This window comes from Pseudophryne corroboree, chromosome 10 (genome assembly GCF_028390025.1).
Source record: "Pseudophryne corroboree isolate aPseCor3 chromosome 10, aPseCor3.hap2, whole genome shotgun sequence".
Lineage (NCBI taxonomy): Eukaryota > Metazoa > Chordata > Amphibia > Anura > Myobatrachidae > Pseudophryne > Pseudophryne corroboree.
In genome coordinates this window covers 168,586,761-168,847,735 of record NC_086453.1, presented here as the reverse complement: position 1 = coordinate 168,847,735, position 260,975 = coordinate 168,586,761, and the positions used below count along the sequence as shown (strand labels likewise).

At 42.4% G+C, this 260,975-nt stretch overlaps 171 non-coding genes and 12 pseudogenes across 171 annotated transcripts; 55 read left to right on the top strand and 128 right to left on the bottom strand.

Moving 5' to 3' along the window:
* Positions 1–12,117: 12,117 nt before the first annotated feature.
* On the top strand, positions 12,118–12,191 carry TRNAN-AUU (transfer RNA asparagine (anticodon AUU)). Its single transcript has one exon. It is a non-coding gene; the product is annotated as a tRNA-Asn (tRNA).
* Positions 12,192–13,282: 1,091 nt separating this feature from the next.
* TRNAN-AUU (transfer RNA asparagine (anticodon AUU)) lies at positions 13,283–13,356 on the top strand. The gene has a single exon. It is a non-coding gene; the product is annotated as a tRNA-Asn (tRNA).
* A 2,259-nt stretch (positions 13,357–15,615) lies between these two features.
* On the top strand, positions 15,616–15,689 carry TRNAN-AUU (transfer RNA asparagine (anticodon AUU)). Its single transcript has one exon. It is a non-coding gene; the product is annotated as a tRNA-Asn (tRNA).
* Positions 15,690–20,289: 4,600 nt separating this feature from the next.
* TRNAN-AUU (transfer RNA asparagine (anticodon AUU)) lies at positions 20,290–20,363 on the top strand. The gene has a single exon. It is a non-coding gene; the product is annotated as a tRNA-Asn (tRNA).
* Positions 20,364–22,622: 2,259 nt separating this feature from the next.
* TRNAN-AUU (transfer RNA asparagine (anticodon AUU)) lies at positions 22,623–22,696 on the top strand. The gene has a single exon. It is a non-coding gene; the product is annotated as a tRNA-Asn (tRNA).
* Positions 22,697–24,959: 2,263 nt separating this feature from the next.
* TRNAN-AUU (transfer RNA asparagine (anticodon AUU)) lies at positions 24,960–25,033 on the top strand. The gene has a single exon. It is a non-coding gene; the product is annotated as a tRNA-Asn (tRNA).
* A 5,913-nt stretch (positions 25,034–30,946) lies between these two features.
* Positions 30,947–31,020, top strand: TRNAN-AUU (transfer RNA asparagine (anticodon AUU)). Its single transcript has one exon. It is a non-coding gene; the product is annotated as a tRNA-Asn (tRNA).
* Positions 31,021–34,455: 3,435 nt separating this feature from the next.
* TRNAN-AUU (transfer RNA asparagine (anticodon AUU)) lies at positions 34,456–34,529 on the top strand. The gene has a single exon. It is a non-coding gene; the product is annotated as a tRNA-Asn (tRNA).
* A 2,266-nt stretch (positions 34,530–36,795) lies between these two features.
* Positions 36,796–36,869, top strand: TRNAN-AUU (transfer RNA asparagine (anticodon AUU)). Its single transcript has one exon. It is a non-coding gene; the product is annotated as a tRNA-Asn (tRNA).
* Positions 36,870–39,134: 2,265 nt separating this feature from the next.
* Positions 39,135–39,208, top strand: TRNAN-AUU (transfer RNA asparagine (anticodon AUU)). The gene has a single exon. It is a non-coding gene; the product is annotated as a tRNA-Asn (tRNA).
* A 2,269-nt stretch (positions 39,209–41,477) lies between these two features.
* TRNAN-AUU (transfer RNA asparagine (anticodon AUU)) lies at positions 41,478–41,551 on the top strand. Its single transcript has one exon. It is a non-coding gene; the product is annotated as a tRNA-Asn (tRNA).
* A 12,800-nt stretch (positions 41,552–54,351) lies between these two features.
* TRNAN-AUU (transfer RNA asparagine (anticodon AUU)) lies at positions 54,352–54,425 on the top strand. The gene has a single exon. It is a non-coding gene; the product is annotated as a tRNA-Asn (tRNA).
* Positions 54,426–56,689: 2,264 nt separating this feature from the next.
* TRNAN-AUU (transfer RNA asparagine (anticodon AUU)) lies at positions 56,690–56,763 on the top strand. The gene has a single exon. It is a non-coding gene; the product is annotated as a tRNA-Asn (tRNA).
* Positions 56,764–57,863: 1,100 nt separating this feature from the next.
* On the top strand, positions 57,864–57,937 carry TRNAN-AUU (transfer RNA asparagine (anticodon AUU)). The gene has a single exon. It is a non-coding gene; the product is annotated as a tRNA-Asn (tRNA).
* An 8,108-nt stretch (positions 57,938–66,045) lies between these two features.
* Positions 66,046–66,119, top strand: TRNAN-AUU (transfer RNA asparagine (anticodon AUU)). Its single transcript has one exon. It is a non-coding gene; the product is annotated as a tRNA-Asn (tRNA).
* Positions 66,120–67,224: 1,105 nt separating this feature from the next.
* On the top strand, positions 67,225–67,298 carry TRNAI-AAU (transfer RNA isoleucine (anticodon AAU)). Its single transcript has one exon. It is a non-coding gene; the product is annotated as a tRNA-Ile (tRNA).
* Positions 67,299–70,735: 3,437 nt separating this feature from the next.
* On the top strand, positions 70,736–70,809 carry TRNAN-AUU (transfer RNA asparagine (anticodon AUU)). Its single transcript has one exon. It is a non-coding gene; the product is annotated as a tRNA-Asn (tRNA).
* Positions 70,810–71,912: 1,103 nt separating this feature from the next.
* On the top strand, positions 71,913–71,986 carry TRNAI-AAU (transfer RNA isoleucine (anticodon AAU)). The gene has a single exon. It is a non-coding gene; the product is annotated as a tRNA-Ile (tRNA).
* Positions 71,987–74,244: 2,258 nt separating this feature from the next.
* Positions 74,245–74,318, top strand: TRNAN-AUU (transfer RNA asparagine (anticodon AUU)). The gene has a single exon. It is a non-coding gene; the product is annotated as a tRNA-Asn (tRNA).
* Positions 74,319–75,415: 1,097 nt separating this feature from the next.
* Positions 75,416–75,489, top strand: TRNAN-AUU (transfer RNA asparagine (anticodon AUU)). Its single transcript has one exon. It is a non-coding gene; the product is annotated as a tRNA-Asn (tRNA).
* Positions 75,490–76,591: 1,102 nt separating this feature from the next.
* On the top strand, positions 76,592–76,665 carry TRNAN-AUU (transfer RNA asparagine (anticodon AUU)). Its single transcript has one exon. It is a non-coding gene; the product is annotated as a tRNA-Asn (tRNA).
* A 2,268-nt stretch (positions 76,666–78,933) lies between these two features.
* TRNAN-AUU (transfer RNA asparagine (anticodon AUU)) lies at positions 78,934–79,007 on the top strand. The gene has a single exon. It is a non-coding gene; the product is annotated as a tRNA-Asn (tRNA).
* A 4,303-nt stretch (positions 79,008–83,310) lies between these two features.
* LOC134967560 (U1 spliceosomal RNA) lies at positions 83,311–83,473 on the bottom strand. Its single transcript, XR_010189015.1, has one exon. It is a non-coding gene; the product is annotated as a U1 spliceosomal RNA (small nuclear RNA).
* Positions 83,474–83,624: 151 nt separating this feature from the next.
* On the bottom strand, positions 83,625–83,788 carry LOC134967500 (U1 spliceosomal RNA). The gene has a single exon (XR_010188968.1). It is a non-coding gene; the product is annotated as a U1 spliceosomal RNA (small nuclear RNA).
* A 671-nt stretch (positions 83,789–84,459) lies between these two features.
* LOC134967776 (U1 spliceosomal RNA) lies at positions 84,460–84,622 on the bottom strand. The gene has a single exon (XR_010189155.1). It is a non-coding gene; the product is annotated as a U1 spliceosomal RNA (small nuclear RNA).
* A 152-nt stretch (positions 84,623–84,774) lies between these two features.
* LOC134967447 (U1 spliceosomal RNA) lies at positions 84,775–84,938 on the bottom strand. Its single transcript, XR_010188924.1, has one exon. It is a non-coding gene; the product is annotated as a U1 spliceosomal RNA (small nuclear RNA).
* A 671-nt stretch (positions 84,939–85,609) lies between these two features.
* LOC134967659 (U1 spliceosomal RNA) lies at positions 85,610–85,772 on the bottom strand. The gene has a single exon (XR_010189080.1). It is a non-coding gene; the product is annotated as a U1 spliceosomal RNA (small nuclear RNA).
* Positions 85,773–85,924: 152 nt separating this feature from the next.
* On the bottom strand, positions 85,925–86,088 carry LOC134967448 (U1 spliceosomal RNA). The gene has a single exon (XR_010188925.1). It is a non-coding gene; the product is annotated as a U1 spliceosomal RNA (small nuclear RNA).
* A 2,233-nt stretch (positions 86,089–88,321) lies between these two features.
* Positions 88,322–88,437, bottom strand: LOC134967869 (U5 spliceosomal RNA). Its single transcript, XR_010189216.1, has one exon. It is a non-coding gene; the product is annotated as a U5 spliceosomal RNA (small nuclear RNA).
* A 275-nt stretch (positions 88,438–88,712) lies between these two features.
* On the bottom strand, positions 88,713–88,828 carry LOC134967871 (U5 spliceosomal RNA). The gene has a single exon (XR_010189218.1). It is a non-coding gene; the product is annotated as a U5 spliceosomal RNA (small nuclear RNA).
* A 286-nt stretch (positions 88,829–89,114) lies between these two features.
* Positions 89,115–89,230, bottom strand: LOC134967876 (U5 spliceosomal RNA). The gene has a single exon (XR_010189222.1). It is a non-coding gene; the product is annotated as a U5 spliceosomal RNA (small nuclear RNA).
* Positions 89,231–89,504: 274 nt separating this feature from the next.
* LOC134967941 (U5 spliceosomal RNA) lies at positions 89,505–89,620 on the bottom strand. Its single transcript, XR_010189272.1, has one exon. It is a non-coding gene; the product is annotated as a U5 spliceosomal RNA (small nuclear RNA).
* Positions 89,621–89,906: 286 nt separating this feature from the next.
* Positions 89,907–90,022, bottom strand: LOC134967897 (U5 spliceosomal RNA). Its single transcript, XR_010189240.1, has one exon. It is a non-coding gene; the product is annotated as a U5 spliceosomal RNA (small nuclear RNA).
* Positions 90,023–90,308: 286 nt separating this feature from the next.
* LOC134967920 (U5 spliceosomal RNA) lies at positions 90,309–90,424 on the bottom strand. The gene has a single exon (XR_010189257.1). It is a non-coding gene; the product is annotated as a U5 spliceosomal RNA (small nuclear RNA).
* Positions 90,425–90,703: 279 nt separating this feature from the next.
* Positions 90,704–90,818, bottom strand: LOC134967860 (U5 spliceosomal RNA). Its single transcript, XR_010189209.1, has one exon. It is a non-coding gene; the product is annotated as a U5 spliceosomal RNA (small nuclear RNA).
* Positions 90,819–91,093: 275 nt separating this feature from the next.
* LOC134967889 (U5 spliceosomal RNA) lies at positions 91,094–91,209 on the bottom strand. Its single transcript, XR_010189232.1, has one exon. It is a non-coding gene; the product is annotated as a U5 spliceosomal RNA (small nuclear RNA).
* A 286-nt stretch (positions 91,210–91,495) lies between these two features.
* On the bottom strand, positions 91,496–91,611 carry LOC134967885 (U5 spliceosomal RNA). Its single transcript, XR_010189230.1, has one exon. It is a non-coding gene; the product is annotated as a U5 spliceosomal RNA (small nuclear RNA).
* A 274-nt stretch (positions 91,612–91,885) lies between these two features.
* Positions 91,886–92,001, bottom strand: LOC134967864 (U5 spliceosomal RNA). Its single transcript, XR_010189212.1, has one exon. It is a non-coding gene; the product is annotated as a U5 spliceosomal RNA (small nuclear RNA).
* Positions 92,002–92,287: 286 nt separating this feature from the next.
* On the bottom strand, positions 92,288–92,403 carry LOC134967884 (U5 spliceosomal RNA). The gene has a single exon (XR_010189229.1). It is a non-coding gene; the product is annotated as a U5 spliceosomal RNA (small nuclear RNA).
* Positions 92,404–92,677: 274 nt separating this feature from the next.
* On the bottom strand, positions 92,678–92,793 carry LOC134967896 (U5 spliceosomal RNA). The gene has a single exon (XR_010189239.1). It is a non-coding gene; the product is annotated as a U5 spliceosomal RNA (small nuclear RNA).
* Positions 92,794–93,080: 287 nt separating this feature from the next.
* Positions 93,081–93,196, bottom strand: LOC134967936 (U5 spliceosomal RNA). Its single transcript, XR_010189269.1, has one exon. It is a non-coding gene; the product is annotated as a U5 spliceosomal RNA (small nuclear RNA).
* Positions 93,197–93,384: 188 nt separating this feature from the next.
* Positions 93,385–93,500, bottom strand: LOC134967870 (U5 spliceosomal RNA). Its single transcript, XR_010189217.1, has one exon. It is a non-coding gene; the product is annotated as a U5 spliceosomal RNA (small nuclear RNA).
* A 274-nt stretch (positions 93,501–93,774) lies between these two features.
* LOC134967895 (U5 spliceosomal RNA) lies at positions 93,775–93,890 on the bottom strand. Its single transcript, XR_010189238.1, has one exon. It is a non-coding gene; the product is annotated as a U5 spliceosomal RNA (small nuclear RNA).
* A 274-nt stretch (positions 93,891–94,164) lies between these two features.
* LOC134967894 (U5 spliceosomal RNA) lies at positions 94,165–94,280 on the bottom strand. The gene has a single exon (XR_010189237.1). It is a non-coding gene; the product is annotated as a U5 spliceosomal RNA (small nuclear RNA).
* A 286-nt stretch (positions 94,281–94,566) lies between these two features.
* Positions 94,567–94,682, bottom strand: LOC134967927 (U5 spliceosomal RNA). Its single transcript, XR_010189262.1, has one exon. It is a non-coding gene; the product is annotated as a U5 spliceosomal RNA (small nuclear RNA).
* A 279-nt stretch (positions 94,683–94,961) lies between these two features.
* On the bottom strand, positions 94,962–95,076 carry LOC134967859 (U5 spliceosomal RNA). The gene has a single exon (XR_010189208.1). It is a non-coding gene; the product is annotated as a U5 spliceosomal RNA (small nuclear RNA).
* A 275-nt stretch (positions 95,077–95,351) lies between these two features.
* LOC134967886 (U5 spliceosomal RNA) lies at positions 95,352–95,467 on the bottom strand. Its single transcript, XR_010189231.1, has one exon. It is a non-coding gene; the product is annotated as a U5 spliceosomal RNA (small nuclear RNA).
* Positions 95,468–95,753: 286 nt separating this feature from the next.
* On the bottom strand, positions 95,754–95,869 carry LOC134967883 (U5 spliceosomal RNA). Its single transcript, XR_010189228.1, has one exon. It is a non-coding gene; the product is annotated as a U5 spliceosomal RNA (small nuclear RNA).
* A 274-nt stretch (positions 95,870–96,143) lies between these two features.
* Positions 96,144–96,259, bottom strand: LOC134967862 (U5 spliceosomal RNA). Its single transcript, XR_010189211.1, has one exon. It is a non-coding gene; the product is annotated as a U5 spliceosomal RNA (small nuclear RNA).
* Positions 96,260–96,545: 286 nt separating this feature from the next.
* Positions 96,546–96,661, bottom strand: LOC134967882 (U5 spliceosomal RNA). Its single transcript, XR_010189227.1, has one exon. It is a non-coding gene; the product is annotated as a U5 spliceosomal RNA (small nuclear RNA).
* A 274-nt stretch (positions 96,662–96,935) lies between these two features.
* Positions 96,936–97,051, bottom strand: LOC134967893 (U5 spliceosomal RNA). The gene has a single exon (XR_010189236.1). It is a non-coding gene; the product is annotated as a U5 spliceosomal RNA (small nuclear RNA).
* Positions 97,052–97,338: 287 nt separating this feature from the next.
* On the bottom strand, positions 97,339–97,454 carry LOC134967935 (U5 spliceosomal RNA). The gene has a single exon (XR_010189268.1). It is a non-coding gene; the product is annotated as a U5 spliceosomal RNA (small nuclear RNA).
* Positions 97,455–97,642: 188 nt separating this feature from the next.
* On the bottom strand, positions 97,643–97,758 carry LOC134967867 (U5 spliceosomal RNA). Its single transcript, XR_010189214.1, has one exon. It is a non-coding gene; the product is annotated as a U5 spliceosomal RNA (small nuclear RNA).
* Positions 97,759–98,032: 274 nt separating this feature from the next.
* On the bottom strand, positions 98,033–98,148 carry LOC134967913 (U5 spliceosomal RNA). The gene has a single exon (XR_010189251.1). It is a non-coding gene; the product is annotated as a U5 spliceosomal RNA (small nuclear RNA).
* Positions 98,149–98,434: 286 nt separating this feature from the next.
* On the bottom strand, positions 98,435–98,550 carry LOC134967926 (U5 spliceosomal RNA). The gene has a single exon (XR_010189261.1). It is a non-coding gene; the product is annotated as a U5 spliceosomal RNA (small nuclear RNA).
* Positions 98,551–98,825: 275 nt separating this feature from the next.
* Positions 98,826–98,941, bottom strand: LOC134967868 (U5 spliceosomal RNA). Its single transcript, XR_010189215.1, has one exon. It is a non-coding gene; the product is annotated as a U5 spliceosomal RNA (small nuclear RNA).
* Positions 98,942–99,216: 275 nt separating this feature from the next.
* On the bottom strand, positions 99,217–99,332 carry LOC134967873 (U5 spliceosomal RNA). The gene has a single exon (XR_010189220.1). It is a non-coding gene; the product is annotated as a U5 spliceosomal RNA (small nuclear RNA).
* A 286-nt stretch (positions 99,333–99,618) lies between these two features.
* LOC134967881 (U5 spliceosomal RNA) lies at positions 99,619–99,734 on the bottom strand. The gene has a single exon (XR_010189226.1). It is a non-coding gene; the product is annotated as a U5 spliceosomal RNA (small nuclear RNA).
* A 274-nt stretch (positions 99,735–100,008) lies between these two features.
* Positions 100,009–100,124, bottom strand: LOC134967906 (U5 spliceosomal RNA). The gene has a single exon (XR_010189247.1). It is a non-coding gene; the product is annotated as a U5 spliceosomal RNA (small nuclear RNA).
* A 188-nt stretch (positions 100,125–100,312) lies between these two features.
* On the bottom strand, positions 100,313–100,428 carry LOC134967839 (U5 spliceosomal RNA). Its single transcript, XR_010189191.1, has one exon. It is a non-coding gene; the product is annotated as a U5 spliceosomal RNA (small nuclear RNA).
* A 275-nt stretch (positions 100,429–100,703) lies between these two features.
* On the bottom strand, positions 100,704–100,819 carry LOC134967892 (U5 spliceosomal RNA). The gene has a single exon (XR_010189235.1). It is a non-coding gene; the product is annotated as a U5 spliceosomal RNA (small nuclear RNA).
* Positions 100,820–101,105: 286 nt separating this feature from the next.
* LOC134967924 (U5 spliceosomal RNA) lies at positions 101,106–101,221 on the bottom strand. Its single transcript, XR_010189260.1, has one exon. It is a non-coding gene; the product is annotated as a U5 spliceosomal RNA (small nuclear RNA).
* Positions 101,222–101,508: 287 nt separating this feature from the next.
* Positions 101,509–101,624, bottom strand: LOC134967865 (U5 spliceosomal RNA). Its single transcript, XR_010189213.1, has one exon. It is a non-coding gene; the product is annotated as a U5 spliceosomal RNA (small nuclear RNA).
* Positions 101,625–101,899: 275 nt separating this feature from the next.
* LOC134967903 (U5 spliceosomal RNA) lies at positions 101,900–102,015 on the bottom strand. Its single transcript, XR_010189244.1, has one exon. It is a non-coding gene; the product is annotated as a U5 spliceosomal RNA (small nuclear RNA).
* A 286-nt stretch (positions 102,016–102,301) lies between these two features.
* LOC134967880 (U5 spliceosomal RNA) lies at positions 102,302–102,417 on the bottom strand. The gene has a single exon (XR_010189225.1). It is a non-coding gene; the product is annotated as a U5 spliceosomal RNA (small nuclear RNA).
* A 274-nt stretch (positions 102,418–102,691) lies between these two features.
* Positions 102,692–102,807, bottom strand: LOC134967901 (U5 spliceosomal RNA). The gene has a single exon (XR_010189242.1). It is a non-coding gene; the product is annotated as a U5 spliceosomal RNA (small nuclear RNA).
* Positions 102,808–103,093: 286 nt separating this feature from the next.
* LOC134967938 (U5 spliceosomal RNA) lies at positions 103,094–103,209 on the bottom strand. Its single transcript, XR_010189270.1, has one exon. It is a non-coding gene; the product is annotated as a U5 spliceosomal RNA (small nuclear RNA).
* Positions 103,210–103,496: 287 nt separating this feature from the next.
* Positions 103,497–103,612, bottom strand: LOC134967837 (U5 spliceosomal RNA). Its single transcript, XR_010189190.1, has one exon. It is a non-coding gene; the product is annotated as a U5 spliceosomal RNA (small nuclear RNA).
* Positions 103,613–103,887: 275 nt separating this feature from the next.
* Positions 103,888–104,003, bottom strand: LOC134967872 (U5 spliceosomal RNA). The gene has a single exon (XR_010189219.1). It is a non-coding gene; the product is annotated as a U5 spliceosomal RNA (small nuclear RNA).
* Positions 104,004–104,289: 286 nt separating this feature from the next.
* Positions 104,290–104,405, bottom strand: LOC134967911 (U5 spliceosomal RNA). Its single transcript, XR_010189250.1, has one exon. It is a non-coding gene; the product is annotated as a U5 spliceosomal RNA (small nuclear RNA).
* Positions 104,406–104,679: 274 nt separating this feature from the next.
* Positions 104,680–104,795, bottom strand: LOC134967874 (U5 spliceosomal RNA). Its single transcript, XR_010189221.1, has one exon. It is a non-coding gene; the product is annotated as a U5 spliceosomal RNA (small nuclear RNA).
* Positions 104,796–105,081: 286 nt separating this feature from the next.
* Positions 105,082–105,197, bottom strand: LOC134967934 (U5 spliceosomal RNA). Its single transcript, XR_010189267.1, has one exon. It is a non-coding gene; the product is annotated as a U5 spliceosomal RNA (small nuclear RNA).
* Positions 105,198–111,951: 6,754 nt separating this feature from the next.
* Positions 111,952–112,067, bottom strand: LOC134967891 (U5 spliceosomal RNA). The gene has a single exon (XR_010189234.1). It is a non-coding gene; the product is annotated as a U5 spliceosomal RNA (small nuclear RNA).
* Positions 112,068–112,340: 273 nt separating this feature from the next.
* LOC134967840 (U5 spliceosomal RNA) lies at positions 112,341–112,456 on the bottom strand. Its single transcript, XR_010189192.1, has one exon. It is a non-coding gene; the product is annotated as a U5 spliceosomal RNA (small nuclear RNA).
* A 274-nt stretch (positions 112,457–112,730) lies between these two features.
* LOC134967846 (U5 spliceosomal RNA) lies at positions 112,731–112,846 on the bottom strand. Its single transcript, XR_010189197.1, has one exon. It is a non-coding gene; the product is annotated as a U5 spliceosomal RNA (small nuclear RNA).
* Positions 112,847–113,131: 285 nt separating this feature from the next.
* On the bottom strand, positions 113,132–113,247 carry LOC134967847 (U5 spliceosomal RNA). Its single transcript, XR_010189198.1, has one exon. It is a non-coding gene; the product is annotated as a U5 spliceosomal RNA (small nuclear RNA).
* A 274-nt stretch (positions 113,248–113,521) lies between these two features.
* Positions 113,522–113,637, bottom strand: LOC134967890 (U5 spliceosomal RNA). Its single transcript, XR_010189233.1, has one exon. It is a non-coding gene; the product is annotated as a U5 spliceosomal RNA (small nuclear RNA).
* A 275-nt stretch (positions 113,638–113,912) lies between these two features.
* On the bottom strand, positions 113,913–114,028 carry LOC134967818 (U5 spliceosomal RNA). The gene has a single exon (XR_010189174.1). It is a non-coding gene; the product is annotated as a U5 spliceosomal RNA (small nuclear RNA).
* A 144-nt stretch (positions 114,029–114,172) lies between these two features.
* LOC134967508 (U1 spliceosomal RNA) lies at positions 114,173–114,336 on the top strand. The gene has a single exon (XR_010188974.1). It is a non-coding gene; the product is annotated as a U1 spliceosomal RNA (small nuclear RNA).
* A 152-nt stretch (positions 114,337–114,488) lies between these two features.
* Positions 114,489–114,623, top strand: LOC134967790 (U1 spliceosomal RNA; annotated as a pseudogene).
* A 699-nt stretch (positions 114,624–115,322) lies between these two features.
* On the top strand, positions 115,323–115,486 carry LOC134967392 (U1 spliceosomal RNA). The gene has a single exon (XR_010188879.1). It is a non-coding gene; the product is annotated as a U1 spliceosomal RNA (small nuclear RNA).
* A 151-nt stretch (positions 115,487–115,637) lies between these two features.
* On the top strand, positions 115,638–115,779 carry LOC134967779 (U1 spliceosomal RNA; annotated as a pseudogene).
* A 695-nt stretch (positions 115,780–116,474) lies between these two features.
* LOC134967525 (U1 spliceosomal RNA) lies at positions 116,475–116,638 on the top strand. Its single transcript, XR_010188988.1, has one exon. It is a non-coding gene; the product is annotated as a U1 spliceosomal RNA (small nuclear RNA).
* Positions 116,639–116,790: 152 nt separating this feature from the next.
* Positions 116,791–116,953, top strand: LOC134967668 (U1 spliceosomal RNA). Its single transcript, XR_010189086.1, has one exon. It is a non-coding gene; the product is annotated as a U1 spliceosomal RNA (small nuclear RNA).
* Positions 116,954–117,615: 662 nt separating this feature from the next.
* Positions 117,616–117,779, top strand: LOC134967537 (U1 spliceosomal RNA). Its single transcript, XR_010188998.1, has one exon. It is a non-coding gene; the product is annotated as a U1 spliceosomal RNA (small nuclear RNA).
* Positions 117,780–117,931: 152 nt separating this feature from the next.
* On the top strand, positions 117,932–118,073 carry LOC134967791 (U1 spliceosomal RNA; annotated as a pseudogene).
* A 695-nt stretch (positions 118,074–118,768) lies between these two features.
* LOC134967514 (U1 spliceosomal RNA) lies at positions 118,769–118,932 on the top strand. The gene has a single exon (XR_010188979.1). It is a non-coding gene; the product is annotated as a U1 spliceosomal RNA (small nuclear RNA).
* Positions 118,933–119,084: 152 nt separating this feature from the next.
* Positions 119,085–119,247, top strand: LOC134967756 (U1 spliceosomal RNA). The gene has a single exon (XR_010189142.1). It is a non-coding gene; the product is annotated as a U1 spliceosomal RNA (small nuclear RNA).
* A 488-nt stretch (positions 119,248–119,735) lies between these two features.
* LOC134967409 (U1 spliceosomal RNA) lies at positions 119,736–119,899 on the bottom strand. The gene has a single exon (XR_010188893.1). It is a non-coding gene; the product is annotated as a U1 spliceosomal RNA (small nuclear RNA).
* Positions 119,900–120,569: 670 nt separating this feature from the next.
* LOC134967725 (U1 spliceosomal RNA) lies at positions 120,570–120,732 on the bottom strand. Its single transcript, XR_010189121.1, has one exon. It is a non-coding gene; the product is annotated as a U1 spliceosomal RNA (small nuclear RNA).
* Positions 120,733–120,884: 152 nt separating this feature from the next.
* On the bottom strand, positions 120,885–121,048 carry LOC134967351 (U1 spliceosomal RNA). Its single transcript, XR_010188845.1, has one exon. It is a non-coding gene; the product is annotated as a U1 spliceosomal RNA (small nuclear RNA).
* Positions 121,049–121,719: 671 nt separating this feature from the next.
* LOC134967724 (U1 spliceosomal RNA) lies at positions 121,720–121,882 on the bottom strand. Its single transcript, XR_010189120.1, has one exon. It is a non-coding gene; the product is annotated as a U1 spliceosomal RNA (small nuclear RNA).
* A 152-nt stretch (positions 121,883–122,034) lies between these two features.
* Positions 122,035–122,198, bottom strand: LOC134967350 (U1 spliceosomal RNA). The gene has a single exon (XR_010188844.1). It is a non-coding gene; the product is annotated as a U1 spliceosomal RNA (small nuclear RNA).
* A 674-nt stretch (positions 122,199–122,872) lies between these two features.
* On the bottom strand, positions 122,873–123,035 carry LOC134967765 (U1 spliceosomal RNA). The gene has a single exon (XR_010189148.1). It is a non-coding gene; the product is annotated as a U1 spliceosomal RNA (small nuclear RNA).
* A 141-nt stretch (positions 123,036–123,176) lies between these two features.
* LOC134967431 (U1 spliceosomal RNA) lies at positions 123,177–123,340 on the bottom strand. Its single transcript, XR_010188912.1, has one exon. It is a non-coding gene; the product is annotated as a U1 spliceosomal RNA (small nuclear RNA).
* Positions 123,341–124,015: 675 nt separating this feature from the next.
* On the bottom strand, positions 124,016–124,178 carry LOC134967550 (U1 spliceosomal RNA). The gene has a single exon (XR_010189007.1). It is a non-coding gene; the product is annotated as a U1 spliceosomal RNA (small nuclear RNA).
* Positions 124,179–124,330: 152 nt separating this feature from the next.
* On the bottom strand, positions 124,331–124,494 carry LOC134967308 (U1 spliceosomal RNA). Its single transcript, XR_010188810.1, has one exon. It is a non-coding gene; the product is annotated as a U1 spliceosomal RNA (small nuclear RNA).
* A 673-nt stretch (positions 124,495–125,167) lies between these two features.
* LOC134967634 (U1 spliceosomal RNA) lies at positions 125,168–125,330 on the bottom strand. The gene has a single exon (XR_010189076.1). It is a non-coding gene; the product is annotated as a U1 spliceosomal RNA (small nuclear RNA).
* Positions 125,331–125,482: 152 nt separating this feature from the next.
* On the bottom strand, positions 125,483–125,646 carry LOC134967503 (U1 spliceosomal RNA). The gene has a single exon (XR_010188970.1). It is a non-coding gene; the product is annotated as a U1 spliceosomal RNA (small nuclear RNA).
* A 674-nt stretch (positions 125,647–126,320) lies between these two features.
* On the bottom strand, positions 126,321–126,483 carry LOC134967610 (U1 spliceosomal RNA). The gene has a single exon (XR_010189057.1). It is a non-coding gene; the product is annotated as a U1 spliceosomal RNA (small nuclear RNA).
* A 151-nt stretch (positions 126,484–126,634) lies between these two features.
* On the bottom strand, positions 126,635–126,798 carry LOC134967323 (U1 spliceosomal RNA). The gene has a single exon (XR_010188822.1). It is a non-coding gene; the product is annotated as a U1 spliceosomal RNA (small nuclear RNA).
* Positions 126,799–127,469: 671 nt separating this feature from the next.
* Positions 127,470–127,632, bottom strand: LOC134967735 (U1 spliceosomal RNA). Its single transcript, XR_010189128.1, has one exon. It is a non-coding gene; the product is annotated as a U1 spliceosomal RNA (small nuclear RNA).
* Positions 127,633–127,783: 151 nt separating this feature from the next.
* LOC134967509 (U1 spliceosomal RNA) lies at positions 127,784–127,948 on the bottom strand. The gene has a single exon (XR_010188975.1). It is a non-coding gene; the product is annotated as a U1 spliceosomal RNA (small nuclear RNA).
* A 675-nt stretch (positions 127,949–128,623) lies between these two features.
* On the bottom strand, positions 128,624–128,786 carry LOC134967789 (U1 spliceosomal RNA). Its single transcript, XR_010189163.1, has one exon. It is a non-coding gene; the product is annotated as a U1 spliceosomal RNA (small nuclear RNA).
* A 152-nt stretch (positions 128,787–128,938) lies between these two features.
* Positions 128,939–129,102, bottom strand: LOC134967404 (U1 spliceosomal RNA). Its single transcript, XR_010188889.1, has one exon. It is a non-coding gene; the product is annotated as a U1 spliceosomal RNA (small nuclear RNA).
* A 670-nt stretch (positions 129,103–129,772) lies between these two features.
* On the bottom strand, positions 129,773–129,935 carry LOC134967632 (U1 spliceosomal RNA). Its single transcript, XR_010189075.1, has one exon. It is a non-coding gene; the product is annotated as a U1 spliceosomal RNA (small nuclear RNA).
* Positions 129,936–130,087: 152 nt separating this feature from the next.
* On the bottom strand, positions 130,088–130,251 carry LOC134967354 (U1 spliceosomal RNA). Its single transcript, XR_010188848.1, has one exon. It is a non-coding gene; the product is annotated as a U1 spliceosomal RNA (small nuclear RNA).
* A 674-nt stretch (positions 130,252–130,925) lies between these two features.
* On the bottom strand, positions 130,926–131,088 carry LOC134967760 (U1 spliceosomal RNA). Its single transcript, XR_010189145.1, has one exon. It is a non-coding gene; the product is annotated as a U1 spliceosomal RNA (small nuclear RNA).
* A 151-nt stretch (positions 131,089–131,239) lies between these two features.
* LOC134967321 (U1 spliceosomal RNA) lies at positions 131,240–131,403 on the bottom strand. The gene has a single exon (XR_010188821.1). It is a non-coding gene; the product is annotated as a U1 spliceosomal RNA (small nuclear RNA).
* A 671-nt stretch (positions 131,404–132,074) lies between these two features.
* LOC134967734 (U1 spliceosomal RNA) lies at positions 132,075–132,237 on the bottom strand. Its single transcript, XR_010189127.1, has one exon. It is a non-coding gene; the product is annotated as a U1 spliceosomal RNA (small nuclear RNA).
* A 151-nt stretch (positions 132,238–132,388) lies between these two features.
* LOC134967520 (U1 spliceosomal RNA) lies at positions 132,389–132,553 on the bottom strand. The gene has a single exon (XR_010188984.1). It is a non-coding gene; the product is annotated as a U1 spliceosomal RNA (small nuclear RNA).
* A 675-nt stretch (positions 132,554–133,228) lies between these two features.
* LOC134967759 (U1 spliceosomal RNA) lies at positions 133,229–133,391 on the bottom strand. The gene has a single exon (XR_010189144.1). It is a non-coding gene; the product is annotated as a U1 spliceosomal RNA (small nuclear RNA).
* A 151-nt stretch (positions 133,392–133,542) lies between these two features.
* LOC134967533 (U1 spliceosomal RNA) lies at positions 133,543–133,707 on the bottom strand. The gene has a single exon (XR_010188995.1). It is a non-coding gene; the product is annotated as a U1 spliceosomal RNA (small nuclear RNA).
* Positions 133,708–134,378: 671 nt separating this feature from the next.
* LOC134967736 (U1 spliceosomal RNA) lies at positions 134,379–134,541 on the bottom strand. Its single transcript, XR_010189129.1, has one exon. It is a non-coding gene; the product is annotated as a U1 spliceosomal RNA (small nuclear RNA).
* A 152-nt stretch (positions 134,542–134,693) lies between these two features.
* LOC134967405 (U1 spliceosomal RNA) lies at positions 134,694–134,857 on the bottom strand. The gene has a single exon (XR_010188890.1). It is a non-coding gene; the product is annotated as a U1 spliceosomal RNA (small nuclear RNA).
* Positions 134,858–135,528: 671 nt separating this feature from the next.
* Positions 135,529–135,691, bottom strand: LOC134967732 (U1 spliceosomal RNA). Its single transcript, XR_010189126.1, has one exon. It is a non-coding gene; the product is annotated as a U1 spliceosomal RNA (small nuclear RNA).
* A 151-nt stretch (positions 135,692–135,842) lies between these two features.
* LOC134967519 (U1 spliceosomal RNA) lies at positions 135,843–136,007 on the bottom strand. The gene has a single exon (XR_010188983.1). It is a non-coding gene; the product is annotated as a U1 spliceosomal RNA (small nuclear RNA).
* A 675-nt stretch (positions 136,008–136,682) lies between these two features.
* Positions 136,683–136,845, bottom strand: LOC134967758 (U1 spliceosomal RNA). Its single transcript, XR_010189143.1, has one exon. It is a non-coding gene; the product is annotated as a U1 spliceosomal RNA (small nuclear RNA).
* Positions 136,846–136,996: 151 nt separating this feature from the next.
* Positions 136,997–137,161, bottom strand: LOC134967517 (U1 spliceosomal RNA). The gene has a single exon (XR_010188982.1). It is a non-coding gene; the product is annotated as a U1 spliceosomal RNA (small nuclear RNA).
* A 671-nt stretch (positions 137,162–137,832) lies between these two features.
* Positions 137,833–137,995, bottom strand: LOC134967696 (U1 spliceosomal RNA). Its single transcript, XR_010189105.1, has one exon. It is a non-coding gene; the product is annotated as a U1 spliceosomal RNA (small nuclear RNA).
* Positions 137,996–138,147: 152 nt separating this feature from the next.
* On the bottom strand, positions 138,148–138,311 carry LOC134967365 (U1 spliceosomal RNA). The gene has a single exon (XR_010188857.1). It is a non-coding gene; the product is annotated as a U1 spliceosomal RNA (small nuclear RNA).
* Positions 138,312–138,984: 673 nt separating this feature from the next.
* LOC134967728 (U1 spliceosomal RNA) lies at positions 138,985–139,147 on the bottom strand. The gene has a single exon (XR_010189122.1). It is a non-coding gene; the product is annotated as a U1 spliceosomal RNA (small nuclear RNA).
* A 151-nt stretch (positions 139,148–139,298) lies between these two features.
* LOC134967446 (U1 spliceosomal RNA) lies at positions 139,299–139,462 on the bottom strand. The gene has a single exon (XR_010188923.1). It is a non-coding gene; the product is annotated as a U1 spliceosomal RNA (small nuclear RNA).
* A 671-nt stretch (positions 139,463–140,133) lies between these two features.
* Positions 140,134–140,296, bottom strand: LOC134967780 (U1 spliceosomal RNA). The gene has a single exon (XR_010189157.1). It is a non-coding gene; the product is annotated as a U1 spliceosomal RNA (small nuclear RNA).
* Positions 140,297–140,448: 152 nt separating this feature from the next.
* Positions 140,449–140,612, bottom strand: LOC134967414 (U1 spliceosomal RNA). The gene has a single exon (XR_010188897.1). It is a non-coding gene; the product is annotated as a U1 spliceosomal RNA (small nuclear RNA).
* A 702-nt stretch (positions 140,613–141,314) lies between these two features.
* LOC134967714 (U1 spliceosomal RNA) lies at positions 141,315–141,449 on the bottom strand (annotated as a pseudogene).
* Positions 141,450–142,486: 1,037 nt separating this feature from the next.
* On the bottom strand, positions 142,487–142,650 carry LOC134967309 (U1 spliceosomal RNA). Its single transcript, XR_010188811.1, has one exon. It is a non-coding gene; the product is annotated as a U1 spliceosomal RNA (small nuclear RNA).
* A 674-nt stretch (positions 142,651–143,324) lies between these two features.
* Positions 143,325–143,487, bottom strand: LOC134967630 (U1 spliceosomal RNA). The gene has a single exon (XR_010189073.1). It is a non-coding gene; the product is annotated as a U1 spliceosomal RNA (small nuclear RNA).
* Positions 143,488–143,639: 152 nt separating this feature from the next.
* LOC134967396 (U1 spliceosomal RNA) lies at positions 143,640–143,803 on the bottom strand. The gene has a single exon (XR_010188882.1). It is a non-coding gene; the product is annotated as a U1 spliceosomal RNA (small nuclear RNA).
* Positions 143,804–144,474: 671 nt separating this feature from the next.
* LOC134967695 (U1 spliceosomal RNA) lies at positions 144,475–144,637 on the bottom strand. Its single transcript, XR_010189104.1, has one exon. It is a non-coding gene; the product is annotated as a U1 spliceosomal RNA (small nuclear RNA).
* A 152-nt stretch (positions 144,638–144,789) lies between these two features.
* On the bottom strand, positions 144,790–144,953 carry LOC134967353 (U1 spliceosomal RNA). The gene has a single exon (XR_010188847.1). It is a non-coding gene; the product is annotated as a U1 spliceosomal RNA (small nuclear RNA).
* Positions 144,954–145,086: 133 nt separating this feature from the next.
* On the top strand, positions 145,087–145,202 carry LOC134967824 (U5 spliceosomal RNA). The gene has a single exon (XR_010189179.1). It is a non-coding gene; the product is annotated as a U5 spliceosomal RNA (small nuclear RNA).
* Positions 145,203–145,476: 274 nt separating this feature from the next.
* On the top strand, positions 145,477–145,592 carry LOC134967902 (U5 spliceosomal RNA). Its single transcript, XR_010189243.1, has one exon. It is a non-coding gene; the product is annotated as a U5 spliceosomal RNA (small nuclear RNA).
* A 282-nt stretch (positions 145,593–145,874) lies between these two features.
* Positions 145,875–145,990, top strand: LOC134967823 (U5 spliceosomal RNA). The gene has a single exon (XR_010189178.1). It is a non-coding gene; the product is annotated as a U5 spliceosomal RNA (small nuclear RNA).
* Positions 145,991–146,260: 270 nt separating this feature from the next.
* On the top strand, positions 146,261–146,376 carry LOC134967836 (U5 spliceosomal RNA). Its single transcript, XR_010189189.1, has one exon. It is a non-coding gene; the product is annotated as a U5 spliceosomal RNA (small nuclear RNA).
* Positions 146,377–146,651: 275 nt separating this feature from the next.
* LOC134967820 (U5 spliceosomal RNA) lies at positions 146,652–146,767 on the top strand. Its single transcript, XR_010189176.1, has one exon. It is a non-coding gene; the product is annotated as a U5 spliceosomal RNA (small nuclear RNA).
* Positions 146,768–152,183: 5,416 nt separating this feature from the next.
* Positions 152,184–152,257, bottom strand: TRNAN-AUU (transfer RNA asparagine (anticodon AUU)). Its single transcript has one exon. It is a non-coding gene; the product is annotated as a tRNA-Asn (tRNA).
* Positions 152,258–160,896: 8,639 nt separating this feature from the next.
* Positions 160,897–161,060, bottom strand: LOC134967330 (U1 spliceosomal RNA). Its single transcript, XR_010188828.1, has one exon. It is a non-coding gene; the product is annotated as a U1 spliceosomal RNA (small nuclear RNA).
* A 1,005-nt stretch (positions 161,061–162,065) lies between these two features.
* Positions 162,066–162,229, top strand: LOC134967541 (U1 spliceosomal RNA). Its single transcript, XR_010189002.1, has one exon. It is a non-coding gene; the product is annotated as a U1 spliceosomal RNA (small nuclear RNA).
* A 152-nt stretch (positions 162,230–162,381) lies between these two features.
* On the top strand, positions 162,382–162,544 carry LOC134967782 (U1 spliceosomal RNA). The gene has a single exon (XR_010189159.1). It is a non-coding gene; the product is annotated as a U1 spliceosomal RNA (small nuclear RNA).
* Positions 162,545–163,215: 671 nt separating this feature from the next.
* On the top strand, positions 163,216–163,379 carry LOC134967450 (U1 spliceosomal RNA). Its single transcript, XR_010188927.1, has one exon. It is a non-coding gene; the product is annotated as a U1 spliceosomal RNA (small nuclear RNA).
* A 154-nt stretch (positions 163,380–163,533) lies between these two features.
* On the top strand, positions 163,534–163,675 carry LOC134967749 (U1 spliceosomal RNA; annotated as a pseudogene).
* Positions 163,676–164,367: 692 nt separating this feature from the next.
* LOC134967487 (U1 spliceosomal RNA) lies at positions 164,368–164,531 on the top strand. The gene has a single exon (XR_010188957.1). It is a non-coding gene; the product is annotated as a U1 spliceosomal RNA (small nuclear RNA).
* Positions 164,532–164,683: 152 nt separating this feature from the next.
* Positions 164,684–164,825, top strand: LOC134967750 (U1 spliceosomal RNA; annotated as a pseudogene).
* A 47,063-nt stretch (positions 164,826–211,888) lies between these two features.
* Positions 211,889–212,052, bottom strand: LOC134967311 (U1 spliceosomal RNA). The gene has a single exon (XR_010188812.1). It is a non-coding gene; the product is annotated as a U1 spliceosomal RNA (small nuclear RNA).
* A 671-nt stretch (positions 212,053–212,723) lies between these two features.
* On the bottom strand, positions 212,724–212,886 carry LOC134967582 (U1 spliceosomal RNA). The gene has a single exon (XR_010189033.1). It is a non-coding gene; the product is annotated as a U1 spliceosomal RNA (small nuclear RNA).
* Positions 212,887–213,038: 152 nt separating this feature from the next.
* Positions 213,039–213,202, bottom strand: LOC134967496 (U1 spliceosomal RNA). Its single transcript, XR_010188964.1, has one exon. It is a non-coding gene; the product is annotated as a U1 spliceosomal RNA (small nuclear RNA).
* Positions 213,203–215,433: 2,231 nt separating this feature from the next.
* Positions 215,434–215,549, bottom strand: LOC134967830 (U5 spliceosomal RNA). Its single transcript, XR_010189184.1, has one exon. It is a non-coding gene; the product is annotated as a U5 spliceosomal RNA (small nuclear RNA).
* Positions 215,550–215,823: 274 nt separating this feature from the next.
* LOC134967851 (U5 spliceosomal RNA) lies at positions 215,824–215,939 on the bottom strand. Its single transcript, XR_010189201.1, has one exon. It is a non-coding gene; the product is annotated as a U5 spliceosomal RNA (small nuclear RNA).
* Positions 215,940–216,213: 274 nt separating this feature from the next.
* LOC134967835 (U5 spliceosomal RNA) lies at positions 216,214–216,329 on the bottom strand. The gene has a single exon (XR_010189188.1). It is a non-coding gene; the product is annotated as a U5 spliceosomal RNA (small nuclear RNA).
* Positions 216,330–216,603: 274 nt separating this feature from the next.
* Positions 216,604–216,719, bottom strand: LOC134967898 (U5 spliceosomal RNA). Its single transcript, XR_010189241.1, has one exon. It is a non-coding gene; the product is annotated as a U5 spliceosomal RNA (small nuclear RNA).
* A 286-nt stretch (positions 216,720–217,005) lies between these two features.
* Positions 217,006–217,121, bottom strand: LOC134967914 (U5 spliceosomal RNA). The gene has a single exon (XR_010189252.1). It is a non-coding gene; the product is annotated as a U5 spliceosomal RNA (small nuclear RNA).
* Positions 217,122–217,395: 274 nt separating this feature from the next.
* Positions 217,396–217,511, bottom strand: LOC134967843 (U5 spliceosomal RNA). The gene has a single exon (XR_010189195.1). It is a non-coding gene; the product is annotated as a U5 spliceosomal RNA (small nuclear RNA).
* A 270-nt stretch (positions 217,512–217,781) lies between these two features.
* On the bottom strand, positions 217,782–217,897 carry LOC134967852 (U5 spliceosomal RNA). Its single transcript, XR_010189202.1, has one exon. It is a non-coding gene; the product is annotated as a U5 spliceosomal RNA (small nuclear RNA).
* Positions 217,898–218,175: 278 nt separating this feature from the next.
* On the bottom strand, positions 218,176–218,291 carry LOC134967834 (U5 spliceosomal RNA). Its single transcript, XR_010189187.1, has one exon. It is a non-coding gene; the product is annotated as a U5 spliceosomal RNA (small nuclear RNA).
* A 286-nt stretch (positions 218,292–218,577) lies between these two features.
* On the bottom strand, positions 218,578–218,692 carry LOC134967919 (U5 spliceosomal RNA). Its single transcript, XR_010189256.1, has one exon. It is a non-coding gene; the product is annotated as a U5 spliceosomal RNA (small nuclear RNA).
* Positions 218,693–218,966: 274 nt separating this feature from the next.
* Positions 218,967–219,082, bottom strand: LOC134967908 (U5 spliceosomal RNA). The gene has a single exon (XR_010189249.1). It is a non-coding gene; the product is annotated as a U5 spliceosomal RNA (small nuclear RNA).
* A 286-nt stretch (positions 219,083–219,368) lies between these two features.
* LOC134967842 (U5 spliceosomal RNA) lies at positions 219,369–219,484 on the bottom strand. Its single transcript, XR_010189194.1, has one exon. It is a non-coding gene; the product is annotated as a U5 spliceosomal RNA (small nuclear RNA).
* A 282-nt stretch (positions 219,485–219,766) lies between these two features.
* Positions 219,767–219,882, bottom strand: LOC134967845 (U5 spliceosomal RNA). The gene has a single exon (XR_010189196.1). It is a non-coding gene; the product is annotated as a U5 spliceosomal RNA (small nuclear RNA).
* A 286-nt stretch (positions 219,883–220,168) lies between these two features.
* Positions 220,169–220,283, bottom strand: LOC134967917 (U5 spliceosomal RNA). The gene has a single exon (XR_010189255.1). It is a non-coding gene; the product is annotated as a U5 spliceosomal RNA (small nuclear RNA).
* Positions 220,284–220,557: 274 nt separating this feature from the next.
* LOC134967907 (U5 spliceosomal RNA) lies at positions 220,558–220,673 on the bottom strand. Its single transcript, XR_010189248.1, has one exon. It is a non-coding gene; the product is annotated as a U5 spliceosomal RNA (small nuclear RNA).
* Positions 220,674–220,959: 286 nt separating this feature from the next.
* Positions 220,960–221,075, bottom strand: LOC134967848 (U5 spliceosomal RNA). Its single transcript, XR_010189199.1, has one exon. It is a non-coding gene; the product is annotated as a U5 spliceosomal RNA (small nuclear RNA).
* A 275-nt stretch (positions 221,076–221,350) lies between these two features.
* LOC134967827 (U5 spliceosomal RNA) lies at positions 221,351–221,466 on the bottom strand. The gene has a single exon (XR_010189181.1). It is a non-coding gene; the product is annotated as a U5 spliceosomal RNA (small nuclear RNA).
* A 275-nt stretch (positions 221,467–221,741) lies between these two features.
* Positions 221,742–221,857, bottom strand: LOC134967817 (U5 spliceosomal RNA). Its single transcript, XR_010189173.1, has one exon. It is a non-coding gene; the product is annotated as a U5 spliceosomal RNA (small nuclear RNA).
* A 144-nt stretch (positions 221,858–222,001) lies between these two features.
* On the top strand, positions 222,002–222,166 carry LOC134967294 (U1 spliceosomal RNA). The gene has a single exon (XR_010188799.1). It is a non-coding gene; the product is annotated as a U1 spliceosomal RNA (small nuclear RNA).
* A 152-nt stretch (positions 222,167–222,318) lies between these two features.
* LOC134967655 (U1 spliceosomal RNA) lies at positions 222,319–222,481 on the top strand. The gene has a single exon (XR_010189079.1). It is a non-coding gene; the product is annotated as a U1 spliceosomal RNA (small nuclear RNA).
* A 671-nt stretch (positions 222,482–223,152) lies between these two features.
* Positions 223,153–223,316, top strand: LOC134967516 (U1 spliceosomal RNA). The gene has a single exon (XR_010188981.1). It is a non-coding gene; the product is annotated as a U1 spliceosomal RNA (small nuclear RNA).
* A 142-nt stretch (positions 223,317–223,458) lies between these two features.
* On the top strand, positions 223,459–223,621 carry LOC134967688 (U1 spliceosomal RNA). Its single transcript, XR_010189102.1, has one exon. It is a non-coding gene; the product is annotated as a U1 spliceosomal RNA (small nuclear RNA).
* A 671-nt stretch (positions 223,622–224,292) lies between these two features.
* LOC134967454 (U1 spliceosomal RNA) lies at positions 224,293–224,456 on the top strand. The gene has a single exon (XR_010188931.1). It is a non-coding gene; the product is annotated as a U1 spliceosomal RNA (small nuclear RNA).
* A 152-nt stretch (positions 224,457–224,608) lies between these two features.
* LOC134967694 (U1 spliceosomal RNA) lies at positions 224,609–224,750 on the top strand (annotated as a pseudogene).
* Positions 224,751–225,445: 695 nt separating this feature from the next.
* Positions 225,446–225,594, top strand: LOC134967793 (U1 spliceosomal RNA; annotated as a pseudogene).
* Positions 225,595–225,746: 152 nt separating this feature from the next.
* Positions 225,747–225,898, top strand: LOC134967754 (U1 spliceosomal RNA; annotated as a pseudogene).
* Positions 225,899–226,397: 499 nt separating this feature from the next.
* On the bottom strand, positions 226,398–226,561 carry LOC134967502 (U1 spliceosomal RNA). Its single transcript, XR_010188969.1, has one exon. It is a non-coding gene; the product is annotated as a U1 spliceosomal RNA (small nuclear RNA).
* Positions 226,562–227,243: 682 nt separating this feature from the next.
* On the bottom strand, positions 227,244–227,386 carry LOC134967773 (U1 spliceosomal RNA; annotated as a pseudogene).
* Positions 227,387–227,538: 152 nt separating this feature from the next.
* Positions 227,539–227,702, bottom strand: LOC134967460 (U1 spliceosomal RNA). The gene has a single exon (XR_010188935.1). It is a non-coding gene; the product is annotated as a U1 spliceosomal RNA (small nuclear RNA).
* A 662-nt stretch (positions 227,703–228,364) lies between these two features.
* On the bottom strand, positions 228,365–228,527 carry LOC134967559 (U1 spliceosomal RNA). Its single transcript, XR_010189014.1, has one exon. It is a non-coding gene; the product is annotated as a U1 spliceosomal RNA (small nuclear RNA).
* A 149-nt stretch (positions 228,528–228,676) lies between these two features.
* Positions 228,677–228,840, bottom strand: LOC134967497 (U1 spliceosomal RNA). Its single transcript, XR_010188965.1, has one exon. It is a non-coding gene; the product is annotated as a U1 spliceosomal RNA (small nuclear RNA).
* Positions 228,841–229,535: 695 nt separating this feature from the next.
* Positions 229,536–229,677, bottom strand: LOC134967757 (U1 spliceosomal RNA; annotated as a pseudogene).
* Positions 229,678–229,829: 152 nt separating this feature from the next.
* LOC134967792 (U1 spliceosomal RNA) lies at positions 229,830–229,977 on the bottom strand (annotated as a pseudogene).
* A 144-nt stretch (positions 229,978–230,121) lies between these two features.
* LOC134967829 (U5 spliceosomal RNA) lies at positions 230,122–230,237 on the top strand. The gene has a single exon (XR_010189183.1). It is a non-coding gene; the product is annotated as a U5 spliceosomal RNA (small nuclear RNA).
* A 270-nt stretch (positions 230,238–230,507) lies between these two features.
* On the top strand, positions 230,508–230,623 carry LOC134967841 (U5 spliceosomal RNA). Its single transcript, XR_010189193.1, has one exon. It is a non-coding gene; the product is annotated as a U5 spliceosomal RNA (small nuclear RNA).
* A 274-nt stretch (positions 230,624–230,897) lies between these two features.
* Positions 230,898–231,014, top strand: LOC134967828 (U5 spliceosomal RNA). Its single transcript, XR_010189182.1, has one exon. It is a non-coding gene; the product is annotated as a U5 spliceosomal RNA (small nuclear RNA).
* Positions 231,015–231,288: 274 nt separating this feature from the next.
* LOC134967856 (U5 spliceosomal RNA) lies at positions 231,289–231,403 on the top strand. Its single transcript, XR_010189205.1, has one exon. It is a non-coding gene; the product is annotated as a U5 spliceosomal RNA (small nuclear RNA).
* Positions 231,404–260,975: the final 29,572 nt, after the last annotated feature.

Below are 260,975 nucleotides of genomic sequence, written 5' to 3'. Positions count from 1 at the left end.
ATAGGGTAAAGAAAATTAAGTGGATTTTTGAAAGAAAACAATACTGTCAATATACTATTAAAACAAATTAAAATGGTAAAAGTTATTGTACTTTAAGTAAAAATAAAAGAGCAAAAAGATCAATCCCAGTTTTGGATTACTTTAATTAACAAAAAAAAATGCATATAGCAGAGGATAGTTTCAATCTGCCTACCTCTGGGTTATGGACCCAGCATGCTTCCATTGAAGTACTCTGCTGCACATGTAAGTGCAAAAGATCCTGAAGCACTCACTCATCATGGGAAAGTACCAATGTGTTTCTTCATTGGTTGATGGAAGAAACATCTTACAAAAACTCTCCAGATTATTGACTTTTTAAAGTTTTTCTAGGAAACGTTCTAGATGAATGCTTATTAGCCTTTGTCAGTATGTACTTTTGCAAAGTGTTGCTGTGGCGCAATCAGTTAGTGTGTATGGCTATTAACCAAAAGGTTGGTGGTTAAATCCCACCCAGGGACGTAATTGACCTTGTTATCAGATTTTGGTGATCTTTAAGTAGACAAGTCAAAATTTCAAACCCCCTCTTATGGTGTAGGGTACCTGGCCTTCTCTGATGTAATCAGAGTTAGATTTGATTCAGTGATTTTATAAAAACAGCTAGGAAGCACAATTTAGCAGTGGGTTGCAGAGAAAAAGAAATATGCTGGCAAAAATATCCAATTGAGTGATTAAACAGCTCTTCATTATCTGACTTTATTTTTATGCTAACAAATTTGTTCTCTGAAAAGTGTCCACAAAGCCAAGTCTCTGATTAACACCTTTGTAGGGATGGTTTTTCACCTATTACTAAATTAAACTTGCTTCATTGGAAAGGCAGCAAGATGCATCCTCATTTCAATGTCTACTGAAATAATACAGGTTGACACCAGGAAACATTAACGCCACTGCATCCTTGCTGCTTTCTCACGTGGAAGTCTGTTTAATGTGAAAACAAGGTGATATCTAATTATCACACAGGTAAGGAATTAAGAAAATCTTTATTTAAGGGTGAAGATGTTTCTCACAAAATCGTTGCCCCAATGCATCATTGAAATTCAAGCTGGAAAGATGATTTTAATATATCACTTGTACATTTTGTATTGCTCTTCTGGTGACAATGTAGTTTGTTTTTGTCAATTACCATTTTAATAATCGGGTAAAGAAAATTAAGTGGATTTTTGAAAGAAAACAATACTGTCAATATACTATTAAAACAAATTAAAATGGTAAAAGTTATTGTACTTTAAGTAAAAATAAAAGAGCAAAAATATCAATCCCAGTTTTGGATTACTTTAATTAACAAAAAAAAAAATGCATATAGCAGAGGATAGTTTCAATCTGCCTACCTCTGGGTTAATGGCCCAGCATGCTTCCATTGCAGTACTCTGCTGCACATGTAAGTGCAAGAGATCCTGAAGCACTCACTCATCATGGGAATGTACCAATGTGTTTCTTCATTGGTTGATGGAAGAAACATCTTACAAAAACTCTCCAGATTATTGACTATTTAAAGTTTTCTAGGAAACGTTCTAGATGAATGCTTATTAGCCTTTGTCAGTATGTACTTTTGCAAAGTGTCTCTGTGGCGCAATTGGTTAGCGTGTTTGGTTATTAACCAAAGTGTTGGTGGTTCAATCCCACCCAGGGATGTAATTGACCTTGTTATCAGATTTTGGTGCTCTTTAAGTAGACAAGTCAAAATTTCAAACCCCCTCTTATGGTGTAGGGTACCTGGCCTTCTCTGATGTAGTCGAGATTTGATTAAGTGATTTTATAAAAAAAACAGCTAGGAAGCACAATTTAGCAGTGGGTTGCAGAGAAAAAGAAATATGCTGGCAGAAAAATCCAATTGAGTGATTAAACAGCTCTTCATTTTCTGGCTTTATTTTTATGCTAACAAATTTGTTCTCTGAAAAGTGTCCACAAAGCCAAGTATCTGATTAACACCTTTGTAGGGATGGTTTTTCACCTATTACTAAATTAAACGTGCTTCATTGGAAAGGCAGCAAGATGCATCCTCATTTCAATATCTACTGAAATAATACAGGTTGACACCAGGAAACATTAACGCCACTGCATCCGTGCTGCTCTCTCATGTGGAAGTCTGTTTAATGTGAAAACAAGGTGATATCTAATTAGCACACAGGTAAGGAATTAAGAAAATTTTTATTTAAGGGTGAAGATGTTTCTTACAAAATCGTTGCCCCAATGCATCATTGAAATTCAACCTGGAAAGATGATTTTAATATATGACTTGTACATTTTGTATTGCTCTTCTGGTGACAATGTAGTTTGTTTTTGTCAATTACCATTTGAATAATAGGGTAAAGAAAATTAAGTGGATTTTTGAAAGAAAACAATACTGTCAATATACTATTAAAACAAATTAAAATGGTAAAAGTTATTTTACTTTAAGTAAAAATAAAAGAGCAAAAATATCAATCCCAGTTTTGGATTACTTTAATTAACAAAAAAAATGCATATAGCAGAGGATAGTTTCAATCTGCCTACCTCTGGGTTATGGACCCAGCATGCTTCCATTGAAGTACTCTGCTGCACATGTAAGTGCAAAAGATCCTGAAGCACTCACTCATCATGGGAAAGTACCAATGTGTTTCTTCATTGGTTGATGGAAGAAACATCTTACAAAAACTCTCCAGATTATTGACTTTTTAAAGTTTTTCTAGGAAACGTTCTAGATGAATGCTTATTATCCTTTGTCAGTATGTACTTTTGTAAAGTGTTGCTGTGGCGCAATCAGTTAGTGTATATAGCTGTTAACCAAAAGGTTGGTGGTTCAATCCCACCCAGGGACGTAATTGACCTTGTTATCAGATTTTGGTGATCTTTAAGTAGACAAGTCAAAATTTCAAACCCCCTCTTATGGTGTAGGGTACCTGGCCTTCTCTGATGTAATCAGAGTTAGATTTGATTCAGTGATTTTATAAAAACAGCTAGGAAGCACAATTTAGCAGTGGGTTGCAGAGAAAAAGAAATATGCTGGCAAAAATATCCAATTGAGTGATTAAACAGCTCTTCATTATCTGACTTTATTTTTATGCTAACAAATTTGTTCTCTGAAAAGTGTCCACAAAGCCAAGTCTCTGATTAACACCTTTGTAGGGATGGTTTTTCACCTATTACTAAATTAAACTTGCTTCATTGGAAAGGCAGCAAGATGCATCCTCATTTCAATGTCTACTGAAATAATACAGGTTGACACCAGGAAACATTAACGCCACTGCATCCTTGCTGCTTTCTCATGTGGAAGTCTGTTTAATGTGAAAACAAGGTGATATCTAATTAGCACACAGGTAAGGAATTAAGAAAATCTTTATTTAAGGGTGAAGATGTTTCTCACAAAATCGTTGCCCCAATGCATCATTGAAATTCAAGCTGGAAAGATGATTTTAATATATCACTTGTACATTTTGTATTGCTCTTCTGGTGACAATGTAGTTTGTTTTTGTCAATTACCATTTTAATAATCGGGTAAAGAAAATTAAGTGGATTTTTGAAAGAAAACAATACTGTCAATATACTATTAAAACAAATTAAAATGGTAAAAGTTATTGTACTTTAAGTAAAAATAAAAGAGCAAAAATATAGATCCCAGTTTTGGATTACTTTAATTAACAAAAAAAAAATGCATATAGCAGAGGATAGTTTCAATCTGCCTACCTCTGGGTTAATGGCCCAGCATGCTTCCATTGCAGTACTCTGCTGCACATGTAAGTGCAAGAGATCCTGAAGCACTCACTCATCATGGGAATGTACCAATGTGTTTCTTCATTGGTTGATGGAAGAAACATCTTACAAAAACTCTCCAGATTATTGACTATTTAAAGTTTTCTAGGAAACGTTCTAGATGAATGCTTATTAGCCTTTGTCAGTATGTACTTTTGCAAAGTGTCTCTGTGGCGCAATTGGTTAGCGTATTTGGTTATTAACCAAAGGGTTGGTGGTTCAATCACATCCAGGGATGTAATTGACCTTGTTATCAGATTTTGGTGATCTTTAAGTAGACAAGTCAAAATTTCAAACCCCCTCTTATGGTGTAGGGTACCTGGCCTTCTCTGTTGTAATCAGAGTTATATTTGATTAAGTGATTTTATAAAAAAAAACAGCTAGGAAGCACAATTTAGCAGTGGGTTGCAGAGAAAAAGAAATATGCTGGCAAAAATATCCAATTGAGTGATTAAACAGCTCTTCATTATCTGACTTTATTTTTATGCTAACAAATTTGTTCTCTGAAAAGTGTCCACAAAGCCAAGTCTCTGATTAACACCTTTGTAGGGATGGTTTTTTACCTATTACTAAATTAAACTTGCTTCATTGGAAAGGCAGCAAGATGCATCCTCATTTTAATGTCTACTGAAATAATACAGGTTGACACCAGGAAACATTAACGCCACTGCATCCTTGCTGCTTTCTCATGTGGAAGTCTGTTTAATGTGAAAACAAGGTGATATCTAATTAGCACACAGGTAAGGAATTAAGAAAATCTTTATTTAAGGGTGAAGATGTTTCTCACAAAATCGTTGCCCCAATGCATCATTGAAATTCAAGCTGGAAAGATGATTTTAATATATCACTTGTACATTTTGTATTGCTCTTCTGGTGACAATGTAGTTTGTTTTTGTCAATTACCATTTTAATAATCGGGTAAAGAAAATTAAGTGGATTTTTGAAAGAAAACAATACTGTCAATATACTATTAAAACAAATTAAAATGGTAAAAGTTATTGTACTTTAAGTAAAAATAAAAGAGCAAAAATATCAATCCCAGTTTTGGATTACTTTAATTAACAAAAAAAAAATGCATATAGCAGAGGGTAGTTTCAATCTGCCTACCTCTGGGTTAATGGCCCAGCATGCTTCCATTGCAGTACTCTGCTGCACATGTAAGTGCAAGAGATCCTGAAGCACTCACTCATCATGGGAATGTACCAATGTGTTTCTTCATTGGTTGATGGAAGAAACATCTTACAAAAACTCTCCAGATTATTGACTATTTAAAGTTTTTCTAGGATACGTTCTAGATGAATGCTTATTAGCCTTTGTCAGTATTCACTTTTGCAAAGTGTTGCTGTGGCGCAATTGGTTAGCATGTTTGGTTATTAACCAAAGGGTTTGTGGTTCAATACCACCCAGGGATGTAATTGACCTTGTTATCAGATTTTGGTGATCTTTAAGTAGACAAGTCAAAATTTCAAACCCCCTCTTATGGTGTAGGGTACCTGGCCTTCTCTGATGTAGTCGAGATTTGATTAAGTGATTTTATAAAAAAAACAGCTAGGAAGCACAATTTAGCAGTGGGTTGCAGAGAAAAAGAAATATGCTGGCAGAAAAATCCAATTGAGTGATTAAACAGCTCTTCATTTTCTGGCTTTATTTTTATGCTAACAAATTTGTTCTCTGAAAAGTGTCCACAAAGCCAAGTATCTGATTAACACCTTTGTAGGGATGGTTTTTCACCTATTACTAAATTAAACGTGCTTCATTGGAAAGGCAGCAAGATGCATCCTCATTTCAATATCTACTGAAATAATACAGGTTGACACCAGGAAACATTAACGCCACTGCATCCGTGCTGCTCTCTCATGTGGAAGTCTGTTTAATGTGAAAACAAGGTGATATCTAATTAGCACACAGGTAAGGAATTAAGAAAATTTTTATTTAAGGGTGAAGATGTTTCTTACAAAATCGTTGCCCCAATGCATCATTGAAATTCAAGCTGGAAAGATGATTTTAATATATGACTTGTACATTTTGTATTGCTCTTCTGGTGACAATGTAGTTTGTTTTTGTCAATTACCATTTGAATAATAGGGTAAAGAAAATTAAGTGGATTTTTGAAAGAAAACAATACTGTCAATATACTATTAAAACAAATTAAAATGGTAAAAGTTATTGTACTTTAAGTAAAAATAAAAGAGCAAAAATATCAATCCCAGTTTTGGATTACTTTAATTAACAAAAAAAATGCATATAGCAGAGGATAGTTTCAATCTGCCTACCTCTGGGTTATGGACCCAGCATGCTTCCATTGAAGTACTCTGCTGCACATGTAAGTGCAAAAGATCCTGAAGCACTCACTCATCATGGGAAAGTACCAATGTGTTTCTTCATTGGTTGATGGAAGAAACATCTTACAAAAACTCTCCAGATTATTGACTTTTTAAAGTTTTTCTAGGAAACGTTCTAGATGAATGCTTATTATCCTTTGTCAGTATGTTCTTTTGTAAAGTGTTGCTGTGGCGCAATCAGTTAGTGTATATAGCTGTTAACCAAAAGGTTGGTGGTTCAATCCCACCCAGGGACGTAATTGGCCTTGTTATCAGATTTTGGTGATCTTTAAGTAGACAAGTCAAAATTTCAAACCCCCTCTTATGGTGTAGGGTACCTGGCCTTCTCTGATGTAATCAGAGTTAGATTTGATTCAGTGATTTTATAAAAACAGCTAGGAAGCACAATTTAGCAGTGGGTTGCAGAGAAAAAGAAATATGCTGGCAAAAATATCCAATTGAGTGATTAAACAGCTCTTCATTATCTGACTTTATTTTTATGCTAACAAATTTGTTCTCTGAAAAGTGTCCACAAAGCCAAGTCTCTGATTAACACCTTTGTAGGGATGGTTTTTCACCTATTACTAAATTAAACTTGCTTCATTGGAAAGGCAGCAAGATGCATCCTCATTTCAATGTCTACTGAAATAATACAGGTTGACACCAGGAAACATTAACGCCACTGCATCCTTGCTGCTTTCTCATGTGGAAGTCTGTTTAATGTGAAAACAAGGTGATATCTAATTAGCACACAGGTAAGGAATTAAGAAAATCTTTATTTAAGGGTGAAGATGTTTCTCACAAAATCGTTGCCCCAATGCATCATTGAAATTCAAGCTGGAAAGATGATTTTAATATATCACTTGTACATTTTGTATTGCTCTTCTGGTGACAATGTAGTTTGTTTTTGTCAATTACCATTTTAATAATCGGGTAAAGAAAATTAAGTGGATTTTTGAAAGAAAACAATACTGTCAATATACTATTAAAACAAATTAAAATGGTAAAAGTTATTGTACTTTAAGTAAAAATAAAAGAGCAAAAATATAGATCCCAGTTTTGGATTACTTTAATTAACAAAAAAAAAAATGCATATAGCAGAGGATAGTTTCAATCTGCCTACCTCTGGGTTAATGGCCCAGCATGCTTCCATTGCAGTACTCTGCTGCACATGTAAGTGCAAGAGATCCTGAAGCACTCACTCATCATGGGAATGTACCAATGTGTTTCTTCATTGGTTGATGGAAGAAACATCTTACAAAAACTCTCCAGATTATTGACTATTTAAAGTTTTCTAGGAAACGTTCTAGATGAATGCTTATTAGCCTTTGTCAGTATGTACTTTTGCAAAGTGTCTCTGTGGCGCAATTGGTTAGCGTATTTGGTTATTAACCAAAGGGTTGGTGGTTCAATCACACCCAGGGATGTAATTGACCTTGTTATCAGATTTTGGTGATCTTTAAGTAGACAAGTCAAAATTTCAAACCCCCTCTTATGGTGTAGGGTACCTGGCCTTCTCTGTTGTAATCAGAGTTATATTTGATTAAGTGATTTTATAAAAAAAACAGCTAGGAAGCACAATTTAGCAGTGGGTTGCAGAGAAAAAGAAATATGCTGGCAGAAAAATCCAATTGAGTGATTAAACAGCTCTTCATTTTCTGGCTTTATTTTTATGCTAACAAATTTGTTCTCTGAAAAGTGTCCACAAAGCCAAGTATCTGATTAACACCTTTGTAGGGATGGTTTTTCACCTATTACTAAATTAAACGTGCTTCATTGGAAAGGCAGCAAGATGCATCCTCATTTCAATATCTACTGAAATAATACAGGTTGACACCAGGAAACATTAACGCCACTGCATCCGTGCTGCTCTCTCATGTGGAAGTCTGTTTAATGTGAAAACAAGGTGATATCTAATTAGCACACAGGTAAGGAATTAAGAAAAATTTTATTTAAGGGTGAAGATGTTTCTTACAAAATCGTTGCCCCAATGCATCATTGAAATTCAAGCTGGAAAGATGATTTTAATATATGACTTGTACATTTTGTATTGCTCTTCTGGTGACAATGTAGTTTGTTTTTGTCAATTACCATTTGAATAATAGGGTAAAGAAAATTAAGTGGATTTTTGAAAGAAAACAATACTGTCAATATACTATTAAAACAAATTAAAATGGTAAAAGTTATTTTACTTTAAGTAAAAATAAAAGAGCAAAAATATCAATCCCAGTTTTGGATTACTTTAATTAACAAAAAAAATGCATATAGCAGAGGATAGTTTCAATCTGCCTACCTCTGGGTTATGGACCCAGCATGCTTCCATTGAAGTACTCTGCTGCACATGTAAGTGCAAAAGATCCTGAAGCACTCACTCATCATGGGAAAGTACCAATGTGTTTCTTCATTGGTTGATGGAAGAAACATCTTACAAAAACTCTCCAGATTATTGACTTTTTAAAGTTTTTCTAGGAAACGTTCTAGATGAATGCTTATTATCCTTTGTCAGTATGTACTTTTGTAAAGTGTTGCTGTGGCGCAATCAGTTAGTGTATATAGCTGTTAACCAAAAGGTTGGTGGTTCAATCCCACCCAGGGACGTAATTGACCTTGTTATCAGATTTTGGTGATCTTTAAGTAGACAAGTCAAAATTTCAAACCCCCTCTTATGGTGTAGGGTACCTGGCCTTCTCTGATGTAATCAGAGTTAGATTTGATTCAGTGATTTTATAAAAACAGCTAGGAAGCACAATTTAGCAGTGGGTTGCAGAGAAAAAGAAATATGCTGGCAAAAATATCCAATTGAGTGATTAAACAGCTCTTCATTATCTGACTTTATTTTTATGCTAACAAATTTGTTCTCTGAAAAGTGTCCACAAAGCCAAGTCTCTGATTAACACCTTTGTAGGGATGGTTTTTTACCTATTACTAAATTAAACTTGCTTCATTGGAAAGGCAGCAAGATGCATCCTCATTTTAATGTCTACTGAAATAATACAGGTTGACACCAGGAAACATTAACGCCACTGCATCCTTGCTGCTTTCTCATGTGGAAGTCTGTTTAATGTGAAAACAAGGTGATATCTAATTAGCACACAGGTAAGGAATTAAGAAAATCTTTATTTAAGGGTGAAGATGTTTCTCACAAAATCGTTGCCCCAATGCATCATTGAAATTCAAGCTGGAAAGATGATTTTAATATATCACTTGTACATTTTGTATTGCTCTTCTGGTGACAATGTAGTTTGTTTTTGTCAATTACCATTTTAATAATCGGGTAAAGAAAATTAAGTGGATTTTTGAAAGAAAACAATACTGTCAATATACTATTAAAACAAATTAAAATGGTAAAAGTTATTGTACTTTAAGTAAAAATAAAAGCAAAAATATCAATCCCAGTTTTGGATTACTTTAATTAAAAAAAAAAAAATGCATATAGCAGAGGATAGTTTCAACCTGCCTACCTCTGGGTTAATGGCCCAGCATGCTTCCATTGCAGTACTCTGCTGCACATGTAAGTGCAAGAGATCCTGAAGCACTCACTCATCATGGGAATGTACCAATGTGTTTCTTCATTGGTTGATGGAAGAAACATCTTACAAAAACTCTCCAGATTATTGACTATTTAAAGTTTTCTAGGAAACGTTCTAGATGAATGCTTATTAGCCTTTGTCAGTATGTACTTTTGCAAAGTGTCTCTGTGGCGCAATTGGTTAGCGTATTTGGTTATTAACCAAAGGGTTGGTGGTTCAATCACACCCAGGGATGTAATTGACCTTGTTATCAGATTTTGGTGATCTTTAAGTAGACAAGTCAAAATTTCAAACCCCCTCTTATGGTGTAGGGTACCTGGCCTTCTCTGTTGTAATCAGAGTTATATTTGATTAAGTGATTTTATAAAAAAAACAGCTAGGAAGCACAATTTAGCAGTGGGTTGCAGAGAAAAAGAAATATGCTGGCAGAAAAATCCAATTGAGTGATTAAACAGCTCTTCATTTTCTGGCTTTATTTTTATGCTAACAAATTTGTTCTCTGAAAAGTGTCCACAAAGCCAAGTATCTGATTAACACCTTTGTAGGGATGGTTTTTCACCTATTACTAAATTAAACGTGCTTCATTGGAAAGGCAGCAAGATGCATCCTCATTTCAATATCTACTGAAATAATACAGGTTGACACCAGGAAACATTAACGCCACTGCATCCGTGCTGCTCTCTCATGTGGAAGTCTGTTTAATGTGAAAACAAGGTGATATCTAATTAGCACACAGGTAAGGAATTAAGAAAATTTTTATTTAAGGGTGAAGATGTTTCTTACAAAATCGTTGCCCCAATGCATCATTGAAATTCAAGCTGGAAAGATGATTTTAATATATGACTTGTACATTTTGTATTGCTCTTCTGGTGACAATGTAGTTTGTTTTTGTCAATTACCATTTGAATAATAGGGTAAAGAAAATTAAGTGGATTTTTGAAAGAAAACAATACTGTCAATATACTATTAAAACAAATTAAAATGGTAAAAGTTATTTTACTTTAAGTAAAAATAAAAGAGCAAAAATATCAATCCCAGTTTTGGATTACTTTAATTAACAAAAAAAATGCATATAGCAGAGGATAGTTTCAATCTGCCTACCTCTGGGTTATGGACCCAGCATGCTTCCATTGAAGTACTCTGCTGCACATGTAAGTGCAAAAGATCCTGAAGCACTCACTCATCATGGGAAAGTACCAATGTGTTTCTTCATTGGTTGATGGAAGAAACATCTTACAAAAACTCTCCAGATTATTGACTTTTTAAAGTTTTTCTAGGAAACGTTCTAGATGAATGCTTATTATCCTTTGTCAGTATGTACTTTTGTAAAGTGTTGCTGTGGCGCAATCAGTTAGTGTATATAGCTGTTAACCAAAAGGTTGGTGGTTCAATCCCACCCAGGGACGTAATTGACCTTGTTATCAGATTTTGGTGATCTTTAAGTAGACAAGTCAAAATTTCAAACCCCCTCTTATGGTGTAGGGTACCTGGCCTTCTCTGATGTAATCAGAGTTAGATTTGATTCAGTGATTTTATAAAAACAGCTAGGAAGCACAATTTAGCAGTGGGTTGCAGAGAAAAAGAAATATGCTGGCAAAAATATCCAATTGAGTGATTAAACAGCTCTTCATTATCTGACTTTATTTTTATGCTAACAAATTTGTTCTCTGAAAAGTGTCCACAAAGCCAAGTCTCTGATTAACACCTTTGTAGGGATGGTTTTTTACCTATTACTAAATTAAACTTGCTTCATTGGAAAGGCAGCAAGATGCATCCTCATTTTAATGTCTACTGAAATAATACAGGTTGACACCAGGAAACATTAACGCCACTGCATCCTTGCTGCTTTCTCATGTGGAAGTCTGTTTAATGTGAAAACAAGGTGATATCTAATTAGCACACAGGTAAGGAATTAAGAAAATCTTTATTTAAGGGTGAAGATGTTTCTCACAAAATCGTTGCCCCAATGCATCATTGAAATTCAAGCTGGAAAGATGATTTTAATATATCACTTGTACATTTTGTATTGCTCTTCTGGTGACAATGTAGTTTGTTTTTGTCAATTACCATTTTAATAATCGGGTAAAGAAAATTAAGTGGATTTTTGAAAGAAAACAATACTGTCAATATACTATTAAAACAAATTAAAATGGTAAAAGTTATTGTACTTTAAGTAAAAATAAAAGCAAAAATATCAATCCCAGTTTTGGATTACTTTAATTAAAAAAAAAAAAAATGCATATAGCAGAGGATAGTTTCAACCTGCCTACCTCTGGGTTAATGGCCCAGCATGCTTCCATTGCAGTACTCTGCTGCACATGTAAGTGCAAGAGATCCTGAAGCACTCACTCATCATGGGAATGTACCAATGTGTTTCTTCATTGGTTGATGGAAGAAACATCTTACAAAAACTCTCCAGATTATTGACTATTTAAAGTTTTTCTAGGAAACGTTCTAGATGAATGCTTATTAGCCTTTGTCAGTATACAGTTTTGCAAAGTGTCTCTGTGGCGCAATTGGTTAGCGTGTTTGGTTATTAACCAAAGGGTTGGTGGTTCAATCCCACCCAGGGATGTAATTGACCTTGTTATCAGATTTTGGTGATCTTTAAGTAGACAAGTCAAAATTTCAAACCCCCTCTTATGGTGTAGGGTACCTGGCCTTCTCTGATGTAGTTAGATTTGATTAAGTGATTTTATAAAAAAAACAGCTAGGAAGCACAATTTAGCAGTGGGTTGCAGAGAAAAAGAAATATGCTGGCAGAAAAATCCAATTGAGTGATTAAACAGCTCTTCATTTTCTGGCTTTATTTTTATGCTAACAAATTTGTTCTCTGAAAAGTGTCCACAAAGCCAAGTATCTGATTAACACCTTTGTAGGGATGGTTTTTCACCTATTACTAAATTAAACGTGCTTCATTGGAAAGGCAGCAAGATGCATCCTCATTTCAATATCTACTGAAATAATACAGGTTGACACCAGGAAACATTAACGCCACTGCATCCGTGCTGCTCTCTCATGTGGAAGTCTGTTTAATGTGAAAACAAGGTGATATCTAATTAGCACACAGGTAAGGAATTAAGAAAATCTTTATTTAAGGGTGGAGCTGTTTCTTACAAAATCGTTGCCCAAATGCATCATTGAAATTCAAGCTGGAAAGATGATTTTAATATATGACTTGTACATTTTGTATTGCTCTTCTGGTGACAATGTAGTTTGTTTTTGTCAATTACCATTTGAATAATAGGGTAAAGAAAATTAAGTGGATTTTTGAAAGAAAACAATACTGTCAATATACTATTAAAACAAATTAAAATGGTAAAAGTTATTGTACTTTAAGTAAAAATAAAAGAGCAAAAATATCAATCCCAGTTTTGGATTACTTTTATTAACAAAAAAAAATGCATATAGCAGAGGATAGTTTCAATCTGCCTACCTCTGGGTTAATGGCCCAGCATGCTTCCATTGCAGTACTCTGCTGCACATGTAAGTGCAAGAGATCCTGAAGCACTCACTCATCATGGGAATGTACCAATGTGTTTCTTCATTGGTTGATGGAAGAAACATCTTACAAAAACTCTCCAGATTATTGACTATTTAAAGTTTTCTAGGAAACGTTCTAGATGAATGCTTATTAGCCTTTGTCAGTATGCACTTTTGCAAAGTGTCTCTGTGGCGCAATTGGTTAGCGTGTTTGGTTATTAACCAAAGGGTTGGTGGTTCAATCCCACCCAGGGATGTAATTGACCTTGTTATCAGATTTTGGTGATCTTTAAGTAGACAAGTCAAAATTTCAAACCCCCTCTTATGGTGTAGGGTACCTGGCCTTCTCTGTTGTAATCAGAGTTAGATTTGATTAAGTGATTTTATAAAAAAAACAGCTAGGAAGCACAATTTAGCAGTGGGTTGCAGAGAAAAAGAAATATGCTGGCAGAAAAATCCAATTGAGTGATTAAACCTCTTCATTTTCTGGCTTTATTTTTATGCTAACAAATTTGTTCTCTGAAAAGTGTCCACAAAGCCAAGTATCTGATTAACACCTTTGTAGGGATGGTTTTTCACCTATTACTAAATTAAACGTGTTTCATTGGAAAGGCAGCAAGATGCATCCTCATTTCAATATCTACTGAAATAATACAGGTTGACACCAGGAAACATTAACGCCACTGCATCTGTGCTGCTCTCTCATGTGGAAGTCTGTTTAATGTGAAAACAAGGTGATATCTAATTAGCACACAGGTAAGGAATTAAGAAAATCTTTATTTAAGGATGGAGCTGTTTCTTACAAAATCGTTGCCCCAATGCATCATTGAAATTCAAGCTGGAAAGATGATTTTAATATATGACTTGTACATTTTGTATTGCTCTTCTGGTAACAATGTAGTTTGTTTTTGTCAATTACCATTTGAATAATAGGGTAAAGAAAATTAAGTGGATTTTTGAAAGAAAACAATACTGTCAATATACTATTAAAACAAATTAAAATGGTAAAAGTTATTGTACTTTAAGTAAAAATAAAAGAGCAAAAATATCAATCCCAGTTTTGGATTACTTTAACAAAAAAAAATGCATATAGCAGAGGATAGTTTCAATCTGCCTACCTCTGGGTTATGGACCCAGCATGCTTCCATTGAAGTACTCTGCTGCACATGTAAGTGCAAAAGATCCTGAAGCACTCGCTCATCATGGGAAAGTACCAATGTGTTTCTTCATTGGTTGATGGAAGAAACATCTTACAAAAACTCTCCAGATTATTGACTTTTTAAAGTTTTTCTAGGAAACGTTCTAGATGAATGCTTATTAGCCTTTGTCAGTAAGTACTTTTGCAAAGTGTCGCTGTGGCGCAATCAGTTAGTGTGTATGGCTATTAACCAAAAGGTTTGTGGTTCAATCCCACCCAGGGACGTAATTGACCTTGTTATCAGATTTTGGTGATCTTTAAGTAGACAAGTCAAAATTTCAAACCCCCTCTTATGGTGTAGGGTACCTGGCCTTCTCTGATGTAATCAGAGTTAGATTTGATTCAGTGATTTTATAAAAACAGCTAGGAAGCACAATTTAGCAGTGGGTTGCAGAGAAAAAGAAATATGCTGGCAAAAATATCCAATTGAGTGATTAAACAGCTCTTCATTATCTGACTTTATTTTTATGCTAACAAATTTGTTCTCTGAAAAGTGTCCACAAAGCCAAGTCTCTGATTAACACCTTTGTAGGGATGGTTTTTCACCTATTACTAAATTAAACTTGCTTCATTGGAAAGGCAGCAAGATGCATCCTCATTTCAATGTCTACTGAAATAATACAGGTTGACACCAGGAAACATTAACGCCACTGCATCCTTGCTGCTTTCTCATGTGGAAGTCTGTTTAATGTGAAAACAAGGTGATATCTAATTATCACACAGGTAAGGAATTAAGAAAATCTTTATTTAAGGGTGAAGATGTTTCTCACAAAATCGTTGCCCCAATGCATCATTGAAATTCAAGCTGGAAAGATGATTTTAATATATCACTTGTACATTTTGTATTGCTCTTCTGGTGACAATGTAGTTTGTTTTTGTCAATTACCATTTGAATAATAGGGTAAAGAAAATTAAGTGGATTTTTGAAAGAAAACAATACTGTCAATATACTATTAAAACAAATTAAAATGGTAAAAGTTATTGTACTTTAAGTAAAAATAAAAGAGCAAAAATATCAATCCCAGTTTTGGATTATTTAATTAACAAAAAAAAATGCATATAGCAGAGGATAGTTTCAATCTGCCCTCCTCTGGGTTATGGACCCAGCATGCTTCCATTGCAGTACTCTGCTGCACATGTAAATGCAAGAGATCCTGAAGCACTCACTCATCATGGGAATGTACCAATGTGTTTCTTCATTGGTTGATGGAAGAAACATCTTACAAAAACTCTCCAGATTATTGACTATTTAAAGTTTTCTAGGAAACGTTCTAGATGAATGCTTATTAGCCTTTGTCAGTACGCAGTTTTGCAAAGTGTCTCTGTGGCGCAATTGGTTAGCGTGTTTGGTTATTAACCAAAGGGTTGGTGGTTCAATCCCACCCAGGGATGTAATTGACCTTGTTATCAGATTTTGGTGATCTTTAAGTAGACAAGTCAAAATTTCAAACCCCCTCTTATGGTGTAGGGTACCTGGCCTTCTCTGTTGTAATCAGAGTTAGATTTGATTAAGTGATTTTATAAAAAAAACAGCTAGGAAGCACAATTTAGCAGTGGGTTGCAGAGAAAAAGAAATATGCTGGCAGAAAAATCCAATTGAGTGATTAAACCTCTTCATTTTCTGGCTTTATTTTTATGCTAACAAATTTGTTCTCTGAAAAGTGTCCACAAAGCCAAGTATCTGATTAACACCTTTGTAGGGATGGTTTTTCACCTATTACTAAATTAAACGTGCTTCATTGGAAAGGCAGCAAGATGCATCCTCATTTCAATATCTACTGAAATAATACAGGTTGACACCAGGAAACATTAACGCCACTGCATCCGTGCTGCTCTCTCATGTGGAAGTCTGTTTAATGTGAAAACAAGGTGATATCTAATTAGCACACAGGTAAGGAATTAAGAAAATCTTTATTTAAGGATGGAGCTGTTTCTTACAAAATCGTTGCCCCAATGCATCATTGAAATTCAAGCTGGAAAGATGATTTTAATATATGACTTGTACATTTTGTATTGCTCTTCTGGTGACAATGTAGTTTGTTTTTGTCAATTACCATTTGAATAATAGGGTAAAGAAAATTAAGTGGATTTTTGAAAGAAAACAATACTGTCAATATACTATTAAAACAAATTAAAATGGTAAAAGTTATTGTACTTTAAGTAAAAATAAAAGAGCAAAAATATCAATCCCAGTTTTGGATTACTTTAATTAACAAAAAAAAATGCATATAGCAGAGGATAGTTTCAATCTGCCTACCTCTGGGTTATGGACCCAGCATGCTTCCATTGAAGTACTCTGCTGCACATGTAAGTGCAAAAGATCCTGAAGCACTCGCTCATCATGGGAAAGTACCAATGTGTTTCTTCATTGGTTGATGGAAGAAACATCTTACAAAAACTCTCCAGATTATTGACTTTTTAAAGTTTTTCTAGGAAACGTTCTAGATGAATGCTTATTAGCCTTTGTCAGTATGTACTTTTGCAAAGTGTCGCTGTGGCGCAATCAGTTAGTGTGTATGGCTGTTATCCAAAAGGTTTGTGGTTCAATCCCACCCAGGGACGTAATTGACATTGTTATCAGATTTTGGTGATCTTTAAGTAGACAAGTCAAAATTTCAAACCCCCTCTTATGGTGTAGGGTACCTGGCCTTCTCTGATGTAATCAGAGTTAGATTTGATTCAGTGATTTTATAAAAACAGCTAGGAAGCACAATTTAGCAGTGGGTTGCAGAGAAAAAGAAATATGCTGGCAAAAATATCCAATTGAGTGATTAAACAGCTCTTCATTATCTGACTTTATTTTTATGCTAACAAATTTGTTCTCTGAAAAGTGTCCACAAAGCCAAGTCTCTGATTAACACCTTTGTAGGGATGGTTTTTCACCTATTACTAAATTAAACTTGCTTCATTGGAAAGGCAGCAAGATGCATTCTCATTTCAATGTCTACTGAAATAATACAGGTTGACACCAGGAAACATTAACGCCACTGCATCCTTGCTGCTTTCTCATGTGGAAGTCTGTTTAATGTGAAAACAAGGTGATATCTAATTATCACACAGGTAAGGAATTAAGAAAATCTTTATTTAAGGGTGAAGATGTTTCTCACAAAATCGTTGCCCCAATGCATCATTGAAATTCAAGCTGGAAAGATGATTTTAATATATCACTTGTACATTTTGTATTGCTCTTCTGGTGACAATGTAGTTTGTTTTTGTCAATTACCATTTGAATAATAGGGTAAAGAAAATTAAGTGGATTTTTGAAAGAAAACAATACTGTCAATATACTATTAAAACAAATTAAAATGGTAAAAGTTATTGTACTTTAAGTAAAAATAAAAGAGCAAAAATATCAATCCCAGTTTTGGATTATTTAATTAACAAAAAAAAATGCATATAGCAGAGGATAGTTTCAATCTGCCCTCCTCTGGGTTATGGACCCAGCATGCTTCCATTGCAGTACTCTGCTGCACATGTAAATGCAAGAGATCCTGAAGCACTCACTCATCATGGGAATGTACCAATGTGTTTCTTCATTGGTTGATGGAAGAAACATCTTACAAAAACTCTCCAGATTATTGACTATTTAAAGTTTTCTAGGAAACGTTCTAGATGAATGCTTATTAGCCTTTGTCAGTACGCACTTTTGCAAAGTGTCTCTGTGGCGCAATTGGTTAGCGTGTTTGGTAATTAACCAAAGGGTTGGTGGTTCAATCCCACCCAGGGATGTAATTGACCTTGTTATCAGATTTTGGTGATCTTTAAGTAGACAAGTCAAAATTTCAAACCCCCTCTTATGGTGTAGGGTACCTGGCCTTCTCTGTTGTAATCAGAGTTAGATTTGATTAAGTGATTTTATAAAAAAAACAGCTAGGAAGCACAATTTAGCAGTGGGTTGCAGAGAAAAAGAAATATGCTGGCAGAAAAATCCAATTGAGTGATTAAACCTCTTCATTTTCTGGCTTTATTTTTATGCTAACAAATTTGTTCTCTGAAAAGTGTCCACAAAGCCAAGTATCTGATTAACACCTTTGTAGGGATGGTTTTTCACCTATTACTAAATTAAACGTGCTTCATTGGAAAGGCAGCAAGATGCATCCTCATTTCAATATCTACTGAAATAATACAGGTTGACACCAGGAAACATTAACGCCACTGCATCCGTGCTGCTCTCTCATGTGGAAGTCTGTTTAATGTGAAAACAAGGTGATATCTAATTAGCACACAGGTAAGGAATTAAGAAAATCTTTATTTAAGGATGGAGCTGTTTCTTACAAAATCGTTGCCTCAATGCATCATTGAAATTCAAGCTGGAAAGATGATTTTAATATATGACTTGTACATTTTGTATTGCTCTTCTGGTGACAATGTAGTTTGTTTTTGTCAATTACCATTTGAATAATAGGGTAAAGAAAATTAAGTGGATTTTTGAAAGAAAACAATACTGTCAATATACTATTAAAACAAATTAAAATGGTAAAAGTTATTGTACTTTAAGTAAAAATAAAAGAGCAAAAATATCAATCCCAGTTTTGGATTACTTTAATTAACAAAAAAAAATGCATATAGCAGAGGATAGTTTCAATCTGCCCTCCTCTGGGTTATGGACCCAGCATGCTTCCATTGCAGTACTCTGCTGCACATGTAAGTGCAAGAGATCCTGAAGCACTCACTCATCATGGGAATGTACCAATGTGTTTCTTCATTGGTTGATGGAAGAAACATCTTACAAAAACTCTCCAGATTATTGACTATTTAAAGTTTTCTAGGAAACGTTCTAGATGAATGCTTATTAGCCTTTGTCAGTATGCAGTTTTGCAAAGTGTCTCTGTGGCGCAAGTGGTTAGCGTGTTTGGTTATTAACCAAAGGGTTGGTGGTTCAATCCCACCCAGGGATGTAATTGACCTTGTTATCAGATTTTGGTGATCTTTAAGTAGACAAGTCAAAATTTCAAACCCCCTCTTATGGTGTAGGGTACCTGGCCTTCTCTGATGTAATCAGAGTTAGATTTGATTCAGTGATTTTATAAAAACAGCTAGGAAGCACAATTTAGCAGTGGGTTGCAGAGAAAAAGAAATATGCTGGCAAAAATATCCAATTGAGTGATTAAACAGCTCTTCATTATCTGACTTTATTTTTATGCTAACAAATTTGTTCTCTGAAAAGTGTCCACAAAGCCAAGTCTCTGATTAACACCTTTGTAGGGATGGTTTTTCACCTATTACTAAATTAAACTTGCTTCATTGGAAAGGCAGCAAGATGCATCCTCATTTCAATGTCTACTGAAATAATACAGGTTGACACCAGGAAACATTAACGCCACTGCATCCTTGCTGCTTTCTCATGTGGAAGTCTGTTTAATGTGAAAACAAGGTGATATCTAATTATCACACAGGTAAGGAATTAAGAAAATCTTTATTTAAGGGTGAAGATGTTTCTCACAAAATCGTTGCCCCAATGCATCATTGAAATTCAAGCTGGAAAGATGATTTTAATATATGACTTGTACATTTTGTATTGCTCTTCTGGTGACAATGTAGTTTGTTTTTGTCAATTACCATTTGAATAATAGGGTAAAGAAAATTAAGTGGATTTTTGAAAGAAAACAATACTGTCAATATACTATTAAAACAAATTAAAATGGTAAAAGTTATTGTACTTTAAGTAAAAATAAAAGAGCAAAAATATCAATCCCAGTTTTGGATTACTTTTATTAACAAAAAAAAATGCATATAGCAGAGGATAGTTTCAATCTGCCTACCTCTGGGTTAATGGCCCAGCATGCTTCCATTGCAGTACTCTGCTGCACATGTAAGTGCAAGAGATCCTGAAGCACTCACTCATCATGGGAATGTACCAATGTGTTTCTTCATTGGTTGATGGAAGAAACATCTTACAAAAACTCTCCAGATTATTGACTATTTAAAGTTTTCTAGGAAACGTTCTAGATGAATGCTTATTAGCCTTTGTCAGTATGCACTTTTGCAAAGTGTCTCTGTGGCGCAATTGGTTAGCGTGTTTGGTTATTAACCAAAGGGTTGGTGGTTCAATCCCACCCAGGGATGTAATTGACCTTGTTATCAGATTTTGGTGATCTTTAAGTAGACAAGTCAAAATTTCAAACCCCCTCTTATGGTGTAGGGTACCTGGCCTTCTCTGTTGTAATCAGAGTTAGATTTGATTAAGTGATTTTATAAAAAAAACAGCTAGGAAGCACAATTTAGCAGTGGGTTGCAGAGAAAAAGAAATATGCTGGCAGAAAAATCCAATTGAGTGATTAAACCTCTTCATTTTCTGGCTTTATTTTTATGCTAACAAATTTGTTCTCTGAAAAGTGTCCACAAAGCCAAGTATCTGATTAACACCTTTGTAGGGATGGTTTTTCACCTATTACTAAATTAAACGTGTTTCATTGGAAAGGCAGCAAGATGCATCCTCATTTCAATATCTACTGAAATAATACAGGTTGACACCAGGAAACATTAACGCCACTGCATCTGTGCTGCTCTCTCATGTGGAAGTCTGTTTAATGTGAAAACAAGGTGATATCTAATTAGCACACAGGTAAGGAATTAAGAAAATCTTTATTTAAGGATGGAGCTGTTTCTTACAAAATCGTTGCCCCAATGCATCATTGAAATTCAAGCTGGAAAGATGATTTTAATATATGACTTGTACATTTTGTATTGCTCTTCTGGTAACAATGTAGTTTGTTTTTGTCAATTACCATTTGAATAATAGGGTAAAGAAAATTAAGTGGATTTTTGAAAGAAAACAATACTGTCAATATACTATTAAAACAAATTAAAATGGTAAAAGTTATTGTACTTTAAGTAAAAATAAAAGAGCAAAAATATCAATCCCAGTTTTGGATTACTTTAACAAAAAAAAATGCATATAGCAGAGGATAGTTTCAATCTGCCTACCTCTGGGTTATGGACCCAGCATGCTTCCATTGAAGTACTCTGCTGCACATGTAAGTGCAAAAGATCCTGAAGCACTCGCTCATCATGGGAAAGTACCAATGTGTTTCTTCATTGGTTGATGGAAGAAACATCTTACAAAAACTCTCCAGATTATTGACTTTTTAAAGTTTTTCTAGGAAACGTTCTAGATGAATGCTTATTAGCCTTTGTCAGTAAGTACTTTTGCAAAGTGTCGCTGTGGCGCAATCAGTTAGTGTGTATGGCTATTAACCAAAAGGTTTGTGGTTCAATCCCACCCAGGGACGTAATTGACCTTGTTATCAGATTTTGGTGATCTTTAAGTAGACAAGTCAAAATTTCAAACCCCCTCTTATGGTGTAGGGTACCTGGCCTTCTCTGATGTAATCAGAGTTAGATTTGATTCAGTGATTTTATAAAAACAGCTAGGAAGCACAATTTAGCAGTGGGTTGCAGAGAAAAAGAAATATGCTGGCAAAAATATCCAATTGAGTGATTAAACAGCTCTTCATTATCTGACTTTATTTTTATGCTAACAAATTTGTTCTCTGAAAAGTGTCCACAAAGCCAAGTCTCTGATTAACACCTTTGTAGGGATGGTTTTTCACCTATTACTAAATTAAACTTGCTTCATTGGAAAGGCAGCAAGATGCATCCTCATTTCAATGTCTACTGAAATAATACAGGTTGACACCAGGAAACATTAACGCCACTGCATCCTTGCTGCTTTCTCATGTGGAAGTCTGTTTAATGTGAAAACAAGGTGATATCTAATTATCACACAGGTAAGGAATTAAGAAAATCTTTATTTAAGGGTGAAGATGTTTCTCACAAAATCGTTGCCCCAATGCATCATTGAAATTCAAGCTGGAAAGATGATTTTAATATATCACTTGTACATTTTGTATTGCTCTTCTGGTGACAATGTAGTTTGTTTTTGTCAATTACCATTTGAATAATAGGGTAAAGAAAATTAAGTGGATTTTTGAAAGAAAACAATACTGTCAATATACTATTAAAACAAATTAAAATGGTAAAAGTTATTGTACTTTAAGTAAAAATAAAAGAGCAAAAATATCAATCCCAGTTTTGGATTATTTAATTAACAAAAAAAAATGCATATAGCAGAGGATAGTTTCAATCTGCCCTCCTCTGGGTTATGGACCCAGCATGCTTCCATTGCAGTACTCTGCTGCACATGTAAATGCAAGAGATCCTGAAGCACTCACTCATCATGGGAATGTACCAATGTGTTTCTTCATTGGTTGATGGAAGAAACATCTTACAAAAACTCTCCAGATTATTGACTATTTAAAGTTTTCTAGGAAACGTTCTAGATGAATGCTTATTAGCCTTTGTCAGTACGCACTTTTGCAAAGTGTCTCTGTGGCGCAATTGGTTAGCGTGTTTGGTTATTAACCAAAGGGTTGGTGGTTCAATCCCACCCAGGGATGTAATTGACCTTGTTATCAGATTTTGGTGATCTTTAAGTAGACAAGTCAAAATTTCAAACCCCCTCTTATGGTGTAGGGTACCTGGCCTTCTCTGTTGTAATCAGAGTTAGATTTGATTAAGTGATTTTATAAAAAAAACAGCTAGGAAGCACAATTTAGCAGTGGGTTGCAGAGAAAAAGAAATATGCTGGCAGAAAAATCCAATTGAGTGATTAAACCTCTTCATTTTCTGGCTTTATTTTTATGCTAACAAATTTGTTCTCTGAAAAGTGTCCACAAAGCCAAGTATCTGATTAACACCTTTGTAGGGATGGTTTTTCACCTATTACTAAATTAAACGTGCTTCATTGGAAAGGCAGCAAGATGCATCCTCATTTCAATATCTACTGAAATAATACAGGTTGACACCAGGAAACATTAACGCCACTGCATCCGTGCTGCTCTCTCATGTGGAAGTCTGTTTAATGTGAAAACAAGGTGATATCTAATTAGCACACAGGTAAGGAATTAAGAAAATCTTTATTTAAGGATGGAGCTGTTTCTTACAAAATCGTTGCCCCAATGCATCATTGAAATTCAAGCTGGAAAGATGATTTTAATATATGACTTGTACATTTTGTATTGCTCTTCTGGTGACAATGTAGTTTGTTTTTGTCAATTACCATTTGAATAATAGGGTAAAGAAAATTAAGTGGATTTTTGAAAGAAAACAATACTGTCAATATACTATTAAAACAAATTAAAATGGTAAAAGTTATTGTACTTTAAGTAAAAATAAAAGAGCAAAAATATCAATCCCAGTTTTGGATTACTTTAATTAACAAAAAAAAATGCATATAGCAGAGGATAGTTTCAATCTGCCTACCTCTGGGTTATGGACCCAGCATGCTTCCATTGAAGTACTCTGCTGCACATGTAAGTGCAAAAGATCCTGAAGCACTCGCTCATCATGGGAAAGTACCAATGTGTTTCTTCATTGGTTGATGGAAGAAACATCTTACAAAAACTCTCCAGATTATTGACTTTTTAAAGTTTTTCTAGGAAACGTTCTAGATGAATGCTTATTAGCCTTTGTCAGTATGTACTTTTGCAAAGTGTCGCTGTGGCGCAATCAGTTAGTGTGTATGGCTGTTAACCAAAAGGTTTGTGGTTCAATCCCACCCAGGGACGTAATTGACATTGTTATCAGATTTTGGTGATCTTTAAGTAGACAAGTCAAAATTTCAAACCCCCTCTTATGGTGTAGGGTACCTGGCCTTCTCTGATGTAATCAGAGTTAGATTTGATTCAGTGATTTTATAAAAACAGCTAGGAAGCACAATTTAGCAGTGGGTTGCAGAGAAAAAGAAATATGCTGGCAAAAATATCCAATTGAGTGATTAAACAGCTCTTCATTATCTGACTTTATTTTTATGCTAACAAATTTGTTCTCTGAAAAGTGTCCACAAAGCCAAGTCTCTGATTAACACCTTTGTAGGGATGGTTTTTCACCTATTACTAAATTAAACTTGCTTCATTGGAAAGGCAGCAAGATGCATCCTCATTTCAATGTCTACTGAAATAATACAGGTTGACACCAGGAAACATTAACGCCACTGCATCCTTGCTGCTTTCTCATGTGGAAGTCTGTTTAATGTGAAAACAAGGTGATATCTAATTATCACACAGGTAAGGAATTAAGAAAATCTTTATTTAAGGGTGAAGATGTTTCTCACAAAATCGTTGCCCCAATGCATCATTGAAATTCAAGCTGGAAAGATGATTTTAATATATCACTTGTACATTTTGTATTGCTCTTCTGGTGACAATGTAGTTTGTTTTTGTCAATTACCATTTGAATAATAGGGTAAAGAAAATTAAGTGGATTTTTGAAAGAAAACAATACTGTCAATATACTATTAAAACAAATTAAAATGGTAAAAGTTATTGTACTTTAAGTAAAAATAAAAGAGCAAAAATATCAATCCCAGTTTTGGATTATTTAATTAACAAAAAAAAATGCATATAGCAGAGGATAGTTTCAATCTGCCCTCCTCTGGGTTATGGACCCAGCATGCTTCCATTGCAGTACTCTGCTGCACATGTAAATGCAAGAGATCCTGAAGCACTCACTCATCATGGGAATGTACCAATGTGTTTCTTCATTGGTTGATGGAAGAAACATCTTACAAAAACTCTCCAGATTATTGACTATTTAAAGTTTTCTAGGAAACGTTCTAGATGAATGCTTATTAGCCTTTGTCAGTACGCACTTTTGCAAAGTGTCTCTGTGGCGCAATTGGTTAGCGTGTTTGGTTATTAACCAAAGGGTTGGTGGTTCAATCCCACCCAGGGATGTAATTGACCTTGTTATCAGATTTTGGTGATCTTTAAGTAGACAAGTCAAAATTTCAAACCCCCTCTTATGGTGTAGGGTACCTGGCCTTCTCTGTTGTAATCAGAGTTAGATTTGATTAAGTGATTTTATAAAAAAAAACAGCTAGGAAGCACAATTTAGCAGTGGGTTGCAGAGAAAAAGAAATATGCTGGCAGAAAAATCCAATTGAGTGATTAAACCTCTTCATTTTCTGGCTTTATTTTTATGCTAACAAATTTGTTCTCTGAAAAGTGTCCACAAAGCCAAGTATCTGATTAACACCTTTGTAGGGATGGTTTTTCACCTATTACTAAATTAAACGTGCTTCATTGGAAAGGCAGCAAGATGCATCCTCATTTCAATATCTACTGAAATAATACAGGTTGACACCAGGAAACATTAACGCCACTGCATCCGTGCTGCTCTCTCATGTGGAAGTCTGTTTAATGTGAAAACAAGGTGATATCTAATTAGCACACAGGTAAGGAATTAAGAAAATCTTTATTTAAGGATGGAGCTGTTTCTTACAAAATCGTTGCCCCAATGCATCATTGAAATTCAAGCTGGAAAGATGATTTTAATATATGACTTGTACATTTTGTATTGCTCTTCTGGTGACAATGTAGTTTGTTTTTGTCAATTACCATTTGAATAATAGGGTAAAGAAAATTAAGTGGATTTTTGAAAGAAAACAATACTGTCAATATACTATTAAAACAAATTAAAATGGTAAAAGTTATTGTACTTTAAGTAAAAATAAAAGAGCAAAAATATCAATCCCAGTTTTGGATTACTTTAATTAACAAAAAAAAATGCATATAGCAGAGGATAGTTTCAATCTGCCTACCTCTGGGTTATGGACCCAGCATGCTTCCATTGAAGTACTCTGCTGCACATGTAAGTGCAAAAGATCCTGAAGCACTCGCTCATCATGGGAAAGTACCAATGTGTTTCTTCATTGGTTGATGGAAGAAACATCTTACAAAAACTCTCCAGATTATTGACTTTTTAAAGTTTTTCTAGGAAACGTTCTAGATGAATGCTTATTAGCCTTTGTCAGTATGTACTTTTGCAAAGTGTCGCTGTGGCGCAATCAGTTAGTGTGTATGGCTGTTAACCAAAAGGTTTGTGGTTCAATCCCACCCAGGGACGTAATTGACATTGTTATCAGATTTTGGTGATCTTTAAGTAGACAAGTCAAAATTTCAAACCCCCTCTTATGGTGTAGGGTACCTGGCCTTCTCTGATGTAATCAGAGTTAGATTTGATTCAGTGATTTTATAAAAACAGCTAGGAAGCACAATTTAGCAGTGGGTTGCAGAGAAAAAGAAATATGCTGGCAAAAATATCCAATTGAGTGATTAAACAGCTCTTCATTATCTGACTTTATTTTTATGCTAACAAATTTGTTCTCTGAAAAGTGTCCACAAAGCCAAGTCTCTGATTAACACCTTTGTAGGGATGGTTTTTCACCTATTACTAAATTAAACTTGCTTCATTGGAAAGGCAGCAAGATGCATCCTCATTTCAATGTCTACTGAAATAATACAGGTTGACACCAGGAAACATTAACGCCACTGCATCCTTGCTGCTTTCTCATGTGGAAGTCTGTTTAATGTGAAAACAAGGTGATATCTAATTATCACACAGGTAAGGAATTAAGAAAATCTTTATTTAAGGGTGAAGATGTTTCTCACAAAATCGTTGCCCCAATGCATCATTGAAATTCAAGCTGGAAAGATGATTTTAATATATGACTTGTACATTTTGTATTGCTCTTCTGGTGACAATGTAGTTTGTTTTTGTCAATTACCATTTTAATAATCGGGTAAAGAAAATTAAGTGGATTTTTGAAAGAAAACAATACTGTCAATATACTATTAAAACAAATTAAAATGGTAAAAGTTATTGTACTTTAAGTAAAAATAAAAGAGCAAAAATATCAATCCCAGTTTTGGATTACTTTAATTAACAAAAAAAATGCATATTAAGTGGATTTTTGAAAGAAAACAATACTGTCAATATACTATTAACACAAATTAAAATGGTAAAAGTTATTGTACTTTAAGTAAAAATAAAAGAGCAAAAATATCAATCCCAGTTTTAAATTACTTTAATTAACAAAAAAAAATGCATACAGCAGAGGATAGTTTCAATCTGCCTACCTCTGGGTTAATGTCCCAGCATGCTTCCATTGCAGTACTCTGCTGCACATGTAAGTGCAAGAGATCCTGAAGCACTCACTCATCATGGGAATGTACCAATGTGTTTCTTCATTGGTTGATGGAAGAAACATCTTACAAAAACTCTCCAGATTATTGACTATTTAAAGTTTTTCTAGGAAACGTTCTAGATGAATGCTTATTAGCCTTTGTCAGTATGCACTTTTGCAAAGTGTTTCTGTGGCGCAATTGGTTAGCGTGTTTGGTTATTAACCAAAGGGTTGGTGGTTCAATCCCACGCAGGGATGTAATTGACCTTGTTATCATATTTTGGTGATCTTTATGTAGACAAGTCAAAATTTCAAACCCCCTCTTATGGTGTAGGGTACCTGGCCTTCTCTGTTGTAGTTAGATTTGATTAAGTGATTTTATAAAAAAACAGCTAGGAAGCACAATTTAGCAGTGGGTTGCAGAGAAAAAGAAATATGCTGGCAGAAAAATCCAATTGAGTGATTAAACAGCTCTTCATTTTCTGGCTTTATTTTTATGCTAACAAATTTGTTCTCTGAAAAGTGTCCACAAAGCCAAGTATCTGATTAACACCTTTGTAGGGATGGTTTTTCACATATTACTAAATTAAACGTGCTTCATTGGAAAGGCAGCAAGATGCATCCTCATTTCAATATCTACTGAAATAATACAGGTTGACACCAGGAAACATTAACGCCACTGCATCCGTGCTGCTCTCTCATGTGGAAGTCTGTTTAATGTGAAAACAAGGTGATATCTAATTAGCACACAGGTAAGGAATTAAGAAAATCTTTATTTAAGGGTGAAGATGTTTCTTACAAAATCGTTGCCCCAATGCATCATTGAAATTCAAGCTGGAAAGATGATTTTAATATATCACTTGTACATTTTGTATTGCTCTTCTGGTGACCATGTAGTTTGTTTTTGTCAATTACCATTTGAATAATAGGGTAAAGAAAATTAAGTGGATTTTTGAAAGAAAACAATACTGTCAATATACTATTAAAACAAATTAAAATGGTAAAAGTTATTGTACTTTAAGTAAAAATAAAAGAGCAAAAATATCAATCCCAGTTTTGGATTACTTTAATTAACAAAAAAAAATGCATATAGCAGAGGATAGTTTCAATCTGCCTACCTCTGGGTTATGGACCCAGCATGCTTCCATTGAAGTACTCTGCTGCACATGTAAGTGCAAAAGATCCTGAAGCACTCACTCATCATGGGAAAGTACCAATGTGTTTCTTCATTGGTTGATGGAAGAAACATCTTACAAAAACTCTCCAGATTATTGACTATTTAAAGTTTTTCTAGGAAACGTTCTAGATGAATGCTTATTAGCCTTTGTCAGTATGCACTTTTGCAAAGTGTCTCTGTGGCGCAATTGGTTAGCGTGTTTGGTTATTAACCAAAGGGTTGGTGGTTCAATCCCACGCAGGGATGTAATTGACCTTGTTATCATATTTTGGTGATCTTTATGTAGACAAGTCAAAATTTCAAACCCCCTCTTATGGTGTAGGGTACCTGGCCTTCTCTGTTGTAGTTAGATTTGATTAAGTGATTTTATAAAAAAACAGCTAGGAAGCACAATTTAGCAGTGGGTTGCAGAGAAAAAGAAATATGCTGGCAGAAAAATCCAATTGAGTGATTAAACAGCTCTTCATTTTCTGGCTTTATTTTTATGCTAACAAATTTGTTCTCTGAAAAGTGTCCACAAAGCCAAGTATCTGATTAACACCTTTGTAGGGATGGTTTTTCACATATTACTAAATTAAACGTGCTTCATTGGAAAGGCAGCAAGATGCATCCTCATTTCAATATCTACTGAAATAATACAGGTTGACACCAGGAAACATTAACGCCACTGCATCCGTGCTGCTCTCTCATGTGGAAGTCTGTTTAATGTGAAAACAAGGTGATATCTAATTAGCACACAGGTAAGGAATTAAGAAAATCTTTATTTAAGGGTGAAGATGTTTCTTACAAAATCGTTGCCCCAATGCATCATTGAAATTCAAGCTGGAAAGATGATTTTAATATATCACTTGTACATTTTGTATTGCTCTTCTGGTGACCATGTAGTTTGTTTTTGTCAATTACCATTTGAATAATAGGGTAAAGAAAATTAAGTGGATTTTTGAAAGAAAACAATACTGTCAATATACTATTAAAACAAATTAAAATGGTAAAAGTTATTGTACTTTAAGTAAAAATAAAAGAGCAAAAATATCAATCCCAGTTTTGGATTACTTTAATTAACAAAAAAAAATGCTTATAGCAGAGGATAGTTTCAATCTGCCTACCTCTGGGTTATGGACCCAGCATGCTTCCATTGAAGTACTCTGCTGCACATGTAAGTGCAAAAGATCCTGAAGCACTCACTCATCATGGGAAAGTACCAATGTGTTTCTTCATTGGTTGATGGAAGAAACATCTTACAAAAACTCTCCAGATTATTGACTTTTTAAAGTTTTTCTAGGAAACGTTCTAGATGAATGCTTATTAGCCTTTGTCAGTATGTACTTTTGCAAAGTGTCGCTGTGGCGCAATCAGTTAGTGTGTATGGCTATTAACCAAAAGGTTTGTGGTTCAATCCCAGCAAGGGACGTAATTGACCTTGTTATCAGATTTTGGTGATCTTTAAGTAGACAAGTCAAAATTTCAAACCCCCTCTTATGGTGTAGGGTACCTGGCCTTCTCTGATGTAATCAGAGTTAGATTTGATTCAGTGATTTTATAAAAACAGCTAGGAAGCACAATTTAGCAGTGGGTTGCAGAGAAAAAGAAATATGCTGGCAAAAATATCCAATTGAGTGATTAAACAGCTCTTCATTATCTGACTTTATTTTTATGCTAACAAATTTGTTCTCGGAAAAGTGTCCACAAAGCCAAGTCTCTGATTAACACCTTTGTAGGGATGGTTTTTCACCTATTACTAAATTAAACTTGCTTCATTGGAAAGGCAGCAAGATGCATCCTCATTTCAATGTCTACTGAAATAATACAGGTTGACACCAGGAAACATTAACGCCACTGCATCCTTGCTGCTTTCTCATGTGGAAGTCTGTTTAATGTGAAAACAAGGTGATATCTAATTATCACACAGGTAAGGAATTAAGAAAATCTTTATTTAAGGCTGAAGATGTTTCTCACAAAATCGTTGCCCCAATGCATCATTGAAATTCAAGCTGGAAAGATGATTTTAATATATCACTTGTACATTTTGTATTGCTCTTCTGGTGACAATGTAGTTTGTTTTTGTCAATTACCATTTTAATAATCGGGTAAAGAAAATTAAGTGGATTTTTGAAAGAAAACAATACTGTCAATATACTATTAAAACAAATTAAAATGGTAAAAGTTATTGTACTTTAAGTAAAAATAAAAGAGCAAAAATATCAATCCCAGTTTTGGATTACTTTAATTAACAAAAAAAAATGCATATAGCAGAGGATAGTTTCAATCTGCCTACCTCTGGGTTAATGGCCCAGCATGCTTCCATTGCAGTACTCTGCTGCACATGTAAGTGCAATAGATCCTGAAGCACTCACTCATCATGGGAATGTACCAATGTGTTTCTTCATTGGTTGATGGAAGAAACATCTTACAAAAACTCTCCAGATTATTGACTATTTAAAGTTTTCTAGGAAACGTTCTAGATGAATGCTTATTAGCCTTTGTCAGTATGCACTTTTGCAAAGTGTCTCTGTGGCGCAATTGGTTAGCGTGTTTGGTTATTAACCAAAGGGTTGGTGGTTCAATCCCACCCAGGGATGTAATTGACCTTGTTATCAGATTTTGGTGATCTTTAAGTAGACAAGTCAAAATTTCAAACCCCCTCTTATGGTGTAGGGTACCTGGCCTTCTCTGTTGTAATCAGAGTTAGATTTGATTAAGTGATTTTATAAAAAAAATAGCTAGGAAGCACAATTTAGCAGTGGGTTGCAGAGAAAAAGAAATATGCTGGCAGAAAAATCCAATTGAGTGATTAAACAGCTCTTCATTTTCTGGCTTTATTTTTATGCTAACAAATTTGTTCTCTGAAAAGTGTCCACAAAGCCAAGTATCTGATTAACACCTTTGTAGGGATGGTTTTTCACCTATTACTAAATTAAACGTGCTTCATTGGAAAGGCAGCAAGATGCATCCTCATTTCAATATCTACTGAAATAATACAGGTTGACACCAGGAAACATTAACGCCACTGCATCCGTGCTGCTCTCTCATGTGGAAGTCTGTTTAATGTTAAAACAAGGTGATATCTAATTAGCACACAGGTAAGGAATTAAGAAAATCTTTATTTAAGGGTGAAGATGTTTCTCACAAAATCGTTGCCCCAATGCATCATTGAAATTCAAGCTGGAAAGATGATTTTAATATATCACTTGTACATTTTGTATTGCTCTTCTGGTGACAATGTAGTTTGTTTTTGTCAATTACCATTTGAATAATAGGGTAAAGAAAATTAAGTGGATTTTTGAAAGAAAACAATACTGTCAATATACTATTAAAACAAATTAAAATGGTAAAAGTTATTGTACTTTAAGTAAAAATAAAAGAGCAAAAATATCAATCCCAGTTTTGGATTACTTTAATTAACAAAAAAAAATGCATATAGCAGAGGATAGTTTCAATCTGCCAACCTCTGGGTTAATGGCCCAGCATGCTTCCATTGCAGTACTCTGCTGCACATGTAAGTGCAAGAGATCCTGAAGCACTCACTCATCATGGGAATGTACCAATGTGTTTCTTCATTGGTTGATGGAAGAAACATCTTACAAAAACTCTCCAGATTATTGACTATTTAAAGTTTTTCTAGGAAACGTTCTAGATGAATGCTTATTAGCCTTTGTCAGTATGCACTTTTGCAAAGTGTCTCTGTGGCGCAATTGGTTAGCGTGTTTGGTTATTAACCAAAGGGTTGGTGGTTCAATCCCACCCAGGAATGTAATTGACCTTGTTATCTGATTTTGGTGATCTTTAAGTAGACAAGTCAAAATTTCAAACCCCCTCTTATGGTGTAGGGTACCTGGCCTTATCTGATGTAATCAGATTTGATTAAGTGATTTTATAAAAAAACAGCTAGGAAGCACAATTTAGCAGTGGGTTGCAGAGAAAAAGAAATATGCTGGCAAAAATATCCAATTGAGTGATTAAACAGCTCTTCATTATCTGACTTTATTTTTATGCTAACAAATTTGTTCTCTGAAAAGTGTCCACAAAGCCAAGTCTCTGATTAACACCTTTGTAGGGATGGTTTTTCACCTATTACTAAATTAAACTTGCTTCATTGGAAAGGCAGCAAGATGCATCCTCATTTCAATATCTACTGAAATAATACAGGTTGACACCAGGAAACATTAACGCCACTGCATCCGTGCTGCTCTCTCATGTGGAAGTCTGTTTAATGTGAAAACAAGGTGATATCTAATTAGCACACAGGTAAGGAATTAAGAAAATCTTTATTTAAGGGTGAAGATGTTTCTTACAAAATCGTTGCCCCAATGCATCATTGAAATTCAAGCTGGAAAGATGATTTTAATATATCACTTGTACATTTTGTATTGCTCTTCTGGTGACAATGTAGTTTGTTTTTGTCAATTACCATTTGAATAATAGGGTAAAGAAAATTAAGTGGATTTTTGAAAGAAAACAATACTGTCAATATACTATTAAAACAAATTAAAATGGTAAAAGTTATTGTACTTTAAGTAAAAATAAAAGAGCAAAAATATCAATCCCAGTTTTGGATTACTTTAATTAACAAAAAAAAAATGCATATAGCAGAGGATAGTTTCAATCTGCCTACCTCTGGGTTATGGACCCAGCATGCTTCCATTGAAGTACTCTGCTGCACATGTAAGTGCAAAAGATCCTGAAGCACTCACTCATCATGGGAAAGTACCAATGTGTTTCTTCATTGGTTGATGGAAGAAACATCTTACAAAAACTCTCCAGATTATTGACTTTTTAAAGTTTTTCTAGGAAACGTTCTAGATGAATGCTTATTAGCCTTTGTCAGAATGTACTTTTGCAAAGTGTCGCTGTGGCGCAATCAGTTAGTGTGTATGGCTATTAACCAAAAGGTTGGTGGTTCAATCCCACCCAGGGATGTAATTGACATTGTTATAAGATTTTGGTGATCTTTAAGTAGACAAGTCAAAATTTCAAACACCCTCTTATGGTGTAGGGTACCTGGCCTTCTCTGATGTAATCAGAGTTAGATTTGATTCAGTGATTTTATAAAAAAAACAGCTAGGAAGCACAATTTAGCAGTGGGTTGCAGAGAAAAAGAAATATGCTGGCAAAAATATCCAATTGAGTGATTAAACAGCTCTTCATTATCTGACTTTATTTTTATGCTAACAAATTTGTTCTCTGAAAAGTGTCCACAAAGCCAAGTCTCTGATTAACACCTTTGTAGGGATGGTTTTTCACCTATTACTAAATTAAACTTGCTTCATTGGAAAGGCAGCAAGATGCATCCTCATTTCAATGTCTACTGAAATAATACAGGTTGACACCAGGAAACATTAACGCCACTGCATCCTTGCTGCTTTCTCATGTGGAAGTCTGTTTAATGTGAAAACAAGGTGATATCTAATTAGCACACAGGTAAGGAATTAAGAAAATCTTTATTTAAGGGTGAAGATGTTTCTCACAAAATCGTTGCCCCAATGCATCATTGAAATTCAAGCTGGAAAGATGATTTTAATATATCACTTGTACATTTTGTATTGCTCTTCTGGTGACAATGTAGTTTGTTTTTGTCAATTACCATTTTAATAATCGGGTAAAGAAAATTAAGTGGATTTTTGAAAGAAAACAATACTGTCAATATACTATTAAAACAAATTAAAATGGTAAAAGTTATTGTACTTTAAGTAAAAATAAAAGAGCAAAAATATCAATCCCAGTTTTGGATTACTATAATTAACAAAAAAAAATGCATATAGCAGAGGATAGTTTCAATCTGCCTACCTCTGGGTTAATGGCCCAGCATGCTTCCATTGCAGTACTCTGCTGCACATGTAAGTGCAAGAGATCCTGAAGCACTCACTCCTCATGGGAATGTACCAATGTGTTTCTTCATTGGTTGATGGAAGAAACATCTTACAAAAACTCTCCAGATTATTGACTATTTAAAGTTTTCTAGGAAACGTTCTATATGAATGCTTATTAGCCTTTGTCAGTATGCACTTTTGCAAAGTGTCTCTGTGGCGCAATTGGTTAGCGTGTTTGGTTATTAACCAAAGGGTTGGTGGTTCAATCCCACCCAGGGATGTAATTGACCTTGTTATCTGATTTTGGTGATCTTTAAGTAGACAAGTCAAAATTTCAAACCCCATCTTATGGTGTAGGGTACCTGGCCTTCTCTGATGTAATCAGAGTTAGATTTGATTAAGAGATTTTATAAAAAAAACAGCTAGGAAGCACAATTTAGCAGTGGGTTGCAGAGAAAAAGAAATATGCTGGCAAAAATATCCAATTGAGTGATTAAACAGCTCTTCATTATCTGACTTTATTTTTATGCTAACAAATTTGTTCTCTGAAAAGTGTCCACAAAGCCAAGTCTCTGATTAACACCTTTGTAGGGATGGTTTTTCACCTATTACTAAATTAAACTTGCTTCATTGGAAAGGCAGCAAGATGCATCCTCATTTCAATATCTACTGAAATAATACAGGTTGACACCAGGAAACATTAACGCCACTGCATCCGTGCTGCTCTCTCATGTGGAAGTCTGTTTAATGTGAAAACAAGGTGATATCTAATTAGCACACAGGTAAGGAATTAAGAAAATCTTTATTTAAGGGTGAAGATGTTTCTTACAAAATCGTTGCCCCAATGCATCATTGAAATTCAAGCTAGAAAGATGATTTTAATATATCACTTGTACATTTTGTATTGCTCTTCTGGTGACAATGTAGTTTGTTTTTGTCAATTACCATTTGAATAATAGGGTAAAGAAAATTAAGTGGATTTTTGAAAGAAAACAATACTGTCAATATACTATTAAAACAAATTAAAATGGTAAAAGTTATTGTACTTTAAGTAAAAATAAAAGAGCAAAAATATCAATCCCAGTTTTGGATTACTTTAATTAACAAAAAAAAATGCATATAGCAGAGGATAGTTTCAATCTGCCTACCTCTGGGTTATGGACCCAGCATGCTTCCATTGAAGTACTCTGCTGCACATGTAAGTGCAAAAGATCCTGAAGCACTCACTCATCATGGGAAAGTACCAATGTGTTTCTTCATTGGTTGATGGAAGAAACATCTTACAAAAACTCTCCAGATTATTGACTTTTTAAAGTTTTTCTAGGAAACGTTCTAGATGAATGCTTATTAGCCTTTGTCAGTATGTACTTTTGCAAAGTGTCGCTGTGGCGCAATCAGTTAGTGTGTATGGCTATTAACCAAAAGGTTGGTGGTTCAATCCCACCCAGGGACGTAATTGACATTGTTATCAGATTTTGGTGATCTTTAAGTAGACAAGTCAAAATTTCAAACACCCTCTTATGGTGTAGGGTACCTGGCCTTCTCTGATGTAATCAGAGTTAGATTTGATTCAGTGATTTTATAAAAACAGCTAGGAAGCACAATTTAGCAGTGGGTTGCAGAGAAAAAGAAATATGCTGGCAAAAATATCCAATTGAGTGATTAAACAGCTCTTCATTATCTGACTTTATTTTTATGCTAACAAATTTGTTCTCTGAAAAGTGTCCACAAAGCCAAGTCTCTGATTAACACCTTTGTAGGGATGGTTTTTCACCTATTACTAAATTAAACTTGCTTCATTGGAAAGGCAGCAAGATGCATCCTCATTTCAATGTCTACTGAAATAATACAGGTTGACACCAGGAAACATTAACGCCACTGCATCCTTGCTGCTTTCTCATGTGGAAGTCTGTTTAATGTGAAAACAAGGTGATATCTAATTAGCACACAGGTAAGGAATTAAGAAAATCTTTATTTAAGGGTGAAGATGTTTCTCACAAAATCGTTTCCCCAATGCATCTTTGAAATTCAAGCTGGAAAGATGATTTTAATATATCACTTGTACATTTTGTATTGCTCTTCTGGTGACAATGTAGTTTGTTTTTGTCAATTACCATTTGAATAATAGGGTAAAGAAAATTAAGTGGATTTTTGAAAGAAAACAATACTGTCAATATACTATTAAAACAAATTAAAATGGTAAAAGTTATTGTACTTTAAGTAAAAATAAAAGAGCAAAAATATCAATCCCAGTTTTGGATTACTATAATTAAAAAAAAAAAATGCATATAGCAGAGGATAGTTTCAATCTGCCTACCTCTGGGTTAATGGCCCAGCATGCTTCCATTGCAGTACTCTGCTGCACATGTAAGTGCAAGAGATCCTGAAGCACTCACTCCTCATGGGAATGTACCAATGTGTTTCTTCATTGGTTGATGGAAGAAACATCTTACAAAAACTCTCCAGATTATTGACTATTTAAAGTTTTCTAGGAAACGTTCTAGATGAATGCTTATTAGCCTTTGTCAGTATGCACTTTTGCAAAGTGTCTCTGTGGCGCAATTGGTTAGCGTGTTTGGTTATTAACCAAAGGGTTGGTGGTTCAATCCCACCCAGGGATGTAATTGACCTTGTTATCTGATTTTGGTGATCTTTAAGTAGACAAGTCAAAATTTCAAACCCCCTCTTATGGTGTAGGGTACCTGGCCTTCTCTGATGTAATCAGAGTTAGATTTGATTAAGTGATTTTATAAAAAAACAGCTAGGAAGCACAATTTAGCAGTGGGTTGCAGAGAAAAAGAAATATGCTGGCAAAAATATCCAATTGAGTGATTAAACAGCTCTTCATTATCTGACTTTATTTTTATGCTAACAAATTTGTTCTCTGAAAAGTGTCCACAAAGCCAAGTCTCTGATTAACACCTTTGTAGGGATGGTTTTTCACCTATTACTAAATTAAACTTGCTTCATTGGAAAGGCAGCAAGATGCATCCTCATTTCAATATCTACTGAAATAATACAGGTTGACACCAGGAAACATTAACGCCACTGCATCCGTGCTGCTCTCTCATGTGGAAGTCTGTTTAATGTGAAAACAAGGTGATATCTAATTAGCACACAGGTAAGGAATTAAGAAAATCTTTATTTAAGGGTGAAGATGTTTCTTACAAAATCGTTGCCCCAATGCATCATTGAAATTCAAGCTGGAAAGATGATTTTAATATATCACTTGTACATTTTGTATTGCTCTTCTGGTGACAATGTAGTTTGTTTTTGTCAATTACCATTTGAATAATAGGGTAAAGAAAATTAAGTGGATTTTTGAAAGAAAACAATACTGTCAATATACTATTAAAACAAATTAAAATGGTAAAAGTTATTGTACTTTAAGTAAAAATAAAAGAGCAAAAATATCAATCCCAGTTTTGGATTACTTTAATTAACAAAAAAAAATGCATATAGCAGAGGATAGTTTCAATCTGCCTACCTCTGGGTTATGGACCCAGCATGCTTCCATTGAAGTACTCTGCTGCATATGTAAGTGCAAAAGATCCTGAAGCACTCACTCATCATGGGAAAGTACCAATGTGTTTCTTCATTGGTTGATGGAAGAAACATCTTACAAAAACTCTCCAGATTATTGACTTTTTAAAGTTTTTCTAGGAAACGTTCTAGATGAATGCTTATTAGCCTTTGTCAGAATGTACTTTTGCAAAGTGTCGCTGTGGCGCAATCAGTTAGTGTGTATGGCTATTAACCAAAAGGTTGGTGGTTCAATCCCACCCAGGGATGTAATTGACATTGTTATAAGATTTTGGTGATCTTTAAGTAGACAAGTCAAAATTTCAAACACCCTCTTATGGTGTAGGGTACCTGGCCTTCTCTGATGTAATCAGAGTTAGATTTGATTCAGTGATTTTATAAAAACAGCTAGGAAGCACAATTTAGCAGTGGGTTGCAGAGAAAAAGAAATATGCTGGCAAAAATATCCAATTGAGTGATTAAACAGCTCTTCATTATCTGACTTTATTTTTATGCTAACAAATTTGTTCTCTGAAAAGTGTCCACAAAGCCAAGTCTCTGATTAACACCTTTGTAGGGATGGTTTTTCACCTATTACTAAATTAAACTTGCTTCATTGGAAAGGCAGCAAGATGCATCCTCATTTCAATGTCTACTGAAATAATACAGGTTGACACCAGGAAACATTAACGCCACTGCATCCTTGCTGCTTTCTCATGTGGAAGTCTATTTAATGTGAAAACAAGGTGATATCTAATTAGCACACAGGTAAGGAATTAAGAAAATCTTTATTTAAGGGTGAAGATGTTTCTCACAAAATCGTTTCCCCAATGCATCTTTGAAATTCAAGCTGGAAAGATGATTTTAATATATCACTTGTACATTTTGTATTGCTCTTCTGGTGACAATGTAGTTTGTTTTTGTCAATTACCATTTTAATAATCGGGTAAAGAAAATTAAGTGGATTTTTGAAAGAAAACAATACTGTCAATATACTATTAAAACAAATTAAAATGGTAAAAGTTATTGTACTTTAAGTAAAAATAAAAGAGCAAAAATATCAATCCCAGTTTTGGATTACTATAATTAAAAAAAAAAAATGCATATAGCAGAGGATAGTTTCAATCTGCCTACCTCTGGGTTAATGGCCCAGCATGCTTCCATTGCAGTACTCTGCTGCACATGTAAGTGCAAGAGATCCTGAAGCACTCACTCCTCATGGGAATGTACCAATGTGTTTCTTCATTGGTTGATGGAAGAAACATCTTACAAAAACTCTCCAGATTATTGACTATTTAAAGTTTTCTAGGAAACGTTCTAGATGAATGCTTATTAGCCTTTGTCAGTATGCACTTTTGCAAAGTGTCTCTGTGGCGCAATTGGTTAGCGTGTTTGGTTATTAACCAAAGGGTTGGTGGTTCAATCCCACCCAGGGATGTAATTGACCTTGTTATCAGATTTTGGTGATCTTTAAGTAGACAAGTCAACATTTCAAACCCCCTCTTATGGTGTAGGGTAGCTGGCCTTCTCTGTTGTAATCAGAGTTCGATTTGATTAAGTGATTTTATAAAAAAAAACAGCTAGGAAGCACAATTTAGCAGTGGGTTGCAGAGAAAAAGAAATATGCTGGCAGAAAAATCCAATTGAGTGATTAAACAGCTCTTCATTTTCTGGCTTTATTTTTATGCTAACAAATTTGTTCTCTGAAAAGTGTCCACAAAGCCAAGTATCTGATTAACACCTTTGTAGGGATGGTTTTTCACCTATTACTAAATTAAACGTGCTTCATTGGAAAGGCAGCAAGATGCATCCTCATTTCAATATCTACTGAATTAATACAGGTTGACACCAGGAAACATTAACGCCACTGCATCCGTGCTGCTCTCTCATGTGGAAGTCTGTTTAATGTTAAAACAAGGTGATATCTAATTAGCACACAGGTAAGGAATTAAGAAAATCTTTATTTAAGGGTGAAGATGTTTCTCACAAAATCGTTGCCCCAATGCATCATTGAAATTCAAGCTGGAAAGATGATTTTAATATATCACTTGTACATTTTGTATTGCTCTTCTGGTGACAATGTAGTTTGTTTTTGTCAATTACCATTTGAATAATAGGGTAAATAAAATTAAGTGGATTTTTGAAAGAAAACAATACTGTCAATATACTATTAAAACAAATTAAAATGGTAAAAGTTATTGTACTTTAAGTAAAAATAAAAGCAAAAATATCAATCCCAGTTTTGGATTACTTTAATTAATAAAAAAAAAATGCATATAGCAGAGGATAGTTTCAATCTGCCTACCTCTGGGTTAATGGCCCAGCATGCTTCCATTGCAGTACTCTGCTGCACATGTAAGTGCAAGAGATCCTGAAGCACTCACTCATCATGGGAATGTACCAATGTGTTTCTTCATTGGTTGATGGAAGAAACATCTTACAAAAACTCTCCAGATTATTGACTATTTAAAGTTTTCTAGGAAACGTTCTAGATGAATGCTTATTAGCCTTTGTCAGTATGCGCTTTTGCAAAGTGTCTTTGTGGCGCAATTGATTAGCGTGTTTGGTTATTAACCAAAGGGTTGGTGGTTCAATCCCACCCAGGGATGTAATTGACCTTGTTATCAGATTTTGGTGATCTTTAAGTAGACAAGTCAAAATTTCAAACCCCCTCTTATGGTGTAGGGTACCTGGCCTTCTCTGTTGTAATCAGAGTTATATTTGATTAAGTGATTTTATAAAAAAAACAGCTAGGAAGCACAATTTAGCAGTGGGTTGCAGAGAAAAAGAAATATGCTGGCAAAAATATCCAATTGAGTGATTAAACAGCTCTTCATTATCTGACTTTATTTTTATGCTAACAAATTTGTTCTCTGAAAAGTGTCCACAAAGCCAAGTATCTGATTAACACCTTTGTAGGGATGGTTTTTCACCTATTACTAAATTAAACGTGCTTCATTGGAAAGGCAGCAAGATGCATCCTCATTTCAATATCTACTGAAATAATACAGGTTGACACCAGGAAACATTAACGCCACTGCATCCGTGCTGCTCTCTCATGTGGAAGTCTGTTTAATGTGAAAACAAGGTGATATCTAATTAGCACACAGGTAAGGAATTAAGAAAATCTTTATTTAAGAGTGAAGATGTTTCTTACAAAATCGTTGCCCCAATGCATCATTGAAATTCAATCTGGAAAGATGATTTTAATATATCACTTGTACATTTTGTATTGCTCTTCTGGTGACAATGTAGTTTGTTTTTGTCAATTACCATTTGAATAATAGGGTAAAGAAAATTAAGTGGATTTTTGAAAGAAAACAATACTGTCAATATACTATTAAAACAAATTAAAATGGTAAAAGTTATTGTACTTTAAGTAAAAATAAAAGAGCAAAAATATCAATCCCAGTTTTGGATTACTTTAATTAACAAAAAAAAATGCATATAGCAGAGGATAGTTTCAATCTGCCCACCTCTGGGTTATGGACCCAGCATGCTTCCATTGCAGTACTCTGCTGCACATGTAAGTGCAAGAGATCCTGAAGCACTCACTCATCATGGGAAAGTACCAATGTGTTTCTTCATTGGTTGATGGAAGAAACATCTTACAAAAACTCTCCAGATTATTGACTTTTTAAAGTTTTTTTAGGAAACGTTCTAGATGAATGCTTATTAGCCTTTGTCAGTATGCACTTTTGCAAAGTGTCTCTGTGGCGCAATCGGTTAGCGTGTTTGGTTATTAACCAAAGGGTTGGTGGTTCAATCCCACCCAGGGACATAATTGACCTTGTTATCAGATTTTGGTGATCTTTAAGTAGACAAGTCAAAATTTCAAACCCCCTCTTATGGTGTAGGGTACCTGGCCTTCTCTGATGTAATCAGAGTTAGATTTGATTAAGTGATTTTATAAAAAACAGCTAGGAAGCACAATTTAGCAGTGGGTTGCAGAGAAAAAGAAAAATGCTGGCAGAAAAATCCAATTGAGTGATTAAACAGCTCTTAATTTTCTGGCTTTATTTTTATGCTAACAAATTTGTTCTCTGAAAAGTGTCCACAAAGCCAAGTCTCTGATTAACACCTTTGTAGGGATGGTTTTTCACCTATTACTAAATTAAACTTGCTTCATTGGAAAGGCAGCAAGATGCATCCTCATTTCAATGTCTACTGAAATAATACAGGTTGACACCAGGAAACATTAACGCCACTGCATCCTTGCTGCTTTCTCATGTGGAAGTCTGTTTAATGTGAAAACAAGGTAATATCTAATTATCACACAGGTAAGGAATTAAGAAAATCTTTATTTATGGGTGAAGATGTTTCTCACAAAATCGTTGCCCCATTGCATCATTGAAATTCAAGCTGGAAAGATGATTTTAATATATCACTTGTACATTTTGTATTGCTCTTCTGGTGACAATGTAGTTTGTTTTTGTCAATTACCATTTTAATAATCGGGTAAAGAAAATTAAGTGGATTTTTGAAAGAAAACAACACTGTCAATATACTATTAAAACAAATTAAAATGGTAAAAGTTATTGTACTTTAAGTAAAAATAAAAGAGCAAAAATATCAATCCCAGTTTTGGATTACTTTAATTAATAAAAAAAAAATGCATATAGCAGAGGATAGTTTCAATCTGCCTACCTCTGGGTTAATGGCCCAGCATGCTTCCATTGCAGTACTCTGCTGCACATGTAAGTGCAAGAGATCCTGAAGCACTCACTCATCATGGGAATGTACCAATGTGTTTCTTCATTGGTTGATGGAAGAAACATCTTACAAAAACTCTCCAGATTATTGACTATTTAAAGTTTTCTAGGAAACGTTCTAGATGAATGCTTATTAGCCTTTGTCAGTATGCACTTTTGCAAAGTGTCTCTGTGGCGCAATTGGTTAGCGTGCTTGGTTATTAACCAAAGGGTTGGTGATTCAATCCCACCCAGGGATGTAATTGACCTTGTTATCAGATTTTGGTGATCTTTAAGTAGACAAGTCAAAATTTCAAACCCCCTCTTATGGTGTAGGGTACCTGGCCTTCTCTGATGTAATCAGAGTTAGATTTGATTAAGTAATTTTATAAAAAAACAGCAAGGAAGCACAATTTAGCAGTGGGTTGCAGAGAAAAAGAAATATGCTGGCAGAAAAATCCAATTGAGTGATTAAACAGCTCTTCATTTTCTGGCTTTATTTTTATGCTAACAAATTTGTTCTCTGAAAAGTGTCCACAAAGCCAAGTATCTGATTAACACCTTTGTAGGGATGGTTTTTCACCTATTACTAAATTAAACGTGCTTCATTGGAAAGGCAGCAAGATGCATCCTCATTTCAATATCTACTGAAATAATACAGGTTGACACCAGGAAACATTAACGCCACTGCATCCGTGCTGCTCTCTCATGTGGAAGTCTGTTTAATGTGAAAACAAGGTGATATCTAATTAGCACACAGGTAAGGAATTAAGAAAATCTTTATTTAAGGGTGAAGATGTTTCTTACAAAATCGTTGCCCCAATGCATCATTGAAATTCAAGCTGGAAAGATGATTTTAATATATCACTTGTACATTTTGTATTGCTCTTCTGGTGACAATGTAGTTTGTTTTTGTCAATTACCATTTTAATAATCGGGTAAAGAAAATTAAGTGGATTTTTGAAAGAAAACAACACTGTCAATATACTATTAAAACAAATTAAAATGGTAAAAGTTATTGTACTTTAAGTAAAAATAAAAGAGCAAAAATATCAATCCCAGTTTTGGATTACTTTAATTAATAAAAAAAAAATGCATATAGCAGAGGATAGTTTCAATCTGCCTACCTCTGGGTTAATGGCCCAGCATGCTTCCATTGCAGTACTCTGCTGCACATGTAAGTGCAAGAGATCCTGAAGCACTCACTCATCATGGGAATGTACCAATGTGTTTCTTCATTGGTTGATGGAAGAAACATCTTACAAAAACTCTCCAGATTATTGACTATTTAAAGTTTTCTAGGAAACGTTCTAGATGAATGCTTATTAGCCTTTGTCAGTATGCACTTTTGCAAAGTGTCTCTGTGGCGCAATTGGTTAGCGTGCTTGGTTATTAACCAAAGGGTTGGTGATTCAATCCCACCCAGGGATGTAATTGACCTTGTTATCAGATTTTGGTGATCTTTAAGTAGACAAGTCAAAATTTCAAACCCCCTCTTATGGTGTAGGGTACCTGGCCTTCTCTGATGTAATCAGAGTTAGATTTGATTAAGTAATTTTATAAAAAAACAGCAAGGAAGCACAATTTAGCAGTGGGTTGCAGAGAAAAAGAAATATGCTGGCAGAAAAATCCAATTGAGTGATTAAACAGCTCTTCATTTTCTGGCTTTATTTTTATGCTAACAAATTTGTTCTCTGAAAAGTGTCCACAAAGCCAAGTATCTGATTAACACCTTTGTAGGGATGGTTTTTCACCTATTACTAAATTAAACGTGCTTCATTGGAAAGGCAGCAAGATGCATCCTCATTTCAATATCTACTGAAATAATACAGGTTGACACCAGGAAACATTAACGCCACTGCATCCGTGCTGCTCTCTCATGTGGAAGTCTGTTTAATGTGAAAACAAGGTGATATCTAATTAGCACACAGGTAAGGAATTAAGAAAATCTTTATTTAAGGGTGAAGATGTTTCTTACAAAATCGTTGCCCCAATGCATCATTGAAATTCAAGCTGGAAAGATGATTTTAATATATCACTTGTACATTTTGTATTGCTCTTCTGGTGACAATGTAGTTTGTTTTTGTCAATTACCATTTGAATAATAGGGTAAAGAAAATTAAGTGGATTTTTGAAAGAAAACAATACTGTCAATATACTATTAAAACAAATTAAAATGGTAAAAGTTATTGTACTTTAAGTAAAAATAAAAGAGCAAAAATATCAATCCCAGTTTTGGATTACTTTAATTAACAAAAAAAAAATGCATATAGCAGAGGATAGTTTCAATCTGCCTACCTCTGGGTTATGGACCCAGCATGCTTCCATTGAAGTACTCTGCTGCACATGTAAGTGCAAAAGATCCTGAAGCACTCACTCATCATGGGAAAGTACCAATGTGTTTCTTTATTGGTTGATGGAAGAAACATCTTACAAAAACTCTGCAGATTATTGACTTTTTAAAGTTTTTCTAGGAAACGTTCTAGATGAATGCTTATTAGCCTTTGTCAGTATGTACTTTCGCAAAGTGTCGCTGTGGCGCAATCAGTTAGTGTGTATGGCTATTAACCAAAAGTTTGGTGGTTCAATCCCACCCAGGGACGTAATTGACCTTGTTATCAGATTTTGGTGATCTTTAAGTAGACAAGTCAAAATTTCAAACCCCCTCTTATGGTGTAGGGTACCTGGCCTTCTCTGATGTAATCAGAGTTAGATTTGATTCAGTGATTTTATAAAAACAGCTAGGAAGCACAATTTAGCAGTGGGTTGCAGAGAAAAAGAAATATGCTGGCAAAAATATCCAATTGAGTGATTAAACAGCTCTTCATTATCTGACTTTATTTTTATGCTAACAAATTTGTTCTCTGAAAAGTGTCCACAAAGCCAAGTCTCTGATTAACACCTTTGTAGGGATGGTTTTTCACCTATTACTAAATTAAACTTGCTTCATTGGAAAGGCAGCAAGATGCATCCTCATTTCAATGTCTACTGAAATAATACAGGTTGACACCAGGAAACATTAACGCCACTGCATCCTTGCTGCTTTCTCATGTGGAAGTCTGTTTAATGTGAAAACAAGGTGATATCTAATTAGCACACAGGTAAGGAATTAAGAAAATCTTTATTTAAGGGTGAAGATGTTTCTCACAAAATCGTTGCCCCAATGCATCATTGAAATTCAAGCTGGAAAGATGATTTTAATATATCACTTGTACATTTTGTATTGCTCTTCTGGTGACAATGTAGTTTGTTTTTGTCAATTACCATTTTAATAATCGGGTAAAGAAAATTAAGTGGATTTTTGAAAGAAAACAATACTGTCAATATACTATTAAAACAAATTAAAATGGTAAAAGTTATTGTACTTTAAGTAAAAATAAAAGAGCAAAAATATCAATCCCAGTTTTGGATTACTATAATTAACAATAAAAAATGCATATAGCAGAGGATAGTTTCAATCTGCCTACCTCTGGGTTAATGGCCCAGCATGCTTCCATTGCAGTACTCTGCTGCACATGAAAGTGCAAGAGATCCTGAAGCACTCACTCCTCATGGGAATGTACCAATGTGTTTCTTCATTGGTTGATGGAAGAAACATCTTACAAAAACTCTCCAGATTATTGACTACTTAAAGTTTTCTAGGAAACGTTCTAGATGAATGCTTATTAGCCTTTGTCAGTATGCATTTTTGCAAAGTGTCTCTGTGGCGCAATTGATTAGCGTGTTTGGTTATTAACCAAAGGGTTGGTGGTTCAATCCCACCCAGGGATGTAATTGACCTTGTTATCAGATTTTGGTGATCTTTAAGTAGACAAGTCAAAATTTCAAACCCCCTCTTATGGTGTAGGGTACCTGGCCTTCTCTGATGTAATCAGAGTTAGATTTGATTCAGTGATTTTATAAAAACAGCTAGGAAGCACAATTTAGCAGTGGGTTGCAGAGAAAAAGAAATATGCTGGCAAAAATATCCAATTGAGTGATTAAACAGCTCTTCATTATCTGACTTTATTTTTATGCTAACAAATTTGTTCTCTGAAAAGTGTCCACAAAGCCAAGTCTCTGATTAACACCTTTGTAGGGATGGTTTTTCACCTATTACTAAATTAAACTTGCTTCATTGGAAAGGCAGCAAGATGCATCCTCATTTCAATGTTTACTGAAATAATACAGGTTGACACCAGAAAACATTAACGCCACTGCATCCTTGCTGCTTTCTCATGTGGAAGTCTGTTTAATGTGAAAACAAGGTGATATCTAATTAGCACACAGGTAAGGAATTAAGAAAATCTTTATTTAAGGGTGAAGATGTTTCTCACAAAATCGTTGCCCCAATGCATCATTGAAATTCAAGCTGGAAAGATGATTTTAATATATCACTTGTACATTTTGTATTGCTCTTCTGGTGACAATGTAGTTTGTTTTTGTCAATTACCATTTTAATAATCGGGTAAAGAAAATTAAGTGGATTTTTGAAAGAAAACAACACTGTCAATATACTATTAAAACAAATTAAAATGGTAAAAGTTATTGTACTTTAAGTAAAAATAAAAGAGCAAAAATATCAATCCCAGTTTTGGATTACTTTAATTAACAAAAAAAAAAATGCATATAGCAGAGGATAGTTTCAATCTGCCTACCTCTGGGTTAATGGCCCAGCATGCTTCCATTGCAGTACTCTGCTGCACATGTAAGTGCAAGAGATCCTGAAGCACTCACTCATCATGGGAATGTACCAATGTGTTTCTTCATTGGTTGATGGAAGAAACATCTTACAAAAACTCTCCAGATTATTGACTATTTAAAGTTTTCTAGGAAACTTTCCAGATGAATGCTTATTAGCCTTTGTCAGTATGCACTTTTGCACAGTGTCTCTGTGGCGCAATTGGTTAGCGTGCTTGGTTATTAACCAAAGGGTTGGTGGTTCAATCCCACCCAGGGATGTAATTGACCTTGTTATCAGATTTTGGTGATCTTTAAGTAGACAAGTCAAAATTTCAAACCCCCTCTTATGGTGTAGGGTACCTGGCCTTCTCTGATGTAATCAGAGTTAGATTTGATTAAGTGATTTTATAAAAAAAACAGCTAGGAAGCACAATTTAGCAGTGGGTTGCAGAGAAAAAGAAATATGCTGGCAGAAAAATCCAATTGAGTGATTAAACAGCTCTTCATTTTCTGGCTTTATTTTTATGCTAACAAATTTGATCTCTGAAAAGTGTCCACAAAGCCAAGTATCTGATTAACACCTTTGTAGGGATGGTTTTTCACCTATTACTAAATTAAACGTGCTTCATTGGAAAGGCAGCAAGATGCATCCTCATTTCAATATCTACTGAAATAATACAGGTTGACACCAGGAAACATTAACGCCACTGCATCCGTGCTGCTCTCTCATGTGGAAGTCTGTTTAATGTGAAAACAAGGTGATATCTAATTAGCACACAGGTAAGGAATTAAGAAAATCTTTATTTAAGGGTGAAGATGTTTCTTACAAAATCGTTGCCCCAATGCATCATTGAAATTCAAGCTGGAAAGATGATTTTAATATATCACTTGTACATTTTGTATTGCTCTTCTGGTGACAATGTAGTTTGTTTTTGTCAATTACCATTTGAATAATAGGGTAAAGAAAATTAAGTGGATTTTTGAAAGAAAACAATACTGTCAATATACTATTAAAACAAATTAAAATGGTAAAAGTTATTGTACTTTAAGTAAAAATAAAAGAGCAAAAATATCAATCCCAGTTTTGGATTACTTTAATTAACAAAAAAAATGCATATAGCAGAGGATAGTTTCAATCTGCCTACCTCTGGGTTATGGACCCAGCATGCTTCCATTGAAGTACTCTGCTGCACATGTAAGTGCAAAAGATCCTGAAGCACTCACTCATCATGGGAAAGTACCAATGTGTTTCTTCATTGGTTGATGGAAGAAACATCTTACAAAAACTCTCCAGATTATTGACTTTTTAAAGTTTTTCTAGGAAACGTTCTAGATGAATGCTTATTAGCCTTTGTCAGTATGCACTTTTGCAAAGTGTCTCTGTGGCGCAATTGGTTAGCGTGTTTGGTTATTAACCAAAGGGTTGGTGGTTCAATCCCACCCAGGAATGTAATTGACCTTGTTATCTGATTTTGGTGATCTTTAAGTAGACAAGTCAAAATTTCAAACCCCCTCTTATGGTGTAGGGTACCTGGCCTTCTCTGATGTAATCAGAGTTAGATTTGATTAAGTGATTTTATAAAAAAACAGCTAGGAAGCACAATTTAGCAGTGGGTTGCAGAGAAAAAGAAATATGCTGGCAAAAATATCCAATTGAGTGATTAAACAGCTCTTCATTATCTGATTTTATTTTTATGCTAACAAATTTGTTCTCTGAAAAGTGTCCACAAAGCCAAGTCTCTGATTAACACCTTTGTAGGGATGGTTTTTCACCTATTACTAAATTAAACTTGCTTCATTGGAAAGGCAGCAAGATGCATCCTCATTTCAATGTCTACTGAAATAATACAGGTTGACACCAGGAAACATTAACGCCACTGCATCCTTGCTGCTTTCTCATGTGGAAGTCTGTTTAATGTGAAAACAAGGTGATATCTAATTAGCACACAGGTAAGGAATTAAGAAAATCTTTATTTAAGGGTGAAGATGTTTCTTACAAAATCGTTGCCCCAATGCATCATTGAAATTCAAGCTGGAAAGATGATTTTAATATATCACTTGTACATTTTGTATTGCTCTTCTGGTGACAATGTAGTTTGTTTTTGTCAATTACCATTTGAATAATAGGGTAAAGAAAATTAAGTGGATTTTTGAAAGAAAACAATACTGTCAATATACTATTAAAACAAATTAAAATGGTAAAAGTTATTGTACTTTAAGTAAAAATAAAAGAGCAAAAATATCAATCCCAGTTTTGGATTACTTTAATTAACAAAAAAAAATGCATATAGCAGAGGATAGTTTCAATCTGCCTACCTCTGGGTTATGGACCCAGCATGCTTCCATTGAAGTACTCTGCTGCACATGTAAGTGCAAAAGATCCTGAAGCACTCACTCATCATGGGAAAGTACCAATGTGTTTCTTCATTGGTTGATGGAAGAAACATCTTACAAAAACTCTCCAGATTATTGACTTTTTAAAGTTTTTCTAGGAAACGTTCTAGATGAATGCTTATTAGCCTTTGTCAGTATGCACTTTTGCAAAGTGTCTCTGTGGCGCAATTGGTTAGCGTGTTTGGTTATTAACCAAAGGGTTGGTGGTTCAATCCCACCCAGGAATGTAATTGACCTTGTTATCTGATTTTGGTGATCTTTAAGTAGACAAGTCAAAATTTCAAACCCCCTCTTATGGTGTAGGGTACCTGGCCTTCTCTGATGTAATCAGAGTTAGATTTGATTAAGTGATTTTATAAAAAAACAGCTAGGAAGCACAATTTAGCAGTGGGTTGCAGAGAAAAAGAAATATGCTGGCAAAAATATCCAATTGAGTGATTAAACAGCTCTTCATTATCTGATTTTATTTTTATGCTAACAAATTTGTTCTCTGAAAAGTGTCCACAAAGCCAAGTCTCTGATTAACACCTTTGTAGGGATGGTTTTTCACCTATTACTAAATTAAACTTGCTTCATTGGAAAGGCAGCAAGATGCATCCTCATTTCAATGTCTACTGAAATAATACAGGTTGACACCAGGAAACATTAACGCCACTGCATCCTTGCTGCTTTCTCATGTGGAAGTCTGTTTAATGTGAAAACAAGGTGATATCTAATTAGCACACAGGTAAGGAATTAAGAAAATCTTTATTTAAGGGTGAAGATGTTTCTCACAAAATCGTTGCCCCAATGCATCATTGAAATTCAAGCTGGAAAGATGATTTTAATATATCACTTGTACATTTTGTATTGCTCTTCTGGTGACAATGTAGTTTGTTTTTGTCAATTACCATTTTAATAATCGGGTAAAGAAAATTAAGTGGATTTTTGAAAGAAAACAATACTGTCAATATACTATTAAAACAAATTAAAATGGTAAAAGTTATTGTACTTTAAGTAAAAATAAAAGAGCAAAAATATCAATCCCAGTTTTGGATTACTATAATTAACAAAAAAAAATGCATATAGCAGAGGATAGTTTCAATCTGCCTACCTCTGGGTTAATGGCCCAGCATGCTTCCATTGCAGTACTCTGCTGCACATGTAAGTGCAAGAGATCCTGAAGCACTCACTCCTCATGGGAATGTACCAATGTGTTTCTTCATTGGTTGATGGAAGAAACATCTTACAAAAACTCTCCAGATTATTGACTATTTAAAGTTTTCTAGGAAACGTTCTAGATGAATGCTTATTAGCCTTTGTCAGTATGCACTTTCGCAAAGTGTCTCTGTGGCGCAATTGGTTAGTGTGTTTGGTTATTAACCAAAGGGTTGGTGGTTCAATCCCACCCAGGGATGTAATTGACCTTGTTATCTGATTTTGGTGATCTTTAAGTAGACAAGTCAAAATTTCAAACCCCATCTTATGGTGTAGGGTACCTGGCCTTCTCTGATGTAATCAGAGTTAGATTTGATTAAGTGATTTTATAAAAAAACAGCTAGGAAGCACAATTTAGCAGTGGGTTGCAGAGAAAAAGAAATATGCTGGCAAAAATATCCAATTGAGTGATTAAACAGCTCTTCATTATCTGACTTTATTTTTATGCTAACAAATTTGTTCTCTGAAAAGTGTCCACAAAGCCAAGTCTCTGATTAACACCTTTGTAGGGATGGTTTTTCACCTATTACTAAATTAAACTTGCTTCATTGGAAAGGCAGCAAGATGCATCCTCATTTCAATGTCTACTGAAATAATACAGGTTGACACCAGGAAACATTAACGCCACTGCATCCTTGCTGCTTTCTCATGTGGAAGTCTGTTTAATGTGAAAACAAGGTGATATCTAATTAGCACACAGGTAAGGAATTAAGAAAATCTTTATTTAAGGGTGAAGATGTTTCTCACAAAATCGTTGCCCCAATGCATCATTGAAATTCAAGCTGGAAAGATGATTTTAATATATCACTTGTACATTTTGTATTGCTCTTCTGGTGACAATGTAGTTTGTTTTTGTCAATTACCATTTTAATAATCGGGTAAAGAAAATTAAGTGGATTTTTGAAAGAAAACAATACTGTCAATATACTATTAAAACAAATTAAAATGGTAAAAGTTATTGTACTTTAAGTAAAAATAAAAGAGCAAAAATATCAATCCCAGTTTTGGTTTACTATAATTAACAAAAAAAAATGCATATAGCAGAGGATAGTTTCAATCTGCCTACCTCTGGGTTAATGGCCCAGCATGCTTCCATTGCAGTACTCTGCTGCACATGTAAGTGCAAGAGATCCTGAAGCACTCACTCCTCATGGGAATGTACCAATGTGTTTCTTCATTGGTTGATGGAAGAAACATCTTACAAAAACTCTCCAGATTATTGACTATTTAAAGTTTTCTAGGAAACGTTCTAGATGAATGCTTATTAGCCTTTGTCAGTATGCACTTTTGCAAAGTGTCTCTGTGGCGCAATTGGTTAGCGTGTTTGGTTATTAACCAAAGGGTTGGTGGTTTAATCCCACCCAGGGATGTAATTGACCTTGTTATCTGATTTTGGTGATCTTTAAGTAGACAAGTCAAAATTTCAAACACCATCTTATGGTGTAGGGTACCTGGCCTTCTCTGATGTAATCAGAGTTAGATTTGATTAAGTGATTTTATAAAAAAACAGCTAGGAAGCACAATTTAGCAGTGGGTTGCAGAGAAAAAGAAATATGCTGGCAAAAATATCCAATTGAGTGATTAAACAGCTCTTCATTATCTGACTTTATTTTTATGCTAACAAATTTGTTCTCTGAAAAGTGTCCACAAAGCCAAGTCTCTGATTAACACCTTTGTAGGGATGGTTTTTCACCTATTACTAAATTAAACTTGCTTCATTGGAAAGGCAGCAAGATGCATCCTCATTTCAATATCTACTGAAATATTACAGGTTGACACCAGGAAACATTAACGCCACTGCATCCGTGCTGCTCTCTCATGTGGAAGTCTGTTTAATGTGAAAACAAGGTGATATCTAATTAGCACACAGGTAAGGAATTAAGAAAATCTTTATTTAAGGGTGAAGATGTTTCTTACAAAATCGTTGCCCCAATGCATCATTGAAATTCAAGCTAGAAAGATGATTTTAATATATCACTTGTACATTTTGTATTGCTCTTCTGGTGACAATGTAGTTTGTTTTTGTCAATTACCATTTGAATAATAGGGTAAAGAAAATTAAGTGGATTTTTGAAAGAAAACAATACTGTCAATATACTATTAAAACAAATTAAAATGGTAAAAGTTATTGTACTTTAAGTAAAAATAAAAGAGCAAAAATATCAATCCCAGTTTTGGATTACTTTAATTAACAAAAAAAAATGCATATAGCAGAGGATAGTTTCAATCTGCCTACCTCTGGGTTATTGACCCAGCATGCTTCCATTGAAGTACTCTGCTGCACATGTAAGTTGAAAAGATCCTGAAGCACTCACTCATCATGGGAAAGTACCAATGTGTTTCTTCATTGGTTGATGGAAGAAACATCTTACAAAAACTCTCCAGATTATTGACTTTTTAAAGTTTTTTCTAGGAAACGTTCTAGATGAATGCTTATTAGCCTTTGTCAGTATGTACTTTTGCAAAGTGTCGCTGTGGCGCAATCAGTTAGTGTGTATGGCTATTAACCAAAAGGTTGGTGGTTCAATCCCACCCAGGGACGTAATTGACATTGTTATCAGATTTTGGTGATCTTTAAGTAGACAAGTCAAAATTTCAAACACCCTCTTATGGTGTAGGGTACCTGGCCTTCTCTGATGTAATCAGAGTTAGATTTGATTCAGTGATTTTATAAAAACAGCTAGGAAGCACAATTTAGCAGTGGGTTGCAGAGAAAAAGAAATGTGCTGGCAAAAATATCCAATTGAGTGATTAAACAGCTCTTCATTATCTGACTTTATTTTTATGCTAACAAATTTGTTCTCTGAAAAGTGTCCACAAAGCCAAGTCTCTGATTAACACCTTTGTAGGGATGGTTTTTCACCTATTACTAAATTAAACTTGCTTCATTGGAAAGGCAGCAAGATGCATCCTCATTTCAATGTCTACTGAAATAATACAGGTTGACACCAGGAAACATTAACGCCACTGCATCCTTGCTGCTTTCTCATGTGGAAGTCTGTTTAATGTGAAAACAAGGTGATATCTAATTAGCACACAGGTAAGGAATTAAGAAAATCTTTATTTAAGGGTGAAGATGTTTCTCACAAAATCGTTTCCCCAATGCATCTTTGAAATTCAAGCTGGAAAGATGATTTTAATATATCACTTGTACATTTTGTATTGCTCTTCTGGTGACAATGTAGTTTGTTTTTGTCAATTACCATTTTAATAATCGGGTAAAGAAAATTAAGTGGATTTTTGAAAGAAAACAATACTGTCAATATACTATTAAAACAAATTAAAATGGTAAAAGTTATTGTACTTTAAGTAAAAATAAAAGAGCAAAAATATCAATCCCAGTTTTGGATTACTATAATTAAAAAAAAAAAAATGCATATAGCAGAGGATAGTTTCAATCTGCCTACCTCTGGGTTAATGGCCCAGCATGCTTCCATTGCAGTACTCTGCTGCACATGTAAGTGCAAGAGATCCTGAAGCACTCACTCCTCATGGGAATGTACCAATGTGTTTCTTCATTGGTTGATGGAAGAAACATCTTACAAAAACTCTCCAGATTATTGACTATTTAAAGTTTTCTAGGAAACGTTCTAGATGAATGCTTATTAGCCTTTGTCAGTATGCACTTTTGCAAAGTGTCTCTGTGGCGCAATTGGTTAGCGTGTTTGGTTATTAACCAAAGGGGTGGTGGTTCAATCCCACCCAGGGATGTAATTGACCTTGTTATCTGATTTTGGTGATCTTTAAGTAGACAAGTCAAAATTTCAAACCCCCTCTTATGGTCTAGGGTACCTGGCCTTCTCTGATGTAATCAGAGTTAGATTTGATTAAGTGATTTTATAATAAAACAGCTAGGAAGCACAATTTAGCAGTGGGTTGCAGAGAAAAAGAAATATGCTGGCAAAAATATCCAATTGAGTGATTAAACAGCTCTTCATTATCTGACTTTATTTTTATGCTAACAAATTTGTTCTCTGAAAAGTGTCCACAAAGCCAAGTCTCTGATTAACACCTTTGTAGGGATGGTTTTTCACCTATTACTAAATTAAACTTGCTTCATTGGAAAGGCAGCAAGATGCATCCTCATTTCAATATCTACTGAAATAATACAGGTTGACACCAGGAAACATTAACGCCACTGCATCCGTGCTGCTCTCTCATGTGGAAGTCTGTTTAATGTGAAAACAAGGTGATATCTAATTAGCACACAGGTAAGGAATTAAGAAAATCTTTATTTAAGGGTGAAGATGTTTCTTACAAAATCGTTGCCCCAATGCATCATTGAAATTCAAGCTGGAAAGATGATTTTAATATATCACTTGTACATTTTGTATTGCTCTTCTGGTGACAATGTAGTTTGTTTTTGTCAATTACCATTTGAATAATAGGGTAAAGAAAATTAAGTGGATTTTTGAAAGAAAACAATACTGTCAATATACTATTAAAACAAATTAAAATGGTAAAAGTTATTGTACTTTAAGTAAAAATAAAAGAGCAAAAATATCAATCCCAGTTTTGGATTACTTTAATTAACAAAAAAAAATGCATATAGCAGAGGATAGTTTCAATCTGCCTACCTCTGGGTTATGGACCCAGCATGCTTCCATTGAAGTACTCTGCTGCACATGTAAGTGCAAAAGATCCTGAAGCACTCACTCATCATGGGAAAGTACCAATGTGTTTCTTCATTGGTTGATGGAAGAAACATCTTACAAAAACTCTCCAGATTATTGACTTTTTAAAGTTTTTCTAGGAAACGTTCTAGATGAATGCTTATTAGCCTTTGTCAGTATGTACTTTTGCAAAGTGTCGCTGTGGCGCAATCAGTTAGCGTGTACGGCTATTAACCAAAAGGTTGGTGGTTCAATCCCACCCAGGGACGTAATTGACATTGTTATCAGATTTTGGTGATCTTTAAGTAGACAAGTCAAAATTTCAAACACCCTCTTATGGTGTAGGGTACCTGGCCTTCTCTGATGTAATCAGAGTTAGATTTGATTCAGTGATTTTATAAAAACAGCTAGGAAGCACAATTTAGCAGTGGGTTGCAGAGAAAAAGAAATATGCTGGCAAAAATATCCAATTGAGTGATTAAACAGCTCTTCATTATCTGACTTTATTTTTATGCTAACAAATTTGTTCTCTGAAAAGTGTCCACAAAGCCAAGTCTCTGATTAACACCTTTGTAGGGATGGTTTTCACCTATTACTAAATTAAACTTGCTTCATTGGAAAGGCAGCAAGATGCATCCTCATTTCAATGTCTACTGAAATAATACAGGTTGACACCAGGAAACATTAACGCTACTGCATCCTTGCTGCTTTCTCATGTGGAAGTCTGTTTAATGTGAAAACAAGGTGATATCTAATTAGCACACAGGTAAGGAATTAAGAAAATCTTTATTTAAGGGTGAAGATGTTTCTCACAAAATCGTTTCCCCAATGCATCTTTGAAATTCAAGCTGGAAAGATGATTTTAATATATCACTTGTACATTTTGTATTGCTCTTCTGGTGACAATGTAGTTTGTTTTTGTCAATTACCATTTTAATAATCGGGTAAAGAAAATTAAGTGGATTTTTGAAAGAAAACAATACTGTCAATATACTATTAAAACAAATTAAAATGATAAAAGTTATTGTACTTCAAGTAAAAATAAAAGAGCAAAAATATCAATCCCAGTTTTGGATTACTATAATTAAAAAAAAAAAATGCATATAGCAGAGGATAGTTTCAATCTGCCTACCTCTGGGTTAATGGCCCAGCATGCTTCCATTGCAGTACTCTGCTGCACATGTAAGTGCAAGAGATCCTGAAGCACTCACTTCTCATGGGAATGTACCAATGTGTTTCTTCATTGGTTGATGGAAGAAACATCTTACAAAAACTCTCCAGATTATTGACTATTTAAAGTTTTCTAGGAAACGTTCTAGATGAATGCTTATTAGCCTTTGTCAGTATGCACTTTTGCAAAGTGTCTCTGTGGCGCAATTGGTTAGCGTGTTTGGTTATTAACCAAAGGGTTGGTGGTTCAATCCCACCCAGGGATGTAATTGACCTTGTTATCAGATTTTGGTGATCTTTAAGTAGACAAGTCAAAATTTCAAACCCCCTCTTATGGTGTAGGGTACCTGGCCTTCTCTGTTGTAATCAGAGTTAGATTTGATTAAGTGATTTTATAAAAAAAAACAGCTAGGAAGCACAATTTAGCAGTGGGTTGCAGAGAAAAAGAAATATGCTGGCAGAAAAATCCAATTGAGTGATTAAACAGCTCTTCATTTTCTGGCTTTATTTTTATGCTAACAAATTTGTTCTCTGAAAAGTGTCCACAAAGCCAAGTATCTGATTAACACCTTTGTAGGGATGGTTTTTCACCTATTACTAAATTAAACGTGCTTCATTGGAAAGGCAGCAAGATGCATCCTCATTTCAATATCTACTGAAATAATACAGGTTGACACCAGGAAACATTAACGCCACTGCATCCGTGCTGCTCTCTCATGTGGAAGTCTGTTTAATGTTAAAACAAGGTGATATCTAATTAGCACACAGGTAAGGAATTAAGAAAATCTTTATTTAAGGGTGAAGATGTTTCTCACAAAATCGTTGCCCCAATGCATCATTGAAATTCAAGCTGGAAAGATGATTTTAATATATCACTTGTACATTTTGTATTGCTCTTCTGGTGACAATGTAGTTTGTTTTTGTCAATTACCATTTGAATAATAGGGTAAAGAAAATTAAGTGGATTTTTGAAAGAAAACAATACTGTCAATATACTATTAAAACAAATTAAAATGGTAAAAGTTATTGTACTTTAAGTAAAAATAAAAGAGCAAAAATATCAATCCCAGTTTTGGATTACTTTAATTAACAAAAAAAAAATGCATATAGCAGAGGATAGTTTCAATCTGCCCACCTCTGGGTTATGGACCCAGCATGCTTCCATTGCAGTACTCTGCTGCACATGTAAGTGCAAGAGATCCTGAAGCACTCACTCATCATGGGAAAGTACCAATGTGTTTCTTCATTGGTTGATGGAAGAAACATCTTACAAAAACTCTCCAGATTATTGACTTTTTAAAGTTTTTCTAGGAAACGTTCTAGATGAATGCTTATTAGCCTTTGTCAGTATGCACTTTTGCAAAGTGTCTCTGTGGCGCAATCGGTTAGCGTGTTTGGTTATTAACCAAAGGGTTGGTGGTTCAATCCCACCCAGGGACATAATTGACCTTGTTATCAGATTTTGGTGATCTTTAAGTAGACAAGTCAAAATTTCAAACCCCCTCTTATGGTGTAGGGTACCTGGCCTTCTCTGATGTAATCAGAGTTAGATTTGATTAAGTGATTTTATAAAAAACAGCTAGGAAGCACAATTTAGCAGTGGGTTGCAGAGAAAAAGAAAAATGCTGGCAGAAAAATCCAATTGAGTGATTAAACAGCTCTTAATTTTCTGGCTTTATTTTTATGCTAACAAATTTGTTCTCTGAAAAGTGTCCACAAAGCCAAGTCTCTGATTAACACCTTTGTAGGGATGGTTTTTCACCTATTACTAAATTAAACTTGCTTCATTGGAAAGGCAGCAAGATGCATCCTCATTTCAATGTCTACTGAAATAATACAGGTTGACACCAGGAAACATTAACGCCACTGCATCCTTGCTGCTTTCTCATGTGGAAGTCTGTTTAATGTGAAAACAAGGTGATATCTAATTATCACACAGGTAAGGAATTAAGAAAATCTTTATTTATGGGTGAAGATGTTTCTCACAAAATCGTTGCCCCATTGCATCATTGAAATTCAAGCTGGAAAGATGATTTTAATATATCACTTGTACATTTTGTATTGCTCTTCTGGTGACAATGTAGTTTGTTTTTGTCAATTACCATTTTAATAATCGGGTAAAGAAAATTAAGTGGATTTTTGAAAGAAAACAACACTGTCAATATACTATTAAAACAAATTAAAATGGTAAAAGTTATTGTACTTTAAGTAAAAATAAAAGAGCAAAAATATCAATCCCAGTTTTGGATTACTTTAATTAATAAAAAAAAATGCATATAGCAGAGGATAGTTTCAATCTGCCTACCTCTGGGTTAATGGCCCAGCATGCTTCCATTGAAGTACTCTGCTGCACATGTAAGTGCAAGAGATCCTGAAGCACTCACTCATCATGGGAATGTACCAATGTGTTTCTTCATTGGTTGATGGAAGAAACATCTTACAAAAACTCTCCAGATTATTGACAATTTAAAGTTTTCTAGGAAACGTTCTAGATGAATGCTTATTAGCCTTTGTCAGTATGCACTTTTGCAAAGTGTCTCTGTGGTGCAATTGGTTAGCGTGCTTGGTTATTAACCAAAGGGTTGGTGGTTCAATCCCACCCAGTGATGTAATTGACCTTGTTATCAGATTTTGGTGATCTTTAAGTAGACAAGTCAAAATTTCAAACCCCCTCTTATGGTGTAGGGTACCTGGCCTTCTCTGATGTAATCAGAGTTAGATTTGATTAAGTAATTTTATAAAAAAACAGCTAGGAAGCACAATTTAGCAGTGGGTTGCAGAGAAAAAGAAATATGCTGGCAGAAAAATCCAATTGAGTGATTAAACAGCTCTTCATTTTCTGGCTTTATTTTTATGCTAACAAATTTGTTCTCTGAAAAGTGTCCACAAAGCCAAGTATCTGATTAACACCTTTGTAGGGATGGTTTTTCACCTATTACTAAATTAAACGTGCTTCATTGGAAAGGCAGCAAGATGCATCCTCATTTCAATATCTACTGAAATAATACAGGTTGACACCAGGAAACATTAACGCCACTGCATCCGTGCTGCTCTCTCATGTGGAAGTCTGTTTAATGTGAAAACAAGGTGATATCTAATTAGCACACAGGTAAGGAATTAAGAAAATCTTTATTTAAGGGTGAAGATGTTTCTCACAAAATCGTTGCCCCAATGCATCATTGAAATTCAAGCTGGAAAGATGATTTTAATATATCACTTGTACATTTTGTATTGCTCTTCTGGTGACAATGTAGTTTGTTTTTGTCAATTACCATTTGAATAATAGGGTAAAGAAAATTAAGTGGATTTTTGAAAGAAAACAATACTGTCAATATACTATTAAAACAAATTAAAATGGTAAAAGTTATTGTACTTTAAGTAAAAATAAAAGAGCAAAAATATCAATCCCAGTTTTGGATTACTTTAATTAACAAAAAAAAAATGCATATAGCAGAGGATAGTTTCAATCTGCCTACCTCTGGGTTATGGACCCAGCATGCTTCCATTGAAGTACTCTGCTGCACATGTAAGTGCAAAAGATCCTGAAGCACTCACTCATCATGGGAAAGTACCAATGTGTTTCTTTATTGGTTGATGGAAGAAACATCTTACAAAAACTCTCCAGATTATTGACTTTTTAAAGTTTTTCTAGGAAACGTTCTAGATGAATGCTTATTAGCCTTTGTCAGTATGTACTTTTGCAAAGTGTCGCTGTGGCGCAATCAGTTAGTGTGTATGGCTATTAACCAAAAGTTTGGTGGTTCAATCCCACCCAGGGACGTAATTGACCTTGTTATCAGATTTTGGTGATCTTTAAGTAGACAAGTCAAAATTTCAAACCCCCTCTTATGGTGTAGGGTACCTGGCCTTCTCTGATGTAATTAGATTTGATTCAGTGATTTTATAAAAACAGCTAGGAAGCACAATTTAGCAGTGGGTTGCAGAGAAAAAGAAATATGCTGGCAAAAATATCCAATTGAGTGATTAAACAGCTCTTCATTATCTGACTTTATTTTTATGCTAACAAATTTGTTCTCTGAAAAGTGTCCACAAAGCCAAGTCTCTGATTAACACCTTTGTAGGGATGGTTTTTCACCTATTACTAAATTAAACTTGCTTCATTGGAAAAGCAGCAAGATGCATCCTCATTTCAATGTCTACTGAAATAATACAGGTTGACACCAGGAAACATTAACGCCACTGCATCCTTGCTGCTTTCTCATGTGGAAGTCTGTTTAATGTGAAAACAAGGTGATATCTAATTAGCACACAGGTAAGGAATTAAGAAAATCTTTATTTAAGGGTGAAGATGTTTCTCACAAAATCGTTGCCCCAATGCATCATTGAAATTCAAGCTGGAAAGATGATTTTAATATATCACTTGTACATTTTGTATTGTTCTTCTGGTGACAATGTAGTTTGTTTTTGTCAATTACCATTTTAATAATCGGGTAAAGAAAATTAAGTGGATTTTTGAAAGAAAACAATACTGTCAATATACTATTAAAACAAATTAAAATGGTAAAAGTTATTGTACTTTAAGTAAAAATAAAAGAGCAAAAATATCAATCCCAGTTTTGGATTACTATAATTAACAAAAAAAAATGCATATAGCAGAGGATAGTTTCAATCTGCCTACCTCTGGGTTAATGGCCCAGCATGCTTCCATTGCAGTACTCTGCTGCACATGAAAGTGCAAGAGATCCTGAAGCACTCACTCCTCATGGGAATGTACCAATGTGTTTCTTCATTGGTTGATGGAAGAAACATCTTACAAAAACTCTCCAGATTATTGACTATTTAAAGTTTTCTAGGAAACGTTCTAGATGAATGCTTATTAGCCTTTGTCAGTATGCATTTTTGCAAAGTGTCTCTGTGGCGCAATTGATTAGCGTGTTTGGTTATTAACCAAAGGGTTGGTGGTTCAATCCCACCCAGGGATGTAATTGACCTTGTTATCAGATTTTGGTGATCTTTAAGTAGACAAGTCAAAATTTCAAACCCCCTCTTATGGTGTAGGGTACCTGGCCTTCTCTGATGTAATCAGAGTTAGATTTGATTCAGTGATTTTATAAAAAAAACAGCTAGGAAGCACAATTTAGCAGTGGGTTGCAGAGAAAAAGAAATATGCTGGCAAAAATATCCAATTGAGTGATTAAACAGCTCTTCATTATCTGACTTTATTTTTATGCTAACAAATTTGTTCTCTGAAAAGTGTCCACAAAGCCAAGTCTCTGATTAACACCTTTGTAGGGATGGTTTTTCACCTATTACTAAATTAAACTTGCTTCATTGGAAAGGCAGCAAGATGCATCCTCATTTCAATGTCTACTGAAATAATACAGGTTGACACCAGAAAACATTAACGCCACTGCATCCTTGCTGCTTTCTCATGTGGAAGTCTGTTTAATGTGAAAACAAGGTGATATCTAATTAGCACACAGGTAAGGAATTAAGAAAATCTTTATTTAAGGGTGAAGATGTTTCTCACAAAATCGTTGCCCCAATGCATCATTGAAATTCAAGCTGGAAAGATGATTTTAATATATCACTTGTACATTTTGTATTGCTCTTCTGGTGACAATGTAGTTTGTTTTTGTCAATTACCATTTTAATAATCGGGTAAAGAAAATTAAGTGGATTTTTGAAAGAAAACAATACTGTCAATATACTATTAAAACAAATTAAAATGGTAAAAGTTATTGTACTTTAAGTAAAAATAAAAGAGCAAAAATATCAATCCCAGTTTTGGATTACTTTAATTAACAAAAAAAAAATGCATATAGCAGAGGATAGTTTCAATCTGCCTACCTCTGGGTTAATGGCCCAGCATGCTTCCATTGCAGTACTCTGCTGCACATGTAAGTGCAAGAGATCCTGAAGCACTCACTCATCATGGGAATGTACCAATGTATTTCTTCATTGGTTGATGGAAGAAACATCTTACAAAAACTCTCCAGATTATTGACTATTTAAAGTTTTCTAGGAAACGTTCTAGATGAATGCTTATTAGCCTTTGTCAGTATGCACTTTTGCAAAGTGTCTCTGTGGCGCAATTGGTTAGCGTGCTTGGTTATTAACCAAAGGGTTGGTGGTTCAATCCCACCCAGGGATGTAATTGACCTTGTTATCAGATTTTGGTGATCTTTAAGTAGACAAGTCAAAATTTCAAACCCCCTCTTATGGTGTAGGGTACCTGGCCTTCTCTGATGTAATCAGAGTTAGATTTGATTAAGTGATTTTATAAAAAAACAGCTAGGAAGCACAATTTAGCAGTGGGTTGCAGAGAAAAAGAAATATGCTGGCAGAAAAATCCAATTGAGTGATTAAACAGCTCTTCATTTTCTGGCTTTATTTTTATGCTAACAAATTTGATCTCTGAAAAGTGTCCACAAAGCCAAGTATCTGATTAACACCTTTGTAGGGATGGTTTTTCACCTATTACTAAATTAAACGTGCTTCATTGGAAAGGCAGCAAGATGCATCCTCATTTCAATATCTACTGAAATAATACAGGTTGACACCAGGAAACATTAACGCCACTGCATCCGTGCTGCTCTCTCATGTGGAAGTCTGTTTAATGTGAAAACAAGGTGATATCTAATTAGCACACAGGTAAGGAATTAAGAAAATCTTTATTTAAGGGTGAAGATGTTTCTTACAAAATCGTTGCCCCAATGCATCATTGAAATTCAAGCTGGAAAGATGATTTTAATATATCACTTGTACATTTTGTATTGCTCTTCTGGTGACAATGTAGTTTGTTTTTGTCAATTACCATTTGAATAATAGGGTAAAGAAAATTAAGTGGATTTTTGAAAGAAAACAATACTGTCAATATACTATTAAAACAAATTAAAATGGTAAAAGTTATTGTACTTTAAGTAAAAATAAAAGAGCAAAAATATCAATCCCAGTTTTGGATTACTTTAATTAACAAAAAAAAATGCATATAGCAGAGGATAGTTTCAATCTGCCTACCTCTGGGTTATGGACCCAGCATGCTTCCATTGAAGTACTCTGCTGCACATGTAAGTGCAAAAGATCCTGAAGCACTCACTCATCATGGGAAAGTACCAATGTGTTTCTTCATTGGTTGATGGAAGAAACATCTTACAAAAACTCTCCAGATTATTGACTTTTTAAAGTTTTTCTAGGAAACGTTCTAGATGAATGCTTATTAGCCTTTGTCAGTATGCACTTTTGCAAAGTGTCGCTGTGGCGCAATCAGTTAGTGTGTATGGCTATTAACCAAAAGTTTGGTGGTTCAATCCCACCCAGGGACGTAATTGACCTTGTTATCAGATTTTGGTGATCTTTAAGTAGACAAGTCAAAATTTCAAACCCCCTCTTATGGTGTAGGGTACCTGGCCTTCTCTGATGTAATCAGAGTTAGATTTGATTCAGTGATTTTATAAAAACAGCTAGGAAGCACAATTTAGCAGTGGGTTGCAGAGAAAAGGAAATATGCTAGCAAAAATATCCAATTGAGTGATTAAACAGCTCTTCATTATCTGACTTTATTTTTATGCTAACAAATTTGTTCTCTGAAAAGTGTCCACAAAGCCAAGTCTCTGATTAACACCTTTGTAGGGATGGTTTTGCACCTATTACTAAATTAAACTTGCTTCATTGGAAAGGCAGCAAGATGCATCCTCATTTCAATGTCTACTGAAATAATACAGGTTGACACCAGGAAACATTAACGCCACTGCATCCTTGCTGCTTTCTCATGTGGAAGTCTGTTTAATGTGAAAACAAGGTGATATCTAATTAGCACACAGGTAAGGAATTAAGAAAACCTTTATTTAAGGGTGAAGATGTTTCTCACAAAATCGTTGCCCCAATGCATCATTGAAATTCAAGCTGGAAAGATGATTTTAATATATCACTTGTACATTTTGTATTGCTCTTCTGGTGACAATGTAGTTTGTTTTTGTCAATTACCATTTTAATAATCGGGTAAAGAAAATTAAGTGGATTTTTGAAAGAAAACAATACTGTCAATATACTATTAAAACAAATTAAAATGGTAAAAGTTATTGTACTTTAAGTAAAAATAAAAGAGCAAAAATATCAATCCCAGTTTTGGATTACTATAATTAACAAAAAAAAATGCATATAGCAGAGGATAGTTTCAATCTGCCTACCTCTGGGTTAATGGCCCAGCATGCTTCCATTGCAGTACTCTGCTGCACATGAAAGTGCAAGAGATCCTGAAGCACTCACTCCTCATGGGAATGTACCAATGTGTTTCTTCATTGGTTGATGGAAGAAACATCTTACAAAAACTCTCCAGATTATTGACTATTTAAAGTTTTCTAGGAAACGTTCTAGATGAATGCTTATTAGCCTTTGTCAGTATGCATTTTTGCAAAGTGTCTCTGTGGCGCAATTGATTAGCGTGTTTGGTTATTAACCAAAGGGTTGGTGGTTCAATCCCACCCAGGGATGTAATTGACCTTGTTATCAGATTTTGGTGATCTTTAAGTAGACAAGTCAAAATTTCAAACCCCCTCTTATGGTGTAGGGTACCTGGCCTTCTCTGATGTAATCAGAGTTAGATTTGATTCAGTGATTTTATAAAAACAGCTAGGAAGCACAATTTAGCAGTGGGTTGCAGAGAAAAAGAAATATGCTGGCAAAAATATCCAATTGAGTGATTAAACAGCTCTTTATTATCTGACTTTATTTTTATGCTAACAAATTTGTTCTCTGAAAAGTGTCCACAAAGCCAAGTCTCTGATTAACACCTTTGTAGGGATGGTTTTTCACCTATTACTAAATTAAACTTGCTTCATTGGAAAGGCAGCAAGATGCATCCTCATTTCAATGTCTACTGAAATAATACAGGTTGACACCAGGAAACATTAACGCCACTGCATCCTTGCTGCTTTCTCATGTGGAAGTCTGTTTAATGTGAAAACAAGGTGATATCTAATTAGCACACAGGTAAGGAATTAAGAAAATCTTTATTTAAGGGTGAAGATGTTTCTCACAAAATCGTTGCCCCAATGCATCATTGAAATTCAAGCTGGAAAGATGATTTTAATATATCACTTGTACATTTTGTATTGCTCTTCTGGTGACAATGTAGTTTGTTTTTGTCAATTACCATTTTAATAATCGGGTAAAGAAAATTAAGTGGATTTTTGAAAGAAAACAATACTGTCAATATACTATTAAAACAAATTAAAATGGTAAAAGTTATTGTACTTTAAGTAAAAATAAAAGAGCAAAAATATCAATCCCAGTTTTGGATTACTATAATTAACAAAAAAAAATGCATATAGCAGAGGATAGTTTCAATCTGCCTACCTCTGGGTTAATGGCCCAGCATGCTTCCATTGCAGTACTCTGCTGCACATGTAAGTGCAAGAGATCCTGAAGCACTCACTCATCATGGGAATGTACCAATGTGTTTCTTCATTGATTGATGGAAGAAACATCTTACAAAAACTCTCCAGATTATTGACTATTTAAAGTTTTCTAGGAAACGTTCTAGATGAATGCTTATTAGCCTTTGTCAGTATGCACTTTTGCAAAGTGTCTCTGTGGCGCAATTGGTTAGCGTGTTTGGTTATTAACCAAAGGGTTGGTGGTTCAATCCCACCCAGGGATGTAATTGACCTTGTTATCAGATTTTGGTGATCTTTAAGTAGACAAGTCAAAATTTCAAATCCCCTCTTATGGTGTAGGGTACCTGGCCTTCTCTGTTGTAATCAGAGTTAGATTTGATTAAGTGATTTTATAAAAAAAAAAAACAGCTAGGAAGCACAATTTAGCAGTGGGTTGCAGAGAAAAAGAAATATGCTGGCAGAAAAATCCAATTGAGTGATTAAACAGCTCTTCATTTTCTGGCTTTATTTTTATGCTAACAAATTTGTTCTCTGAAAAGTGTCCACAAAGCCAAGTATCTGATTAACACCTTTGTAGGGATGGTTTTTCACCTATTACTAAATTAAACGTGCTTCATTGGAAAGGCAGCAAGATGCATCCTCATTTCAATATCTACTGAAATAATACAGGTTGACACCAGGAAACATTAACGCCACTGCATCCGTGCTGCTCTCTCATGTGGAAGTCTGTTTAATGTTAAAACAAGGTGATATCTAATTAGCACACAGGTAAGGAATTAAGAAAATCTTTATTTAAGGGTGAAGATGTTTCTCACAAAATCGTTGCCCCAATGCATCGTTGAAATTCAAGCTGGAAAGATGATTTTAATATATCACTTGTACATTTTGTACTGCTCTTCTGGTGACAATGTAGTTTGTTTTTGTCAATTACCATTTGAATAATAGGGTAAATAAAATTAAGTGGATTTTTGAAAGAAAACAATACTGTCAATATACTATTAAAACCAATTAAAATGGTAAAAGTTATTGTACTTTAAGTAAAAATAAAAGAGCAAAAATATCAATCCCAGTTTTGGATTACTTTAATTAACAAAAAAAAAAAATGCATATAGCAGAGGATAGTTTCAATCTGCCCACCTCTGGGTTATGGACCAAGCATGCTTCCATTGCAGTACTCTGCTGCACATGTAAGTGCCAAAGATCCTGAAGCACTCACTCATCATGGGAAAGTACCAATGTGTTTCTTCATTGGTTGATGGAAGAAACATCTTACAAAAACTCTCCAGATTATTGACTTTTTAAAGTTTTTCTAGGAAACGTTCTAGATGAATGCTTATTAGCCTTTGTCAGTATGCACTTTTGCAAAGTGTCTCTGTGGCGCAATCGGTTAGCGTGTTTGGTTAATAACTAAAGGGTTGGTGGTTCAATCCCACCCAGGGATGTAATTGACCTTGTTATCAGATTTTGGTGATCTTTAAGTAGACAAGTCAAAATTTCAAACCCCCTCTTATGGTGTAGGGTACCTGGCCTTCTCTGATGTAATCAGAGTTAGATTTGATTCAGTGATTTTATAAAAACAGCTAGGAAGCACAATTTAGCAGTGGGTTGCAGAGAAAAGGAAATATGCTGGCAAAAATATCCAATTGAGTGATTAAACAGCTCTTCATTATCTGACTTTATTTTTATGCTAACAAATTTGTTCTCTGAAAAGTGTCCACAAAGCCAAGTCTCTGATTAACACCTTTGTAGGGATGGTTTTGCACCTATTACTAAATTAAACTTGCTTCATTGGAAAGGCAGCAAGATGCATCCTCATTTCAATGTCTACTGAAATAATACAGGTTGACACCAGGAAACATTAACGCCACTGCATCCTTGCTGCTTTCTCATGTGGAAGTCTGTTTAATGTGAAAACAAGGTGATATCTAATTAGCACACAGGTAAGGAATTAAGAAAATCTTTATTTAAGGGTGAAGATGTTTCTCACAAAATCGTTGCCCCAATGCATCTTTGAAATTCAAGCTGGAAAGATGATTTTAATATATCACTTGTACATTTTGTATTGCTCTTCTGGTGACAATGTAGTTTGTTTTTGTCAATTACCATTTTAATAATCGGGTAAAGAAAATTAAGTGGATTTTTGAAAGAAAACAATACTGTCAATATACTATTAAAACAAATTAAAATGGTAAAAGTTATTGTACTTTAAGTAAAAATAAAAGAGCAAAAATATCAATCCCAGTTTTGGATTACTATAATTAACAAAAAAAAATGCATATAGCAGAGGATAGTTTCAATCTGCCTACCTCTGGGTTAATGGCCCAGCATGCTTCCATTGCAGTACTCTGCTGCACATGAAAGTGCAAGAGATCCTGAAGCACTCACTCCTCATGGGAATGTACCAATGTGTTTCTTCATTGGTTGATGGAAGAAACATCTTACAAAAACTCTCCAGATTATTGACTATTTAAAGTTTTCTAGGAAACGTTCTAGATGAATGCTTATTAGCCTTTGTCAGTATGCATTTTTGCAAAGTGTCTCTGTGGCGCAATTGATTAGCGTGTTTGGTTATTAACCAAAGGGTTGGTGGTTCAATCCCACCCAGGGATGTAATTGACCTTGTTATCAGATTTTGGTGATCTTTAAGTAGACAAGTCAAAATTTCAAACCCCCTCTTATGGTGTAGGGTACCTGGCCTTCTCTGATGTAATCAGAGTTAGATTTGATTCAGTGATTTTATAAAAACAGCTAGGAAGCACAATTTAGCAGTGGGTTGCAGAGAAAAAGAAATATGCTGGCAAAAATATCCAATTGAGTGATTAAACAGCTCTTTATTATCTGACTTTATTTTTATGCTAACAAATTTGTTCTCTGAAAAGTGTCCACAAAGCCAAGTCTCTGATTAACACCTTTGTAGGGATGGTTTTTCACCTATTACTAAATTAAACTTGCTTCATTGGAAAGGCAGCAAGATGCATCCTCATTTCAATGTCTACTGAAATAATACAGGTTGACACCAGGAAACATTAACGCCACTGCATCCTTGCTGCTTTCTCATGTGGAAGTCTGTTTAATGTGAAAACAAGGTGATATCTAATTAGCACACAGGTAAGGAATTAAGAAAATCTTTATTTAAGGGTGAAGATGTTTCTCACAAAATCGTTGCCCCAATGCATCATTGAAATTCAAGCTGGAAAGATGATTTTAATATATCACTTGTACATTTTGTATTGCTCTTCTGGTGACAATGTAGTTTGTTTTTGTCAATTACCATTTTAATAATCGGGTAAAGAAAATTAAGTGGATTTTTGAAAGAAAACAATACTGTCAATATACTATTAAAACAAATTAAAATGGTAAAAGTTATTGTACTTTAAGTAAAAATAAAAGAGCAAAAATATCAATCCCAGTTTTGGATTACTTTAATTAACAAAAAAAAAATGCATATAGCAGAGGATAGTTTCAATCTGCCTACCTCTGGGTTATGGACCCAGCATGCTTCCATTGAAGTACTCTGCTGCACATGTAAGTGCAAAAGATCCTGAAGCACTCACTCATCATGGGAAAGTACCAATGTGTTTCTTTATTGGTTGATGGAAGAAACATCTTACAAAAACTCTCCAGATTATTGACTTTTTAAAGTTTTTCTAGGAAACGTTCTAGATGAATGCTTATTAGCCTTTGTCAGTATGTACTTTTGCAAAGTGTCGCTGTGGCGCAATCAGTTAGTGTGTATGGCTATTAACCAAAAGGTTGGTGGTTCAATCCCACCCAGGGACGTAATTGACATTGTTATCAGATTTTGGTGATCTTTAAGTAGACAAATCAAAATTTCAAATCCCCTCTTATGGTGTAGGGTACCTGGCCTTCTCTGTTGTAATCAGAGTTAGATTTGATTAAGTGATTTTATAAAAAAAAAAACAGCTAGGAAGCACAATTTAGCAGTGGGTTGCAGAGAAAAAGAAATATGCTGGCAGAAAAATCCAATTGAGTGATTAAACAGCTCTTCATTTTCTGGCTTTATTTTTATGCTAACAAATTTGTTCTCTGAAAAGTGTCCACAAAGCCAAGTATCTGATTAACACCTTTGTAGGGATGGTTTTTCACCTATTACTAAATTAAACGTGCTTCATTGGAAAGGCAGCAAGATGCATCCTCATTTCAATATCTACTGAAATAATACAGGTTGACACCAGGAAACATTAACGCCACTGCATCCGTGCTGCTCTCTCATGTGGAAGTCTGTTTAATGTTAAAACAAGGTGATATCTAATTAGCACACAGGTAAGGAATTAAGAAAATCTTTATTTAAGGGTGAAGATGTTTCTCACAAAATCGTTGCCCCAATGCATCGTTGAAATTCAAGCTGGAAAGATGATTTTAATATATCACTTGTACATTTTGTACTGCTCTTCTGGTGACAATGTAGTTTGTTTTTTTCAATTACCATTTGAATAATAGGGTAAATAAAATTAAGTGGATTTTTGAAAGAAAACAATACTGTCAATATACTATTAAAACAAATTAAAATGGTAAAAGTTATTGTACTTTAAGTAAAAATAAAAGAGCAAAAATATCAATCCCAGTTTTGGATTACTATAATTAACAAAAAAAATGCATATAGCAGAGGATAGTTTCAATCTGCCTACCTCTGGGTTAATGGCCCAGCATGCTTCCATTGCAGTACTCTGCTGCACATGTAAGTGCAAGAGATCCTGAAGCACTCACTCATCATGGGAATGTACCAATGTGTTTCTTCATTGATTGATGGAAGAAACATCTTACAAAAACTCTCCAGATTATTGACTATTTAAAGTTTTCTAGGAAACGTTCTAGATGAATGCTTATTAGCCTTTGTCAGTATGCACTTTTGCAAAGTGTCTCTGTGGCGCAATTGGTTAGCGTGTTTGGTTATTAACCAAAGGGTTGGTGGTTCAATCCCACCCAGGGATGTAATTGACCTTGTTATCAGATTTTGGTGATCTTTAAGTAGACAAGTCAAAATTTCAAACCCCCTCTTATGGTGTAGGGTACCTGGCCTTCTCTGTTGTAATCAGAGTTAGATTTGATTAAGTGATTTTATAAAAAAAAAAACAGCTAGGAAGCACAATTTAGCAGTGGGTTGCAGAGAAAAAGAAATATGCTGGCAGAAAAATCCAATTGAGTGATTAAACAGCTCTTCATTTTCTGGCTTTATTTTTATGCTAACAAATTTGTTCTCAGAAAAGTGTCCACAAAGCCAAGTATCTGATTAACACCTTTGTAGGGATGGTTTTTCACCTATTACTAAATTAAACGTGCTTCATTGGAAAGGCAGCAAGATGCATCCTCATTTCAATATCTACTGAAATAATACAGGTTGACACCAGGAAACATTAACGCCACTGCATCCGTGCTGCTCTCTCATGTGGAAGTCTGTTTAATGTTAAAACAAGGTGATATCTAATTAGCACACAGGTAAGGAATTAAGAAAATCTTTATTTAAGGGTGAAGATGTTTCTCACAAAATCGTTGCCCCAATGCATCGTTGAAATTCAAGCTGGAAAGATGATTTTAATATATCACTTGTACATTTTGTACTGCTCTTCTGGTGACAATGTAGTTTGTTTTTGTCAATTACCATTTGAATAATAGGGTAAATAAAATTAAGTGGATTTTTGAAAGAAAACAATACTGTCAATATACTATTAAAACCAATTAAAATGGTAAAAGTTATTGTACTTTAAGTAAAAATAAAAGAGCAAAAATATCAATCCCAGTTTTGGATTACTTTAATTAACAAAAAAAAAAATGCATATAGCAGAGGATAGTTTCAATCTGCCCACCTCTGGGTTATGGACCAAGCATGCTTCCATTGCAGTACTCTGCTGCACATGTAAGTGCCAAAGATCCTGAAGCACTCACTCATCATGGGAAAGTACCAATGTGTTTCTTCATTGGTTGATGGAAGAAACATCTTACAAAAACTCTCCAGATTATTGACTTTTTAAAGTTTTTCTAGGAAACGTTCTAGATGAATGCTTATTAGCCTTTGTCAGTATGCACTTTTGCAAAGTGTCTCTGTGGCGCAATCGGTTAGCGTGTTTGGTTAATAACTAAAGGGTTGGTGGTTCAATCCCACCCAGGGATGTAATTGACCTTGTTATCAGATTTTGGTGATCTTTAAGTAGACAAGTCAAAATTTCAAACCCCCTCTTATGGTGTAGGGTACCTGGCCTTCTCTGATGTAATCAGAGTTAGATTTGATTAAGTGATTTTATAAAAAAACAGCTATGAAGCACAATTTAGCAGTGGGTTGCAGAGAAAAAGAAATATGCTGGCAGAAAAATCCAATTGAGTGATTAAACAGCTCTTCATTTTCTGGCTTTATTTTTATGCTAACAAATTTGTTCTCTGAAAAGTGTCCACAAAGCCAAGTATCTGATTAACACCTTTGTAGGGATGGTTTTTCACCTATTACTAAATTAAACTTGCTTCATTGGAAAGGCAGCAAGATGCATCCTCATTTCAATGTCTACTGAAATAATACAGGTTGACACCAGGAAACATTAACGCCACTGCTTCCTTGCTGCTTTCTCATGTGGAAGTCTGTTTAATGTGAAAACAAGGTGATATCTAATTAGCACACAGGTAAGGAATTAAGAAAATCTTTATTTAAGGGTGAAGAAAATCGTTGTCCCAATGCATCATTGAAATTCAAGCTAGAAAGATGATTTTAATATATCACTTGTACATTTTGTATTGCTCTTCTGGTGACAATGTAGTTTGTTTTTGTCAATTACCATTTTAATAATCGGGTAAAGAAAATTAAGTGGATTTTTGAAAGAAAACAATACTGTCAATATACTATTAAAACAATTTAAAATGGTAAAAGTTATTGTACTTTAAGTAAAAATAAAAGAGCAAAAATATCAATCCCAGTATTGGATTACTTTAATTAACAAAAAAAAAAATGCATATAGCAGAGGATAGTTTCAATCTGCCTACCTCTGGGTTAATGGCCCAGCATGCTTCCATTGCAGTACTCTGCTGCACATGTAAGTACAAGAGATCCTGAAGCACTCACTCATCATGGGAAAGTACCAATGTGTTTCTTCATTGGTTGATGGTAGAAACATCTTACAAAAACTCTCCAGATTATTGACTTTTTAAAGTTTTTCTAGGAAACGTTCTAGATGAATGCTTATTAGCCTTTGTCAGTATGCACTTTTGCAAAGTGTCTCTGTGGCGCAATCGGTTGGCGTGTTTGGTTATTAACCAAAGGGTTGGTGGTTCAAACCCACCCAGGGATGTAATTGACCTTGTTATCAGATTTTGGTGATCTTTAAGTAGACAAGTCAAAATTTCAAACCCCCTCTTATGGTGTAGGGTACCTGGCCTTCTCTGATGTAATCAGAGTTAGATTTGATTAAGTGTTTTTATAAAAAAACAGCTAGGAAGCACAATTTAGCAGTGGGTTGCAGAGAAAAAGAAAAATGCTGGCAGAAAAATCCAATTGAGTGATTAAACAGCTCTTCATTTTCTGGCTTTATTTTTATGCTAACAAATTTGTTCTCAGAAAAGTGTCCACAAAGCCAAGTATCTGATTAACACCTTTGTAGGGATGGTTTTTCACCTATTACTAAATTAAACTTGCTTCATTGGAAAGGCAGCAAGATGCATCCTCATTTCAATGTCTACTGAAATAATACAGGTTGACACCAGGAAACATTAACGCCACTGCATCCTTGCTGCTTTCTCATGTGGAAGTCTGTGTAATGTGAAAACAAGGTGATATCTAATTAGCACACAGGTAAGGAATTAAGAAAATCTTTATTTAAGAGTGAAGATGTTTCTCACAAAATCGTTGCCCCAATGCATCATTGAAATTCAAGCTGGAAAGATGATTTTAATATATCACTTGTACATTTTGTATTGCTCTTCTGGTGACAATGTAGTTTGTTTTTGTCAATTACCATTTTAATAATCGGGTAAAGAAAATTAAGTGGATTTTTGAAAGAAAACAATATTGTCAATATACTATTAAAACAAATTAAAATGGTAAAAGTTATTGTACTTTAAGTAAAAATAAAAGAGCAAAAATATCAATCCCAGTTTTGGATTACTATAATTAAAAAAAAAAAATGCATATAGCAGAGGATAGTTTCAATCTGCCTACCTCTGGGTTAATGGCCCAGCATGCTTCCATTGCAGTACTCTGCTGCACATGTAAGTGCAAGAGATCCTGAAGCACTCACTCCTCATGGGAATGTACCAATGTGTTTCTTCATTGGTTGATGGAAGAAACATCTTACAAAAACTCTCCAGATTATTGACTATTTAAAGTTTTCTAGGAAACGTTCTAGATGAATGCTTATTAGCCTTTGTCAGTATGCACTTTTGCAAAGTGTCTCTGTGGCGCAATTGGTTAGCGTGTTTGGTTATTAACCAAAGGGTTGGTGGTTCAATCCCACCCAGGGATGTAATTGACCTTGTTATCAGATTTTGGTTATCTTTAAGTAGACAAGTCAAAATTTCAAACCCCCTCTTATGGTGTAGGGTACCTGGCCTTCTCTGTTGTAATCAGAGTTAGATTTGATTAAGTGATTTTATAAAAAAAAAACAGCTAGGAAGCACAATTTAGCAGTGGGTTGCAGAGAAAAAGAAATATGCTGGCAGAAAAATCCAATTGAGTGATTAAACAGCTCTTCATTTTCTGGCTTTATTTTTATGCTAACAAATTTGTTCTCTGAAAAGTGTCCACAAAGCCAAGTATCTGATTAACACCTTTGTAGGGATGGTTTTTCACCTATTACTAAATTAAACGTGCTTCATTGGAAAAGCAGCAAGATGCATCCTCATTTCAATATCTACTGAAATAATACAGGTTGACACCAGGAAACATTAACGCCACTGCATCCGTGCTGCTCTCTCATGTGGAAGTCTGTTTAATGTTAAAACAAGGTGATATCTAATTAGCACACAGGTAAGGAATTAAGAAAATCTTTATTTAAGGGTGAAGATGTTTCTCACAAAATCGTTGACCCAATGCATCATTGAAATTCAAGCTGGAAAGATGATTTTAATATATCACTTGTACATTTTGTATTGCTCTTCTGGTGACAATGTAGTTTGTTTTTGTCAATTACCATTTGAATAATAGGGTAAATAAAATTAAGTGGATTTTTGAAAGAAAACAATACTGTCAATATACTATTAAAACAAATTAAAATGGTAAAAGTTATTGTACTTTAAGTAAAAATAAAAGCAAAAATATCAATCCCAGTTTTGGATTACTTTAATTAATAAAAAAAAATGCATATAGCAGAGGATAGTTTCAATCTGCCTACCTCTGGGTTAATGGCCCAGCATGCTTCCATTGCAGTACTCTGCTGCACATGTAAGTGGAAGAGATCCTGAAGCACTCACTCATCATGAGAATGTACCAATGTGTTTCTTCATTGGTTGATGGAAGAAACATCTTACAAAAACTCTCCAGATTATTGACTATTTAAAGTTTTCTAGGAAACGTTCTAGATGAATGCTTATTAGCCTTTGTCAGTATGCACTTTTGCAAAGTGTCTCTGTGGCGCAATTGGTTAGCGTGTTTGGTTATTAACCAAAGGGTTGGTGGTTCAATCCCACCCAGGGATGTAATTGACCTTGTTATCAGATTTTGGTGATCTTTAAGTAGACAAGTCAAAATTTCAAACCCCCTCTTATGGTGTAGGGTACCTGGCCTTCTCTGTTGTAATCAGAGTTATATTTGATTAAGTGATTTTATAAAAAAAACAGCTAGGAAGCACAATTTAGCAGTGGGTTGCAGAGAAAAAGAAATATGCTGGCAAAAATATCCAATTGAGTGATTAAACAGCTCTTCATTATCTGACTTTATTTTTATGCTAACAAATTTGTTCTCTGAAAAGTGTCCACAAAGCCAAGTATCTGATTAACACCTTTGTAGGGATGGTTTTTCACCTATTACTAAATTAAACGTGCTTCATTGGAAAGGCAGCAAGATGCATCCTCATTTCAATATCTACTGAAATAATACAGGTTGACACCAGGAAACATTAACGCCACTGCATCCGTGCTGCTCTCTCATGTGGAAGTCTGTTTAATGTGAAAACAAGGTGATATCTAATTAGCACACAGGTAAGGAATTAAGAAAATCTTTATTTAAGAGTGAAGATGTTTCTTACAAAATCGTTGCCCCAATGCATCATTGAAATTCAATCTGGAAAGATGATTTTAATATATCACTTGTACATTTTGTATTGCTCTTCTGGTGACAATGTAGTTTGTTTTTGTCAATTACCATTTGAATAAAAGGGTAAAGAAAATTAAGTGGATTTTTGAAAGAAAACAATACTGTCAATATACTATTAAAACAAATTAAAATGGTAAAAGTTATTGTACTTTAAGTAAAAAAAAAAAAAAGAGCAAAAATATCAATCCCAGTTTTGGATTACTTTAATTAACAAAAAAAAATGCATATAGCAGAGGCTAGTTTCATTCTGCCCACCTCTGGGTTATGGACCCAGCATGCTTCCATTGCAGTACTCTGCTGCACATGTAAGTGCAAGAGATCCTGAAGCACTCACTCATCATGGGAAAGTACCAATGTGTTTCTTCATTGGTTGATGGAAGAAACATCTTACAAAAACTCTCCAGATTATTGACTTTTTAAAGTTTTTCTAGGAAACGTTCTAGATGAATGCTTATTAGCCTTTGTCAGTATGCAATTTTGCAAAGTGTCTCTGTGGCGCAATCGGTTAGCATGTTTGGTTATTAACCAAAGGGTTGGTGGTTCAATCCCACCCAGGGACATAATTGACCTTGTTATCAGATTTTGGTGATCTTTAAGTAGACAAGTCAAAATTTCAAACCCCCTCTTATGGTGTAGGGTACCTGGCCTTCTCTGATGTAATCAGAGTTAGATTTGATTAAGTGATTTTATAAAAAACAGCTAGGAAGCACAATTTAGCAGTGGGTTGCAGAGAAAAAGAAAAATGCTGGCAGAAAAATCCAATTGAGTGATTAAACAGCTCTTCATTTTCTGGCTTTATTTTTATGCTAACAAATTTGTTCTCTGAAAAGTGTCCACAAAGCCAAGTCTCTGATTAACACCTTTGTAGGGATGGTTTTTCACCTATTACTAAATTAAACTTGCTTCATTGGAAAGGCAGCAAGATGCATCCTCATTTCAATGTCTACTGAAATAATACAGGTTGACACCAGGAAACATTAACGCCACTGCATCCTTGCTGCTTTCTCATGTGGAAGTCTGTTTAATGTGAAAACAAGGTGATATCTAATTAGCACACAGGTAAGGAATTAAGAAAATCTTTATTTATGGGTGAAGATGTTTCTCACAAAATCGTTGCCCCATTGCATCATTGAAATTCAAGCTGGAAAGATGATTTTAATATATCACTTGTACATTTTGTATTGCTCTTCTGGTGACAATGTAGTTTGTTTTTGTCAATTACCATTTTAATAATCGGGTAAAGAAAATTAAGTGGATTTTTGAAAGAAAACAACACTGTCAATATACTATTAAAACAAATTAAAATGGTAAAAGTTATTGTACTTTAAGTAAAAATAAAAGAGCAAAAATATCAATCCCAGTTTTGGATTACTTTAATTAATAAAAAAAAAATGCATATAGCAGAGGATAGTTTCAATCTGCCTACCTCTGGGTTAATGGCCCAGCATGCTTCCATTGCAGTACTCTGCTGCACATGTAAGTGCAAGAGATCCTGAAGCACTCACTCATCATGGGAATGTACCAATGTGTTTCTTCATTGGTTGATGGAAGAAACATCTTACAAAAACTGTCCAGATTATTGACTATTTAAAGTTTTCTAGGAAACGTTCTAGATGAATGCTTATTAGCCTTTGTCAGTATGCACTTTTGCAAAGTGTCTCTGTGGCGCAATTGGTTAGCGTGCTTGGTTATTAACCAAAGGGTTGGTGGTTCAATCCCACCCAGGGATGTAATTGACCTTGTTATCAGATTTTGGTGATCTTTAAGTAGACAAGTCAAAATTTCAAACCCCCTCTTATGGTGTAGGGTACCTGGCCTTCTCTGATGTAATCAGAGTTAGATTTGATTAAGTGATTTTATAAAAAAACAGCTAGGAAGCACAATTTAGCAGTGGGTTGCAGAGAAAAAGAAAAATGCTGGCAGAAAAATCCAATTGAGTGATTAAACAGCTCTTCATTTTCTGGCTTTATTTTTATGCTAACAAATTTGTTCTCTGAAAAGTGTCCACAAAGCCAAGTATCTGATTAACACCTTTGTAGGGATGGTTTTTCACCTATTACTAAATTAAACTTGCTTCATTGGAAAGGCAGCAAGATGCATCCTCATTTCAATGTCTACTGAAATAATACAGGTTGACACCAGGAAACATTAACGCCACTGCATCCTTGCTGCTTTCTCATGTGGAAGTCTGTTTAATGTGAAAACAAGGTGATATCTAATTAGCACACAGGTAAGGAATTAAGAAAATCTTTATTTAAGGGTGAAGATGTTTCTCACAAAATCGTTGCCCCAATGCATCATTGAAATTCAAGCTGGAAAGATGATTTTAATATATCACTTGTACATTTTGTATTGCTCTTCTGGTGACAATGTAGTTTGTTTTTGTCAATTACCATTTTAATAATCGGGTAAAGAAAATTAAGTGGATTTTTGAAAGAAAACAATACTGTCAATATACTATTAAAACAATTTAAAATGGTAAAAGTTATTGTACTTTAAGTAAAAATAAAAGAGCAAAAATATCAATCCCAGTTTTGGATTACTTTAATTAACAAAAAAAAAATGCATATAGCAGAGGATAGTTTCAATCTGCCTACCTCTGGGTTAATGGCCCAGCATGCTTCCATTGCAGTACTCTGCTGCACATGTAAGTGCAAGAGATCCTGAAGCACTCACTCATCATGGGAAAGTACCAATGTGTTTCTTCATTGGTTGATGGAAGAAACATCTTACAAAAACTCTCCAGATTATTGACTTTTTAAAGTTTTTCTAGGAAACGTTCTAGATGAATGCTTATTAGCCTTTGTCAGTATGCACTTTTGCAAAGTGTCTCTGTGGCGCAATCGGTTAGCGTGTTTGGTTATTAACCAAAGGGTTGGTGGTTCAAACCCACCCAGGGATATAATTGACCTTGTTATCAGATTTTGGTGATCTTTAAGTAGACAAGTCAAAATTTCAAACCCCCTCTTATGGTGTAGGGTACCTGGCCTTCTCTGATGTAATCAGAGTTAGATTTGATTAAGTGATTTTATAAAAAAACAGCTAGGAAGCACAATTTAGCAGTGGGTTGCAGAGAAAAAGAAATATGCTGGCAGAAAAATCCAATTGAGTGATTAAACAGCTCTTCATTTTCTGGCTTTATTTTTATGCTAACAAATTTGTTCTCTGAAAAGTGTCCACAAAGCCAAGTATCTGATTAACACCTTTGTAGGGATGGTTTTTCACCTATTACTAAATTAAACGTGCTTCATTGGAAAGGCAGCAAGATGCATCTTCATTTCAATATCTACTGAAATAATACAGGTTGACACCAGGAAACATTAACGCCACTGCATCCGTGCTGCTCTCTCATGTGGAAGTCTGTTTAATGTGAAAACAAGGTGATATCTAATTAGCACACAGGTAAGGAATTAAGAAAATCTTTATTTAAGGGTGAAGATGTTTCTCACAAAATCGTTGCCCCAATGCATCATTGAAATTCAAGCTGGAAAGATGATTTTAATATATCACTTGTACATTTTATATTGCTCTTCTGTTGACAATGTAGTTTGTTTTTGTCAATTACCATTTTAATAATCGGGTAAAGAAAATTATGTGGATTTTTGAAAAAAAACAATACTGTCAATATCTATTAAAACAAATTAAAATGGTAAAAGTTATTGTACTTTAAGTAAAAATAAAAGAGCAAAAATATCAATCCCAGTTTTGGATTACTTTAATTAACAATAAAAAATGCATATAGCAGAGGATAGTTTCAATCTGCCTACCTCTGGGTTAATGACCCAGCATGCTTCCATTGCAGTACTCTGATGCACATGTAAGTGCAAGAGATCCTGAAGCACTCACTCATCATGGGAAAGTACCAATGTGTTTCTTCATTGGTTGATGGAAGAAACATCTTACAAAAACTCTCCAGATTATTGACTTTTTAAAGTTTTTCTAGGAAACGTTCTAGATGAATGCTTATTAGCCTTTGTCAGTATGCACTTTCGCAAAGTGTCTCTGTGGCGCAATCGGTTAGCGTGTTTGGTTATTAACCAAAGGGTTGGTGGTTCAATCCCACCCAGGAATGTAATTGACCTTGTTATCAGATTTTGGTGATCTTTAAGTAGACAAGTCAAAATTTCAAACCCCCTCTTATGGTGTAGGGTACCTGGCCTTCTCTGATGTAATCAGAGTTAGATTTGATTAAGTGATTTTATAAAAAAACAGATAGGAAGCACAATTTAGCAGTGGGTTGCAGAGAAAAAGAAATATGCTGGCAGAAAAATCCAATTGAGTGATTAAACAGCTCTTCATTTTCTGGCTTTATTTTTATGCTAACAAATTTGTTCTCTGAAAAGTGTCCATAAAGCCAAGTATATGATTAACACCTTTGTAGGGATGGTTTTTCACCTATTACTAAATTAAACTTGCTTCATTGGAAAGGCAGCAAGATGCATCCTCATTTCAATATCTACTGAAATAATACAGGTTGACACCAGGAAACATTAACGCCACTGCATCCGTGCTGCTCTCTCATGTGGAAGTCTGTTTAATGTGAAAACAAGGTGATATCTAATTAGCACACAGGTAAGGAATTAAGAAAATCTTTATTTAAGGGTGAAGATGTTTCTCACAAAATTGTTGCCCCAATGCATCATTGAAATTCAAGCTGGAAAGATGATTTTAATATATCACTTGTACATTTTGTATTGCTCTTCTGGTGACAATGTAGTTTGTTTTTGTCAATTACCATTTGAATAATCGGGTAAAGAAAATTAAGTGGATTTTTGAAAGAAAACAATACTGTCAATATACTATTAAAACAAATTAAAATGGTAAAAGTTATTGTACTTTAAGTAAAAATAAAAGAGCAAAAATATCAATCCCAGTTTTGGATTACTTTAATTAACAAAAAAAAATGCATATAGCAGAGGATAGTTTCAATCTGCCTACCTCTGGGTTATGGACCCAGCATGCTTCCATTGCAGTACTCTGCTGCACATGTAAGTGCAAGAGATCCTGAAGCACTCACTCATCATGGGAAAGTACCAATGTGTTTCTTCATTGGTTGATGGAAGAAACATCTTACAAAAACTCTCCAGATTATTGACTTTTTAAAGTTTTTCTAGGAAACGTTCTAGATGAATGCTTATTAGCCTTTGTCAGTATGCACATTTGCAAAGTGTCTCTGTGGCGCAATCGGTTAGCGTGTTTGGTTATTAACCAAAGGGTTGGTGATTCAATCCCACCCAGGGATGTAATTGACCTTATTATCAGATTTTGGTGATCTTTAAGTAGACAAGTCAAAATTTCAAACCCCCTCTTATGGTGTAGGGTACCTGGCCTTCTCTGATGTAATCAGAGTTAGATTTGATTCAGTGATTTTATAAAAACAGCTAGGAAGCACAATTTAGCAGTGGGTTGCAGAGAAAAGGAAATATGCTGGCAAAAATATCCAATTGAGTGATTAAACAGCTCTTCATTTTCTGGCTTTATTTTTATGCTAACAAATTTGTTCTCTGAAAAGTGTCCACAAAGCCAAGTATATGATTAACACCTTTGTAGGGATGGTTTTTCACCTATTACTAAATTAAACTTGCTTCATTGGAAAGGCAGCAAGATGCATCCTCATTTCAATATCTACTGAAATAATACAGGTTGACACCAGGAAACATTAACGCCACTGCATCCGTGCTGCTCTCTCATGTGGAAGTCTGTTTAATGTGAAAACAAGGTGATATCTAATTAGCACACAGGTAAGGAATTAAGAAAATCTTTATTTAAGGGTGAAGATGTTTCTCACAAAATTGTTGCCCCAATGCATCATTGAAATTCAAGCTGGAAAGATGATTTTAATATATCACTTGTACATTTTGTATTGCTCTTCTGGTGACAATGTAGTTTGTTTTTGTCAATTACCATTTGAATAATCGGGTAAAGAAAATTAAGTGGATTTTTGAAAGAAAACAATACTGTCAATATACTATTAAAACAAATTAAAATGGTAAAAGTTATTGTACTTTAAGTAAAAATAAAAGAGCAAAAATATCAATCCCAGTTTTGGATTACTTTAATTAACAAAAAAAAATGCATATAGCAGAGGATAGTTTCAATCTGCCTACCTCTGGGTTATGGACCCAGCATGCTTCCATTGCAGTACTCTGCTGCACATGTAAGTGCAAGAGATCCTGAAGCACTCACTCATCATGGGAAAGTACCAATGTGTTTCTTCATTGGTTGATGGAAGAAACATCTTACAAAAACTCTCCAGATTATTGACTTTTTAAAGTTTTTCTAGGAAACATTCTAGATGAATGCTTATTAGCCTTTGTCAGTATGCACTTTTGCAAAGTGTCTCTGTGGCGCAATCGGTTAGCGTGTTTGGTTATTAACCAAAGGGTTGGTGATTCAATCCCACCCAGGGATGTAATTGACCTTATTATCAGATTTTGGTGATCTTTAAGTAGACAAGTCAAAATTTCAAACCCCCTCTTATGATGTAGGGTACCTGGCCTTCTCTGTTGTAATCAGAGTTAGATTTGATTAAGTGATTTTATAAAAAAAAAACAGCTAGGAAGCACAATTTAGCAGTGGGTTGCAGAGAAAAAGAAATATGCTGGCAGAAAAATCCAATTGAGTGATTAAACAGCTCTTCATTTTCTGGCTTTATTTTTATGCTAACAAATTTGTTCTCTGAAAAGTGTCCACAAAGCCAAGTCTCTGATTAACACCTTTGTAGGGATGGTTTTTCACCTATTACTAAATTAAACTTGCTTCATTGGAAAGGCAGCAAGTGATGTCATTCAAGCAGTGGGTCAAAGTTGGCTTCAACCCTCGTCTGCATATGAAAAGAGAAAAGGGGTATACAGGGCATGGTGGCCTTTTGCGGCGCTTGGATGACCCCTAGTTTGCATTAAACACCCCCACCCTCCTTCGGTGTGGGGCTCATGTTGGCCATGCCCCAGCCCCTGAAGCATTCAAGCTGATTTCTTGCAGCAGATGGGCACTGTAACAGCTCCAGAGCTGCTCTGTAAGGCAAGTTAAAAGGGTGTGGGCCCTGCAGCACTACCTGTAGTTTGCATTGTGCATTGGAAGGCACAAAGTAAGCAGACGGGAGGAGAAATCAGGATAGTGCACAAGGGTATAGAAGGGAGGGGCTCAAGAAAAGAGAAGTGAAAACAGACAGCAAACTAGGCTGGAGAGAGACCTGAGACAAAGATATCTGAATTATACGAGAGCCGACCAAGGTAAACACAAATTATGCAGTCAAGTTTCCCACATTTGGGGAAATCGCAGGGGCAGCACACCCAGAGTGCAATGGGTGAGCCTTGCCCTGGGAGAAGCACCTTCATGATCATAGTATCTCACCTGGCAGGTAAGTAGGAGTTGGGCTAGAGCTGGGGAGGGTTGCTGCTCGGGCAACCCCTGTCAAGTGAAGGAGATCCAACTGAGGCAGCACAAGGGAACTCTTGAAAGAAGAACAAGGCTAGAGAATGATCTGAGACAAAGAAATCTGACTTTTACCAGAGCTGACCAGAGGAAAGCACAAACACAGTCCCCCACTACCACAAATAATGCAGTCGAGTTTCCCACAGTTGGGGAAATCACAGGGGTCAGCATACCCAGAATGCAATGAATGAACCGCACCCTGGGAGAACAATCTTCATGACCATGGTATCTCTTATGCAAAATAAGTATGATTTGGGATAGGACTGGGGAGGGCCACTGCTCAGGCACATCTCTGTCAAGTAAAGGAGATTCAACTGAGGCAGCACAAGGGAACTCTCATCTGGGGACAACAACTGCAGGGAGAACACATATTTTCAGATGAACATGGGAGGGCAGAAGGCTGCCTAATACTGAAGCACCCACAAACAACAAACCAAATGCAACAACTAGTGCAAGCATTCCTGCGGGAAGGCCTGCAGCAGATGGATTTGCATATGGTGATGTCATCCAAGCAGTGGGTCAAAGTTGGCTTCAACCCTCGTCTGCATATGAAAAGGGAAAAGGGGCGTGCAGGGCATGGCGGCCTTTTGCGGCGCTTGGATGACCCCTAGTTCGCATTAAACACCTCCACCCTCCTTCGGTGTGGGGCTCATGTTGGCTATGCCCCAGCCCCTGAAGCATTCAAGCTGATTTCTTGCAGCAGCTCGGCACTGTAACAGCTCCAGAGCTGCTCTGTAAGGCAAGTAAAAGGGTGTGGGCCCTGCAGCACTACCTGTAGTTTGCATTGTGCATTGGAAGGCACAAAGTAAGCAGACGGGAGAAGTCAGGATAGTGTGTAAGGGCATAGAAGGGAGCAGCTCAAGAAAAGAGAAGTGGAAACAGACAGCAAACTAGGCTGGAGAGAGACCTGAGACACAGACATCTGAATTATACGAGAGCCAACCAGGGGAAACACAAATTATGCAGTCACGTTTCCCACATTTGGGGAAATCGCAGGAGCAGCAGACCCAGAGTGCAATGGGTGAGCCTTGCCCTGGGAGAAGCACCTTCATGATCATAGTATCTCACCTGGCAGGTAAGTAGGAGTTGGGCTAGAGCTGGGGAGGGTCGCTGCTCGGGCACCCCCCTGTCAAGTGAAGGAGATCCAACTGAGGCAGCACAAGGGAACTCTCGAAAGAAGAACAAGGCTAGAGGACGGTCTGAGACAAAGAAATCTGACTTTTACCAGAGCTGACCAGAAAAAAGCACAAACACAGTCCCCCACTACCACAAATAATGCAGTCGAGTTTCCCACATTTGGGGAAATCACAGGGGTCAGCATACCCAGAATGCAATGAATGAACCTCACCCTGGGAGAACAATCTTCATGACCATGGTATCTCCTATGCAAAATAAGTATGATTTGGGATAGGGCTGGGGAGGGCCGCTGTTCAGGAACATCTCTGTCAAGTAAAGGAGATTCAACTGAGGCAGCACAAGGGAACTCTCATCTGGGGACAACAACTGCAGGGAGAACACATATTTTCAGATGAACATGGGAGGGCAGAAGGCTGCCTAATACTGAAGCACCCCCAAACAACAAACCAAATGCAACAACTAGTGCAAGCATTCCTGGGGGAAGGCCTGCAGCAGATGGATTTGTATATGGTGATGTCATCCAAGCAGTGGTTCAAAGTTGGCTTCAACCCTCGTCTGCATATGAAAAGAGAAAAGGGGCGTGCAGGGCATGGCGGCCTTTTGCGGCGCTTGGATGACCCCTAGTTCGCATTAAACACCTCCACCCTCCTTCGGTTTGGGGCTCATGTTGGCTATGCCCCAGCCCCTGAAGCATTCAAGCTGATTTCTTGCAGCAGCTGGGCACTGTAACAGCACCAGAGCTGCTCTGTAAGGCAACTAAAAGGGTGTGGGCCCTGCAGCACTACCTGTAGTTCGCATTGTGCGTTGGAAGGCACAAAGTAAGCAGACGGGAGAAGTCAGGATAGTGCGCAAGGGCATAGAAGGGAGCGGCTCAAGAAAAGAGAAGTGGAAATAGACAGCAAACTAGGCTGAAGAGAGACCTGAGACAAAGAGATCTGAATTATACGAGAGCCGACCAGGGGAAACACAAATTATGCAGTCAAGTTTCCCACATTTGGGGAAATCACAGGAGCAGCACACCCAGAGTGCAATGGGTGAGCCTTGCCCTGGGAGAAGCACCTTCATGATCATAGTATCTCACCTGGCAGGTAAGTAGGAGTTGGGCTAGAGCTGGGGAGGGTCGCTGCTCGGGCACCCCCCTGTCAAGTGAAGGAGATCCAACTGAGGCAGCACAAGGAAACTCTCGAAAGAAGAACAAGGCTAGAGGAAGATCTGAGACAAATAAATCTGACTTTTACCACAGCTGACCAGAGGAAAGCACAAACACAGTCCCCCACTACCACAAATAATGCAGTCGAGTTTACCACATTTGGGGAAATCACAGGGATCAGCATACCCAGAATGCAATGAATGAACCTCACCCTGGGAGAACAGTCTTCATGACCATGGTATCTCCTATGCAAAATAAGTATGATTTGGGATAGAGCTGGGGAGGGCCGCTGCTCAGGCACATCTCTGTCAAGTAAAGGAGATTCAACTGAGGCAGCACAAGGGAACTCTCATCTGGGGACAACAACTGCAGGGAGAAAACATATTTTCAGATGAACATGGGAGGGCAGAAGGCTGCCTAATACTGAAACACCCCCAAACAACAAACCAAATGCAACAACTAGTGCAAGCATTCCTGGGGTTAGGCCTGCAGCAGATGGATTTGCATATGGTGATGTCATCCAAGCAGTGAGTCAAAGTTGGCTTCAACCCTCGTCTGCATATGAAAAGAGAATAGGGGCGTGCAGGGCATGGAGGCCTTTTGCGGTGCTTGGATGACCCCTAGTTCGCATAAAACACCTCCACCCTCCTTCGGTGTGGGGCTCATGTTGGCTATGCCCCAGCCCCTGAAGCATTCAAGCTGATTTCTTGCAGCAGCTGGGCACTGTAACAGCTCCAGAGCTGCTCTGTAAGGCAAGTAAAAGGGTGTGGGCCCTGCAGCACTACCTGTAGTTCGCATTGTGCGTTGGAAGGCACAAAGTAAGCAGACGGGAGAAGTCAGGATAGTGTGCAAGTGCATAGAAGGGAGCGGCTCAAGAAAAGAGAAGTGGAAACAGACAGCAAACTAGGCTGGAGAGAGACCTGAGACAAAGAGATCTAAATTATACAAGAGCCGACCAGGGGAAACACAAATTATGCTGTCAAGTTTCCCACATTTGGGGAAATCACAGGGGCAGCACACCCAGAGTGCAATTTGTGAGCCTTGCCCTAGGAGAAGCACCTTTTATCTCACCTGGCAGGTAAGTAGGAGTTGGGCTAGAGCTGAGTGTTAGGCGCCGGGGTCCGCGATGTCCTCGCGGCCCGGCGCCTAGCAACTAGGGACGCCGTGCGTGCGTAGTCGCCGGCTCCCTAGCAACGCAGGGACGCCGAGCGGCTGAGCCACCCGGACCCTGGCAACGGGGATGCCATGGGCGGACCGCGTTCCCCATTGCAGGGTCAGATTACAACATACACGCTGGTCTTGTGGGTGTGCAGCAGGGCAGCTGCACAGCATTTGGGGCAATTAGACTGGGGGCATCTGATTGGAGGACTCTTTATTAAATGCTTTCTCAGTGCTTCACACAGACGCCGGTAATAGCTTCCTGCATGCTGCTTTGGTTTGCTGAACGTCTGTTCCAGTCCTGCTGTGTCCGGTCATTCCTGTCCTCAGAAGTCCAGTATCTTGGAGTTGTCATCTCATCCCAAGAAGTCGTTTGGTCCCCTGTAGTCCTCAACGATCACCAGAGAATATCGAGTGGTGTTCGTGAGTTGCGGCTCTGCCGTGTGTTGCGGCTCAGCCGCTTTATCTTTATATTCTGTTTTCGGAGCATTTGCGGAGGGTTCCGCTTCCACAAGTCCTCTCCGGAACTCGGCGGTGCCGGGTAGGAGAGTGGACAAGTGGATATTTTGGTTGTCCTTTTCCCTGGCGGTTTTTCCGCACATATTCTAGTTTTAAGTTAGCTTGTAGCCCCTGGCCTGGTTGTTTAGTCAGAGGGCCCCTTGTTATCAACCTGTCTCGGATTTCCCTTTGTCTCCCATTAAGACCTGAGGGGGCATCGGAGTTGGGCAGACATAAACCGCCCTTCAAACGCGGCTGCCATGGGCTCAAGCAACCATAGTCTCGCAGGGGATTTCTGACAGCACGGGCGAGACAACGGAGTTAGGGCGCAAGGGGCTATTTTCCATTCCCGCTCCCTTCCCCAGCATTACGTTCCAGTGCTCCGGTCCTTGCAATAAGATCTCCTCAGACCAGAGTGCTGGAATCATAACATTATTACCGGCCATACCAAAAACTAAAATTAAACAGGGTTTAATTTTTTCTCATTCAGTTTTTGTTAAAGTTTTTTGGCCTCATGAATCCGACAGGTTTAGGGCCAAATCCTGGCCAGCTCTTACTCAATCAGATTCAAGAACTTACTCAGATGGTTCAGGATCTTTCTCTTCGGGTGAGGTCGCAGGAAGATCTTTTGCGAGCCTCCCCAAAGGTAGTCCCTGAACCAAAGATGCATTTGCCCGACCGTTTTTCTGGTGATAGAAAATAATTTTTTAATTTTAAAGAATCCTGTAAACTTTATTTTCGTTTAAGACCTACTTCCTCTGGTACTGAATCTCAGCGGGTTGGGATTCATTAAAGCTAAAAAGAAAGCACACTCGTTCTGTCTTTAAACTGATAAAAGAAACCCCAATAATATGGGGTATACAAAAATTGAGATAAAACTCAGTTTTGCTCCCCTCCACGGAAATCTTTAATAAAAGGTGAAAGATTTGTTTGTTCTGAAGAGAAACCAGAGCATGACCAAGATTCCACCTGTTGCCTGAGTGCCATGCCAGCAGTCCTCATTCAGCTCAAAGTGAGCACCCAATTTGAAAAAAAGACAGCAGATTTCTCACCAGGCTTCCCCTTGCTACAAAACATGGTCTGTACTTTTTTCCATGTGCTCCCAGATCTTTCAAGCAATTAGTGTGGTCAAGAAAGTTCTGTTTGAAAAGAAACAAACATTTACTGTCATTTCTATGCAAATGAGCTTACATTAAAGCACACTCGTTCTATCTTTAAACCGATAAAAGAAAACCCAATAATATGGGGCATGCAAAAATTGAGATAAAACTCAGTTTTGCTCCTCTCCACGGAAATCTTTATTAAAAGACGAAAGATTTGTTCGTTCTGAAGAGAAACCAGAGCATGACCAAGATTCCACCTGTCGCCTGAGTGCCATGCCAGCAGTCCTCATTCAGCTCAAAGTGAGCACCCAATTTGAAAGAATGAAAGCAGATTTCTCACCAGGCTTCCCCTTGCTATAAGCATGGTTTGTACTCTTTTCCATGTGCTCCCAGATCTATCAAGCAATTAGTATAGTCAAGAAAGTTCTGTTTGAAAAGAAACAAACATTTACTGTCATTGTTATGCAAATAAACTTACATTAAAGCTAACAAGAAAGCACACTCGTTCTATCTTTAAACCGATAAAAGAAACTCCAATAAGATGGGGCATGCAAAAATTGGGATAAAACTCAGTTTTGATCCTCTCCACGGAAATCTTTAGTAAACGGTGAAAGATTTGTTCGTTCTGAAGAGAAACCAGAGCATGACCAAGATTCCACCTGTCGCCTGAGTGCCATGCCAGCAATCCTCATTCAGCTCAAAGTGAGCACCCAATTTGAAAGAAAGAAAGCAGATTTCTCACCAGGCTTCCCCTTGCTATAAACATGGGTTGTACTCTTTTCCATGTGCTCCCAGATCTTTCAAGCAATTAGTATAATCAAGAAAGTTCTGTTTGAAAAGAAACAAACATTTACTGTCATTTCTATGCAAATGAGCTTACATTAAAGCACACTCATTCTATCTTTAAACCGATAAAAGAAACCCCAATAAGACGGGGCATGCAAAAATTGAGATAAAACTCAGTTTTGCTCCTCTCCACAGAAATCTTTAATAAAAGGTGAAATATTTGCTAGTTCTCAAGAGAAACCAGAGCATGACCAAGATTCCACCTGTCGCCTGAGTGCCATGCCAGCAGTCCTCATTCAGCTCAAAGTGAGCACCCAATTTGAAAGAATGAAAGCAGATTTCTCACCAGGCTTCTCCTTGCTATAAGCATGGTTTGTACTCTTTTCCATGTGCTCCCAGATCTATCAAGCAATTAGTATAGTCAAGAAAGTTCTGTTTGAAAAGAATCAAACATTTACTGTCATTGTTATGCAAATAAACTTACATTAAAGCTAACAAGAAAGCACACTCGTTCTATCTTTAAACCGATAAAAGAAACCCCAATAAGATGGGGCATGCAAAAATTGGGATAAAACTCAGTTTTGCTCCTCTCCACAGAAATCTTTAGTAAACGGTGAAAGATTTGTTCGTTCTGAAGAGAAACTAGAGCATGACCAAGATTCCACCTGTCGCCTGAGTGCCATGCCAGCAGTCCTCATTCAGCTCAAAGTGAGCACCCAATTTGAAAGAAAGAAAGCAGATTTCTCACCAGGCTTCCCCTTGCTATAAACATGGTTTGTACTCTTTTCCATGTGCTCCCAGATCTATCAAGCAATTAATATGGTCAAGAAAGTTCTGTTTGAAAAGAAACAAACATTTACTGTCATTGTTATGCAAATAAACTTACATTAAAGCTAACAAGAAAGCACACTCGTTCTGTCTTTAAACTGATAAAAGAAACCCCAATAATATGGGGCATGCAAACATTGAGATAAAACTCAGTTTTGCTCCTCTCCACGGAAATCTTTAATAAAAGGCGAAATATTTGTTAGTTCTCAAGAGAAACCAGAGCATGACCAAGATTCCACCTGTCGCCTGAGTGCCATGCCAGCAGTTCTCATTCAGCTCAAAGTGAGCACCCAATTTGAAAGAAAGAAAGAAAGCAGATTTCTCACCAGGCTTCCCCTTGCTATAAACATGGTTTGTACTCTTTTTCCATTTGCTCCCAGATCTTTCAAGCAATTAGTATAGTCAAGAAAGTTCTGTTTGAAAAGAAACAAACATTTACTGTCATTTCTATGCAGATGAGCTTACATTAAAGCACACTCGTTCTATCTTTAAACTGATAAAAGAAACCCCAATAAGACGGGGCATGCAAAAATTGAGATAAAACTCAGTTTTGCTCCTCTCCACGAAAATCTTTAGTAAAAGGCAAAAGATTTGTTCGTTCTGAAGAGAAACAGAGCATGACCAAGATTCCACCTGTCGCCTGAGTGCCATGCCAGCAATCCTCATTCAGCTCAAAGTGAGCACCCAATTTGAAAGAAAGAAAGCAGATTTCTCACCAGGCTTCCCCTTGCTATAAACATGGTTTGTACTCTTTTTCCATGTGCTCCCAAATCTTTCAAGCAATTAGTATAGTCAAGAAAGTTCTGTTTGAAAAGAAACAAACATTTACTGTCATTTCTATGCAAATGAGCTTACAATAAAGCACACTCGTTCTATCTTTAAACCGATAAAAGAAACCCCAATAATATGGGGCATTCAAAAATTGAGATAAAACTCAGTTTTGCTCCTCTCCACGGAAATCTATATTAAAAGGCGACAGATTTGTTCGTTCTAAAGAGAAACCAGAACATGACCAAGATTCCACCTGTCGCCTGAGTGCCATGCCAGCAGTCCTCATTCAGCTCAAAGTGAGCACCCAATTTGAAAGAATGAAAGCAGATTTCTCACCAGGCTTCCCCTTGCTATAAGCATGGTTTGTACTCTTTTCCATGTGCTCCCAGATCTATCAAGCAATTAGTATAGTCAAGAAAGTTCTGTTTGAAAAGAAACAAACATTTACTGTCATTGTTATGCAAATAAACTTACATTAAAGCTAACAAGAAAGCACACTCGTTCTATCTTTAAACGGATAAAAGAAACCCCAATAAGATGGGGCATGCAAAAATTGGGATAAAACTCAGTTTTGCTCCTCTCCACGGAAATCTTTAATAAACGGTGAAAGATTTGTTCGTTCTGAAGAGAAACCAGAGCATGACCAAGATTCCACCTGTCGCCTGAGTGCCATGCCAGCAGTTCTCATTCAGCTCAAAGTGAGCACCCAATTTGAAAGAAAGAAAGCAGATTTCTCACCAGGCTTCCCCTTGCTATAAACATGGGTTGTACTCTTTTCCATGTGCTCCCAGATCTTTCAAGCAATTAGTATAGTCAAGAAAGTTCTGTTTGAAAAGAAACAAACATTTACTGTCATTTCTATGCAAATGAGCTTACATTAAAGCACACTCGTTCTATCTTTAAACCGATAAAAGAAACCCCAATAAGACGGGGCATGCAAAAATTGAGATAAAACTCAGTTTTGCTCCTCTCCACGGAAATCTTTATTAAAAGGCGAAAGATTTGTTCGTTCTAAAGAGAAACCAGAACATGACCAAGATTCCACCTGTCGCCTGAGTTCCATGCCAGCAGTCCTCATTCAGCTCAAAGTGAGCACCCAATTTGAAAGAATGAAAGCAGATTTCTCACCAGGCTTCCCCTTGCTATAAGCATGGTTTGTACTCTTTTCCATGTGCTCCCAGATCTATCAAGCAATTAGTATAGTCAAGAAAGTTCTGTTTGAAAAGAAACAAACATTTACTGTCATTGTTATGCAAATAAACTTACATTAAAGCTAACAAGAAAGCACACTCGTTCTATCTTTAAACCGATAAAAGAAACCCCAATAAGATGGGGCATGCAAAAATTGGGATAAAACTCAGTTTTGCTCCTCTCCACGGAAATCTTTAATAAACGGTGAAAGATTTGTTCGTTCTGAAGAGAAACCAGAGCATGACCAAGATTCCACCCGTCGCCTGAGTGCCATGCCAGCAGTCCTCATTCAGCTCAAAGTGAGCACCCAATTTGAAAGAAAGAAAGCAGATTTCTCACCAGGCTTCTCCTTGCTATAAACATGGGTTGTACTCTTTTCCATGTGCTCCCAGATCTTTCAAGCAATTAGTATAGTCAAGAAAGTTCTGTTTGAAAAGAAACAAACATTTACTGTCATTTCTATGCAAATGAGCTTACATTAAAGCACACTCATTCTATCTTTAAACCGATAAAAAAAACCCCAATAAGACGGGGCATGCAAAAATTGAGATAAAACTCAGTTTTGCTCCTCTCCACAGAAATCTTTATTAAAAGGCGAAAGATTTGTTCACTCTAAAGAGAAACCAGAGCATGACCAAGATTCCACCGGTCGCCTGAGTGCCATGCCAGCAGTCCTCATTCAGCTCAAAGTGAGCACCCAATTTGAAAGAATGAAAGCAGATTTCTCACCAGGCTTCCCCTTGCTATAAAAATGGTTTGTACTCTTTTCCATGTGCTCCCAGATCTATCAAGCAATTAGTATAGTCAAGAAAGTTCTGTTTGAAAAGAAACAAACATTTACTGTCATTGTTATGCAAATAAACTTACATTAAAGCTAACAAGAAAGCACACTCGTTCTGTCTTTAAACTGATAAAAAGAATCCCCAATAATATAAGGCATGCAAACATTGAGATAAAAATCAGTTTTGCTCCTCTCCACGGAAATCTTTAATAAAAGGCAAAATATTTGTTAGTTCTCAAGAGAAACCAGAGCATGACCAAGATTCCACCTGTCGCCTGAGTGCCATGCCAGCAGTTCTCATTCAGCTCAAAGTTAGCACCCAATTTGAAAGAAAGAAAGCAGATTTCTCACCAGGCTTTCCCTTGCTATAAACATGGTTTGTACTCTTTTCCATGTGCTCCCAGATCTTTCAAGTTCGTTCTATCTTTAAACTGATAAAAGAAACCCCAATAACATGGGGCATTAAAAAATTGAGATAAAACTCAGTTTTGCTCCTCTCCACAAAAATCTTTAGTAAAAGGCGAAAGATTTGTTCGTTCTGAAGAGAAACTAGAGCATGACCAAGATTCCACCTGTCGCCTGAGTGCCATGCCAGCAATCCTCATTCAGCTCAAAGTGAGCACCCAATTTGAAAGAAAGAAAGCAGATTTCTCACCAGGCTTCCCCTTGCTATAAACATGGTTTGTACTCTTTTTCCATGTGCTCCCAGATCTTTCAAGCAATTAGTATAGTCAAGAAAGTTCTGTTTGAAAAGAAACAAACATTTACTGTCATTTCTATGCAAATGAGCTTACATTAAAGCACACTCATTCTATCTTTAAACCGATAAAAAAACCCCAATAAGACGGGGCATGCAAAAATTGAGATAAAACTCAGTTTTGCTCCTCTCCACAGAAATCTTTATTAAAAGGCGAAAGATTTGTTCACTCTAAAGAGAAACCAGAGCATGACCAAGATTCCACCTGTCGCCTGAGTGCCATGCCAGCAGTCCTCATTCAGCTCAAAGTGAGCACCCAATTTGAAAGAATGAAAGCAGATTTCTCACCAGGCTTCCCCTTGCTATAAAAATGGTTTGTACTCTTTTCCATGTGCTCCCAGATCTTTCAAGCAATTAGTATAGTCAAGAAAGTTCTGTTTGAAAAGAAACAAACATTTACTGTCATTTCTATGCAAATGAGCTTACATTAAAGCACACTCATTCTATCTTTAAACCGATAAAAAAAACCCCAATAAGACGGGGCATGCAAAAATTGAGATAAAACTCAGTTTTGCTCCTCTCCACAGAAATCTTTATTAAAAGGCGAAAGATTTGTTCACTCTAAAGAGAAACCAGAGCATGACCAAGATTCCACCTGTCGCCTGAGTGCCATGCCAGCAGTCCTCATTCAGCTCAAAGTGAGCACCCAATTTGAAAGAATGAAAGCAGATTTCTCACCAGGCTTCCCCTTGCTATAAAAATGGTTTGTACTCTTTTCCATGTGCTCCCAGATCTATCAAGCAATTAGTATAGTCAAGAAAGTTCTGTTTGAAAAGAAACAAACATTTACTGTCATTGTTATGCAAATAAACTTACATTAAAGCTAACAAGAAAGCACACTCGTTCTGTCTTTAAACTGATAAAAGAATCCCCAATAATATAAGGCATGCAAACATTGAGATAAAACTCAGTTTTGCTCCTCTCCACGGAAATCTTTAATAAAAGGCGAAATATTTGTTAGTTCTCAAGAGAAACCAGAGCATGACCAAGATTCCACCTGTCGCCTGAGTGCCATGCCAGCAGTTCTCATTCAGCTCAAAGTGAGCACCCAATTTGAAAGAAAGAAAGAAAGCAGATTTCTCACCAGGCTTCCCCTTGCTATAAACATGGTTTGTACTCTTTTTCCATTTGCTCCCAGATCTTTCAAGCAATTAGTATAGTCAAGAAAGTTCTGTTTGAAAAGAAACAAACATTTACTGTCATTTCTATGCAAATGAGCTTACATTAAAGCACACTCGTTCTATCTTTAAACTGATAAAAGAAACCCCAATAAGACGGGGCATGCAAAAATTGAGATAAAACTCAGTTTTGCTCCTCTCCACGAAAATCTTTAGTAAAAGGCAAAAGATTTGTTCGTTCTGAAGAGAAACAGAGCATGACCAAGATTCCACCTGTCGCCTGAGTGCCATGCCAGCAATCCTCATTCAGCTCAAAGTGAGCACCCAATTTGAAAGAAAGAAAGCAGATTTCTCACCAGGCTTCCCCTTGCTATAAACATGGTTTGTACTCTTTTTCCATGTGCTCCCAAATCTTTCAAGCAATTAGTATAGTCAAGAAAGTTCTGTTTGAAAAGAAACAAACATTTACTGTCATTTCTATGCAAATGAGCTTACAATAAAGCACACTCGTTCTATCTTTAAACCGATAAAAGAAACCCCAATAATATGGGGCATTCAAAAATTGAGATAAAACTCAGTTTTGCTCCTCTCCACGGAAATCTATATTAAAAGGCGACAGATTTGTTCGTTCTAAAGAGAAACCAGAACATGACCAAGATTCCACCTGTCGCCTGAGTGCCATGCCAGCAGTCCTCATTCAGCTCAAAGTGAGCACCCAATTTGAAAGAATGAAAGCAGATTTCTCACCAGGCTTCCCCTTGCTATAAGCATGGTTTGTACTCTTTTCCATGTGCTCCCAGATCTATCAAGCAATTAGTATAGTCAAGAAAGTTCTGTTTGAAAAGAAACAAACATTTACTGTCATTGTTATGCAAATAAACTTACATTAAAGCTAACAAGAAAGCACACTCGTTCTATCTTTAAACCGATAAAAGAAACCCCAATAAGATGGGGCATGCAAAAATTGGGATAAAACTCAGTTTTGCTCCTCTCCACGGAAATCTTTAATAAACGGTGAAAGATTTGTTCGTTCTGAAGAGAAACCAGAGCATGACCAAGATTCCACCTGTCGCCTGAGTGCCATGCCAGCAGTTCTCATTCAGCTCAAAGCGAGCACCCAATTTGAAAGAAAGAAAGCAGATTTCTCACCAGGCTTCCCCTTGCTATAAACATGGGTTGTACTCTTTTCCATGTGCTCCCAGATCTTTCAAGCAATTAGTATAGTCAAGAAAGTTCTGTTTGAAAAGAAACAAACATTTACTGTCATTTCTATGCAAATGAGCTTACATTAAAGCACACTCGTTCTATCTTTAAACCGATAAAAGAAACCCCAATAAGACGGGGCATGCAAAAATTGAGATAAAACTCAGTTTTGCTCCTCTCCACGGAAATCTTTATTAAAAGGCGAAAGATTTGTTCGTTCTAAAGAGAAACCAGAACATGACCAAGATTCCACCTGTCGCCTGAGTTCCATGCCAGCAGTCCTCATTCAGCTCAAAGTGAGCACCCAATTTGAAAGAATGAAAGCAGATTTCTCACCAGGCTTCCCCTTGCTATAAGCATGGTTTGTACTCTTTTCCATGTGCTCCCAGATCTATCAAGCAATTAGTATAGTCAAGAAAGTTCTGTTTGAAAAGAAACAAACATTTACTGTCATTGTTATGCAAATAAACTTACATTAAAGCTAACAAGAAAGCACACTCGTTCTATCTTTAAACCGATAAAAGAAACCCCAATAAGATGGGGCATGCAAAAATTGGGATAAAACTCAGTTTTGCTCCTCTCCACGGAAATCTTTAATAAACGGTGAAAGATTTGTTCGTTCTGAAGAGAAACCAGAGCATGACCAAGATTCCACCCGTCGCCTGAGTGCCATGCCAGCAGTCCTCATTCAGCTCAAAGTGAGCACCCAATTTGAAAGAAAGAAAGCAGATTTCTCACCAGGCTTCTCCTTGCTATAAACATGGGTTGTACTCTTTTCCATGTGCTCCCAGATCTTTCAAGCAATTAGTATAGTCAAGAAAGTTCTGTTTGAAAAGAAACAAACATTTACTGTCATTTCTATGCAAATGAGCTTACATTAAAGCACACTCATTCTATCTTTAAACCGATAAAAAAAACCCCAATAAGACGGGGCATGCAAAAATTGAGATAAAACTCAGTTTTGCTCCTCTCCACAGAAATCTTTATTAAAAGGCGAAAGATTTGTTCACTCTAAAGAGAAACCAGAGCATGACCAAGATTCCACCTGTCGCCTGAGTGCCATGCCAGCAGTCCTCATTCAGCTCAAAGTGAGCACCCAATTTGAAAGAATGAAAGCAGATTTCTCACCAGGCTTCCCCTTGCTATAAAAATGGTTTGTACTCTTTTCCATGTGCTCCCAGATCTATCAAGCAATTAGTATAGTCAAGAAAGTTCTGTTTGAAAAGAAACAAACATTTACTGTCATTGTTATGCAAATAAACTTACATTAAAGCTAACAAGAAAGCACACTCGTTCTGTCTTTAAACTGATAAAAAGAATCCCCAATAATATAAGGCATGCAAACATTGAGATAAAAATCAGTTTTGCTCCTCTCCACGGAAATCTTTAATAAAAGGCAAAATATTTGTTAGTTCTCAAGAGAAACCAGAGCATGACCAAGATTCCACCTGTCGCCTGAGTGCCATGCCAGCAGTTCTCATTCAGCTCAAAGTTAGCACCCAATTTGAAAGAAAGAAAGCAGATTTCTCACCAGGCTTTCCCTTGCTATAAACATGGTTTGTACTCTTTTCCATGTGCTCCCAGATCTTTCAAGTTCGTTCTATCTTTAAACTGATAAAAGAAACCCCAATAACATGGGGCATTCAAAAATTGAGATAAAACTCAGTTTTGCTCCTCTCCACAAAAATCTTTAGTAAAAGGCGAAAGATTTGTTCGTTCTGAAGAGAAACTAGAGCATGACCAAGATTCCACCTGTCGCCTGAGTGCCATGCCAGCAATCCTCATTCAGCTCAAAGTGAGCACCCAATTTGAAAGAAAGAAAGCAGATTTCTCACCAGGCTTCCCCTTGCTATAAACATGGTTTGTACTCTTTTTCCATGTGCTCCCAGATCTTTCAAGCAATTAGTATAGTCAAGAAAGTTCTGTTTGAAAAGAAACAAACATTTACTGTCATTTCTATGCAAATGAGCTTACATTAAAGCACACTCATTCTATCTTTAAACCGATAAAAAAACCCCAATAAGACGGGGCATGCAAAAATTGAGATAAAACTCAGTTTTGCTCCTCTCCACAGAAATCTTTATTAAAAAGCGAAAGATTTGTTCACTCTAAAGAGAAACCAGAGCATGACCAAGATTCCACCTGTCGCCTGAGTGCCATGCCAGCAGTCCTCATTCAGCTCAAAGTGAGCACCCAATTTGAAAGAATGAAAGCAGATTTCTCACCAGGCTTCCCCTTGCTATAAAAATGGTTTGTACTCTTTTCCATGTGCTCCCAGATCTATCAAGCAATTAGTATAGTCAAGAAAGTTCTGTTTGAAAAGAAACAAACATTTACTGTCATTGTTATGCAAATAAACTTACATTAAAGCTAACAAGAAAGCACACTCGTTCTGTCTTTAAACTGATAAAAGAATCCCCAATAATATAAGGCATGCAAACATTGAGATAAAACTCAGTTTTGCTCCTCTCCACGGAAATCTTTAATAAAAGGCGAAATATTTGTTAGTTCTCAAGAGAAACCAGAGCATGACCAAGATTCCACCTGTCGCCTGAGTGCCATGCCAGCAGTTCTCATTCAGCTCAAAGTGAGCACCCAATTTGAAAGAAAGAAAGCAGATTTCTCACCAGGCTTCCCCTTGCTATAAGCATGGTTTGTACTCTTTTTCCATGTGATCCCAGATCTTTCAAGCAATTAGTATAGTCAAGAAAGTTCTGTTTGAAAAGAAACAAACATTTACTGTCATTTCTATGCAAATGAGCTTACATTAAAGCACACTCATTCTGTCTTTAAACTGATAAAAGAAACCCCAATAACATGGGGCATTCAAAAATTGAGAAAAAACTCAGTTTTGCTCCTCTCCACAAAAATCTTTAGTAAAAGGCGAAAGATTTGTTCGTTCTGAAGAGAAACTAGAGCATGACCAAGATTCCACCTGTCGCCTGAGTGCCATGCCAGCAATCCTCATTCAGCTCAAAGTGAGCACCCAATTTGAAAGAAAGAAAGCAGATTTCTCACCAGGCTTCCCCTTGCTATAAACATGGTTTGTACTCTTTTTCCATGTGCTCCCAGATCTTTCAAGCAATTAGTATAGTCAAGAAAGTTCTGTTTGAAAAGAAACAAACATTTACTGTCATTTCTATGCAAATGAGCTTACATTAAAACACACTCGTTCTATCTTTAAACCGATAAAAGAAACCCCAATAATATGGGGCATGCAAAAATTGAGATAAAACTCAGTTTTTCTCCTCTCCACGGAAATCTTTATTAAAAGGCGAAAGATTTGTTCGTTCTAAAGAGAAACCAGAACATGACCAAGATTCCACCTGTCGCCTGAGTGCCATGCCAGCAGTCCTCATTCAGCTCAAATTGAGCACCCAATTTGAAAGAATGAAAGCAGATTTCTCACCAGGCTTCCCCTTGCTATAAAAATGGTTTGTACTCTTTTCCATGTGCTCCCAGATCTATCAAGCAATTAGTATAGTCAAGAAAGTTCTGTTTGAAAAGAAACAAACATTTACTGTCATTGTTATGCAAATAAACTTACATTAAAGCTAACAAGAAAGCACACTCGTTCTATCTTTAAACCGATAAAAGAAACCCCAATAAGATGGGGCATGCAAAAATTGGGATAAAACTCAGTTTTGCTCCTCTCCACGGAAATCTTTAATAAACGGTGAAAGATTTGTTCGTTCTGAAGAGAAACCAGAGCATGACCAAGATTCCACCTGTCGCCTGAGTGCCATGCCAGCAGTCCTCATTCAGCTCAAAGTGAGCACCCAATTTGAAAGAAAGAAAGCAGATTTCTCACCAGGCTTCCCCTTGCTATAAACATGGGTTGTACTCTTTTCCATGTGCTCCCAGATCTTTCAAGCAATTAGTATAGTCAAGAAAGTTCTGTTTGAAAAGAAACAAACATTTACTGTCATTTCTATGCAAATGAGCTTACATTAAAGCACACTCATTCTATCTTTAAACCGATAAAAAAAACCCCAATAAGACGGGGCATGCAAAAATTGAGATAAAACTCAGTTTTGCTCCTCTCCACAGAAATCTTTATTAAAAGGCGAAAGATTTGTTCACCCTAAAGAGAAACCAGAGCATGACCAAGATTCCACCTGTCGCCTGAGTGCCATGCCAGCAGTCCTCATTCAGCTCAAAGTGAGCACCCAATTTGAAAGAAAGAAAGCAGATTTCTCACCAGGCTTTCCCTTGCTATAAACATGGTTTGTACTCTTTTCCATGTGCTCCCAGATCTTTCAAGTTCGTTCTATCTTTAAACTGATAAAAGAAACCCCAATAACATGGGGCATTCAAAAATTGAGATAAAACTCAGTTTTGCTCCTCTCCACAGAAATCTTTAGTAAAAGGCGAAAGATTTGTTCGTTCTGAAGAGAAACTAGAGCATGACCAAGGTTCCACCTGTCGCCTGAGTGCCATGCCAGCAATCCTCATTCAGCTCAAAGTGAGCACCCAATTTGAAAGAAAGAAAGCAGATTTCTCACCAGGCTTCCCCTTGCTATAAACATGGTTTGTACTCTTTTTCCATGTGCTCCCAGATCTTTCAAGCAATTAGTATAGTCAAGAAAGTTCTGTTTGAAAAGAAACAAACATTTACTGTCATTTCTATGCAAATGAGCTTACATTAAAGCACACTCATTTTATCTTTAAACCGATAAAAAAAACCCCAATAAGACGGGGCATGCAAAAATTGAGATAAAACTCAGTTTTGCTCCTCTCCACAGAAATCTTTATTAAAAGGCGAAAGATTTGTTCACTCTAAAGAGAAACCAGAGCATGACCAAGATTCCACCTGTCGCCTGAGTGCCATGCCAGCAGTCCTCATTCAGCTCAAAGTGAGCACCCAATTTGAAAGAATGAAAGCAGATTTCTCACCAGGCTTCCCCTTGCTATAAAAATGGTTTGTACTCTTTTCCATGTGCTCCCAGATCTATCAAGCAATTAGTATAGTCAAGAAAGTTCTGTTTGAAAAGAAACAAACATTTACTGTCATTGTTATGCAAATAAACTTACATTAAAGCTAACAAGAAAGCACACTCGTTCTGTCTTTAAACTGATAAAAGAATCCCCAATAATATAAGGCATGCAAACATTGAGATAAAACTCAGTTTTGCTCCTCTCCACGGAAATCTTTAATAAAAGGCGAAATATTTGTTAGTTCTCAAGAGAAACCAGAGCATGACCAAGATTCCACCTGTCGCCTGAGTGCCATGCCAGCAGTTCTCATTCAGCTCAAAGTGAGCACCCAATTTGAAAGAAAGAAAGCAGATTTCTCACCAGGCTTCCCCTTGCTATAAGCATGGTTTGTACTCTTTTTCCATGTGATCCCAGATCTTTCAAGCAATTAGTATGGTCAAGAAAGTTCTGCTTGAAAAGAAACAGACATTTACTGTCATTGTTATGCAAATAAACTTACATTAAAGCTACCAAGAAAGCACACTCGTTCTGTCTTTAAACTGATAAAAGAAACCCCAATAACATGGGGCATTCAAAAATTGAGATAAAACTCAGTTTTGCTCCTCTCCACAAAAATCTTTAGTAAAAGGCGAAAGATTTGTTCGTTCTGAAGAGAAACTAGAGCATGACCAAGATTCCACCTGTCGCCTGAGTGCCATGCCAGCAATCCTCATTCAGCTCAAAGTGAGCACCCAATTTGAAAGAAAGAAAGCAGATTTCTCACCAGGCTTCCCCTTGCTATAAACATGGTTTGTACTCTTTTTCCATGTGCTCCCAGATCTTTCAAGCAATTAGTATAGTCAAGAAAGTTCTGTTTGAAAAGAAACAAACATTTACTGTCATTTCTATGCAAATGAGCTTACATTAAAACACACTCGTTCTATCTTTAAACCGATAAAAGAAACCCCAATAATATGGGGCATGCAAAAATTGAGATAAAACTCAGTTTTTCTCCTCTCCACAGAAATCTTTATTAAAAGGCGAAAGATTTGTTCGTTCTAAAGAGAAACCAGAACATGACCAAGATTCCACCTGTCGCCTGAGTGCCATGCCAGCAGTCCTCATTCAGCTCAAATTGAGCACCCAATTTGAAAGAATGAAAGCAGATTTCTCACCAGGCTTCCCCTTGCTATAAGCATGGTTTGTACTCTTTTCCATGTGCTCCCAGATCTATCAAGCAATTAGTATAGTCAAGAAAGTTCTGTTTGAAAAGAAACAAACATTTACTGTCATTGTTATGCAAATAAACTTACATTAAAGCTAACAAGAAAGCACACTCGTTCTATCTTTAAACCGATAAAAGAAACCCCAATAAGATGGGGCATGCAAAAATTGGGATAAAACTCAGTTTTGCTCCTCTCCACGGAAATCTTTAATAAACGGTGAAAGATTTGTTCGTTCTGAAGAGAAACCAGAGCATGACCAAGATTCCACCTGTCGCCTGAGTGCCATGCCAGCAGTCCTCATTCAGCTCAAAGTGAGCACCCAATTTGAAAGAAAGAAAGCAGATTTCTCACCAGGCTTCCCCTTGCTATAAACATGGGTTGTACTCTTTTCCATGTGCTCCCAGATCTTTCAAGCAATTAGTATAGTCAAGAAAGTTCTGTTTGAAAAGAAACAAACATTTACTGTCATTTCTATGCAAATGAGCTTACATTAAAACACACTCATTCTATCTTTAAACCGATAAAAAAAAACCCAATAAGACGGGGCATGCAAAAATTGAGATAAAACTCAGTTTTGCTCCTCTCCACAGAAATCTTTATTAAAAGGCGAAAGATTTGTTCGCTCTAAAGAGAAACCAGAGCATGACCAAGATTCCACCTGTCGCCTGAGTGCCATGCCAGCAGTCCTCATTCAGCTCAAAGTGAGCACCCAATTTGAAAGAATGAAAGCAGATTTCTCACCAGGCTTCCCCTTGCTATAAAAATGGTTTGTACTCTTTTCCATGTGCTCCCAGATCTATCAAGCAATTAGTATAGTCAAGAAAGTTCTGTTTGAAAAGAAACAAACATTTACTGTCATTGTTATGCAAATAAACTTACATTAAAGCTAACAAGAAAGCACACTCGTTCTGTCTTTAAACTGATAAAAGAATCCCCAATAATATAAGGCATGCAAACATTGAGATAAAACTCAGTTTTGCTCCTCTCCACGGAAATCTTTAATAAAAGGCGAAATAATTGTTAGTTCTCAAGAGAAACCAGAGCATGACCAAGATTCCACCTGTCGCCTGAGTGCCATGCCAGCAGTCCTCATTCAGCTCAAAGTGAGCACCCAATTTGAAAGAAAGAAAGCAGATTTCTCACCAGGCTTCCCCTTGCTATAAGCATGGTTTATACTCTTTTTCCATGTGATCCCAGATCTTTCAAGCAATTAGTATGGTCAAGAAAGTTCTGCTTGAAAAGAAACAGACATTTACTGTCATTGTTATGCAAATAAACTTACATTAAAGCTACCAAGAAAGCACACTCGTTCTGTCTTTAAACTGATAAAAGAAACCCCAATAACATGGGGCATTCAAAAATTGAGATAAAACTCAGTTTTGCTCCTCTCCACAGAAATCTTTAGTAAAAGGCGAAAGATTTGTTCGTTCTGAAGAGAAACTAGAGCATGACCAAGATTCCACCTGTCGCCTGAGTGCCATGCCAGCAATCCTCATTCAGCTCAAAGTGAGCACCCAATTTGAAAGAAAGAAAGCAGATTTCTCACCAGGCTTCCCCTTGCTATAAACATGGTTTGTACTCTTTTTCCATGTGCTCCCAGATCTTTCAAGCAGTTAGTATAGTCAAGAAAGTTCTGTTTGAAAAGAAACAAACATTTACTGTCATTTCTATGCAAATGAGCTTACATTAAAACACACTCGTTCTATCTTTAAACCGATAAAAGAAACCCCAATAATATGGGGCATGCAAAAATTGAGATAAAACTCAGTTTTTCTCCTCTCCACGGAAATCTTTATTAAAAGGCGAAAGATTTGTTCGTTCTAAAGAGAAACCAGAACATGACCAAGATTCCACCTGTCGCCTGAGTGCCATGCCAGCAATCCTCATTCAGCTCAAAGTGAGCACCCAATTTGAAAGAATGAAAGCAGATTTCTCACCAGGCTTCCCCTTGCTATAAGCATGGTTTGTACTCTTTTCCATGTGCTCCCAGATCTATCAAGCAATTAGTATAGTCAAGAAAGTTCTATTTGAAAAGAAACAAACATTTACTGTCATTGTTATGCAAATAAACTTACATAAAAGCTAACAAGAAAGCACACTCGTTCTATCTTTAAACCGATAAAAGAAACCCCAATAAGATGGGGCATGCAAAAATTGGGATAAAACTCAGTTTTGCTCCTCTCCACGGAAATCTTTAATAAAAGGCGAAATATTTGTTAGTTCTCAAGAGAAACCAGAGCATGACCAAGATTCCACCTGTCGCCTGAGTGCCATGCCAGCAGTTCTCATTCAGCTCAAAGTGAGCACCCAATTTGACAGAAAGAAAGCATATTTCTCACCAGGCTTCCCCTTGCTATAAACATGGGTTGTACTCTTTTCCATGTGCTCCCAGATATTTCAAGCAATTAGTATAGTCAAGAAAGTACTGTTTGAAAAGAAACAAACATTTACTGTCATTTCTATGCAAATGAGCTTACATTAAAGCACACTCGTTCTATCTTTAAACCGATAAATGAAACCCCAATAAGACGGGGCATGCAAAAATTGAGATAAAACTCAGTTTTGCTCCTCTCCACAGAAATCTTTATTAAAAGGCGAAAGATTTGTTCGCTCTAAAGAGAAACCAGAGCATGACCAAGATTCCACCTGTCGCCTGAGGGCCATGCCAGCAGTCCTCATTCAGCTCAAAGTGAGCACCCAATTTTAAAGAATGAAAGCAGATTTCTCACCAGGCTTCCCCTTGCTATAAACATGGTTTGTACTCTTTTCCATGTGCTCCCAGATCTATCAAGCAATTAGTATAGTCAAGAAAGTTCTGTTTGAAAAGAAACAAACATTTACTGTCATTGTTATGCAAATAAACTTACATTAAAGCTAACAAGAAAGCACACTCGTTCTGTCTTTAAACTGATAAAAGAATCCCCAATAATATGGGGCATGCAAACATTGAGATAAAACTCAGTTTTGCTCCTCTCCACGGAAATCTTTAACAAAAGGCGAAATATTTGTTAGTTCTCATGAGAAACCAGAGCATGACCAAGATTCCACCTGTCGCCTGAGTGCCATGCCAGCAGTTCTCATTCAGCTCAAAGTGAGCACCCAATTTGAAAGAAAGAAAGCAGATTTCTCACCAGGCTACCCCTTGCTATAAGTAGAGATGAGCGGGTTCAGTTCCTCGGAATCCGAACCCCCCCAAACTTCAGCCTTTTTACACGGGTCCGAGGCAGACTCGGATCTTCCCGCCTTGCTCGGCTAACCCGAGCGCGCCCGAACGTCACCATCCCGCTGTCGGATTCTCGCGAGGCTCGTATTCTATCGCGAGACTCGGATTCTATATAAGGAGCCGCGCGTCTCCGCCATTTTCACACGTGCATTGAGATTGATAGGGAGAGGACGTGGCTGGCGTCCTCTCCGTTAGAATAGATAGAGACACTTGAGTTGATTACTTAGTAATTTTGGGGAGCATTAGGAGTACTCAGAGTGCAGAGTTTTGCTGATAGTTACTAGTGACTGACCACCACCAGTTTTATTTATTATTTAATATAATCCGTTCTCTGCCTGAAAAAAAACGATACACAGTCACATACCATATCTGTGCTCAGCCTCAGTGTGCTGCATGATAATATCATCTATATGTATATCTGACTGTGCTGAGTGCTCACTGCTCACACAGCTGAATTGTGGGGGAGACTGGGGTGCAGTTATAGCAGGAGTACAGTGCACACTTTTGCTGCCAGTGTGACTGACCAGTGACCACCAGTATATTGTCTGCCTGAAAAAGTTAAACACTCCTGTGGTGTTTTTTTTTTTAATTCTATAAACGCATTCTGCTGACAGTGTCCAGCAGGTCCGTCATTCATTATATTATATAAATATTTACCTGCAGTAGTGTTATATATTTTTTGTTCATCTCTATCATCTTTATCATCTCTATACTAGCAGACGCAGTACGGTAGTCCACGGCTGTGGCTACCTCTGTGTCGTCAGTGCTCGTTCATAATTGTATACCTACCTGTGGTGGTTTTTTTTTTTCTATCTTCTTCATACTAGTAGTTTAGGAGTCTGCTGACAGTGTCCAGCAGGTCCGTCATTATATTATATATACCTGCAGTAGTGATATATATATATTTTTTATATCATTATCATCTCTATACTAGCAGACGCAGTACGGTAGTCCACGGCTGTAGCTACCTCTGTGTCGTCAGTGCTCGTCCATAATTGTATACCTACCTGTGGTGGGTTTTTTTTTCTATCTTCTTCATACTAGTAGTTTAGGAGTCTGCTGACAGTGTCCAGCAGGTCCGTCATTATATTATATATACCTGCAGTAGTGATATATATATATTTTTTATATCATTATCATCTCTATACTAGCAGACGCAGTATGGTAGTCCACGGCTGTAGCTACCTCTGTGTCGTCAGTGCTCGTCCATAATTGTATACCTACCTGTGGTGGGTTTTTTTTTTCTATCTTCTTCATACTAGTAGTTTAGGAGTCTGCTGACAGTGTCCAGCAGGTCCGTCATTATATTATATATACCTGCAGTAGTGATATATATTTTTTATATCATTATCATCTCTATACTAGCAGACGCAGTACGGTAGTCCACGGCTGTAGCTACCTCTGTGTCGTCAGTGCTCGTCCATAATTGTATACCTACCTGTGGTGGGTTTTTTTTTCTATCTTCTTCATACTAGTAGTTTAGGAGTCTGCTGACAGTGTCCAGCAGGTCCGTCATTATATTATATATACCTGCAGTAGTGATATATATATATTTTTTATATCATTATCATCTCTATACTAGCAGACGCAGTATGGTAGTCCACGGCTGTAGCTACCTCTGTGTCATCAGTGCTCGTCCATAATTGTATACCTACCTGTGGTGGGTTTTTTTTTTCTATCTTCTTCATACTAGTAGTTTAGGAGTCTGCTGACAGTGTCCAGCAGGTCCGTCATTATATTATATATACCTGCAGTAGTGATATATATATATTTTTTATATATATTTTTTATATCATTATCATCTCTATACTAGCAGATGCAGTACAGTAGTCCACGGCTGTAGCTACCTCTGTGTCGTCAGTGCTCGTCCATAATTGTATACCTACCTGTGGTGGGGTTTTTTTTTCTATCTTCTTCATACTAGTAGTTTAGGAGTCTGCTGACAGTGTCCAGCAGGTCCGTCATTATATTATATATACCTGCAGTAGTGATATATATATATTTTTTATATCATTATCATCTCTATACTAGCAGACGCAGTATGGTAGTCCACGGCTGTAGCTACCTCTGTGTCATCAGTGCTCGTCCATAATTGTATACCTACCTGTGGTGGGGTTTTTTTTTCTATCTTCTTCATACTAGTAGTTTAGGAGTCTGCTGACAGTGTCCAGCAGGTCCGTCATTATATTATATATACCTGCAGTAGTGATATATATATATATTTTATATCATTATCATCTCTATACTAGCAGACGCAGTACGGTAGTCCACGGCTGTAGCTACTTCTGTGTCGTCAGTCACTCGTCATCCATAAGTATAATAGTATCCATCTCCATTGTTTACCTGAGGTGCCTTTTAGTTGTGCCTATTAAAATATGGAGAACAAAAATGTTGAGGTTCCAAAATTAGGGAAAGATCAAGATCCACTTCCACCTCGTGCTGAAGCTGCTGCCACTAGTCATGGCTGAGACTATGAAATTCCATCAACGTCGTCTGCCAAGGCCGATGCCCAATGTCATAGTACAGAGCATGTAAAATCCAAAACACCAAATATCAGTAAAAAAAGGACTCAAAAATCTAAAATAAAATCGTCGGAGGAGAAGCGTAAACTTGCCAATATGCCATTTAGCACACGGAGTGGCAAGGAACGGCTGAGGCCCTGGCCTATGTTCATGGCTAGTGGTTCAGCTTCACATGAGGATGGAAGCACTCAGCCTCTCGCTAGAAAAATGAAAAGACTTAAGCTGGCAAAAGCACAGCAAAGAACTGTGCGTTCTTCGAAATCACAAATCCACAAGGAGAGTCCAATTGTGTCGGTTGCGATGCCTGACCTTCCCAACACTGGACGTGAAGAGCATGCGCCTTCCACCATTTGCACGCCCCCTGCAAGTGCTGGAAGGAGCACCCGCAGTCCAGTTCCTGATAGTCAGATTGAAGATGTCAGTGTTGAAGTACACCAGGATGAGGAGGATATGGGTGTTGCTGGCGCTGGGGAGGAAATTGACAAGGAGGATTCTGATGGTGAGGTGGTTTGTTTAAGTCAGGCACCCGGGGAGACACCTGTTGTCCGTGGGAGGAATATGGCCATTGACATGCCTGGTGAAAATACCAAAAAAATCAGCTCTTCGGTGTGGAAGTATTTCAACAGAAATGCGGACAACAGGTGTCAAGCCGTGTGTTGCCTTTGTCAAGCTGTAATAAGTAGGGGTAAGGACGATAACCACCTCGGAACATCCTCCCTTATACGTCACCTGCAGCGCATTCATCATAAGTCAGTGACAAGTTCAAAAACTTTGGGCGACAGCGGAAGCAGTCCACTGACCAGTAAATCCCTTCCTCTTGTAACCAAGCTCACGCAAACCACCCCACCAACTCCCTCAGTGTCAATTTCCTCCTTCCCCAGGAATGCCAATAGTCCTGCAGGCCATGTCACTGGCAATTCTGACGAGTCCTCTCCTGCCTGGGATTCCTCCGATGCATCCTTGAGTGTAACGCCTACTGCTGCTGGCGCTGCTGTTGTTGCTGCTGGGAGTCGATGGTCATCCCAGAGGGGAAGTCGTAAGACCACTTTTACTACTTCCACCAAGCAATTGACTGTCCAACAGTCCTTTGCGAGGAAGATGAAATATCACAGCAGTCATCCTGCTGCAAAGCGGATAACTGAGGCCTTGGCATCCTGCGCGGTGAGAAACGTGGTTCCGGTATCCATCATTACTGCAGAGCCAACTATAGACTTGTTTGAGGTACTGTGTCCCCGGTACCAAATACCATCTAGGTTCCATTTCTCTAGGCAGGCGATACCGAAAATGTACACAGACCTCAGAAAAAGACTCACCAGTGTCCTAAAAAATGCAGTTGTACCCAATGTCCACTTAACCACGGACATGTGGACAAGTGGAGCAGGGCAGACTCAGGACTATATGACTGTGACAGCCCACTGGGTAGATGTATTGACTCCCGCCGCAAGAACAGCAGCGGCGGCACCAGTAGCAGCATCTCGCAAACGCCAACTCTTTCCTAGGCAGGCTACGCTTTGTATCACCGCTTTCCAGAATACGCACACAGCTGAAAACCTCTTACGGCAACTGAGGAAGATCATCGCAGAATGGCTTACCCCAATTGGACTCTCCTGTGGATTTGTGGCATCGGACAACGCCAGCAATATTGTGTGTGCATTAAATATGGGCAAATTCCAGCACGTCCCATGTTTTGCACATACCTTGAATTTGGTGGTGCAGAATTTTTAAAAAAACGACAGGGGCGTGCAAGAGATGCTGTCGGTGGCCAGAAAAATTGCGGGACACTTTCAGCGTACAGGCACCACATACAGAAGACTGGAGCACCACCAAAAACTACTGAACCTGCCCTGCCATCATCTGAAGCAAGAAGTGGTAACGAGGTGGAATTCAACCCTCTACATGCTTCAGAGGTTGGAGGAGCAGCAAAAGGCCATTCAAGCCTATACAACTGACCACGATATAGGAGGTGGAATGCACCTGTCTCAAGTGCAGTGGAGAATGATTTCAACGTTGTGCAAGGTTCTGCAACCTTTTGAACTTGCCACACGTGAAGTCAGTTCAGACACTGCCAGCCTGAGTCAGGTCATTCCCCTCATCAGGCTTTTGCAGAAGAAGCTGGAGTCATTGAAGGAGGAGCTAACACTGAGCGATTCCGCTAGGCATGTGGGACTTGTGGATGGAGCCCTTAATTCGCTTAACAAGGATTCACGGGTGGTCAATCTGTTGAAATCAGAGCACTACATTTTGGCCACCGTGCTCGATCCTAGATTTAAAACCTACGTTGTATCTCTCTTTCCGGCAGACACAAGTCTGCAGGGGTTCAAAGAACTGCTGGTGAGAAAATTGTCAAGTCAAGCAGAACGCGACCTGTCAACATCTCCTCCTTCACATTCTCCCGCAACTGGGGGTGCGAGGAAAAGGCTCAGAATTCCGAGCCCACCCGCTGGCGGTGATGCAGGGAGGTCTGGAGCGACTGCTGATGCTGACATCTGGTCCGGACTGAAGGACCTGACAACGATTACGGACATGTCGTCTACTGTCACTGCATATGATTCTCTCACCATTGAAAGAATGGTGGAGGATTATATGAGTGACCACATCCAAGTAGGCACGTCAGACAGTCCGTACGTATACTGGCAGGAAAAAGAGGCAATTTGGAGGCCCTTGCACAAACTGGCTTTATTCTACCTAAGTTGCCCTCCCACAAGTGTGTACTCCGAAAGAGTGTTTAGTGCCGCCGCTCACCTTGTCAGCAATCGGCGTACGAGGTTACTTCCAGAAAATGTGGAGAAGATGATGTTCATTAAAATGAATTATAATCAATTCCTCCATGGAGACATTGACCAGCAGCAATTGCCTCCACAAAGTACACAGGGAGCTGTGATGGTGGATTCCAGTGGGGACGAATTGATAATCTGTGAGGAGGGGGATGTACACGGTGATGAATCGGAGGATGATGATGAGGTGGACATCTTGCCTCTGTAGAGCCAGTTTGTGCAAGGAGAGATTAATTGCTTCTTTTTTGGTGGGGGTCCAAACCAACCCGTCATTTCAGTCACAGTCGTGTGGCAGACCCTGTCACTGAAATGATGGGTTGGTTAAAGTGTGCATGTCCTGTTTATACAACATAAGGGTGGGTGGGAGGGCCCAAGGACAATTCCATCTTGCACCTCTTTTTTCTTTCATTTTTCTTTGCGTCATGTGCTGTTTGGGGAGTGTTTTTTGGAAGGGCAATCCTGCGTGACACTGCAGTGCCACTCCTAGATGGGCCAGATGTTTGTGTCGGCCACTAGGGTCGCTTATCTTAGTCACACGGCTACCTCATTGCGCCTCTTTTTTTCTTCTTTGCGTCATGTGCTGTTTGGGGAGTGTTTTTTGGAAGGGCCATCCTGCGTGACTGCAGTGCCACTCCTAGATGGGCCAGGTGTTTGTGTCGGCCACTAGGGTCACTTATCTTAGTCACACAGCTACCTCATTGCGCCTCTTTTTTTTCTTCTTTGCGTCATGTGCTGTTTGGGGAGTATTTTTTGGAAGGGCCATCCGGCCAGACACTGCAGTGCCACTCCTAGATGGGCCAGGTGTTTGTGTCGGCCACTAGGGTCGCTTAGCTTACTCACACAGCTACCTCATTGCGCCTCTTTTTTTCTTTGCGTTAATAATACTTTGGGATCAAAATGACCCCCAAATTCTATGATTTAAGCTGTTTTTTAGGGTTTTTTGAAAAAAACACCCGAATCCAAAACACACCCGAATCCGACAAAAAAAATTCGGTGAGGTTTTGCCAAAACGCGTTCGAACCCAAAACACGGCCACGGAACCGAACCCAAAACCAAAACACAAAACCCGAAAAATTTCCGGTGCACATCTCTAGCTATAAGCATGGTTTGTACTCTTTTCCATGTGCTCCCAGATCTTTCAAGCAATTAGTATGGTCAAGAAAGGTCTGCTTGAAAAGAAACAGACATTTACTGTCATTGTTATGCAAATAAACTTACATTAAAGCTACCAAGAAAGCACACTCGTTCTATCTTTAAACTGATAAAAGAAACCCCAATAACATGGGGCATGCAAAAATTGAGATAAAACTCAGTTTTGCTCCTCTCCACAGAAATCTTTAGTAAAAGGCGAAAGATTTGTTTGTTCTAAAGAAAAAACAGAGCATGACCAAGATTCCACCTGTCGCCTGAGTGCCATGCCAGCAATCCTCTTTCAGCTCAAAGTGAGCACCCAATTTGAAAGAAAGAAAGCAGATTTCGTACCAGGCTTCCCCTTGCTATAAACATGGTTTGTATTCTTTTCCATGTGCTCCCAGATCTTTCAAGCAATAATATAGTCAAGAAAGTTCTGTTTGAAAAGAAACAAACATTTACTGTCATTTCTATGCAAATGATCTTACAATAAAGCACACTCGTTCTGTCTTTAAACCGATAAAAGAAACCCCAATAAGACAGGGCATGCAAAAATTGAGATAAAACTCAGTTTTGCTCCTCTCCACGGAAATCTTTAATAAAAGGCGAAAGATTTGTTCGTTCTGAAGAGAAACCAGAGCATGACCAAGATTCCACCTGTCGCCTGAGTGCCATGCCAGCAGTCCTCATTCAGCTCAAAGTGAGCACCCAATTTGAAAGAAAGAAAGCAGATTTCTCACCAGGATTCCCCTTGCTATAAACATGGTTTGTACTCTTTTCCATGTGCTCCCAGATCTTTCAAGCAATTAGTATAGTCAAGAAAGTTCTGTTTGAAAAGAAACAAACATTTACTGTCATTTCTATGCAAATGAGCTTACATTAAAGCACACTTGTTCTATCTTTAAACTAATAAAAGAAACCCCAATAAGACAGGGCATGCAAAAATTGAGATAAAACTCAGTCTTGCTCTTCTCCACAGAAATCTTTAGTAAAAGGCGAAAGATTTGTTCGTTCTGAAGAAAAACCAGAGCATGCCAAGATTCCACCTGTCGCCTGAGTGCCATGCCAGCAATCCTCATTCAGCTCAAAGTGAGCACCCAATTTGAAAGAAAGAAAGCAGATTTCTCACCAGGCTACCCCTTGCTATAAGCATGGTTTGTACTCTTTTCCATGTGCTCCCAGATCTTTCAAGCAATTAATATGGTCAAGAAAGTTCTGCTTGAAAAGAAACAGACATTTACTGTCATTGTTATGCAAATAAACTTACATTAAAGCTACCAAGAAAGCACACTCGTTCTGTCTTTAAACTGATAAAAGAAACCCCAATAACATGGGGCATGCAAAAATTGAGATAAAACTCAGTTTTGCTCTTCTCCACAGAAATCTTTAGTAAAAGGCGAAAGATTTGTTCGTTCTGAAGAAAAAACAGAGCATGACCAAGATTCCACCTGTTGCCTGAGTGCCATGCCAGCAGTCCTCATTCAGCTCAAAGTGAGCACCCAATTTGAAAGAAAGAAAGCAGATTTCTCACCAGGCTTCCCCTTGCTATATACATGGTTTGTACTCTTTTCCATGTGCTCCCAGATCTTTCAAGCAATTAGTGTGGTCAAGAAAGTTCTGTTTGAAAAGAAACAAACATTTACTGTCATTTCTATGCAAAAGAGATTACATTAAAGCACACTCATTCTATCTTTAAAACGATAAAAGAAACCCCAATAAGATGGGGCATGCAAAAATTGAGATAAAACTCAGTTTAGCTCCTCTCCACGGAAATCTTTATTAAAAGGCAAAATATTTATTTGTTCTGAAGAGAAACCAGAGCATGACCAAGATTCCACCTGTTGCCTGAGTGCCATGCCAGCAGTCCTCATTCAGATCAAAGTGAGCGCCCAATTTGAAAGAAAGAAAGCAGATTTCTCACCAGGCTTCCTCTTGCTATAAACATGGTTTGTACTCTTTTTCCATGTGCTCCCAGATCTTTCAAGCAATTTGTATAGTCAAGAAAGTTCAGTTTGAAAAGAAACAAACATTTACTGTCATTTCTATGCAAATGAGCTTACATTAGAGCACACTCATTCTATCTTTAAACCGATAAAAGAAACCCCAATAAGATGGGGCATGCAAAAATTGAGATAAAACTCGGTTTTGCTCCTCTCCACGGAAATCTTTAGTAAAAGGCGAAAGATTTGTTCATTCTGAAGAGAAACCAGAGCATGACCAAGATTTTCATCTGAAAATATGTGTTCTCCCTGCAGTTGTTGTCCCCAGATGAGAGTTCCCTTGTGCTGCCTCAGTTGAATCTCCTTTACTTGACAGAGATGTGCCTGAGCAGCGGCCCTCCCCAGCCCTATCCCAAATCATACTTATTTTGCATAGAAGATACCATGGACATGAAGATTGTTCTCCCAGGGTGAGGTTCATTCATTGCATTCTGGGTATGCTGACCCCTGTGATTTCCCCAAATGTGGGAAACTCGACTGCATTATTTGTGGTAGTGGGGGACTGTGTATGTGCTTTCCTCTGGTCAGCTCTGGTAAAAGTCAGATTTCTTTGTCTCAGATCTTCCTCTAGCCTTGTTCTTTTTTTGAGAGTTTCCTTGTGCTGCCTCAGTTGGATCTCCTTCACTTGACAGGGGGGTGCCCGAGCAGCGACCCTCCCCAGCTCTAGCCCAACTCCTACTTACCTGCCAGGTGAGATACTATGATCAGGAAGGTGCTTCTCCCAGGGCAAGGCTCACCCATTGCACTCTGGGTGTGCTGCTTCTACGATTTCCCCAAATGTGGGACACTTGACTCCATAATTTGTGTTTCCTCTGGTCGGCTCTCGTATAATTAAGATCTCTTTGTCTCAGGTCTCTCTCCAGCCTAGTTTGCTGTCTGTTTCCACTTCTCTTTTCTTGAGCCGCTCCCTTCTATGCCCTTGTGCACTATCCTGACTTCTCCCGTCTGCTTGCTTTGTGCCTTCCAACGCACAATGCAAACTACAGGTAGTGCTGCAGGGCCCACACCCTTTTACTTGCTTTACAGAGCAGCTCTGGAGCTGTTACAGTGCCCAGCTGCTGCAATAAATCAGCTTGAATGCTTCAGGGGCTGGGGCATAGCCAACATGAGCCCCACACCAAAGGAGGGTGGAGGTGTTTAATGCGAACTAGGGGTCATCCAAGCGCCGCAAAAGGCCGCCATGCCCTGCACACCCCTTTTTTCTTTTCATATGCATACGAGATTTGAAGCCAACTTTGACCCACTGCTTGGATGACATCACCATATGCAAATACATCTGCTGCAGGCCTTCAACCAGGAATGCTTGCACTAGTTGTTGCATTTGGTTTGTTGTTTGGGGGTGCTTCAGTATTAGGCAGCCTTCTGCCCTCCCATGTTCATCTGAAAATATGTGTTCTCCCTGCAGTTGTTGTACCCAGATGAGAGTTCACTTGTGCTGCCTCAGTTGAATCTCCTTTACTTGACAGAGATGTGCCTGAGCAGCGGCCCTCACCAGCCCCATCCCAAATCATACTTATTTTGCATAGGAGATACCATGGTCATGAAGATTGTTCTCCCAGGGTGAGGTTCATTCATTGCATTCTGGGTATGCTGACCCCTGTGATTTCCCCAAATGTGGGAAACTCGACTGCATTATTTGTGGTAGTGGGGGACTGTGTATGTGCTTTCCTCTGGTCAGCTCTGGTAAAAGTCAGATTTCTTTGTCTCAGATCTTCCTCTAGCCTTGTTCTTCTTTCGAGAGTTTCCTTGTGCTGCCTCAGTTAGATCTCCTTCACTTGACAGGGGGTGCCCGAGCAGCAACCCTCCACAGCTCTAGCCCAACTCCTACTTACCTGCCAGGTGAGATACTATGATCATGAAGGTGCTTCTCCCAGAGCAAGGCTCACCCATTGCACTCTGGGTATGCTGCTCCTGCGGTTTCCCCAAATGTGGGAAACTTGACTGCATAATTTGTGTTTCCCCTGGTCGGCTCTCATATAATTCAGATCTCTTTGTCTCAGGTCTCTCTCCAGCCTAGTTTGCTGTCTGTTTCCACTTCTTTTTTCTTGAACCCCTCCCTTCTATACCCTTGTGCACTATCCTGACTTCTCCTTCCGTCTGCGTACTTTGTGCCTTCCAATGCACAATGCAAACTACAGGTAGTGCTGCAGGGCCCACACCGTTTTACTTGCCTTACAGAGCAACTCTGGAGCTATTACAGTGCCCAGCTGCTGCAAGAAATCATCTTGAATGCTTCAGGGGCTGGGGCATGGCCAACATGAGCCCCACACCGAAGGAGGGTGGGGGTGTTTAATGCAAACTAGGGGTCATCCAAGTGCCGCAAAAGGCCGCCATGCCCTGCACGCCCCTTTTCTCTTTATATATGCAGATGAGGGTTGAAGCCAACTTTGACCCACTGCTTGGATGACATCACCATATGCAAATCCATCTGCTGCAGGCCTTCCCCCAGGAATGCTTGCACTAGTTGTTGCATTTGGTTTGTTGTTTGAGGGTGCTTCAGTATTAGGCAGCCTTCTGCCCTCCCATGTTCATCTGAAAATATGTGTTCTCCCTGCAGTTGTTGTCCCCAGATGAGAGTTCCCTTGTGCTGCCTCAGTTGAATCTCCTTTACTTGACAGAGATGTGCCTAAGCAGCGGCCCTCCCCAGCCCTATCCCAAATCATACTTATTTTGCATAGGAGATACCATGGTCATGAAGATTGTTCTCCCAGGGTGAGGTTCATTCATTGCATTCTGGGTATGCTGACCCCTGTGATTTCCCCAAATGTTTGAAACTTGACTGCATTATTTGTGGTAGTGGGGGACTGTGTTTGTGCTTTCCTCTGGTCAGCTCTGGTAAAAGTCAGATTTCTTTGTCTCAGATCTTCCTCTAGCCTTGTTCCTCTTTCGAGAGTTCCCTTGTGCTGCCTCAGTTGGATCTCCTTCACTTGACAGGGGGGTGCCCGAGCAGCGACCCTCCCCAACTCTAGCCCAACTCCTACTTACCTGCCAGGTGAGATACTATAATCATGAAGGTGCTTCTCCCAGGGCAAGGCTCACCCATTGCACTCTGGGTGTGCTGCTCCTGCGATTTCCCCAAATGTGGGAAACTTGACTGCATAATTTGTGTTTCCCCTGGTCGGCTCTCGTATAATTCAGATCTCTTTGTCTCAGGTCTCTCTCCAGCCTAGTTTGCTGTCTGTTTCCACTTCTCTTTTCTTGAGCCGCTCCCTTCTATGCCCTTGCGCACTATCCTGACTTCTTCCGTCTGCTCACTTTGTGCAGTGGAAGGCGAACTACAGGTAGTGCTGCAGGGCCCACACCCTTTTACTTGCCTTACAGAGCAGCTCTGGTGCTGTTACAGTGCCCGGCAGCTGCAAGAAATCAGCTTGAATGCTTCAGGGGCTGGGGCATAGCCAACATGAGCTCCACACCGAAGGAGGGTGGGGGTGTTTAATGCGAACTAGGGGTCATCCAAGCGCCGCAAAAGACCGCCATGCCCTGCACGCCCCTTTTCTCTTTTCATATGCAGATGAGGGTTGAAGCCAACTTTGACCCACTGCTTGGATGACATCACCATATGCAAATCCATCTGCTGCAGGCCTTCCCCCAGGAATGCTTGCACTAGTTGTTGCATTTGGTTTGTTGTTTGGGGGTGCTTCAGTATTAGGCAGCCTTCTGCCCTCCCATGTTCATCTGAAAATGTGTTCTCCCTGCAGTTGTTGTCCCCAGATGAGAGTTCCCTTGTGCTGCCTCAGTTGAATCTCCTTTACTTGACAGAGATGTGCCTGAGCAGCGGCCCTCCCCAGCCCTATCCCAAATCAAACTTATTTTGCATAGGAGATTCCATGGTCATGAAGATTGTTCTCGCAGGGTGAGGTTCATTCATTGCTTTCTGGGTATGCTGACCCCTGTGATTTCCCCAAATGTGGGAAACTCGACTGCATTATTTGTGGTAGTGGGGGACTGTGTTTGTGCTTTCTTCTGGTCAGCTCTGGTAAAAGTCAGATTTCTTTGTCTCAGATCTTCCTGTAGCCTTGTTCCTCTTTCGAGAGTTCCCTTGTGCTGCCTCAGTTGGATCTCCTTCACTTGACAGGGGGGTGCCCGAGCAGCGACCCTCCCCAACTCTAGCCCAACTCCTACTTACCTGCCAGGTGAGATACTATAACCATGAAGGTGCTTCTCCCAGGGCAAGGCTCACCCATTGCACTCTGGTTTTGCTGCTCCTGCGATTTCCCCAAATGTGGGACACTTGACTGCATAATTTGTGTTTCCCCTGGTCGGCTCTCGTATAATTCAAATCTCTTTGTCTCAGGTCTCTCTCCAGCCTAGTTTGCTGTCTGTTTCCACTTCTTTTTTCTTGAACCCCTCCCTTCTATACCCTTGTGCACTATCCTGACTTCTCCTCCCGTCTGCTTACTTTGTGCCTTCCAATGCACAATGCAAACTACAGGTAGTGCTGCAGGGCCCACACCCTTTTACTTGCCTTACAGAGCAGCTCTTGAGCTGTTACAGTGCCCAGCTGCTGCAAGAAATCAGCTTGAATGCTTCAGGGGCTGGGGCATGGCCAACATGAGCCCCACACCGAAGGAGGGTGGGGGTGTTTAATGCGAACTAGGGGTCATCCAAGCGCCACAAAAGGCCGCCATGCCCTGCATACCCCTTTTCTCTTTTCATATGCAGATGAGGGTTCCAGCCAACTTTGGCCCACTGCTTGGATGACATCACCGTGTGCAAATCCGTCTTCTGCAGACCTTCCCCCAGGAATACTTGTACTAGTTGTTGCATTTGGTTTGTTGTTTGGGGGTGCTTCAGTATTAGGCAGCCTTCTGCCCTCCCATGTTCATCTGAAAATATGTGTTCTCCCTGCAGTTGTTGTCCCCAGATGAGAGTTCCCTTGTGCTGCCTCAGTTGAATCTCCTTTACTTGACAGAGATGTGCCTGAGCAGCGGCCCTCCCCAGCCCTATCCCAAATCATGCTCATTTTGCATAGGAGATACCATGGTCATGAAGATTGTTCTCCTAGGGTGAGGTTCATTCATTGCATTCTGGTTATGCTGACCCCTATGATTTCCCCAAATGTGGGAAACTCGACTGCATTATTTGTGGTAGTGGGGGACTGTGTTTGTGTTTTCCTCTGGTCAGCTCTGGTAAAAGTCAGATTTCATTAACTCGGATATTCCTCTAGCTTTGTTCTTCTTTCGAGAGTTCCCTTGTGCTGCCTCAGTTGGATCTCCTTCACTTGACAGGGGGGTTCCCGAGCAGCGACCCTCCCCAGCTCTAGCCCAACTCCTACTTACCTGCCTGGTGAGATACTATGATCAGGAAGGTGCTTCTCCCAGGGCAAGGCTCACCCATTGCACTCTGGGTGTGCTGCCCCTGTGATTTCCCCAAATGTGGGAAATTTGACTGCATAATTTGTGTTTCCCCTGGTCGGCTCTCGTATAATTCAGATCTCTTTGTCTCAGGTCTCTCTCCAGCCTAGTTTGCTGTCTGTTTCCACTTCTCTTTTCTTGAGCCGCTCCCTTCTATGCCCTTGCGCACTATCCTGACTTCTCCCGTCTGCTTACTTTGTGCCTTCCAACGCACAATGCGAACTACAGGTAGTGCTGCAGGGCCAACACCCTTTTACTTGCCTTACAGAGCAGCTCTGGAGCTGTTACAGTGCCCAGCTGCTGCAAGAAATCAGCTTGAATGCTTCAGGGGCAGGGGCATAGCCAACATGAGCCCCACACCGAAGGAGGGTGGAGGTGTTTAATGTGAACTAGGGGTCATCCAAGCACCGCAATAGCCCGCCATGCCCTGCACGCCCCTTTTCTCTTTTCATATGCAGACGAGGGTTGAAGCCAACTTTGACCCACTGCTTGGATGACAATAAGTATGATTTGGGATAGGCTAGAGGAAGATCTGAGACAAAGAAATCTGACTTTTACCAGAGCTGACCAGAGGTAAGCACAAACACAGTCCCCCACTATTACAAATAATGCAGTTGAGTTTCCCACATTTGGGGAAATCACAGGGGTCAGCATACCCAGAATGCAATGAATGAACCTCACCCTGGGAGAACAATCTTCATGACCATGGTATCTCCTATGCAAAATAAGTATGATTTAGGATAGGGCTGGGGAGGGCCGCTGCTCAGGCACATCTCTGTCAAGTAAAGGAGATTCAACTGAGGCAGCACAAAGGAACTCTCATCTGGGGACAACAACTGCAGGGAGAACACATATTTTCAGATGAACATGGGAGGGCAGAAGGCTGCCTAATACTGAAACACCCCCAAACAACAAACCAAATGCAACAACTAGTGCAAGCATTCCTGGGGAAAGGCTGCAGCAGATGGATTTGCATATGGTGATGTCATCTAAGCAGTGGGTCAAAGTTGGCTTCAACCCTCGTCTGCATATGAAAAGAGAAAAGGGGCGAGCAGGGCATGGCGGCCTTTTGCGACGATTGGATGACCCCTAGTTCGCATTAAACACCTCCATCCTCCTTCGGTGTGGGGCTCATGTTGGCTATGCCCCAGCCCCTGAAGCATTCAAGCTGATTTCTTGCAGCAGCTGGGCACTGTAACAGCTCCAGAGCTGCTCTGTAAGGCAAGTAAAACGGTGTGGGCCCTGCAGCACTACCTGTAGTTTGCATTGTGCATTGGAGGGCACAAAGTAAGCAGACGGGAGAAGTCAGGATAGTGCGCAAGGGCATAGAAGGGAGGGGCTCAAGAAAAAAGAAGTGGAAACAGACAGCAAACTAGGCTAGAGAGAGACCTGAGACAAAGCGATCTGAATTATACGAGAGCCGACCAGGGGAAACACAAATTATGCAGTGAAGTTTCCCACATTTGGGGAAATCGCAGGGGCAGCACACCCAGAGTGCAATGGGTGAGCCTTGCCCTGGGAGAAGCACCTTCATGATCATAGTATCTCACCTGGCAGGTAAGTAGGAGTTGGGCTAGAGCTGGGGAGGGTCGCTGCTCGGGCACCCCCCTGTCAAGTGAAGGAGATCCAACTGAGGCAGCACAAGGGAACTCTTGAAAGAAGAACAAGGCTAGAGGAAGATCTGAGACAAAGAAATCTGACTTTTACCAGAGCTGACCAGAGGAAAGCACAAACACAGTCCCACACTACCACAAATAATGCAGTTGAGTTTCCCACATTTGGAGAAATCACAGGGGTCAGCATACCCAGAATGCAATGAATGAACCTCACCCTGGGAGAACAATCTTCATGACCATTGTATCTCCTATGCAAAATAAGTATGATTTGGGATAGGGCTGGGGAGGGCCGCTGCTCAGGCACATCTCTGTCAAGTAAAGGAGATTCAACTGAGGCAGCACATGGGAACTCTCATCTGGGGACAACAACTGCAGGGAGAACACATATTTTCAGATAAACATGGGAGGGCAGAAGGCTGCCTAATACTGAAGCACCCCCAAACAACAAACCAAATGCAACAACTAGTGCAAGCATTCCTGGGGGAAGGCCTGCAGCAGATGGATTTGCATATGGTGATGTCATCCAAGCAGTGGGTCAAAGTTGGCTTCAACCCTCATCTGCATATGAAAAGAGAAAAGGGGCATGCAGGGCATGGCGGCCTTTTGCAGCGCTTGGATGACCCCTAGTTCGCATTAAACACCTCCATCCTCCTTCGGTGTGGGGCTCATGTTGGCTATGCCCCAGCCCCTGAAGCATTCAAGCTGATTTCTTGCAGCAGCTGGGCACTGTAACAGCTCCAGAGCTGCTCTGTAAGGCAAGTAAAACGGTGTGGGCCCTGCAGCACTACCTGTAGTTTGCATTGTGCATTGGAGGGCACAAAGTAAGCAGACGGGAGAAGTCAGGATAGTGCGCAAGGGCATAGAAGGGAGGGGCTCAAGAAAAAAGAAGTGGAAACAGACAGCAAACTAGGCTAGAGAGAGACCTGAGACAAAGCGATCTGAATTATACGAGAGCCGACCAGGGGAAACACAAATTATGCAGTGAAGTTTCCCACATTTGGGGAAATCGCAGGGGCAGCACACCCAGAGTGCAATGGGTGAGCCTTGCCCTGGGAGAAGCACCTTCATGATCATAGTATCTCACCTGGCAGGTAAGTAGGAGTTGGGCTAGAGCTGGGGAGGGTCGCTGCTCGGGCACCCCCCTGTCAAGTGAAGGAGATCCAACTGAGGCAGCACAAGGGAACTCTTGAAAGAAGAACAAGGCTAGAGGAAGATCTGAGACAAAGAAATCTGACTTTTACCAGAGCTGACCAGAGGAAAGCACAAACACAGTCCCACACTACCACAAATAATGCAGTTGAGTTTCCCACATTTGGAGAAATCACAGGGGTCAGCATACCCAGAATGCAATGAATGAACCTCACCCTGGGAGAACAATCTTCATGACCATTGTATCTCCTATGCAAAATAAGTATGATTTGGGATAGGGCTGGGGAGGGCCGCTGCTCAGGCACATCTCTGTCAAGTAAAGGAGATTCAACTGAGGCAGCACATGGGAACTCTCATCTGGGGACAACAACTGCAGGGAGAACACATATTTTCAGATAAACATGGGAGGGCAGAAGGCTGCCTAATACTGAAGCACCCCCAAACAACAAACCAAATGCAACAACTAGTGCAAGCATTCCTGGGGGAAGGCCTGCAGCAGATGGATTTGCATATGGTGATGTCATCCAAGCAGTGGGTCAAAGTTGGCTTCAACCCTCATCTGCATATGAAAAGAGAAAAGGGGCATGCAGGGCATGGCGGCCTTTTGCAGCGCTTGGATGACCCCTAGTTCGCATTAAACACCTCCATCCTCCTTCGGTGTGGGGCTCATGTTGGCTATGCCCCAGCCCCTGAAGCATTCAAGCTGATTTCTTGCAGCAGCTGGGCACTGTAACAGCTCCAGAGCTGCTCTGTAAGGCAAGTAAAACGGTGTGGGCCCTGCAGCACTACCTGTAGTTTGCATTGTGCATTGGAAGGCACAAAGTAAGCAGACAGGAGGAGAAGTCAGGATAGTGCACAAGGGTATAGAAGGGAGGGGCTCAAGAAAAAAGAAGTGGAAACAGACAGCAAACTAGGCTAGAGAGAGACCTGAGACAAAGCGATCTGAATTATACGAGAGCCGACCAGGGGAAACACAAATTATGCAGTGAAGCTTCCCACATTTGGGGAAATCGCAGGGGCAGCACACCCAGAGTGCAATGGGTGAGCCTTGCCCTGGGAGAAGCACCTTCATGATCATAGTATCTCACCTGGCAGGTAAGTAGGAGTTGGGGAGGGTCGCTGCTCGGGCACCCCCCTGTCAAGTGAAGGAGATCCAACTGAGGCAGCACAAGGGAACTCTTGAAAGAAGAACAAGGCTAGAGGAAGATCTGAGACAAAGAAATCTGACTTTTACCAGAGCTGACCAGAGGAAAGCACAAACACAGTCCCACACTACCACAAATAATGCAGTTGAGTTTCCCACATTTGGAGAAATCACAGGGGTCAGCATAACCAGAATGCAATGAATTAACCTCACCCTGGGAGAACAATCTTCATGACCATAGTATCTCCTATGCAAAATAAGTATGATTTGGGATAGGGCTGGGGAGGGCCGCTGCTCAGGCACATCTCTGTCAAGTAAAGGAGATTCAACTGAGGCAGCACAAGGGAACTCTCATCTGGGGACAACAACTGCAGGGAGAACACATATTTTCAGATGAACATGGGAGGGCAGAAGGCTGCCTAATACTAAAGCACCCCCAAACAACAAACCAAATGCAACAACTAGTACAAGCATTCCTCGGGGAAGGCCTGCAGCATATGGATTTGCATATGGTGATGTCATCCAAGCAGTGGGTCAAAGTTGGCTTCAACCCTCGTCTGCATATGAAAAGAGAAAAGGGGCGTGCAGGGCATGGCAGCCTTTTGCGGCGCTTGGATGACCCCTAGTTCGCATTAAACACCTCCATCCTCCTTCGGTGTGGGGCTCATGTTGGCTATGCCCCAGCCCCTGAAGCATTCAAGCTGATTTCTTGCAGCAGCTGGGCACTGTAACAGCTCCAGAGCTGCTCTGTAAGGCAAGTAAAAGGGTGTGGGCCCTGCAGCACTACCTGTAGTTTGCATTGTGCATTGGAAGGCACAAAGTAAGCAGACGGGAGGAGAAGTCAGGATAGTGCACAAGGGTATAGAAGGGAGGGGCTCAAGAAAAAAAGAAGTGGAAACAGACAGCAAACTAGGCTGGAGAGAGACCTGAGACAAAGAGATTTGAATGATACGAGAGCCGACCAGAGGAAACACAAATTATGCAGTCAAGTGTCCCACATTTGGGGAAATTGCAGGAGCAGCACACCCAGAGTGCAATGGGTGAGCCTTGCCCTGGGAGAAGCACCTTCCTGATCATAGTATCTCACCTGGCAGGTAAGTAGGAGTTGGGCTAGAGCTGGGGAGGGTCGCTGCTCGGGCACCCCCCTGTCAAGTGAAGGAGATCCAACTGAGGCAGCACAAGTTTACTCTCGAAAGAGGAACAAGGCTAGAGGAAGATCTAAGACAAAGAAATCTGACTTTTACCAGAGTTGACCAGAGGAAAGCACAAACACAGTCCCCCACTACCACAAATAATGCAGTTGAGTTTCCCACATTTGGGGAAATCACAGGGGTCAGCATACCCATAATGCAATGAATTAACCTCACCCTGGGAGAACAATCTTCATGACCATGGTATCTCCTATGCAAAATAAGTATGATTTAGGATAGGGCTGGGGAGGGCCGCTGCTCAGGCACATCTCTGTCAAGTAAAGGAGATTCAACTGAGGCAGCACAAAGGAACTCTCATCTGGGGACAACAACTGCAGGGAGAACACATATTTTCAGATGAACATGGGAGGGCAGAAGGCTGCCTAATACTGAAACACCCCCAAACAACAAACCAAATGCAACAACTAGTGCAAGCATTCCTGGGGAAAGGCTGCAGCAGATGGATTTGCATATGGTGATGTCATCTAAGCAGTGGGTCAAAGTTGGCTTCAACCCTCGTCTGCATATGAAAAGAGAAAAGGGGCGAGCAGGGCATGGCGGCCTTTTGCGGCGATTGGATGACCCCTAGTTCGCATTAAACACCTCCACCCTCCTTCGGTGTGGGGCTCATATTGGCTATGCCCCAGCCCCTGAAGCATTCAAGCTGATTTCTTGCAGCAGCTGGGCACTGTAACAGCTCCAGAGCTGCTCTGTAAGGCAAGTAAAAGGGTGTGGTCCCTGCAGCACTACCTGTAGTTCGCATTGTGCGTTGGAAGGCACAAAGTAAGCAGATGGGAGGAGAAGTCAGGATAGTGCACAAAGGTATAGAAGGGAGGGGCTCAAAAAAAAAGAAGTGGAAACAGACAGCAAACTAGGCTGGAGAGAGACCTGAGACAAAGAGATCTGATTTATACGAGAGCCGACCAGGGGAAACACAAATTATGCAGTCAAGTTTCCCACATTTGGGGAAATCGCAGGAGCAGCACACCCAGAGTGCAATGGGTGAGCCTTGCCCTGGGAGAAGCACCTTCATGATTATAGTATCTCACCTGGCAGGTAAGTAGGAGTTGGGCTAGAGTTGGGGAGGGTCGCTGCTCGGGCACCCCCCTGTCAAGTGAAGGAGATCCAACTGAGGCAGCACAAGGGAACTCTCGAAAGAGGAACAAGGCTAGAGGAAGATCTAAGACAAAGAAATCTGACTTTTACCAGAGTTGACCAGAGGAAAGCACAAACACAGTCCCCCACTACCACAAATAATGCAGTTGAGTTTCCCACATTTGGGGAAATCATAGGGGTCAGCATACCCAGAATGCAATGAATGAACCGCACTCTGGGAGAACAATCTTCATGACCAAGGTATCTCCTATGCAAAATAAGTATGATTTGGGATAGGGCTGGGGAGGGCCGCTGCTCAGGCACATCTCTGTCAAGTAAAGGAGATTCAACTGAGGCAGCACAAGGGAACTCTCATCTGGGGACAACAACTGCAGGGAGAACACATATTTTCAGATGAACATGGGAGGGCAGAAGGCTGCCTAATACTGAAGCACCCCCAAACAACCAACCAAATGCAACAACTAGTGCAAGCATTCCTGGGGGAAGGCCTGCAGCAGATGGATTTGCATATGGTGATGTCATCCAAGCAGTGGGTCAAAGTTGGCTTCAACCCTCATCTGCATATGAAAAGAGAAAAGGGGCGTGCAGGGCATGGCGGCCTTTTGCGGCGCTTGGATTACCCCTAGTTCGCATTAAACACCCCCACCCTCCTTCGGTGTGGGGCTCATGTTGGCCATGCCCCAGCCCCTGAAGCATTCAAGCTGATTTCTTGCAGCAGCTGGGCACTGTAACAGCTCCAGAGCTGCTCTGTAAGGCAAGTAAAATGGTGTGGGCCCTGCAGCACTACCTGTAGTTTGCATTGTGCATTGGAAGGCACAAAGTTAGCAGACGGGAGGAGAAGTCAGGATAGTGCACAAGGGTATAGAAGGGAGGGGTTCAAGAAAAAAGAAGTGGAAACAGACAGCAAACTAGGCTGGAGAGAGACCTGAGACAAAGAGATCTGAATTATACAAGAGCCGACCAGGGGAAACACAAATTATGCAGTCAAGTTTCCCACATTTGGGGAAATCGCAGGGGCAGCACACCCAGAGTGCAATGGGTGAGCCTTGCCCTGGGAGAAGCACCTTCATGATCATAGTATCTCACCTGGCAGGTAAGTAGGAGTTGGGCTAGAGCTGTGGAGGGTTGCTGCTCGGGCACCCTCTGTCAATTGAAGGAGATCCAACTGAGGCAGCACAAGGGAACTCTCGAAAGAAGAACAAGGCTAGAGGAAGATCTGAGACAAAGAAATGTGACTTTTACCAGAGCTGACCAGAGGAAAGCACAAACACAGTCCCCCACTACCACAAATAATGCAGTCGAGTTTCCCACATTTGGGGAAATCACAGGGGTCAGCATACCCAGAATGCAATGAATGAACCTCACCCTGGGAGAACAATCTTCATGACCATGGTATCTCCTATGCAAAATAAGTATGATTTGGGATAGGGCTGGGGAGGGCCGCTGCTCAGGCACATCTCTGTCAAGTAAAGGAGATTCAACTGAGGCAGCACAAGGGAACTCTCATCTGGGGACAACAACTGCAGGGAGAACACATATTTTCAGATAAACATGGGAGGGCAGAAGGCTGCCTAATACTGAAGCACCCCCAAACAACAAACCAAATGCAACAACTAGTGCAAGCATTCCTGGGGGAAGGCCTGCAGCAGATGGATTTGCATATGGTGATGTCATCCAAGCAGTGGGTCAAAGTTGGCTTCAACCCTCGTCTGCATATGAAAAGAAAAAAGGGGTGTGCAGGGCATGGCGGCCTTTTGCGGCGCTTGGATGACCCCTAGTTCGCATTAAACACCTCCACCCTCCTTCGGTGTGGGGCTCATGTTGGCTATGCCCCAGCCCCTGAAGCATTCAAGCTGATTTCTTGCAGCAGCTGGGCACTGTAACAGCTCCAGAGCTGCTCTGTAAGGCAAGTAAAAGGGTGTTGGCCCTGCAGCACTACCTGTAGTTCGCATTGTGCGTTGGTAGGCACAAAGTAAGCAGACGGGAGAAGTCAGGATAGTGCGCAAGGGCATAGAAGGGAGCGGCTCAAGAAAAGAGAAGTGGAAACAGACAGCAAACTAGGCTGGAAAGAGACCTGAGACAAAGAGATCTGAATTATACAAGAGCCGACCAGGGGAAACACAAATTATGCAGTCAAGTTTAACACATTTGGGGAAATCGCAGGAGCAGCACACCCAGAGTGCAATGGGTGAGCCTTGCCCTGAGAGAAGCACCTTCATGATCATAGTATCTCACCTGGCAGGTAAGTAGGAGTTGGGCTAAAGCTTGGGAGGATCGCTGCTCGGGCACCCCCTGTCAAGTGAAGGAGATCCAACTGAGGCAGCACAAGGGAACTCTCGAAAGAAGAACAAGGCTAGAAGAAGATCTGAGACAAATAAATTTGACTTTTACCAGAACTAACCAGAGGAAAGCACAAACACAGTCCCCCACTACCACAAATAATGCAGTTGAGTTTCCCACATTTTAGGAAATCATAGGGGGTCAGCATACCCAGAATGCAATGAATGAACCTCACCCTGGGAGAACAATCTTCATGACCATGGTATCTCCTATGCAAAATAAGTATGATTTGGGATAGGGCTGGGGAGGGCCGCTGCTCAGGCACATCTCTGTAAAGTAAAGGAGATTCAACTGAAGCAGCACAAGGGAACTCTCATCTGGGGACAACAACTGCAGGGAGAACACATATTTTCAGATGAACATGGGAGGGCAGAAGGCTGCCTAATACTGAAGCACCCCCAAACAACAAACCAAATGCAACAACTAGTGCAAGTATTCCTGGGGGAAGGTCTGCAGAAGACGGATTTGCACACGGTGATGTCATCCAAGCAGTGGGCCAAAGTTGGCTGGAACCCTCATCTGCATATGAAAAGAGAAAAGGGGTATGCAGGGCATGGCGGCCTTTTGCGGCGCTTGGATGACCCCTAGCTCGCATTAAACACCCCCACCCTCCTTCAGTGTGGGGCTCATGTTGGCCATGCCCCAGCCCATGAAGCATTCAAGCTGATTTCTTGCAGCAGCTGGGCACTGTAACAGCGCAAGAGCTGCTCTGTAAGGCAAGTAAAAGGGTGTGGGCCCTGCAGCACTACCTGTAGTTTGCATTGTGCATTGGAAGGCACAAAGTAAGCAGACGGGAGGAGAAGTCAGGATAGTGCACAAGGGTATAGAAGGGAGGGGCTCAAGAAAAAAAGAAGTGGAAACAGACAGCAAACTAGGCTGGAGAGAGACCTGAGACAAAGAGATCTGAATTATACGAGAGCCGACCAGGGGAAACACAAATTATGCAGTCAAGTTTCCCACATTTGGGGAAATCACATGGGCAGCACACCCAGAGTGCAATGGGTGAGCCTTGCCCTGGGAGAATCACCTACATGATCATAGTATCTCACCTGGTAGGTAAGTAGGAGTTGGGCTAGAGCTGGGGAGGGTCGCTGCTCGGGCACCCCCCTGTCAAGTGAAGGAGATCCAACTGAGGCAGCACAAGGGTACTCTCGAAAGAAGAACAAGGCTAGAGGAAGATCTGAGACAAAGAAATCTGACTTTTACCAGAGCTGACCAGAGGAAAGCACAAACACAGTCCCCCACTACCACAAATAATGCAGTCGAGTTTCCCACATTTGGGGAAATCACAGGGGTCAGCATACCCATAATGCAATGAATGAACCTCACCCTGGGAGAACAATCTTCATGACCATGGTATCTCCTATGCAAAAGAAGTATGATTTGGAATAGGGCTGGGGAGGGCCGCTGCTCAGGCACATCTCTGTCAAGTAAAGGAGATTCAACTGAGGCAGCACAAAGGAACTCTCATCTGGGGACAACAACTGCAGGGAGAACACATATTTTCAGATGAACATGGGAGGGCAGAAGGCTGCCTAATACTGAAACACCCCCAAACAACAAACCAAATGCAACAACTAGTGCAAGCATTCCTGGGGATAGGCTGCAGCAGATGGATTTGCATATGGTGATGTCATCTAAGCAGTGGGTCAAAGTTGGCTTCAACCCTCGTCTGCATATGAAAAGAGAAAAGGGGCGTGCAGGGCATGGCGGCCTTTTGCGGCGATTGGATGACCCCTAGTTCGCATTAAACACCTCCACCCTCCTTCGGTGTGGGGCTCATGTTGGCTATGCCCCAGCCCCTGAAGCATTCAAGCTGATTTCTTGCAGCAGCTGGGCACTGTAACAGCTCCAGAGCTGCTCTGTAAGGCAAGTAAAAGGGTGTGCTCCCTGCAGCACTACCTGTAGTTCGCATTGTGCGTTGGAAGGCACAAAGTAAGCAGATGGGAGAAGTCAGGATAGTGCACAAAGGTATAGAAGGGAGGGGCTCAAAAAAAAAGAAGTGGAAACAGACAGCAAACTAGGCTGGAAAGAGACCTGAGACAAAGAGATCTGATTTATACGAGAGCCGACCAGGGGAAACACAAATTATGCAGTCAAGTTTCCCACATTTGGGGAAATCGCAGGAGCAGCACACCCAGAGTGCAATGGGTGAGCCTTGCCCTGGGAGAAGCACCTTCATGATTATAGTATCTCACCTGGCAGGTAAGTAGGAGTTGGGCTAGAGTTGGGGAGGGTCGCTGCTCGGGCACCCCCCTGTCAAGTGAAGGAGATCCAACTGAGGCAGCACAAGGGAACTCTCGAAAGAGGAACAAGGCTAGAGGAAGATCTGAGACAAAGAAATCTGACTTTTACCAGAGTTGACCAGAGGAAAGCACAAACACAGTCCCCCACTACCACAAATAATGCAGTTGAGTTTCCCACATTTGGGGAAATCATAGGGGTCAGCATACCCAGAATGCAATGAATGAACCGCACCCTGGGAGAACAATCTTCATGACCATGGTATCTCCTATGCAAAATAAGTATGATTTGGGATAGGGCTGGGGAGGGCCGCTGCTCAGGCACATCTCTGTCAAGTAAAGGAGATTCAACTGAGGCAGCACAAGGGAACTCTCATCTGGGGACAACAACTGCAGGGAGAACACATATTTTCAGATGAACATGGGAGGGCAGAAGGCTGCCTAATACTGAAGCACCCCCAAACAACCAACCAAATGCAACAACTAGTGCAAGCATTCCTGGGGGAAGGCCTGCAGCAGATGGATTTGCATATGGTGATGTCATCCAAGCAGTGGGTCAAAGTTGGCTTCAACCCTCATCTGCATATGAAAAGAGAAAAGGGGCGTGCAGGGCATGGCGGTCTTTTGCGGCGCTTGGATTACCCCTAGTTCGCATTAAACACCCCCACCCTCCTTCGGTGTGGGGCTCATGTTGGCCATGCCCCAGCCCCTGAAGCATTCAAGCTGATTTCTTGCAGCAGCTGGGCACTGTAACAGCTCCAGAGCTGCTCTGTAAGGCAAGTAAAACGGTGTGGGCCCTGCAGCACTACCTGTAGTTTGCATTGTGCATTGGAAGGCACAAAGTAAGCAGACGGGAGGAGAAGTCAGGATAGTGCACAAGGGTATAGAAGGGAGGGGTTCAAGAAAAAAGAAGTGGAAACAGACAGCAAACTAGGCTGGAGAGAGACCTGAGACAAAGAGATCTGAATTATACAAGAGCCGACCAGGGGAAACACAAATTATGCAGTCAAGTTTCCCACATTTGGGGAAATCGCAGGGGCAGCACACCCAGAGTGCAATGGGTGAGAATTGCCCTGGGAGAAGCACCTTCATGATCATAGTATCTCACCTGGCAGGTAAGTAGGAGTTGGGCTAGAGCTGTGGAGGGTTGCTGCTCGGGCACCCTCTGTCAATTGAAGGAGATCCAACTGAGGCAGCACAAGGGAACTCTCGAAAGAAGAACAAGGCTAGAGGAAGATCTGAGACAAAGAAATCTGACTTTTACCAGAGCTGACCAGAGGAAAGCACAAACACAGTCCCCCACTACCACAAATAATGCAGTCGAGTTTCCCACATTTGGGGAAATCACAGGGGTCAGCATACCCAGAATGCAATGAATGAACCTCACCCTGGGAGAACAATCTTCATGACCATGGTATCTCCTATGCAAAATAAGTATGATTTGGGATAGGGCTGGGGAGGGCCGCTGCTCAGGCACATCTCTGTCAAGTAAAGGAGATTCAACTGAGGCAGCACAAGGGAACTCTCATCTGGGGAAAACAACTGCAGGGAGAACACATATTTTCAGATAAACATGGGAGGGCAGAAGGCTGCCTAATACTGAAGCACCCCCAAACAACAAACCAAATGCAACAACTAGTGCAAGCATTCCTGGGGGAAGGCCTGCAGCAGATGGATTTGCATATGGTGATGTCATCCAAGCAGTGGGTCAAAGTTGGCTTCAACCCTCGTCTGCATATGAAAAGAAAAAAGGGGTGTGCAGGGCATGGCGGCCTTTTGCGGCGCTTGGATGACCCCTAGTTCACATTAAACACCTCCACCCTCCTTCGGTGTGGGGCTCATGTTGGCTATGCCCCAGCCCCTGAAGCATTCAAGCTGATTTCTTGCAGCAGCTGGGCACTGTAACAGCTCCAGAGCTGCTCTGTAAGGCAAGTAAAAGGGTGTTGGCCCTGCAGCACTACCTGTAGTTCGCATTGTGCGTTGGAAGGCACAAAGTAAGCAGACGGGAGAAGTCAGGATAGTGCGCAAGGGCATAGAAGGGAGCGGCTCAAGAAAAGAGAAGTGGAAACAGACAGCAAACTAGGCTGGAAAGAGACCTGAGACAAAGAGATCTGAATTATACAAGAGCCGACCAGGGGAAACACAAATTATGCAGTCAAGTTTAACACATTTGGGGAAATCGCAGGAGCAGCACACCCAGAGTGCAATGGGTGAGCCTTGCCCTGAGAGAAGCACCTTCATGATCATAGTATCTCACCTGGCAGGTAAGTAGGAGTTGGGCTAAAGCTGGGGAGGGTCGCTGCTCGGGCACCCCCTGTCAAGTGAAGGAGATCCAACTGAGGCAGCACAAGGGAACTCTCGAAAGAAGAACAAGGCTAGAAGAAGATCTGAGACAAATAAATTTGACTTTTACCAGAGCTAACCAGAGGAAAGCACAAACACAGTCCCCCACTACCACAAATAATGCAGTCGAGTTTCCCACATTTTAGGAAATCATAGGGGGTCAGCATACCCAGAATGCAATGAATGAACCTCACCCTGGGAGAACAATCTTCATGACCATGGTATCTCCTATGCAAAATAAGTATGATTTGGGATAGGGCTGGGGAGGGCCGCTGCTCAGGCACATCTCTGTAAAGTAAAGGAGATTCAACTGAAGCAGCACAAGGGAACTCTCATCTGGGGACAACAACTGCAGGGAGAACACATATTTTCAGATGAACATGGGAGGGCAGAAGGCTGCCTAATACTGAAGCACCCCCAAACAACAAACCAAATGCAACAACTAGTGCAAGTATTCCTGGGGGAAGGTCTGCAGAAGACGGATTTGCACACGGTGATGTCATCCAAGCAGTGGGCCAAAGTTGTCTGGAACCCTCATCTGCATATGAAAAGAGAAAAGGGGTATGCAGGGCATGGCGGCCTTTTGCGGCGCTTGGATGACCCCTAGCTCGCATTAAACACCCCCACCCTCCTTCAGTGTGGGGCTCATGTTGGCCATGCCCCAGCCCATGAAGCATTCAAGCTGATTTCTTGCAGCAGCTGGGCACTGTAACAGCGCAAGAGCTGCTCTGTAAGGCAAGTAAAAGGGTGTGGGCCCTGCAGCACTACCTGTAGTTTGCATTGTGCATTGGAAGGCACAAAGTAAGCAGACGGGAGGAGAAGTCAGGATAGTGCACAAGGGTATAGAAGGGAGGGGCTCAAGAAAAAAAGAAGTGGAAACAGACAGCAAACTAGGCTGGAGAGAGACCTGAGACAAAGAGATCTGAATTATACGAGAGCCGACCAGGGGAAACACAAATTATGCAGTCAAGTTTCCCACATTTGGGGAAATCACATGGGCAGCACACCCAGAGTGCAATGGGTGAGCCTTGCCCTGAGAGAAGCACCTTCATGATCATAGTATCTCACCTGGCAGGTAAGTAGGAGTTGGGCTAAAGCTGGGGAGGGTCGCTGCTCGGGCACCCCCTGTCAAGTGAAGGAGATCCAACTGAGGCAGCACAAGGGAACTCTCGAAAGAAGAACAAGGCTAGAAGAAGATCTGAGACAAATAAATTTGACTTTTACCAGAGCTAACCAGAGGAAAGCACAAACACAGTCCCCCACTACCACAAATAATGCAGTCGAGTTTCCCACATTTTAGGAAATTATAGGGGGTCAGCATACCCAGAATGCAATGAATGAACCTCACCCTGGGAGAACAATCTTCATGACCATGGTATCTCCTATGCAAAATAAGTATGATTTGGGATAGGGCTGGGGAGGGCCGCTGCTCAGGCACATCTCTGTAAAGTAAAGGAGATTCAACTGAAGCAGCACAAGGGAACTCTCATCTGGGGACAACAACTGCAGGGAGAACACATATTTTCAGATGAACATGGGAGGGCAGAAGGCTGCCTAATACTGAAGCACCCCCAAACAACAAACCAAATGCAACAACTAGTGCAAGTATTCCTGGGGGAAGGTCTGCAGAAGACGGATTTGCACACAGTGATGTCATCCAAGCAGTGGGCCAAAGTTGGCTGGAACCCTCATCTGCATATGAAAAGAGAAAAGGGGTATGCAGGGCATGGCGGCCTTTTGCGGCGCTTGGATGACCCCTAGCTCGCATTAAACACCCCCACCCTCCTTCAGTGTGGGGCTCATGTTGGCCATGCCCCAGCCCATGAAGCATTCAAGCTGATTTCTTGCAGCAGCTGGGCACTGTAACAGCGCAAGAGCTGCTCTGTAAGGCAAGTAAAAGGGTGTGCTCCCTGCAGCACTGCCTGTAGTTCGCATTGTGCGTTGGAAGGCACAAAGTAAGCAGATGGGAGAAGTCAGGATAGTGCACAAAGGTATAGAAGGGAGGGGCTCAAAAAAAAAGAAGTGGAAACAGACAGCAAACTAGGCTGGAGAGAGACCTGAGACAAAGAGATCTGATTTATAGGAGAGCCTACCAGGGGAAACACAAATTATGCAGTCAAGTTTCCCACATTTGGGGAAATCGCAGGAGCAGCACACCCAGAGTGCAATGGGTGAGCCTTGCCCTGGGAGAAGCACCTTCATGATTATAGTATCTCACCTGGCAGGTAAATAGGAGTTGGGCTAGAGTTGGGGAGGGTCGCTGCTCGGGCACCCCCCTGTCAAGTGAAGGAGATCCAACTGAGGCAGCACAAGGGAACTCTCGAAAGAGGAACAAGGCTAGAGGAAGTTTTAAGACAAAGAAATCTGACTTTTACCAGAGTTGACCAGAGGAAAACACAAACACAGTCCCCCACTACCACAAATAATGCAGTTGAGTTTCCCACATTTGGGGAAATCATAGGGGTCAGCATACCCAGAATGCAATGAATGAACCGCACCCTGGGAGAACAATCTTCATGACCATGGTATCTCCTATGCAAAATAAGTATGATTTGGGATAGAGCTGGGGAGGGCCGCTGCTCAGGCACATCTCTGTCAAGTAAATGAGATTCAACTGAGGCAGCACAAGGGAACTCTCATCTGGGGACAACAACTGCAGGGAGAACACATATTTTCAGATGAACATGGGAGGGCAGAAGGCTGCCTAATACTGAAGCACCCCCAAACAACAAACCAAATGCAACAACTAGTGCAAGCATTCCTGGGGGAAGGCCTGCAGCAGATGGATTTGCATATGGTGATGTCATCCAAGCAGTGGGTCAAAGTTGGCTTCAACCCTCGTCTGCATATGAAAAGAAAAAAGGGGTGTGCAGGGCATGGCGGCCTTTTGCGGCGCTTGGATGACCCCTAGTTCGCATTAAACACCTCCACCCTCCTTCGGTGTGGGGCTCATGTTGGCTATGCCCCAGCCCCTGAAGCATTCAAGCTGATTTCTTGCAGCAGCTGGGCACTGTAACAGCTCCAGAGCTGCTCTGTAAGGCAAGTAAAAGGGTGTTGGCCCTGCAGCACTACCTGTAGTTCGCATTGTGCGTTGGAAGGCACAAAGTAAGCAGACGGGAGAAGTCAGGATAGTGCGCAAGGGCATAGAAGGGAGCGGCTCAAGAAAAGAGAAGTGGAAACAGACAGCAAACTAGGCTGGAAAGAGACCTGAGACAAAGAGATCTGAATTATACAAGAGCCGACCAGGGGAAACACAAATTATGCAGTCAAGTTTAACACATTTGGGGAAATCGCAGGAGCAGCACACCCAGAGTGCAATGGGTGAGCCTTGCCCTGAGAGAAGCACCTTCATGATCATAGTATCTCACCTGGCAGGTAAGTAGGAGTTGGGCTAAAGCTGGGGAGGGTCGCTGCTCGGGCACCCCCTGTCAAGTGAAGGAGATCCAACTGAGGCAGCACAAGGGAACTCTCGAAAGAAGAACAAGGCTAGAAGAAGATCTGAGACAAATAAATTTGACTTTTACCAGAGCTAACCAGAGGAAAGCACAAACACAGTCCCCCACTACCACAAATAATGCAGTCGAGTTTCCCACATTTTAGGAAATCATAGGGGGTCAGCATACCCAGAATGCAATGAATGAACCTCACCCTGGGAGAACAATCTTCATGACCATGGTATCTCCTATGCAAAATAAGTATGATTTGGGATAGGGCTGGGGAGGGCCGCTGCTCAGGCACATCTCTGTAAAGTAAAGGAGATTCAACTGAAGCAGCACAAGGGAACTCTCATCTGGGGACAACAACTGCAGGGAGAACACATATTTTCAGATGAACATGGGAGGGCAGAAGGCTGCCTAATACTGAAGCACCCCCAAACAACAAACCAAATGCAACAACTAGTGCAAGTATTCCTGGGGGAAGGTCTGCAGAAGACGGATTTGCACACGGTGATGTCATCCAAGCAGTGGGCCAAAGTTGTCTGGAACCCTCATCTGCATATGAAAAGAGAAAAGGGGTATGCAGGGCATGGCGGCCTTTTGCGGCGCTTGGATGACCCCTAGCTCGCATTAAACACCCCCACCCTCCTTCAGTGTGGGGCTCATGTTGGCCATGCCCCAGCCCATGAAGCATTCAAGCTGATTTCTTGCAGCAGCTGGGCACTGTAACAGCGCAAGAGCTGCTCTGTAAGGCAAGTAAAAGGGTGTGGGCCCTGCAGCACTACCTGTAGTTTGCATTGTGCATTGGAAGGCACAAAGTAAGCAGACGGGAGGAGAAGTCAGGATAGTGCACAAGGGTATAGAAGGGAGGGGCTCAAGAAAAAAAGAAGTGGAAACAGACAGCAAACTAGGCTGGAGAGAGACCTGAGACAAAGAGATCTGAATTATACGAGAGCCGACCAGGGGAAACACAAATTATGCAGTCAAGTTTCCCACATTTGGGGAAATCACATGGGCAGCACACCCAGAGTGCAATGGGTGAGCCTTGCCCTGAGAGAAGCACCTTCATGATCATAGTATCTCACCTGGCAGGTAAGTAGGAGTTGGGCTAAAGCTGGGGAGGGTCGCTGCTCGGGCACCCCCTGTCAAGTGAAGGAGATCCAACTGAGGCAGCACAAGGGAACTCTCGAAAGAAGAACAAGGCTAGAAGAAGATCTGAGACAAATAAATTTGACTTTTACCAGAGCTAACCAGAGGAAAGCACAAACACAGTCCCCCACTACCACAAATAATGCAGTCGAGTTTCCCACATTTTAGGAAATCATAGGGGGTCAGCATACCCAGAATGCAATGAATGAACCTCACCCTGGGAGAACAATCTTCATGACCATGGTATCTCCTATGCAAAATAAGTATGATTTGGGATAGGGCTGGGGAGGGCCGCTGCTCAGGCACATCTCTGTAAAGTAAAGGAGATTCAACTGAAGCAGCACAAGGGAACTCTCATCTGGGGACAACAACTGCAGGGAGAACACATATTTTCAGATGAACATGGGAGGGCAGAAGGCTGCCTAATACTGAAGCACCCCCAAACAACAAACCAAATGCAACAACTAGTGCAAGTATTCCTGGGGGAAGGTCTGCAGAAGACGGATTTGCACACGGTGATGTCATCCAAGCAGTGGGCCAAAGTTGGCTGGAACCCTCATCTGCATATGAAAAGAGAAAAGAGGTATGCAGGGCATGGCGGCCTTTTGCGGCGCTTGGATGACCCCTAGCTCGCATTAAACACCCCCACCCTCCTTCAGTGTGGGGCTCATGTTGGCCATGCCCCAGCCCATGAAGCATTCAAGCTGATTTCTTGCAGCAGCTGGGCACTGTAACAGCGCAAGAGCTGCTCTGTAAGGCAAGTAAAAGGGTGTGCTCCCTGCAGCACTGCCTGTAGTTCGCATTGTGCGTTGGAAGGCACAAAGTAAGCAGATGGGAGAAGTCAGGATAGTGCACAAAGGTATAGAAGGGAGGGGCTCAAAAAAAAAGAAGTGGAAACAGACAGCAAACTAGGCTGGAGAGAGACCTGAGACAAAGAGATCTGATTTATACGAGAGCCTACCAGGGGAAACACAAATTATGCAGTCAAGTTTCCCACATTTGGGGAAATCGCAGGAGCAGCACACCCAGAGTGCAATGGGTGAGCCTTGCCCTGGGAGAAGCACCTTCATGATTATAGTATCTCACCTGGCAGGTAAATAGGAGTTGGGCTAGAGTTGGGGAGGGTCGCTGCTCGGGCACCCCCCTGTCAAGTGAAGGAGATCCAACTGAGGCAGCACAAGGGAACTCTCGAAAGAGGAACAAGGCTAGAGGAAGTTTTAAGACAAAGAAATCTGACTTTTACCAGAGTTGACCAGAGGAAAACACAAACACAGTCCCCCACTACCACAAATAATGCAGTTGAGTTTCCCACATTTGGGGAAATCATAGGGGTCAGCATACCCAGAATGCAATGAATGAACCTCACCCTGGGAGAACAATCTTCATGACCATAGTATCTCCTATGCAAAATAAGTATGATTTGGGATAGGGCTGGGGAGGGCCGCTGCTCAGGCACATCTCTGTCAAGTAAAGGAGATACAACTGAGGCAGCACAAGGGAACTCTCATCTGGGGACAACAACTGCAGGGAGAACACATATTTTCAGATGAACATGGGAGGGCAGAAGGCTGCCTAATACTGAAGCACCCCCAAACAACCAACCAAATGCAACAACTAGTGCAAGCATTCCTGGGGAAGGCCTGCAGCAGATGGATTTGCATATGGTGATGTCATCCAAGCAGTGGGTCAAAGTTGGCTTCAACCCTCATCTGCATATGAAAAGAGAAAAGGGGCGTGCAGGGCATGGCGGTCTTTTGCGGCGCTTGGATTACCCCTAGTTCGCATTAAACACCCCCACCCTCCTTCGGTGTGGGGCTCATGTTGGCCATGCCCCAGCCCCTGAAGCATTCAAGCTGATTTCTTGCAGCAGCTGGGCACTGTAACAGCTCCAGAGCTGCTCTGTAAGGCAAGTAAAACGGTGTGGGCCCTGCAGCACTACCTGTAGTTTGCATTGTGCATTGGAAGGCAAAAAGTAAGCAGACGGGTGGAGAAGTCAGGATAGTGCACAAGGGTATAGAAGGGAGGGGTTCAAGAAAAAAGAAGTGGAAACAGACAGCAAACTAGGCTGGAGAGAGACCTGAGACAAAGAGATCTGAATTATACAAGAGCCGACCAGGGGAAACACAAATTATGCAGTCAAGTTTCCCACATTTGGGGAAATCGCAGGGGCAGCACACCCAGAGTGCAATGGGTGAGAATTGCCCTGGGAGAAGTACCTTCATGATCATAGTATCTCACCTGGCAGGTAAGTAGGAGTTGGGCTAGAGCTGTGGAGGGTTGCTGCTCGGGCACCCTCTGTCAATTGAAGGAGATCCAACTGAGGCAGCACAAGGGAACTCTCGAAAGAAGAACAAGGCTAGAGGAAGATCTGAGACAAAGAAATCTGACTTTTACCAGAGCTGACCAGAGGAAAGCACAAACACAGTCCCCCACTACCACAAATAATGCAGTCGAGTTTCCCACATTTGGGGAAATCAAAGAGGTCAGCATACCCAGAATGCAATGAATGAACCTCACCCTGGGAGAACAATCTTCATGACCATGGTATCTCCTATGCAAAATAAGTATGATTTGGGATAGGGCTGGGGAGGGCCGCTGCTCAGGCACATCTCTGTCAAGTAAAGGAGATTCAACTGAGGCAGCACAAGGGAACTCTCATCTGGGGAAAACAACTGCAGGGAGAACACATATTTTCAGATAAACATGGGAGGGCAGAAGGCTGCCTAATACTGAAGCACCCCCAAACAACAAACCAAATGCAACAACTAGTGCAAGCATTCCTGGGGGAAGGCCTGCAGCAGATGGATTTGCATATGGTGATGTCATCCAAGCAGTGGGTCAAAGTTGGCTTCAACCCTCGTCTGCATATGAAAAGAAAAAAGGGGTGTGCAGGGCATGGCGGCCTTTTGCGGCGCTTGGATGACCCCTAGTTCGCATTAAACACCTCCACCCTCCTTCGGTGTGGGGCTCATGTTGGCTATGCCCCAGCCCCTGAAGCATTCAAGCTGATTTCTTGCAGCAGCTGGGCACTGTAACAGCTCCAGAGCTGCTCTGTAAGGCAAGTAAAAGGGTGTGGGCCCTGCAGCACTACCTGTAGTTCGCATTGTGCGTTGGAAGGCACAAAGTAAGCAGACGGGAGAAGTCAGGATAGTGCGCAAGGGCATAGAAGGGAGCGGCTCAAGAAAAGAGAAGTGGAAACAGACAGCAAACTAGGCTGGAGAGAGACCTGAGACAAAGAGATCTGAATTATACGAGAGCCGACCAGGGGAAACACAAATTATGCTGTCAAGTTTCCCACAATTGGGGAAATCGCAGGGGAAGCACACCCAGAGTGCAATGGGTGAGCCTTGCCCAGGGAGAAGCACCTTCATGATCATAGTATCTCAACTGGCAGGTAAGTAGGAGTTGGGCTAGAGCTGGGGAGTGTCGCTGCTCGGGCACCCCCCTGTCAAGTGAAGGAGATCCAACTGAGGCAGCACAAGGGAACTCTCGAAAGAAGAACAAGGCTAGAGGAAGATCTGAGACAAAGAAATCTGACTTTTACCAGAGCTGACCAGAGGAAAGCACAAACACAGTCCCCCACTACCACAAATAACGCAGTTGAGTTTCCCACATTTGGGGAAATCACAGGGGTCAGCATACCCAAAATGCAATGAATGAACATCACCCTGGGAGAACAATCTTCATGACCATGGTATCTCCTATGCAAAATAGGTATGATTTGGGATAGGGCTGGGGAGGGCCACTGCTCAGGCACATCTCTGTCAAGTAAAGGAGATTCAACTGAGGCAGCACAAGGGAACTCTCATCTGGGGACAACAACTGCAGGGAGAACACATATTTTCAGATGAACATGGGAGGGCAGAAGGCTGCCTAATACTGAAGCATCCCCAAACAACAAACCAAATGCAACAACTAGTGCGAGCATTCCTGGGGGAAGGCCTGCAGCAGATGGATTTGCATATGGTGATGTCATCCAAGCAGTGGGTCAAAGTTGGCTTCAACCCTCATCTGCATATGAAAAGAGAAAAGGAGCGTGCAGGGCATGGCGGCCTTTTGCGGCGCTTGGATGACCCCTAGTTCGTATTAAACACCCCCACCCTCCTTCGGTGTGGGGCTCATGTTGGCCATGCCCCAGCCCCTGAAGCATTCAAGCTGATTTCTTGCAGCAGCTGGGCACTGTAATAGCTCCAGAGCTGCTCTGTAAGGCAAGTAAAACGGTGTGGGCCCTGCAGCACTACCTGTAGTTTGCATTGTGCATTGGAAGGCACAAAGTAAGCAGACGGGAGGAGAAGTCAGGATAGTGCACAAGGGTATAGAAGGGAGGGGTTCAAGAAAAAAGAAGTGGAAACAGACAGCAAACTAGGCTGGAGAGAGACCTGAGACAAAGAGATCTGAATTATACGAGAGCCGACTAGGGGAAACACAAATTATGCAGTCAAGTTTCCCACATTTGGGGAAATCGCAGGGGGAGCACACCCAGAGTGCAATGGGTGAGCCTTGCCCTGGGAGAAGCACCTTCATGATCATAGTATCTCACCTGGCAGATAAGTAGGAGTTGGGCTAGAGCTGTGGAGGGTTGCTGCTCGGGCACCCCCTGTCAAGTGAAGGAGATCCAACTGAGGCAGCACAAGGGAACTCTCGAAAGAAGAACAAGGCTAGAGGAAGATCTGAGACAAAGAAATCTGACGCTACTGAAGAAGGACATTCTGTCTGAAACGCGTTTAGCGACGGTATGTTTGTGGGGACCCGTTTATGCTGAACTTGGAACTCGAACTGATTCACTGAACTCACTATCCGGAAGTGAGTTGCAGTGCACCCGTGGACATCTCTCTGGGAAATCATCAGGAGTGGGGACCTATTGTTCTGCCTGGCGGAGTTCTGTTAATGCCTTTTATTAACCCATGTTTGTAAGTGGAATCATCTATTAAAGCTGCTATTGTTTTTTATCAATCTGCACTATTCTGCACCTTTCTTGTTTCATATGTAATATGATTCGGTGGATGTCCTGAAAGAGGGTCCTTTGCTGCAGTGCCTATGTGGATGATATTATACGCCATTTAATATCACTTGTTTGTAAGTGTGCATCGTGCAATAAAATCATCATTTCACCTTTCCAGACTATCTGCACTATTATTGTATGTTCTTTATCCTTTAGATGAATTTCTGACACCTAAGGATGAATATGAACTGCTAATTAAGTATAAATAGTGTCAACATTTAAGGAGCCATATAAAGTGGTGTCCTTTTTTATTGTGATTGGTGGAAGTGGTTTTCTCCTTAAGCGCTAATTGGTTTCTGTGTAACTCTTTTTCACTATTTGTAAACCTTGAGTATTTTGGTGCTTACTCACACACAGAATCAAGCTGCATTATAGGGGAAATCTGTTGCGCACCTTGTTTGTAATCTTTCTATAGTATCCCACCTGGCAGGTAAGTAGGAGTTGGGCTAGAGCTGGGGAGGGTCGCTGCTCGGGCACCCCCCTGTCAAGTGAAGGAGATCCAACTGAGGCAGGACAAGGGAACTCTCGAAAGAAGAACAAAGCTAGAGGAAGATCTGAGACAAAGAAATCTGACTTTTACCAGAGCTGACCAGAGGAAAGCACAAACACAGTCCCCCACTACAACAAATAATGCAGTTGAGTTTCCCACATTTAGGGAAATCACAGGGGTCAGCACACCCAGAATGCAATGAATGAACCTCACCCTGGGAGAACAATCTTCATGACCATGGTATCTCCTATGCAAAATAAGTATGATTTGGGATAGGGATGGGGAGGGCCGCTGCTCAGGCACATCTCTGTCAAGTAAAGGAGATTCAACTGAGGCAGCACAAGGGAACTCTCATCTGGGGACAACAACTGCAGGGAGAACACATATTTTCAGATGAACATGGGAGGGCAGAAGGCTGCCTAATACTGAAGCACCCCCAAACAACAAACCAAATGCAACAACTAGTACAAGCATTCCTGGGGGAAGGTCTGCAGAAGACGGATTTGCATACGGTGATGTCATCCAAGCAGTGGGCCAAAGTTGTCTGGAACCCTCATCTGCATATGAAAAGAGAAAAGGGGTATGCAGGGCATGGCGGCCTTTTGCGGCGCTTGGATGACCCTTAGTTCGCATTAAACACCCCGACCCTCCTTCAGCGTGGGGCTCATGTTGGCCATGCCCCAGCCCCTGAAGCATTCAAGCTGATTTCTTGCAGCAGCTTGGCACAGTAACAGCTCCAGAGCTGCTCTGTAAGGCAAGTAAAAGGGTGTGGGCCCTGCAGCACTACCTGTAGTTTGCATTGTGCATTGGAAGGCACAAAGTAAGCAGACAGGAGGAGAAGTCAGGATAGTGCACAAGGGTATAAAAGGGAGGGGCTCAAGAAAAAAGAAGTGGAAACAGACAGCAAACTAGGCTGGAGAGAGACCTGAGACAAAGAGATCTGAATTATACGAGAGCCGACCAGGGGAAACACAAATTATGCAGTCAAGTTTCCCACATTTGGGGAAATCGCAGGAGCAGCACACCCAGAGTGCAATGGGTGAGCCTTGCCCTGGGAAAAGCACCTTCTTGATCATAGTATCTCACCTGGCAGGTAAGTAGGAGTTGGGCTAGAGCTGGGGAGGGTCGCTGCTCGGGTACCCCCATGTCAAGTGAAGGAGATCCAACTGAGGCAGCACAAGGGAACTCTCGAAAAAAGAACAAGGCTAGAGGAAGATCTGAGACAAAGAAATCTGACTTTTACCAGAGCTGACCAGAGGAAAGCACAAACACAGTCCCCCACTACCACAAATAATGCAGTTGAGTTTCCCACATTTAGGGAAATCACAGGGGTCAGTATACCCAGAATGCAATGAATGAACCTCACCCTGGGAAAACAATCTTCATGACCATGGTATCACCTATGCAAAATAAGTATGATTTGGGATAGGGCTGGGGAGGGCCAGTGCTCAGGCACATCTCTGTCAAGTAAAGGAGATTCAACTGCGGCAGCACAAGGGAACTCTCATCTGGGGACAACAACTGCAGGGAGAACACATATTTTCAGATGAACATGGGAGGGCAGAAGGCTGCCTAATACTGAAGCACCCCCAAACAACAAACCAAATGCAACAACTAGTGCAAGCATTCCTGGGGGAAGGCCTGCCGCAGATGGATTTGCATATGGTGATGTCATCAAAGCAGTGGGTCAAAGTTGGCTTCAACCCTCGTCTGCATATGAAAAGAGAAAAGGGGCGTGCAGGGCATGGCATCCTTTTGCGGCGCTTGGATGACCCCTAGTTCGTATTAAACACCTCCACCCTCCTTCGGTGTGGGGCTCATGTTGGCTATGCCCCAGCCCCTGAAGCATTCAAGCTGATTTCTTGCAGCAGCTGGGCACTGTAACAGCTCCAGAGCTGCTCTGTAAGGCAAGTAAAAGGGTGTGGGCCCTGCAACACTAACTGTAATTCGCATTGTGCGTTGGAAGGCACGAAGTATGCAGACGGGAGAAGTCAGGATAGTGCGCAATCGCATAGAATGGAGCGGCTCAAGAAAAGAGAAGTGGAAACTGACAGCAAACTAGGCTGGAGAGAGACCTGAGACAAAGAGATCTGAATTATACGAGAGCCGACCAGGGGAAACACAAATTATGCAGTCAAGTTTCCCACATTTAGGGAAATCGCAAGGGCAGCACACCCAGAGTGCAATGGGTGAGCCTTGCCCTGGGAGAAGCACCTTCATGATCATAGTATCTCACCTGGCAGGTAAGTAGGAGTTGGGCTAGAGCTGGGGAGGGTCGCTGCTCGGGCACCCCCCTGTCAAGTGAAGGAGATCCAACTGAGGCAGCACAAGGGAACTCTTGAAAGAAGAACAAGGCTAGAGGAAGATCTGAGACAAGGAAATCTGACTTTTACCAGAGCTGACCAGAGGAAAGCACAAACACAGTCCCCCACTACCACAAATAATGCAGTCGAGTTTCCCACATTTGGGGAAATCACAGGGGTCAGCATACCCAGAATGCAATGAATGAACCTCACCCTGGGAGAACAATCTTTATGACCATGGTATCTCCTATGCAAAATAAGTATGATTTGGGATAGGGCTGGGGAGGGCCGCTGCTCAGGCACATCTCTGTCAAGTAAATGAGATTCAACTGAGGCAGCACAAGGGAACTCTCATCTGGGGACAACAACTGCATATTTTCAGATGAAAATCTTGGTTATGCTCTGGTTTCTCTTCAGAACGAACAAATCTTTCGCCTTTTACTAAAGATTTCCGTGGAGAGGAGCAAAACTGAGTTTTATCTCAATTTTTGCATGCCCCATCTTATTGGTGTTTCTTTTATCGGTTTAAAGATAGAACGAGTGTGCTTTAATGTAAGCTCATTTGCATAGAAATGACAGTAAATGTTTGTTTCTTTTCAAACAGAACTTTCTTGACCACACTAATTGCTTGAAAGATCTGGGAGCACATGGAAAAGAGTACAAACCATGTTTATAGCAAGGGGAAGCCTGGTGAGAAATCTGCTTTCTTTCTTTCAAATTGGGTGCTCACTTTGAGTTGAATGAGAACTGCTGGCATGGCACTCAGGCAACAGGTGGAATCTTGGTCATGCTATGGTTTCTCTTCAGAATGAACAAATCTTTCGCCTTTTATTAAAGATTTCCGTGGAGAGGAGCAAAACTGAGTTTTATCTCAATTTCTGCATGCCTCATATTATTGGGGTTTCTTTTATCAGTTTAAAGACAAAACGAGTGTGCTTTCTTTTTAGCTTTAATGTAAGTTTATTTGCTTAACAATGACAGTAAATGTCTGTTTCTTTTCAAGCAGAACTTTCTTGACCATACTAATTGCTTGAAAGATCTGGGAGCACATGGAAAACAGTACAAACCATGCTTATAGCAAGGGGAAGCCAGGTGAGAAATCTGCTTTCTTTCAAATTGGGCGCTCACTTTGAGCTGAATGAGGACTGCTGGCACAGCACTCAGGCGACAGGAGGAATCATGGTCATGCTCTGGTTTCTCTTCAGAACGAACAAATCTTTCGCCTTTTACTAAAGATTTCCGTGGAGAGGAGCAAAACTGAGTTTTATCTCAATTTTTGCATGCCCCGTCTTATTGGGATTTATTTTATCGGTTTAAAGACAGAACGAGTGTGCTTTAATGTAAGCTCATTTGCATAGAAATGACAGTAAATGTTTGTTTCTTTTCAAGCAGAACTTTCTTGACCATGCTACATGCTTGAAAGATCTGGGAGCACATGGAAAACAGTACAAACCATGCTTATAGCAAGGGGAAGCCAGTTGAGAAATCTGCTTTCTTTCAAATTGGGTGCTCACTTTGAGCTGAATGAGGACTGCTGGCATGGCATTCAGGTGACAGGTGGAATCTTGGTCATGCTCTTGTTTCTCTTCAGAATGAACAAATCTTTCGCCTTTTACTAAAGATTTCCGTGGAGAGGAGCAAAACTGAGTTTTATCTCAATTTTTGCATGCCCTATCTTATTGGGGTTTCTTTTATCGGTTTAAAGATAGAACGAGTGTGCTTTAATGTAAGCTCATTTGCATAGAAATGACAGTAAATGTTTGTTTCTTTTCAAACAGAACTTTCTTGACTATACTAATTGCTTGAAAGATCTGGGAGCACATGGAAAAAGAGTACAAACCATGTTTATAGCAAGGGGAAGCCTGGTGAGAAATCTGCTTTCTTTCTTTCAAATTGGGTGCTCACTTTGAGCTGAATGAGGATTGCTGGCATGGCACTCAGGCGACAGGTGGAATCTTGGTCATGCTTTGGTTTCTCTTCAGAACGAAAAAATCTTTCGCCTTTTACTAAAGATTTCCGTGGAGAGGAGCAAAACTGAGTTTTATCTCAATTTTTGCATGCCCCATCTTATTGGGGTTTCTTTTATCGGTTTAAAGATTGTGCTTTAATGTAAGCTCATTTGCATAGAAATGACAGTAAATGTTTGTTTCTTTTCAAACAGAACTTTCTTGACCATGCTACTTGCTTGAATGATCTGGAAGCACATGGAAAACAGTACAAACCATGCAGTATCACAAGAGCCTTTATTTGATCTTTCATGAAGATAGAGCAGAATTGAGGACACGTCAACAATTTCTGCCGAAGGTGGTTCATCTTTCCACATGGTGCCTTTGGCCACTGACACCTTCGTTGAGTCAAAGTCTCTGGCTGTGGTCAGAACTTTGAAAATTTATGTCACCAGAACGGTTCAGATTAGGAAAACAGAGGCTCTGTTTGTCCTGTATGCTCCCAACAGGATTGGGTGTCCTGCTTCCATGCAGACCATTATGCGCTGGATCTGTGGTAAGATTCAGCATGCTCATTCCACGGCAGGATTGCCGTTACTGAATTAGGTGAAGACCCATTCTACTAGAAAGGTGGGTTCATCCTGGGCAGCTGGTCGGGGAGTCTCGGCATTGCAACTTTGCCGAGCAGCTATTTAGTAAACACTTTTGCTAAGTTTTACAAGTTTGATACCTTGGCCGATGATAACCTCAAGTTGGGTCATTCGGTGCTGCAGAGTCGTACGCACTCTCCCACCCGTTCAAGAGCTTTGGTATAACCCCATGGTTCTTAATGTGACCCCAGCATCCTCTAGGTCGTATGAGAAAATAGGATTTTAATACCTACCGGTAAATCCTTTTCTCTTAGTCCGTAGAGGATGCTGGGCACCCGTCCCAGTCCATACTGTATCTGCAGTTATTACTTGTGGTTATACACATGTTGTGTTACGCTTCTGGTCAGCTTTTTGCTGCAATTGTTCATGCCGTTGGCTTGTGTTCTGTTGAATGCCACATTCTGCGGCTTGCTAAAGGTGTGAGCTGGTAAGATGCTCACCTTAGTTTAACAATAAATCCTTTCCTCGAAATGTCCGTCTCCCTGGGCACAGTTCCTATAACTGGAATCTGGAGGAGGGGCATAGAGGGAGGAGCCAGTTCACACCCTTTGAAAGTCTTAAAGTGCCCATGTCTCTTGCGGATCCCGTCTATACCCCATGGTTCTTAATGTGACCCCAGCATCCTCTACGGACTAAGAGAATAGGATGCCCTTGCGCACTATCCTGACTTCTCCTCCCGTCTGCTTACTTTGTGCCTTCCAACGCACAATGCGAACTACAGGTGGTGCTGCAGGGCCCACACCCTTTTACTTGCCTTACAGAACAGCTCTGGAGCTGTTACAGTGCCCAGCTGCTGCAAGAAATCAGATTGAATGCTTCAGGGGATGGAGCATGGCCAACATGAGCCCCACACCAAAGGAGGGTGGGGGTGTTTAATGCGAACTAGGGGTCATCCAAGCACCGCAAAAGGCCGCCATGCCCTGCATGCCCCTTTTCTCTTTTCATATGCAGATGAGGGTTCCAGCCAACTTTGGCCCACTGCTTGGATGACATCACCGTATGCAAATCCGTCTGCTGCAGACCTTCCCCCAGGAATGCTTGTACTAGTTGTTGCATATGGTTTGATTTTTGATGGTGCTTCAGTATTAGGCAGCCTTCCGCCCTCCCATGTTCATCTGAAAAGATATGGTCTCCCTGCAGTTGTTGTCCCCAGACGAGAGTTCCCTTGTGCTTCCTCAGTTGAATCTCCTTAACTTGACGGGGGAGGGGCTGCCCGAGCAGCCACCCTCCCCAGCCCTATCCCAACTCATACTTATTTTGCATATGAGATCTCTTGATCATGAAGATTGTTCTCACAGGGTAAGGTTCATCCATTATATTTTAAAATAGGAAGGTACAAATTACATATTTGAATTGCATCTATGTGCTGGATTCAAATGTCCCCCCCCCCCCCTTCCGTTCTCAATTGTGCCCGTCAGCAGCTATTCTAAGGTTGCTGCCAATGGGAGTGACACATTAATTTCTTCTGTGGGGTACACTGGACTCCACAAGGATTCACATTGGGGTGTAGAGTAGGATCTTGATCTGAGGCACCAACCGGCTCAAAGCTTTTGACTGTTCCCAAGATGCTCAGCGCATCCTCCTCTATAACCCCGCTTCCATGAACAGGGAGCTCAGTTTGTAGTTGGTGCCTTCAGTAGCAGGCCACTTAACAGGGGCTTGCCTCAGGCAGCCTATTCTTAGCTATTAATTTTGACAAGAAAAGAAGAATTTGTTTTATGAGAATCTACAAGGGCTGCAGCAGGCTAGGTCTAATAGACATCTTTACTGCAGCTTCATCACTCCCAGCGGCGCTGTATACTCCCGTGCCCTGGTTGCTGGGTCACTGCAGCGGAGGCTCCGGTTTCTTCCTAAGGTCAGTCACACACACACCGCCCTTCCGGATCACGAGGCCGCTGATGAAGGGGAGGTAAGGGGCTTCTGTGCCCACACTATACCGTGATCCAGCGTGGCCGTAGGGGGTGGGCCGTGTGCGCAATGGCGTGGACACTGATTACTGGGCAGCCGCTCCACTAGCCACCAGGTACAGTTAAGGAGCACAGGTCTGGGGGGTTTTCTCCTATATTAACCCAATTTTGTACTGCCCGCAGCGCATTGTGATAGGTAATAGGGCCTGATTCAGGTTGGATTGCAATCACAATAAGCGATCCAACTGCAAAAATTGCTAAGAGCATACGCATGTGCCTGCATTTTCTGCGGCACCCCGCAGAGAATGCGATCGCCTCTGCCTGTCAATCGGGGCGGGGGGAGGGGAGAGGGGGGTCAGCAACACTCCATTTCCAAGTCAGGGATGGAGCGGTGCGGGGGCAAGGCTTCAAAATGGGGTCTGCAACGGAGGAGACACAGGGGGCGTGGTCACAGCGGCTGTATGACATCACATTCAGCCGCTGTGATCACAAAAATGGTGGCGGCTTCCTGAGCGCACATACAGTCTGCACCAGCAGGAGGCTACACCATTTTTTATGATCACGCTAAACTGCAGTGCGACTGCAATTACAGCATGGTCAAGAAGGGAGGCGTCATGCTGGGTGGCCATGCCCTGTTACTGTGCAGTAGCCAGCGCCGCTCACACACTAGTCCCCGGGTGCAGCCCCCAACCCCCGGGACACCCGGAGCAACAAAATGTAGATTCAGGCCACCAGGCCACGCCCCTACCTATGAGACCATGCCTCCTTTTTACCATTGCGCTGCTTATCTGCGCGCACTGCATTACAATCTCCCTCGCCACCTCTCTGGGTGTCACCAGTGATAGTGACACCTCTGCCATGCTTGTAGCAGCTGGTCCTAAGATCTACGCCTCAAGCCCTGAGTGTTTGCCCTTGTGACTTGTTGATCATCATAGCGAAGCAGATGCTTACAGAAAACTGCAGGGGCTTAGATTGAAAATAAAAAAATTGATGGGTATAAGGTAGAGAGGAGCGGGTTCGGTTCTCCGAGAACCAAATTCCCCACGAACTCCACGTGGTTTACACTGGTCCGAGGCAGGCTCGTTTGTTCCCGCCTGACTCGGAAAACCTGAACAAGGGAAAATGTCATCATCCCGCTGTCGGATTCTCGCGAGATTCGGATTCCATATAAAGAGCTGCGCGTTGCCGCCATTTTTACTCGTGCATTGAAGAGAAAGCGGAGAGGACGTGGCTATGTTCTCTCAGTGGAAATCTCAATATCAGTGCTCAGTATCAGTGGTTACTTATTGCTGCTCAGTAATACTAGTAGTGTGTCTCTCCTGCTCAGTGTCAGTTCTCAGTAGTATCCTCATCAGTGCTCAGTATCACTGCTCTTGTGCTGCATTGTGGTGCTCAGCATACTACAGTACATTACTAATATACTAGTCCAGTGTCTAGTGCTGCATCTTGCTGCTCAGTGTCAGTTCTAGTATCCTCATCAGTGCTCACTATCACTGCTCATTTCATTGTGGTGTTCTGTATACTACAGTAACATAGTAATATAGTAACATATAGTAACATAGTTTTTGAGGTTGAATAGAGGCAAATTGCCCATCGTGTTCAACCTGTTTTAAGTTGTGATGATTCTACATACTTGCTGAATAATGTTTTATGACTAGGTAGCTACTATAACTCATGTTACCCCCTGATTAACCATGTTGATATTTTAAGTATTATAACCTTGGATAGCTTTTTCATTCAGAAATGTATCCATTCCTTTTTTAAATCCAATTACAGAGTCCGCCATTACCACCTTCCCTGGCAGGGAATTCCACATCCTGATTGCCCTAACAGTGAAGAACCCTTTCCTCCATTGCGTTCTGAACTTTCATCCAGTCGCAGCGAGTGACCACGTGTTCTTTTAATAAATAATTCCTCTGATAACTCTTTGTTATGTATCTTTACATATTTGAAGATATTAATAATATCTCCTCTTAGGCACCTCTTTTCTAGTGTATACATATTCAGCCTAGTAAGTCTTTCCTTATAGTCTAGTACTTTTAGGCCTTTAATCAATTTAGCCTTCAGGATCTCTTGCACTTCCATGAGCAGCAGAGTAGTGCAATGGAAGCATGCTGGGCCCATAACCCAGAGGTCGATTGATCGAAACTATTCTCTGCTATGTGCATTTTTTTTTTTATAATTAAAGTAATCAAAAACTGGGATTGATATTTTGGCTCTTTTATTTTTACTTAAAATACAATAACTTTTATCATTTTCATTTGTTTTAATAGTATATTGACAGCATTGTTTTCTTTAAAAAATCCACTTAATTTTCTTTACCCTATTACTGAAATGGTAATTGACAAAAACAAACTACATTGTCACCAGAAGAGCAATGCAAAATGTACAAGTGATATATTAAAATCATCTTCCATCTTGAATTTCAATGATGCATTGGGACAACAATTTTGTGAGAAACATCTTCACCCATAAAGAAAGATTTTCTTAATTCCTTACCTGTGTGCTGATTAGATATTACCTTGTTTTCACATTAAACAGACTTCCACATGAGAAAGCAGCAAGGATGCAGTGACGTTTATGTTTCCTGGTGTCAACCTGTATTATTTCAGTAGACATTGAAATGAGGATGCATCTTGCTGCCTTTCCAATGTAGCAAGTTTAATTCAGTAATATGTGAAAAAACATTCCTACAAAGGTGTTAATCACCTTTGTGGACACTTTTCAGAGAGCAAATTTGTTAGCATAAAAATAAAGTCAGAAAATGAAGAGCTGTTTAATCACTCAATTGGACTTTTCTGCCAGCATAATTTTTTTTCTCTGCAACCCACTGCTAAATTGTGCTTCCTAGCTGTTTTTTTATAAAATCACTTAATCAAATCTAACTCTGATTACATCAGAGAAGGCCAGGTACCCTACACCATAAGAGGGGATTTGAAATTTTGACTTGTCTACTTAAAGATCACCAAAATCTGATCACAAGGTCAATTACATCCCTGGGTGGGATTGAACCACCAACCTTTTGGTTAATAGCCAAACATGCTAACCGGTTGCACCACAGAGACACCTCGTAAAAGTACATACTGACAAAGGCTAATAAGCATTCATCTAGAACGTTTCCTAGAAAAACTTTAAAAAGTCAATAATCTGGAGAGTTTTTGTAAGAAACACATTGGTACTTTCCCATGATGAGTGAGTGCTTCAGGATCTCTTGCACTTACATGAACAGCAGAGTACTGCAACGGAAGCATGCTGGGCCCATAACCCAGAGGTAGTCAGATTTAAACTATCCTCTGCTATATGCATTGTTTTTTGTTAATTAAAGTAATCCAAAACTGGGATTGATATTTTGGCTCTTTTATTTTTACTTAAAGTACATTAACTTTTATCATTTTAATTTGTTTTAATAGTATATTGACAGCATTGTTTTCTTTAAAAAATCCACTTAATTTTCTTTACCCTATTACTGAAATGGTAATTGACAAAAACAAACTACATTGTCACCAGAAGAGCAATGCAAAATGTACAAGTGATATATTAAAATCATCTTCCATCTTGAATTTCAATGATGCATTGGGACAACAATTTTGTGAGAAACATCTTCACCCATAAAGAAAGATTTTCTTAATTCCTTACCTGTGTGCTGATTAGATATTACCTTGTTTTCACATTAAACAGACTTCCACATGAGAAAGCAGCAAGGATGCAGTGACGTTTATGTTTCCTGGTGTCAACCTGTATTATTTCAGTAGACATTGACATGAGGATGCATCTTGCTGCCTTTCCAATGTAGCAAGTTTAATTCAGTAATATGTGAAAAAACATTCCTACAAAGGTGTTAATCAGAGACTTGGCTTTGTGGACACTTTTCAGAGAGCAAATTTGTTAGCATAAACATAAAATCAGAAAATGAAGTGCTGTTTAATCACTCAATTGGACTTTTCTGCCAGCATAATTTTTTTTTCTCTGCAACCCACTGCTAAATTGTGCTTCCTAGCTGTTTTTTTTATAAAATCACTTAATCAAATCTAACTCTGATTACATCAGAGAAGGCTAGGTACCCTACACCATAAGAGGGGGTTTGAAATTTTGACTTGTCTACTTAAAGATCACCAAAATCTGATTACAAGGTCAATTACATCCCTGGGTGGGATTGAACCACCAACCTTTTGGTTAATAGCCGAACATGCTAACCGATTGCGCCACAGAGACACTTTGCAAAAGTAGATACTGACAAAGGCTAATAAGCATTCATCTAGAACGTTTCCTAGAAAAACTTTAAAAAGTCAATAATCTGGAGAATTTTTGTAAGAAACACATTGGTACTTTCCCATGATGAGTGAGTGCTTCAGGATCTCTTGCACTTACATGGGCTATTAACCAAAAGGTTGGAGGTTTAATCCCACCCAGGGACTTAAGTGACCTTGTGATCAGATTTTGGTGATCTTTAAGTAGACAAGTCAAAATTTCAAACCCCCTCTTATGGTGTAGGGTACCTGGCCTTCTCTGACGTAATCAGAGTTAGATTTAATTAAGTGATTTTATAAAAAACAGCTAGGAAGCACAATTTAGCAGTGGGTTGCAGAGAAAAAAATAACATTTTAAACCTACCGGTAAATCTTTTGCTCGTAGTCCGTAGAGGATGCTGGGGACTCCGTAAGGACCATGGGGGATAGACGGGCTCCGCAGGAGACATGGGCACTTTAAGAAAGACTTTAGGTCTGGGTGTGAACTGGCTCCTCCCTCTATGCCCCTCCTCTAGACCTCAGTTAGAGAAACTGTGCCCAGAGGAGACGGACAGTACGAGGAAAGGATTTTTGTTAATCCAAGGTCAAGATTCATACCAGCCACACCAATCACACCGTATAACTTGTGATATACTACCCAGTTAACTGTATGAAAACAACATAGCATCAGTCCAAGACCGATGAAAACTAACATATAACCCTTATGTAAGCAATAACTATATACAAGTCTTGCAGAAGTAGTCCGCACTTGGGACGGGCGCCCAGCATCCTCTACGGACTACGAGAAAAAGATTTACCGGTAGGTTTAAAATCTTATTTTCGCTTACGTCCTAGAGGATGCTGGGGACTCCGTAAGGACCATGGGGATTATACCAAAGCTCCCAAACGGGCAGGAGAGTGCGGATGACTCTGCAGCACCGATTGAGCAAACAGGAGGTCCTCCTCAGCCAGTATCAAACTTATAGAACTTTGCAAAGGTGTTTGAACCCGACCAAGTAGCAGCTCGGCACAGCTGTAGTGCCGAGACCCCTCGGGCAGCTGCCCAAGAAGAGACCACCTTCCTAGTGGAATGGGCCTTAACTGAATTAGGCAACGGCAATCCCGCCATAGAATGCGCCTGCTGAATCGTGTTACAGATCCAGCGAGCAATAGTCTGCTTTGAAGCAGGGGCGCCAATCTTGTTGGCTGCATACAGGACAAACAGTGCTTCTGTTTTTCTGACTCTAGCCATTCTGGCCACGTAAATTTTCAAAGCCCTGACCACATCAAGGGACTCGGAATCCTCCAAGTCACGCGTAGCCACAGGCACCACAATAGGTTGGTTCATATGAAAGGATGAGTCCACTTTTAGCAGGAATTGAGGACGGGTCCGCAATTCCGCTCTATCCATATGGAAAACCAGATAGGGGCTTTTATGTGATAAAGCCGCTAATTCCGACACTCGCCTAGCGGAAGCCAAGGCTAATAACATGACCACCTTCCAAGTGAGATATTTCAACTCCACCGTTTTAAGTGGTTCAAACCATAACCTTAACACCACGTTAAGGTCCCAAGGCACCACCGGAGGTACAAAAGGAGGCTGAATATGCAGTACTCCCTTTACAAAAGTTTGTACTTACTTCAGGGAGAGAGGCCAATTCCTTTTGAAAGAAAATGGATAAGGCCAAAATCTGAACCTTAATAGAGCCTAATTTTAGGCCCAAATTCACTCCAGTTTGTAGGAAGTGAAGGAAGTGGCCCAGGTGGAATTCTTCCGTAGGAGCATTCCTGGCCTCACACCAAGAAACATATTTTCGCCATATACAGTGATAATGTTTAGATGTCACGTCCTTCCTAGCCTTTATTAGCGTAGGAATGACCTCATCTGGAATACCCTTTTCCGCTAGGATCCGGCGTTCAACCGCCATGCCGTCAAACGCAGCCGCGGTAAGTCTTGGAACAGACAGGGCCCCTGTTGCAACAGGTCCTGTCTTAGAGGAAGTGGCCACGGATCTTCTGTGAGCGTTTCCTGCAGATCTGGAACCCAGGTACTTTGTGGCCAATCTGGAACAATGAGAATTGTTCTCACTCCTCTTTTTCTTACTATTATCAACACCTTGTGTATGAGAGGTAGAGGAGGAAATACATAGACCGACCGGAACACCAACGGTGTCACTAGGGCGTCTATAGCTACTGCCTGAGGGTCTCTTGACCTGGCGCAATACCTCTGTAGCTTTTTGTTGAGGCGGGACGCCATCATGTCTATCTGGGGCAGTCCCCACCGACTTGCAATCTGTGCGAAGACTTCCTGATGAAGTCCCCACTCTCCTGGATGTAGGTCGTGTCTTCTGAGGAAGTCTGCTACCCAGTTGTCCACTCCCGGAATGAACACTGCTGACAGTGCGCTTACATGATTCTCCGCCCAGCGAAGAATTCTGGTGGCTTCCGCCATCGCCACTCTGCTCCTTGTGCCGCCTTGGCAGTTTACATGAACTACTGCGGTGACGTTGTCTGACTGGATCAGAACTGGTTGGTCGCGAAGTAAGGTCTCCGCTTGACGCAGGGCGTTGTATATGGCCCTTAGCTCCAGGATGTTGATGTGAAGACAAGTCTCCTGACTTGACAAAAGACCTTGGAAATTTCTTACCTGTGTGGCTGCTCCCCAACCTCGGAGGCTCGCGTTCGTGGTCACCAGGATCCAGTCCTGAATGCCGAACCTGCGGCCCTCTAGAAGGTGAGCACTCTGCAGCCACCACAGGAGAGATACCCTGGCCCTGGGGGACATGGTGATCAACTGATGAATCTGTAGATGTGACCCGGACCACTTGTCCAGTAGGTCCCATTGCAAGATCCTCGCATGGAACCTGCCGAAGGGAATGGCCTCGTATGATGCCACTATCATTCCCAGGACTCAAGTGCAGTGATGCACTGACACCTGTTTTGGTTTCAATAGGTTCCTGACCAGAGTCATGAGTTCCTGGGCCTTTTCTATCGGAAGATAAACCCTTTTCTGGTCCGTATCCAGAATCATGCCCAAGCAAAGTCAGACGAGTCGTAGGAACCAACTGCGACTTCGGGATATTGAGAATCCAGCCGTGTTGCTGTAACACCTTCAGTGAAAGTTATACGCTGTTCAGCAACTGCTCTCTTGATCTCGCTTTTATGAGGAGATCGTTCAAGTACGGGATAATTGTGACACCTTGCTTTCGCAGGAGCACCATAATTTCCGCCATTACCTTGGTGAAAATTCTCGGGGAAAATTCTGGAGAGACCAAACGGCAACGTCTGAAATTGGTAATGACAATACTGTACCGCAAATCTTAGGTATGCCTGATGAGGTGGATAAATGAGTACATGAAGGTATGCATCCTTTATGTCCAGAGATATCATAAAATCCCCTCCTTCTAGGCTGGCGATGACCGCTCTTAGCGATTCCATCTTGAACTTGAACCTTTTCAAGTATAGGTTCAGGGATTTTAAATTTAATATGGGTCTGACCAAACCGTCCGGTTTTGGGACTACAAACAGGGTCGAATAATTTCCCTTTCCTTGTTGAAGCAGGGGAACCTTGACCACCAACTGTTGAAGATACAATTTGTGAATTGCATTTAACACTATCTCCCTTTCCTGGGGAGAAGATGGTAGGGCCGATTTGAAAAACCGGCGAGGAGGCACCTCTTCGAATTTCAGCTTGTAACCCTGAGAAACAATTTCTATTGCCTAGGGATCCACCTGCGAATGAACCCAGATGTGGCTGAAAACTCGAAGACGTGCCCCCACTGGGGCGGACTCCTTTAGCGGAGCCCCAGCGTCATGCGGTGGATTTTGTAGAGGCCGGGGAGGACTTCTGTTCCTGGGAACTAGCTGTGTTGTGCAGCTTTTTCCCTCTCCCCTTACCTCTGGCAAGAAAGGAGGCACCTCGTACTTTTTTGTTTCTCTGTGATCGAAAGTACTGCATTTGATAATGTGGTGCTTTCTTAGGCTGTGAGGGAATATAAGGCAAAAAATTTGATTTACCAGCTGTAGCTGTGGAGACTAGGTCCGAGAGACCTTCCCCAAACAATTCCTCACCCCTGTAAGGTAAAACCTCCATGCCTTTTTGAGTCGGCATCACCTGTCCATTGCCGGGTCCATAGGACTCGTCAAGCAGAAATCGACATAGCGTTTATTCTAGAACCCAGTAGACTAATGTCACTTTGAGCATCTCTCATATATAGGACAGCATCTTTTATATGCCCTATGGTCAATAACATAGCATCCTTATCTAGGGTCTCAATCTCTGCTGATAATGTATCTGTCCATGCTGCTACCGCGCTACAACCCCGGCCGACGCAATTGCCGGTCTGAGAAAGGTACCAGAATGTGTGTAAATGGACTTTAGGGTAACCTCCTGCTTGCGGTCAGCAGAGTCCCTGATGGTAGCCGTATCCTGGGATGGCAGCACTACCTTTTTTGATAAGCGTGTCAATGCTTTATCCACCCTAGGGGAGGATTCCCACCGTGTCCTGTCCATTGGCGGGAAAGGATACGCCATAAGAATCCTTTTGGGAATCTGCAGCTTTTTGTCTGGAGATTCCCAAGCTTTTTCACATAATTCGTTCAACTCATGTGAGGGGGGAAAGGTTATCTCAGGTTTCTTTCCCTTATACATGTGTACCCTCGTGTCATGTCCTCTTCCTCTCATGTCATGTTCCTCTGTGATGTGCAAAACATCTTTTATTGCAATAATCATATATCGAATACATTTAGCCAATTTTGGCTGTAACTTTGCATCATCGTAGTCGACACTGGAGTCAGAATCCGTGTCGGTATCTGTGTCAACTATTTGGGATAGTGGGCGCTTTTGAGACCCCGAAGGTCCCTGCGACATAGGGACAGGCATGGGTTGACTCCCTGACTGTTCCCTAGCTTCAGCTTTGTCTAACCTCTTGTGCAATAAGTTTACATTAGCACTTAAAACATTCCACATATCCATCCAGTCAGGTGTCGGCGTTGTCGACGGAGACACCACCTTAATTTGCTCCTGCTCCTCTCTAGGAGAGCCTTCTACCTCAGACATGTCGACACACGTGTACCGACACACCATACACTCAGGGAATCCTCTTATCTGAGGACAGTTCCCCAACAAGGCCCTTTGGAGAGACAGAGAGAGAGAGTATGCCAGCACACACCCCAGCGCTATATGACCCAGGAAAAAAACACAATTTTATGTTTACCCAGTAGCGCTGTATTTCCATATCTATATGCGCCTAATTATGTGCCCCCTCTTCTTTAAGACCCTCTTTCTACCATGGTATAAGCAGGGGAGAGTCCGGGGAGCTTCCCCTCAGCGGTGCTGTGGAGAAAATGGCGCTGGTGAGTGCTGAGGGAGAAGCCCCACCCCCTCAGCGACGGGCTTCTGTCCCGCACAAATAAAGTAAAAAAATGGCGGGGGCTCTTATATATATACAGTGCCTAGCTGCATATATATTTATTTTGCCAAAGAGAGGTCTATATTGCTGCCAAGGGCGCCCCCCCTGCGCCCTTCACCCTTACAGTGACTGCCGTGTGTGAGGTGTATGGGAGCAATGGCGCACAGCTTTACTGCTGTGCGTTACCTCAGTGAAGATCATGAAGTCTTCTGCCGCCTCTGATGTCTTCTTTTCTTCTCATACTCACCCGGCTTCTATCTTCCGGCTCTGCGAGGGGGACGGCGGCGCGGCTCTGGGACGGACGGCGAGGGTGAGACCTGCGTACCGATCCCTCTGGAGCTAATGGTGTCCAGTAGCCTAAGAAGCAGAGCCTTTCAACTCACAGAAGTAGGTGTGCTTCTCTCCCCTCCGTCCCTCGATGCAGAGAGTCTGTTGCCAACAGGCTCCCTGAAAATAAAAAATCTAACAAATATACTTTCTGTCAGGAAACTCAGGAGAGCTCCCTGAAAAGCACCCAGTCTCCTCTGGGCACAGTAGTAAACTGAGGTCTGGAGGAGGGGCATAGAGGGAGGAGCCACTGCACACCCAGATCTAAAGTCTTTCTTAAAGTGCCCATGTCTCCTGCGGAGCCCGTCTATCCCCCATGGTCCTTACGGTGTCCCCAGCATCCTCTAGGACGTAAGAGAAAAATTATGCTTGCAGAAAAATCCAATTGAGTGATTAAACAGCTCTTCATTTTCTGGCTTTATTTTTATGCTAACAAATTTGCTCTCTGAAGAGTGTCCACAATGCCAAGTCTCTGATTAACACCTTTGTAGGAATGGTTTTTCACCTATTACTGAATTAAACTTGCTTCATTGGAAAGGCAGCAAGATGCATCCTCATTTCAATGTCTACTGAAATAATACAGGTTGACACCAGGAAACATTAATGGCACTGCATCCTTGCTGCTTTCTCATGTGGAAGTCTGTTTAATGTGAAAACAAGGTGATATCTAATTAGCACACAGGTAAGGAATTAAGAAAATCTTTCTTTAAGGGTGAAGATGTTTTCACAAAATCGTTGTCCCAATGCATCATTGAAATTCAAGATGGAAGATGATTTTAATATATCACTTGTACATTTTGCATTGCTCTTCTGGTGACAATGTAGTTTGTTTTTGTCAATTAGCATTTCAGTAATAGGGTAAAGAAAATCAAGTGGATTTTTTAAAGAAAACAATACTGTCAATATACTATTAAAACAAATTAAAATGGTAAAAGTTATTGTACTTTAAGTAAAAATAAAAGAGCCAAAATATGAATCCCAGTTTTTGATTACTTTAATTATAAAAAAAAAATACACATAGCAGAGGATAGTTTCGATCAATCGACCTCTGGGTTATGAGCCCAGCATACTTCCATTGCACCACTCTGCTGCTCATGTAAGTGCAAGAGATCCTGAAGGCTGTACTATAAGGAAAGACTTACTAGGCTGAATATGTATATACTAGAAAAGAGGTGCCTAAGAGGAGATATTATTAATATCTTCAAATATGTAAAGATACATAACAAAGAGTTATCAGAGGAATTATTTATTAAAAGAACACAGTTTAGGACACGTGGGCACTTGCTGCGACAGGAGGAAAGTTCCGAACGCAATGGAGGAAAGGGTTCTTCACTGTTAGGGCAATCAGGATGTGGAATTCCCTGCCAGGGAAGGTGGTAATGGCGGACTCTGTAATTGGATTTAAAAAAGGAATGGATACATTTCTGAATGAAAAAGCTATCCAAGGTTATAATACTTAAAATATCAACATGGTAGATCCGGGGGTAACATGAGTTATAGTAGCTAACTAGTCATAAAATTAGTAATGTACTGTAGTATGCTAAGGACCACAATGCAGCACAAGACAATGAGCAATGATACTGAGCACTGATGAGGATACTACTGAGAACTGACACTGAGCAGGCACATCTCTGTCAAGTAAAGGAGATTCAACTGAGGCAGCACAAGGGAACTCTCGAAAGAAGAACAAGGCTAGAGGAAGATCTGAGACAAAGAAATCTGACTTTTACCAGAGCTGACCAGAGGAAAGCACAAACACAGTCCCCCACTACCACAAATAATGCAGTCGAGTTTCCCACATTTGGGAAAATCACAGGGGTCAGCATACCCAGAATGCAATGAATGAACCTCACCCTGGGAGAACAATCTTCATGACCATGGTATCTCCTATGCAAAATAAGTATGATTTGGGATAGGGCTGGGGAGGACCGCTGCTCAGGCATATCTCTGTCAAGTAAAGGAGATTCAACTGAGGCAGCACAAGGGAACTCTCATCTGGGGCCAACAACTGCAGGGAGAACACATATTTTCAGATGAACATGGGAGGGCAGAAGGCTGCCTAATACTGAAGCACCCCCAAACAACAAACCAAATGCAACAACTAGTGCAAGCATTCCTGTGGGAAGGCCTGCAGCAGATGGACTTGCATATGGTGATGTCATCCAAGCAGTGGGTCAAAGTTGGCTTCAACCCTCGTCTGCATATGAAAAGAGAAAAGGGGTATGCAGGGCATGGCGGCCTTTTGAGGCGCTTGGATGACCCCTAGTTCGCATTAAACACCCCCACCCTCCTTTAGTGTGGCGCTCATGTTGGCCATGCCCCAGCCCCTGAAGCATTCAAGCTGATTTCTTGCAGCAGCTGGGCACTGTAACAGCTCCAGAGCTGCTCTGTAAGGCAAGTAAAAGGGTGTGGGCCCTACAGCACTACCTGTAGTTTGCATTGTGCATTGGAAGGCACAAAGTAAGCAGACAGGAGGAGAAGTCAGGATAGTGCACAAGTGCCAAAATGAGCCCCACACCGAAGGAGGGTGGGGGTGTTTAATGCGAACTAGGGGTCATCCAAGCGCCGCAAAAGGCCACCATGCCCTGCATACCCCTTTTCTCTTTTCATATGCAGATGAGGGTTCCAGCCAACTTTGACCCACTGCTTGGATGACATCACCGTATGCAAATCCGTCTTCTGCAGACCTTCCCCCAGGAATGCTTGCACTAGTTGTTGCATTTGGTTTGTTGTTTGGGTGTGCTTCAGTATTAAGCAGCCTTCTACCCTCCCATGTTCATCTGAAAAAATGTGTTCTCCCTGCAGTTGTTGTCCCCAGATGAGAGTTCCCTTGTGCTGCCTCAGTTGAATCTCCTTTACTTGACAGAGATGTGCCTGAGCAGCGGCCCTCCTCAGCCCTATCCCAAATCATATTTATTTTGCATAGGAGATACCATGGTCATGAAGATTGTTCTCCCAGAGTGAGGTTCGTTCATTGCATTCTGGGTATGCTGACCCCTGTGATTTCCCCAAATGTGGGAAACTCGACTTCATTATTTGTGGTAGTGGGGGACTGTGTTTGTGATTTCCTCTGGTCAGCTTTGGTAAAAGTCAGATTTCTTTGTCTCAGATCTTCCTCTAGCCTTGTTCTTCTTTCGAGAGTTCCCTTGTGCTGCCTCAGTTGGAGCTCCTTCACTTGACAGGAGGGTGCCCGAGCAGGGACCCTCCCCAGCTCTAGCCCAACTCCTACTTACCTGCCAGGTGAGATACTATGATCATGAAGGTGCTTCTCCCAGGGCAATGCTCAAGCATTGCACTCTGGGTGTGCGGCTCCTGCGATTTCCCCAAATGTGGGACACTTGACTGCATAATTTGTGTTTCCCCTGGTCGGCTCTCGTATAATTCAGATCTCTTTGTCTCAGGTCTCTCTCCAGCCTAGTTTGCTGTCTGTTTCCACTTCTCTTTTCTTGAGCCGCTCCCTTCTATGCCCTTGCGCACTATCCTGACTTCTCCCGTCTGCTTACTTTGTGCCCTCCAATGCACAATGCGAACTGCAGGTAGTGCTGCAGGGCCCACACCCTTTTACTTGCCTTACAGAGCAGCTCTGGAGCTGTTACAGTGCCCAGCTGCTGCAAGAAATCAGCTTGAATGCTTCAGGGGCTGGGGCATAGCCAACATGAGCCCCACACCGAAGGAGGGTCGAGGTGTTTAATGCGAACTAGGGGTCATCCAAGCGCCGCAAAAGGCCGCCATGCCTTGCACGCCCCTTTTCTCTTTTCATATGCAGACGAGGGTTGAAGCCAACTTTGACCCACTGCTTGGATGACATCAGCATATGCAAATCCATCTGCTGCAGGCCTTCCCCCAGGAATGCTTGCACTAGTTGTTGCATTTGGTTTGTTGTTTGGGGGTGCTTCAGTATTAGGCAGCCTTCTGCCGTCCCATGTTCATCTGAAAATATGTGTTCTCCCTGCAGTTGTTGTGCCCAGATGAGAGTTCCCTTGTGCTGCCTCAGTTGAATCTCCTTTACTTGACAGAGATGTGCCTGAGCAGCGGCCCTCCCCAGCTCTATCCCAAATCATACTTATTTTGCATAGGAGATACCATGGTCATGAAGATTGTTCTCCTAGGGTGAGGTTCATTCATTGCATTCTGGGAATGCTGACCCCTATGATTTCCCCAAATGTGGGAAACTCGACTGCATTATTTGTGGTAGTGGGGAACTGTGTTTGTGCTTTCCTCTGGTCAGCTCTGGTAAAAGTCAGATTTATTTGTCTCAGATCTTCCTCTAGCCTTGTTCTTCTTTCGAGAGTTTCCTTGTGCTGCCTCAGTTGGATCTCCTTCACTTGACAGGGGGGGGTGCCTGAGCAGCGACCCTCCCCAGCTCTAGCCCAACTCCTACTTACCTGCCAGGTGAGATACTATGATCATGAAGGTGATTCTCCCAGGGCAAGGCTCACCCATTGCACTCTGGGTGTGCTGCTCCTGCGATTTCCCCAAATGTGGGAAACTTTACTGCATAATTTGTGTTTCCCCTGGTCGGCTCTCGTTAAATTCAGATCTCTTTGTCTCAGGTCTCTCTCCAGCCTAGTTTGCTGTCTGTTTCCACTTCTCTTTTCTTGAGCCGCTCCCTTCTATGCCCTTGCGCACTTTCCTGACTTCTCCCGTCTGCTTACTTTGTGCCTTCCAACGCACAATGCGAACTACAGGTAGTGCTGCAGGGCCCACAACCTTTTACTTGCCTTACAGAGCAGCTCTGGAGCTGTTACAGTGCCAAGCTGCTGCAAGAAATAAGCTTGAATGCTTCAGGGGCTGGGGCATAGCCAACATGAGCCCCACACCGAAGGAGGGTGGAGGTGTTTAATGCGAACTAGGGGTCATCCAAGCGCCGCAAAAGGCCGCCATGCCCTGCACGCCCCTTTTCTCTTTTCATATGCAGATGAGGGTTGAAGCCAACTTTGACCCACTGCTTGGATGACATCACCATATGCAAATCCATCTGCTGCAGGCCTTCCCCCAGGAATGCTTGCACTAGTTGTTGCATTTGGTTTGTTGTTTGGGGGTGCTTCAGTATTAGGCAGCCTTCTGCCCTCCTATGTTCATCTGAAAAAATGTGTTCTCCCTGCAGTTGTTGTCCCCAGATGAGAGTTCCCTTGTGCTGCCTCAGTTGAATCTCCTTTACTTGACAGAGATGTGCCTGAGCAGCGGCCCTCCCCAGCCCTATCCCAAATCATATTTTTTTTGCATAGGAGATACCATGGTCATGAAGATTGTTCTCCCAGGGTGAGGTTCATTCATTGCATTCTGGGTATGCTGACCCTTGTGATTTCCCCAAATGTGGGAAACTCGACTGCATTATTTGTGGTAGTGGGGGACTGTGTTTGTGCTTTCCTCTGGTCAGCTCTGGTAAAAGTCAGATTTATTTGTCTCAGATCTTCCTCTAGCCTTGTTCTTCTTTCGAGAGTTCCCTTGTGCTGCCTCAGTTGGATCTCCTTCACTTGACAGGGGGGTGCCCGAGCAGCGACCCTCCTCAGCTCTAGCCCAACTCCTACTTACCTGCCAGGTAAGATACTATGATCATGAAGGTGCTTCTCCCAGGGCAAGGCTCACCCATTGCACTCTGGGTGTGCTGCCCCTGCGATTTCCCCAAATGTGGGAAACTTGACTGCATAATTTGTGTTTCCCCTGGTCGGCTCTCGTTAAATTCAGATCTCTTTGTCTCAGGTCTCTCTCCAGCCTAGTTTGCTGTCTGTTTCCACTTTTCTTTGCTTGAGCCGCTCCCTTCTATGCCCTTGCGCACTATCCTGACTTCTCCCGTCTGCTTACTTACAAGGGCTGCAGCAGGCTAGGTCTAATAGACCTCTTTACTGCAGCTCCATCACTCCCAGTTGCGCAGTATACTCCCGTGCCCCGGTTGTTGGGTCACTGCAGCGGAGGCTCCGTTTTCTTCCTAAGGTCAGTCACACACACACCGCCCTCCGGGATCACGAGGCCGCTGATGGGGGCGTGCCGTGTGCGCACTGGCGTGGACACTGATTACTGGGCAGCCGCTCCACTAGCCACCAGGGACAGTTAAGGAGCACAGCTCTGGGTTTTTTTCTCCTATATTAACCCCATTTTGTACTACCCGCAGTGCATTGTGATAGGTAATGGGGCCTGATTCAGGTTGGATCGCAATCCAACTGCAAAAACTGCTAAGAGCATACGCATCCGCCTGCATTTTCTGCGGCACCCTGCAGATAATGCGATCGCCTCTGCCTGTCAATCGGTGCAGGGGGGGGGGAATGGGGTCAACAACACTCAATTTCCAAGTCGGAGATGGAGCGGTGCGGGGGCACGGTTTCAAAATGGGGTCGGCAACGGAGAAACAGGAGGCGTAGTCAGAGCAGCTGCATGACATCACATGGGCCGGACTCTGCCATTGGAGCCCCAGCGTCATGAGGTAGATTTTGTAGAGGCTGGGGAGGACTTCTGTTCCTGGGAACTAGCTGTGTTGTGCAGCTTTATTCCTTTGCCCCTACCTCTGGCAAGAAAGGACGCACCTCGCACTTTCTTGTTTCTTTGTGACCGAATGGACTGCATTTGATAATGCAGAGCTTTCTTATGCTGTGAGGGAACATAAGGTAAAAAATTTGATTTTCCAACTGTAGCTGTGCGTGTTAATGCTTTGTCCATCCTAGGGGAGGAGTCCCATCGTAACCTATCCGTTGATGGAAAAGGATACGCCATAAGAATCCTTTTGGAAATCTGCAGTCTTTTATCTGGAGATTCCCAAGCTTTTTCACATAACTCGTTCAGCTCGTGTGAACCCCTCAAAGGTTACCTCAGGCTTCTTTCCCTTGTACATATGTACCCTCTTGTCAGGGACAGGGGGTGCCTCTGTTATGTGCAAAACATCTTTTATTGCCATAATCATATATCGAATGGATTTTGCCAATTTTGGCTGTAACTTTGCATCATCGTAATCGACACTGGAGTCAGAATCCGTGTCGGTATCTGTGTCAACAATCTGGGATAGTGGGCGCTTATGAGACCCTGACAGTCCCCGCAACATAGGATCAGGCATGGGTTGAGACCCTGACTGTCCCAAAGCTTCAGCCTTGTCTAATCTTTTGTGCAATGAGTTTACACTAGCATTTAAAACATTCCACATATCCATCCAATCAGCTGTCGGCGGAGACACCACATTCATTTGCTCCCGCTCCTCTCTAATATAGCCTTCTTCCTCAGACATGTCGACACACGTGTACCGACACACCACACACACCGGGAATGCTTTTTCTGAAGACAGTTTCCCCACAAGGCCCTTTGGAGAGACAGAGAGAGAGTATGCCAGCACACCCCCCAGCGCTATATAAACCAGGAATAACACAGTAACTTAATGTTTGTCCAGTAGCGCTGCTGTATGTAATTTGCGCCGAATTATGTGCCCCCCCCTCTCTTTTCAACCCTCTTCTCTACCGTGGTATAAGCAGGGGAGAGTCCGGGGAGCTTCCTCTCAGCGGTGCTGTGGAGAAAAAATGGCGCTAGTGAGTGCTGAGGGAGAAGCCCCGCCCCCTCGGCGGGTGGCTTCTGTCCCGCTTAATCTGAAAAATTGGCGGGGGCTCATACATATATACAGTGCCCAGCTGTATATATGTTATATTTTTGCCAAAAAGAGGTTTATATTGCTGCCCAGGGCGCCCCCCCTGCGCCCTGCACCCTTACAGTGACCGGAGTATGTTAGGTGTATGGGAGCAATGGCGCACACGCTGCAGTGCTGTGCGTTACCTCAGTGAAGATCATGAACTCTGTGGAGCCCGTCTATCCCCATGGTCCTTACGGAGTCCCCAGCATCCTCTAGGACGTTAGAGAAACTAGGATTTTAATACCTACCGGTAAATCCTTTTCTCTTAGTCTGTAGAGGATGCTGGGCACCCGTCCCAGTGTGTACTGTGTCTGCAGTTATTAAATGGCCCTTAACTCCAGAACATTTATGTGGAGACAACTTTCCTGACTTGACCATCTTCCTTGGACGTTTTCCCCCTGTGTGACTGCTCCCCAGCCTCGGAGGGTTGCATCCGTGGTCCCTAGGATCCAGTCCTGGATCCCGAACCATCGCCCCTCTAGGAGGTGAGAACTGTGCAGCCACCAATGGAGTGAGATTCTGATCTTGGAAGACAGTATTATCCTCCGGTGCATGTGTAGGTGGGATCCGGACCACTTGTGCAACAGGTCCCACTGGAACACTCTGGCATGGAACCTGCCAAACTGAATGGCCTCGTAGGCCACAACCATCTTCCCCAGCAACCGAATGCATTGATGGATTAACACTCTTGCTGGTTTCAGAATGTGTTTGACCAGACTCTGGATCTCCATAGCCTTTCCACTGGAAGAAAGCCTCTTCTGTGCCCAGTATGACTCCCAGAAACAACAACCGCGTCATTGGGACCAACTGCGATTTTGGCAAGTTTAGGAGCCAACCATGTTGTTGAAGAACTGTCAGGGAGAGTGCAATGTTTTGCACCAACTGGTCCCTGGATCTCGCCTTTATCAGGAGATCATCCAAGTACGGGATAATTGTGACTCCTTGCTTGCGAAGGAGAACCATCATTTCCGCCATCACCTTGGTGAAAATCCTCGGAGCCGTGGACAGACCAAACGGCAACGTCTGAAATTGGTAATGACAATCCTGAATTGCAAACCTTAGGTAGCTTGATGCAGTGGCTAAATGGGAACATGTAAGTAGGCATCCTTTATGTCTACCAAAACCATGAAATCTCCTTCCTCCGGACTGGAGATCACTACCCTGAGAGATTCCATCTTGAAATTGAATTTCTTTAGGAAGAAATTGAGGGATTTCAGATGTAAGATTGGTCTGACTGAGCCGTCCGGCTTCGGGACCACGAAGAGGCTTGAATAAAAACCTTCTCCCTGCTGACTAAGGCCAATTTGAACAATCGGTGAGGGGGAACGTCTTGAAACCCCAGTTTGTACCCTTGGGACACTATTTGTAAAACCCACGAGTCCAGGTCCGAATGAATCCAGAACTGACTGAAGAGTTTTAGACGTGCCCCCACTGGTGTGGGCTCCTGCAAGAAAGCCCCAGCGTCATGCAGTGGATTTGGCAGAAGCAGAGGACAATCTCTGCTCCTGCGATCTTGAAGAGGCTACAGACCTCTTCCTTCTCCTTCCTCTACCTGCAAAGAAAGGGGAATCTTAACTTCTTGCATATCTATTGGGCCAAAATGACTGCGTTAGATAATGATGCGTCTTCATCCGTTGAGAGGGAACATAGAGCAAGAAGGTTGACTTACCTGCGGGAGCTGCCGAGATCAAATTAACTAGGCCGTCGCCAAACAAGGCTTCACCTTCATAGGGAAGAGACTCCCTTTCTTCTTGGAGTCAGCATCAGCATTCCCTTGGTGAATCCACAATGCCCTCCTATCCGAGTCTGCCATGAAATTGGCCCGTGAACTCAAGAGTCCTATATCCCTTGCAGTCGTAAGTATGCTGCAGTGTCAACAGGCCAACTAAACCCTCCCCCCTCCTTTTACCCCATCACTTTGTCCAGTCCCTGTGGTCCATACTGTATTGCCATTATTATGCATTTTGCTGTGCTGGCCCTTTTCTGAATGTCCCTGCCACCGCCACCGAAGAGCTGGATAGCCCAGTATGAAAACCACCTGCCGGCCTCACTGACGGTCCGAGTCAAAGGCTCCATTTTTTTTTTAAAGATCCCTCTGCCAAGTTAAGGGGGCCCGAGAGATATCAGTGTACTGGGGCCCAAGATTTCTGTTGCTGGCCCTGACCCTCAGGGGCGTATCTACCCCTTGGCCAGGATGTCACTTGCCAGGGGCACCATCCAGGTTTCAGTTGGGGGATTAGAGTTCATACAGTAATTAAATGTTTTCATATTGAGAACTACATCTCCCAGCATATACAGTGTGCTGGGGATGCTAACAAGCTTTATTTAAAAGTTTAAAAAACATTGCTTTTATGATTGCAATGGTTAAAAAGGGAGAGCTATAAATCAATTTATCAGTGAATGATCGCAGTTTGAGCTGTTACATTTTACTGAACCACCTATCCCTCCACACTCACTACCTGTCCTCAGGATACATTTACCATCCCGGCAGACGGTATACCGGCGGTCATTTGACCGATGTTGGAATCCTGACACCAGTTGGGAGACTGGTGCCTGCACACAGACAGCCAACATCCCGAAGGCGAGTATTGGAGGGAGGGTTAGGAGTTGGACCAGGGGAGGTGGTGTAAGGGAAGGCACTAGGAGGGGGGGGGGGAGGTAGCCCTAGCTGCCACACCCTGAGGGTTAGCTCTATCTGCCACCCCCCCAGAGGGTTAGTATTAGGATTGGGGATCATGTGACCGCTGGAATCCCGAGCGCTGGATGCCATACCCAACCCCCTTTACTTTTTCAGGCATTTCTATCTCTCCTCTCTCTATGGTGTTCCAATTGCCCACTTTCCCTTGTGCTTTACTCTCTCCTTTGTTTAGAGCATCAGTTTCTGTAGTCCACTTATACCCTTATTTTTTCCAGTGTTTCACTATCTCTCTGATGTAATGAGGATGTATGGTCTAGAGGGATCAGTAATGCATTGTACTGTATAGAGACGTCAGGGATGTAGCGTAGGGAATAGAGGCGTCAGGGATGTAGCGTAGGGAATAGAGGCGTCAGGGATGTGGCGTAGGGAATAGAGGCGTCAGGGATGTGGCGTAGGGAATAGAGGCGTTAGGGATGTGGCGTAGGGAATAGAGGCGTCAGGGATGTGGCGTAGGGAATAGAGGCGTCAGGGATGTGGCGTAGGGAATAGAGGCGTCAGGGATGTGGCGTAGGGAATAGAGGCGTCAGGGATGTGGCGTAGGGAATAGAGGTGTCAGGAATGTAGCGTAGGGAATATAGGCATCAGGGATGTACTAGCAGGTATATAGAGGTCAGTGTACTGTAAAGAGGGGTCAGTAATGCAGTGATGGTTATAGAAAGGTCAGTGATGTAGTGTAGGGTATAGAGGGGTCAGTTATGTAGTGTGGGGTAAAGAGGGGTCAGTAAAGATACTAAGCTGAAGTACTTAGAACACTTCTTGAATTAAGACACAACCTGCAAGAAAAAGTATGCAATATGGGTGAAAAGGCAAATGTCAGAGGTCTGATACAAGTGACCAGCTCCATACCTTGCACCACATAGCGTTATGTTAAACTGGGATATGTTCTTTTGTGGTGTGTGTGTGTGTGTGGGGGGGGGGGGGGTGCCAAAGGCTGCCTGCCTGATTGCTCCTCCCCCATCCGGCTCCCAAGCACCTCTGCTGCCCAGTGATCCAGGAGCCTGCTGCTAGGAAGAAGTGGCCGAGCTTCAGCAAGCGAGTGTGGAAACTGGCGGAGGAAGTCATGATAACCAGATAATGGGGAGTGGAGAGCCAGTTCCAAGGTAATACTTTATACAGCTGGTTGAGATCCTGGTCGGTGGATATGGATTCCAAGAAAACCCTGGAGGTGCTTCCTTTCAAGGGAGACACTCTCTTTGGAGAAGACCTCAATAAGATTGTAGCTGATCTGGCTACTGCTAAAACAACTTGCCTACCTAGTATGACTCCTACCACGCAGAAGGCTAAAAGTACTTTCCCTTGGCCCTTTCATCCTCCAGGTAAAGCGTACCCATGGTCAGGCATACCCAAAGCAAGCTCATGCTTCCAGACCTGACAAGCCCAGACTGAAGCAAGCCTGGGCTGCCCGTCAGCCTGCTTCCAAAACGGACAAGCCTGCCGCATGACGGGGCGGGCCTCCCTCTGGGGGATCCCAGGGTGGGGGGTCCGACTTCTAGGTTTGGCATAGAAAGGTATAATTCTAAGCTAGAGAATTCTATTTGGAGCTCACCTTGTACTTTGTGAAGAAATAATCAGCATTGTGGCTGAGCAGATACATGTAGTGTGTGGCTGCAAACTGCATGGATCTGCTGCGTTGCAATGCTGATACTTTTTTTTTTCAAAGTACCAATAGCTTCATATAATGTTCACAATTTTTATGCAGGATCAAATAGCTCAATGGGTAGGGTGTTTGATTAGAATTCAACAGGTTATAGGTTTGAATCCTGGGTATTGTAGTTTGAGATGTGTTATTTAATAAAGCATGTTATGCTGACTGCCGGCATCCTATCACCTGGGATATCATACTAAATAAATGGAGCTGATAATTTTTTTTTTTTTTTTTAAACTAGGGACAATTTCCAGATACTTTTCTTTATAACTGAGATTGCCCCCTGGAACTTCACATCAGTTGACAACTATGCATGAGTGGGCAGTGCTTGCCCTGGATCTGCCCACCCATTTGTGTGCTGTCATAAAAGAAAGCATAACTGACAGTTATCCTGGGCGTACACTACACAATTATCTGTCAGGCTATCTATCCAGTCTGGATGGATGGAATAAAAATCTGGTAATGTATAGGAGCAAATGTCAATTAACCATTTGCTCCCAAACACAAGAAAAGTGGTCAAAAATGGTCATTACACAAATTGGTTAAACCCCAAATTTAACCAATTTGTTTAGGGGACCATTTTTGTCCATTTTCTAGTGTTTGAGAGTAAATCGTTGATGGTCATTTGCTCACATAGATAACCGGATTTCTATTCCAACCAGCCAGTGTTGGAGAGATGATCTGGCAGATTACATAATGCATACCAGAGCCATAACTAGACTTTTTAGTGCCCTGTGACAGATAATTATATGCCCCCACTATTTTTGCAATATGGACAAAAGGCGCATGCCTCGTGGGGAAGGGGCATAACAAGATTGGTCTCAGAGAAAGCACATGAGATATGAAGATATATCTAGTATACTTGACACTCAAATGGTTTGTGGTATTGCCGGGGTGCCCTCCTTAAATGCATATACAGTCACACATGGCTTGCTTGTGCAAATGGCATATCAGCAGTCAGCACTAACTGGTGACATGCCATTTGTACAAGTAAGCCATGTATGACTAATATATAAACACACTTTATTAAATAACACCTCAAACTACCATACCCAGGATTCAAACCTATAACCTGTTGAATTCTAATCAAACACCCTACCCATTGAGCTACTTGATCCTGCATAAAAATTGTGAACATTCTATGAAGCTATTGGTACTTTGCAAAAAAAAATTATTAGCATTGCAACTCAGCAGATCAATGCAGTGTGCAGCCACACACTCCATATATCTGCTCAGCCACAATGCTGATTATTTCTTTACAAAGTACAAGGTGAGCTCCAAATAGAATTCTCTAGCTTAGATTATACCTTTCTATGCAAGGGTAAATAGCTCAATTGTTTGACTGCAATGCAATCAGGAAATGGTTTGGATCCAAGACAGTGTGACTGAATAATAAAGAAACCTTAAGATGAGTTCATGAATGTTGTATAAGTATTAGTGAGAGAAGGGGTTAGGAGCATGCTAGGCTGCAAAAAATAAGGTAGGCTGCAAGTGAAAGTAATGAACTCCTATATATTTTCCCAGATCTGTCACTCTGTGTGGCTAACTCTGGGGGAAGTCACAGCAATGGGCGGAGACGGCATCTGCAGGACGATACACCAGTGCCAGCAGCAGACCGTAACAAAGTGACAGATCAGGGAGAATATATAGGAGGTAGGGAGGTGGCCATGGTACATGGCTGACCAAGGGACACTAGCTCATGTACCCCTTTACCACTGAGGCTGGCCACCAAGGATGGACCTGTCACCAGTGCACATGCAATAACCTCTTCTGCTGCCCTCTTTGCAACTCAGATTGCCCAGTGCTCCCCTTCGCTAACAGTCCACAAAGTTTCCCCATCTCACGATCTGCCTCCTCACCGCCACTTTCATCTCTACAGCACACGCGCATATCATACAAGATCCCATCATGCGTATGTAGGTCTGAAATGCCAGAGGGAGGTTGGGGGGAGATTGGCATGCGCCAGCAACACCACACAGCTCACTGTGACCACAGTGGAGAGGCGCCGCAACAGGACAATACACCAACCTCGGAGCAAGGAACTGCGTCGGTCAGGAGGAGAACTATTTCAATAGCATAAAAAGGTTAGTGCGTCCCACCCTATGGACACCAGACGCATCAAGTCACTTGTGCCAGAGTCTCATACAATGACTCTGAACCTCTAAGCACACTATTTGACTGTCCACACTCTGCTGTGCCTATTACCCATCTCCTCCACCACCCTCAACACTGACCCACACATCATTCACCCACAAAGATACAATAAAGGTAGTTTGGATAAATTAGCTAAATGAAATGGATTTAACCAATTTATCTAAATGACCATTGATAAAGCTGATTATTTATCTTATAACCTTCGATATATATATATAGGTAAGAGACTCAGTACGCAATTGGCATATGGGGTACCGTAAGGGTACGCACTTAGCGTTGCATACGCTCGGCCGTGATCGAGACGCACATGCGACACGCTCGCTCACAGCTTAATGCGTGGTGTCGAGCACGCTATAGGCGGCCGACTACCGTAATGCTACGCTACCAGCGTAGCGGATGCTCAAGACCACGAGGGGAACACGAGCGGCGCAGACGCTCACGGGATGACACTCAGTAAGCCTTGAATTGAACACACAGAAAGGATACTCTTATACTGTAAACCCTGTTAATGCTAAAGCTGCTTGAGCGATTGAGACGCTCCTATTACCCTCTGCAATGTAATAAACACACGATACCTTGCTAAGGTTCCAACACCTTTACTAACAATGTCTAGCTGATGTAAAAAAAGGAATACAGTTAACAATTCATACACTACAGTCTAACATCAATATCTAAGCAGGATAACTACACATAAATATACAATAGCGTCACAATCTTATACAATAAGAGAGAGAGAGAGAGAGAGTATGGCAAATACAAACAGGGAACAAGTTGGTTACAGAGAATAACTTACACACACTGGGGAATGATCGCTGCACAGCTTCTGGTACCAGCTCCAAGTTAGTCAAGATGAAAACCGTTTGTGGAGAGTCAGAGAGAGCTGGCCAGGCTGGCTGTTCTTATATACACTGCATACAGTACACTACAAAGGGACCTATAATCTCATTGTTCATTGGACACAGGAATGTCTCCTCGCATCATAACAAAAGGTCATAGGTTAGTTTGAACAGGTGGGCTGTGACTATATCAAACTGCTCAGGTGGGAGGGAATCTCAGAATTCCCGCCGCATGGATAATGAACTGCAAATATAGGAAATGTCCAGAAACTACTAATGGGCATAACTATACGCAGGAGCGATTAATCTTTACCTAACCAACACCGGATTGTTGCTATTAAAATACTCTTCGGTTAGGTACCAGACACCACTGTTCAACCTTAGTCAGACCCTTTGTATCACGTAAAGAGGGATTCCTCTGTCCAGGGATCAGTTACATTAAACAAACTTACAGTTATTATTAAGGGGAACATTATCTATAAAACACACTATTTGGATTTATTATGTAACGATTGAGTCGCCGGCTAGACGCACACAAACTCTACCGTAAGTGCGCATACCAAGTGCCAATGCGCACGGCCGTGGAGGCGCCGTCACGCAGCTGCAAATATGCGCACGCACGGGAGAGAACGTGCACGTGCAGCGGGCAAGCGCATGGGGTGAATATATGGCAACGTGTAGCATGATATTTTTCCGACTTTGACAGTCCACCCTTTGGCAGTCATCAATAACTGCCACTTCCTAAAACAGTTCAAAAAGAAAAATATATGTCATCATGTAAATACCTTTTCTATGATTGGGTAAAGGGAGGAGAGGAGAAGGTGGGAAAAAGGTATGACCTAGTGAGATAGTAGAAGCATGTGTGTATGAGTCCATGTTTGAGGGGTCATGTATCATCGTGCCGTATGTGTTTTAAATCAAGCTTCGAGGTATTGCGAAGTATACATTTGAATTACTTCTTATCCCGTATTAAGGGTCTGTGGATGGGCTGTCAAACTTTACCGAGCTCTTTTCGGCTTTTGGTTGCAACAAAATGGGGGAGCACATTTTAGTTGATGATACATGAATGGGGAGGTATGTGAGTGCTGATATCTGTGTCTATATTCCCTATCGACTATGTGTGTCATTACCTGAAGGTTGTAGAAATGAAGATAAGAAGCAATTATGGTAAATGCAGTCATAAACTATGTGAGTTTAATATACATTTGTCGATTGAAGTCTTGTCTTGTGTCTTGTCTTGATGTACATGTTGACTGTAGTCTCCCGATGCTTTTGCTATAAATGGCGGCAAAAGTTCTTCCATTGTCCAGAAAAATTACAGTCTCTAAAATATTTGGGGCTATCGTGAAATTTAAAGTCACTAGGGATATTGGGGGTCTGAGGTATTATTCCATCGATGGTCTGTATAAAAGAGGTTGTCAAATTCTTCTTCCAAGCGGATGTCTTTGTACCTTGGAGGAAAACAAAGGAGAAACGGGTGAAAGAAACGGACCGTGGAATCACATTTTCATCACAACATTGTCTCTATCGCCGGGTCATAAATCAAATTAGTCGTTGTTATTATAGTGTCTTCGCTCCTTAAACTCATCACTCTGGTACTACCTTTACACTTAGTTAAAACCCGAACGCATCTAAATATCAGACCAACAAAGATGACGACTCCCAATATACACAAGAGAAATTTCCCTACATCCATGATAATACCTTGGGCCCATTCTCCTAAGCCCGAGAACCAATTTCGTGGGTTCAACCATGACACCCAACCGGTCAGCTCATTGCCCACAGCGGCGAGAGTGAGATTATGTCTCCTTCGGAACTTCCACTTTAATTGCAAAATGTCATCCATCTTTTGGTCTATGACCTCGACCGGGTCCTCTGTGCTGTTTGTGATGTACGTGCAGCACTTTATTCCATACTGAGTCGCTAGGGTAACACAAAATACCCGCCTGTCACTGCCGTGAGGTAATTGAGAACCATCCTATGCTGAATCAGTTCTGTTTTGTAGGCTTGTAACTCTCTCCCAGTATACCTGAATGTGTCATCATACATTTCGGTGATATTGTCTAATAAATTTGCAAGCGCAGATATATATCTATAATTTAACACTCCTCTGGCAGTACATGTGACATCTAACGCGAGTAGGACTTGAATCCCGGTGGATTCATGGATCAGGTCAGAGGCAGGATGCTCTGTTCTTTCTGTCAGGTGCCGTTTAACGATGTGTTCGTAATGAGTGTGAGTATAAGGAGCTTGGGCACCACGGTGAATATCTTTCATTTTGTTATGAGATACAGTCATTACTTCAGGCAGTACTTTTCCAATATAACACAATCCCTCTGAGTTTGGGGCAAGCCACTTATACGCCTTCCTCCCGCATATGAAATATGCATCATTGGGGAGAACATATGGGACGGAGTATGACATTACCATGTTACAAATTTTCCATGTGAAATCTCCTAACCCTAATTCTCCAATCTGTTTAGTACACGTATCAGTTTGTACGATCTGTGCACAGTATCCTGGTGATACTTCTACAACTCGCATGGTCCTACTTCCTAAGGTGTACCTATACCGGAAAAATTTTCTATGGTCGGCTATCTGGCGTATAAGTTCTGTGTCTATGGGCATTCTGTCGGCTCTATGTGAGAATGTCATGGTTTGATTACTCCATGACACTTCCCAATTTCCCGGCTTTCGGGGATTGGAAATGTTAAAGCACACTAAGGATCTATCCACATGATATTGGTGGAGCTTCAAACTAGGAGGACTAGAGATATTAAACCTCCTGTCCACCGGCCTCCCACCACTTAGCTCAAGTACCTCTCCTACAGTTAAAGGGAATGGTACTAGTCCTGATTTGCTATGGCCTTGAAAGCATACCCAACAATCTGTCTGATTTAACACTTTACCCACTAAGGAGTGATAGTCACTCAATGGATGCCGGTCCATGTGGATATTAAAACTGGACTGACATTTCTTGATGCACCCATCCTCAACTATACTGTCACAGTGTCTACAGATGCAGTACTCTTCAGCTACCAATCCTTCACAATTCCTTCTATTGTCAATGCTATCAGATCGTTTCCTGATTCTCGCCTTTACTCGGTGATTATGTTGTTCTTGGAAAACTACGCCTCCATCCTGGTCATCAGAACCCATTCCAGATCCTTTCTCGACCTCCATGGTACTCTCACCGAAACAGACTGCTCTGGTCAACATCATGGTTAACAGGAAAATCCGTGTAACAGTCTCTTGGGGCAAGTCCATCTAAGAGGAGTAAAAGGAGAAAAATAAGAAGGGGGAAGGGAAATAGGAGGGAGGTGGGAACTGGAGAAAATAACAAATGGGAAAAAGAAATCTGGTTCTACAAGCTTCTGGTCTTATTATCCTCAACGCTCAGGTGTCGTCTCAATCTTCCCTGAACAGACTCTCTAGTGATACAACCTCTGCCGTCTGTTCTTTGTCATGGGACCTCTCTGGATCAGCAACCCTTTTACAATGAGACGAATGAACCCAAGTCTCTCTCTCGGCAACCTTCAATGCAGTCGTGCTGGTCAATAAGACTTGATATGGTTCTTCCCATCTGTCAATAAGGCAACCTGAGCGTAGAAAATTCCGTATCATTACATAATCCCCAGGTTCAATGTCATGACAATTACTGTCTGGCAAATCAGGAATCACCAACTTTAGATTATCATTCTGATTCCTCAATTGCTTACTCATCTTAACCAAGTACTTTACGGTTACTTCATTGTTACATTTCAAATCATCCTGGGGGTTAATCATAACATGGGGTTGTCGACCAAACAGAATTTCAAAAGGAGACAGATTAAGAGGGGACCTGGGAGTGGTTCTGATGCTGTATAATACGATTGGCAAAGCTTCAGGCCATAACAGTCCTGTTTCAGTCATTACCTTGCTCAATTTATTTTTAATAGTGCTGTTTACTCTTTCCACCTTTGCACTCGCCTGAGGGCGGTATGGAGTGTGCAGCTTACTATTAATTCCCATCAACTTACACATTGTTTGAAAGACTTCACCTGTGAAATGGGTACCCCTATCGCTTTCAATTATTCTAGGGATACCGTACCTACACACAAATTCCTGCACAATTTTCTTTGCAGTAAACACAGCAGTATTTGTGGCCGCGGGAAATGCTTCGACCCAATTTGAGAACACATCAATACAGACCAATACATACTTTAAATTTCTACAAGGTGGCAATTGTATGAAATCAATTTGTATTACCTGAAAAGGGCCATCTGTCGGAGGGATATGTGATGGCTCTGTTGGTATTGCCTTTCCGATATTCTTCCTCAAGCAGGTGAGACATGTCATCGCTCTTTTACCCGCATGGGAAGAAAATCCTGGGGCGCACCAATAAGCTCTTACTAACTTACACATTCCTTCTTTGCCTAGATGAGTCAGCCCATGTGCCGCTTCCGCTAAACTTGGAAGATATGCTCTGGGTGCCACTGGTTTACCATGTCCATCTGTCCAGAGTCCTGAGGACTCCTGGCCATATCCTTTTGACCTCCAAACTGCCTTTTCCTGTGGGGAACACAAATTTTGCATTTCACACAATTTCTGTGTGTTTACAGTATTAAATACCATCAGTTGTGTGGTGTCTGTCTGTCTGGGGGTACTGGCTGCTGATTTAGCAGCTTCGTCTGCTCGGCTGTTACCAAGTGATACCGGGTCTTGGCTATATGTGTGAGCTTTACACTTGATAACAGCCACTCTGTCGGGTTCCTGTATCGCTGTTAGAAGTCTTTTGATGTGGGCTGCATGCGCTACGGGTGTGCCAGCTGCCGTCATGAAATTTCTGAGGCGCCATAGGGCCCCGAAATTATGGACTACTCCGAAGGCGTACCTAGAATCTGTGTAAATATTGGCTGACTTGCCCTTAGCCAATTCACATGCTCTGGTTAGGGCAACCAGTTCAGCAACTTGTGCTGAGTGTGGTGGGCCTAGCGGTTCTGCTTCTATGGTACCTTGGTCATCTACGACTGCGTATCCAGTACACAAGTCTCCCGAGTCCGTCTGTCTGTGACAACTACCGTCAGTGTAGAAAGTAAAATCTACATCTTCCAGTGGGTTGTCACTGATGTCAGGCCTTGCCATGAAATTTTGGGTCAAATATTCCATACAATCATGTGTGTCGCTGTCCCCACTAAATCCTCCCTTACCATCACTCTCATCCTCCACCCTTTGTGACTGTCCAGGCACACCTGGAAGATATGTTGCAGGATTTAGTGCGCTGCATCTCTTTATAGTGATGTTTACCAATGCTAATTCCCATCTAGTAAACCGTGCTGATGAGACGTGTCTGGTTTGGGCAGAATTCAGCAAGGCTGATACTGCATGGGGCGTATGGATTGTGAGGTTGTGTCCTAGCACTACATCTTCGCTTTTCGTAACTAGCAATGCTATTGCTGCAACACTTCGCAAGCATGTGGGGAGGGATCGCGCTACCGTATCTAGCTGAGCGCTGTAGTAAGCTACCGGCCTGCTGGCATCACCATGCTTCTGGGTTAAAACACCTGCTTGCGCACCCAGCACTTTCTGTTCCGTACAGCTCAAAGGGTTTCCCATAATCTGGCATACCTAATGCCGGTGCCTGCGTTAGGCACTGTTTAAGTCTCTCAAATGCCATCTCAGATTCGTCTGTGTGCGAAATCCGATCAGGTTTGTTTGATGAGACCATCTCCTGCAAAGGTAGGGCCAGTATGGAAAAACCTGGGATCCAGTTACGGCAATACCCACACATTCCTAAAAACGTTCTAATCTGTTGCTGGGTTTGTGGCAGGGTCATGTCACGAATTGCTTGAATTCTATCAGCGGTGAGGTGTCTCAGTCCTTGTGTCAGACAGTGCCCCAAATACTTCACCCGGGCCTGGCATAATTGTAACTTGTCCTTGGAAACCTTGTGTCCTGTGTCTGAAAGATGAAACAGGAGTTGTTTCGTATCTCTCAGGGACGCTTCCAGTGAATCTGAACACAGTAGTAAATCATCCACATACTGTATCAATATTGATCCACTCTCTGGTTGGAAAGACTGTAAACAATCATGCAGGGCCTGTGAGAAAATACTTGGGCTATCTATGAAACCTTGTGTTAAGCGAGTCCAGGTATATTGAACTCCTCTGTATGTGAATGCGAATAAGTATTGACTGTCAGGGTGCAGAGGTACCGAGAAGAAAGCGGAGCAGAGGTCAATTACAGTGAAAAATTTGGCAGTGGGAGGGATTTGCATAAGGATGACAGCTGGATTTGGCACTACGGGGAATTGACTCTCAACTATTTTGTTGATCCCTCTTAGATCCTGCACTAATCTGTAACCCCTCCCCCCACTCTTCTTAACAGGGAAGATGGGACTATTGGCAGTGCTGGACGTTCTTACCAGAATGCCCTGTTGTAGCAAGCGCTCTATTACAGGGTAAACTCCTAACTCCACCTCTGGATTCAGAGGATATTGTGGGATTTTTTGAGCTATCCTACCATCTTTTACTTGCACAACTACTGGTGCTACGTTTGCCATCAATCCAGTGTCTTGTCCATCCTTGGTCCAAAGCGACTCCGGTATCTGGGAAATCATTTCTTCTACCTTGGACGGACACCTATTTACAACAGTGTGTGACATTAATCTTGTTGGGGAGTCTAGCATATCCTGCGCTTCCTGAGCGTGGTTTTCGGGTATGTCCAAGAACACACCTTCAGGAGTACAGTATATGACGCATCCCATTTTGCACAGTAAATCTCTCCCTAAGAGATTAGTCGGAGCTGATGCAGCCAACAGAAAAGAATGTTTGGTATGCAAAGGCCCTATCGTAATCTCTGCTGGTTTGCTTAAAGGATAGTGTCGTACTACTCCTGTTACTCCCATGGCTGGAATTGTTTTACCAGTGGTTCTCATGCCCACGGTCGAATTTATCACTGACTTGGCCGCCCCCGTATCTACAAGGAAATTTAGAGATTTACCAGCTACATCAATTGTAACCTCGGGTTCACTTCCAAGGCTCGCAATCAATTTCACTGGCTGCAGATTACAGGTGTGGCCACACCCCTATGGTGTGTGGTGACCTCCCTGTATCGCACTGGCAGCTATTACCTGTGAAGGGGGTAAATGGGAACTGTCGGAGAGACTTGCCAGTCTCTCCTTGGGGGATACCTTCTTGTTTCCCCTGCATGTGGCTCATAACTCCGTCTCTGCGGTCCTTGATCCCAATTTCGTGTGTCATGTCGTTGTCTAGGGGTTCGGTATGAGTTTTGTATGTTTTTACTTTTACAGTCTCGTGCAAAATGTCCCTCCTTATGACAGTAATAACAAGTTACCACATTTGACTTACCCACAGGGGTCTGAAACTTATGCTGAGGTGGCCTTGTGGTCAGGGCCTGTATACTTACGGCCATTAACTTATCACTCTGTGACCCCCTGTGTCTGGTGATATTTCGATCATGATCAACAGCGGCCTCTCTCAAGGTAGCCACCGACAAACCTCGCCAACATGGTTGGGTGGTCTGTACCCTAGTCTTCAGTACTTCTTTTAAACCTTCCATTAACACAGATACTGCTACTTCTCTATGATTCACATTTGTTTTAATGTCTTCTATCCCTGTATACTTAGCCATGTCCTGTAGTGCCCGATGGAAATAATCAGTAGCTGTTTCTCCCTCTTTTTGTTTAATAGAGAAAATTTTGTTCCATTTTACAACGGCTGGGAAATACTCTCCTAACTGTAAATTGATTCTCTTTACATTATCTTGATTGTACGCATCTGTAAGTGGTACCTCTTTGTCTAATTTACAGTCAGCGATGAATTTCACTGCGTCAACATTGGGGGATAAACATGCCCTCAGCAATACCCGCCAATCTTTATTATTGGGCTCCACAGTATTTCCTAGCTCTCTAATGTACTTCTGGCTTGCAACTAGATCTTTCCTAGGATCAGGGAATTCAGACACCATTGATCTCAATTCCGTTCGGGAAAAGGGGCAGTGCATGGCGATGTTTCTGATAGGAGTGGCTCCTGAAGTGTCAGTTTTCCCATTTGGCACTGCAATTATCCTGACAGGATTAAGTTCAATAACATCATTCTGAGTAGATTCTACAACATGTGGTGTAATGGTTTCAGCATAGTGTATAGTGCCGTACTTACCGGTTGATACGACCTCACCTGTCCCTCCGCTAGGGGCCTTTGATACTGCTCTTACTGGTTGGGACGTGCCCACTGTTGTTTCTGCTATGGTGGCTGCTAGAGAGAGTGCCGATATTGTTGTTGGCTCATCCTCTTGGTCACAATCCTGGGGAAAGTTTAAAACAGGGTACAGCTTGCACGGATTAGTATTTGCATCAATAGTCTTAGTTACATTGTTCTTAACATTTATACAGTTACTAAGTGCATGTTTATCATACATCAGTGTGTCATTCTCTGTAACCACTTTCTCTCCCGTTATGTATGGTGGCGGTGGCGCAGTGGCTATCAGTTTTCTGATAGGGTTAGATCCAGCCGCTTGAGCCAATCCTCTCTGTATTTCACCCTCCTGTTGCCATAACTGTAAATAGTCATAATGCTTGATCCGTCTCTTTGCAGATTTAATGAGACATATCCTTCTCCTTAGATTTTGTAACACCTCTGGGCTAAAACTACCTACCCGTGGGAACTTTTCCCCATCGTGCACAGTCATTCTTTCCCATTCATCGCACAAAACCTCTGTGTGTGAACCATATTTTTCACACATGATATACCTTGCCGACCCTGTTGGCCGGTTTACTAAGTCAACCCGAACCGAGGTTGATCGCCCCCTACCTGAACAACTGGCCCCCATCTTTGCAGGTGTTGCACTACCTCTGACCTTAATCAGGGTTTTCAGTGAACCCTTACAAAAACCAAGATGTCCGGGGTAGGCCGGCGGCGGAAGTTTACCGAGTACTCCACTCACTCGCCCACGTCGACCAATACGCCCACACACTGCCCTAGCGCTGGCGTACTCAACCTAGGGCCCCTGCGACCTGAACCTCAATTTACTGGAACATGTGGGTGTGATCCGAAGAGCACTTAACCCTTTCCAGTAACTATTGGTTGTTGGATAGTTCCCGAATGACCAGCGAACTTCCCTTAAAATAAAAAAAATTACACAAATCACGTTAGAATGTACAAATAGCGTCTATGACCCCTCTAGCGTACGCAAACGGTACTGGGTCAAGTTACTAACTAATGCACACAATTACTTGCGGTACAATCGTACTGCACACAAGCAACTAATCTTATGTGCGGAACGACCAGTGGAATCGAAAATTGTGGCTGCGAATTCCTTCAGCCGGAGCTTAATGGCATATATGGGTACCGCACCAACCCTTCCTGGTGTTGTGCTTCTTGACTCTATCTATAGCGGACTTCCTAGTCTGCTGTACCTGGACCTCCTGGTCTGTGACCTCCTGGTCTGTGCTACAGTAGACCTCCTGGTCTGCTATACTCTAATGCTCCTATATATGTTTAACAAGGGATGCCTCCCAAGCCACCGTGCCGTCACTGACACGTATGTTCCTCACGAGAACTCGATTTCCTGTGGTTCCACCCAAAATTGAGAAAATACTTATATATGTATACACACACTTTCACCTCATATACTCTTTACTTTTGTTTCTGCGCAGAAATCCCATTCATTCAGTATCGCAGTCTAGTCCAGAGGAGTTGCAACTTAGAGAAGGATCTATTAGCTTAAAATTTTGGACACTGAGATCGATTTGCGCTATTATCGCGTTGCCTTCTTATCGCCTACTAAATCGTGTGATTTGTATCATGTGGGCGTACCCAGACGCTCCGTTGCGTAAATACGCTCCGTGCGTCGACCCTTGCGTCGCGTACGTTCGCCCTGTCCCTTGTTAGAGACACGTGTACGCAGGCCAGATATGTCCACAGAAATACAATTTAACACGTTTATATCAATGTAAATGATCTATAACTGTAATCATCTACTGAACACCACACAGAACTTCCTTGTATCTTAGGCAAGCCGTGTGCGTGTTTTATAAATTTTATAAATTACTCCTTAACGTATTATTTTTACTTTTAACTTACCAATAGCAACCACTCTTTCTCAGCACGTTATCAATTATAAATGGCAAACAGGAGAGTGAGACGTGAAACTACACAATTGAAAAGAAATACAGGTGTGTGCGTGCGTGTGTGCGTATGCAAAACAGAAATAAACAGTTTTAAAAGATAATAGCGTATTGTTCTTACCTTCCTACCTTCCGGTTCCGGATTCCACCCCAGCACTCCTACAGCGTAGCGTAACAGACGCTTATCTAGTCAGCACCACTGTATCCCTCACCACCAATACGGATACGAAAGGACACTGCTTTCCCGCCCTTTGCTGACAGATAAAGTCTGTTTGCACTAAGTGTGGATATGTGGAGGGAGGACGAGCTCCCAATTGATAAAGCTGATTATTTATCTTATAACCTTCGATATATATATATAGGTAAGAGACTCAGTACGCAATTGGCGTATGGGGTACCGTAAGGGTACGCACTTAGCGTTGCATACGCTCGGCCGTGATCGAGACGCACATGCGACACGCTCACTCACAGCTTAATGCGTGGTGTCGAGCACGCTATAGGCGGCCGACTACCATAATGCGACGCTACCAGCGTAGCGGATGCTCGAGACCACGAGGGGAACACGAGCGGCGCAGACGCTCACGGGATGACACTCAGTAAGCCTTGAATGCAACACACAGAAAGGATACTCTTATACTGTAAACCTTGTTAATGCTAAAGCTGCTTGAGCGATTGAGACGCTCCTATTACCCTCTGCAATGTAATAAACACACGATACCTTGCTAAGGTTCCAACACCTTTACTAACAATGTCTAGCTGATGTAAAAAAAGGAATACAGTTAACAATTCATACACTACAGTCTAACATCAATATCTAAGCAGGATAACTACACATAAATATACAATAGCGTCACAATCTTATACAATAACAGAGAGAGAGAGAGTATGGCAAATACAAACAGGGAACAAGTTGGTTACAGAGAATAACTTACACACACTGGGGAATGATCGCTGCGCAGCTTCTGGTACGAGCTCCAAGTTAGTCAAGATGAAAACCGTTTGTGGAGAGTCAGAGAGAGCTGGCCAGGCTGGCTGTTCTTATATACACTGCATACAGTACACTACAAAGGGACCTATAATCTCATTGTTCATTGGACACAGGAATGTCTCCTCGCATCATAACAAAAGGTCATAGGTTAGTTTGAACAGGTGGGCTGTGACTATATCAAACTGCTCAGGTGGGAGGGAATCTCAGAATTCCCGCCGCATGGATAATGAACTGCAAATATAGGAAATGTCCAGAAACTACTAATGGGCATAACTATACGCAGGAGCGATTAATCTTTACCTAACCAACACCGGATTGTTGCTATTAAAATACTCTTCGGTTAGGTACCAGACACCACTGTTCAACCTTAGTCAGACCCTTTGTATCACGTAAAGAGGGATTCCTCTGTCCAGGGGTCAGTTACATTAGACAAACTTACAGTTATTATTAAGGGGAACATTATCTATAAAACACACTATTTGGATTTATTATGTAACGATTGAGTCGCCCGCTAGACGCACACAAACTCTACCGTAAGTGCACATACCACGCGCCAATGCGCACGGCCGTGGAGGCGCCGTCACGCAGCTGCGAATATGCGCACGCATGGGAGAGAACGTGCACGTGCAGCGGGCAAGCGCATGGGGTGAATATATGGCAACGTGTAGCATGATATTTTTCCGACTTTGACACCATTTTTGGATGTTTTCCAGTGTTTGTGAGCAAATGGTCAATTGTCATTTGCTGCCACATATTAGCATAATTTTGTTTCAACTATAAAAAAAAAATTGGACAGATAATCTAAGTGTGGATCCAGTTTAAAGGTCCGTATTCACGGCCCGATTTTGGGGAGAGATGTGTGCTGAGCGAACTGCTCAGCACACATCTCTCCCCCCGCTCAGCACAGCGCGATGTGTGCTGAGCGTACGGGGGGTGGGGGGGCGCTCATTTCACCCCCTGTGTAGGGCATTCTGTGTGTATCCAGCTTAACAGGTGTGAGCATCATACAACTACTGACTTGCGATTAACTATACAGCAGCTCCATACCTTGTGACTTGAAGAAACACCAGTTAACCCCGGGAATGCTGGAGTCAAAGCAACAATTCCTCTTCTTACATTCCGCTGTACTTATTGTGGGGTAGCCGCAATCCCTTCTGCTGTACGGTTCCACATTACATTGTTTCTTGTCACTTCCTGTTGATGCAGTAAGGAAACATCCAGGAATTACAGCAGCTTAGTTTTTTTTTTTTTAACTGGGGCAATTTAGCTAGATCACAGGGCAATTTAGCTCCTTTGGTCCTTTTTTAGGACCAGTTAATCAGACAGTTGAGCAAACTAAAAAACAGCTAACAGGAAATTTCCACTTAAATGGTATTTTCTAATCTTATCTGACCATGACTAAGAATAAAGGATACACAAGATAAACTCTTAGAGCTATGGACCTTATCCATGTTTAAGCTCCATCAAATCTGTAATCAATAGCACTACATGCTCCCACTCTACCACTGTACTATATACTCTACCTGTGTTTTTAAGGTAAAAACACCATTTAACCCCAGTGACACTTGAATTAAAGCAGCAGCCTCTGGAATAGCATTCCTTAGCATTAATCCCAGGAAATCTGCAATCTTCACGCTCTTTGATAGCCACGCTACATTGCTGTTTACTTGGATGGAGCAGAGAGCACAACATCAGGACATAGGAAATATTACAATGCATGATAAGAAAGGTGTGAGCTCTACAGCAGGGCCTCTAACCCTTTGCCAGTGCCAAATACATAGGGCTTAACTCAGATCTGATCACAGCAGCAAATTTATTAGCTAAAACCATGTACACTGCAGGGGGGGGGTGTATAATATGTGCAGAGAGAGTTAGATTTTGGTGCGGTGTGTTCAAACTGAAATCTAAATTGCAGTGTAAAAACAAAACAGCCAGTATTTACTAGAGATGAGCGGGTTCGGTTCCTCGGAATCCGAACCCGCCCGAACTTCATGTTTTTTTTACACGGGTCCGAGCGACTCGGATCTTCCCGCCTTGCTCGGTTAACCCGAGCGCGCCCGAACGTCATCATCCCGCTGTCGGATTCTCGCGAGGCTCGGATTCTATCGCGAGACTCGGATTCTATATAAGGAGCCTCGCGTCGCCGCCATTTTCACACGTGCATTGAGATTGATAGGGAGAAGACGTGGCTGGCGTCCTCTCCGTTTATAGAGAGTGAGACTAGAGTAGAGAGAGACACAGTAGTAATTTTGGGAGCATTAGGAGGAGTACTTTAGGAGGAGTACTACTACTTGCTGAAGTGATAGATAGATAGTGTGACTGTATAATGTATATCTGACTTGTGGGGGAGACACTGACAGTGGGGAGCAGAAGGAGTCTGAGAGCAGGACTCAGGAGTACATATAACGTACAGTGCACACTTTTGCTGCCAGAGTGCCACACTGCCATTGTGACCACACTGACACCAGTATAATATATATTGTGATTGTCTGCTTAGGAGTACTACTTGCAAGTTGCTGATAGTGTGACCAGTGACCTGACCACCAGTTTATAATAATCACCACCAGTTTAATATATATAATATATATATATAAAATTGTATATAATATATATATAATATATATTGTATACCACCTACCCGTGGTTTTTTTTTTCTTTCTTCTTGATACATACTACTATAGTAGCTTACTGTAGCAGTCTGCGGTGCTGCTGAGCTGACAGTGTCCAGCAGGTCCGTCATCAGTCATTACATAATAAATATATATTATATACCTGTCCGGCTGCAGTACTAGTGATATTATATATATATATATTGATTTCATCTCATTATCATCCAGTCTATATTAGCAGCAGACACAGAACTTTAGTCCACGCCTGTAGCTACCTCTGTGTCGGCAGTCGCTGGTCCATCCATAATTGTATACCACCTACCCGTGTTTTTTTTTTCTTTCTTCTTGATACATACTACTATAGTAGCTTACTGTAGCAGTCTGCGGTGCTGCTGAGCTGACAGTGTCCAGCAGGTCCGTCATCAGTCATTAGTACATAATAAATATATATTATATACCTGTCCGGCTGCAGTACTAGTGTGATATTATATATATATATATTGATTTCATCTCATTATCATCCAGTCTATATTAGCAGCAGACACAGTACGGTAGTCCACGGCTGTAGCTACCTCTGTGTCGGCAGTCGCTGGTCCATCCATAATTGTATACCACCTACCCGTGGTTTTTTTTTTCTTTCTTCTTGATACATACTACTATAGTAGCTTACTGTAGCAGTCTGCGGTGCTGCTGAGCTGACAGTGTCCAGCAGGTCCGTCATCAGTCATTAGTACATAATAAATATATATTATATACCTGTCCGGCTGCAGTACTAGTGTGATATTATATATATATATTGATTTCATCTCATTATCATCCAGTCTATATTAGCAGCAGACACAGTACGGTAGTCCACGGCTGTAGCTACCTCTGTGTCGGCAGTCGCTGGTCCATCCATAATTGTATACCACCTACCCGTGGTTTTTTTTTTTTTCTTCTTGATACATACTACTATAGTAGCTTACTGTAGCAGTCTGCGGTGCTGCTGAGCTGACAGTGTCCAGCAGGTCCGTCATCAGTCATTAGTACATAATAAATATATATTATATACCTGTCCGGCTGCAGTACTAGTGTGATATTATATATATATATATTGATTTCATCTCATTATCATCCAGTCTATATTAGCAGCAGACACAGTACGGTAGTCCACGGCTGTAGCTACCTCTGTGTCTTTTAGTTGTGCCTATTAAAATATGGAGAACAAAAATGTACACAGACCTCAGAAAAAGAGTCACCAGTGTCCTAAAAAATGCAGCTGTACCCAATATCCACTTAACCACGGACATGTGGACAAGTGGAGCAGGGCAGGGTCAGGACTATATGACTGTGACAGCCCACTGGGTAGATGTATGGACTCCCGCCGCAAGAACAGCAGCGGCGGCACCAGTAGCAGCATCTCGCAAACGCCAACTCTTTCCTAGGCAGGCTACGCTTTGTATCACCGGTTTCCAGAATACGCACACAGCTGAAAACCTCTTACGGCAACTGAGGAAGATCATCGCGGAATGGCTTACCCCAATTGGACTCTCCTGTGGATTTGTGGCATCGGACAACACCAGCAATATTGTGTGTGCATTAAATATGGGCAAATTCCAGCACGTCCCATGTTTTGCACATACCTTGAATTTGGTGGTGCAGAATTTTTAAAAAAACGACAGGGGCGTGCAAGAGATGCTGTCGGTGGCCAGAAGAATTGCGGGACACTTTCGGCGTACAGGCACCACGTACAGAAAACTGGAGCACCACCAAAAACTACTGAACCTGCCCTGCCATCATCTGAAGCAAGAAGTGGTAACGAGGTGGAATTCAACCCTGTATATGCTTCAGAGGTTGGAGGAGCAGCAAAAGGCCATTCAAGCCTATACAATTGAGCACGATATAGGAGGTGGGATGCACCTGTCTCAAGCGCAGTGGAGAATGATTTCAACGTTGTGCAAGGTTCTGCAACCTTTTGAACTTGCCACACGTGAAGTCAGTTCAGACACTGCCAGCCTGAGTCAGGTCATTCCCCTCATCAGGCTTTTGCAGAAGAAGCTGGAGGCATTGAAGGAGGAGCTAAAAGGGAGCGATTCCGCTAGGCATGTGGGACTTGTGGATGCAGCCCTTAATTCGCCTAACAAGGATTCACGGGTGGTCAATCTGTTGAAATCAGAGCACTACATTTTGGCCACCGTGCTCGATCCTAGATTTAAAACCTACCTTGGATCTCTCTTTCCGGCAGACACAAGTCTGCTGGGGTTCAAAGACCTGCTGGTGACAAAATTGTCAAGTCAAGTGGAACGCGACCTGTCATCATCTCCTCCTTCACATTCTCCCGCAACTGGGGGTGCGAGGAAAAGGCTCAGAATTCCGAGCCCACCCGCTGGCGGTGATGCAGGGCAGTCTGGAGCGACTGCTGATGCTGACATCTGGTCCGGACTGAAGGACCTGACAACGATTACGGACATGTCGTCTACTGTCACTGCATATGATTCTGTCACCATTGAAAGAATGGTGGAGGATTATATGAGTGACCGCATCCAAGTAGGCACGTCAGACAGTCCGTACTTATACTGGCAGGAAAAAGAGGCAATTTGGAGGCCCTTGCACAAACTGGCTTTATTCTACCTAAGTTGCCCTCCCACAAGTGTGTACTCCGAAAGAGTGTTTAGTGCCGCCGCTCACCTTGTCAGCAATCGGCGTACGAGGTTACTTCCAGAAAATGTGGAGAAGATGATGTTCATTAAAATGAATTATAATCAATTCCTCCGTGGAGACATTGACCAGCAGCAATTGCCTCCACAAAGTACACAGGGAGCTGAGATGGTGGATTCCAGTGGGGACGAATTGATAATCTGTGAGGAGCGGGATGTACACGGTGATATATCGGAGGATGATGATGAGGTGGACATCTTGCCTCTGTAGAGCCAGTTTGTGCAAGGAGAGATTAATTGCTTCTTTTTCGGTGGGGGTCCAAACCAACCCGTCATATCAGTCACAGTCGTGTGGCAGACCCTGTCACTGAAATGATGGGTTGGTTAAAGTGTGCATGTCCTGTTTATACAACATAAGGGTGGGTGGGAGGGCCCAAGGACAATTCCATCTTGCACCTCTTTTTTCTTTCATTTTTCTTTGCGTCATGTGCTGTTTGGGGAGTGTTTTTTGGAAGGGCCATCCTGCGTGACACTGCAGTGCCACTCCTAGATGGGCCCGGTGTTTGTGTCGGCCACTAGGGTCGCTTATCTTACTCACACAGCTACCTCATTGCGCCTCTTTTTTTCTTTGCGTCATGTGCTGTTTGGGGAGTGTTTTTTGGAAGGGACATCCTGCGTGACACTGCAGTGACACTCCTAGATGGGCCCGGTGTTTGTGTCGGCCACTAGGGTCGCTTATCTTACTCACACAGCTACCTCATTGCGCCTCTTTTTTTCTTTGCGTCATGTGCTGTTTGGGGAGGGTTTTTTGGAAGGGACATCCTGCGTGACACTGCAGTGCCACTCCTAGATGGGCCCGGTGTTTGTGTCGGCCACTAGGGTCGCTAATCTTACTCACACAGCTACCTCATTGCGCTTCTTTTTTTCTTTGCGTCATGTGCTGTTTGGGGAGTGTTTTTTGGAAGGGCCATCCTGCGTGACACTGCAGTGCCACTCCTAGATGGGCCCGGTGTTTGTGTCGGCCACTAGGGTCGCTTATCTTACTCACACAGCGACCTCGGTGCAAATTTTAGGACTAAAAATAATATTGTGAGGTGTGAGGTATTCAGAATAGACTGAAAATGAGTGGAAATTATGGTTTTTGAGGTTAATAATACTTTGGGATCAAAATGACCGCCAAATTCTATGATTTAAGCTGTTTTTTAGGTTTTTTGGAAAAAAACACCCGAATCCAAAACACACCCGAATCCGACAAAAAAAATTCGGTGAGGTTTTGCCAAAACGCGGTCGAACCCAAAACACGGCCGCGGAACCGAACCCAAAACCAAAACACAAAACCCGAAAAATTTCCGTCGCTCATCTCTACTTGTAATAGTCTTCTACTTAAGTCCAATGGTGTAGGCTGTGCAAAGCCATTTGGCTGTGCATTTATTGATCTAAGCGTGCATTTTTATCAAAGCGTGATAAAATTGACACATAACAGCAGTGTTCAATCAGCGTTCAATCGAAGTGAAAAATAAGGAATACAGAAGCACACCAATCTAACAAAACAAAGAAAACTGAAGAACTAATAACAAATGTGAGTCACTTACTCCTCAGATCACTCACCTCCTGATTGTTGCATCTGATTACATAGCACAGAACTACCTTACTTGGACATTTCATAAACCATCCATTTCACCTACAAATGCCTGTATCTGTATTATTGTAATTTTGTTTTTTAAGCACAGCTGCACCAATGCAATTTTACCTGCAAACACTTAAAACATCTAACATAATTACCATTGCTTCTTAACCTCTCACAATCCTTTCATTTCTTACACTCCAAATACATTTCTGCACCCACTTTATCTACGCTTTTGACTCATTTCATACTAAATCTACACCCCTCGAGCCTACACTGCTTTTCTCACCTGCATTTCTGCAATTCTTCTGCTCAGATTGCCTTACAGTCTCCTCTCCTACTTCCACTTTCCCTCAACCTATTTACCTACTTAACACTATGTCAAGGTTTTCTTATACTCCCCACATCACTCAGTGTCTACCTAATAATGTATCTTTATCCTTCCCCCCTAGTCTCCTCCACCTCCTCCTCTCTCCCCTCCTCTGTCTCCCCTCCATCCCTCTGTTTCCTTCCCCCACCTTTCCTGTTACCCCACTTTCATTCACCTCTGCCCCATGGTCCTGCTACCCCACAACTCAGCCCTGCTCCCTCTCTCCCTTTCCTGTCACCTCCCCACACCCCCATGCACATCACACTGACCTCCCTCCCTGCCCACCTCCTGCAGTTTCCCCTCCTAGCTCAGGTACCCGTACCATCACTACTCTCTCATCATCCCTGCCCTCAAAGTAATCCCACCTCATCGCTACAGCAACCCTGAAAATCTAATTCACATCTCTCCCACAAACTCATACCCCCTATCCTGTGCCCTCTGGAATGCCAGATCTGTTTGTAACAAACTGGTCCCCACTCATGACCTTTTCATTTCCAACTCCCTACACCTACTAGCCATTACTGAAACTTGGATTACGCCCTCTGACACTACTTCTGCTGCTGCTCTCTCTGCTGGGGGCCTTACATTCACACACACCCCCCGACCTGGGGGTCGCCATGGGGGTGGTGTTGGGGTCCTTTTACCTTCTAGTTACTCCTACCAACTCGTACCACCAGAACCATCCCTTATATTCTCTACATTTGAGGTCCACGCCATATGCCTCTTCCAACCAGTCCATCTTAGAGTAGCTGTCATTTACCGCCCCCCTGGCACTGCTTCCAAATTCATCGACAACTTTGCTTCCTGGCTTCCTCACTTCCTCTCTTCTGACATTCCCACCATTATCCTAGGCGATTTCAACATCCCTATTGACATCCCCACACAATCCCCTGCCTCTAAACTCCTTAACCTCACCTCTTCACTTGGTCTCTCCCAGTGGACCTCCTCACCCTCCCATGTGAATGGGAGCTCACTGGATCTGGTCTTCACTCACCGCTGTGATATTTCTGATTTTTCCAAATCCCCATTTCCCCTCTCTGACCACCACCTGCTCTCCTTCAACCTATCTCTCTCGACTTCCCCATCTCTACCTCCTAAGGCTACCATCACTAAGCGTAACATTGAAGCTATTGACACCACATTCCTTTCCTCCCTGTTTGACTCACTTCTCTCTCCTATTCTCTCTCTCATGCCCTGAACAAGCCAATTCCACATACAATGCTTCCCTTACTTCTGCTCTTGACTCTGTTGCTTCACCAACCACTATTCACCCTCGCAAATTAACACCTCAACCCTGGCACACCAAATGCACCAGATATCTGCAAAAATGCTCACGTACTGCTGAGCGACACTGGAGGAAATCACGCTCTAAGGCAGACTTCCTCCATTTCAAACTTATGCTCTCATCCTTCAGTGCTGCCCTTTCTCTTGCTAAACAGTCATACTTCAAGGACCTCATCTCCTCCCTGTCTTCCAACCCCCGGCGCCTCTTTGCCACTCTCAACTCACTCCTCTGCCCACCTCCACCTCGTCTCCCTTCCTCACTCTCTGCTCTTGACTTTGCCACTTACTTCACATCCAAAATTGACTCCATACGTCAGGACATCACATCACACCAGACTATCAGTAACCAGCCTTCTCCCATCCCTTAGCAACCCTCCCCATCCCTCGCACCAACTCTGTCATCTTTCTCCCATGCATCTGGAGAGGAAGTCATGGCCTTCATTCGTTCCTGTCCCCTCACCACCTCCCCACTTGACCATATCCCCTCCCGCCTCCTTTGCCACCTCTCTTCTTCTGCTTGTTCCCATCTTTCCCACCTTCTCAATCTCTCCCTCTCATCAGGCACTGTCCCCTCTGCCTTCAAGCACGCTCTCATCTCTCCTATTCTTAAAAAACCAACCCTTGATCCAAACACTCTCTCCAACTACCGACCCATCTCTCTCCTCCCTTTTGCCTCCAAACTCCTTGAGCGTATTGTCTACAACCGCCTTACTTCCTTTCTTTCCTCACACTCACTGCTTGACCCATTCCAGTCTGGCTTCCGTCCTTTCCACTCCACTGAAACTGCCCTTACAAAAGTATGCAATGACCTCCATGCTGCTAAATCTAAGGGACACTACTCTCTACTTATTCTACTTGATCTCTCTGCTGCTTTTGACACTGTGGACCATCCTCTCCTACTGCAAATCCTTCACTCCATTGGTCTGCGTAACACTGCCCTCTCTTTGTTGTCGTCCTACCTTTCTGACCGTTCATTCTCTGTCTCCTCTCATGACTCCACCTCCCCCTCACTTCCACTAACTGTAGGGGTACCCCAAGGTTCTGTCCTTGGTCCTCTTCTCTTCTCTCTCTATACGTCCTCACTAGGTAAGCTCATTAGTTCTTTTGGTTTCCAATATCATCTCTATGCTGATGACACTCAAATCTATCTTTCCTCTCCAGACCTCTCCCCTACTCTCCTCACTCGTATCTCCAACTGTCTCTCTGCTATCTCTTACTGGGTGTCCCAGCGCTTTCTTAAACTTAACATGTCTAAGACCGAGCTGATCATCTTCCCTCCCTCCCACATAACCTCACCTCCTACAATCTCATTATCTATTGATGGCACTACTATCTCCTCTACCCCCCAAGTGCGCTGTCTTGGAGTAATCCTTGACTCCTCCCTCTCCTTCAAACCACACATTCAGCACCTCTCACAAACCTGCCGTTTTCATCTAAAAAATATTTCCAGGATCAGACCCTTTCTGACCCAGGATGCTACTAAGACTCTTATCCACTCACTGGTCATCTCCAGACTGGACTACTGTAATCTCCTCCTGACTGGCATTCCTGACAAATACCTCTCTCCACTCCAATCTATCCTCAATGCTGCTGCCCGGCTCATTTTCCTCACCAAACGCACTGCATCCACCTCTCCTCTCTTACTAGTCCTTCACTGGCTCCCCTTCCCTTTCAGAATCCATTTCAAGCTTCTCACACTTGCTTACAAAGCCCTCACCCACTCCTCTCCCATCTACATCTCTGATCTTATCTTGCTTTACACTCCCACCCTTCCTCTTCGCTCTGCTAATGCACACCGACTCTTCTGCCTACGGATTACTTCCTCCCACTCCTACCTCCAAGATTTTTCACGTGCTGCACCACTTCTCTGGAATTCCCTACCTCTCCCCCTCAGACTCTCCACCTCTCTACAAAACTTCAAACGGGCTCTCAAGACCCACTTCTTTACCAAACCCAGCCAAATCTCATCCTAAACCTCTGTTCCACGCTCTCTATGTACCCCATCTGTCTCACCCCTGTCTGTCTACCCCTCCCTTTTAGAATGTAAGCATTCACGAGCAGGGCCCTCTTTCCTCATGTGCTTACTCTTTTCTTACTTTAATAATCTTCAGCTGCACCAAATCCAGCAGTCTTCTGCCACCTGATACTTATTCCAGTGTCATCTGCTGATGTAGCTATGTTTATTTACCCTGTACTTGTCCTATATTGTCGTCAACTGTAAGTTGCTGTTTTCCTGTTTGATTATTTGTTTATGTACTCTGTAATTGGGCGCTGCGGAACCTTTGTGGCGCCATATAAATAAAGGATAATAATAATAATAATAAATGATATAATATATAGCAGTATGGTACAGTAGGCCACTGCTCTACCTACCTCTGTGTCGTCAAGTATATCCATCCATACCTGTGGTGCATTTTAGAAAAAAACATGTCTCGGCAGAGCAATCTATAAATCCATCATTTTTCAGACAGCAACAGTGGGTATTGTAATAGTCACCCAATCCATCACTTTTATAGGGTTACATGCCCCCACATGCTACAGCCTGTCTCAATAATTTTACTGTCACGCTCTGTGTGTTTGTGTTTTTATTTGGGTATTTTTTGTTGTTGTAGAACTACAGGTACCAGCAAGCCCGTTATTTCCCCGCCTGCTGGTACTTGAGGTTCTCCAAGTACCAGCAAGCGGGGGAGGCTTGCTGGGCCTTGTAGTTCCACAACAAAAAAACAATATTCTTTTTTTACATACATGGCTATCAGCCCGGCACCCACCACCCAGGGGTGCTGGGGACAGCCTTGGGCTTCACCCCTGGCCCTTGGGTGCCTCGAGGGGAGGAACCTCTTGATTTAAGGGGTCCCCACTCCTCCAGGGAACCCCGGCCAGGGGTGACTAGTTGGAGGGGTAATGCCAGGGCCGCAGGGACCTACATAAAAGTGTCCCCCGGCTGTGGCATTATCTCTCTGGCTAGTGGAGCCCGGTGCTGGTTTTAAAAATATGGGGGACCCCTTCATCTTTTGTCCCACGTATTTTTGGAACCTGGACCGGTCTAAGAGCCCGGTGCTGGTTGTCTAAATACGGGGAACCCCTGTCCAATTTTTCCCCCAGTATTTAAATAACCAGGACCGGCTCAAAGAGCCCGAGGCTGGTTATACTAAGGAGGGGGGACCTCACGCATTTTTTTTAACCCATTCAGACCCTTCTCCTTTAAGTTAATGGAAGCCCTGGACAACAAAATTGCATTCATGTCCTCCTCCCTCACCCTTCCCAGTCCCAATCACTCATTTTTTTTTCTTTAAAAATTTATAATATATCACAAGAACAATGAGCAGGCAGGCAGCGGGCATTGGCGGCATCGGACTGAGATAGAAATTAGTGGTGGAGGGCTGGGTCAGTTGATTGTGGGAGAGTTTGTGAGCCATTGGCGGTGGCAGCGGGTATCGGCTCAGAGGCAGTAGCGGGCATTGGCTAAGGGTCATCGGCAGGATTCGGCGGACATTATGGCTGTAGTGCCTCACTAGCCACTGACCTCACCGCACGCCACTGTGGGACAGATGTAACATGCAGAGAGAGGTAGATTTTGGGAGAAGGAATGTCCTAGCATAACTGTTAATTGCAGTGTAATACTGTAATTCTGCTGTGCAGCATTTGTGGCTAAATGTCAAAGAAGCCAGTATTTACCCTGCATGCAAAACAATAAATGTATTTGCACATACCTCCCAACTATCCCAATTTTTGCAGGACAGTCACTTTTTTTGGGAATGTCCAGCTAACCCAAACAACCCCCCCCCAGTGTCCCATAGTCATGGGGAAGGGGGGGGGGTGGAAGGCTCCCTGTAGCTTGTTGCTCTGCAAATATGCACATTGTGGGTAATTCAGACCTGATCGCTAGGGTGTGTTTTTTGCATCCCTGTAATCAGGTAGTTGCCGCCTACAGCGGAAGGGAAAATTTGCTGTGCAGGTGTGTGATCACATGTGCACAAGAGCTGCACAGCTCAGCACTTACTCAGCCATTGAGGTGACGTCACAAATCCTCCCACAAAACGCCGGGTCCCTCCAGTGTTTTTCCGGACACTCCCTAGAAACATTCAGTTGCCACCCACACAAACACCCTCTTCTTGTCAATCTTCTTGTGATCTCCGGATCGTCGCACTTACGCATTGTGGCGCATACGCATGTGCAGTGCAGACCTGATTGCCCACTGGGTGAAAATAAATTGAAGCGATCTGGTCTGAATAAGCCTCAATGTCTATTCACGGGAGACAGAGGGGCTGGGGCATGGCCAGCAGCTCACAGAGCACCTATAATGACAAAAATGGGAGACATGGCTCATGATCGCGATATACCTGCGAAGGTATGCCCTCTACTGATTGACAGGCAGAGGCATTCGCATTTTCTGCGGGGCACCCGGAGAAAATGTAGGCACACGCACAGGGTGGACCCTGCGTATATATGCCCCCATCCTCTTCATTGTTTTTGCGGTTGGAACGCGTATTACGATCCAAACTGAATTAGGCCCTATGTCTTATATACATGAGCAGTGTGAAAACATCAATTGATGGGGGTAATTCCAAGTTGATCGCAGCAGGAATTTTGTTAGCAGTTGGGCAAAACCATGGCCCTCATTCCGAGTTGATCGGTCGCAAGGCGAATTTAGCAGAGTTACACACGCTAAGCCGCCGCCTACTGGGAGTGTATCTTAGCATCTTAAAATTGCGACCGATGTATTCGCAATATTGCGAGCACAAACTACTTAGCAGTTTTAGAGTAGCTCCAGACTTACTCTGCCTGTGCGATCAGTTCAGTGCTTGTCGTTCCTGGTTTGACGTCACAAACACACCCAGCGTTCGCCCAACCACTCCCCCATTTCTCCGGCCACTCCTGCGTTTTTTCCGGAAACGGTAGCGTTTTCAGCCACACGCCCATAAAACGCCGTGTTTCCGCCCAGTAACACCCATTTCCTGTCAATCACATTACGTTCGCCGGAGCGATGAGAAAGCCGTGAGTAAAAATACTTTCTTCATAGCAAAGATACTTGGCGCAGTCGCAGTGCGAATATTGCGCATGCGCACTAAGCGGAATTTCACTGCGATGCGATGAAAAATACCGAGCGAACAACTCGGAATGAGGGCCCATGTGTACTGCAGGGGAGGCAGATATAACATGTGCAGAAAGAGTTAGATTTGGGTGAGTTATTTTGTTTCTGTGCAGGGTAAATACTGACTGCTTTATTTTTACACTGCAAATTAGATTGCAGATTGAACACACCACACCCAAATCTAACTCTCTCTGCACATGTTAAATCTGCCTTACCGGCAGTGCACATAGGTGGTCATTCCGAGTTGTTCGCTTGGTAATTTTCTTTGCATCGCAGCGATTTTCCGCTTAATGCGCATGCGCAATGTTCGCACTGCGACTGCGCCAAGTAAATTTGCTATGCAGTTAGGAATATTACTCACGGTTTTTTCATCGTTCTGGTGATCGTAATGTGATTGACAGGAAGTGGGTGTTTCTGGGCGGAAACAGGCCGTTTTAGGGGCGTGTGGGAAAAAACGCTACCGTTTCTCGGAAAAACGCGGGAGTGGCTGGAGAAACGGAGGAGTGTCTGGGCGAACGCTGGGTGTGTTTGTGACGTCAAACCAGGAACGACAAGCACTGAACTGATCGCACTGGCAGAGTAAGTCTCGAGCTACTCAGAAACTGCACAGAGATGTCTTATCGCAATATTGCGAATCTTTCGTTCGCAATTTTAAGATGCTAAGATTCACTCCCAGTAGGCGGCGGCTTAGCGTGTGCAATGCTGCTAAAAGCAGCTTGCGAGCGAACAACTCGGAATGAGGGCCATGGGGGGTAATTCTGAGTTGATCGCAGCAGGATTTTTGTTAGCAGTTGGGCAAAACCATGTGCACTGCATTTACGTACAGATGATTTTTTTATATAAATTTTAAAATGTTAGTAAATGTGTGTTTTTTTTCAACCTGGAAGCCCAACATCGATTAAGATCGATCTTAAATAGACCCCTGGGTTTTAAGGATAACCACGGTTGAGTCCAATGGTTAATTCACATTGACCGAAGTTCTAATTAAGTCACCTGTGCTCAAGCATGATATCCTTAAAATCTGGATTGCAATGACAGCATTTGGGAACTATGCCTAAGGGTTTAATTTTTACATTTATCCACTGACAATAAATCTACCTACAATATCCCTGTAACTGTTATGATTACAGTATTTCACTAAATAATTTAATTTGCTGAACCTTCTGTAAAAAGAAATATTAAGCTGCTGTAATTCCCAGATGCAGCAAATTTGTTAGCTAGTGGGCAAAACCATGTGCACTGCAGGGATGGGGGGGCAGATATAACATTTGCAGAGAGATTTAGGTGGGTTATATTGTTTGTGTGCAGGGTAAATACTAGAGATGTGCACTTGAAATTTTTCGGGTTTTGTGTTTTGGTTTTGGGTTCGGTTCCGCGGCCGTGTTTTGGGTTCGACCGCGTTTTGGCAAAACCTCACCGAATTTTTTTTGTCGGATTCGGGTGTGTTTTGGATTCGGGTGTTTTTTTCAAAAAACACTAAAAAACAGCTTAAATCATAGAATTTGGGGGTCATTTTGATCCCAAAGTATTATTAACCTCAAAATCCATAATTTCCACTCATTTTCAGTCTATTCTGAATACCTCACACCTCACAATATTATTTTTAGTCCTAAAATTTGCACCGAGGTCGCTGGATGAGTAAGATAAGCGACCCTAGTGGCCGACACAAACACCGGGCCCATCTAGGAGTGTCACTGCAGTGTCACGCAGGATGTCCCTTCCAAAAAACCCTCCCCAAACAGCACATGACGCAAAGAAAAAAAGAGGCGCAATGAGGTAGCTGTGTGAGTAAGATAAGCGACCATAGTGGCCGACACAAACACCGGGCCCATCTAGGAGTGGCACTGCAGTGTCACGCAGGATGTCCCTTCCAAAAAACCCTCCCCAAACAGCACATGACGCAAAGAAAAAGAAAAGAAAAAAGAGGTGCAAGATGGAATTGTCCTTGGGCCCTCCCACCCACCCTTATGTTGTATAAACAGGACATGCACACTTTAACCAACCCATCATTTCAGTGACAGGGTCTGCCACACGACTGTGACTGATATGACGGGTTGGTTTGGACCCCCACCAAAAAAGAAGCAATTAATCTCTCCTTGCACAAACTGGCTCTACAGAGGCAAGATGTCCACCTCATCATCATCCTCCGATATATCACCGTGTACATCCCCCTCCTCACAGATTATCAATTCGTCCCCACTGGAATCCACCATCTCAGCTCCCTGTGTACTTTGTGGAGGCAATTGCTGCTGGTCAATGTCTCCACGGAGGAATTGATTATAATTCATTTTAATGAACATCATCTTCTCCACATTTTCTGGATGTAACCTCGTACGCAGATTGCTGACAAGGTGAGCGGCGGCACTAAACACTCTTTCGGAGTACACACTTGTGGGAGGGCAACTTAGGTAGAATAAAGCCAGTTTGTGCAAGGGCCTCCAAATTGCCTCTTTTTCCTGCCAGTATAAGTACGGACTGTGTGACGTGCCTACTTGGATGCGGTCACTCATATAATCCTCCACCATTCTTTCAATGGGGAGAGAATCATATGCAGTGACAGTAGACGACATGTCCGTAATCGTTGTCAGGTCCTTCAGTCCGGACCAGATGTCAGCATCAGCAGTCGCTCCAGACTGCCCTGCATCACCGCCAGCGGGTGGGCTCGGAATTCTGAGCCTTTTCCTCGCACCCCCAGTTGCGGGAGAATGTGAAGGAGGAGATGTTGTTGACAGGTCGCGTTCCGCTTGACTTGACAATTTACTCACCAGCAGGTGTTTGAACCCCAGCAGACTTGTGTCTGCCGGAAAGAGAGATCCAAGGTAGGCTTTAAATCTAGGATCGAGCACGGTGGCCAAAATATAGTGCTCTGATTTCAACAGATTGACCACCCGTGAATCCTTGCTAAGCGAATTAAGGGCTCCATCCACAAGTCCCACATGCCTAGCGGAATCGCTCCGTGTTAGCTCCTCCTTCAATGTCTCCAGCTTCTTCTGCAAAAGCCTGATGAGGGGAATGACCTGACTCAGGCTGGCAGTGTCTGAACTGACTTCACGTGTGGCAAGTTCAAAGGGCATCAGAACCTTGCACAACGTTGAAATCATTCTCCACTGCGCTTGAGACAGGTGCATCCCACCTCCTATATCGTGCTCAATTGTATAGGCTTGAATGGCCTTTTGCTGCTCCTCCAACCTCTGAAGCATATACAGGGTTGAATTCCACCTCGTTACCACTTCTTGCTTCAGATGATGGCAGGGCAGGTTCAGTAGTTTTTGGTGGTGCTCCAGTTTTCTGTACGTGGTGCCTGTACGCCGAAAGTGTCCCGCAATTCTTCTGGCCACCGACAGCATCTCTTGCACGCCCCTGTCGTTTTTTAAAAAATTCTGCACCACCAAATTCAAGGTATGTGCAAAACATGGGACGTGCTGGAATTGGCCCAGATTTAATGCACACACAATATTGCTGGCGTTGTCCGATGCCACAAATCCACAGGAGAGTCCAATTGGGGTAAGCCATTCCGCGATGATCTTCCTCAGTTGCCGTAAGAGGTTTTCAGCTGTGTGCGTATTCTGGAAACCGGTGATACAAAGCGTAGCCTGCCTAGGAAAGAGTTGGCGTTTGCGAGATGCTGCTACTGGTGCCGCCGCTGCTGTTCTTGCGGCGGGAGTCCATACATCTACCCAGTGGGCTGTCACAGTCATATAGTCCTGACCCTGCCCTGCTCCACTTGTCCACATGTCCGTGGTTAAGTGGACATTGGGTACAACTGCATTTTTTAGGACACTGGTGAGTCTTTTTCTGACGTCCGTGTACATTCTCGGTATCGCCTGCCTAGAGAAGTGGAACCTAGATGGTATTTGGTAACGGGGGCACACTACCTCAAGAAATTGTCTAGTTCCCTGTGAACTAACGGCGGATACCGGACGCACGTCTAACACCAACATAGTTGTCAAGGCCTCAGTTATCCGCTTTGCAACAGGATGACTGCTGTGATATTTCATCTTCCTCGCAAAGGACTGTTGGACAGTCAATTGCTTGGTGGAAGTAGTAAAAGTGGGCTTACGACTTCCCTTCTGGGATGACCATCGACTCCCAGCAGCAACAACAGCAGCGCCAGCAGCAGTAGGCGTTACACGCAAGGATGCATCGGAGGAATCCCAGGCAGGAGAGGACTCGTCAGAATTGCCAGTGACATTGCCTGCAGGACTATTGGCATTCCTGGGGAAGGAGGAAATTGACACTGAGGGAGTTGGTGGGGTGGTTTGCGTGAGCTTGGTTACAAGAGGAAGGGATTTACTGGTCAGTGGACTGCTTCCGCTGTCACCCAAAGTTTTTGAACTTGTCACTGACTTATTATGAATGCGCTGCAGGTGACGTATAAGGGAGGATGTTCCGAGGTGGTTAACGTCCTTACCCCTACTTATTACAGCTTGACAAAGGGAACACACGGCTTGACACCTGTTGTCCGCATTTCTGGTGAAATACTTCCACACCGAAGAGCTGATTTTTTTGGTATTTTCACCAGGCATGTCAACGGCCATATTCCTACCACGGACAACAGGTGTCTCCCCGGGTGCCTGACTTAAACAAACCACCTCACCATCAGAATCCTCCTGGTCAATTTCCTCCCCAGCGCCAGCAACACCCATATCCTCCTCATCCTGGTGTACTTCAACACTGACATCTTCAATCTGACTATCAGGAACTGGACTGCAGGTGCTCCTTCCATCACTTGCAGGGGGCGTGCAAATGGTGGAAGGCGCATGCTCTTCACGTCCAGTGTTGGGAAGGTCAGGCATCGCAACCGACACAATTGGAGTCGGACTCTCCTTGTGGATTTGGGATTTCGAAGAACGCACAGTTCTTTGCGGTGCTACTGCTTTTGCCAGCTTTAGTCTTTTCATTTTTCTAGCGAGAGGCTGAGTGCTTCCATCCTCATGTGAAGCTGAACCACTAGCCATGAACATAGGCCAGGGCCTCAGCCGTTCCTTGCCACTCCGTGTGGTAAATGGCATATTGGCAAGTTTACGCTTCTCCTCCGACAATTTTATTTTAGGTTTTGGAGTCCTTTTTTTACTGATATTTGGTGTTTTGGATTTGACATGCTCTGTACTATGACATTGGGCATCGGCCTTGGCAGACGACGTTGCTGGCATTTCATCGTCTCGGCCATGACTAGTGGCAGCAGCTTCAGCACGAGGTGGAAGTGGATCTTGATCTTTCCCTAATTTTGGAACCTCAACATTTTTGTTCTCCATCTTTTAATAGGCACAACTAAAAGGCACCTCAGGTAAACAATGGAGATGGATGGATTGGATACTAGTATACAATTATGGACGGGCTGCCGAGTGCCGACACAGAGGTAGCCACAGCCGTGAACTACCGCACTGTACTGTGTCTGCTGCTAATATATAGACTGGTTGATAAAGAGATAGTATACTCGTAACTAGTATGTATGTATAAAGAAAGAAAAAAAAACCACGGTTAGGTGGTATATACAATTATGGACGGGCTGCCGAGTGCCGACACAGAGGTAGCCACAGCCGTGAACTACCGCACTGTACTGTGTCTGCTGCTAATATATAGACTGGTTGATAAAGAGATAGTATACTCGTAACTAGTATGTATGTATAAAGAAAGAAAAAAAACCACGGTTAGGTGGTATATACAATTATGGACGGGCTGCCGAGTGCCGACACAGAGGTAGCCACAGCCGTGAACTACCGCACTGTACTGTGTCTGCTGCTAATATAGACTGGTTGATAAAGAGATAGTATACTCGTAACTAGTATGTATGTATAAAGAAAGAAAAAAAAAACCACGGTTAGGTGGTATATACAATTATGGACGGGCTGCCGAGTGCCGACACAGAGGTAGCCACAGCCGTGAACTACCGCACTGTACTGTGTCTGCTGCTAATATAGACTGGTTGATAAAGAGATAGTATACTCGTAACTAGTATGACTATAAAGAAAGAAAAAAAAAACACGGTTAGGTGGTATATACAATTATGGACGGGCTGCCGAGTGCCGACACAGAGGTAGCCACAGCCGTGAACTACCGCACTGTACTGTGTCTGCTGCTAATATAGACTGGTTGATAAAGAGATAGTATACTACTAATATTATATATACTGGTGGTCAGGTCACTGGTCACTAGTCACACTGGCAGTGGCACTCCTGCAGCAAAAGTGTGCACTGTTTAATTTTAATATAATATTATGTACTCCTGGCTCCTGCTATAACCTATAACTGGCACTGCAGTGCTCCCCAGTCTCCCCCACAATTATAAGCTGTGTGAGCTGAGCACAGTCAGATATATATATACATTGATGCAGCACACTGGGCTGAGCAGTGCACACAGATATGGTATGTGACTGAGTCACTGTGTGTATCGTTTTTTTCAGGCAGAGAACGGATATATTAAATAAAACAAACAACTGCACTGTCTGGTGGTCACTGTGGTCGTCACTCGTCAGTCACTAAACTCTGCACTCTCTTCTACAGTATCACAGCCTCAGGTCAATCTCTCTCTCTCTCTCTCAACCCTAATCTAAATGGAGAGGACGCCAGCCACGTCCTCTCCCTATCAATCTCAATGCACGTGTGAAAATGGCGGCGACGCGCGGCTCCTTATATAGAATCCGAGTCTCGCGAGAATCCGACAGCGTCATGATGACGTTCGGGCGCGCTCGGGTTAACCGAGCAAGGCGGGAGGATCCGAGTCTGCTCGGACCCGTGAAAAAAACATGAAGTTCGTGCGGGTTCGGATTCAGAGAAACCGAACCCGCTCATCTCTAATTACAAGTGAAACCAATAATTGAAATCTGTAACCACACCCCACCCCCTCAAATGCCAGGCAATAAATTACCTTAAAAACAACAACCAGGCATTCCAGAAAGATTAAACTGGGTCTATATCATTCAAAACTTTAAAAAAGTACTTCAAAATCACATACTATGCAATAATGTTTCAATTTGCATTACCCATCAGAATTAGCTTTGCATATATGGATATAGTGCAGCAGAATATATTGGTGGTTGTAGTCAATTGTAATTACCTGTAGGTGACAAGAAGAGAAGAAACGTCAATTCACAATCGATATCAGCTGAAGATAAATTAATGCTGATTGAACACTGCTGTTATGTGTCAATTTTATCACGCTTTGATAAAAATGCACGCTTAGATCAATAAATGCACAGCCAAATGGCTTTGCACAGCCTACACCATTGGACTTAAGTAGAAGACTATTACAAGTGAAACCAATAATTGAAATCTGTAACCACACCCCACCCCCTCAAATGCCAGGCAATGAATTACCTTAAAAACAACAACCAGGCATTCCACAAAGATTAAACTGGGTCTATATCATTCAAAACTTTAAAAAAGTACTTCAAAATCACATACTATGCAATAGTGTTTCAATTTGCATTACCCATCAGAATTAGCTTTGCATATATAGATATAGTGTAGCAGAATATATTGGTGGTTGTAGTCAATTGTAATTACCTGTAGGTGACAAGAAGAGAAGAAACGTCAATTCACAATCAATATCAGCTGAAGATAAATTAATGCTGATTGAACACTGCTGTTATGTGTCAATTTTATCACGCTTTGATAAAAATGCACGCTTAGATCAATAAATGCTCAGCCAAACGGCTTTGCACAGCCTACACCATTGGACTTAAGTAGAAGACTATTACAAGTGAAACCAATAATTGATATCTGTAACCACACCCCACCCCCTCAAATGCCAGGCAATAAATTACCTTAAAAACAACAACCAGGCATTCCACAAAGATTAAACTGGGTCTATATCATTCAAAACTTTAAAAAAGTACTTCAAAATCACATACTATGCAATAATGTTTCAATTTGCATAACCCAGCAGAATTAGCTTTGCATATATAGATATAGTGCAGCAGAATATATTGGTGGTTGTAGTCAATTGTAATTACCTGTAGGTGACAAGAAGAGAAGAAACGTCAATTCACAATCGATATCAGCTGAAGATAAATTAACGCTGATTGAACGCTGCTGTTATGTGTCAATTTTATCACGCTTTGATAAAAATGCACGCTTAGATCAATAAATGCACAGCCAAACGGCTTTGCACAGCCTACACCATTGGACTTAAGTAGAAGACTATTACAAGTGAAACCAATAATTGAAATCTGTAACCACACCCCACCCCCTCAAATGCCAGGCAATAAATTACCTTAAAAACAACAACCAAGCATTCCACGAAGATTAAACTGGGTCTATATCATTCAAAACTTAAAAAAAAAGTACTTCAAAATCACATACTATGCAATAATGTTTCAATTTGCATTACCCAGCAGAATTAGCTTTGCATATATAGATATAGTGCAGCAGAATATATTGGTGGTTGTAGTCAATTGTAATTACTCAGCAGAATTAGCTTTGCATATATAGATATAGTGCAGCAGAATATATTGGTGGTTGTAGTCAATTGTAATCACCCAGCATAATTAGCTTTGCATATATAGATATAGTGCAGCAGAATATATTGGTGGTTGTAGTCAATTGTAATTACCCAGCAGAATTAGCTTTGCATATATATAGTGCAGCAGAATATATTGGTGGTTGTAGTCAATTGTAATTACCCAGCAGCAGCTCTACTGCACTCAACATCACCAGTACTCACAATATATATAATGCTATATACTATGCCATAGTGGTGCTTACTATATAACACCTTCTACTGCGTTCCCCCTGGCAATGAGCATGACACCCAGAGAGTGAAACCCCTGGCAATGAGCATGACACCCAGCACGTGAAACTCTTGGCATTGAGCAGTTTTTGTAAAAGTAATTAGAAGATTTACTGTAGGGCATAGTGTATCACAGATATTGTGGTGAGTGACATAATATGTTCCAAAGGGCATTAATGTGTGGGGCTTAACATGGTGGAAATTACTGTACTTTTTTCCCTGTGGTGGCCGAGGTCTGTTGGTGCAGGGTCAAGAACTGGGGTGTAAGGTAGTCTTTGCCTGCAAGGCTACGCCCATTTTATGGAGACCATACCCATTTTTGCGAGGTCACCCCCCCCCCCCCCCCCCCCCATCCCGTCCGGAGCGCTCACGCAAATATAGTTTTTTATATATATATATATATGGGGGAGGGGCACAATTTTTAATGCCAATGGTGGCGGGGGGCACGCATTTTTAAATCTCGCATTTGAAGCCAAATTGTTTAGAAACAGCCCTGCAAGAAAATATCTGCAAATCCAATGTTACCATAAGTGTGGCATATACCTGCGTTTGCTCGCGGTGTGAGAACATCTCCATAATTGAATTCAGCGATATGAATAGAGGTTGTGCAGCAGCCACAGAAAGGGTTAATCTCTGCAGCTTGTCACTAAATTACATTGTTGCAATTTTAGCTGGGAGCTGCAATAATTACTCTAATACATAACACAGCCAACACTTCTATATTCACACAATATACTGCATGGTGAATATAGAAGTGGTGCTTACTAAACAGCACCTCCTACTGCATTCCACATCACCGCTGGTCACACTCATATCAGGCCCATAATGCTGTATACTATGCCATAGTGGTGCTTACTATATAACACCAGGTGCTGTGCAGTGGTCAAAACACACTAACTGGTCCCATGCTGTTGTTGAACTAAAGGCCTATACACACGATGAGATTCGGTCTATGCTAATAGGTTTAAAAATGTTACATAAAAGCTACTTTATGTATTTATTCATTAAAGTTTTTAAGTTGTATTTTACAACCATACAATGATATGATATATAATGTATCGTATAATCATTACATAATGTTGATGGCATTGAATTGTCTCTGCCTTGACTAGTGGCAGCAGCTTCAGCACTAGGTGGAAGTGGATCTTGATCTTTCCCTATTTTACCCTCCACCTTTTTGTTCTCCATTTTTTAATGTGTGGGATTATATGCCAGTAATATATCTGGAATTAGACGGTGGTAATGTCTGGAATTAGATACCACTAGATAGATACCAGATATCACTGTGACTGGAATGATGACATATGCACAGTGACAGGACACTACCACAGCACCCTACAGCAGCCATATGCGGCACAAGACACTGGAGTATTAGTAATGTACTGTAGTATACTGAGCACCACAAGACAATGAGCAGTGATACGGAGCACTGATGAGATTACTAGAACTGACACTAAGCAGCCAGATGCAGCACTGGACTATTAGTAATGTTCTGTAGTATACTGAGCACCACAATGCAGCACAAGACAATGAGCAGTGATACTGAGCACTGATGAGGATACTAGAACTGACACTGAGCAGCAAGATGCAGCACTGGACTATTAGTAATGTACTCTAGTATACTGAGCACCACAATGCAGCACAAGACAATGAGCAGTGATACTGAGCACTGATGAGGATACTACTGAGAACTGACACTGAGCAGGAGAGACACACTACAATTTCATCTTGCGCCTCTTTTTTTATTTATCTTTGCATCATGTGCTGTTTGGGGCTATTTTTTTAAGTGCCATCCTGTCTGACACTGCAGTGCCACTCCTAGATGGGCCAGGTGTTTGTGCTGCCCACTTGGGTCGCTTAACTTAGTTATCCAGGGACCTTGGTGCAAATTTTAGGACTAAAAATAATATTGTGAGGTGTGAGGTGTTCAGAATAGACTGGAAAGGAGTAGAAATTATGGTTATTGAGCTTAATACTATAGGATCAAAATTACCCCCAAATTCTATGATTTTAGCTGTTTGAGGTTTTTAAAAAAAATCACCCGAATCCAAAACCCGAAAGGGTGGTTTTGCCAAAACGCGTCCGTATCCAAAACACAACTGCGGATCCGAATCCAAAACCAAAACATGAAACACGAAAAATGCCCGCTGCACATCTCTAGTTAGGGGAGAAGCATGTAGCCTGGTAGACTATGCACAGCTATATCTAGAAAAATATACGATCTAATCTTTAACCAACCAATGCAAGAAAGTATTTAATGTGAAAATACGAAACACTAGACTAATTGGAGGTGCGCCCTAAAGCAAATTACAATGTTAGGATTAGGGGGTTCGGAAAGACCTCTAGTGTATACACTACTATATAATATACATTTTAAGATAGGAAGGTAGAAATTACATATTCACATTGCATCTATGGGCTGGATTCAAATGTCCCTTTCCTCCCTCAATCGTGCCCGTCAGCAGCTATTCTAATGTTGCTGCCAACGGGTGCGACATGTTTATTTCAGCTCGCTACCCCCAGGGGAAACAAGCTGAAATGTGTGCAAAGAGACCCATTTGGGCAACCAAACGGTGTCTTTTCATGATCACGCCCATTACTTTATTCAGGTTTAGGTGCTTTATGCACCTAAACCAGAGTGTAATGGGCGCAATAATTGAGGGCATTTGAATTTCCCTTATATGTGTGTGTGTGATATACACACAGACACACATACTGTATTTCTTTATATAATGGACACCTCAGTTTCTATTCATTCATGTCCTGCCCCCTACTCTGTCAGACCCCTTCCCCTCTACTTTTCTGACCCCAAACGCCACTCATTCTTGTTGAGTGCTGGTGGGCCCATTCAGAATTTTGCTATGGGGCCCACAAAGGTCTAGTTACGCCACTGGGCAGGGTTATAGAGGAGGCGGTGCAAGGCATCCTGGGAACAGTCAAAGCTTTAGCCTGTTGGTGCCTTGGATCAAGATCCAACTCTACACCCCGATGTTAGTGTAGTGCCTTTTGGGGTTAAGGTTTTACAGAAAGTTACAGTTTTTTTTAATTTAGTAAAATATGCCCCATTTTAAAGATAGGGCATTTACATTTGTTGCACCTGTGCAGTACATAGCAGCCTGCAGGGCATGTACAGTGGCTTCATTTGGGTGCACATACATTGCCGGCTCCTGGTCGCAAACTGAAATTATTGTGTGTAAGTGGAATTAGCGGTGTTTATGTCATACAGGGGGGTGGGGGGGGGGTTTGTGGTTGGTGGGGGGCACGCTGTGTGATTATTATCCTGCATCTATACATACATGCGCAGACACCTGGACATACACTGATGTACCCACACCTAATATCCATACATACACGCCCTGACACCTGGACATACACCAACATTCCCACACCTGCATCTATACATACACATGCTGACACCTGGACATACACCAACATACAAGCACCTGCATCTATATATATACACACGCTGACAAATGGACATACACCGACGTACCCACACTTGCATCTATACATACAAGCACCTGCATCTATACATACACGCGCTGACACCTGAACCTACACTGACGTTCCCACACCTGCATCTATACATAAACATTCTGACACCTGGACATACACAGACGTACCCACACCTGCATCTACACATACACGCGTTGACACCTGGACCTACCAGGGGAAACACAAATTATGCAGTCAAGTTTCCCACATTTGGGGAAATCGCAGGACAAGATATATATGGGCACCAATGCGCTAATCATAAATGTTCTCATCAAAGTCCAAATATCTTATATCAAACGATGTGTCTGAAGTATTCAATATTCATTCCAATGTTCCTCCCAGAGCAATCAGCATACCGTGTGTAAAAGGACCTTATTAGCAATATATCCTCTTGTCCTCACATATGTAGCTCCACCACAGGAATAGATGTTACCTTTAAATTTTCAAAGATAAACGGAAAATAGTGCAAGTACAGTCGAATGCAAAGTTAAAAATGATGTTTTTAATAAATTTGCACTCACAATAAACAGAATGATAAAAAGCATGTAACCACTATTGTGGGTTAAGACATTTGTCAGGCATTCGTGGAGGAAATCGCAGGGGCAGCACACCCAGAGTGCAATGGGTGAGCCTTGCCCTGGGAGAAGCACCTTCATGATCATAGTATCTCACCTGGCAGGTAAGTAGGAGTTGGGCTAGAGCTGGGGAGGGTCGCTGCTCGGGCACCCCCCTGTCAAGTGAAGGAGATCCAACTGAGGCAGCACAAGGAAACTCTCGAAAGAAGAACAAAGCTAGAAGAAGATCTGAGACAAATAAATCTGACTTTTACCAGAGCTGACCAGAGGAAAGCACAAACACAGTCCCCCACTACCACAAATAATGCAATCGAGTTTCCCACATTTGGGGAAATCACAGGGGTCAGCATACCCAGAATGCAATGAATGAACCTAACCCTGGGAGAACAATCTTCATGACCATGGTATCTCCTTTGCAAAATAAGTATGATTTGGGATAGAGCTGGGAAGGGCCGCTGCTCAGGCACATCTCTGTCAAGTAAAGGAGATTCAACTGAGGCAGCACAAGGGAACTCTCATCTGGGGACAACAACTGCAGGGAGAACACATATTTTCAGATGAACATGGGAGGGCAGAAGGCTGCCTAATACTGAAGCACCCCCAAACAACAAATCAAATGCAACAACTAGTGCAAGCATTCCTGGGGGAAGGCCTGCAGCAGATGGATTTGCATATGGTGATGTCATCCAAGCAGTGGGTCAAAGTTGGCTTCAACCCTCGTCTGCATATGAAAAGAGAAAAGGGGCGTGCAGGGCATGGCGGCCTTTTGCAGCGCTTGGATGACCCCTAGTTCGCATTAAACACCTCCACTCTTCTTCGGTGTGGGGCTCATGTTGGCTATGCCCCAGCCCCTGAAGCATTCAAGCTGATTTCTTGCAGCAGCTGGGCACTGTAACAGCTCCAAAGCTGCTCTGTAAGGCAAGTAAAAGGGTGTGGGCCCTGCAGCACTACCTGTAGTTCGCATTGTGCGTTGGAAGACACAAAGTAAGCAGACGGGAGAAGTCAGGATAGTGCGCAAGGGCATAGAAGGGAGCTGCTCAAGAAAAGAGAAGTGGAAACAGACAGCAAACTAGGCTGGAGAGAGACCTGAGACAAAGAGATCTGAATTATACGAGAGCCGACCAGGGGAAACACAAATTATGCAGTCAAGTTTCCCACATTTGGGGAAATCGCAGGAGCAGCACACCCAGAGTGCAATGGGTGAGCCTTGCCCTGGGAGAAGCACCTTCATGATCATAGTATCTCACCTGGCAGGTAAGTAGGAGTTGGGCTAGAGCTGGGGAGGGTCGCTGCTCGGGCACCCCCCTGTCAAGTGAAGGAGATCCAACTGAGGCAGCACAAGGGAACTCTCGAAAGAAGAACAAGGCTAGAGGAAGATCTGAGACAAATAAATCTGACTTTTACCAGAGCTGACCAGAGGAAAGAACAAACACAGTCCCCCACTACCACAAATAATGCAGTCGAGTTTCCCACATTTAGGGAAATCATAGGGGTCAGCATACCCAGAATGCAATGAATGAACCTCACCCTGGGAGAACAATCTTCAGGACCATGGTATCTCCTATGCAAAATAAGTATGATTTGGGATAGGGCTGGGGAGGGCCGCTGCTCAGGCACATCTCTGTCAAGTAAAGGAGATTCAACTGAGGCAGCACAAGGGAACTCTCATCTGGGGACAACAACTGCAGGGAGAACACATATTTTCAGATGAACATGGGAGGGCAGAAGGCTGCCTAATACTGAAGCACCCCCAAACAACAAACCAAATGCAACAACTAGTGCAAGCATTCCTAGGGGAAGGCCTGCAGCAGATGGATTTGCATATGGTGATGTCATCCAAGCAGTGGGTCAAAGTTGGCTTCAACCCTTGTCTGCATATGAAAAGAGAAAAGGGGCATGCAGGGCATGGCGGCCTTTTGCGGCGCTTGGATGACCCCTAGTTCGCATTAAACACCTCCACCCTCCTTCGGTGTGGGGCTCATGTTGGCTATGCCCCAGCCCCTGAAGCATTCAAGCTGATTTCTTGCAGCAGCTGGGCACTGTAACAGCTCCAGAGCTGCTCTGTAAGGCAAGTAAAAGGGTGTGGGCCCTGCAGCACTACCTGTAGTTCGCATTGTGCGTTGGAAGGCACAAAGTAAGCAGACGGGAGAAGTCAGGATAGTGCGCAAGGGCATAGAAGGGAGCGGCTCAAGAAAAGAGAAGTGGAAACAGACAGCAAACTAGGCTGGAGAGAGACCTGAGACAAAGAGATCTGAATTATACAAGAGCCGACCAGGGGAAACACAAATTATGCAGTCAAGTTTCCCACATTTGGGGAAATCAGAGGGGCAGCACACCCAGAGTGCAATGGGTGAGCCTTGCCCTGGGAGAAGCACCTTTTATCTCACCTTGCAGGTAAATAGGAGTTGGGCTAGAGCTGAGTGTTAGGCGCCGGGGTCCGCGATGTCCTCGCGGCCTGGCGCCTAGCAACTAGGGACGCCGTGCGTGCATAGCCGCCGGCTCCCTAGCAACGCAGGGACGCTGAGCGGCTGAGCCGCCCGGACCCTGGCAACGGGGACGCCATGGGCGGACCGCGTTCCCCGTTGCAGGGTCAGATTACAACATACACGCTGGTCTTGTGGGTGTGCAGCAGGGCAGCTGCACAGCATTTGGGGCAATTAGACTGGGGGCATCTGATTGGAGGACTCTTTGTTAAATGCTTTCCAGGTGCTTCGCACAGACGCCGGTAATAGCTTCCTGCATGCTGCTTTGGTTTGCTGAACGTCTGTTCCAGTCCTGCTGTGTCCGGTCATTCCTGTCCTCAGAAGTCCAGTATCTTGGAGTTGTCATCTCATCCCAAGAAGTCGTTTGGTCCCCTGTAGTCCTCAATGATCACCAGAGAATATCGAGTGGTCGTGAGTTGCGGCTCTGCCGTGTGTTGCGGCTCAGCCGCTTTATCTTTATATTCTGTTTTCAGAGCATTTGCAGAGGGTTCCGCTTCCACAAGTCCTCTCCGGAACTCGGCGGTGCCGGGTAGGAGAGTGGACAAGTGGATATTTTGGTTGTCCTTTTCCCTGGCGGTTTTTCCCGCACATATTCTAGTTTTAAGTTAGCTTGTAGCCCCTGGCCTGGTTGTTTAGTCAGAGGGACCCTTGTTATCACCCTGTCTCGGATTTCCCATTGTCTCCCATTAAGACCTGAGGGGGCATCGGAGTTGGGCAGACATAATCCGCCCTTCAAACGTGGCTGCCATGGGCTCAAGCAACCATAGTCTCGCAGGGGATTTCTGACAGCACGGGCGAGACAATGGAGTTAGGGCGCAAGGGGCTATTTTCCATTCCCGCTCCCTTCCCCAGCATTACGTTCCAGTGCTCCGGTCCTTGCAATAAGATCTCCTCAGACCAGAGTGCTGGAATCATAACATTATTACCGGCCATACCAAAAACTAAAATTAAACAGGGTTTAATTTTTTCTCATTCAGTTTTTGTTAAAGTTTTTTGGCCTCATGAATCCGACAGGTTTAGGGCCAAATCCTGGCCAGCTCTTAGTCAATCAGATTCAAGAACTTACTCAGATGGTTCAGGATCTTTCTCTTCGGGTGAGGTCGCAGGAAGATCTTTTGCGAGCCTCCCCAAAGGTAGTCCCTGAACCAAAGATGCATTTGCCCGACCGTTTTTCTGGTGATAGAAAATAATTTTTTAATTTTAAAGAATCCTGTAAACTTTATTTTCGTTTAAGACCTACTTCCTCTGGTACTGAATCTCAGCGGGTTGGGATTCATTAAAGCTAAAAAGAAAGCACACTCGTTCTATCTTTAAACTGATAAAAGAAACCCCAATAATATGGGGCATGCAAAAATTGAGATAAAACTCAGTTATGCTCCTCTCCACGGAAATCTTTAATAAAAGGCGAAAGATTTGTTCGTTCTGAAGAGAAACCAGAGCATGACCAAGATTCCACCTGTTGCCTGAGTGCCATGCCAGCAGTCCTCATTCAGCTCAAAGTGAGCACCCAATTTGAAAGAAAGACAGCAGATTTCTCACCAGGCTTCCCCTTGCTATAAACATGGTTTGTACTCTTTTCCATGTGCTCCCAGATCTTTCAAGCAATTAGTGTGGTCAAGAAAGTTCTGTTTGAAAAGAAACAAACATTTACTGTCATTTCTATGCAAATGAGCTTACATTAAAGCATACTCGTTCTGTCTTTAAACTGATAAAAGATACCCTAATAATATGGGGCATGCAAACATTGAGATAAAACTCAATTATGCTCCTCTCCACGGAAATCTTTAGTAAAAGGCGAAAGATTTGTTCGTTCTGAAGAGAAACCAGAGCATGACCAAGATTCCACCTGTCGCCTGAGTGCCATGCCAGCAGTCCTCATTCAGCTCAAAGTGAGCACCCAATTTAAAAGAAAGAAAGCAGATTTCTCACCAGGCTTCCCCTTGCTATAAACATGGTTTGTACTCTTTTCCATGTGCTCCCAGATCTTTCAAGCAATTAGTGTGGTCAAGAAAGTTCTGTTTGAAAAGAAACAAACATTTACTGTCATTTCTATGCAAATGAGCTTACATTAAAGCATACTCGTTCTGTCTTTAAACTGATAAAAGATACCCCAATAATATGGGGCATGCAAACATTGAGATAAAACTCAATTATGCTCCTCTCCACGGAAATCTTTAGTAAAAGGCGAAAGATTTGTTCGTTCTGAAGAGAAACCAGAGCATGACCAAGATTCCACCTGTCGCCTGAGTGCCATGCCAGCAGTCCTCATTCAGCTCAAAGTGAGCACCCAATTTGAAAGAAAGAAAGCAGATTTCTCACCTGGCTTCCCCTTGCTATAAGCATGGTTTGTACTTTTTTCCATGTGCTCCCAGATCTTTCAAGCATGTAGCATGGTCAAGAAAGTTCAGTTTGAAAAGAAACAAACATTTACTGTCATTTCTATGCAAATGAGCTTACATTAAAGCACACTCATTCTATCTTTAAACCGATAAAAGAAACCCCAATAAGATGGAGCATGCAAAAATTGAAATAAAACTCGGTTTTGCTCCTCTTCATGGAATTCTTTAATAAAAGGCGAAAGATTTGTTCGTTCTGAAGAGAAACCAGAGCATGACCAAGATTCCACCTGTCGCCTGAGTGCCATGCCAGCAGTCCTCATTCAGCTCAAAGTGAGCACCCAATTTGAAAGAAGGAAAGCAGATTTCTCACCAGGCTTCCCCTTGCTATAAACATGGTTTGTACTCTTTTCCATGTGCTCCCAGATCTATCAAGCAATTAGTATAGTCAAGAAAGTTCTGTTTGAAAAGAAACAAACATTTACTGTCATTGTTATGCAAATGAACTTACATTAAAGCTAACAAGAAAGCACACTCGTTCTGTCTTTAAACTGATAAAAGAAACCCCAATAATATGGAGCATGCAAAAATTAAGATAAAACTCAGTTTTGCTCCTCTCCACGGAAATCTTTAATAATAGGCGAAATATTTGTTAGTTCTAAAGAGAAACCAGAGCATGACCAAGATTCCACCTGTCGCCTGAGTGCCATGCCAGCAGTCCTCATTCAGCTCAAAGTGAGCACCCAATTTGAAAGAAAGAAAGCAGATTTCTCACCAGGCTTCCCCTTGCTATAAACATGGTTTGTACTCTTTTCCATGTGCTCCCATATCTTTCAAGCAATTAATGTAGTCAAGAAAGTTCTGTTTGAAAAGAAACAGACATTTACTGTCATTGTTATGCAAATGAGCTTACATTAAAGAACACTCGTTCTATCGTTAAACCGATAAAAGAAACCCCAATAAGACGGGGCATGCAAAAATTTAGATAAAACTCAGTTTTGCTCCTCTCCACGAAAATCTTTAGTAAAAGGCGAAAGATTTGTTCATTCTGAAGAGAAACCAGAGCATGACCAAGATTCCACCTGTCGCCTGAGTGCCATGCCAGCAGTCCTCATTCAGCTCAAAGTGAGCACCCAATATGAAAGAAAGCAGATTTCTCACCAGGCTTCCCCTTGCTATAAGCATGGTTTGTACTCTTTTCCATGTGCTCCCAGATCTTTCAAGCAATTAGTATAGTCAAGAAAGTTCTGCTTGAAAAGAAACAGACATTTACTGTCATTGTTATGCAAATAAACTTACATTAAAGAACACTCGTTCTATCGTTAAACCGATAAAAGAAACCCCAATAAGACAGGGCATGCAAAAATTTAGATAAAACTCAGTTTTGCTCCTCTCCACGAAAATCTTTAGTAAAAGGCGAAAGATTTGTTCATTCTGAAGAGAAACCAGAGCATGACCAAGATTCCACCTGTTGCCTGAGTGCCATGCCAGCAGTCCTCATTCAGCTCAAAGTGAGCACCCAATTTGAAAGAAAGAAAGAAAGCAGATTTCTCACCTGGCTTCCCCTTGCTATAAGCATGGTTTGTACTATTTTCCATGTGCTCCCAGATCTTTCAAGCATGTAGCATGGTCAAGAAAGTTCAGTTTGAAAAGAAACAAACATTTACTGTCATTTCTATGCAAATGAGCTTACATTAAAGCATACTCGTTCTGTCTTTAAACTGATAAAAGATACCCCAATAATATGGGGCATGCAAACATTGAGATAAAACTCAATTATGCTCCTCTCCACGGAAATCTTTAGTAAAAGGCGAAAGATTTGTTCGTTCTGAAGAGAAACCAGAGCATGACCAAGATTCCACCTGTCGCCTGAGTGCCATGCCAGCAGTCCTCATTCAGCTCAAAGTGAGCACCCAATTTGAAAGAATGAAAGCAGATTTCTCACCAGGCTTCCCCTTGCTATAAACATGGTTTGTACTCTTTTCCATGTGCTCCCAGATCTATCAAGCAATTAGTATAGTCAAGAAAGTTCTGTTTGAAAAGAAACAAACATTTACTGTCATTGTTATGCAAATAAATTTACATTAAAGCTAACAAGAAAGCACACTCGTTCTGTCTTTAAACTGATAAAAGAAACCCCAATAATATGGAGCATGCAAAAATTGAGATAAAACTCAGTTTGCTCCTCTCCACGGAAATCTTTAATAAAAGGCGAAATATTTGTTAGTTCTAAAGAGAAACCAGAGCATGACCAAGATTCCACCTGTCGCCTGAGTGCCATGCCAGCAGTCCTCATTCAGCTCAAAGTGAGCACCCAATTTGAAAGAAAGAAAGCAGATTTCTCACCAGGCTTCCCCTTGCTATAAACATGGTTTGTACTCTTTTCCATGTGCTCCCAGATCTTTCAAGCAATTAATGTGGTCAAGAAAGTTCTGTTTGAAAAGAAACAGACATTTACTGTCATTGTTATGCAAATGAGCTTACATTAAAGAACACTAGTTCTATCGTTAAACCGTAAAAAGAAACCCCAATAAGACGGGGCATGCAAAAATTTAGATAAAACTCAGTTTTGCTCCTCTCCACGAAAATCTTCAGTAAAAAGCGAAAGATTTGTTCATTCTGAAGAGAAACCAGAGCATGACCAAAATTCCACCTGTCGCCTGAGTGCCATGCCAGCAGTCCTCATTCAGCTCAAAGTGAGCACCCAATATGAAAGAAAGAAATCAGATTTCTCACCAGGCTTCCCCTTGCTATAAACATGGTTTGTACTCTTTTCCATGTGCTCCCAGATCTATCAAGCAATTAGTATAGTCAAGAAAGTTCTGTTTGAAAAGAAACAAACATTTACTGTCATTGTTATGCAAATAAACTTACATTAAAGCTAACAAGAAAGCACACTCGTTCTGTCTTTAAACTGATAAAAGAAACCCCAATAATATGGAGCATGCAAAAATTAAGATAAAACTCAGTTTTGCTCCTCTCCACGAAAATCTTTAGTAAAAGGCGAAAGATTTGTTCATTCTGAAGAGAAACCAGAGCATGACCAAGATTCCACCTGTCGCCTGAGTGCCATGCCAGCAGTCCTCATTCAGCTCAAAGTGAGCACCCAATTTGAAAGAAAGAAAGAAAGAAAGCAGATTTCTCACCTGGCTTCCCCTTGCTATAAGCATGGTTTGTACTATTTTCCATGTGCTCCCAGATCTTTCAAGCATGTAGCATGGTCAAGAAAGTTCAGTTTGAAAAGAAACAAACATTTACTGTCATTTCTATGCAAATGAGCTTACATTAAAGCATACTCGTTCTGTCTTTAAACTGATAAAAGATATCCCAATAATATGGGGCATGCAAACATTGAGATAAAACTCAATTATGCTCCTCTCCACGGAAATCTTTAGTAAAAGGCGAAAGATTTGTTCGTTCTGAAGAGAAACCAGAGCATGACCAAGATTCCACCTGTCGCCTGAGTGCCATGCCAGCAGTCCTCATTCAGCTCAAAGTGAGCACCCAATTTGAAAGAATGAAAGCAGATTTCTCACCAGGCTTCCCCTTGCTATAAACATGGTTTGTACTCTTTTCCATGTGCTCCCAGATCTATCAAGCAATTAGTATAGTCAAGAAAGTTCTGTTTGAAAAGAAACAAACATTTACTGTCATTGTTATGCAAATACATTTACATTAAAGCTAACAAGAAAGCACACTCGTTCTGTCTTTAAACTGATAAAAGAAACCCCAATAATATGGAGCATGCAAAAATTGAGATAAAACTCAGTTTGCTCCTCTCCACGGAAATCTTTAATAAAAGGCGAAATATTTGTTAGTTCTAAAGAGAAACCAGAGCATGACCAAGATTCCACCTGTCGCCTGAGTGCCATGCCAGCAGTCCTCATTCAGCTCAAAGTGAGCACCCAATTTGAAAGAAAGAAAGCAGATTTCTCACCAGGCTTCCCCTTGCTATAAACATGGTTTGTACTCTTTTCCATGTGCTCCCAGATCTTTCAAGCAATTAATGTGGTCAAGAAAGTTCTGTTTGAAAAGAAACAGACATTTACTGTCATTGTTATGCAAATGAGCTTACATTAAAGAACACTCGTTCTATCGTTAAACCGATAAAAGAAACCCCAATAAGACGGGGCATGCAAAAATTTAGATAAAACTCAGTTTTGCTCCTCTCCACGAAAATCTTCAGTAAAAAGCGAAAGATTTGTTCATTCTGAAGAGAAACCAGAGCATGACCAAGATTCCACCTGTCGCCTGAGTGCCATGCCAGCAGTCCTCATTCAGCTCAAAGTGAGCACCCAATATGAAAGAAAGAAATCAGATTTCTCACCAGGCTTCCCCTTGCTATAAGCATGGTTTGTACTCTTTTCCATGTGCTCCCAGATCTTTCAAGCAATTAGTATAGTCAAGAAAGTTCTGCTTGAAAAGAAACAGACATTTACTGTCATTGTTATGCAAATAAACTTACATTAAAGCTACCAAGAAAGCACACTCGTTCTGTCTTTAAACTTATAAAAGAAACCCCAATAACATGGGGCATGCAAAAATTGAGATAAAACTTAATTTTGCTCCTCTCCACGGAAATCTTTAGTAAAAGGCGAAAGATTTGTTCGTTCTGAAGAAAAACCAGAACATGACCAAGATTCCACCTGTTGCCTGAGTGCCATGCAAGCAGTCCTCAATCAGCTCAAAGTGAGCAACCAATTTGAAAGAAAGACAGCAGATTTCTCACCAGGCTTCCCCTTGCTACAAAACATGGTTTGTACTCTTTTCCATGTGCTCACAGATCTTTCAAGCAATTAGTGTGGTCAAGAAAGTTCTGTTTGAAAAGAAACAAACATTTACTGTCATTTCTATGCAAATGAGCTTACATTAAAGCACACTCGTTCTATCTTTAAACCAATAAAAGAAACCCCAATAAGATGGGGCATCCAAAAATTGAGATAAAACTCAGTTTTGCTCCTCTCCACGGAAATCTTTAATAAAAGGCGAAAGATTTGTTCATTCTGAAGAGAAACCAGAGCATGACCAAGATTCCACCTGACGCCTGAGTGCCATGCCAGCAGTCCTCATTCAGCTCAAAGTGAGCACCCAATTTGAAAGAAAGACAGCAGATTTCTCACCAGGCTTCCCCTTGCTACAAAACATGGATTGTACTCTTTTCCATGTGCTCCCAGATCTTTCAAGCAAGTAGCATGGTCAAGAAAGTTCTGTTTGAAAAGAAACAAACATTTACTGTCATTTCTATGCAAATGAGCTTACATTAAAGCGCACTCATTCTATCTTTAAACCGATAAAAGAAACCCCAATAAGATGGGGCATGCAAAAATTGAGATAAAACTCGGTTTTGCTCCTCTCCACGGAAATCTTTAGTAAAAGGCGAAAGATTTGTTCATTCTGAAGAGAAACCAGAGCATGACCAAGATTTTCATCTGAAAATATGTGTTCTCCCTGCAGTTGTTGTCCCCAGATGAGAGTTCTCTTGTGCTGCCTCAGTTGAATCTCCTTTACTTGACAGAGATGTGCCTGAGCAGCGGCCCTCCCCAGCCCTATCCCAAATCATACTTATTTTGCATAGGAGATACCATGGTCATGAAGATTGTTCTCCCAGGGTGAGGTTCATTCATTGCATTCTGGGTATGCTGACCCCTGTGATTTCCCCAAATGTGGGAAACTCGACTGCATTATTTGTGGTAGTAGGGGGACTGTGTTTGTGCTTTCCTCTGGTCAGCTCTGGTTAAAGTCAGATTTATTTGTCTCAGATCTTCCTCTAGCCTTGTTCTTCTTTCGAGAGTTCCCTTGTGCTGCCTCAGTTGGATCTCCTTCACTTGACAGGGGGGTGCCCGAGCAGCGACCCTCCCCAGCTCTAGCCCAACTCCTACTTACCTGCCAGGTGAGATACTATGATCATGAAGGTGCTTCTCCCAGGGCAAGGCTCACCCATTGCACTCTGGGTGTGCTGCCCCTGCGATTTCCCCAAATATGGGAAACTTGACTGCATAATTTGTGTTTCCCCTGGTTGGCTCTCGTATAATTCAGATCTCTTTGTCTCAGGTCTCTCTCCAGCCTAGTTTGCTGTCTGTTTCCACTTCTCTTTTCTTGAGCCGCTCCTTTCTATGCCCTTGCGCACTATCCTGACTTCTCCCGTCTGCTTACTTTGTGCCCTCCAATGCTCAATGCAAATTACAGGTAGTGCTGCAGGGCCCACACCCTTTTACTTGCCGTACAGAGCAGCTCTGGAGCTGTTACAGTGCCCAGCTGCTGCAAGAAATCAGCTTGAATGCTTCAGGGGCTGGGGCATAGCCAACATGAGCCCCACACCGAAGGAGGGTGGAGGTGTTTAATGCGAACTAGGGGTCATCCAAGCGCCGCAAAAGGCCGCCATGCCCCGCACGCCCCTTTTCTCTTTTCATATGCAGACAAGGGTTGAAGCCAACTTTGACCCACTGCTTGGATGACATCACCATATGCAAATCCATCTGCTGCAGGCCTTCCCCCAGGAATGCTTGCACTAGTTGTTGCATTTGGTTTGTTGTTTGGGGGTGCTTCAGTATTAGGCAGCCTTCTGCCCTCCCATGTTCATCTGAAAATATGTGTTCTCCCTGCAGTTGTTGTCCCCAGATGAGAGTTCCCTTGTGCTGCCTCATTTGAATCTCCTTTACTTGAAAGAGATGTGCCTGAGCAGCGGCCCTCCCCAGCCCTATCCCAAATCATACTTAGTTTGCATAGGAGATACCATGGTCATGAAGATTGTTCTCCCAGGGTGAGGTTCATTCATTGCATTCTGGGTATGCTGACCCCTGTGATTTCCCCAAATGTGAGAAACTCGACTGCATTATTTGTGGTAGTGGTGGACTGTGTTTGTGTTTTCCTCTGGTAAAAGTCAGATTTATTTGTCTCAGATCTTCCTCTAGCCTTGTTCTTCTTTCGAGAGTTTCCTTGTGCTGCCTCAGTTGGATCTCCTTCACTTGACAGGGGGGTGCCCGAGCAGCGACCCTCCCCAACTCTAGCCCAACTCCTACTTACCTGCCAGGTGAGATACTATGATCATGAAGGTGCTTCTCCCAGGGCAAGGCTCACCCATTGCACTATGGGTGTGCTGCTCCTGCGAGTTCCCCAAATGTGGGAAACTTGACTGCATAATTTGTGTTTCCCCTGGTCGGCTCTCGTATAATTCAGATCTCTTTGTCTCAGGTCTCTCTCCAGCCTAGTTTGCTGTCTGTTTCCACTTCTCTTTTCTTGAGCCGCTCCCTTCTATGCCCGTGTGCACTATCCTGACTTCTCCCGTCTGCTTACTTTGTGCTTTCCAAAGCACAATGTGAACTACAGGTAGTGCTGCAGGGCCCACACCCTTTTACTTGCCTTACAGAGCAGCTCTGGAGCTGTTACAGTGCTCAGGTGCTGCAAGAAATCAGCTTGAATGCTTCAGGGGCTGGGGCATAGCCAACATGAGCCCCACACCGAAGGAGGGTGGAGGTGTTTAATGCGAAATAGGGGTCATCCAGGCGCCGCAAAAGGCCGCCATGCCCTGCACGCCCCTTTTCTCTTTTCATATGCAGATGAGGGTTGAAGCCAACTTTGACCCACTGCTTCGATGACATCACCATATGCAAATCCATCTGCTGCAGGCCTTCCCCCAGGAATGCTTGCACTAGTTGTTGCATTTGGTTTGTTGTTTGGGGGTGCTTCAGTATTAGGCAGCCTTCTGCCCTCCCATGTTCATCTGAAAATATGTGTTCTCCCTGCAGTTGTTGTCCCCAGATGAGAGTTCCCTTGTGCTGCTTCAGTTGAATCTCCTTTACTTGACAGAGATGTGCCTGAGCAGCGGCCCTCCCCAGCCCTATCCCAAATCATACTTATTTTGCATAGGAGATACCATGGTCATGAAGATTGTTCTCCCAGGGAAAGGTTCATTCATTGCATTCTGGGTATGCTGACCCCTGTGATTTCCCCAAATGTGGGAAACTCGACTGCATTGTTTGTGGTAGTGGGGGACTGTGTTTGTGCTTTCCTCTGGTCAGCTCTGCTAAAAGTCAGATTTCTTTGTCTCAGATCTTCCTCTAGCCTTGTTCTTATTTCGAGAGTTTCCTTGTGCTGCCTCAGTTGGATCTCCTTCACTTAACAGGGGTGTACCCGAGCAGCGACCCTCCCCAGCTGTAGCCCAACTCCTACTTACCTGCCAGGTGAGATACTATGATCATGAAGGTGCTTCTCCCAGGGCAAGGCTCACCCATTGCACTCTGGGTGTGCTGCTCCTGCGATTTCCCCAAATGTGGGACACTTGACTGCATAATTTGTGTTTCCCCTGGTCGGCTCTCGTATAATTCCGATCTCTTTGTCTCAGGTCTCTCTCCAGCCTAGTTTGCTGTCTGTTTCCACTTCTTTTTTATTGAACCCCTCCCTTCTATACCCTTGTGCACTATCCTGACTTCTCCTCCCGTCTGCTTACTTTGTGCCTTCCAATGCACAATGCAAACTACAGGTAGTGCTGCATGGCCCACACCATTTTACTTGCCTTACAGAGCAGCTCTGGAGCTATTACAGTGCCCCGCTGCTGCAAGAAATCAGCTTGAATGCTTCAGGGGCTGGGGCATGGCCAACATGAGCCCCACACCGAAGGAGGGTGGGGGTGTTTAATGCGAACTAGGGGTCATCCAAGCACCGCAAAAGGCTGCCATGCCCTGCACGCCCCTTTTCTCTTTTCATATGCAGATGAGGGTTGAAGCCAACTTTGACCCACTGCTTGGATGACATCACCATATGCAAATCCATCTGCTGCAGGCCTTCCCCCAGGAATGCTTGCACTAGTTGTTGCATTTGGTTTGTTGTTTGGGGGTGCTTCAGTATTAGGCAGCCTTCTGCCCTCCCATGTTCATCTGAAAATATGTGTTCTCCCTGCAGTTGTTGTCCCCAGATGAGAGTTCCCTTGTGCTGCCTCAGTTGAATCTCCTTTACTTGACAGAGATGTGCCTGAGCAGCGGCCCTCCCCAGCCCTATCCCAAATCATACTTATTTTGCATAGGAGATACCATGGTCATGAAGATTGTTCTATTCACTGCATTCTGGGTATGCTGACCCTTTTGATTTCCCCAAATGTGGGAAACTCGACTGCTTTATTTGTGGTAGTGGGGGACTGTGTTTGTGCTTTTCTCTGGTCAGCTCTGGTAAAAGTCAGATTTCTTTGTCTCAGATCTTCCTCTAGCCTTGTTCCTCTTTCGAGAGTTCCCTTGTGCTGCCTCAGTTGGATCTCCTTCACTTGACAGGGGGGTACCCGAGCAGCGACCCTCCCCAGCTCTAGCCCAACTCCTACTTACCTGCCAGGTGAGATACTATGATCATGAAGGTGCTTCTCCCAGGGCAAGGCTCACCCATTGCACTCTGGGTGTGCTGCCCCTGTGAATTCCCCAAATGTGGGAAATTTGACTGCATAATTTGTGTTTCCCCTGGTGGGCTCGCGTATATTTCAGATCTCTTTGTCTCAGGTCTCTCTCCAGCCTAGTTTGCTGTCTGTTTCCACTTCTCTTTTCTTGAGCCGCTCCCTTCTATGCCCTTGCGCACTATCCTGACTTCTCCCGTCTGCTTACTTTGTGCCTTCCAACGCACAATGCGAACTACAGGTAGTGCTGCAGGGCCCACACCCTTTTACTTGCCTTACAGAGCAGCTCTGGAGCTGTTACAGTGCCCAGCTGCTGCAAGAAATCAGCTTGAATGCTTCAGGGGCTGGGGCATAGCCAACATGAGCCCCACACCGAAGGAGGGTGGAGGTGTTTAATGCGAACTAGGGGTAATCCAAGCGCCGCAAAAGTCCGCCATGCCCTGCACGCCCCTTTTGTCTTTTCATATGCAGACGAGGGTTGAAGCCAACTTTGACCCACTGCTTGGATGACAATAAGTATGATTTGGGATAGGCTAGAGGAAGATCTGAGACAAAGAAATCTGACTTTTACCAGAGCTGACCAGAGAAAAGCACATACACAGTCCCCCACTACCACAAATAATGCAGTCGAGTTTCCCACATTTGGGGAAATCACAGGGGTCAGCATACCCAGAAGGCAATGAATGAACCTCACCCTGGGAGAACAATCTTCATGACCATGGTATCTCCTATGCAAAATAAGTATGATTTGGGTTAGGGCTGAGGAGGGACGCCGCTCAGGCACATCTCTGTCAAGTAAAGGAGATTCAACTGAGGCAGCACAAAGGAACTCTCATCTGGGGACAACAACTGCAGGGAGAACACATATTTTCAGATGAACATGGGAGGGCAGAAGGCTGCCTAATACTGAAGCACCCCCAAACAACAAACCAAATGCAACAACTAGTGCAAGCATTCCTGGGGGAAGGCCTGCAGCAGATGGATTTGCATATGGTGATGTCATCCAAGCAGTGGGTCAAAGTTGGCATCAACCCTCATCTGCATATGAAAAGAGAAAAGGGGCGTGCAGGGCATGGCGGCCTTTTGCGGCGCTTGGATGACCCCTAGTTCGTATTAAACACCCCCACCCTCCTTCGGTGTGGGGCTCATGTTGGCCATGCCCCAGCCCCTGAAGCATTCAAGCTGATTTCTTGCATCAGCTGGGCACTGTAATAGCTCCAGAGCTGCTCTGTAAGGCAAGTAAAATGGTGTGGGCCCTGCAGCACTACCTGTAGTTTGCATTGTGCATTGGAAGGCACAAAGTAAGCAGACGGGAGAAGTCAGGATAGTGCGCAAGGGCATAGAAGAGAGCGGCTCAAGAAAAGAGAAGTGGAAACAGACAGCAAACTAGGCTGGAGAGAGACCTGAGACAAAGAGATCTGAATTATACGAGTGCCGACCACAAATAATGCAGTCAAGTGTCCCTCATTTGGGGAAATCGCAGGAGCAGCACACCCAGAGTGCAATGGGTGAGCCTTGCCCTGGGAGAAGCACCTTCATGATCATAGTATCCCACCTGGCAGGTAAGTAGGAGTTGGGCTAGACCTGGGGAGGGTCGCTGCTCGGGCACCCCCCTGTCAAGTGAAGGAGATCCAACTGAGGCAGCACAAGGGAACTCTCGAAAGAAGTACAAAGCTAGAGGAAGATCTGAGACAAAGAAATCTGACTTTTACCAGAGCTGACCAGAGGAAAGAACAAACACAGTCCCCCACTACCACAAATAATGCAGTCGAGTTTCCCACATTTGGGGAAATCACAGGGGTCAGCATACCCAGAATGCAATGAATGAACCGCACCCTGGGAGAACAATCTACATGACCATGGTATCTCCTATGCAAAATAAGTATGATTTGGGATAGGGCTGGGGAGGGCCGCTGCTCAGGCACATCTCTGTCAAGTAAAGGAGATTCAACTGAGGCAGCACAAGGGAACTCTCATCTGGGGACAACAACTGCAGGGAGAACACATATTTTCAGATGAACATGGGAGGGCAGAAGGCTGCCTAATACTGAAGCACCCCCAAACAACAAACCAAATGCAACAACTAGTACAAGCATTCCTGGGGGAAGTTCTGCAGAAGACAGATTTGCATACGGTGATGTCATCCAAGCAGTGGGCCAAAGTTGGCTGGAACCCTCATCTGCATATGAAAAGAGAAAAGGGGTATGCAGGGCATGGCGGCCTTTTGCGGCGCTTGGATGACCATTAGTTCGCATTAAACACCCCCACCCTCCTTCGGTGTGGGGCTCATGTTGGCCATGCCCCAGCCCCTGAAGCATTCAAGCTGATTTCTTGCAGCAGCTGGGCACTGTAACAGCTCCAGAGCTGCTCTGTAAGGCAAGTAAAAGGGTGTGGGCCCTGCAGCACTACCTGTAGTTTGCATTGTGCTTTGGAAGGCACAAAGTAAGCAGACAGGAGGAGAAGTCAGGATAGTGCACAAGGGTATAAAAGGGAGGGGCTCAAGAAAAAAGAAGTGGAAATAGACTGGAGAGAGACCTGAGACAAAGAGATCTGAATTATACGAGAGCCGACCAGGGGAAACACAAATTATGCAGTCAAGTTTCCCACATTTGGGGAAATCGCAGGGGCAGCACACCCAGAGTGCAATGGGTGAGCCTTGCCCTGGGAGAAGCACCTTCATGATCATAGTATCTCACCTGGCAGGTAAGTAGGAGTTGGGCTAGAGCTGGGGAGGGTCACTGCTCGGGTACCCCCCTGTCAAGTGAAGGAGATCCAACTGAGGCAGCACAAGGTAACTCTCGAAAGAACAAGGCTAGAGGAAGATCTGAAACGAAGAAATCTGACTTTTACCAGAGCTGACCAGAGGAAAACACAAACACAGTACCCCACTACCACAAATAATGCAGTTGAGTTTCCCACATTTGGGGAAATCACAGGGATCAGCATACCCAGAATGCAATGAATGAACCTCACCCTGGGAGAATAATCTTCATGACCATGGTATCTCCTTTGCAAAATAAGTATGATTTGGGATAGGGCTGGGGAGGGCCGCTGCTCAGGCACATCTCTGTCAAGTAAAGGAGATTCAACTGAGGCAGCACAAGGGAACTCTCATCTGGGGACAACAACTGCAGGGAGAACACATATTTTCAGATGAACATGGGAGGGCAGAAGGCTGCCTAATACTGAAGCACCCCCAAACAACCAACCAAATGCAACAACTAGTGCAAGCATTCCTGGGGGAAGGCCTGCCGCAGATGGATTTGCATATGGTGATGTCATCCAAGCAGTGGGTCAAAGTTGGCTTCAACCCTCGTCTGCATATGAAAAGAGAAAAGGGGCGTGCAGAGCATGGCGGCCTTTTGCGGCGCTTGGATGACCCTTAGTTCGCATTAAACACCCCCACCCTCCTTCGGTGTGGGGCTCATGTTGGCCATGCCCCAGCCCCTGAAGCATTCAAGCTGATTTCTTGCAGCAGCTGGGCACTGTAACAGCTCCAGAGCTGCTCTGTAAGGCAAGTAAAAGGGTGTGGGCCCTGCAGCACTACCTGTAGTTTGCATTGTGCTTTGGAAGGCACAAAGTAAGCAGACAGGAGGAGAAGTCAGGATAGTGCACAAGGGTATAAAAGGGAGGGGCTCAAGAAAAAAGAAGTGGAAACAGACAGCAAACTAGGCTGGAGAGAGACCTGAGACAAAGAGATCTGAATTATATGAGAGCCGACCAGGGGAAACACAAATTATGCAGTCAAGTTTCCCCCATTTAGGGAAATTGCTGGGGCAGCACACCCAGAGTGCAATGGGTGAGCCTTGCCCTGGGAGAAGCACCTTCATGATCATAGTATCTCACCTGGCAGGTAAGTAGGAGTTGGGCTAGAGCTGGGGAGGGTCGCTGTTCGGGCACCCCCCTGTCAAGTGAAGGAGATCCAACTGAGGCAGCACAAGGGAACTCTCGAAAGAAGAACAAGGCTAGAGGAAGATCTAAGACAAAGAAATTTGACTTTTACCAGAGCTGACCAGAAGAAAGCACAAACACAGTCCCCCACTACCACAAATAATGCAGTCGAGTTTCCCACATTTGGGGAAATCACAGGGGTCAGCATACCCAGAATGCAATGAATGAACAATCTTCATGACCATGGTATCGCCTATGCAAAATAAGTATGATTTGGGATAGGGCTGGGGAGGGCCGCTGCTCAGGCACATCTCTGTCAAGTAAAGGAGATTCAACTGAGGCAGCACAAGGGAACTCTCATCTGGGGACAACAACTGCAGGGAGAACACATATTTTCAGATGAAAATCTTGGTCATGCTCTGGTTTCTCTTCAGAACGAACAAATCTTTCGCCTTTTATTAAAGATTTCCGTGGAGAGGAGCAAAACCGAGTTTTATCTCAATTTTTGCATGCCCCATCTTATTGGGGTTTCTTTTATCGGTTTAAAAATAGAATGAGTGTGCTTTAATGTAAGCTCATTTGCATAGAAATGACAGTAAATGTTTGTTTCTTTTTAAACTGAACTTTCTTGACCATGCTACATGCTTGAAAGATCTGGGAGCACATGGAAAACAGTACAAACCATGCTTATAGCAAGGGGAAGCCAGGTGAGAAATCTGCTTTCTTTCAAATTGGGCGCTCACTTTGAGCTGAATGAGGACTGCTGGCACGGCACTCAGGCGACAGGAGCAATCTTGGTCATGCTCTGGTTTCTCTTCAGAACGAACAAATCTTTCGCCTTTTATTAAAGATTTCTGTGGAGAGGAGCAAAACTGAGTTTTATCTCAATTTTTGCATGCCCCATTTTATTGGGGTTTCTTTTATCGGTTTAAAGATAGAACGAGTGTGCTTTAATGTAAGCTCATTTGCATAGAAATGACAGTAAATGTTTGTTTCTTTTCAAACAGAACTTTCTTGACCACACTAATTGCTTGAAAGATCTGGGAGCACATGGAAAAGAGTACAAACCATGTTTATAGCAAGGGGAAGCCTGGTGAGAAATCTGCTTTCTTTCTTTCAAATTGGGTGCTCACTTTGAGCTGAATGAGGACTGCTGGCATGGCACTCAGGAGACAGGTGGAATCTTGGTCATGCTCTGGTTTCTCTTCAGAATGAACAAATCTTTTGCCTTTTACTAAAGATTTCCGTGGAGAGGAGCAAAACTGAGTTTTATCTCAATTTTTGCATGTCCCGTCTTATTCGGGTTTCTTTTATCGGTTTAAAGACTGAACGAGTGTGCTTTATTGTAAGCTCATTTGCATAGAAATTACAGTAAATGTTTGTTTCTTTTCAAACAGAACTTTCTTGACTATACTAATTGCTTGAAAGATCTGGGAGCACATGGAAAAAGAGTACAAACCATATTTATAGCAAGGGGAAGCCTGGTGAGAAATCTGCTTTCTTTCTTTCAAATTGGGTGCTCACCTTGAGCTGATTGAGGATTGCTGGCATGGCACTCAGGCGACAGGTGGAATCTTGGTCATGCTCTGGTTTCTCTTCAGAACGAACAAGTCTTTCGCCTTTACTAAAGATTTCCGTGGAGAGGAGCAAAATTGAGTTTTTTCTCAATTTTTGCATGCCCCATTTTATTGGGGTTTCTTTTATCGGTTTAAAGATAGCACGAGTGTGCTTTAATGTAAGCTCATTTGCATAGAAATGACAGTAAATGTTTGTTTCTTTTCAAACAGAATTTTCTTGACCATGCTACTTGCTTGAATGATCTGGGAGCACATGGAAAACAGTACAAACCATGCAGTATCACAAGAGCCTTTATTTGATCTTTCATGAAGATAGAGCAGAATTGAGGACACGTCAACAATTTCTGCCGAAGGTGGTTTATCTTTTGCTACTGACACCTTCGTTGAGTCAAAGTCTCTGGCTGTGGTCAGAACTTTGAAAATTTATGTCACCAGAACGGTTCAGATTAGGAAAACAGAGGCTCTGTTTGTCCTGTATGCTCCCAACAGGATAGGGTGTCCTGCTTCCATGCAGACCATTATGCGCTGGATCTGTGGTAAGATTCAGCATGCTCATTCCACGGCAGGATTGCCGTTACTGAATTAGGTGAAGACCCATTCTACTAGAAAGGTGGGTTCATCCTGGGCAGCTGGTCGGGGAGTCTTGGCATTGCAACTTTGCCGAGCAGCTATTTAGTAAACACTTTTGCTAAGTTTTACAAGTTTGATACCTTGGCCGATGATAACCTCAAGTTGGGTCATTCGGTGCTGCAGAGTCGTACGCACTCTCCCACCCGTTCAAGACCTTTGGTATAACCCCATGGTTCTTAATGTGACCCCAGCATCCTCTAGGTCGTATGAGAAAATAGGATTTTAATACCTACCGGTAAATCCTTTTCTCTTAGTCCGTAGAGGATGCTGTGCACCCGTCCCAGTCCATACTGTGTCTGCAGTTATTACTTGTGGTTATACACATGTTGTGTTACGGTTCTGGTCAGCTTTTTGCTGCAATTGTTCATGCCGTTGGCTTGTGTTCTGTTGAATGCCACGTTCTGCGGCATGCTTAAGGTGTGAGCTGGCAAGATGCTCACCTTAGTTTAACAATAAATCCTTTCCTCTAAATGTCCGTCTCCCTGGGCACAGTTCCTATAACTGGAGTCTGGAGGAGGGGCATAGAGGGAGGAGTCAGTTCACACCCTTTGAAAGTCTTAAAGTGCCCATGTCTCTTGCGGATCCCGTCTATACCCCATGGTTCTTAATGTGACCCCAGCATCCTCTACGGACTAAGAGAAAAGGATGCCATTGCGCACTATCCTGACTTCTCCTCCCGTCTGCTAACTTTGTGCCTTCCAACGCACAATGCGAACTACAGGTGGTGCTGCAGGGCCCACACCCTTTTACTTGCCTTACAGAACAGCTCTGGAGCTGTTACAGTGCCCAGCTGCTGCAAGAAATCAGATTGAATGCTTCAGGGGATGGGGCATGGCCAACATGAGCCCCACACCGAAGGAGGGTGGGGGTGTTTAATGCGAACTAGGGGTCATCCAAGCACCGCAAAAGGCCGCCATGCCCTGCATGCCCCTTTTCTCTTTTCATATGCAGATGAGGGTTCCAGCCAACTTTTGCCCACTGCTTGGATGACATCACCGTATGCAAATCCGTCTGCTGCAGACCTTCCCCCAGGAATGCTTGTACTAGTTGTAGCATATGGTTTGATATTTGATGGTGCTTCAGTATTAGGCAGCCTTCCGCCCTCCCATGTTCATCTGAAAAGATGTGGTCTCCCTGCAGTTGTTGTCCCCAGACGAGAGTTCCCTTGTGCTTCCTCAGTTGAATCTCCTTAACTTGACGGGGGAGGGGCTGCCCGAGCAGCCACCCTCCCCAGCCCTATCCCAACTCATACTTATTTTGCATATGAAATCTCTTGATCATGAAGATTGTTCTCACAGGGTGAGGTTCATCCATTATATTTTAAAATAGGAAGGTACAAATTACATATTTGAATTGCATCTATGTGCTGGATTCAAATGTCCCCCCCCCTCCTTCCTTTCTCAATTGTGCCCGTCAGCAGCTATTCTAAGGTTGCTGCCAATAGGTGTGACACATTAATTTCTTCAGTGGGGTACACTGGACTCCACAAGGATTCACATTGGGGTGTAGAGTGGGATCTTGATCTGAGGCACCAACCGGCTCAAAGCTTTTGACTGTTCCCAAGATGCTCAGCGCATCCTCCTCTATAACCCCGCTTCCATGAACAGGGAGCTCAGTTTGTAGTTGGTGCCTTCAGTAGCAGGCCACTTAACAGGGGCCTGCTTCAGGCAGCCTATTCTTAGCTATTCATTTTGACAAGAACAGAAGAACTTGTTTTATGAGAATCTACAAGGGCTGCAGCAGGCTAAGTCTAATAGACATCTTTACTGCAGCTTCATCACTCCCAGCGGCGCTGTATACTCCCGTGCCCTGGTTGCTGGGTCACTGCAGCGGAGGCTCCGGTTTCTTCCTAAGGTCAGTCACACACACACCGCCCTTCCGGATCACGAGGCCGCTGATGAAGGGGAGGTAAGGGGCTTCTGTGCCCACACTATACCGTGATCCAGCGTGGCCGTAGGGGGTGGGCCGTGTGCGCACTGGCGTGGACACTGATTACTGGGCAGCCGCACCACTAGCCACCAGGTACAGTTAAGGAGCACAGGTCTGGGGGGTTTTCTCCTATATTAACCCAATTTTGTACTGCCCACAGCGCATTGTGATAGGTAATAGGGCCTGATTCAGGTTGGATTGCAATCACAATAAGCGATCCAACTGCAAAAATTGCTAAGAGCATACGCATGTGCCTGCATTTTCTGCGGCACCCCGCAGAGAATGCGATCGCCTCTGCCTGTCAATCGGGGCAGGGGGGGAGAGGGGGGTCAGCAACACTCCATTTCCAAGTCAGGGATGGAGCGGTGCGGGGGCAAGGCTTCAAAATGGGGTCTGCAACGGAGGAGACACAGGGGGTGTGGTCACAGCGGCTGTATGACGTCACATTCAGCCGCTGTGATCACAAAAATGGTGGCGGCTTCCTGCGCGCACATACATTCTGCACCAGCAGGAGGCTACACCATTTTTTATGATCACGCTGAACTGCAGTGCGACTGCAATTACAGCATGGTCAAGAAGGGAGGCGTCATGCTGGGTGGCCATGCCCTGTCACTGTGCAGGAGCCAGCACCGCTCACACACTAGTCCCCGGGTGCAGCCCCCAACCCCCGGGACACCCGGAGCAGCAAAATGTAGATTCAGGCCACCAGGCCACGCCCCTACCTATGAAACCATGCCTCCTTTTTACCATTGCGCTGCTTATTTGCGTGCACTGCATTACAATCTCGTTCGTCACCTCTCTGGGTGTCCCCAGTGATAGTGACACCTCTGCCATGCTTGTAGCAGCTGGTCCTAAGATCTACGCCTCCAGCCCTGAGTGTTTGCCCTTGTGACTTGTTGATCATCATAGCGAAGCAGATGCTTACAGAAAACTGCAGGGGCTTAGATTGAAAATAAAAAAATAGATGGGTATAAGGTAGAGAGGAGCGGGTTCGGTTCTCCGAGAACCGAATTCCCCACGAACTCCACGTGGTTTACACTGGTCCGAGGCAGGCTCGGTTGTTCCCGCCTGACTCGGAAAACCTGAACAAGGGAAAATGTCATCATCCCGCTGTCGGATTCTCGCGAGATTCGGATTCCATATAAAGAGCTGCGCGTTGCCGCCATTTTTACTCGTGCATTGAAGAGAGAGCGGAAAGGACGTGGCTATGTTCTCTCAGTGGAAATCTCAATATCAGTGCTCAGTATCAGTGGTTACTTATTGCTGCTCAGTAATACTAGTAGTGTGTCTCTCCTGCTCAGTGTCAGTTCTCAGTAGTATCCTCATCAGTGCTCAGTATCACTGCTCATTGTCTTGTGCTGCATTGTGGTGCTCAGCATACTACAGTACATTACTAATAGTCCAGTGCTGCATCTTGCTGCTCAGTGTCAGTTCTAGTATCCTCATCAGTGCTCAGTATCACTGCTCATTGCATTGTGGTGTTCTGTATACTACAGTAACATAGTAATATAGTAACATATAGTAACATAGTTTTTGAGGTTGAATAGAGGCAAATTGCCCATCGTGTTCAACCTGTTTTAAGTTGTGATGATTCTACATACTTGCTGAATAATGTTTTATGAGTAGTTAGCTACTATATCAAGAGTCCTATATCCCTTGCAGTCGTAAGTATGCTGCAGTGTCAACAGGCCAACTAAAACCTCCCCCCTCCTTTTACCCCATCACTTTGTCCAGTCCCTGTGGTCCATACTGTATTGCCATTATTATGCATGTTGCTGTGCTGGCCCTTTTCTGAATGTCCCTGCCACCGCCACCGAAGAGCTGGATAGCCCAGTATGAAAACCACCTGCCGGCCTCACTGACGGTCCGAGTCAAAGGCTCCATTTTTTTTTTAAAGATCCCTCTGCCAAGTTAAGGGGGGGTTAAGGGGGCCCCAGAGATATCAGTGTACTGGGGCCCAAGATTTCTGTTGCTGGCCCTGACCCTCAGGGGCGTATCTACCCCTTGGCCAGGATGTCACTTGCCAGGGGCACCATCCAGGTTTCAGTTGGGGGATTAGAGTTCATACAGTAATTAAATGTTTTCATATTGAGAACTACATCTCCCAGCATATACAGTGTGCTGGGGATGCTAACAAGCTTTATTTAAAAGTTTAAAAAACATTGCTTTTATAATTGCAATGGTTAAAAAGGGAGAGCTATAAATCAATTTATCAGTGAATGATCGCAGTTTGAGCCGTTACATTTTACTGAACCACCTATCCCTCCACACTCACTACCTGTCCTCAGGATACATTTACCATCCCGGCAGACGGTATACCGGCGGTCATTTGACCGATGTTGGAATCCTGACACCACTTGGGAGACTGGTGCCGGCACACAGACAGCCAACATCCCGAAGGTGAGTATTGGAGGGAGGGTTAGGAGTCGGACCAGGGGAGGTGGTGTAAGGGAAGGCACTAGGAGGGGGGGGGTAGCCCTAGCTGCCACCCCCTGAGGTTAGCCCTATCCGCCACCCCCCCAGAGGGTTAGTATTAGGATTGGGGATCATGTGACCGCTGGAATCCCGAGCGCCGGATGCCATACCCAACCCCCTTTACTTTTTCAGGCATTTCTATCTCTCCTCTCTCTATGGTGTTCCAATTGCCCACTTTCCCTTGTGCTTTACTCTCTCTCTCTCTCCTTTGTTTAGAGCATCAGTTTCTGTAGTCCACTTATACCCTTATTTTTTCCAGTGTTTCACTATCTCTCTGATGTAATGAGGATGTATGGTCTAGAGGGATCAGTAATGCATTGTACTGTATAGAGGCGTCAGGGATGTAGCGTAGGGAATAGAGGCGTCAGGGATGTAGCGTAGGGAATAGAAGCGTCAGGGATGTGGCGTAGGGAATAGAGGCATCAGGGATGTGGCGTAGGGAATAGAGGCGTCATGGATGTGGCGTAGGGAATAGAGGCGTCAGGGATGTGGCGTAGGAAATAGAGACGTCAGGGATGTGGCGTAGGGAATAGAGGCGTCAGGGATGTGGCGTAGGGAATAGAGGCGTCAGGGATGTGGCGTAGGGAATAGAGGCATCAGGGATGTGGCATAGGGAATAGAGGTGTCAGGGATGTAGCGTAGGGAATATAGGCATCAGGGATGTACTAGCAGGTATATAGAGGTCAGTGTACTGTAAAGAGGGGTCAGTAATGCAGTGATGGTTATAGAAAGGTCAGTGATGTAGTGTAGGGTATAGAGGGGTCAGTTATGTAGTGTGGGGTAAAGAGGGGTCAGTAAAGATACTAAGCTGAAGTACTTAGAACACTTCTTGAATTAAGACACAACCTGCAAGAAAAAGTATGCAATATGGGTGAAAAGGCAAATGTCAGAGGTCTGATACAAGTGACCAGCTCCATACCTTGCACCACATAGCGTTATGTTGAACTGGGATATGTTCTTTTTTGGTGTGTGTGTGTGTGTGTGTGTGTGTGTGCCAAAGGCTGCCTGCCTGATTGCTCCTCCCCCATCCGGCTCCCAAGCACCTCTGCTGCCCAGTGATCCAGGAGCCTGCTGCTAGGAAGAAGTGGCCGAGCTTCAACAAGCGAGTCTGGAAACTGGCGGAGGAAGTCATGATAACCAGATAATGGGGAGTGGAGAGCCAGTTCCAAGGTAATACTTTATACAGCTGGTTGAGATCCTGGTCGGTGGATATGGATTCCAAGAAAACCCTGGAAGTGCTTCCTTTCAAGGGAGACACTCTCTTTGGAGAAGACCTCAATAAGATTGTAGCTGATCTGGCTACTGCTAAAACAACTTGCCTACCTAGTATGACTCCTACCACGCAGAAGGCTAAAAGTACTTTCCCTTGGCCCTTTCATCCTCCAGGTAAAGCGTACCCATGGTCAGGCATACCCAAAGCAAGCTCATGCTTCCAGACCTGCCAAGCCCAGACTGAAGCAAGCCTGGGCTGCCCGTCAGCCTGCTTCCAAAACGGACAAGCCTGCCGCATGACGGGGCGGGCCTCCCTCTGGGGGATCCCAGGGTGGGGGGCCCGACTTCTAGGTTTGGCATAGAAAGGTATAATTCTAAGATAGAGAATTCTATTTGGAGCTCACCTTGTACTTTGTGAAGAAATAATCAGCATTGTGGCTGAGCAGATACATGTAGTGTGTGGCTGCAAACTGCATGGATCTGCTGCGTTGCAATGCTGATACTTTTTTTTTTCAAAGTACCAATAGCTTCATATAATGTTCACAATTTTTATGCAGGATCAAATAGCTCAATGGGTAGGGTGTTTGATTAGAATTCAACAGGTTATAGGTTTGAATCCTGGGTATTGTAGTTTGAGATGTGTTATTTAATAAAGCATGTTATTCTGACTGCCGGCATCCTATCACCTGGGATATCATACTAAATAAATGGAGTTGATTTTTATTTTGTATTTTTTATTAAACTAGGGACAATTTCCAGATACTTTTCTTTATAACTGAGATTGCCCCCTGGAACTTCACATCAGTTGACAACTATGCATGAGTGGGCAGTGCTTGCCCTGGATCTGCCCACCCATTTGTGTGCCATCATAAAAGAAAGCATAACTGACAGTTATCCTGGGCGTACACTACACAATTATCTGTCAGGCTATCTATCCAGTCTGGATGGATGAAATAAAAATCTGGTAATGTATAGGAGCAAATGTCAATTAACCATTTGCTCCCAAACACTAGAAAAGTGGTCAAAAATGGTCATTACACAAATTGGTTAAACCCCAAATTTAACCAATTTGTTTAGGGGACCATTTTTGTCCATTTTCTAGTGTTTGAGAGTAAATCGTTGATGGTCATTTGCTCACATAGATAACCGGATTTCTATTCCAACCAGCCAGTGTTGGAGAGATGGTCTGCCAGATTACATAATGCATACCAGAGCCATAACTAGACTTTTTAGTGCCCTGTGACAGAGAATTATATGCCCCCCCCCACACACTATTTTTGCAATATGGACAAAAGGCGCATGCCTCGTGGGGAAGGGGCATAACAAGATTGGTCTCAGAGAAAGCACATGAGATATGAAGATATATCTAGTATACTTGACACTCAATGGTTTGTGGTATTGCCGGGGGGCCCTCCTTAAATGCATATACAGTCACACATGGCTTGCTTGTGCAAATGGCATATCAGCAGTCAGCACTAACTGGTGACATGCCATTTGTACAAGTAAGCCATGTGTGACTAATATATAAACACACTTTATTAAATAACACCTCTCAAACTACCATACCCAGGATTCAAACCTATAACCTGTTGAATTCTAATCAAACACCCTACCCATTGAGCTACTTGATCCTGCATAAAAATTGTGAACATTATATGAAGCTACTTTGCAAAAAAAAATTATTAGCATTGCAACTCAGCAGATCAATGCAGTGTGCAGCCACACACTCCATATATCTGCTCAGCCACAATGCTGATTATTTCTTCACAAAGTACAAGGTGAGCTCCAAATAGAATTCTCTAGCTTAGATTATACCTTTCTATGCAAGGGTAAATAGCTCAATTGTTTGACTGCAATGCCACAGGAAATAGTTTGGATCCAAGACAGTGTGACTGAATAATAAAGAAACCTTAAGATTAATTCATGAATGTTGTATAAGTATTAGTGAGAGAAGGGGTCAGGAGCATGCTAGGCTGCAAAAAATAAGGTAGGCTGCAAGTGAAAGTAATGATCTCCTATATATTTTCCCAGATCTGTCACTCTGTGTGGCTAACTCTGGGGGAAGTCACAGCAATGGGCGGAGACGGCATCTGCAGGACGATACACCAATGCCAGCAGCAGACCGTAACAAAGTGACAGATTAGGGAGAATATATAGGAGGTAGGGAGGTGGCCATGGTACATGGCTGACCAAGGGACACTAGCTCATGTACCCCTTTACCACTGAGGCTAGCCACCAAGGATGGACCTGTCACCAGTGCACATGCAATAACCTCTTCTGCTGCCCTCTTTGCAACTCAGATTGCCCAGTGCTCCCCTTCGCTAACAGTCCACAAAGTTTCCCCATCTCACGATCTGCCTCCTCACCGCCACTTTCATCTCTACAGCACACGCGCATATCATACAAGATCCCATCATGCGTACGTAGGTCTGAAATGCCAGAGGGAGATTGGGGGGAGATTGGCATGCGCCAGCAACACCACACAGCTCACTGTGACCACAGTGGAGAGGCGCTGCAACAGGACAATACACCAACCTCGGAGCAAGGAACTGCGTCGGTCAGGAGGAGAACTATTTCAATAGCATAAAAAGGTTAGTGCGTCCCACCCTATGGACACCAGACTCATCAAGTCACTGTTGCCAGAGTCTCATACAATGACTCTGAACCTCTAAGCACACTATTTGACTGTCCACACCCTGCTGTGCCTATTACCCATCTCCTCCACCACCCTCAACACTGACCCACACATCATTCACCCACAAAGATACAATAAAGGTAGTTTGGATAAATTAGCTAAATGAAATGGATTTAACCAATTTATCTAAATGACCATTTTTGGATGTTTTCCAGTGTTTGTGAGCAAATGGTCAATTGTCATTTGCTGCCACATATTAGCATAATTTTGTTTCAACTAGAAAAAAAAAATTGGACAGATAATCTAAGTGTGGATCCAGTTTAAAGGTCCGTATTCACGGCCCGATTTTGGGGAGAGATGTGTGCTGAGCGAACTGCTCAGCACACATCTCTCCCCCCGCTCAGCACAGCGTGATGTGTGCTGAGCGTACGGGGGGTGGGGGGGCGCTCATTTCACCCCCTGTGTAGGGCATTCTGTGTGTATCCAGCTTAACAGGTGTGAGCATCATACAACTACTGACTTGCGAGTAACTATACAGCAGCTCCATACCTTGTGACTTGAAGAAACACCAGTTAACCCCGGGAATGCTGCAGTCAAAGCAACAATTCCTCTTCTTACATTCCGCTGCACTTACTGTGGGGTAGCCACAATCCCTTCTGCTGTACGGTTCCACATTACATTGTTTCTTGTCACTTCCTGTTGATGCAGTAAGGAAACATCCAGGAATTACAGCAGCTTAGTATTTTTTTTTTAACTGGGGCAATTTAGCTAGATCACAGGGCAATTTAGCTCCTTTGGTCCTTTTTTAGGACCAGTTAATCAGACAGTTGAGCAAACTGAAAAACAGCTAACAGGAAATTTCCACTTAAATGGTATTTTCTAATCTTATCTGACCATGACTAAGAATAAAGGATACACAAGATAAACTCTTATAGCTATGGACCTTATCCATGTTTAAGCTCCATCAAATCTGTAATCAATAGCACTACATGCTCCCACTCTACCACTGTACTATATATATATATATATATATACTCTACCTGTGTTTTTAAGGTAAAAACACCATTTAACCCCAGTGACACTTGAATTAAAGCAGCAGCCTCTGGAATAGCATTCTTTAGCATTAATCCCAGGAAATCTGCAATCTTCACGCTCTTTGATAGCCACGCTACATTGCTGTTTACTTGGATGGAGCAGAGAGCACAACATCAGGACATAGGAAATATTACAATGCATGATAAGAAAGGTGTGAGCTCTACAGCAAGGCCTCTAACCCTTTGCCAGTGCCAAATACATAGGGCTTAACTCAGATCTGATCACAGCAGCAAATTTATTAGCTAAAACCATGTACACTGCAGGGGGGGGGGGGTGTATAATATGTGCAGAGAGAGTTAGATTTTGGTGCGGTGTGTTCAAACTGAAATCTAAATTGCAGTGTAAAAACAAAACAGCCAGTATTTACCCTGCACACAAACAATATAACCCACCTAAATCTCTCTGCAAATGTTATATCTGCCCCCCCCCCCCCATCCCTGCAGTGCACATGGTTTTGCCCACTAGCTAACAAATTTGCTGCATCTGGGAATTACAGCATCTTAATATTTATTTTTACAGAAGGTTCAGCAAATTAAATTATTTAGTGAAATACTGTAATCATAACAGTTACAGGGATATTGTAGGTAGATTTATTGTCAGTGGATAAATGTAAAAATTAAACCCTTAGGCATAGTTCCCAAATGCTGTCATTGCAACCCAGATTTTAAGGATATCATGCTTGAGCACAGGTGACTTAATTAGAACTTCGGTCAATGTGAATTAACCATTGGACTCAACCATGGTTATCCTTAAAACCCAGGGGTCTATTTAAGATCGATCTTAATCGATGTTGGGCTTCCAGGTTGAAAAAAAAAAACACACATTTACTAACATTTTAAAATTTATATAAAAAATCATCTGTTCGTAAATGCAGTGCACATGGTTTTGCCCAACTGCTAACAAAAATCCTGCTGCGATCAACTCAGAATTACCCCCCATGGCCCTCATTCCGAGTTGTTCGCTCGCAAGCTGCTTTTAGCAGCATTGCACACGCTAAGCCGCCGCCTACTGGGAGTGAATCTTAGCATCTTAAAATTGCGAACGAAAGATTTGCAATATTGCGATAAGACATCTCTGTGCAGTTTCTGAGTAGCTCGAGACTTACTCTGCCAGTGCGATCAGTTCAGTGCTTGTCGTTCCTGGTTTGACGTCACAAACACACCCAGCGTTCGCCCAGACACTCCTCCGTTTCTCCAGCCATTACCGCGTTTTTCCCAGAAACGGTAGCATTTTTTCCCACACGCCCCTAAAACGGCCTGTTTCCGCCCAGAAACACCCACTTCCTGTCAATCACATTACGATCACCAGAACGATGAAAAAACCGTGAGTAATATTCCTAACTGCATAGCAAATTTACTTGGCGCAGTCGCAGTGCGAACATTGCGCATGCGCATTAAGCGGAAAATCGCTGCGATGCGAAGAAAATTACCGAGCGAACAACTCGGAATGACCACCTATGTGCACTGCAGGGAAGGCAGATTTAACATGTGCAGAGAGAGTTAGATTTGGGTGTGGTGTGTTCAATCTGCAATCTAATTTGCAGTGTAAACATAAAGCAGTCAGTATTTACCCTGCACAGAAACAAAATAACTCACCCAAATCTAACTCTTTCTGCACATGTTATATCTGCCTCCCCTGCAGTACACATGGTTTTGCCCAACTGCTAACAAAATCCCTGCTGCGATCAACTTGGAATTACCCACATCGATTGATGTTTTCACACTGCTCGTGTATATAAGACATAGGGCCTAATTCAGTTTGGATCTTAATACGCGTTCCAACCGCAAAAACTATGAAGAGGATGGGGGCATATACGCAGGGTCCATCCTGTGCGCGTGCCTACATTTTCTCCGGGTGCCCCGCAGAAAATGCGAATGCCTCTGCCTGTCAATCAGTAGAGGGCGTACCTTCGCAGGTATATCGCGATCATGAGCCATGTCTCCCATTTTTGTCATTATAGGTGCTCTGTGAGCTGCTGACCATGCCCCAGCCCCTCTGTCTCCCGTGAATAGACATTGAGGCTTATTCAGACCAGATCGCTTCAATTTATTTTCACCCAGCGGGCAATCAGGTCTGCACTGCACATGCGTATGCGCCACAATGCGTAAGTGCGATGGTCCGGAGATCACAAGAAGATTGACAAGAAGAGGGTGTTTGTGTGGGTGGCAACTGAATGTTTCTAGGGAGTGTCCGGAAAAACACTGGAGGGACCCGGCGTTTTGTGGGAGGATTTGTGACGTCACCTCAATGGCTGAGTAAGTGCTGAGCTGTGCAGCTCTTGTGCACATGTGATCACACACCTGCACAGCAAATTTTCCCTTCCGCTGTAGGCGGCAACTACCTGATCACAGGGATGCAAAACACACACCCTAGCGATCAGGTCTGAATTACCCACAATGTGCATATTTGCAGAGCAACAAGCTACAGGGAGCCTTCCACCCCCCCCTTCCCCATGACTATGGGACACTGCGGCCCCCACAGGGGGGGGGGTTGTTTGGGTTAGCTGGACATTCCCAAAAAAGGTGACTGTCAAGCAAAAATTGGGTTAGTTGGGAGGTATGTGCAAATACATTTATTGTTTTGCATGCAGGGTAAATACTGGCTTCTTTGACATTTAGCCACAAATGCTGCACAGCTGAATTACAGTATTACACTGCAATTAACAGTTATGCTAGGACATTCCCCCTCCCAAATCTACCTCTCTCTGCATGTTACATCTGTCCCACAGTGGCGTGCGGTGAGGTCAGTGGCTAGTGAGGCTAGTGATTCCGCCGAATCCTGCCGATGACCCTTAGCCAATGCCCGCTACTGCCTCTGAGCCGATACCCGCTGCCACCGCCAATGGCTTACAAACTCTCCCACAATCAACTGACCCAGCCCTCCACCACTAATTTCTATCTCAGTCCGATGCCGCCAATGCCCGCTGCCTGCCTGCTCATTGTTCTTGTTATATATTATACATTTTTAAAGAAAAAAAAAATGAGTGTTTGGGACTGGGAAGGGTGAGGGAGGAGGACATGAATGCAATTTTGTTGTCCAGGGCTTCCATTAACTTAAAGGAGAAGGGTCTGAATGGGTTAAAAAAAATGCGTGAGGTCCCCCCTCCTTAGTATAACCAGCCTCGGGCTCTTTGAGCCGGTCCTGGTTATTTAAATACTGGGGGAAAAATTGGACAGGGGTTCCCCGTATTTAGACAACCAGCACCGGGCTCTTAGAACGGTCCAGGTTCCAAAAATACGTGGGACAAAAGATGTAGGGGTCCCCCATATTTTTAAAACCAGCACCGGGCTCCACTAGTCAGAGAGATAATGCCACAGCCGGGGGACACTTTTATGTAGGTCCCTGCGGCCCTGGCATTACCCCTCCAACTAGTCACCCCTGGCCGGGGTTCCCTGGAGGAGTGGGGACCCCTTAAATCAAGAGGTTCCTCCCCTCGAGGCACCCAAGGGCCAGGGGTGAAGCCCGAGGCTGTCCCCAGCACCCCTGGGTGGTGGGTGCCGGGCTGATAGCCATGTGTGTAAAAAAAGAATATTGTTTTTTTGTTGTGGAACTACAAGGCCCAGCAAGCCTCCCCCGCTTGCTGGTACTTGGAGAACCTCAAGTACCAGCAGGCGGGGAAATAACGGGCTTGCTGGTACCTGTAGTTCTACAACAACAAAAAATACCCAAATAAAAACACAAACACACACAGCGTGACAGTAAAATTATTGAGACAGGCTGTAGCATGTGGGTGCATGTAACCCTATAAAAGCAGGGCCGTCTTAACAGCAGTGTAGGCCCCTGGGCACAGCAATGCACTGGGCCCCCTACCCATCCTCCAGCGATAGGGGTGGGGGGTGCTATCAACGGCATCTTTGATGTCCTGTGGGCGGTAGGGGGTGTTCTATCTTCCATTCAGCATGTAGGACCTGGGACAGTAATTTCTGCTAATTACTCCTTTACTGTACAGATGGGGCTAAACTGTAGAAGAGGGCATTGGGCTGAATGAAGAAGCCCTAGTACATGACTTTCAGGGAGGTAGGGGGTGTTTAATATGTAGGGGAGGGGTGGATAGTGGAGTGGGCTTAATATTTATCAATTTCCGGTGGGAAGGCAGCTTGCTTGACTGCAGATATCTCAAATTCCTGAAAATGTATTTCTTAGCTTTGAATGGGATAATAAAAAACTAGAGAGTGCCACTTTTCAGGAGGTTCTGGGAACTTGGGGATCAGAGTTCAGGAGCCAGAGCAATTCACCAATGAAAATCTATAACAGCATATTAGGCATGTGGAGCTGGAGCAGTGACCAGCTGCTTGAAGGCTGATATCTCTGGTTCTGGGCATAGTAGAGACAAGCTGCCAGTGTCCACCAAAAGGGGAGAGTCACGGCTTTAGGATTATATCCTCAGAAAATCTCTAAGTCAGACAGAACCTGAGATATCTGGCTGGAAAGAGCAATTAACAGGCTTGAATGGGGACCACTTCTTTCAAGTCTGATATCTCCGGTTCCCCATGGCCGATTTTCAAAAATCTGGTACCCCTGGAAAGAGGGGACCCTCAGCTATCAGCCTAGGGCCCTTATACTCCTGGGGCCCTTGGGCAAGAGCCCATTGAGCCCATACGAAAAGACGGCCCTGTATAAAAGTGATGGATTGGGTGACTATTACAATACCCACTGTTGCTGTCTGAAAAATGATGGATTTATAGATTGCTCTGCCGAGACATGTTTTTTTCTAAAATGCACCACAGGTATGGATGGATAGTATACTTGACGACACAGAGGTAGGTAGAGCAGTGGCCTACTGTACCGTACTGCTATATATTATATTATTTATTATTATTATTATCCTTTATTTATATGGCGCCACAAGGGTTCCGCAGTGCCCAGCTATCTGTGGTGTGAGAAGAAGCAGGGGCAACCCACCGCTGGCAGTGCTGCAGCTAGCGGTGGTGGCAGCGGCGAGGCTGCTGGGCTGGGTCTTGAAAAAGGTGGAAAGAAGGGTGTTACGGCATGAAATGTACAAACTGCGAGACCCTGCTGGTAGCGCCTTTGTCTATTTAGTAGGAAGGGCACGTAACAGCCGGGGGGCAATGGAGGAAGCCCCTTTAGGGCTGGAGTCCGGCGGCAACTGACTCCGTTGTCTCTGGCAGTTCCGCCCCTGGACTAGAGGAATGGTCAAGAACATGGCAACATTAATGCCAAAAAATGCAAAATCATACACGTCTCAAAAATGCAAAGGCTAACTATAATATTAAGGGCATTATAATGGCAAGAGGAAAGCTATCTAAGTATTACTATTTCAGGTGAGCAATGTAACAAAGCAATAGGAAAGGCAAGTCAGATGCTTGTTTGCATAGGTTAAAGAACCAGTAGCAGAAAAAAGTAATACAGGTTGAGTATCCCATATCCAAATATTCCGAAATACAGAATATTCCGAAATACGGACTTTTTTGAGTGAGACTGAGATAGTGAAACCTTTGTTTTTTGATGGCTCAGTGTACACAAACTTTGTTTAATACTCAAAGTTATTAAAAATATTGTATTAAATGAACTTCAGACTGTGTGTATAAGGTGTATATGACACATAAATGAATTCTGTGAATGTACACACACTTTGTTTAATGCACAAAGTTATAAAAAATATTGTCTAAAATGACCTTCATGCTGTGTGTATAAGGTATATATGAAACATAAATGCATTCTGTGCTTAGATTTAGGTCCCATCACCATAATATCTCGTTATGGTATGCAATTATTCCAAAATACAGAAAAATCCGATATCCAAAATTCCTCTGGTCCCAAGCATTTTGGATAAGGGATACTCAACCTGTAATGCCACTGTATAAGTCCTTGGTACAGCTACATTTAATATCCTGTGTTCAGTTCCAGAAGCCATATCTCAAGCGCCTTGAGTCCTGTTGGAGAAAGAGCGCTATATAAATAAAATTATTATTATTATTATTATTATTATTATTATTATATCTCCAGAAGGCTGTAAATACATTAGGGCAACTAAAATTGTGCATGGCCTACATCACAAAACTTACCTGGAAATACTAAAAGATGTTGATGTGTATAGTTTGGAGAAGGTAATAGGGAACATACAGTAATAGAAACATTTAAATATATAGGGAGGAATGTAATAGGGTGTGAGAATCAAAAAGTGAGAGATTTTGTGTTTTTTCCTGTTGTTTTTTTTTTATTGTTTGTTTTTTAAAGTGGCAATCCTTTACATGGCAAAACCAGGTTGATATTTGCCATGTAAAGGATTGCCACCGTGGGCATTTGTAGAAGGGGCACTGCTACTGTTGGCATTATGTGTGTAAGCTGCACTGATATGGTGGTTATGTGTATAAAGGGCACTGCGACTGTGGGTAGTATTATTATTATTATTATTATTATTACATGCGGTGTAATGACAATAAGATAGTGCTACTGTGTGGCGTATTTTGATTTGGGGTGCTATTGTGTGGCCATGCCCCTTCCTTGTGATACCACACCTTCTTTTTTTAAGGAGCGCACTGTCCCTTTATTAAGTATTGGAGAGAGGGCCCAAATTAATAGTTTGCAGGGAGGCGCCAAACACCCTAGCACTGGCCCTTTGGTAGGGGACAGGATTTGCTTCTGCTTGTGCACATATGTTATGATTGCCAGCCAACAGCACTGGTTTTGCCTATAACACTAACTATAAATATTTTGAATTGGTCCTGGACCACCAATCCAAGGCACCCCTGCAAGTGTCCTGAGGCACCCCAGTGTGCAGTTTGAGAACCACTGGTCTAGTGAGTACCCAGGATAATTATTGTAGCTGGTCTGTGGGTAACAGCTCTCAGATCCACTTCTAGAAAAAATGCAACAATGTAATTTGAGTGACAAACTGCAGAGATGAACCCTTTCTGTGACTGCTGCACAGGGATCACACAAACTCTATTCATAGGGCTGACTTCACTTAGGGGAGATGTTCTCACCCCGCAAAGAAGTGCGAGTATATACCGCACTTACGGTACCATTGGATTTACAGATATTTTCTTGCAATACACTATGGGGGTCATTCTGAGTTGATTGCTCGCTAGCAGTTTTTAGCAGCCATGCAAACGCATTGTCGCTGCCCACTGGAGAGTGTATATTCACTTTGGAGAAGTGCGAACACTTGAGCAGCAGAGCGCCTGCAAAATCGTTTCAAAATAAGACCAGCACTGTAGTTACACTTCGTGTGTGTTGATTCTAACGACCGAGGGACGGCTTTTGATGTCACACACCCATCCAGCGAATGCCCAGCCATGTCTGCATTTCTTCTGCCGTGCCTGCATTTTTCCAAGCACTCCCTGAAAACGGTCAGTTGACACCCAGAATCGCCCTCTTTCTGTCAATCTCCTTGTGGCCTGTTCTGTGATTGGAATAATCGCTAGAACTAGTGCAAAACCACAATGGACTTTGTACCCGTACGATGCGCGTGCACATTACGGAGCATACGCATGCACAGATTAGCCATTTTTTTTCAACTGATTGCTACGCAGCGAACAACGGCAGCAAGCGATCAACTCGGAATGACCCCCTATATACATAGAAACATGGATTTTTACTGCAGGAATTATGGTAAGTTTAGGGTTATCGGTTAGGGTCAACAGAGGTGTAGCTAGGGGTCCAAGCGCCCCTGGCAAAGTAAGGGACTGGCGCCCCTCCTGCAGAAAAAGCATTGCAGTCCATTGGCGGTTACCATGTTGGAGCCACAGCAACTGACCCCCTCCCCCACACGCTGCCCTACATCATCGGCTTGGATTCACTGTTGGTGTGAAGCCACTGGGAACATTCTGGTAGCATTAGCAGCAGTCTGTGTCATAGATAGGGAAGGCAGAAGGTTAACTAGCTAATAGCAGTCTGTTGGCAGCAGAGGCTGGGCGGGGGGCTGAGAATGAGCCAACGCTGATCAGTGTCCAGTCTGCTCAGACAAAAATATTTTGTGATCAGGGCTGGTTCTACACCAAAGGAGCCAATGGCAAAAATTTCCTTTGCCTCCCCCCCCCCCCCCCCACACACACTTACACACACACCCACCAAAAAAGAACATATCCCAGTTTAACATAACGCTATGTGGTGCAAGGTATGGAGTTGGTCACTTGTATCAGACCTCTGACATTTGCCTTTTCACCCATATTTCATACTTTTTCTTGCCGGTTGTGTCTTAATTCAAGAAGTGTTCTAAGTACTTCAGCTTAGTATCTTTACTGACCCCTCTTTACCCCACACTACATAACTGACCCCTCTATACCCTACACTACATCACTGACCTTTCTATAACCATCACTGCATTACTGACCCCTCTATACAGTACACTGACCTCTATATACCTGCTAGTACATCCCTGATGCCTATATTCCCTAAGCTAAATCCCTGATGCCTCTATTCCCTACGCTACATCCCTGACGCCTCTATTCCCTATGCTACATCCCTGACGCCTCTATACCCTACGCTACATCCCTGACGCCTCTATTCCCTATGCTACATTCCTGATGCCTCTATAACCTACGCTACATCCCTGACGCCTCTATACCCCACGCTACATCCCTGACGCCTCTATACAGTACAATGCATTACTGATCCCTCTAGACCATACATCCTCATTACATCAGAGAGATAGTGAAACACTGGAAAAAATAAGGATAAAGTGGACTACAGAAACTGATGCTCTAAACAAAGGAGAGAGAGAGAGAGAGAGAGAGAGAGAGAAAAGCACAAGGGAAAGTGGGCAATCGGAACACCATAGAGAGAGGAGAGATAGAAATGCCTGAAAAAGTAAAGGGGGTAGGGTATGGCATCCGGGGCTCGGGATTCCAGCGGTCACATGATCCCCAATCCTAAAACTAACCCTCTGGGGGGGTGGCGGATAGGGCTAACCCTCAGGGGGTGGCAGCTAGGACTAACCCCCCTCCTAGTGCCTTCCCTAACACCCCCTCCCCTGGTCCTAACCCTCCCTCCAATACTCGCCTTCGGGATGTTGGCTGTCTGTGTGCCGGCACCAGTCTCCCAAGTGGTGTCAGGATTCCAACATCGGTCAAATGACCGCCGGTATACCATCTGCCGGGATGGTAAATGTATCCTGAGGACAGGTAGTGAGTGTGGAGGGATAGGTGGTTCAGTAAAATGTAACAGCTCAAACTGCGATCATTCACTGATAAATTGATTTATAGCTCTCCCTTTTTAACCATTGCAGTCATAAAAGCAATGTTTTTTAAACTTTTAAATAAAGCTTGTTAGCATCCCCAGCACACTGTATATGCTGGGAGATGTAGTTCTCAATATGAAAACATTTAATTACTGTATGAACTCTAATCCCCCAACTGAAACCTCTCACAAATACACACTCCTAAATCTAGTACACACACACACACACATTTCCCCAGTACTGACAACTCTCATCACTTCCACACACTGACAACTCCCTCCTGCTCCTCTCCCCACTGACACTGACAGCTCCCTCACAGTCACACACATCCTCCACCCCCCCACCCCCCACACACACACACTGATAGCACACATGCACAAATCCCCCCCTCCTCGACACTAACTGTCACAGACTGCTTGGGCAGCAGGGGGCAGGCTCTGACTTGAAGTGCTGAAATTCAACAGCTCTCTCGAACTTGCAAGGTATGGCTGTGCAGCTGTCTCCAGCCATCTCCTTGCCCACTGTGTAATTTGTGGCGTTATCTGATGTTCCCCGCTCTGCCTCTACAACCGGCACATAATGTACAGCAGTGGTGACTCCTGAGTATGGGCCTGGAGAACTCCACCTACCGGGGGGTAGGGATTAATAATTTCAAAGGGGCAGAGCTAGGAGTGAAGCAGTGGACAGCAGTTGAGGGGCGTTTCAAACTGTAACAGGGTTGGGACAATTTCAGTATCCTTCCCTCACCGTCTAATTGGTCAGTCCCACGCTGATTGCCATAGTGCCCTTTCGAGACTGCAGAACTCTATCCCTTAGCCACGGTTGGCACAGCTGGATGGTGCCCCTGGCAAGTGCCATCCTCGCCAAGGGGTAGATATGCCCCTGAGGGTCAGGGCCAGCAACAGAAATCTTGGGGCCCAGTACACTGATATCTCTGGGGCCCCCTCAACCCCCTCTTAACTTGGCAGAGGGATCTTTAAAAAAAAATGGAGCCTTTGACTCGGACCGTCAGTGAGGCCGGCAGGTGGTTTTCATACTGGGCTATCCAGCTCTTCGGTGGCGGTGGCAGGGACATTTAGAAAAGGGCCAGCACAGCAACATGCATAATAATGGCAATACAGTATGGACCACAGGGACTGGACAAAGTGATGGGGTAAAAGGAGGGGGGAGGGTTTAGTTGGCCTGTTAATTTCCTGCTTAAATTGAGCAGTTGGTGGATACACTTTAAAAAGCAATATTGGCACTGTGGCCCCATTATTTCTGTTCTTAATACTTGGAGCCCTGAACAAGTGTCCCCTTTGTCCCCCCTGTCACCGGGCCTGTTCAGGCGTTACCTATGGAGAAGCTGCGACATGACATCCTAGGACACGATACTGCACCATGCATCACCATTATATTTCAGTGTGCCTTGTCAATATTTAAATCTTGTTCTGTGTGACGTGAGTTGTAAATGATTGAAAATCTCTGTGCTACAGTATCGTCACCATGTAGTTATAATAACACCGCAAAACCACCAAAAGACGTGTTTTGGTAGAGGGACTGCTGGAGGGGCCCGTTGGGGGCCCCAGTTTGCTACCCCACCCCAGTATGCCTGTGCTGTAGCCAGTGGAAGGGGCACTATCTTCCCGGTGATCTCTTAGGGAAGATGGTGCCGCACATAGAAAGCAAAGACTCTGGCTGCACTCTCCTGCCCTCGCTCTAACCAAGGTGATAGGGCCACAAAAGGACCCCTGCCAGACCCCGGCCTGCGGGCCACAAAAGGATGCATTGGGGGCGGCATGCGGCCCATGGGTTTGACACCCCTGCCCTAGAGTATCAAAATTTGTTTCACGGCACCCCTAGGCCAAAGTTTTTTTTATTGAGAAATTCAGAAAAAAATATAAAATTAAGTAAATTGTGTTTATAGCATGTCATCCTCAGGTTCAGTTATGTTGTGAGGGAATGGTTTTGCCAATTTAATAAAGTATAAATAATTTTAATTGGTCCTGGACCACCAAACTATGCTACCAGTGCAAGAATCCCAGTTTGGAAACTACTGCCATAAAATAAACCTTTTTTGTTTTTTTTAAACTACATGTAATACACCTTAGATCTCAGTTCCTAAAAGGTTTTAAACCCTTGCATACAGTAAACTACACATATTTAAAAATCCTACACCGGGCACAAGTGCTCACGGGCCAATTTCATGGCAGTCTCGGATAGGAGGGCATTGTGGATTCACCAAGGGAATGCTGATGCTGACTCCAAGAAGAAAGGGAGTCTCTTCCCTATGAAGGTGAAGCCTCGTTTGGCGACGGCCTAGTTAATTTGATCTCGGCAGCTCCCGCAGGTAAGTCAGCCTTCTTGCCCAATGTTCCCTCTCAACGGATGAAGACGCATCATTATCTGACGCAGTCATTTCGGCCCAATAGATATGCAAGAAGTTAAGATTCCCCTTTCTTTGCAGGTAGAGGAAGGAAAAGAGGGAAGAGGTCTGTAGCCTCTTCAAGATCGCAGGAGCAGAGATCGTCCTCTGCTTCTGCCAAATCCACTGCATGACGCTGGGGCTCTCTTGTAGGAGCCCACACCAGTGGGGGCCACCAGCGGCGGAACTACTGGCAGGGCAGGCAGTGCATTGCACTGGGGCCCCGCCACACTCAAGGGCCCACAGCCGCAGGCATTACAATGAGTCACAATGACTCATTGTATCATGCCGCAGCCGCACATCAGCGCTCCCATCGGGTCTGCGTCCCGCGACTCCCGCCGCCCGCCCGTCGTAACGAACAGATCAGGCCAGGGCACTACGGGCAGCAGCCGCAGCACCAGACACGCTGCCGCCTCTGTAACACACGAAGAGGGAGGAGGGTCGCTTGGAGATGAGAGGAGCAGCGGCACGGGGAGGAGGAGGAGGAGGAGGGAGGTGAAGGAAGGAGCCGCAGCAGCGCTTTGTTACTGGTGGAGGCGCTGCTGCTGCTGCCCCTCTGCTTCACTATAGGCTGTCTTCCGAGAACAGCCTATAGTGAAGCAGAGGGGCAGCAGCAGCAGCGCCTCCACCAAATAACACAGCGCTGCTGCGGCTCCCTCCTCCACCTCCCTCCTCCTCCTTCTCTACTGCCCGGGAATCGTCAAGCTGCACGAGGAGCCTGAGCCAGCGGAGAGGGTAAGTATAATTCTTCTTTCTTTCTTTCTTTCTTTCTTTCTTTCTTTCTTTCTTTCTTTCTTTCTTTCTTTCTTTCTTTCTTTCTTCTCTTTCTTTCTTGGGACTGCCTGCCGCTATGTGTAAAAAGGGGGAATCTGCCTGCCGCAATGTGTAAAAAGGGGGAATCTGCCTGCCGCTATGTGTAAAAAGGGGGAATCTGCCTGCAGCTATGTGTAAAAAGGGGGACTGCCTGCCGCAATGTGTAAAAAGGGGGAATCTGCCTGCCGCAATGTGTAAAAAGGGGGAATCTGCTTGCCGCAATGTGTAAAAAGGGGGAATCTGCTTGCCGCAATGTGTAACAAGGGGGAATCTGCCTGCCGTAATGTGTAACAAGGGGGATGCTGTCTGCCGTAATGTGTAACAAGGGCACGCTGTCTGCCATAATGTGTAATAAGGGCAAGCTGTCTGCTGTAATGTGTAACAAGGGCAAGCTGTCTGCTGTAATGTGTAAAAAGTGTACGCTGTCTGCCATTATGTGTAACAAGGGCAGGCTGACTGCTGTTATGTGAAAAAAGTGTACGCTGTCTGCCGCTATGTTTAACAAGGGCAGGCTGTCTGCCGTTATGTGTAAAAAGTGTACGCTGTCTGCCGCTATGTTTAACAAGGGCAGGCTGTCTGCCGTTATGTGAAAAAAGTGTACGCTGTCTGCCGCTATGTGTAACAAGGGCACGCTGTCTGCCGTTGTGTAAAAAAGGGGGATTATGTCTGCCGTAATGTGTAAAAAGGGGACGCTGTCTGCTGTAATGTGTAAAAAGAGGACGCTGTCTGCTGTAATGTGTAAAAAGAGGAATCTGTCCGCCGTAAGGTGTAAAAGGGTCTCTACCTGGTGTAGTGGTGCTACTGTGCGGCGTAATTTGAATAATGGAGACTACTGTGCACCGTTTTATGAATTGGTATTATTTTGTGGCCACACCCCTTAACCACAAAGCCACGCCACTATGTAATTTTGCACGCGCCTACGGCGCGCACTGCCCCTGTTTTGCATGCAGGGGTGGGGCTCCAATGCCGTTTCTTGCACACACTGCTAAAATGTCTAGTTACGGCACTGTTGCTAGGAATCCACTTCCCTGAGCAGGCCCCCCTCACCAGATCCTCTCCAGGGGTGAGGGGGTGGACTTGGATGGGATGGGATGGGGGGGGGGGGGGGCCAAGCCATTTTGTCGCACATGGGCCCACTGCTCGCTAGTTCTGCCACTGGGGGGCACGTCTAAAACTCTTCAGTCAGTTCTGGATTCATTCGGACCTGGACTCGTGGGTTTTACAAATAGTGTCCCAAGGGTACAAACTGGGGTTTCAAGACGTTCCCCCTCACCGATTGTTCAAATCAGCCTTAGTCAGCAGGGAGAAGGTTTTTATTCAAGCCTCTTCGTGGTCCCGAAGCCGGACGGCTCAGTCAGACCAATCTTAAATCTGAAATCCCTTAATTTCTACCTAAAGAAATTCAATTTCAAGATGGAATCTCTCAGGGTAGTGATCTCTAGTCCGGGGGATAAAGGAGATTTCATGGTTTTGGTAGACATAAAGGATGCCTACTTACATGTTCCCATTTAGCCACTGCATCAAGCTACCTGAGGTTTGCAATTCAGGATTATCATTACCAATTTCAGACGTTGCCGTTTGGTCTGTCCACGGCTCCGAGGATTTTCACCAGGGTGATGGCGGAAATGATGGTTCTCCTTCGCAAGCAAGGAGTCACAATTATCCCATACTTGGATGATCTCCTGATAAAGGCGAGATCCAGATACCAGTTGGTGCAAAACATCTACTCTCCCTGACAGTTCTTTAACAACATGGTTGGCTCCTAAACTTGCCAAAATCGCAGTTGGTCCTAATGACGCGGTTGTTGTTTTTGGGAGTGATACTGGACACAGAAGAGGTTTTCTTCTAGTGGAATGGCTCTGGAGATCCAGAGTCTGGTCAAACAAATTCTGAAACCAGCAAGAGTGTTAATCCATCAATGCATTCGGTTGCTGGGGAAGATGGTTGCGGCCTACGAGGCCATTCAGTTTGGCAGGTTCCATGCCAGAGTGTTCCAGTGGGACCTGTTGGACAAGTGGTCCGGATCCCACCTACACATGCACCGGAGGATAATAATGTCTTCCAAGACCAGAATCTCACTCCATTGGTGGCTGCACAGTTCTCACCAGCTAGAGGGGCGATGGCTTGGCATCCAGGACGGGATCCTAGGGACCACGGATGCAACCCTCCGAGGCTGGGGAGCAGTCACACAGGGGGAAAACACCCAAGGAAGATGGTCAAGTCAGGAAAGTTGTCTCCACATAAATGTTCTGGAGTTAAGGGCCATTTAATAACTGCAGACACAGTACGCACTGGGACGGGTGCCCAGCATCCTCTACGGACTAAGAGAAAAGGATTTACCAGTAGGTATTAAAATCCTATTTTCTCTAACGTCCTAGAGGATGCTGGGGACTCCGTAAGGACCATGGGGATAGACGGGCTCCGCAGGAGACATGGGCACTTTAAGAAAGACTTTAGTTCTGGGTGTGCACTGGCTCCTCCCTCTATGCCCCTCCTCCAGACCTCAGTTTGATACTGTGCCCAGTGGAGACTGGGTGCTTTTTAGGAGCTCTCCTGAGCTTTCTGACAGAAAGTATTTTGTTAGGTTTTTAATTTTCAGGGAGCACTGCTGGCAACAGACTCCCTCATCGAGGGACTGATGGAAGAGAAGCAGCCCTACTCTCTGAGTTGCAAGGTCCTGCTTCTTAGGCTACTGGACACCATTAGCTCCAGAGGGATTGGTACGCAGGATCTCACCCTCGCCGTCCGTCCCAGAGCCGCGCCGCCGTCCCCCTCGCAGAGCCGGAAGATAGAAGCCGGGTGAGTATGAGAAGAAAAGAAGACTTCAGAGGCGGCAGAAGACTTCACGATCTTCACTGAGGTAACGCACAGCACTGCAGCTGTGCGCCTTTGCTCCCATACACCTCACATACTCCGGTCACTGTAAGGGTGCAGGGCGCAGGGGGGGCGCCCTGGGCAGCAATATAAACCTCTTTCGCAAAAATATAACATATATACAGCTGGGCACTGTATATATGTATGAGCCCCCACCAATTTTACAGTTTAAGCGGGACAGAAGCCCGCCTCCGAGGGGGCGGGGCTTCTCCCTCAGCACTCACCAGCGCCATTTTTTCTCCACAGCACCGCTGAGAGGAAGCTCCCCGGACTCTACCCTGCTTATACCACGTTAGACAAAAGGGTTGAAAAGAGGGGGGGGGGGGCACATAATTCGCAAATTACATACAGCAGCACTACTGGGCAAACATTAAGTTACTGTTTTATTCCTGGGTTATATAGCGCTGGGGTGTGTGCTGGCATACTCTCTCTCTGTCTCTCCAAAGGGCCTTGTGGGGAAACTGTCTTCAGAAAAAGCATTCCCTGTGTGTGTGGTGTGTCGGTACACGTGTGTCGACATGTCTGAGGAAGAAGGCTATATTAGAGAGGAGAAATGAATGTGGTGTCTCCGCCGACAGCTGATTGGATGGATATGTGGAATGTTTTAAATGCTAGTGTAAACTCATTGCACAAAAGATTAGACAAGGCAGAAGGTTTGGGACAGTCAGGGTCTCAACCCATGCCTGATCCTATGTTGCAGGGACTGTCAGGGTCTCATAAGCGCCCACTATCCCAGATTGTTGACACAGATACCGACACGGATTCTGACTCCAGTGTCGATTACGATGATGCAAAGTTACAGAAAAAAAAGGCAAAATCCATTCGATTTATGATTATGGCAATAAAAGATGTTTTGCACATCACAGTGTAACCCCCTGTCGCTGACAAGAGGGTACATATGTACAAGGGAAAGAAGCCTGAGGTAACCTTTCCCCCCTCACACGAGCTGAACGAGTTATGTGAAAAAGCTTGGGAATCTCCAGATAAAAGACTGCAGATTTCTAAAAGGATTCTTATGGCGTATCCTTTCCCATCAACGGATAGGTTACGATGGGAATCCTCCCCTAGGGTGGACAAAGCATTAACACGCTTATCCAAGAAGGTAGCCCTCCCGTCCCAGGATACGGCTACCCTCAAAGAGTGTGCTGACCGCAAACAGGAGATTACCCTGAAGTCCATTTATACACATTCAGGTACCTTACTCAGACCGGCAATTGCGTCGACCTGGGTGTGTAGTGCTGTAGCGGCATGGACAAATGCCTTATCTGAGGGGATGGATAGCCTAGACAAGGATACTATTTTATTGACCCTGGGGCATATAAGAGATGCTGTCCTATATATGTGTGTATGCAAACTACCGGTGGTGCTGCAGGGCCCACACCCTTTTACTTGTCTTGTAGAGCAGCTCTGAAGCTGTTACAGTGCCCAACTGCTGCAAGAAATCAGCTTGAATGCTTCAGGGGCTTGGGCATGGCCAACATGAACCCCACACCGAAGGAGGGTGGGGGTGTTTAATGCAAACTTGGGGTTATCCAAGCGCCGCAAAAGGCCGCCATGCCCCGCATGCCCCTTTTCTCTTTTCATATACAGATGAGGGTTCCAGCCAACTTTGGCCCACTGCTTGGATGACATCACCGTATGCAAATCCGTCTGCTGCAGACCTTCCCCCAGGAATGCTTGCAATAGTTGTTGCATATGGTTTAATGTCTGAGGGTGCTTCAGTATTAGGCAGCCTTCCGCCCTCCCATGTTCATCTGAAAAGATGTGGTCTCCCTGCAGTTGTTGTCCCCAGACGAGAGTTCCCTTGTGCTTCCTCAGTTAAATCTCCTTAACTTGACGAGGGTGTGCCCGAGCAGCCGCCCTCCCCAGCCCTATCCCAACACATACTTATCTTGCATATGAGATCTCTTGATCATGAAGATAGTTCTCACAGGTTGAGGTTCATCCTGGCCCCGCTCCCCGCTGGAGAGCGCTGATGGGGACAGCAGCGGGGCTTCAGCAGCAGGGTGAGTATGTGTGGCCAGAGACCTCCCTTCCCATGTGCAAGCCTGCAGAGTGTGCCGCGCAGGATGGGGCATGTGGCACTCTCCCTCCCTGGGGCTCTTCCAGATGTAGCTCCTCAGCAGTATTTTTCCCGGGCTGCGCGGCGCTCTCCCCGACTGGCATCCGCCCTGGAACACTGCCTTCCTCAACGCAACATCAGCAGGGGGCCCGGGCCTCATCACCATCCCAGGTCTTTCTCATGTATGTATCATGTATGTGTGTGTGATATATGTATGAATCATATATGTTTGTGATATATATATATATAAACGTTATGGTAAGAACTTACCGTTGATAACGTGATTTCTCTTATGTCCACAGGTATCCACAGGACACAGGATAACATTGGGATATTGTCGAGCGACAGCGAAAATGGCACCAACACGGTCACGAGCTTTCTGGCCTCCCAGGATGCATTGGGGCCTCCACTATATAGTCCCGCCCACTGACTCAGTCAGATCAGTTCTTTCCACAGCGATTATAGGCAGGAACATTAGGTAGAGACCTGTACAGGCGATAAGAACACACATGCACACCCTTCCATACAAGAAGGAAGAGGTTTTTAGTGTTTGTCTAGATCCTCAAATCAGATGCGTCCGGGTGGGATCCCTGTGGATACCTGTGGACATAAGAGAAATCACGTTATCAACGGTAAGTTCTTACCATAACGTTTATTTCTCTGGCTGGGTCCACAGGATTATCCACAGGATAACATTGTGATTCCCAAAGCCATTTTAGTGGTGGGGACGCTCCTGATTGCACAGGAGGACCTTTCGCCCGAAGTCTGCGTCATGAGAGGCAAAAGTATCCAAGGCATAATGTCTGATGAATGTGTTTATGGAAGACCATGTGGCTGCCTTACATATCTGTTCTGCTGATGCACCCTGTTGTGCTGCCCAAGAAGGACCTACCGTACGTGTAGAGTGTGCAGAGACATTAGCCGGAATAGGGAGATTTGCATGAGAATAAGCTTCAGATATTACCACTCGGAGCCATCTCGCCAGCGTCTGTTTACTAGCAGGCCAACCTCTCCTATGGAATCCGTAGAGGATGAAGAGGGAATCTGTTTTCCTGATGGCACTAGTACGATCTATATAGATTTTTAAAGACCGGATCACGTCCAGTGACGCTTCTCCCGCAGATAGTCCCGATACCTGAAAAGCTGGGACTACAATCTCTTCATTCAGGTGAAACTTTGACACCACCTTTGGAAGATAACTAGATCTCGTTCTGAGAACTGCTCTGTCTGGAAAAAAACTTAGGAAAGGAGACTTACATGATAATGCTCCTAAATCTGACACTCTTCTGGCTGACGCCATTGCCAGTAAAAAAAGAACTTTAATCGTTAACCACTTAAGATCCGCTCTCTCAAGTGGTTCAAACAAAGGACCCTGGAGAAATTTAAGAACTAAATTCAAATCCCAGGGAGCTGCAGGAGGAACAAATGGAGGTTGAATATGTACTACTCCTTGGAAAAACGTACGTACATCCTGTAGGTCAGCAATCTTCTGCTGAAACCATACAGTCAACGCTGAGACTTGCACCCTCAAGGAAGCAACCTTCAACCCCTTATCCAATCCTGCCTGCAGAAAATCTAAAATTCTAGCTACTTTAAAGGCTCTTGGATTGTAATTTTTTCCAGAACACCAATGAATATAGGCTTGCCATATTCTATGATATACACGGGCCGAAGAAGGCTTTCTTGCTCTAAGCATGGTTTGGATTACTTGCTTTGAAAATCCTTTAGCCTCTAAGATAGAGGTTTCAACAGCCACGCCATCAAAGACAGGCGATCCAGATGACTGTGACAACAAGGACCCTGCATTAACAGATCTGGACGTTGAGGGAGCAGTATCGGTGCTTCCACGGACATTCTCCACAGATCTGTGTACCAATGCCTTCTTGGCCAAGCTGGAGCTATTAGAATGATTGCTCCTTTTGCCTGTTTTATCTTTCTCACTACTCTGGGTAACAGAGATATTGGAGGGAACAGATATGCCAGCTGAAACCTCCATTCTACTGACAGTGCGTCTACCAGGACTGCTCCTGGGTCCCTTGTTCTTGATCCGTACCTCGGAACTTTGTTGTTTAGACGAGACGCCATAAGGTCTATCTCCGGTAGACCCCATCTGTTCACCAGTGTCTGAAACACTTCTGGGTGTAGTGCCCATTCGGTTTCCTGAATGGTGTGCCGACTGAGAAAATCCGCTTCCCAATTTAGTACACCCGGGACAAATACTGCTGACAATGCTGGGAGATGGAGTTCTGCCCACTTTAGAATGGGAGTTACTTCCTCCATCAGACTCTTGCTGTGAGTCCCTCCTTGATGATTTAGGTATGCTACTGCCGTCGCATTGTCTGAGCGGATCTGGACTGGTCTTCCTTGTAGATTGTCCTTTGCCTGAACTAGGGCCAAGTAAATGGCTCTTATTTCTAACA